General features: G+C 39.3%; 4 protein-coding genes across 8 annotated transcripts; 1 reads left to right on the forward strand and 3 right to left on the reverse strand.

Annotated features, from left to right (window-relative positions):
* Positions 1-35,921: 35,921 nt before the first annotated feature.
* On the forward strand, positions 35,922-49,620 carry LOC113170863 (centrosomal protein of 162 kDa-like). Of its 2 annotated transcripts, none has more exons than XM_026373155.1 (30): positions 35,922-36,063; positions 36,671-36,751; positions 37,209-37,344; positions 37,632-37,688; positions 39,125-39,265; positions 40,055-40,232; positions 40,308-40,387; positions 40,480-40,541; positions 40,828-40,858; positions 41,055-41,129; positions 41,700-41,876; positions 42,124-42,205; positions 42,563-42,809; positions 43,030-43,234; positions 43,334-43,500; positions 43,817-43,951; positions 44,740-44,871; positions 45,625-45,737; positions 45,841-45,940; positions 46,015-46,141; positions 46,235-46,398; positions 46,652-46,756; positions 46,855-47,094; positions 47,359-47,565; positions 47,714-47,999; positions 48,184-48,316; positions 48,390-48,531; positions 48,626-48,724; positions 48,943-49,077; positions 49,219-49,620. In XM_026373155.1, exons 2-30 carry the CDS (start codon positions 36,692-36,694, stop codon positions 49,447-49,449), a joined length of 4,047 nt encoding a protein of 1,348 aa, XP_026228940.1. In that variant the 5' UTR covers positions 35,922-36,063; positions 36,671-36,691; the 3' UTR covers positions 49,450-49,620. The 2 variants fall into 2 exon arrangements, with proteins under 2 accessions (XP_026228940.1, XP_026228941.1); XM_026373156.1 differs by having other exon boundaries at positions 37,209-37,338.
* A 5,921-nt stretch (positions 49,621-55,541) lies between these two features.
* On the reverse strand, positions 55,542-63,835 carry LOC113171068 (cytochrome b5 reductase 4-like). The gene is made up of 15 exons (XM_026373443.1): positions 63,363-63,835; positions 62,935-63,088; positions 62,164-62,264; positions 61,996-62,080; positions 60,596-60,677; positions 60,459-60,516; positions 58,883-58,976; positions 58,692-58,724; positions 58,472-58,594; positions 58,176-58,316; positions 57,515-57,661; positions 57,040-57,190; positions 56,785-56,871; positions 56,292-56,453; positions 55,542-56,027 (listed from the first exon to the last, which is right to left on the reverse strand). The coding sequence occupies exons 1-15, from the start codon at positions 63,444-63,446 to the stop codon at positions 55,973-55,975; spliced, it is 1,557 nt and encodes a 518-aa protein (XP_026229228.1). The 5' UTR covers positions 63,447-63,835; the 3' UTR covers positions 55,542-55,972.
* A 40,996-nt stretch (positions 63,836-104,831) lies between these two features.
* On the reverse strand, positions 104,832-120,318 carry sim1a (SIM bHLH transcription factor 1a). Of its 3 annotated transcripts, XR_003299539.1 has the most exons (13): positions 120,275-120,318; positions 119,633-120,116; positions 115,657-115,739; positions 114,258-114,347; positions 114,064-114,172; positions 113,864-113,949; positions 113,461-113,660; positions 113,152-113,267; positions 112,501-112,648; positions 109,121-109,283; positions 107,472-107,883; positions 105,569-107,234; positions 104,832-105,475 (listed from the first exon to the last, which is right to left on the reverse strand). XR_003299539.1 is itself a non-coding variant. In XM_026370250.1 (12 exons), the coding sequence occupies exons 2-12, from the start codon at positions 119,805-119,807 to the stop codon at positions 106,519-106,521; spliced, it is 2,289 nt and encodes a 762-aa protein (XP_026226035.1). In that variant the 5' UTR covers positions 119,808-120,116; positions 120,275-120,318; the 3' UTR covers positions 104,832-106,518. The 3 variants fall into 3 exon arrangements, 2 of the variants coding, with proteins under 2 accessions (XP_026226035.1, XP_026226034.1); XM_026370250.1 differs by having other exon boundaries at positions 104,832-107,234; positions 113,161-113,267; XM_026370249.1 differs by having other exon boundaries at positions 104,832-107,234.
* A 3,411-nt stretch (positions 120,319-123,729) lies between these two features.
* Positions 123,730-234,463, reverse strand: ascc3 (activating signal cointegrator 1 complex subunit 3). Of its 2 annotated transcripts, none has more exons than XM_026370689.2 (42): positions 234,294-234,463; positions 233,685-233,807; positions 230,727-230,877; positions 227,930-228,507; positions 219,534-219,651; positions 208,429-208,630; positions 207,792-207,927; positions 205,093-205,218; positions 186,763-186,966; positions 184,838-184,978; positions 177,830-177,994; positions 168,600-168,776; positions 166,873-166,944; positions 164,656-164,790; positions 157,239-157,430; positions 156,422-156,646; positions 155,444-155,563; positions 154,974-155,138; positions 154,424-154,510; positions 154,141-154,317; positions 151,730-151,955; positions 151,365-151,519; positions 148,555-148,653; positions 148,276-148,444; positions 147,392-147,612; positions 146,753-146,838; positions 146,402-146,568; positions 145,888-146,033; positions 144,606-144,726; positions 144,009-144,151; positions 141,807-141,944; positions 141,529-141,649; positions 141,015-141,147; positions 139,693-139,818; positions 136,233-136,344; positions 136,003-136,137; positions 132,958-133,182; positions 130,507-130,658; positions 130,055-130,205; positions 126,399-126,605; positions 125,586-125,761; positions 123,730-125,028 (listed from the first exon to the last, which is right to left on the reverse strand). In XM_026370689.2, exons 2-42 carry the CDS (start codon positions 233,772-233,774, stop codon positions 124,881-124,883), a joined length of 6,618 nt encoding a protein of 2,205 aa, XP_026226474.1. In that variant the 5' UTR covers positions 233,775-233,807; positions 234,294-234,463; the 3' UTR covers positions 123,730-124,880. The 2 variants fall into 2 exon arrangements, with proteins under 2 accessions (XP_026226474.1, XP_026226473.1); XM_026370688.2 differs by having other exon boundaries at positions 219,510-219,651.
* Positions 234,464-271,951: the final 37,488 nt, after the last annotated feature.

Consider the following 271,951-nt stretch of genomic DNA (forward strand, 5'->3'; position numbering starts at 1 on the left):
GTGCGGCCTAAGGCAACCAGAGGCCCTCCTCACTTCTCTTTTCACTTTTTGTCAGTGAGTCTTTCACAGTCTTTGCTTTTCTCTTTTAATTTTTCTTATAAAAACCATTATAAGATCTCCAGTGAGCCGGCACATTGAATTCTGTATTTATTGGAATTGTTCACTCGCTGAACAACTACAGTAAGAGCCGCTCTAAAAGATACAGGAAAATCAAGTTCTTCAATCAGGCAATAGTGTTAATGTTTTAACCGGTTTTTACAGCATCTAGTAATGCTAGTGCTTTGCTGTGACCATCCACCACAATGAATCTCAACGAGTTTATCGACTTCTTATTTCTTCTCCAGATTTTTCCGTCCTCTGTGCACTTTGGAAAATACACTGCCCGTCCAATGAGTAGCTTCTCATGTTGGAAGACACATCCTGTGGTCGCGGAAAAGATGTTCATCTGTTTCAAGCAAAGAAAACATCTAAGGAGATTGATGAAACTACTTAAACTGGGTTACGAACTGTCCAATGGGACGGGTTTGGATTAAATTTAATATTCAAATATAGTTTTGTTTTTATTCATAACAAAAGAAATAAAAGTTTGGATTTAGCAATCACTTCTTTGTAAGTCTAAAAGGGGTTCATTTGGTTAGACTAAAGTGGGCCCGAGTACAATGCTGTGTTTTCAGCTTTCCGCTCATTGCCTTTATGGGCTGTGACACTCCTTCGGAGGCTTCTTCATTTATTCATTCCTTTAAAACCAGCCCGCCTAACTTTCCATCTCTGTGCTTTCGCTTGCATCTCGCATTCCCCACGTTATCTTTTCCTACCTTAAACACTGATTGCGCCTCGGCTGTGACCAGCTCTGCTTTTCTAGACAGTAATTGGACAGTGAGCAGGTAGCGGGAGGAACAGCTGCACTGTAGTTTAGAGGCCACTCGCAACAATAAATGTGTTTTACTGTCAAGATCAAAGCGGGGTTCTCTCATGCATAAATATCAGCAATGTCCTTTTTTCCCCCCGCATAATGGTAAAATGTTTGGACATGATGTTCCTGTTCCTCTTTCAAACAACACAGTTGCCTTTGTGGAAGCACTGCACACAAAAGCAGCACATTTGCACACTGTTAGTTCAGCACTGTGGCTTTCTCATTGCCTATAGAAGTGGGGGCGGTAGGAAAGGACAGATGGGTGAGATATGACTGACCAACCAGGGGATGGAAAGAAGTACATTCACAGAAATGAGGATGAGATACTGTAAAAGGGGAGAAGGGAGAGCAATGTAACAGCAGCTGCTTGGGAGTGCCTTTTAATCAGCAGAGAAAATGCTGGTGAATTGGATAAAATGTTATCTAGAAGCTGGAAAAGTGGAGGTTGAATTTATGGTACATTATGTTCTCGCTATAAACAACTGCTCCATGAATTTTAGCTCACAGAAGTCATTCATCACAGACAGCTCAAAGCACCCCTTTGCTTTTCTTTTGCTTTTGCACAGGGCCTGGAACGGTGCCCAGACCGATCTGGGGGCTCCAAGCGCACAGAGCACTACAAAAAGTTAGAAAGGTAGAGAGAGAGAGGCACTTTTCCATTTCTTCCACAAGATATTCATGGAATTTATATTTCTCTCCTTTATCTGTGATAAACATTTTGTATTATTCAACCGAGTGGAGACGTGTCCAAATACTCGAATGCACACACTAGTGTAGAAGAAGCAGAGGGTGGAAATCTTGAGAGTCAACAATGGAGTCAAATAGGGACATTTCCACACAGGGTTGGCACCAGTACAGGGAAAATGTCATTTAACAAAACTTTTCCAAAAGCATTTGATGCCTATTTGCTTGGTGAGTCAGTCCCTTTCTAGAGCTGTAATCACCTTATTGGTGATGCTTATCTACTTTATATAGTGAAGCATCTCTAAGGGTCAGATCCCAGAAGCAAAGCAGCCTATTTGGTAAATATCAGTATTAATATAAAATAAATAAACTTTGGTCCATAGTTGGTCCAATAAACAATTTCTATACAAGTAAACTACATCTAGACATGATTATATACAGTACGAGATTCGTAGTAGAGCTGCTGTTACTTCTAGTGCCACTTGCTATGCTGCCCAACAACTACACTAGGACACAGTTGTTGTATTGTACTACAACCCTTGGGGTGTAATGCCATTTATGTCTTCTGTCTATGTACTGGGCCCTGTTTGTTATCTATTCTTTAACAGTTTATTGTTGCTTGGTTGTGGAGAAATTGAATTTATTTTCTTATTCTCCTATGTCAGGCTACTTTTTTTGGACTTCACCTCAGCTTTAAACACCATCATACAATAAACTTTAATAAGAAAATTGCATCAACTAGGACTAAAATACACACTCTGCAACTGAATTATGGCTTTTTATACAATAGAAATAAATATATCATGCTTACAGTGAAAAGTATTTGGACTCCACATTTTTTCAATGTTATTATGTTGCAGCCTTTTTGCCATCCATATAAAACAGAATTTCAGGAATGTCAGTAAATTTACTCAAAGCAACATCTAAAATATCACATGTACTGAAGTCTTCACTCAGTACTTTGTTGAAGCACCTTTGGCAGCCTTCATTCTTTTGGGATATGATGTGACAAGCTTTGCACCTTAATTGGGGACAGACATAAGGTTCAGAATTAAGCCAACCAAAGTTAAAGTGATAAATGGGCCACGGAGCTGATAAGTTAGTGTTCAGAGAGAGTTCAACAACCCTGTCATGTTACAAAGGGCTGTTTCACTTAATGTTAATATAAAAGCTCATGTACTAAACCACATACAAATATTATTTAACACAGCTCTAAGTGGTGCAGGACGGTCAGCTTTAAGAAACCAAGCCAACGTTCCGAGCCGGTCTCAGTGAGTCGCTATCAGACTTGCGTATTGGTGAGTTGATGAACAGTCGTCCATCTCCATGCACACAGACAAACCTTATCTCCCCGCCGTTCTCCCGAGAAGCTTTATTAACATCTGCAAAGCTCACTCATCCTGAGCTCATTTTGCCGTTGTTCTTTGTTGTGTTTTTCTCCTCTTCTGTTTCCAGCCTGGTTTGATTTCCTCTCAGCTGGAGTCAAGGTCACCCCCCGTGTGTGAGCCATGTGATATAGAAAGCTCCATCAGTAAATAGCAGAGCAGCAAAAACAAGATATGGTGATAGGAGGTTTAGCACGGACCATTTTCAACATTACAGATGGGCCTTTATGGTGGTCCTGCACCGGGCCCCCACCATTCATAGGCTTTTATCTCAATTTAACCTTGAAGACTGCTGATAGAGAGCAGCGGCTGTGTTTTCACTTCTTTGACAGACAAAAATCTAATATCCCGTAGCCAATACCTACAGGAACATTCATTTTCACCATTTGTTCTCGCTGTCACCCCCAGCTCCCTGCTTTGCTTACTTTTTATGATAACGTTCGAGGACACACTCTGATCATCAGCCACAAATCATCAGAATTCTTGTTTTGGACAGAAACATCTGAGTCCCGTCACTGTGAGGCTAATGTTTAAAAAGTGCACAGAATATGCAGAAGGATCTGCTGGAGGACGGCATGTTGCTAAATCTTTATGGAATTCTTAGATCATTAAGCTCAGTAGATTTGATTGAGTGAAGCTGTCGGCTTTCATCTCCACTCTTGGACTCTTCCTGCTGAGGCTAAAAAAAAAACAGGTTCATGGATTTAAAATAAAAATTTCCCAGAAAAATTGAAAATGCAGTCAGATGAGTACATGTGGGTGTACTCGACACTCACACATACAGTGCATGCAGTGTGTGAAGTGGGAGAACGTTTTGAGATCCACCTGTCTGTATTCACTGTAACAAACCTAAACACTACATGCTTTTTTGTTCCTTTTCTAAAATGCACAATATTCACAACATTCACAACAGCAACCAACCAATAGATACTTATTTAAAGACCAGAAAACTGTACACGCTTCTAAAAACCCAATTCGAGGTACATATAACCGGAATACAATGATTTGTAAACCTATATTTTGCAACAAATTAGGTTCAGTAACTTATACTGACTATAACATGTACACCTGACACAAGCTTCCATCCACCATCAGAATGATGTTGAGTCACGTAAGACTTTGAACTTATATCATCTACAGTACACAATAACATCCAAAAATGAAAATTCCCTAGATATAGTGTAGATAACAATCACAAGGTCACAGTGACCTTGGCACAGGGGTGGACACACTGCACTCTGTTAGGCTTTGTAATCTGGCCCTTTGAGTATTTACAACATGTCTTTTAAGAAAGGACGTCTAACCTAAAGACTGCATTCATTGAGCCTTTTCCTTGCAATACCCTGCAATTGCACTACTGCCCTTAGCTAAGGTCAAGTCTATCGTTTCTACTCACATATTCATATATATATTTCAACTTGGCCATTGTACCAATCCCTGTTTTACCAATAAGAGGACCAAAGAAAAGAAAAGTTGACAGTGGTTGCTGATTTTTAATTAGGAGTGGACAGCTAAATACTTAGGCAATTTACAGGTTGAACAAAATATTCAACAATCTGCTGTTCAATCAAGTCAAGCACCAAAGCAAGTTATTTGCTGGCATTCAAATTAGCTACAGCCAGCAAGCCTTTCTCTGAAATGGAGTTTTTTTAAAGAATGCATAGTAGAGACAGTTTTCCTCCAGAGAGTGTCCAGAGAGAAAAAATAAATGAGAACAAATGAGTTTATCACTGAGGGCACATAGAAATAATTGACAACGACTTGGCCAGCGAGTTAAACAAAAAAGCTCACTTTGAGGAAACTGATGCCGATCACCACTCTACTTCACCACAATCATGTCGGTTGGTTAAGTCTGGGGAGGGTGGGGAAAGTATGGGAGCTAAGCTCATTTTGGGAGTTAATTGGAAAAGCCAACGCTTTTCCTGAACTGAGCGACACAGACTGGCTTTGTGATTTTGCCAAACTGACATCATTCTCAAAGCAAATTTCAAACAACACGTTTGCTCATTTCCCCTCAACGTGCAAAGAAATGTTGATCACAGCAGAATTCTGTAAGGAGAATTCTCTGATTTTGAATGAATTGAGAAGTAACTTCTGCTGGTGTCATGCCCCCTGTCACAGGACTCTGAAACAGTACAGCAGGAACTGCAGTTGGAAGTAAAGATTTTCAGCATGACTCAGTATTAAAGTCAAAGTTCAGCTTCCGGAAACTGGATTGTTTTATGCTTTGCTTGGCTCCACCTGTGTGTGTGAGCAGACGTTCAGGGTCTCAGTAACCTTAACCTCAGGTCAGCAAGCTACAATCAGTTCATTTTTTTTACAAACAATTTAACAGCAGTTTAACGGATTAAGCATACAACAAGCGACAAACTCTTGTGCATTCAATATACTGTTTAATATTTACATTCAGTTCAATAAAACTTGGCAGTTTGTTTACAACCTTTGATTCATGGGTATAACACTTTAATTGAATCAAAGTCAGAATAATCAAATAATATGAGAGCAAGCATTTAGTTCAAAAGTAGTAAACCAAACCAAATTTTTCCACTGCAATGTTAATAAATCGTGACAGTTTCCTCCATAGTAGCTTCATATCTGCACGTCCAAACCAAGTGCACCATGGTTTTCCTAGATTCCTTAAGAAAAGTACAGCTCAGGTCAATGCCATTCTTAAGTCTCTGCAAATAATAGTTTGTTGGATAAAACCTGTGAACTATTTTAAATTAGATCTCTTTGACTTCGTTAGTCAATAAAAACATATGCGGTAATTGCCAAACTTTGTCTTCCACAAATCCAGACCAATATGAGACAGGAGAGGTACATACAATTATTTTATTTTTGTTTTGCAACAAAAGCTTTCCCAGTAACTGTCTTCATTATGTCCAATAATAAATGGTTTTTGTTATTCTCCTTAAAAACCTTTAGAGAGGGAGCTCATCCCTGATGGGATAGTATCAAAAACAAATGAGAATTCCTTTGGAGAGACAAAGGGAACATAGTGCAGAATAAATTCAACGTACTGTAGTTAGAAAGCTGACTAACCGAAAACAAATATTATTATTAAAAGTAATACAGAATATATCTATTGTTATTGGAGTGAAGTGTTTGGCACTTCAGGAAATGCTTCATCCAATTAATCTTAAAAGTATAATTCAAAGTTGCAAAGGCCAAAAACCTTAAGCTACATTTAATGTATTCATTCAACAACCGTTTTCAGATAAGGAGTCAAGTTTTTCACACAAAATCAAACAAGAATTTGTTTCCTGATCATTTTTTGACCCTCTTGTCTTAGCCCTTGTCTTAGTGTGAGTTTTTGCATCATGTTTTTGAACTCTCGTCCCTGACCTTCCTGTGGACCCTGGACCCCTCATTCGATACTATTGCTGTGAGTTTTTGCCGCAGTGATTTTTGTTGTTGTTGTTGTTCTTTGTTTCCTGGTTTACACAGTGCTTTTTGTTACTCCCCCTTATTTCTAATTCATGGACCTTTGAGTTTAAATGTGTTGCTTTGTTACTTACGGCTTGCTGCCTGGTGTTTTTCTACTCAGCACACTGCCTTGACAACCACCATCTTGATTCTCCAAAGACTCAACTTCCAGAGTTCCTAGCTTCCTGGTCGATTCCCTGTATCATTCTACTATCTTTTATTTATAACGTGTGTAGCATTTTAATTGGGTCCTCAACCCTCACACACTGGATAAGTTCTTAGCAGATCACTTTTTTGAACATATTTCAAAAGATCAGTAATGTACTGTACATATCATAACATCAATATCTGGGTCAGCTTCTTTCCGTCTGTATTGTGTACAGAGTTATGTGTTGCTCATCAGGAACTTTGAATAATAACGCATTCATTTCTGGTGTGTATCAGTGGAACTGCATGCAAGCACAACCCACACTGAACACTGCAGCACAATAAAAACATGGCACGATGCATTCCCTCATGACCCTAGAGGGTGTGAGCCTAATAAAAGAGATAGAAGTGGTCTGTCATCAAACCCATGTGGAGGTGACTGCATCGGCTGTTATTTCATCTGCATCCATGAAATGAGAACTCCTATTTGACTGCATGGATGGTGAGGCAAAAAGAATTTCTCTCTGGAAATTCAAGTCCTGGCCTGTAGGTTGTGATTTTAATGCTTCCATCTTGTCATTATCAGAGCTCCATAGGCTGGTTAATCTGTCAAATGGTCAAATGTTGGTATGACAATAATTAAAGTCAGTCACACGAAACAGAAGAGGCTGCTTATACTGTAATTCACAATATTTCGAATCTGAAAAAGTTGAATTGTAATGTAAGTTCCTCCAGAACCAATACTGTGTGCTAAAGATTAAGTTCTATAATTATGTTTTGGAGAGACTGGAAGGATTATTATTATTATTATTATGTTCTGATGCAATGTAAATGTGCCTTGTGTGGTTAAGTTGAGGTTACTTAACTACACAAGGGTTAGGTAGCCTCAAGCACGCTTCATTTCACTAATGTTCACAATGAAAATTCACACATTCTCATATCTTATCTCATACCATACCTGAATTTCCCTTTGGGGATTATTAAAGTTTATCTTATTTGCAGTTGCAGTTTATAAATGAAGACGACAGGCAATACCAAATATTTAAAAAGTTTATTTTAAACTACTACACTGAGAATGTTTGTGTGTGTGTTTATGTCCTAAAATGCTTAAATTCTCCAATTACCTTGAAGCCAATAGAAAAATCACATAGGCTTTTTGTCAAGAGTTCTTTCTGGGTTGGCATCAACCCTATAACGCTCTATTATCCTGTTTTCTCATTTCTCTTTATTTGAATGTGAAGAGAGGTAAATGTTAAAACCATTTTAAACCACCTGGTGTGGACGCTTGTTGTTATGGCACAAAAAACTGCCTTTGAAGCCTGCACACACCTAAAAACTAGATAAGAGTTTCAAAGGTTGGACTGTTTATACTAAAAAACTGTTTCCACCATCGATCAGAGATTTCAAAGAAGCAGCATGCAGCTGACCACTGAGTAGACAACACGCCGTCCATGGTAAAGCTGTAGTTACTGTAGGCCTCTCTCTATTACACCATCTCTAAATATCAAATGAGTTTAAACACATCTTTACTACTTTAATACTGGCAGCAACTGCTTCTTAAAAGTGTGCTGTGTAAAGATACTCATTACATATTAATAATAGTCTTATAGCCTTATCGATTATAGATTACAGTCGTACGTACCCAAATAGTCTTTAACGCTGTTATGTTCTGATGCTGCTGTCTTCATTTAGCTCCACCCAGCAACTAATGACCTCTTTGTTGGTTCTCTATGGTACAACATTAAGTATATTAATACCCACATGACTGTATGACCTCGATAAGAAAATATTACATCGATCTTATTTGTGGAGACAACAAACCTTTCCACAGCTCTGCCTGAAATGTTCAACTCACCATCATTATTTAAAATGATATGCTACTGCAGAAAAGACTGTATAGCCATTGTACGAGTCAGTTATCCTCTCATTCCCTCTAATAAAAAGTTACTCAGTGCAGTCAATTGGCACTTTCAGAGCACTCTCACGTTATTATTTACTACAGATCAACTGTGTGTGTCTACTCTTGGTTCAGAAGACGTTTCCATTGACAGCAGGAGAACTAATGTCCTCCAGCCCTAATCTATGTAAAGCAGAGAAATAAGAGCAGAATGCCACTCCCCTCACTCAGCCCCTTTTATAGCTGTACCAGTCATTTTAATTCCTATAATAAAGTCCCACTTAAAGCAGCATGGAAATGACATTGCCATTACTGAGCTCCCACTGCTGCTATCAGGCCAAAGTGCTGGAAAAGCCCAGCTAATTAATCAGAGAGCATTACAAGGCTTGCACATTCAGACAGCTCTCTTTGAGAGGCAGGGCCGGGGTACATTGAATGAAATAGCTAGAAATGAAACAGAGTTCTGCCAGTACTGTCTGTTCTCTGCCCTATCTCTGTGCTTTTAGTAAGCAGGAAGTGTCTGGAAAGGTGTGAAAGGAAAAGTTAAATGTCTGCAGTGACAGATTGCTGTGTACTGCAACATGACAACAAAATATGTGTTATGATGTTTGTTCTTGAAATGGTAATCATGGGTCTGTGCCCGTGCTGGTCTAAGCAGCGATCACTGGGTTGTTTTTACTGCACGTTTAATCAAACATGCCAACGATAAATCAAACACAAATCTAACTTAACTAGTCACTCCCCTCCAAAATATTGGAACAACCAGGCCAATTCCTTTACTTCTGCTGTAGACTGAAAACATCCAAAGGTTAATATGAGACAAGAGATCAACATTTCAGAGTTTATTTCCAGGTGTAAGACATCATTCATTCTTTTGATGTCAAACCCAAATGTTTGCAGTCTACAGCAAAAGGAATTGGTCTCACTGTTCCAATACTTTGTACTAGGGGAGTGTGTATCTATGCAATGGCTTTTTTGTGCCATTTGAACTGGAGATAGATAGAACAGGTACGTACAAGCAACGGCTCTTGTTTTGCTGCCTTAAGCCTCCTCTGAAACTAAATTTGTCAAGAACAGCATTGTTGCTGTGTGTGATGTGTTAAAGATGACATCAGTAGTTTCATGCAGTGTCATAGTCAAGTCTAGCACGACAGATGCACGATGGTCATACTAGAAAAGTTCCCATCCTTAACACTTACAGAAGCACCATAAAGAGCATTTTGACAAACTGCATCGTTGTCTAGTGCAGGAGCTACAAAGCTGCTGAGTGGAATAGATCCAGGAGATCAGACACAAACACTGCCTGTCTCGTGCCAACAGCATCATCAGAGACTGCTCACACCCACATCCAGGAGTGTTCTCTGTGCTGGCCTTCAGTAGGAGGTACTGCAGTCTGAAGAGCAGAACAGCCAGGTCCAGACACAGTTTCATTCTACAGGCCATCAGAATCCTGAACTCATTATAGATTATTATGTGCAATATTCCTGTTACATTGAAAGACGATGTGCAATAACAATACGAAAGGTGCAATGTGGGACCTCATCTCCTACTACATATTTTTGTATATATTTTGTCATAGTTACCAAAGCACAAGCACAATGTTATTTTATTTTTTTCTTCTATTCTGTCTCTTCTGTACATACTGTAGCAAGTCACTGCCAATTTAGTTTGTCCCTTAAATGAAGGACAATAAAGCTTTGAATCTGAAATACAAGAAGCTTATCAGACATGGCCACCACACACTCAGACTCTGACAGGCTAGGTTAGATCTGACTCCATACACAGTCAGATTCACAATAACGCAGTCCAATATCCACAATCCAGGTTTGAAGTTAAATCTAGGATCTAAAATCCACTACCCAACAGATCCCCAATCCAGACAGGGCAGGTCTGACGTCAGGTTAACAGATCTGACATAAGGGCCTGAGGTCAAAAGGCTGGAGCGTGATGTTAGGGACGAAACACCACAATTTGGCAGAGAGGGGAGCACTGCAGTCCCTGCATAAGAAGGGTAGAGCACAGGTGAGACTGATCAGAGCGAGGGAGGCACAGACAGAGAGCAAGTTATGGTCACTGGAAGCTGAGCTGGAAACCAGAACACCATGTTTAAATCTGGAGGATAGATTTAATCATTAGTAAGAGGCATATATGAACAGTTTCTTGATAGAAAGCTCTAAAGCTTTTCATTTAAATTTAAATTTGTTTTGTCTTACAGGAACAAATGTTATGTCCCACGTGTTGACTCAGATTTACAGTTTAAGTGGAAATGCTGAGTTAGTGTTACAAGTTGAGTTTAGTTTTTGTTTTGTTTTTTGGTCCCTTTTAACAGTTGTCCCCATGTTTTGACACTTCATTCTCTCTTTTTGTCTTTCCCCGTGTGTGTCATCTCTTTTCGAAGTGCTGACCAGGTTATCGCAGCTGTTTCCCATCATCATTAGCATCGTGCCTCCACTTCACCAGTCTGTATTTAGGGACTTTGGTTAAACCATTTGCTACTGTGTCATCTGTCAGTACCGCTTGTCCCTGTTGTCCCTTTCCACCAGCTCACGAGTCTATTGTTTGAGTGTAGGTAAATTGTTTGTTTTCTACACAATAGGGGTTTCTTAGTTCTTTTATTTCTATATGTTATTGACACAATGACTCTGGTGTGCATTTGTTTAGTCTCCTTTGTGGCCCAGACCAAAACCATAATCATCCTCTCAGTAGGTACAAGTCCTGATTGTGGGATGGAGTTGTTATTAGTCACTGTTCTAGCCACCACCCTCCACTGCAGCGTCTCATTTGTTTCCCATCTCCGCGGCCAATCATTTGCCCATTAGTCTTCATTTCTCCTTTTATGGCCAGGGTCCGCTCAGTCCAATCAGCATCTGCTCTCATTTTCTTCACATTGGTTTTAGCTACAGCATTGACAGAGCTGGCAGCCCTCCAGCCAGATACTTCTCCATCACTTACTGAGCCAGAATAACAGACCCACACACTTGCACACTTCCAATACACACAAACATCTCCGATACTATACATTTGACAGGTTAAAGGTTCTTAAATAGACCAGAAACAAAACTGTTCAGGAATAAACTTAAACAGTCATAAATGTTTGGGGCCATACTAAAGGCAGACTTAAACTCAAGGGGTACAGTTTTTGAATTATGTCTGTCCAAAGCCCTGTTAAGTGGTATGAAATGAGATACAGTACAATAAAGTCTAGAGGGACAGACAAGGTCACAGATACAGCAGCAAATCCCACAAGTGCCCAAAAGTGTCTTGAACTCACAAGTGAGTGTGTTATTTCTTATGAATTACATTCATAAACAATGCTAATTCTCTAATTCTAAGATCTCAGGCACTGCTTAAATCACATGGGTAACAATTCATGCCTACGTCACAAATAAAGAGCCGTGTCATGTTGTACCGTATTTCATGTTTTAAAGTTTTCTTTTATATAAACATTTGCAACATGTTTAGCTTGTGCTTAACATAATCTGAATGTCTTGAACATTTGAGAACCTAAAAAATCTGTGACATTTTTTTAATTCTTGTTTTTATTAGGCATATTTGTCTGACTTAAAACCTCTGTCCAACAGAATGTTTTTGTTGCTGTAACTTAATTTCCCACATCTGACACAACACCCATGATGAAATGAGAAATGGATCTTAAATTGAAATTGTATTTTTCATTATGCCTTCATATACTCGGCAGATGGAAAGAGGTTACAGGAGCAAATGTCACTTATTGTTTCTACTGCCTTCCTTTTTTCCCTCTAACACTCTTCATTATAGCTTTATTTGTTTGAGAGATTGAATCGTTGTGTTTGAGAACTGTTTTCTCTGCCTATGGAATGGCTGCTCTGAGGGGACTCTGCCAGCCGCTCACAATAAATGAGATGTGGCACGGCAATCTGTGGTAAGAGGCTCAGGTCATAATAAGTGCCCTCATACATAAATTGCCTAGTTAATGCACAGCTAATCATCCAGACAGATGGAGGGCAGCACCCGCTGGTGATGTGCATGTGCAGTTAAATTGCATGAAATAGGACTGGCATCAGCTATCAACTATGTAAACTACTTCTCTACAAGGTACATGTATGCCGAAAGGAAAACTATGATTGTGCTTCAGATATATAGAATTTCCAGTGGTAATTAAGTTCACAACATGCAGGATTGTGCAAAGGTATCAGGCCACCATTAGATTTTGTCTTTAGCAATGCAATGCAATGATGGTCATATTTAGTTCTCCATAAAAAGTGGTTTCTTAACTGCTCTCCTTCCACAAAGACCATTCCCGATCAAGCTTCTTCAGACTACGAAAGGATCAACTTAGAATCCAATCGTAGCCAAATGCTGAGCCAGGTCCTTGCTGGACTAAGAAGCATGTCATGTCACCGCCTCCACACAGGACACATCCAGTATTTGTCACGTTAACCCAAAGAAGCATTTTTTCCCTAATTTTCCTTAGAATTTCATGGTTTTCTGCATTAATTTATCAGAAAATGTGATCTGATCTTTATCTAAGTCAAGAGTATTAACAAATATAATGTGCCAAAAATAAAAAGACTTTATTAGTAAATTAATGCACAAAACTGTGAAAAATTTAAAAGATTCATATACTTTTTCTTGCGACTGTATATATATATACAGTACAGACCAAAAGTTTGGACACACCTTCTCATTCAAAGAGTTTCCTTTATTTTCATGACTATGAAAATTGTAGATTCACACTGAAGGCATCAAAACTATGAATTAACACATGTGGAATTTTATACATAACAAAAAATGGTGAAACAACTAAAAAAATATGTCATATTCTAGGTTCTTCAAAGTAGCCACCTTTTGCTCTGATTACTGCTTTGCACACTCTTGGCATTCTCTTGATGAGCTTCAAGAGGTAGTCACCTGAAATGGTCTTCCAACATTCTTGAAGGAGTTCCCAGAGATGCTTAGCACTTGTTGGCCCTTTTGCCTTCACTCTGCGGTCCAGCTCACCCCAAACCATCTCAATTGGGTTCAGGTCCGGTGACTGTGGAGGCCAGGTCATCTGGCGCAGCACCCCATCACTCTCCTTCTTGGTCAAATAGCCCTTACACAGCCTGGAGGTGTGTTTGAGGTCATTGTCCTGTTAAAATTAAATGATGGTCCAACTAAATGCAAACCAGATGGAATAGCATGCCGCTGCAAGATGCTGTGGTAGCCATGCTGGTTCAGTATGCCTTCAATTTTGAATAAATCCCCAACAGTGTCACCAGCAAAGCACCCCCACACCATCACACCTCCTCCTCCATGCTTCACGGTGGGAACCAGACATGTAGAGTCCATCCGTTCACCTTTTCTGCGTCGCACAAAGACACGGTGGTTGGAACCAAAGATCTCAAATTTGGACTCATCAGACCAAAGCACAGATTTCCACTGGTCTAATGTCCATTCCTTGTGTTCTTTCGCCCAAACAAGTCTCTTCTGCTTGTTGCCCGTCCTTAGCAGTGGTTTCCTAGCAGATATTCTACCATGAAGGCCTGATTCACACAGTCTCTTCTTAACAGTTGTTCTAGAGATGTGTCTGCTGCTAGAACTCTGTGTGGCATTGACCTGGTCTCTAATCTGAGCTGCTGTTAACCTGCGATTTCTGAGGCTGGTGACTCGGATGAACTTATCCTCCGCAGCAGAGGTGACTCTTGGTCTTCCTTTCCTGGGGCGGTCTGCATGTGAGCCAGTTTCTTTGTAGCGCTTGATGGTTTTTGTGACTGCACTTGGGGACACTTTCAAAGTTTTCCCAGTTTTTCGGACTGACTGACCTTCATTTCTTAAAGTAATGATGGCCACTCGTTTTTCTTTACTTAGCTGCTTTTTTCTTGCCATAGTACAAATTCTAACAGTCTATTCAGTAGGACTATCAGCTGTGTATCCACCTGACTTCTGCACAACACAACTGATGGTCCCAACCCCATTTATAAGGCAAGAAATCCCACTTATTAAACCTGACAGGGCACACCTGTGAAGTGAAAACCATTTCAGGTGACTACCTCTTGAAGCTCATCACGAGAAATGGTGCCTTAAGACTTTTGCTCAGTACCATATTTGGTGATTATTTAATGACTTTATAATGCACAAAAACTATATTCTTTCTCATAAATACAAAATTTTGAGTGCTGAGCAATAACTATATGTTATAACTATGTACCACAATCACACTGCTGCCTTGACAGCACCAGCCTATTTTTCTACAGTGGCTGAGTACAACCCACAGACTGATGCATTTTCAAGTAACAAGGTGTAAACAAAGATTTTATCAGATGAGACCATGAAGGCAGGTGAACACAAAACACATTTTGGTGGAAATTTAATCAATAGCCACCATTCACAGAAATGTGGCATCTGTTTTACTTGACCTAATATATTACACTGGCCTCTGCTCCGTTCTGAATTTTGTGAGGGAATTGCATCCTCCTGGCAGACTGGGATGGAAATGTGGAGACTGTCCTCCAAAATACAAGTCACTACATTGTTTTTGCCACCAGGTTATTAGAACAAATTGTGATGCATTGTAGTTCAGGCATCTGAATCCTGTGTTGATTTGGAGTGTTAGTTGTGCATCATCAGAAATGCTGCATCTATGTGAGATGCAGTCCTGTAGATAACAGGTGGAGCTGTATCAAACAAAGTCAGCAACACAAAAATAACGTATTAAATTGCCATTTTCTCTGCTGTGATATTATCATTAATCTCTCAAATGAAACAAGTTCAACTTAGTCTGACTCACTTGCTGTTATCTGGCTCCACTGAGCCTAACATTGGGTGTCCTGGTAACCTACTGAATACCTTGACACTGGTTATGGAGTAGCTCTCTAAAACATGAGATTTTCTATCTTATTGATGGCCATGACACAACAAGCTGACATCAAAAAACTAGGGCCCTCTTGTCTGGGCCACAAAGTGGTACTAGGAAATAGAGTAACTCTATATACCAGCAGGTGGTGGTGGTTGGTGGTTAGGGTCACTAGGGTGGTTGTAAGACGACCGGCTTTGAATGGACAGGAGATGGCAGAGGGAAGAGACAGATCAGGAAGTGAGATAGGAAGAATAGAAGTAGGTAGCAGGAAAGATGAAGATTAGAATACGGTGAAGAGGGCTAACACAAAGAAAAAACTGAGCCAAGAAACTGAGTTTCACATTTAGACCAAACAGATAATGAGCAAGATTCCAGGGCAACAAAAGGGAGAAATGTGGAACATAAAGTAATTTTAATATTGACCCAAGAAGAATCTTTTGGTAAGTGGAACAAAATTCAACTAACCACGACAACGAAGTTGGTAGGAGGAATTAAATGCGCAAGTGCATTCTTGCAGAATTGATCATTAATGATATCCATAGAAGAAACATGGCTTGAGCCATAGTGGAATTTCATAATACATGGATACACAGCAGTAAGAAGTGATAGGGAAAGTGGACAGGGTGGTGGAGTGGCTACATTTATATATAATGGCATGAGGAAAAGAACATGAATCAATAAAAGTTAAGATCTGGTCAGGAAGTGATGAAGTGGAAATAATTATTACAACCCATGTCAACAGCCTCTCTTAAGGAAATCACTATATGCTGATGACGGGGCCTTGTGGATAAGAGAAAGGAACCTTGGATATATGTGAAAGAAAATGCAGACTGCAATTGCGATTGTAGAGCAGTGGGAAAACCAGTGGGGTTTTCAAGCTATCAATAGATGGAATGTAGAATGTAGATGCATAGTCTATATGTCAGCCACGGAGAGCAACCTAAGGAAATGTGACGTGGAGCAGACTCAGGTACTAAGACTATGTAGCTGAGCTTTTAAAACATCTCCAGTGGTTCCTATTCAAGTAGAAATGGAGGAGATGCCATTAAGGCCATTAAGCATGAGAAGAGTGCAGCTTATGTTCACATACTGGGTCAACTTACAGAGGGCATAAAAGACTCCCACTCAGCAAAAAAACAGTTTTCCAAAAATGGTGGGATCATAATGAAACACAATTCAACATTTTTGGATGTGTAGGGAATGTAAAAGAAGAAAATGATGAGTCTATGCCACATGTGATACATGTCAGCAGTCGCATATTCATCTATTTCCCCCGGTTATTCTTAACACCAGTCGTAGCTTTGAGCATGCAGCAACAACTAAAAAACCAACCTGAGTATATACCAGGATGAAAAATAGTGCAGAACTACCTTGAGCAGCATGGTGAGGACAAGCTCATTTAATTTACTGATGGATCAAATGATCCAAAAACAGAATACACAGATTGCTTATCCATTTACACAGTTGAACTAGTACAATGTAATAATTGCATGTAATAGCTGGGCAGCGCCTTACAGGCATTAAGTCAGGGAAGCCATGCAGACTGGATCTTCTATTGGAAATATACAATATTTTATATAAGTTGTACAAGAGAGGGTTGGCTGTTTGTTCGTTCGGTTCCTGTCCATGTAGGAGTAGATGGAAATCACTGACAATAAATCTGAAAGTAAAGCAATTATAAAAAAAAGCAAATATGCAAAGTATGGCAAGAGTATTAGGACATAATTGACACTGGAACATAACATTCAGAAACAAGCTGGTTTGAGAAGGAAAATGGGTAGGAACCAAAAAGAGGAAGCAGTCATTACCTGACTTAGGATAGTACAAACTGAATCACTCACTTTACAGTGTAGAGGTAGGTAGACATCTGACCGGACATTGTGTACATTGCAATCTACTAACTGCTAGACTGCAGAACACACAAGGATGAAAGAAACGGCTGTGGTTCAGTAGGTTCAGTTGGTTTGGGGCAGTTGTCTATGAATCCCAGGGTTGTTAGTTTGATTCCCGGTTCTCTCCAATTCCTGGCCACATGTCAAAGTGTTCCTGGACAAGACACTGATCCCCAAACCCTTGGCAACCCTAGGGACAGCCTGTCCACAAAGCAATTTCCCCACCGTGGGACTAATAAAGGTTTAAAATAAAATAGCTGCATTGTTGAAAAACAAATTAACCTGTACAATACTGTTATTTAAATATTTCATTATTATTAGCTTTTTTCTTTCCTGCCGATGTTCTGTTCCAGCCCTGTAGGTGGCGCTAATCTCCATAAGCTGGTCAAGCTGGTTGCCAACCTCCAATGAAAGAAAAAGAAGAAGGTGGTGGTAGTCTGTATTTGTCATTCAGAAAAAGAAAGGCCGGAGTGCTAGGACTGCAGATCCACAAACAATACATGAAGCAGCAGGGTTTTCTTACTGTTTTCACCACCTTGCTCATCACAGATGATTTACAGCTACTTCTCATCGAGAATATGACACTACAGCTCAAATGTTTGGGATCACTTGCGCATTTGTTTGTTTTCCAAAGAAAAACCTATTTTCATGCAATTCAGAAACTGTTGTATCGATTTCACAAACAATTAAAGTGAATTAGATGATTTTTAAAGAGTGATCTACATTTTTCCATAGAGGTCTATTATTAGCACTTGCCAGTCCTCTGCATCAATCTCCTGATTCAACTTAATCATTTAATAAGGCTAATTAATTATGGGTAAAACTATTTTGCAATTGTGTTGCACAGCTGAGAAAAGTTGAACTAATGGAGCATGGCATTCTTTAGGTTAGTTTAGTATCTGAACATTAGTAGTTAGTATCTATGACCAGAAAGAAAGAACTTTCATTAGAGACCTGTCAGACTATTGTCTGTCTACTGTCTGTAGAGAGGAAGGCTACCCAATGCGAGATGTGCCTGTATTTGCTGGTACTGTGTGTGATGATACTGTCTGCTCTGCTGTGTATAAGTTTGTAGGTGCAGTGTTTGTGTCTGAGTAGAGCTGTGAGCTGGGTGGAGTTAGTCTCTGATAATGTTCTCTGCTCTGTTACAACAGAGTTGTGTGCGTATTGTGTCCATTTAAAGAAGTTCAGTCCCATTGAGAAATATGTAGAACCTTTACCTGGCATGAATAGGCTTAATAGCTGAAACAATGGAAGGGAAGGATGTGAGTAGATCTAATATTCACACCTCTGACAACCCCTCCTAGGTGTGACCAACCTGGTGGATATATGAATCGTTTGTGGTATCCACAGGTCTTGAAGGCCGTCATCACGTCTGTCTTTCTTCTTATTTGTTTCCGCTGAGTTGGGAATTTATTTTTAGTTCTATTATTAAGTGCATATAACTCCTAAGGCCTCTTTACACTGCCTTTTCAAAAAGTCTTCACAGCACTAATGTATGCTGTATAAAACGTACCAAGCCAGCGTAAGGAGGCCTTGTGGACTCTTCTGTTTAAGCACTGATACAATGTGCAAGTAGCTGGATGAAAGCAGCAGAAGAAGGTGGTCAGTTATTTGGTAAGACAGACCCAGTCTTACTCCAAATCAAACATTATCTAGTGATTCCTTCCTTCCTTCCTCCAGTTCTTTATCCCCTACATGCTGCAGCAAAGAAACTGAATTTGTGACCATGATAGTTTAAGATCATGTTGTACTCGTTGCACGTTCTGACCATGTTTTGAGAGCAAATTATTTTTAAAATATGCAAAACTGACAAAAGCACATGACAGTTCATTCACTGGAAATGTTTTGAACATGATATCCAACATGTGTGTTATACGTCACAGTAAACAGCCACACTGCTAAAGCTGGGGTGCCGGGCACACTGTCTTTATGGAGGTGTTTTAAGGTGCATTCCCTCTCACCAATACGGTGGCGTTTCTGTGTAAAAAAGGCTCCAGTTTGTTGTAGTGATGATGTAAGTCAAATAACTGACCAGTGCCTATTGTTAAAGTCACTGGGTTTTTTGAATGAGTTTTATGTTAGATGTCATAAATAACGTTTGTCGCTAAATGAGACTACATGGTGGTTGGTTATTATCTGATGGGAAACTAGCAGCTGTTGCAGCCATACACACTTCAGGATCAGGTTGTGCTAAGAGAAAAGGCTTTGGAAGAAGAGGTAAGTATGTTTAATCAAATTACAGGTTGGAAAATCTTTGATGTTGACACTGAAGCCATGTGACTGTTGTAAATTATAACTATAGTTTTAATTTTTTTTTTTTTCCTCCTGGCATTCATCATAAGGCTTCAAAAAAGTAAAAATCCACTTGTGAACATCATCCTTACTAAACAAATTGTGCTAATGTGTAAATGTGTCTTCTGCAATGATGCAAATTCAGAAATTCCATCGGCTTTTGGTGGAGGAAACCACAGTGAGGCCAACTCCAGGGATGGCCTACAAAAAAGCATCATCCCTAGTGCACTGTGTATAATGAATATGATGTCAAAATATTTGCTAAGTGATTTATGCTGTTAACAGATAAAATGGAATCAATCATGCTTGGTTACCTTTTAGCTAGTTTCAGCATGTTTTTATTTGTTTCCAGGTGGCTGTAAGATTTCTGAGACCTGCACAAACATACAGCACTATGAAGTGACACACACCCTCAGTATTAACACTGCTGTGTCATCATGTGCAGTAAACACATGGGCTTTATTGTTGCTGCAGATTTAATGGGAGTCCATTCGGTGGGGGAGAAATGTGGTGCAAATCCAGTGTGCAGGGTAATTTCAGAAGTGGCTGTGGGTGCCGGCTGACACAGCAGTAAAGGGATGAGGTACAGACAGCCCTGGGGTGCCTGGCAGCTCCTCAATAGAAGTGTCAGACTGGCTTACAGGGGAGGTTTTACTGCCAGTCGGACTCAGTCAATGTCAACGCTTCGTTGAGGAAGCACAAAAAGCACAGATGTACTTACAGAACGTCTGCCAAGCAGCCACTACAATGAAATTCTCTTTTTGAGGGAGGCACCTCTTAGCACTTGTTCTACATACATGTAGTGAACATCAAAAAGGCAAACCTGAGCTGAATGATGGCCTTTTCCACACTTCCTACACACTGATGCCTGTGGGGATTGTGCTTTTGTTCTGTCGGTTGACTGCTTTTGTTTTGTTTTTATTTTGCTTTTCCTTTCTTTTTTTACTTGTTTATTGGCTTTTACTGAAGTCTTTTGCTGGATTTTTTCATCATCTGTGGCCTACATCTGGGACTTGGCTGTTTCAGCAGCTTCACATATCTTGTACAGTGCCTATAAATAGTATTCACCCCCTTGGATGTTTAATCCTTTTATTGACATTATAAATCAGTCATGGTCAATAAAAGTTGGAGACTTTGACAAAAAAAATCAGAAAAATGCCTCATTAATGTCAAAGTGAAAACAGGTTTCTATAAAGTAATGTCAATTAAATAAAAATATGAAAGGTGAAATCAGTGTTTGCATTATTATTCACCCCTTTAAAATGACCTAATCCAACAAAGGACCAGATATTTGGTGCTAGTAGTCCCACAATTAGTGAAATGGGGATCACCTGAGTGCAGTGAATGTGTCTCAAGTAATTGCAGTATAAAAAAAACACCATTACACCATGAAGACAAAAGAATACTTTCAGTAACTCAGAGAACAGGTAATTGAAAAGTATATATCGTGGAATAGATACAAAAATATCTCCAAGGCACTGAACATCCTCCCAGAGTTCAGTGTCATTTTCCTATCATCAAGAAATGATAGGAATATGGCACATGTCTAAATCAGACCGTCCACACAAACTGAGTGACCGTGCAAGAAGGAGACTAGTGAGGGGGGCCACTAACACACACAGATGACTACTCTGAGGGAGTTATAAGCTTCACAACTGAGATAGGAGAGACTACATACAACAACTTGTTGCCCGAGTTCTTTACCAGTCAAAGCTTTATGGGAGAGTGGCAAGAAGAAAGCCACTGTTGAAGAAAACTCATGTTAAATCATGACTTGAGTTCACCAATAGGCATGTGAAAGACTCCATGGTCCAGTGAAAGAGGGTTTTTTGGTGTGATGAGAACAAAATGATACTTTTTATCCATCAGACAAGACTCTGTGTTTTGGTCACACCAAACACTGCACATCACCACAAACACACCATCCACACTGTGAAACACGGTGGTGGCAGCATCATGCTGTGGGGATGCTTCATGGCAGCCGGCCCTGGAAGGCTTGTTAAGGTAGAGGGTAAGATGAAATTAACAAAATATAGGACAATCCTGGAGGACAATCTTATTCAGTCAGCAAGACAACTACGACTTGGGAGAAGATTTGTTTTTCAGCAAGACAATGACCCGAAGCATACAGAGAAAGCCACGCAGAAATGGTTTACTGACAACAAGGTGAATGTTCTGGAGTGACCGAGTCAAAGCCCAGACCTCAATCCAATAGAGAATTTGTGGATGGACTTGAAAAGAGCTTTTCACACCCGATCCCCACGCAGCCAGACAGAGCTTGAGCAGTTTTTCAAAGAAGAATGGTATAAAATTCCATTGTCCAGATGTTCAAGGCTAATTGAGACCTATAGACACAGACTCCATGCTGTGGTTGCAGCCAAAGGTGCATCTTCTAAATACTGACCTGAAGGGGGTGAATATTAATGCAAACAAATAGGTGCTGTGTGATAGCTCTGAGTATGACAGCAGAAATGAATCCAACTGATTTTAAAGTAGGAGTTTCACACACACAAGATAGCTTCCCCGACTGTCCCTTGACCATCCTTCATTGGGATCATGTAGAGGAATGTTTTGATTAGCTAAGCATTGTATTACAGCCATATTTCAAGTGATAACCCGCTAGCTGAGTGTAGTTGTTTGACAACACTACCATGAGCAGCTTTCACCTTCAATGTGTTGCAGGAAAGCAAAGCAAAGTTGTTGCATGGGAAGGTGTTTGTCTACAGCACTCATATTATATTTGCCCTCTATAGCAAAGCAGTTCTGTGTAGTGTTGTGTAGGTCTAATCTACAGCTACAGTATGAGCATGCTTGAAGATATTAATGCCAAAGATGATACAGACATAAAAGGTCAAGTTCGTGTTTTATCAGCTAAAAATGATTGTGTTTGTTGGAATTCTTGACTTTGGTAAAGATCACGTCTCATTTCATGACCAATTAATGCAGAAACCTGAAAAACTAAAAAGTTCACTTAATTTAAAGGTTGATGCTGTAAGACCTGCTCCTGTCATGTCTCTCAACTTGAACTTTATTTTTAAATAAACAAGTTACTATATTGTGTTTTTTAGGTTCATAACTTAAGAATAATACAATAAATACACCCACTATTGGGGAGTTCAAGGTCAGCCATCATGTTTTTAAAACAAGATTTGTGCAGCACATTAGTAGGACAGCAGCAAAAGAAGGAAAACTAGAGAGAGAACACAAAGAACTTCAAGTTGATGCATGTACTGTACGTTGCATCAGATGGGACTGGTTCCAAATACCCAGAGTTTGACTAAAAATAGAGAATACAAAAACCCATGTAAGCATTGCTTGACAGTAATAACATGCATTACATTGGTAGAACAGCAACAGTAGCACCTGCCATATGTGTCTAAACACAATGCATTCAGGCACAATACTGAGTTGTAAGTCATCTGTGTTTTGGAATTGCAGGATAGCAGTAGGTGCTTGTAGTTGACCGGTTAACATAGGACCTTATCTGTTTTAATGGGTTTTTTTCAGGCTAGTCTGCAGTCTCAACATGTATAGTTAATTTTTAATATGGCATTGGGAATGCAGACAGCGCTGAGTACAAGAAAAACTACTACATAGAGGGAGATTTAGATTATAAATATAGATATAAATACACTGAAAGACTCTTTGCCAGCCATAAATAGTACAGAAAACAATTGGCCAACATTGTTGAATTTAAAAAATCATTTTGTATCTCAAATCTTTTCATTCTCCTTACCAGATAAAAGTGAGACCACCACGGCCTGTCTTGTTGCTACTTAGTTCGTTACTGCCTCACCGGCTGTGGGATCTGGGCTAGTGCACAGAGCACTGCATCAGTTGTCATGAAACACACTGTGTGATGCTGTTCATTGAGAAATGGATCAGTGATGTCACTCACAACACAGTTAGCTGTGTTATGACCTGTTTTAGAAACGTTCCTTAACTTCCTCCACTCTGGCAATGATCACTTTCCTAGTAGAAATTCACCAAATCAAGGGACAATTCCACAGTGATCTTCAGTTCAGAGAAACAAATATATTTGAGTAGTCTTAACAAGTGAAAGCATAGCAGATGAGACTTTCCTTTCAAATGTACTTAGAGCATCAACAATGATATTCTACGAACTGCCAACTGTTGGCTGCAATGGAATTCACTTCAGTAATTTATCATTTCCAGCTTTAATAACCAAAATACTGGACTTATTTATTTGGATAAAGATAATTTTTAAGACTGCCCTTTTTCAGGGACTCAGTAGTCCTGATTAACTAAATTAACTAAACTAAATTTTCACAATTCTGCCATTGTCCATCCACCCACCAGAGGTCTCTAGACTTAAAATACTATGCATTTCCCTCTTAGGACTAATGTGCCATGGTGTTAGTTTAGAGAACTAAGTTTTTACCCTTATGCTGCATGGTCACAGTCCACTGTTAAAGCCAGGAGGTGGAGTAAAATCCTACTAACCCACACCTATTATCTCAATTTTATCTGATGATGGTGTGATCACATGCAAATCTGTGTTTCCTTTATAACCAGACACTGGCTCTTTGGGGCTCATCCATGATGCCAGGTCTGACATGTCCCTGGATTTTTTTATATCTAACATTAAATTGAACCAAAATGTGGTATTTATTTAATTTTGTTGTCATGAGGTCAAATGGTTATCGCAAGTGGAGACTTAAGTGTTGGTACAAGACGCCCATATAGTGGTTGTATATGGTCGAGAAAGACCATGATGTCACCCCTAGTTGTTCAGTAACAGTTTGACTACGCTGTACTTCATATGAAAGCAGGTGTTATTCACACGCAGGAGTGGAAGCTGAAGTTAAAATGTAACTCTTTATGCCCAGGCCAACAAAATCCTTCGATCCAAAGCCTTCATTTTGCACTCATCGTCCCATCACAGCGCAAGCACAGTGATACAGTGAAGTTGAGATACCTGCAGCAGTTTGATACTTCTTCTCTTGCAGTTGGGCTGTAAATGGTTATTTCAAGCTGAGCCTTAACTTGTCTAAATTTAAACCACACTTTCTGCCCCAGCTGTGCAAAACCCCACATCACTTCCTCTTTCATTGCAAATAGAAAATTTAAAAAAAAAGTCTAACCACTCTAACATGCAAGACAGAGAGAAGTCAAGCACAGGACCCAGCCAGTCACACTTTCATCTGCAGCACAAAGTCAGAATACAACAAGGACATTTTTAGACGAGTGTTTCAAGTTATCTCCTTATTACCAACTAAGAGGTACGCTATGAAAGGATATTGTACTTATGCTTTAACAACATTACCACATTTTAACAAAACCAACTTATTGCAATGGGTGTTTTTTTATAGGTAACCTCAACACAGCATAGAGCAAAGAGATGGAGGTGTTTCATCTAACGCTGGTGTTGTTGTTCATTCTGGCCTCGTCTGAACATCTGAAAAGCCTTGACTCAGAGCAGGAGCTGCAGGACAGTGGTTTCGGTCAACCACCTCCTCGCCACGGCCTCAAGCTGCTGTTATGGTACGTTCAGAACTGTGTGGACAACAACATGGTGGCTCTGTGCGATCCCACGAGAGGGGAGTACGGATTTCATGAATTTGTGAACCGTGGGCCCAGACATCTGCTCCCAGTCATAAAGGACAAAAAGCAATACAAGTACTTTACCATCGGAAACCTCCACGCTCCTCATGCTGAGGACCTGCCCTATGAAGTCAGGAAGTACTACGACCGCAGCAACCCTGACAGTAACATGGACAGAGTGTTGGTAAGATACAACAACAACAATAAACGCATTGAACAGATCTATGCGTCTGCACATTATAAGGCGAAAGAGACCTACATAATTGGCCCCGATCTTCTTGCATTTCTTCGACATCCAGCAGCTGTTGAGAGAAATGTGATCTACTTCTGATTGTAAACTTCTCTGTGGAAACTTTATTAGCCCTCTCTTAGTGACCCTTCAAAAAGCCCTGATGGGACTTGAAATATTCCTCAAACCATCCTGACTGATGTATTCAGCTGTTACTTTTCTTTGTAGTCAGAAACGACCACGTACCAGACTTCTTAAATTAGCTTCTATCGGTCACGAACATGTTTGTGTACATTTACTCAAGTACTCCACTTAGGTACACTTTTGATACTTGTTCCTCAATTTCTTTAAAAAGTTCAGGTCAATTACGTTTCTGTATACCTAAACTGCAATTACATATACAACTTTAATTGTAAGTGGATTACAACTGGAATCTGTTTATCTATTGACATAATGGCCGTTCAAGTAACATAAATTGCAAATGTTGCAAACGTATTGCCATTTACCACGAATGACCATCCAATTTTGTTGTACAACATCCACAGTAGTGACCACAATGTTTTTAATTATTTTATGGTTAGGTGCCTGAACTAAATTATAAAAAAACATCCTTGAAAGATTGTGGTCTAGCTTAAACCAGACAGTCATTTGACACACAAAGTCTTTTTTAAACTCAACCTAAACCTACATGCACCAACTTGAACCTAAACTAAACATAACCAAAGTGGTGGAGTACTCACACCTTTGTACTTTCAGTTCAGAGCATGTACTTAGCACTGTACTAAAGTATGAGCAAATGCAATTTATTCAAAAAAGTTGTGATCAAGCACTTTTTAGGTTTTGTGTACTTCTACCACCTCTGGTCAGGAACGCTTGTGTAACCCTGCACAGCCTGTCTGTAGAACTTATTTTCTAAGGACAATAAATAAAATGCCTTCAACTACAACTTATTGTCATTCATTTCACACTTCTACACTGTATTCACCGAGCATTCATGACATATAACAAAGTGCACCTGTGGGTTTCAATTCCTCATTGAAAGTTTTAAAAAGGCTTGGCAAACAGAAGGATAAAGGATCAGTTCTCAATTTTTCATAATCACAGACTGGCCTTTCTTGATTTGGTCTTGCCACCTGCTCACATGTTAAAGAGATCCTTTCCTCATGCGTCTTTAAAATAAATAGTGGTGGGTAAAATCCACTGGAGTGTTCTCTGTTTTAGTGTGGGCACCTAATTACTAATTATACGACACATTATATTTTGTATTATTGTATATTTTTTAACAGTAACAAAAAAACATACAACTATATATATTTGTTTTTTTAGTAGACATGATAAGCAAGAAGATCTCAGTTGGGGTTGGCAGACTAGGCATGTTGAGGTTATGTGGCTATTTATATTTAACCACTGGGACACTGGCCACAGGCCTAAAACTACACCTTTATGGATCCTGGATAACTGCCAGAGACAGTGAATAAAATGTGAACTTTCACTATCGCTGGTCACCAGGAACAATGAAATAAAACTACAGTATCAACTGGAGCTGATTTATGTTTTGATGTCTTTAGACATAAACATTGACCATGGTTTTATAATTACTTTAAAGACATAAAAGACTTCATTGACAGATGTGTAGTAGACAGGACAATCAGTTAACTCATTCAGTTATTAACAATATGTATGTTTCTCACTCATTTTTATGAAGTGAGTGTTATTTAATGTTGTTTTGTGAAGTGACACTAACTTAAAACAATCAAATTTCACTTATTTAGTATTGTTTATAGTTGTTTGAAATAGTAATTCTGACACTTAGTCAATAGTCCATCTAAAGTAAATTAGCAAATTATAGCTATTTAAACTGAATCAGCATTAGTCAGTAGAAAATACAATTCCTTTTCCACTTGATGTTTATTTAAGGCATGGTTTGCATTCCTTAATTAGAATTAACAGTGAGGAAAAAGGTAAAGAACTGTTGTAATAATAAGCACTGCAGGGTCCGACAAATTAATGGCAGAGTGACTTTTTGAAATAGCTTAGACTGGGAAGGAGAAAATGTGCAGTTATTGAATTAATTATTCATTGTGATCATTAAACAAAAACTGCTACAGCCACTAAAAATACTTGCTTTTGATTGGCTGACAGATGTACGTTAACTGTATCGTGTAAATCGCAATTGTCATCTGCAGTCTAACCTGTATTTTTATCTATATCAGAACAAGTCTTCGTTAATAATTGCTTAATGTATTCATGCCCCCAGCCGATCTATAGAGCTAAAGTGTAGCCGGGCAAAGGGAACAACATGCTGCTTTGTTGAGATAAATGAGGAGAGGAGTCCGGTACAAGTATGTTGTTCACTACTAATTTCTTCTTAAAGTCAAGGTCAAAAGTGCCACTCACGTAAAAACTTCCAAAGCCCAACCAGCACTCTCCACACAAGCCCCACAGAGCCTCAGAAAGCTGGGAGAACTCCAATATCAGCTTGAATAGCAGGCAGTCAATCAAAATGTTGCCTCTAATGAGTTGTGAAACAAGGCAGCACACACCTCCATGGCCAAAAGGCACAAACTTTTGCAAAACTCACTTTCAATATTATGATGACAAAGCACCCTCATGCCTGCAGTCCTCAAAAGCCACAGAAAGGCCTCATTCATCTTCTGCTCCCCTCGGTTGCCAATGGGAGGACACCATTTGGAGCGCTGTACGCTCACAGGTTGAATTTGGATTTGATTTGATACTCCCACTGAAGATATTAGCGCGCTCTCGAAAGGGCCTGTGAACACGCAGGACCAATCTTAGCATATAAGAGAGATTTATAGGAGGATCCTTGCTGCGCATAGAAACAAGAGAACATTATAGAGATACTGCTTAATTTTATTACCCAAGGACGACTCAAAATCCCAGCATGGCATCTCTGCTAGTTCAGGCTGTTCCGCTCTGAACTGCTGCAAACATACACAATTAGTCCTAATATTTGAGATGTCAGTGCTGGTTACTTTAGCTATAACTGAGGTTGCTGTTGGTGGAAACAGCAAATGCATTTTAATAATACACGTATGTTCCTGAGTTTGATTTAAAACGACGTGTGCTAACCATTAGGGGGGAAAACTCCACCTCTGCCATCAGCAGATACTCTGCCAGTAATGCAGCAACAAACAGCAACTTGCTGAACAACAGGAATGTGCAAAAAGGAATATGCGAAAGGATGAATATACAGTATGTTCAACGTAGGTTAATGGGCTAGAATTCGCATTAGAACTATGCTGATAGCATATTTCCAAACCATCATTATTACACTGTGACCATTATCAGTTATGGTACCTATACTAGTTATACTTGGTTGGAAATGATGTGTTTCAGTAGTGCATTTTTAAATCAAATATAACCTAAAGTCTAAAATAGAAATCATATGTACATGTTAATGTTGAAACTGTTCACAGTACAAATGTTAAGTTGTGGCACTGATTTAATGTATGATTCATAATACATTTATTGCCAAGGAATATAAGTTTGACACTACTCATCCAGCACATTGTATGTTGTCTGTCAAACAAGCTTTTTAGTTTCAGGCCATTTTTACAATTAACTGCAGTGCAGCAGAAGTAACTGAAGAACTGTTTTGTGAATTAATTCTGGCAAGGTTCGATCGAAGACATGCAAAAAAAAAAGATTCCAAAAAGGACATGGGCACATACAGTTTGTGAAGGTGTGTCAGTTAATGACACGTGTGCACATGCACTGCTGTTTGCTACATGACACGCGACAGAAAACCAACCATATGTAGATAATAGCACTTTTCGATGTACACACTACTCCCCTCTCCCTGTCCCTGTGTTTTGTTCATCTTAAATGGGCTTGAATGAAAATCAAATTGAAGGCGGCTCTTACAGCGGAGAGTATCTCTGATGTTTCACTCTGCCTGTCCATGCTTAACGGAGGACAGGTTTCCTCTGAGTGGATGGTTGGAGGAGGGGAGGGGTGTCGTAGCTCTTTGACAGAATTGTAAAGCAGCAGAATGAACAGATGTCTCCCAATGATTAATGTTCTTCCCTGACTTGCCTCAGAGGAGCTGCGTGCCCATGCATCTCTAACCCTATACCTTCTCCCCAGCACTCTATAAAGCTAATTTCTTTAACTCGCATCCCTCACTTTCGTTTCTCAGTTCAAGTTCATTCTGTCTCTCTTATATCTCTCCCTCTACAAACTTGTTTTCTTGCATAGTAAAAAGAAGTGGTATAGTGCTTTTGTTGACTTACTTTTTTCCAGTCAATGCACTGGAGCATCAAAAAACATTGTGTTGTTTTTACCTACTGTCTTCTGAGGGTTTAAATGGAGTTCCTGTTGTACTATAAAGGGGGGAAACTGTAGATAACTAGGCTGTAAGTTGAAGGGATCAGTCATGGAGAGAAACTAATTTGAACTGTCAGGCACTCATCCCTCTCCCTACTGTAAATTGACACTTTGAAACCCTGTCAATCCTCAGTATAAGCATATCCCCTGTTGGCAAAAGTTGGAATAATTTTGCCGTTGATTTTAATTTGCTCAATGTGAAATGATTGTCTGATTTTCAGTCATTTGTATATTGTCCTCGCCCTCGTCAGCTGAAATTTACACTGGTTATAGAAGGTGATATGTTACAGATGTGATGCTGTATTATGCAGTTTTTCATAATTGCTGTTCTCTAATCACTCAGTTATAGAATTACTTCCCAACTTCTGACCTATGACTTGAAGGAAAATAAAGCACAGTAAAATCACTGCGCAAAAACGTGTTTTCTCAGAACATGTCCGTATACAATTTGCCTCATCCTTTCTTTAAAATGTGTTTCTTTTTGGGTGACAGCATAGGACTGCAGAGCAACAGCGTCCCCTGGTGCAGCTGCCAAGGGAAAAAAAGGAAACCCGCACAGTCTCCAGGGGAATTGCCCATTAAAATCCAGCACTGCATGGTAATGAATACCGGGCCGATGGTAAAGGGCTTGCATTAAATATTTACACTCTCGCTTAATATTTCATGTGGTAATTTTGTATTTAAATTGGATTTAATATTTAATATAAATACAGAGCTAAGTGGGGTACACTATTCTCAAACACCAATTCAGACACCTTGTGTATGACTTAGGGAGTAAATATGACATGGACTGCATACATATGTATATCCTCCGAGCTAGAACACACACGTGCACACCAGGACATACAGACGGAACAGTCACTGTGTCTGCAGCTCTGAGTTTAGCACTGGAGTTTGGAATTAAACTCTTTGGGATGAAATGTGCTGTAGGGCAGAGTGAGGTCAGGCCAGCCACTTTGAGTGGAGCTCTGAAACGTTGAAAGCTTTTACAATTTTAAGCACTAAAATAGGAATAATAGACAAATAACAAGAATTAATTAACCACCAACAAAAATTTTCTGTTTGTCTTTAGGCCCATTTTAGAACTTCTAAACTACTTTATTAATCCCTGTGGGAAATAGCTGTTGTACAGCTGCACATATAGATGAAGGCATTGCTATGGGATTTTAGTGTCTTTTCCAAGGACACCAGGCATGTGGATGGAATCGAACCAGCCATCCTGGATCTCATGGATGATTACCCGCTGACCATATCCATTGGTGTTGGCCAGACCACAAATCTGATTGTGTTCTGCCTTGTTTTTTCCCAGGCAACGTACTGCAAACATCATATCAGTATTTTTAATATGATCATTTGTTTGCTTCTTTCAAGCCACCATGTCTACCAGGAAATAGTAACTACTTGGCAAGAGATTAGATTATGTGTTTGTCTTGGAGGACTCTAAATGAGTTTGATCAATTTCCTGGTTTTGATTACACTAAATAAACATTTGATCTATTAAGCATAACTTTTAGTGTAGGCTTAATACAAAAAGAAACAATGAGTGACAGCATCAGGAGACTTCCTCAACACAACAACACGAGCTAAGGTACCACACAAGGATATCTGAGGGTATGTCATCCTCGTCAGTGGCCATCGGGTAAGCTGTCATTTCAAACATCCAGCCCAGAGGAGGAACAGGCACCGCACAGAGGAGAACTGTCTCCGGGGAGGAAAGCTTCGCTACAATCATCTTTTTTTACCCTCTCAGCAGCCACTATGCAGTTTGCCCAGGAAGAAAGTGATAGAGAGGATTCACCAGACTTGAGAATTTCCCATCAAAGCGAATAGTGCAGACAGAACTAATCAATCACTGGAATGGGTTTCAAGTTGATGAGGTCTAGACATTGTTAGTTCTCCAGTGTGACAGTATTTTTTTTCACCCATTTATTTCTTGATTGTTTCATTCATCTTAATTTTATCCTTCATTTCAAAGATGAGGATCGGCTGCACGAATAAAACTGCTGAGATCATACCTGAAAATACCTAAAATACTGGAACATGCCTCTGCACATTGCTCTGTGAAGTTATAAACTGTATGTGTGAGATGTCCATTATTGCTTCTCACTCTGTAATATCAAAATGATTTGAGTGTCATTCCCCATTAGTTGCACCATCTCCAGCTATAATGTACGCATGCACTGTTTAGCACTCACACAAAATGTGAGAGCATGAAAACTGATAGACTGACAGAAAATAAACGTGTTCCTCCAGCACTATGCATTGCAATGCAACATTATTCATCATATATTCATCACTATGCCTAATACTGTCTTCCTCTTAAGAGGGTACATTTGAATTCATAAGGAATAACACACACTTATTAAATTCAATACACTAGTGGTTGGAGTGTCCAGTAAAACATCTATGTTAAAGCTACTGTGTTAGGTACATAAATCAGCTGAAACTAATTACACCCCGGAATATTTTTCATATTTCTTTGATAACAAAGATGGTTAATTTGTCCTCAGCAAGGCCAGGTCTAGCATCAATGACTTTCACTAAAACATTCCTGTCCAACAGAGTCTCACACCGAGGCCAAAGGTACATTTAGGCATCAAAATCTGACGCCCTTGGAGTGGACCTGTCAATAATCACAATCATAAATGCTCTGCTAACGTTCTGGAAACATCAGGGTTTGGTTGAGTTTAAACAAAAAAAGACAACTGGGACCCATAGTTGGATGGCAGACCATAAATTGAGACTGTCTACCAGAGCACTAAATGTTAAGGTTTTCCTTTAAATAATGAAATGTGTTTATTGGTGAGCTCTATATTGTGTTTGTATTGTGTTATACAAAAAAGGAGTCGTGTCCGAGCAGCAGGAAGCTTACATATGCTTTGTTCTTCAAGATGCTGGAGTCTGCAATATCATTAGTCCAGCACACGTGCTCTATAGGACGGTTGAGGAATTAGATTCTGCTTAAGGCCCCCAAATGTCTAAGTCCTGCTGTGGCACTGTAAGCTGCTGAACTACTGGCCTAGTATCACATGTGGAACGTGACCATGTGTTTCAGTTTTTGTGTTCCTCATGGCTCACCGTGCTGCAGCTCTTCTTTGCTCGTTTTGTATTCACACTGAGTAGTGGATAAAATTGGATAATGTGACATTGCGTTTCCTGGAGAGTCCTTATGGTTGCATTTGTTTAGAGGTCAACATATCTCAAGCAGCACTTCACTCTGCTGTGCAAATTCATTGGATTTGACCTCCCCGTGTACTTCACGTCTGCATTTCCTTTTTTTTTTCAACTTCTCACTCTCACTGTATGTAGGGTTTTACTTTTGATACACCAGGATGTAGCCTGAGTCATCTTTCACTTCTCCATGACTGTTGAAAAGTTCAAAGCTGAAGGAACACCCAGAGCACAAAAGTCTTCCTGCCTCCTCTAAAACTTGGGAATCCAACCTAAAACCATCAAGTGAATCCCGTGTTGTGAGAGCATCTGTTATAAAGCATGTAATCAGTATATTTTAACGCCTGAATGTCAAAAAGTGGACGTTGGATGCAGAAGGTGTACTTACATCCCCCTGAAGGTCACTCCAATTATCTGTGATGGGAGTGCATCCTCATAGGTCTCTTTTCTATAAGAAGCATGCACATATGAATATGAATGAATATGGGAGTGGTGGGAGGAAGAAGGTAGTTGTCCAGTGCTCACAGTGGAGACGGTGATTTCAATGTCAATGTGGCAGAACACGATGAAGCCTTCATGAGGGAAGGGAAGTGGTGAATTTGCATCAGACATGCCCATAAGATATGGAGTGTGCTGACTAGCATTCCCATCTCACTAAACTGATGGTCCTATCCAACGTGAAATGCAATATTAGTTATTATTAGTGTTGTTTCTGGGTTTTATTCCTTCTGTCTTCACTTGTTTGCATTAAAACAGCTTAGGTTAAGTATGTTTTGTTTTTGAGATAAGACTAATTTTGCAATTATGTCAGCAAGTTTCATAGCAACGATTCATATACAACTGCATTTAAAACCAAGGAACATCCCTTTTGTCTTAATATTTCACTAAATTGTGTAGTGGGAGCCGTTGGTCTGGGCCAAAAAGTGGCTCTGCGAAGACCACAGCCAATGGCCTGCTAGCATGTACATTTGGTGCCTGCGTGAGAAGAAGTAACGGTTAACACCAGCGGGTGGTGGTGGTAGTCTGGATTCGTCATTCGGTAAGGGGAAAACGGAAGATGCAAGCAAACAAGTTTCTCTTCTCCTGATGTGATTCGCTAAGCTGAACAGCCAATCAGAGTGATCTTCCTCACAGACAGTGACTAGCGCCAATTTATCATGGTCAATCGACCTCCAACGTGGGTGCGACTAGTGCCAACGATGCAGGACTCACAGCAAAAACTAGCCCGTCAGACACTCACAGCTGCTTCTCACCACTGTCGTCCCAAAATATGTGCAGAGGAAATGGCCTGTTTTCTAGCTTCTCCACAAAATACACAGCTTCTATTCTCTTTATGTTACATTCAGATGCATAAACCATCAAACACCCACGGTTGCAATGCATTTATAGTTCCTTATTTTGCTTAATGAGCTGCTCAAAGTGTAAACAGGCATTGTTGGAGTGGGTGTTTGTGGTGCAGTGTCTGTAATGCACATGAAGTGGAATGAGTCAGTACACAGGACAGATCAGCAAAAACAGAACAACCTCAACCTGCAGGCCATGACGTGTCTTTCCCTTCTTGTATCCTTCACAAACAGTGTGAATGTTATAGTGGAGTGTGTTCACGATTATGAGGGAGAGCCATATATAGGCAGGTGAAAACAAAGTTTATATGGATCTGTCCTGACCTCCGAAAGAGAGAGAAAAGCAAACAGGCCAGAGTTTATTAGATTACTACTGATCTCTGGTGATGGACTGCCCTTCCAGGCACAAAGACACAAGGAACAGAAAGACTGATCTTCAGCTCAATACTGCCACCAAGTGGAAAGAACATAACAAAATCAACACTCCCTGCTTTGGTTTTAACTGCAGGAGCTACTGCAAAATACCGAGAATATTTGCAGATTTATTTATTATTTATTATCATTCATTTAATTCATGTTATATTCAGTGTGACACTTCAAGAGCAAGAAATCCAACTGTACTGTTGGGACTATGATTAATTAACATGGATACAGGATTAACAGGATAAAAAGGGCTGTGTGGTTTGCGCACTGCTGTCCAACACAGACATGATGGGCAGATGATCACAAATGGTAAATAATCCACAGGTAAAGTTGAAGGTATCTACCTTTTACAGTACGAAATACACTATTGCTCAGAAGTTTGGAATCACTTGTAGATGTCTGTTTTTCAAAGAAAAACAAATTTTCATGAAATTCACAAACAATTTTATCTATTTCACAAACAATTGAAATTTTTAAAGAATGATTTACATTTTTGAATAGAGGCTTGTTATTAACAATTGTCAGTCCTCTGCATCCGTCTCCTGGTATGGCTGCTAATTCAAGTTAATTATTATCTAAGGCTAATTAATTATGAGAAAACTCTTTTGCAATTCTGTTGCTCAGCTGAGAACAGATGAACTAATGGAGCAAACAAGGGAGCATGGCATGGTTTCGTATCTGAACATCAGCAGCTGTTTGTTTACAGGTTCCAATAGGTACCAACAGACAGGAAGAAAAAACTTTCATTAAAGACCCTTCAGCCTATTGTTGTCTTTAGAAAGGAAGGCTACTCAATGCTGAGAAAATGCAAGGACACTTACAATTTCTTATCATGCTGTTAACTACTCTCCTCAGAGAGCAGCACAAACTGGCTCTAACAGGGACAGAAAAATGAGTTGGAGGCCCCGACGAACAACTGTTTAAGAAGACAATTATGTGAGATTGTGTGGTTTAGGACATAAACGCCTCATTGGTCCTCAACTGGCAGCTGCACTAAATAGTACAAGTGAAACACCATCAAGAGTGATGAGGAAAGAGACCTTAAAGAGTTAATTTTCTTAATTGATCCCAATTTTCGAAAGGTTTAATTGATTGAGTGAATTGATCTGAATGAGTGAATGAATGATGGTGCTGTGGCTAAAAAGAGGAAAGCTCAGCTCTACAGAATGTCACATCAACATTAAAATAAACATAATAATCATTCAGATAACTGCAGGTTGTAGACATCAAACACTGACTCCCACTCACTTGCACTGAGGCGTCTGGCTGCAGACCCCCCCCCCTGCAAATGATCAGCTTTGATTGGTTTAGCATTTGTTATGACGCATTTTTTTCTGGCCAATCAGGTCGATCTTGTCACCCGGGTGTTGTCGCGGGAACTCCGAGACTCATAACAACAAACCGAGGAAGGAGCTAATTCATCAAGTGTTCACGACGGAGAGCTGCTAAAGTTGAGGCTTCGGTGTGAGTCTGTTGACACAAGGCAGATGGGTGTACGCTCATGAAATGCGTAGTGCATTATTCCGCATGTAAGTGGGGGAGTTAGGTTACTCTTCTAGACAGTTAACGTTACCAGTTGAAGAGATTAACAACATGGTTACCGTCCGCGATATCATAGTGCTAAAAAACACCGGAAGTAAGAAAAGTATTTCTTCAAAACGCAACTGTCCCGCACGTTACTACTCTGTCCCTTGTATTACCCAACATTACGTGACACCCTGCCATAAATAATTTTTTACTCTTAATATGACAGCTGTGACGAAAAGAAAATTAACAAAAATTATATTTAAAAAAAATTAAACCTGACGCTCCTTATGCTAACGTATCACTTTATTTTGACAGCTATGACCGGAAGTAGTACCGTTTCTTCTCTATCTCCTGAACTTCTTGCAGACAACGTCCCGTTTTTATTTTTACTGTATGATAAAATACCAATTTCTTAACTATTAACATGAACAGCATAAGATGTTATACTGCGCAGCACCTTATTTCTGTTAAATGTCACCATCTGACTAACATCTACTAATGGTTTTAGCGACTGAGCTGACATGTAAAATGTAGACACATTTAAGATTCTTTAGTGTTTTCCACGACAAAAATCTAATTCAATGCTATACATATAAATTGCTTTCTCAGTTGGCTGATGGAAGTGACACTATGGCTCACAGGCTGACCAAGGAGGAGCTGGATGAACAGTTTGAGCTGTTCTTGAAAGAGGTAACGTGACATTATGTATGGACTACTGTTCATAGATCCATGAAGTCTAATAAGGGCTTCTTCAGTTGCACAGTATGAAATAAATCTTTCATCAATACATAAGTTAAGATACTTAAAAAGAGTCACAAGCAAGCAACCTGTGAATGAGTGATCTTGAAAGCCAGCACATCTGTCTGTTAGATCCAGACACCAACTTGTTTATTGCTAATGCTGAATGGTTGCAAATTTTTCTTAGTTAAAAGTAAAGTAAGCATTTACAAAGTAGCTGACCATTACTTAACATCACCATTTATCTGTAAGCTGAATCTAAAGTGTAGCAGGGCAAAGCTATTAAGATGGAACTGTTTTTGGCTGTTGGCTAGACACAAAAACGCACACAACACAATAACAGATGAGTGCTTAACATCCGAGGTTGAGACAAAAGGTGCTGAACATGATGGACATCATTTTCTGCAAGTCTGTTTCAGATGACTCGGTGGATTTGGGTGGATCTAAGAAGCAGCCTCATATTAAAGGCAGTCAGAAATCATCCCAGAAACCAACAGTGTCATGGTGGCAAGACGACGAACACAGTAGTGGAGAAACAGGGAGAGGTAATAAAGTAATAGTAATAAAAAGGTGTGGACAATCTGTTATTTAACATGCATCATGTTAGCCTTTTGCACTTGCAGAGTTTAAACTCTTATTGGATGTTGCATTGCAGTAAACTGTTGGAAGTCATCATAAAAGCAGTCTGTTGTAGAAAAATGTACTTCCACTCAACAAATTTGTCACCGTTAACTGTTACTGTTCTGATCTGTAAAATCAGACAGAAAAGAAAATCTGGTTTATATTTTGTTTGGTAATGATCTGTACCTCTGTGTTTTTCCTCTTTCCCCAGCTGAGACGGCCAAAAGCAGATTTATCAAGACCAAAAAGTCACAGCCTGAGAGCAAGGGTAAGAGCTAATTGAGCAAATGTCCTTCTACAGAGTGCTCAGAGATCTTTCAGACTGTGTCAACAATCAACATTAGGTGTCACAGTAGTGTTTCTAAGAGGTTTCTGTAAACACAGTCTCAGATGGTTCATCATTCAGTCCTGTGTGGCATAATTAACTGACCTATGCCTTATTTTACTTTAGCTAAACTTCTGATTTAGTCTTTTACTGTCACCATGCAACAGAATGAAAATAGTGATCTCAGCTTGTTACTACAACCTGTTAACAACAAAGACTTGCGTACTGCATACTTCAGACGTCACATTCTAATTGCACTGGATTTAATTGGACAGTAGTACACCAGTGTTACTAATCCTCTTTTTCTTCATGCTGTCTGAAGTTGCCAGCGTAGAGCCCTCTTATAAGCCGGTCCCCAAACCTCGCTGCAAAGCTCTGGAAAAAACGGTTCAGTCAGACAAGACTTGCAAAGACACAGTTTCTGAAGTTTCCAAAACTGTGGCAAAAGCAAGAACTCCATTTGAGGACTCAGGCTCCAACATTCTGAGCAGTTCTGCTGATGAAAGTGTCCATTATGCACCAGGAGAGAGCAGCTCTGATGAGACACATTCTAATGATACTGATAGACACTCCAAGGGGGACAGTGAAGATGGTAACTTTATTCAGATCTCCCACCCATTGGTAGTGCTGCATTAGGTCCTCCACAATAGAATAGTAGACATCACTAGCACCACTAGTTCTCTTGTTTGTCTTTGTCTGTATTAAGTGTTTTGTTCTCCTAAACAGTGACAGTCTTGTTTGTTTGATGACTGATACACATATTAAACCAGTATATATCATCATCACTGTGAGATAATTAGTTGTGATATTTTTATAAAGGGCCTAATGGAAGTTCTTTCTAAATGAGGCTAAAAATTCCTATTTAATTTTCCAAACTTACCTTAAAGCTACAATATGCAACTTTATAGAATCAAGCTACCCTCCGCATGAGATTCAAAATGAATCCAGTGTTCTGCTAAATTGGGCCCAGCCCTATGATATTAGTGTTATAAAATTCTAATAGATAAAAACATACAAATCTTACCAGCCATGCAGAAATAGTTGGACTTCTCTAAAAGCAAATGTAAGTCTTCTGTCTTCAGTAGTGGTACATGATGTACATGTTCATTCTCACATCTCTTGAAACAGTAACACTCTTTCGATAGCACTTTGCTTTGATGTTGTTTCTTCTTGACTTAGATTTTGTTTGCTTGCCTTGTTCCTCACAAGTCGCTTTGGATAAAAGCGTCTGCTAAATGACTAAATGTAAATGTAAATGTTAGTTATATTCCTTCATTAGTTAGATTAGCTATGATAGCAAAGTCTTCATGTCCCACCTTAACTAACACATACTTGATTTACCCTTCTACTTAGAAAATGTATACTTTAATTTTGTCCAGGACTGCTGGGGTCTGAGAAGTCTTTCAGAGCACTTTTGAGGAAGTCTCTTGAAGAGGGGGACGAGTATCTAGAAGGTACTGGTTTGGAGAAAGAAGGACTGAATACAGTTGATCTCAGCAGAGACAATGCAGAGACAGAAGGTGAGTCAAGTCCAGGTTTGTTGTAATTTCCACATGTACTGTATGTTTGACCATCGAAACAAAATGTAATTCCTCATGAGGCACAGTACATCACTTTGTAGTAGAAATATTCTCCAAAATTTGTCTTAACTTACACCAGTGCTGAGCTCTCCTCAAAGTTTTAGAGCACCCCTTTAACCAATCAGAGTGTTTTTTAGAACCTTATCAGAAACTTTTCAGCTTGGCTTGTTGATTTTGCTGCTTCTTATTTAATGACACAATTCAATTCAATTTCAATTTTCAATTTTATTTGTATAGCGCCAAATCACAACAGAAATCACCCCAAGGCACTTTACAGTGTTTAAGGTTTAAGACCTTACAAAGTATAATTGTTTACAGAATTATATAGAAAACCCAACAATCCCATTTGAGCAAGCTTTAGGCAACAGTGGAGAGGAAAAACTCTCTTTAGAGGAAGAAACCCCCAGCAGAACAAGGCTCATGGTGGGCGGCCATGAGCCTTGTTCTGCTGTGGTGATTGGAAAGAGGAGAGAGAAAAGAACAGCAGACAACAAAAACAACAACAAGCAGCAAAAACACTGGGCAGGTCAACTGGATTCTGGAGATGTACAGCTCCAGGTCGGGGATACCTGCAGAAAAGTACAGAGACTAATATGTGAAGGGCTGAAGGTAGAGGGAGGGCTGCATTGATTTTAAGTCACTGTACAGCAGCATTTTGGAGTGTTCCACAAACCTATATGAATCTGAGCTTCTGAAGTCCATGTGTGCTCTCTTGATATGTGTCTGCAGACTTAGTGATGGCACCCGCTGTGAAAAGGATGAGTGTGGGCTTGGACACTCTGGAGGAGGAAGAAGAGAAAGCCAGGTTTTTTGCCCAACTTGAAGCAGGTTCCTCATCAATTATAGATTATTCTAAGCTCAACAGAGAGCTGGACTCTACAAGTTCTACTATTGGTACTAACCTCAGGTATGGTATTTGCCTTGGTCTGATATTAAGTACCATTTTCTTCCACTTACCCTAAAACAAGAATGTTCCCTCCAGGAAACCTGAGGAAGCAGTGGAGCAGAGTGATGATGATCAAAGGAAGACCAAAGATACAGAAGCCGTCCAGACCTCCCCAGGTAAAAATGATGAGTCCTCTGGAAGCCTATTTGTTTTTTACTCAGTCAGTACCTCTCTGCACATCAGGTAATTTCTCTCTTTGCTTTTCCAGGCTCGCCACACTATAGTGAGGATTTTGAGGACGAGGGGAACATGAAAGAGCCACTGGAGGAGGTTAGAAGTATAATGATCATCTTAGTGACAGTATTCCTCAGTGTGAGAACACTATGTAAGATAAATAATAGTCACACATAGACACATTATGCCCACTTACCTGCAAATGCAGAACTTTAGTCTTGATAACATAATATATTAACATACTTATTTTTAGATGTGCAGTCATTACATGAGTAATCGCATAGTGATGACATGCTCAACACTCAACAATGTTATTTTTGAAATTATATAGACAACCATTGCATTGCTGTTCTGGTAATTCATGTTTTAATATGTTTTTCAGAAGTCTAAGTTGTCTCCAATTCTCGCCAAAGGTAAGAAAAAACACATTATATGTTACTGAGGTCTTGGGTGGGGAAATATACACCAATTGATTACAGATACAGTGTCTCAATCTTAAGGCAATTAATCTGAACACAGCATTTATACCATTGTACGGTACAGTATACTGCACTACATGTTAATGCCCTGCAAGTACCTGTAATTTGCCTGACTTAATTGTTGTCTCAGTCTCTCTATATGATTCTTTGGACGACACTGGTGGAGGAGACAGGAAGAAGGACACTGAAGAATCACTGGACAGAGGTAATATAAGCATGTTGGGTCAAGTAAGAGAAATGTCTCAGAATATAGAATATTAGTATAAAATAACCAACAACAGACACTGTGATGCAGTCCTAATGTCAGTCCACCAACTATTCCTGCTACTTCTTTACGGTTTAGCTTTTTGAATGAGACTGGTCCTTCTAACAAATCAGAGAACATCAAATGTGTAGGTAGGAGCTAACGGGCAAGAAAAGAGACTGAAAAGAGAAAAAATGAATATTTATAACGACCCCGATTTCATCAGATGGAGACAGCTAAACAGCTAGACAAGTAAATGTATACAGATTTGGTATTTGCTTAACCATAACATTTAAACTTTTTTTTTTTTTTTTAATTTGTTGTAATTTGAAATTTTTTGTAACTATTAATACCCAAAGGGTGCTACCACTAGTTTGATTCCTAGCAGCCTAGCATATTGTTGCTATAGGATTGGAACAGTGGACAGCTTAGTTCATGGACAACTACTGTACAGTATCAGCTATTGTGATTATTGTTCACCATCGGATCATTTAAAATTCATGTTGGATTGTATTTCTCTTTCCTGTGCAGGGCTGTCACATATACAGAGTGGCGGTTCAGAGATGGAGGCTCTTCACGAGGCATACAGACAGATCCATGTGGTTGAGGATTCAGATGACCATAGCCCCCATTACAGGCCAGTGTCTCCTTCGTCCCCTCCTCAGCATACGAGGCGGTCTCTTCAGCCTGCTTCTACCAACGAGTCAGGTCAGACACTGCACTAGTGTAACTGGCAGAATGATGAATATACACTCTAAAGACCACATCATAATAAAAGCAGAGGTCTTTGAAGTCAGCACTCAATTCAAGACTTGATCTTGAATCTTATGGCAAAGTTCTCTTTGTCTGGTAACCCCTGATTATGCTGTGGTTTTAGTATGCTTCAGTAATTGTTTAAAGGTCACAGTGTTACAGGCCACTGCGCTGGAGTTAGTGTGTTTGTGTTTGTATTTAGAGCTGCCCACTGCAGAAGAGCTGATGAAGCCCATCCGACCAGAGAAGGATCATATCAGAGGCTTCACTCTCCAGCCTGTCAGGTTAGAACAGCCAAATCAGATCATTAGTCTTATACTGTTATCAGAGCAACATGACCTCAAAGTCAGACCCACAGTGGTGCACAGTGATAAAGCTATTTTAATATAAACATCATTGATGGAGGAACAGGCTTGAACATCAACACCAGATCTAAATCACATTCACACTAGCTCAAATTATCCAGTTGATGAGAAAATATCTGCTCACCCTCTCCTCAGTTGGCATCTGTAGCCTGGCAGCTGTATCCAGGTTCTAACCATTAATAAAGACTATGAAATCACACACAGCTTGTGTTTAAGGTTTTAGTTTTTAATACCTACACATTCGTCTAACTCCTGGATTCACTCCACATTTTACAGTCATGTGGATCTTGAAAGGACTTTCTCAGTTGAGCCTCAAGTGGAGTCACAGCTGAAGAGACCAGGAAAGGCTGTTGGAGAGACAAATGGAGTAAAGGGTTTGACTAGCCACCCATCCAGCTCCCCAGAGCCTCCCAGGCATGACCTGGTGTGGCGGATAAGAGAAGAAGTAGAGAAGCTGATGCAGGATCACCAGAACGCATCTTCTCATACGTCCTCTGAGGCAGGCAAAGCTAAGAAACAACCGGTGAGGCCAGCTTGTCCTAGTTGTTTATAGAATAGATTTAAAAGCATATTCATTAAAAGCAAAAATGTGTATTGTATTTGAGTGCAGAACAAAACTTTCTTTGTAATTTCAGCATCAGAATATATTTCACAGCTTAACATTTTGAGAAATGAGCACTTGGGACAGAAAAGGTTCCACCACATTTCTGTCAAACTTGATGAATTGTGGATATTTTTCCCAGGCCACACGAAGCTCCACCATTTCTCATCCTTCTACATCTCCACTGAGGAAACCCACTGTGGCTCCTGTTAGAGGCAGGAAAGTGCAGGGAAGAACAACAGTGACTTCTGGATTGACAGCCAAAACTCAGTCCTTTGTTTCCCGCAGCCCACAGTATCCACTGAGAACCAGTTTGACAAAGAGCCAGAGGAAAGATGATGACACAGGTTATTCACAGCAGTCTCACACAATTATTACCGAACTAAGCACAACTTAAGCACCTTTATTTCTAATGTCATGGTACTGAACATAATTTGTTTGATCAGCTGAGTCAGGTGTAAAGGTAAGCAGTGAGCTGTTGGCATCTGTTCAGTCCTTAGTGGCTGTTCTCCAACAGCAGATACACAGCAGCAGCCACCAGGATCCCGCAGATACACAGGAAGCTGCAGGTGCCCAACAAACCCAGCCGACACATCATCTCCTGAAGAGCAGTGTAAGAAAATACTTCACCTATGGCTGACATTGAAAATGAAAACCCTGCAAAAAGAACCTGAGAATGAGTTTAGTGGCTACAGACATCAGCATCTCCCCATGATCCTTTAAAAACTGAGTAACAACAATAAAGAACGTCCATGTCATCATTACAAATGTTAAGAAAAACCTGACCAGTCTACAGGGGCTTTGATGCTTTGCTTGATGATATTTGATGATTTGTCACTGTGCTAGTGAATCCTTTGACTCTTTGCAGCACCTGAGCATTTTGAAGATGAAAGAGAAAACGTCTTTTGCCATTGTGTATTGATTTTTAGAAGGACGAGGACAGCTCTGCAGTGGAGGAGCTGAGAGCCCAGCTGGCTCAGAAAGAGCAGCAGCTGCAGATGATGAAGGAAGACGCAAAGGAGCTCCACTCTATCAGACAGCAGAACTACCTACTGCAAAGCAAGGTGCCCTCACACACCTTCACAGCACAGGACCTTTCAAAGCAAAGCATGAATCCCAGTTGTTGCAATAACACATTCACTTTGTTATTCCTAGCTACTTGTCGAGGTGTCCTTGGACAAGACACTGAAACCTCGTAGTAGCGCCGATACGTACTGTCTGGCAGCTGTCATACCACAGTTTCCCTGTGAAGGGGATAAATAAAGTATATCATTATTATTATTTATGATTATCATTATTTGCCCTTGGTTGCATTCATAATCATCAACAAGACTCATACTCACATGTACGGCTAGCAGGCAATATTTTTCAGCCGTTTAAAGCCCAATGATGAGTATGTGATGTGTGGTACGAGCTGAAGAGCAGCAAATGGATTTAACTAGTGTGTGCTCACAATAGTGTGGGTCCATTCTATTATGTAAATACAACAAACCAGTTCAACAAGTTCATAAAAATGTCTTACTCACAGGAGAAGCAAGAAAAAGAACAAAAACATGGTTACAATAATTGGTTCACAATGAGTAACAGGAAATAGATGTGTGCCTGAAGACAAAGACAAATGAGTTCAGAAACACAGTTTGAATGCTCTGGGTTCAGAATTGTCCCTTTGTATCTTATCAACAACTATGTAGGAAAGGGGAGATGGTTGGTACTGAAGGCAAAAAAGGACTGAGAAGTATAGTAGTAACTAGTATCTCTAATTACTACTAGGGTTCTCCAGTTTATTTACTACATGGATTTATACTGAATAAACAGCATTTTCTTCCTCTTTTTTTTTTCTTTCACTCTTCAGCTGCGAAGTGCAGAAGAAGAAAGTCAGAAGAAGAGATTGGCCCAGGTTACAGACTCCACAACAGAGGAGAAGTTCCAACAGATTGATAAAGAAATTAAAGAGCAGGAGATGCTTATAAAAGGTTACCAGCAGGTTAGTTTACCCCTGACCTCCATCCATTTATTTATTTATTTGTAGTGTTCCAATTTGTAACAGGTTGTGGTGTAGATGCTCCCACCATTAAACTCAGCTGGCAGCAGACAGTTGGTGAGAGATCATGTTTTAGTTTCTGCGGGTAAGAGCGTGAATTTGTGCAGTATGGGACATTTTATTAACAAATGTGTGTCTTTCACTTACAACCTAAAAAAGTAAAATCATACAATAACATAATGCAATGATTTGTAAAGCTAATGAAGATATATTTTACTCACACTAGAACAGACTAGTTACACCACTCTGTCAAAAGCTGCATCTACAAACTGTCAAATAATTTTCGAATAATGTTCCTCAACATAAAATAGCATCTACAGTACATAATATCATCAAAAGATTCAGAGAATCTGGAATCTGGATTAAACATTCAGCTCTAAACATTAAAACCTTAAATCAGCATGTGATGTCAATGCTATGCCGAAGCTGTGTACAGGTTGAGTCTTGGAGACAGAGAGTAAGACGTACAACTACAGGGCAGAGAAAACAAAATCAATGATTTGCAAAAGATCAAACTTATCTTGATTGTGTGTCTAAGCTGGCTAAAGAGAGAAGAGCAATACTGTATGGAAAACAATGCAGTGATAAAGTAGTAGAACAGTAGAAGTAGAACTATAAAGCAGTAGAACAACAAACAGCTTTTTCTATGTGTTCTCGTGCTGTTCAACATCATTAAAACTACATTTATTTTAATAGGAGAATGAGAAGCTGTACTTGCAGCTGAAGGGCCAGCAGGCCAAAGGTAAAGCCAACGAGGAGGCCATGTTCAACGAAAACCAGAGGCTGCTGACTGAGCTGGCTTCCGCAAGGTAGGCTCAGCTTCAGAGCTGTTCTTGATGAACTGCTGCTTATGTACATCTTCCGAATATAAACCTGCATATACTATAGCTGGTTCTTTTCCATCATTACCAGGGAGCAGCTGAATAAAACCTCAAGGCCTGTGGGAAACGTGTGTCTAATGGATCACACTCAGCGCATAACAGACTTATTAGCACAAATCAATACATTTCAGGTGAGTACATACTGCTGCTGAAATACTGTCAGGATGAAGATCTCTTTCAGCTCAAAGTACATGTTTGTGTGCAGAGGAACGAGTCTAAGCTGTCTGACCACATCCGCACACTGAAGCAAGAAAAGCAGGCTCTGGAGGTAGACCTGCAGCTGATGAAGAAAGAGAGAGACCTGGCTAAGGCCCAGGTCACCTCCACCTCAGGTACGACTAGGTCCAGAACGGTGCTCTCAAAGATTTCTAGACTAATTTACTGCACATGCAGGAGTGAATGTGTTTTCATTGTGCACGTGTCAGGCGATAAGACATTTGAGATGCGCTTGCTGGAGGACAAGCACAAAGAAGAAGTGTCGGCACTGAGGAAGAAATTGCAGTGGTTCGCTGAGAACCAGGAGCTGCTGGACAAAGATGCTGGCAGACTGAAGGCTGCTACAGCAGAGATACATCGACTCAAAGAGCAGGTGAGGCTCTGCTCTCACAGCCTCTTTACTTTGGCTTAATGAACCTCTCTTGGTCACATAATGATAAATTACATTTTCTTCTCATGAGGAAAGCTTAACTAGTTGAGCTCAGCACTAGCGCTTAGTGAGCTGTGGTGTGTGGGCATCATCATGAGCCTGCAGCTGCTGAAAGACTAGGCCTTGTCCAGTTGTATCAGCACAATGCTGAAAGCACGTGTTGGATATACTGTAACAATGTGTAACTGTGTTTCAGGTTGAACAGCTGAAAGTGGAAGTGGGCAAAAGAAGCAGCGAGCAGCAGAGGAAGGCCAAAGATAAATCTGTGGATACAAAGAGGATGAGGGACCTAGAGCGACAGGTTTCTCACACAAACCAGCTAACTTGTTACATGTTACACTACTTTCCTTTACTGGTTTGTGTCTCTTCATTGCTAAAGGTTCTGTCTCTCTTCACCAGGTGAGGGAGCTGGAGCAGATACTAAGACACAGAAACCCAAACTCTCTTCCTGCTCTGATCTACGCCGCAGCCAGTGCCGGCAGTCAGGAGAACGCTGGCGCTCCCACAGCGTCTCCACCTGGACGGGTTACTGCTCTGCTGGAGCGCAGGATTCAGCGTCTGGAGGCTGAGCTGGAGAGCCACGACGAGGAGGCCAAACACAGCCTGAGGGCCATGGAACAGCAGTTCCACAGGATCAAGGTATAATAACTTCTCCACTTAAGTGAGTTTTCTGATCATCATTCATTTACTGTTTTAGTTCACTTTCCCTGTTCTTACTAGTGTCTATACACTAAACTGCACTATTTAGCAGCTGTAGCCAGCAGCACGTGTCAATGCAACCAAAACATACCATTTCGGTAGAAATGCTTTAAGCTAAGTAAACAATCTGTGTGTATTCTGTTGGTTAAGCAGAGAACCAGGAGCTCTGCATCTGCCTAACCTGTGTTTGTGTGCTTTGTTTAGCTCCGCTACGAGCAGCGGATCTCGGAGCTGGAGCTGGAGCTGCAACAGAAGCAGCAGGTTGACGTAACAACAGCTGAGACTGAGCCAAGGGTGTCTCGGGTTCAGAGTCTGGAGGAAGAGCTACAGCTGTTGAAGGAAACCTACCAGCAGAAAGAGAAAGGTCTGTGTGACCAGATCGAGGCTCTCCAGCAGCAGCTCAAACACAAGGTCTGTACAGGAGGAGCTGCTATTACAATGTTTAAGCTGATTCAATTGCACAAAATGTTTTAACTTTAGGCTCAGTTCAGCTAAAGCCAAAGATGGAAAATGCCTGTTTGTACATACTGATGTAATCTCCATCCCCCTGCTGGTCCAGCAAAGTCCAGGTCGACACCAGCGTCAGGCCGAGGCAGCCTTTGGCGTTCGGATAGAGCGCTTAAACCAAGAGCTCACTGCCAAGACACGAACCATTCAGGAGCTGAGCCGCACTGTGGCGAGGCTGCAGAAGGAGAGGACAAGTGTACCGCCTGTCCCCAGTCCACGGCCAGAAACCCGGTCAGCAGAGACCAGACGACAGCCCTGCCCGACCAAGACATGTGGAGGGGAAGAAACTTTCCCAGCTGCTCAGTACGAGAAGACGTACCAGCCCACTGTCTTTGCAGGTGGGAATGTGGACTTCTGCATGATAGAGAGGCAGAATAAGCAATGAATTAATAACATGAAGCTGGTCATGCTTTAAATGTCGAGCATTGCTTTATATGCAATGCTATATTTACTTATGTTTTATGCTGCTGCTGTAGCTGAAAATAGCTGAGTCCATAGTTGTTGGTGTTCATTTGTTACCAGGGAGCCATATCTCAGAGGTCCTGCAGGAGAACGAGACTCTGAGGCAGCGTCTGGAGCTGCTGCAGGTGCAGAGCGAGCAGGAGAGAGAGGCATTAAAGGCCGAGGCTGCACGAGCGAAAGAGGAGCTGCACAGGTACGTGAGCATGGTAACAGACATTATCTGTGGAGAGCGAATGTGAGTAAACAGCTGGATATCATGTGTTTAGGATGAAGGAGCACTCTGCAGAGCAGATCTCTTCTATGAAGGAAGAACAGCTCAGGGTGCTGGACCACCTCCGGGCCACCTACGCCCTAGAACACTCGTCCTCAAAGGTTGCTGAACTGACCAATGAGCTCAACACTCAGAAGGTACAGGAACACTGACCAACCAGCTTCATACTATCTTCAGACATCCTGAGAGATGTTTCTGTTGCTTGAAACTGTTCTAAACATTAACCTGCAGATAATGGTGAAACATTTGCAAGAGCAGCTAACAGAGCTGCAGGGAGCTAAAGATGCACTGGCAATATCCAGGACTCGAGAGGACGCTCTGCAGAAGCAGGTACTGCTTTTTTTTTTTTTTTTTTTTTTTTTTCAGTTAGTGGTGAGCAATATCAACTTAAAATTATATTGCAATATTACCATATGACAACCGTTGAAATTGGCAGGAGGATACAATATAGCATAGCCTTACTATCAATTTAATAAAAATTTTAGGACAACCTAAAAAAACAAACGGTGCCCTGTTTCATATTTTTACTTTCTCCATGTTCTGTGTAGCTGACCAAACTGCTGATGGAGCTGAAGGAAGCTAAAGAAGCTCAGAGCTCTGAGGTGAAACTCCTGTGTAGCCTGGAGAGGAAGCTCCTCAACATGGAGTTCAGACACCAGCACAGAGAGAAGGAGCTGCAGCAGGTAGGAACGACCTCCTGCTTATGTGAAGCTGAGGACATGGTTTGAATTGTTCTGAGCCACAGACTGATGATAGACCTTCTCCTGTTGAGGATAAGGCTAAACCTAACCTAACCTCTAAAGTGTCCCTCCCTCTGGTTCTAGGTGATAAGTGGCTCGTGGCAAACTCCAGAGGCCAATCAGCAGTCAGAGGTGGAGCGCTGGAGGCGTCTCGCTCAGGACAAGAGCAAAGAACTGGAAGCTTTCCGTCTGGAGCTGGACTCCATTCTGGACATCCTGAGACACCTCCAAAAACAGGGAGTGGTTTTCCACGCTCCTGACCACCAGCAAGTCCCCAGGGGAGCTCAAACCCTCATAGGCGTCAGTGGAAGATGAGAAATAATAACCGTGTAATAAATCTGAAGATGGACATTTCAAAGATGGACAGAACGTCTTAATACATACACTACCTGTGTCTGATGTTTAATATAACAATTTGTTTTTTTGTAGTTTCTTTCTGTTTTTTATTAAAATAATTGTAAGTTATCTAAAAGTTGTAAAAATAAATTCTGCAGGATGACTTCTGCTGCATTCTGTGACTCCTGATTCTCTGCCATGCACACCAACAGCTGAGGTCACACAGCTTCGTATATTTGAGCAGAGTACATAGAGTTCGTAAACTAAACTGTCCACATCATGATGTAGATGAAGCTCAAATTGATGCTGATAACAATATAATAGTACAGCAGACCCAAAGAGCATGAAGTGGTCTGAATGTAACTTATCGGACTTTACTCAGATGCTGCCTGTGTCTGAGCTTTTATATCTTTATTATTTATTAAGACATTACTTGTATGTATTGCTAATAAAACAACGGGGAGCTGAGCTGAACAGCAGTGGCTTAGTCAGGATGTAAAGCTCCAATGGTGCACAAAAACCAGAAAGATGGCAAAGACACACAGGCAGACCTGGAAGAGTGAAAAAAGTACAGTTACTGAAGACAGTGATGATCCCCCAGTAATTAATACAAAACTCATAACCTTAGAAGAAATTACATTACGGTCTGAGAAAATATAGCAGTATCATATAGCAGTGTTATTTTCATATAATGATTAATGAGCGTCTGACAATGGGTCCAAAGATTTCATCCCAATACCTAATGACCCTCTTCCCAGACTAGCACTGACCCACCAACAGCTTGTATGGTCAGGGTGAACCAGCTCTCATCTATGAAAAAATTGCATGTAAATGTTTAATAGCAGCATAGTCGAGCTAATTCAACAGAAAAGGGATTGTTTTCACAGTGCAGCCAGAAAAGATGAGTAAAAAATGACAAAACGTTGATAAAGGTGCAAACACACTGTGAGCAGAGTGAAGACATTTTTTTTTTAAATATTCTGCACAGAAATATTTGTTTTTAATCAAAAACTGTTTGTATACATAATTGGAACACTAACTGAGTTCTAATGTATTTCACTGTAAAATCAATCGGAACACACTGACGTCCACAGAAAGTGGTAAACACTGATCTGAATTAGTGATTTAAGACTTGTCTGAGGTCAAGTCCAGTGAGACGCATGTATTCAAAGATGATCTGTGGATTCTGGAGAAAGAGGTCGAGGATGTCAGAGGAAGAAGATGAAGATGATCATGTAAGTACAACTGCATTGTACCATGGAAACAGCATTGTTTACACAGCAACAGGTAGCCTGCTATTAGCTATTAGATATGTAAAACACAGGCCTGATCCCAGAGAGAGAGACCTGAGAGTCATGAGGAGCCAAGAACCTGAAACACGAGTCACTGGAGCCAATCATGGAGCACGACATGAAGTCACCTGGATGGTGCACGGAAAAAACATGTTGCACTATCCTACTTAATAGATCAATATTCAAGTTGATTAAGTTCAACTTACTTAAGTGGAATATGTTGTTTTGTTTACATTTACCTTTAGCAGACGCTTTTCTCCAAAGCGACTTACAAGTCAGTACAAGTTACAAGGGTAGGCAGCGCAGCGTGGTCTTGCCTAAGGACCACTACTGGAGGTAGACCACAGCTGGAATTTGAACCCCAGTCTCCTACTTGGGAGGCGGTGATGTTACCACTACACTAACCAGCTGCTTTGTTTCAGTCACTTTAACAAAGTGTCCAACTAATCAGGAAATACTGGCAACTCCAATAATTCAATGACTCTTTTTTTTTATTAATCACAGACTATTGAGAGAAACTGGAGACAAGAAAGTCCTGAAGTCCTCAGCAGTCAGTCCAGGATCCGAGACCTCCAGGAGACTAAGAGGAAGACTCTGATCTGTCAGACAGAGAGGGTGTGTGGTTCAGAGAAAGCACGCAACAATGCTGTACTGGCAAGACTAGGACTCTGCGGCCAGCAGGGACCTCACCCTCATCGGCTCCCAACTGGTCCCAGACACACTTCTGAATCATTCTGCAACAACTGGACGTCCTGGACTCCGAGGCACCAGCAGAAACAGAAAACACATTATGTGAAGGAGAATCTCAAGATGAACTGGCACGAGGTCCCCCCTCTACCCTCAGCTTCACAGCCCAGGAGAAGACTGTCCCGGATCCCGGTGATGTTGGTGAACCTCAGTGGACAAGGTCAGTACTGCTGTAGGTCAAAGGTTAAGTTACAGTGTGATTGTGGAGACATGAATGTTGGTACAATAGCCGGAGTAAATTCAAAAGTTTAACCAAACTAAAAGTAGATATGAAACCATCTAAAATACTTAATCACAACATGGTGTAAAGGTGCACCGAACAAAAAGGAATCACTGTTCAGACTCAGTCTGGAGGGTTTCAATGTATGTTACTGTAACTGATGAATATTTGGTTTTAAATGTAAGCAGACAAAGAAGTTGCTGGCGGAATCAGACTCCAGACAGCGAGTCATCAGGTGGAGGCAATCAGAGAAGGACTGAAGCACTTCTATGGAAACTCTCTGGCCCATTTACCTTCACCCCCAGGTACTGGAAAGACCCACACAGTAGTACCAGTCACCCCAGCGCCTCCTCCAAAACCTTCCCAGCTCAGGAGGAGAGAAACGCCTCGCAGTACGAACCTGCGCCCTGCAAAGATCGTCAACAGAAGCAGGAAGACAGAAGATGCATGTACCGCTGACAGAACAGACAATCAGACCCCAGAGAGGCTGCAGCCGCTGTGGGACCCTGTGGACAGTCTGACTCACTGCCTAAAACTGCTCAGAGCAAAAGAATGGTAGGACACAGTAGAGACAGAGATGCTTCATGTGCAGACGCCTGCATTGTTAAAAGTAAAAGTTCTTGTGCTACTAGAAATGTTTAAGCTAACCAGCCACCACCACCACACAGGGAGAAGAAGTTAGAAGGACTGCGAGGCGTTCAAGCTCTGGCGCAGCACCATCCAGACACGCTGACGGCTAAACTTCATGACGTGTGTCTGGCTGTGACAGTGGAGGTACTGAAGCCTGTCTTTCTCTTCATGCTAACATTTGACAGTGCGTGCGAACACATCGATGTCACAGCTATGACCTCCACCAATTTGTGATGCTTGCTTCTCCACTCAAGGTTAAAAGCCTGCGCTCCTCAGTAGCCTGCACGGCGATGCACACCCTCGTTTGTCTTTACATGTACCTGCAGAAGAACATGGACCCTCAGGCAGAGAGGTCAAGCCATGCCCTGCTGCTGAAGATCGCTCAGTCGTCTGCAAATGCCTTCATCCAGCAGCAGGCCAACGCGGCCCTGGAAGCGATGGTGCTTTGTTGCAGTCCGGGCCGAGTTCTGAATGCTCTGCTGAACACAGGCCTGTGGTAAGTCCACAGCAGCAGGAATCTAAGGAAACGCTGTGAAATGAATCTGTGTGGGTGGATTGGTTGGTTTGTTTGTCTTTTCGCAGCCACTTGAGCACAGCAGTGAGAGCCAGCACAGCTCAGCAGCTTCACCTGCTGGCTGACAAACTGGGAGCAGATGCCATCCTGACAGCAGGGAAGAGCTTCACCAAGCGGTTCCTCACTGCTGTCAGTAAGATGTCTCTAGACGCCGCCGCTGAAGTCAGGTCAGTTATCACTGCATTTAGTTCACATGGTTCGATCTGAGAGTGCCTGGTTAGTGTGATATTGTCTTTCTTTAATCTTCACGCTTTGGCACTGAAGTACTGAACATGAAATGATTATCTATGCAGGACCCATGGACATGCCATCCTCCAGGACCTGGTCCAGCACGGAGACTTCATGAAGCTGTGGAAGAAGACCATTGAGGAAAAAGATCGGCGTCCACTGGGGAAGATCCTGAAGAACGTGATGCAGAAGTAGACCAGGAGGGCATTAATAAAAACAAGATTCAAATGAGACTTTACTGTTCAGTTACAGTTGATGATGAGAAAACTAGAATTTGTTGGGAATTCTACTCAGTATATGGATGAAGGGAAGGACCACACCACTGAAATATCTGAGGGGAGGTTAAATTTTAGTGCTGAGTTCTATTAAAACAGCACCTTCTGGAAGGTCACTTGTGAACAGTTGGGATCCTAGATGATTTAGAGCTTCTGTAATTCTGTCACACCAGAGCTACATTTCTATCATTCGTTGAGGGTTAGTTAAATAACCAAGATCTTTACATATCTTTATGTAATCATTTCAAGAGTGTATTATAGTATTCATATAGAGTATTTATATTATTTGAACCTGATCAGTCCCACGGATGGTTTGTTAAAAACAGTGCTCTGTATTAGTGACCTATTATAGAAGTAAAAAAAATAGGAGATGAACAACAGTCACAGAAGGAACCACATCTTTATTTAGACTTGTCATACCATAGTAGAGCTTCTGTCATCTCTTAAGAAAACGTTAAAAAAGTAAGTAGGTAGTTAGAAGTGGGGCTTTGATAACAGGATTTATATGAAATAAACTGGCTGAATGTTGTTGTTATGGAACACAATCACTATTTACTCAAATCCTAATAATGGTCCTACACATTGATATAGTGTGTATGAGAGCAGCCCCTGTGAGCAATGACGCCGTTAACAGAAGGTTAACAGAGACATCTAGCAGATTAAAGAAACTACGATATTACTAAATGTGTACGCCTCTGTGTGCTGCAGGTCAGTAAATGTGTTGGAGTCACATTCAGATACATGTTCTACTGGTCATTAGAGGCAGTACTGCATTTATCAAACCACGGATAAGTTCCACCTTAAAGAATAGTCAACAGAGCAGCCAGTGTAACACCAGATTCTTCTACGTCTGCCGATGTCTTACAGTGAGACAGTTTTCCTTCCAGTCATCAAGCTCCTTTCACCAATGCCGTCTTCTTGCCTGGAGAGCTGCCGTTATGGTTGGCAGAAATATAACTGGCTTTATTAACACTGGCTGCAACCTGAGAGCAGACGACTGAACCTGAGGTCTCATTTACTCTGTGTGTGATTCAGCATCTCTGGCAGGAGCTGAGTTTTGTTCAATAGCCTTTTTTATATCAGAGGACATTTTTTTTTGTCTCTATCCCTCTGTAGGAACATTTTCTATTCTTAGTAAGCAGCACAAATACACCTTTCAAAGTACAAAAGTACAATGGGAAAACAGAGTGGCTAGTCACCAAGTCCTAGCAACTGTGTTAATATAACACAGTTAGAGCAAAGATGGTTGGTTTGTTAGGAATTGCTGGACTGTATAACACACGTTCTCCACTTCAGTTTCACCAGTGTGTTAATGCTGCTGGGACAGTGTGAAATGCAATAAAAGATTAATAATACTTCATGCGCACATACAGTATTTACAGACATCTTGTGCTTTGCCTCAGGATTTGAGTCTCGTACCAGTTTCTACCTGATGGTGTCAATTTCCTGTACAGCCAGTCGAAGTCAAGCAGTATTCTTCTGGTCTCAGCCACACATAGGGATAGTGTTTAGTATTTATGTAATATACACCAAGAGCAAAATGGACAAATTTGATCCAGTATTCCTTGTTAAAATGCTCTCTCTACATTAGAAGAGGACTTCTAACCAGCTATTCTTTACAACTGCACTCAATTCGTTAATACCACTAAGTACCAAGTGCTTTACGTTAAGCTTGACACTGAGACATATGATAATAAATAAAATAAGACCATTGAGTAATGAGCTATAATTAGCAATCAGAGGATTGGGTAAGTGTTTGCTGCATGGTGGAAGGACATACAATGTGGAGGAACTAATGGAATGACAAGACCATTTGTTTTAGCTGTACAGTGAAGATCTAAAATAAAAATGTACGTTGAATCCCAGTTGGCTGCTTTTTTACACATGCAGGGTTCTTTTAAAATCGTGTGGCATGTGAGCAATAAGTGACATTTGGCATTGTAGGCCCTACTCCGACGGTTAGGAAGAAGAGGAGCCCTACTGTAGGAATGACATGTCAGAGATTACTATCAGTCAGAGCTAGGGAACTCTGACCTTTATAACAGCATCAGAAGCACTAATGAAACATCTTAATGGACAGAAGACTAAACATCATTGGGGTCTAGTTAAAGGTTCACCATAATGCATTTTATTTCACTTGGTTATATATTCTTATCAAACTGCTTCCATGTAACATAGTAACAAGTGTCTGCAACACAGTTGAGGGCCCATAAGCTATTGCATATACTTCATCAATTAACATAATCTAGTCATTTCTCTTTGTTTCATTACATTTTACTGTTGTTATTTTACAAACATACAACATTTCAACTTAGTTCTCTTCTTATTGCACTTTATTTTGTGAGTTTCTTTATAGAAAACCTGCTGTGTGTTGTTTGCTTGCCGTCAGGTTCTTGGTGCATAGACATACAGTGCTGCTTTCAATTCTCACAAGCACAAGCATTTCTAAATGACCTTTTTCTCTGCTTCACTCATTCACTCACTCACAGGCACACGCAGTCTTTGTGTGGTGGAGCTGGGAGGGAGGTTGAGTCCATCAGCTCTGGAAGGCGTGGAGCTCCTTGTCACTGAAGCCCTGCTGCTTCAACAGGCTGAAACATGTAGAAACAGGAGAGGATCAAGGTCACTGTCACTGGCTTTACCCTCTCATGTGCTTAACACAATTAACATACTGAGAAATGAAGGGAATTCATTGGAGCAGAGCAGGGAGCACAGAATATCAGACGAGCCCAGTGTTGGTCACCATTCATTAACTGGAACAATGTACACATTTGTTTTTCTGAGCATCATAAAGACAACTCAGTCAGAGAACTAAGAGAACTGCATTAAGGTGCAGTAGAGATTACAATACACACCCCATTGTTAGTTCTGTGAAGGCAGGAGGGCCACAAACACACACAAAGCATTTGGATGCATCTGGTTTGCTGAGGAAATCCTGGAGCATGGACTCATCCACCCGACCCCTCCTGCCGGTCCAGCTTTCACAGGGCTCAGAGAGGACGTACTCCAACTGAAACCTGAAACACAACACACACACTCATTATCTACACCCCTAACAAAAGATGACCAGTTTCTGTTTGAGCAGTGGATTGTGGTCATGTAGATAGTTACTGTACATAGTAACATGATAATTCCAATGTTTGGCTCATGACAGTTAATAATATATCATCATATTATTATTAATTTCCTTGATAACCAATCTCATGATTTTATTAACACTGGCCACAATAATGGCAATATGACGTTCACCAGACTCAGTCCTATAATAAGAACTCTAATATAGAAAACACAGCAAAAAACAAGACAGAACAAGATTAGTAGGCCTTAAACACAAATGTTGAGCTTTACCTGCCATTATTAGCAGCCAGCTCATCCAGTTCACCCCGCCACAGAATGTCCTCCTCCCGTCGGTTGAAAAAGAGCAGCTTGGTTTCTCTGAAGACACAAACATGTTGTGGATTATGCCTTTGATTTTTAATCAGCCTGTACAGACAATATAAGGAGTCTTTTCATCAACACACACAGTAGAAAGAGGAATATATACAGTATTTATGCACATTAAGTGCTTTGCCTTCTGGATTTGAGTCTTCTAACAGTTCCCACCTGATGGTGTCCATTTCCTGTACAGCCAGCCGGATGACACGAGCCATGGGTGTGAACCCTGTGCCTGCTGCTAATAGGTAGAGGTGTGTGACATCACAAAGAGGGCGGATGCTGAAAGTGCCCTCTGGACCACTAACAGATATGTGGTCTCCTAGAGCACAATGACAGACAAAAGAAATGACTCAGTGCTGTGAGAAGAAAAATGGAACTGTGAAAGGGGGCGGAGGGGGGGTTGATGATATTCACTTTCTAGCTTTTAGTTGATAAAATATTCCCAAATTTAGTTGAGCCTTTAGTAAAGAGTGAATGCAATCTTTAAATGTATATAAAAGATGCGCTGCTGTGTAAAATGGAAATACTGTATGCCGAGAAATGTTTTCCCCTATGTTGTGAGTGATAACCTGAGCCACATCTTTTATTCTGAAAGTGTGCCGCCTCACATGGCACCCTTACACAAAGACTTGCTGTGACTCACCGACATGCAGGTTGTTGAGATGTTGGGTGAACATTCCATCAGGGTAGACCTTAATCATGAGGTAGAGGTCTGATACCTGTGAGCAGTGGTTGGAGGCCCCTGCCAGGTTCTGATCTACTGGAGTGTACGGCCTCACTACCTCAGTGCCTGGACAGAAACAATAAATTATAAAATAAAATGTCTTTAGTTAGGTTTACTCTGTCCCTTCACAAGTGCTTCAATGAACAAAGAGAACTTCCTTGTGAAAGTGTTGATGTTTTAAAGTGGCAAGAGAAATTATTAGGTCCCTTCAGAATTATCCCTCCAGTCTTGTTTCATACTCCTCATCATAATTAGATGATTCAGTACTAAGGCTTCATATATTTTTCTCAATCTACACCCACACTTTGAAAGTTTGATTGACAACATCAGTACAATGATCACCATATATCTCAGCAGATCTAATAGCAGCAGTTGGTTTTTACAGGGGTCAGGATGCACACCCTGACTGGTCTACAGCTGTGTAACCTCGTACGTTGTAAGCTGTGAAGAACCGAGTGTTCTGACACCGCCTCTCTCATTTTAGTAAAACAATACTAATGGTAAGTGTGGGCTTCAATATTTTACTCAAGCAGAAGAGATTTCGGTCAAATGTAACGTACATTAAATTCATTCTTCTTACCTTGAATGAAGGTTTTGAGGTAGACGTGTTTTCCAACAGGCACATGCATCACAGTCCCATGTGGGACTTGCAATCTGAACACATATGTGTTATGGTTCACCTCAGTCTTAGACAACAAGACACAATCCCGATAGTAGACAGCTGAAAAAAAGGCAATTAGTGCAAGACTTCAAAAAGTGGAATGCTGCAGTTGAATTTTAACTGGTGTGACACAAGTTGTATCATTAACACTCAGGCCTACAGTCAAGTGGATAGGAGTTCAGAAATCTCCAGTAAAGTGATATCTTGGTTTTCACCTCTGTCCTTTTTGCGTAGAAATGTATTGTGGAATTCCAGCGGTTCACCAAGACTTGGCCATTTCCCTTTAGCCTGCTTGCGTATGCTGACCTGGATCTTCCCCACTGAGGAAGCTGTGTGAACTGTTGAACAAAGGATAGTGTAAGACTAAGAACAGGTCAAGTGAACTTTACACCTTTAGTGGACTCGTTTTTAATTAAAGTTGTGCTGTCGTCCTACCAGAAATGTGTGTCTCAACTTCATCAGCCAAACCTGCAAGAGCATTAAAACAAAACTGATACAACCAAAATCATTGGGAAATGATACTGTTAGTACACTGACTTTATGTCTAGCTGCAAATAAAACAAGCAGGCAAGTGAACTTTACAGCAGCTAAATAAAAAGTGGAGAGCCATACATCTCTCTACTCACGTAAATGCAGCATATAGGACATTTTCCCTAGGAGAACCTCCAGTCGTAGAACACCTGCCACAAGGTCAACAACAGTGCAGCCTGAGCTAGGGATCTGACAGAAAACACAACAGGCATGAATGTGTAATCTTCAACTACTGATCCAGGAGATTCACTGATATTCCAATACTAAAACAGTGAAGATACAAGCTCTCAGTTTGACTTTAAAACCATTATCAGGATCAGGCAGACAGTCCGCTGAAACACAAGCCGAGCTTCATTTTGGATGCTTGTTAGGTAGCAGCAAGGGCATGGAAAGGCCCTGGAATATACTACAGGAGGAATATGAGCATATAGGTTTATCACCTTATAACCAAGGGATGGTAGCAGACCTTGTTAATGAAAATATTTCACAGGATGCATCACGTACCATTCTAGTAATGTTGCAAGTTGGCCACACTGTCTCTCTATCTTTGGGTTACATGAAACATTACATAATTTATTTTATTAATGAACGTTGTGCTTAAGAGACCAGGCACCATCATCATAGCACATGTTAATTTATATTTCTTTTAATCACACGTTTACACAAAGTCAAGCAACAAACTGCCAACTGATTTTCTGCAGGTTTTATATTTTTAAGAACCAGGTCATTAACCTGGTTTATATGATCAGTATTCATGTTGAATATCAACAGATTCACAAATACTGTTTACAAAGGCTTCAGAGTGTTAAGACCAGTGAATTAGCTTAGTTAAAAACAAGGAGCTGCAAGCTCAAGGTATTAGCTGACACTGTGCCATGCAAGCAAGAGAAGCAGAAACACCCAGATAGTACACTGCCTGTCCAAATAAAAAATAAAAAAAAAGGTCACACACTAATTTTGTTTTCGTTGGACCGCCTTTAGTCTTCAAAAAGATTAGCCAAGTCAAGTCAACATCATTAGTTAATACTCAAATACCTTGTCTGATTTCCTGTATGGCTTACAGAAAACATATGGTGCCCACATTTTAGAAGTACAAATCGCAGGTACTGTCTTCGTTGTTTGTCATTTTCATGACCCCACATATTATTTTCTTTGGTTTATTCAATTCAATTCATTCTTAATCACAATAATAATCATCTCGAGGCATTTTACAATGTAATGTTTAATGTAACCTTCCAGAATTATGTGGAAAACATATACAGGAAACCCACCAAATCCCCCTTGAGTAGCACAAGCAACAGTGAAGAGGAAAAACTCCCTTTAACAGAAGGAACATCCAGCAGAACCCGACCCAGGCTGGGCGGTCATCAGCCTCAACAGGTTGGGGTGAGTGGAAAGTGGAGAGAGAAACAATGACCATTCACTGAGTGCTAGATTTAAAATAATGTAGAAAATACAATAATCCTACTACATGCTATTTATTTCTTTGTCACCTCTGTCTGCTACTGCTGTTGGTTAAAGTAAAACAGAAAGCTCAAGTAAACTGTCCCAATAGTAGATGATAGTAGATGAGAACAGGGAAACAGCCAGTAGAAACCAACAAGAATAAACCAGCATCTGCAGGCTTAATGAACCTTTCATGCCTCTCCCAGTGTGTGTATGCAAAATTACCTTTCTTTTCGCATAAACGACCAGATGAACAGTCCCATCAGTTTGGAACCAATCATACCTACACCAACAAAAGGAAACAGTTAATTATAATGTCATTGCTTGTATAAAGTAAGTTTTAGATCTACTATATTCTGTACCGTGGCCGGGAGTCTTTGTCTGGAGGAAGAGTCACTGAGGTAGAGTGGGCAGGGTCAGTTGGTGGTGGAGGAGGTATGATAGCTGAGAAGAAAAATAGAAAACATAAATACAGTCCAGACTTCAAATTAGGGCTAGACAACAGATGAAACGTTTGCTAATCACGCAAATTAATCAATCAATTTAAGGCCAATATTGAGAGATATTGCTGAAAGTTACTGGTTTGAGAAGATTAGTTTATTTCTTTGACTGACTTTGTTGCGGGACCCATAAACAGGGTCCTTGCAGCCTGACACTTCTTAAAAACAGGAATAACACTGATTACATACAAAAGGCATATTAGTAGATAATGATATTTAAGATACAGTATGTATTAACTATAGCCCAACAAATGCCAATATCAATATGTGAAAAATTAAATAATCCAATAACAATGTATCAAACTGTATCTGTTTTGTTTTACATTAATATTTGTTTAACATGAATAATAAGTACTGATCAAGACTTCTTTTTTAAAAAAGAAATGCACACAAGTACTTGATGTACATAAATACAATTTCAAAAAACAGAGGCTTGATCTGTGGGCAACCCAAGAACAGCAAGACCCAAATATATCTGCACACAGAGAACACAAATGCTTGTTGTCTGATGCGCTAATTTGATCAATGAACATGTAGTCACAGTAGAAAAGAGTAAAGTTATAGAAATTAGCCAATTTATGCACCGACATTAAAACATTGTCTAGTGATAAGAGTCCCCGTTAAGACGGCCAGAAACCTGAGGGTCATCATTGATGACCGACTGACCTCTACAGCTCTACTCTACTCTACTCTACAGCTCCATCTTATCATTCAAGGCTACATCCCCTGCCGCCCACTGCGCTCAACCAGTGTACGTTGTCTGGTGGTACCAGCACCACACACTTTTCTGCTCTTTTGTACTCACATCTCTTGAAATAGAAACACTTTTTTGATAGCACTTTGCTTTGATGTTGTTTCTTCTTGACTTAGATTTTGTTTGCTTGCCTTGTTCCTCACTTGAAAGTCACTTTGGATAAAAGCGTCTGCTAAATGACTAAATGTAAATGTAAATGATAAGACATTACATATTTAATATCACTGAATTTAAAAAATTTAATAGCAGACATTTAGTTGGTGACACATTTTCTTAAATTAATCTCTTTCAATTCCCTCATCAGAACAAAACTCCCCAGACTTGAGCTATGAAGTTCACAGTTTATATTCTCTCTTAGCTGACGTCTTCTCTACTCAGAACAAATAGATTTAATATACATACTGGCACACTCCAAACCCGCTGTACTGAAAGCAGAGACAATGGTACCCAATTAGAATGAGGGAAATTTCAACCCAACCTGACTCAGGTTGTGTGTGTGTGTTTGTACCTTTAACAGCTGTGGTGATCTTAGTAGCCATCCTGCCTACCAGGCACTCTTTCAACATGGACTCATAGTTTACCCAACGATGAACCTGTGCAAAAACACGCGCATGTTACCACCAAGTTGCCCATGTTCATATTAAACATCTTACACAACTACATCAACTTGATGTACCTGGTCAAACAGATCAGTACCGTCTATCCCAGCTGCCTTCATGAGCTCCTCTTCTCCACCAGGGTGGTAGTCCATGTAGGGGGTCACGTTGTAAACCATCCCTAAAATCATACAGAGAAAAAAAACACTGCTCAAAAAAATGAAAGTAACACTTCTTATTCTTGTTATTTGTTGTTTTGCATTTGCTACTGGTAGCACGTGGTAATACCTCCTAACACATCACCCAGTCCATATCAGTATAAATATCCAGCATGATATTTTTCCCCCATTGAAATCTGAAGTGTTTTCAAAGTGTTCCTTTAATTTTTTAAGCAGTGAATATTAAATACTAATAAATAACAGTTGTTGAAAACACAATCAGCTGTCATTTGAGTATTAAACTTTGAGAGTAAAGCATTTGACAGTCTTTGTTATTATCATCATGTGGATAAAACAGCATTAATGCTGGTAAAGCAGCATAACATAACACCAAGCTGGTAAAAGTAATAGGTTATGGGTTACAACTGTCAGATCTCCCAATAGCAACTAGTACGCCATCATGGGCTTTGACCCTACATGCAAAGTTGTGGTGAGTTTGTGGGCAACCCTAGTTCCAGTTTACAAAAAAAGACTGGTTAAACAAGGAAATACCTCTCTGTGACAGCGTGAAGGAAAAAAGAAAAGCTTGTACCCTATGACTTTGGCTTTTATGCTTTTGGTGGATTGAGGTTTATTGATAATGGCATAACTACTCAGTAACTTGTCACCATGTGTGACACCATGCAGGCTCACCTCGTATGCAGGTCCAGCAGTCTTCTCTTGTGTTGTGTTTTTGCAGCTCTTCCTGGGTAACTTCAATCAGCCGTCCTCTGAGCCCAGTCAGATCTTTTCCACTCTTAGAAAATCGGATCCAGTCCATTAAACTGTGTCCAGGCTTTAAGGCCACCTAATGCAGCAAAGCAGTGTCATGAACAGAAGACAAACAGGTCACTTATTATTTTCTGCAGATGAGTGAAGACTAGTCTAAAACACAACAGCATCAGGACCATCTACAGAGGCTAACATGACAGTTAAGTCTGGATTACTTTTGACTCCCTCTATATGTTGACTGTAATGTTCTAGATGTCGCATTGAAAAGGTGTTTAGTCATTATCGTCCTTGTTACATGTTTGCCTTGCTGAGAAACATGTCCAGCTATGGGAAAGAGTTCGGGGTGTTACCTTGTTCCTCCCGGACTGTCCGGACGGAGAGACCCGCTGCTGGGAGCTCGGCGCTGGAAAGGACTGAGTCGGTATGTTCAACATGTTGTGGACGCTTCGGATGCAGCCCAAGTTTCGAAGCAAACCTAGTCAGTCACAGAACACCTTTGTATTCTCACTGGCTGCTACGTGTTAATGGGACAAGTTCCTCTTTTGCTGTGACACCTGTGACACATCTCTTTCAAAGCTGTGTTGAGCAATAGTGCTTAGTTAGCTAGGATGCTAATCTAAGCTAGGCTAACAAGACAGTGAGTACTACCGTGTTAATATCAAATTATGTATAGTCACATTAAATTTTCCTTAAAGTTTAATTTTCCATTACTAACATAATAATTCAGAGGCAAATTCAGTAGTAGTCAGTGGTTAATCGCGAGCCTCCGACACCATCGAGACTACAGTACTTGTCACTAACTCTGACGTCAACGTCAACAAATCACGTCATCAAGTTGCGACAATCACTGCCCTCTAGTGTTTGAGTTCGTTTTACAAAGTTGTAAAATAATATCACTTTCTTATATGTTATGATTTTATCATTACAGATATTTGACAGGTCAGTAATAATGGCTGCTATACAGCTCTGTCAGTTCCCAGGTATCTGCAAAGCTGCAGTGACATCATCTGTGACTGATCCCACATACTGAATTTAAACTAACATTAAAAAGGACCCACCTGAAATGAAGTTGTTGAAAAAAGTGGTAGAAGATGATCGATTTTCTTCGATGGATCCAGGTTCACTGTCATTGTCATCCTCTTCTGAATCTCTCTGGCTCTCATCTGACATTGTAAAAACATGATAGGTTGTCACTCTACTTTGATTTAGTATTTAGTTAGTGCACAGCACAACATATGTCTCACTTGTCTCTAGGCTAATCTCCTAAGAGGATTTAAGGACAAGAGTTCTCTGACTTCAAAATAAAAGTCCATGTCCTGACTGAGCAGATCCTTTGTGATGATCTCAGACCAAGATTCTTTCAGGAACAAACATTTCATAGATTTTTTTAAAGTCAAATATTTTAATTTGTCAATAGCGGTACCATTCCAGTAAGCAATGTTGGATTACATTTTCTACATCCTTTACTTACAAGTTAACATAGCTAACATTCTCTTTTGTGTCTTAGAAAGGCTGACAGCTGGACACATTTCCTGCTTGATCACACCGAAGTAGAAACAAAAAAGAAAGAGGTCAATGTGAATTAGATATCTTCCTCTTGGTCCAATTTGTTCTACAAGTTATGTGCAGCAAAATAGAAACGCAGCAACTATATTTATATATCTGCTTATATTATCTAAAAATCAATCAAATAAAAATACTCATGGATGAATAGTGTTCGAGACAACAATGTAAAAATATAAAAGTGTAGCAGCTGCAGTCACACAGCTGCAGTATGCCCTTCATCTTTCTGCTGCACTCGGCCACACTCTGCACAGTCATTATGAAATTACAATAAATGAGAAATTGCAAAAGTTTAATAGAGTTATATTTATATACATAGCTCTCAATGTTTTTTACTGCTGCTCACTGACCAGCACAAGGCTCAAAGTTATGTCGTGTTATATTAATATATTTCATTTCACATTTTACTGCACACACATTTACAAATAGCAATAGTTGTTGCAAAAATACCTCCATACTTAAACCATGAGATGATGCAGGGTGTTGATTCATTCATCCAGTCATAACCCTTTATTTCACACAAATACATATATGAATGAAACTACTGATATAATACTCATTCTTACTGTTTAATTATTAATAATTAATAATTAATAATTGTTGTTGACCATAGTATCTTAGTTTATGGTTTGCTGAAATTGCTGCCACAGTTACCCTGATCACATGGAGATCAAAAAGGGTTCACATGAAACATGGGCAGGCAGTGCCTCATGTTGTTCTGTGCTGCATCCTGAAGATGGCAGCAAATATCAAAATTATAAATATTAAACATTTTTTCTTCAAGATTTAGGTGCTGGTTTGTTGTCTTTTCTAACATGGAAACATGAGCACAGACAAGCTTACACACACACACACACACATGCACAGGGATATATTTGACAGTGAATGTTATACTTAGGAATTAAATACTCAGTCAGTGAACAGTGCATTTTAAAACTGTGATGTTTGGTGCCTTGTACAGTGCTGTTTTCCACCACTACCCTCCTGCTGCCTTTTTCATCTGCTTTTCCTCATTCTCTTTTGTCACTCCACCAATCTGGTCCTCTCTCCCTGTAGATCCAGCACAGGGGCAGGTAATTACAATTTCAAAACCATTTGCCAGATCATTACCAGCTAATCCCGTGTTTGGTCTGATGAGTCACGCGCCTCATTTGCCACGGTGCAGGCCAGCTTGGGACCCTTTCACAAACACTAGCCAAGGACCACTGGCCTGCCCTGGGGGGCCACAATACTGCTGGAGTTGGGGGGGAGGGTTGTGGGCTGTTCCTCTGGGACTAGTACGGATGACGAGATCCAGCAGAGTGGAAATTAGAGTGTTAAATGTGAATCTGGACAAGATTTTTAATTATTATTTACACTTGTGTTTGCCTGAAATGACTGTATCCACTATGACTAAGTATAACCCTCATTAACTTGTCTGAAGCAGAAGAAGCCCGTCACTGGTGGTCTGCTACCAACATTTAAAATGTAGATTTGCAAATAAAATAAATTAGTAGCCATTTTATTTGTGTTTATTTAGATGACACCTAATTAAAAGTGTCAAGATTTGAACCACTCGTTATTTGCTGAAATGAAATGTGTATTATAAACTTTGTATTAAGTTGAATTAACAAAACTTCATGAAAGCATTTAAACTTAATTAAAAGTTGCTGTTATGACCCAGTCAGCATGACAGAAGCAGTGGAGTTTCTCAGTTAGGGTAAGTTGTAAATGGAGCCTACTGGCAAGTACACTTTTGAATTTGAATCCAGGTCTAAGGCAACAATGCTGTCTGCTGGTGAGAGTGGTTTCATCAGTCTGAATACTATTGTAACTTGCAGCTTGGAAAATTTGTAGTGCTTATTAAGATTAACAGGAATGTGAAAAGTTTCAAATCTGGAGGTCAGTCACATTCAGTTGCACTTTAAACCACTGTTTAATAATAAGTTGTATAATATTAACAAACGTGTGTTCTTTGTTAGAAATATGTGTTTGACACACAACAGCAATAAACAATAAAAAAAATTTTTTATTTATTGTGGCTGATAGAAATATATGTATGCAAGAAATTAACATAATAAATGTGTCAAATCTGCTTTGGCATTTTTCTTTATCATTTTTAGCTTAACTTGGGTTTCAGGAAACACTGACACGCTTGGTATGCCCTTCATCAATCTGCTGCACTCCGCCACACTCTGCACATTATGAAATTACAATAAATGAGAAATTGCAAAACCTAGTGATCAAGCGGAAATTGATCACTATTCTTGTCGAGAACTCTTCGTTCTCTGCCCTGAAGTTAAGAAGTAACAGTAACAAGTGCTCTGCTGAGGATCTTTAATGCTAAGATGATAATTCTCTTGTCTGGAAAAGTGGTTATAGCTTGTCAGATATTTATATTAAAATATAAAGGGGGGCTGTGTTATATGTATTTAGCTCTCAGTGTATCAGCAGCATATGTTGTCATAGACTTTATGTTCTTTTGAGTCCGATCTATTTTCAATAGGACATTTTACTCCAGCAAGACAAAATGAATGAGTCATTATCTAAATTTAGTTTTGTATCATCTCTTCAATTGCTGTACCTTGAATTTCCTTCAGAGCGTTGTCATTTTAGAAACCAACTTAACTGGCAATTATTACCTTTCATGAAGTCATTTGATACAGTGTCATAGTAATAAAACTTGATTCTAGTATTTTTTGATTCTCAAGCTGCTACCAAACCCAGTGCTGCTGCTGGGTTATTTATACACAGGTATAGACCTGTGAATTAAACCTGCTCAGTTATATGTAAAACGCTAGGCGATAGTTTCCCCTGATTTTCTTTTTCAAATTGTTGGATTTTTTAATTTATTTTGAGAGTCCTGCAGGACTCCCCATCTGTGCCAGCAGTATACACTGTAGCTGTGATTACGGCAACATGAGAAACTATTGGTTCTTTCCAAAAAAGTACCCATTAGATCTTAATGTCCATCTGTTTCTTCGTCTTCATGCCCAAGTGTTATTGCCAGTGTCCTCTTGTAAACATTCACACCCAGTGAATTGTTTGCTGCTGTTGTTGTTGACAGTTATTTCCTAGCGGCACACTGGTTGTCAATGCACGTGCACCATCCACCATATGGTTGTATGTATGGTATACATGGCCTGTGTTTTCTTAACCAGTCAGTTGACCAGACAGCTCACGATGCCTCACTGCAGAGAATTTCCATAGCAACACATGAGGTTGAGGTGGTGGATTGTGGGGGAGAGGTGGTGGACAAATAGCTTTGGCAACCATTTTCTTCCATGTGATGCACACTTGCTGTCGTCACTCCAACACTGTCACTAATATTTGACATCAGTTGTGTGCACATGTTCATCTGTCATATCACTGACTTGTAAGTGATGATGGAATTAAAATACCCAAATAGATGTACCATGCATTTAAGTAGATTAGGATTTTAATGTTTAGTATAGATCATTTTAGCTGAAAATGATCTTATAAAGCATCAGTATTATGATTGGACGAACGAAGGAATTAGATTATTGTCATCCCCAGTGATGACACCAGTTCATTGTCTCACTACATGGTGCACATGTAACTGAATTGTCTGCTAAAAATAAAATATATAATATATGGTATTGTATTGTATCTCCTTCCAAGTCACACTACACACATCAATTTGGTGCTTTAGATGTATAATAAAATGTTTTTGCATAAACTAAGGACATGCACTCCTCAATAACAAACAGAAGAATTCACGTCGTAGTGAGAGAGAGTAATACTGTATTTGCTGGATGTGTACAGTTGTCAAGCTACATGCTGCATGTCCGTATATTTGTACCCGACGTGCAGTTAGAAGGAAAACCACCGTGTGTCTAAGTTGCTGTAACAGTCTGAAAACAGTAAAAATAATTAATAAATAATTAGAAGCAGCTTTGAATGTCTAATCAAAAAGTCATTTCAGACTCAACTGTGTGTAACTACTAAACTACTAAATCCACCTTTGTCCAATTTTAGCAGCTGCTGTTTTATACATTTTTTTCGTCAATGGAAAGTAAGAGCACTACTACAGCTTCTTATTGGCTGTCTTCCTGACCTTTCACCTCTGACCTCAGCTCGGGGGACTAACTTATCACAAACTGATCGATTCAGTGATTCTTCCTAAACTTTTGAAGTGGATCTGCCCTTGTGTCTTGTTTATTTGACTTTTCTCTTTTTAATCTAAAATTATTCTTAAAAAGTAGTTCATGGTTAATTAAATGTTTAATCCACAAAAAGAAAAAAGGAAAGTGGATTAAAAAAAACATGAAATCAGAAAAGTGACCATTAAAATGGACACTGAAAATATTAAATAGCCATATGAAATGAAAGTTAGATAACAACGTTCACTTTCCCATCGCTTGAATGACATTTCAATTTACAAGTGTGGTGCTAGAGTTCTAAGCTGCCGTGACCAACAATGTCATAAACATGTCTCTGGCTCCATCAGTCAAAAATCATCTTAATGTGTATCTTCCGAGACCCAGAATGTCAGTACAACGCCCCCATTCACCATGGTGGGTTGAGCAGGAAAGGGAGGGTGAGCAAGACTGGGCCTGTCAGTGTGAAGGCTATAAGAGCAACAGCGTAGAGAAACGCACAGCAGGACAAAACCAACTGAGAACCCAGCAGACAGGCGGGAGGTCAAAGTCCTCTTCTGTAAGCACGCTTCTGTCTTAAGAAATGTCCCCAGGGTGAAAAGTTTAGTGCCAGTGTATGGTCGAAATTATCCAGTGATTAAAGTGTTTGACTGCAGGTCTTCTACGTCCAACAGGGCCCAATAACAATGACAAACCCAATAACGGTGCGCTCATTTGGACAGCACTGTTTTAGAGTTAGCATTTTCTATTTGCTCTACAAAGATGAGACAATGGAAGAAGAATACATCAAGTACGAACCCCACTTCCAGAAAAGCTGGAACGTTTTCTAAAACAACTAAAATCTGTGACTTGTTAATACACTTAAACTATTATTTATCTGACAAAGTACAAAGAAAACATTTTCACTCTTTTTAGTGAAAACTCAATTGAAGCACATTTAGACACTGATGCTGCAACACGCTCAGAGAAGGTGGGACACAAGTAAAATACTATTTGCTTGTAAAAAATGCAATGAGATAATAAAATAATATAATAAATAATAATAATATCAAATATAATAATAAACATATAAAATAAGAATACGTTTACAAAATGTTCAAGAAATTCTAAATTATTCCAAACTTAGCAAGTTAATTATTCACAATTAAGCCAAATGTGTTGATAATTAGCACTTTAAAAAGAATATTTTATAAGTGCAAAATTACATTACATTTTTTCTGACTCTGGTCACCTCCCAGGACATATGAGGTGATGTTTATATGCACAACCTTCCTCTCTCTACTACTACTACTATTTCTTAAAGCTATTTCTGTCATTATACTGTATGTAACAAAGTGCTGCAAAGGTGTGAGCCTAACTGTGGTGAGATTATAATAAAGCTCATTATATCCCTCTGTCCTCTGACCAGTTCAAGATAATGTAACATTAAAACACACATGTATACAGCGTATGCATGAGAGATACAGTAAACATTTGTCGAAAGTGGCCAAAATATTCCCAGACTCCTAAAGGTTAAGGAGTATTTAACTAAGTATAATCATTTTTAGTAGTATTTTGTGGATCCAAAGCCTGGATATGTTATTTCTCTGTGCTCCCCTCTTTGTATTGTACACTGCCTAAACACAAATACTCACCAGTACACCACATTTGGTGGTGTATGGAGCTGACTTTGATTAGCCTTGTATTGTTTAATTGATCCTGTGTTTGATATATCCTGTCCTTGTTGGATTTTCCACAGCTGTCCTGTGAGGTTCTATACCTTAAATTAATACCAATGACAATAATAAATAAGTCTAATATCAGTGTTTGTCTTGGTTTTGTTCATCTCGCACAGGAGACAACGAGGCTGACACTGAACGCTGTCCGCGATAATGAGTCTGACCTTTGATATCGTCTTAAACATTCTACACTTGTGCTAATTAATAGAAGTATCTTGCTCACTAATTGCTTCGTGCCTCGTTGTTGACAGTCCTAATAAAGTACATTGAGGTTTATTAATTACTGCTTACACAGTGCTAATGATATCACATGCAGTCCTGGGAAGTAAGGTCAGACAGTGTAATCACCACTGGACAGGTAAAGGTCTACTTTTGGCAGCTAATTTTCACAGCTGTGTCGTTGAAGTTTGGGAAGTTCCAGGAAACAGAAATTAGTTTTATAAGGTTTTGTCTTCATTATGTTCCCAGCTCTAATTAACCCCCACTAAACAACCTAAACTGATCATCTTCAGCTGGTAAGACATTTAGTTGTATTATTTAAAACATTATTAGTTGTCAAATGTTTAGAACTTCTTGCATGTATTAATTTAAAAGTCCTATTTAAAAGTGATTTTTAAGCCAGCATTGACAAGAAGAACTAAGCTGAAAATCTCCAGGTTCTTTTTTCTGCACCTAGAATTAGGTTTTTATCAAACTCACTGGCCTCTAACAGCTCACAAATCTGTTAGTCCCACTGATGTTTCACCCACTTGTAAATAATGGCAGTAAAAACAGCAGGCAGCAAATAATGACTAGATTTCAAACCCATGAGCAGGAGAGCAGGGGGTTCTTAAAAGGAATACTTAAAGAACCCCTACTTTGTACGTCCATATGGCAGCAGAATATTCTGCATGTTCACGAAATCTGCTGGATTTTAGCATCATTTCAACTTTCTATGTATGTGGACCTTGTATTGTTTGCTTCTTATTTCTAATATGGTCATTATGTCCTGAGGACATCTATTCACATATAAACCTACTAAATTAAATCCATATTAGCTTTACTGATTATACACTGAAGCTGATAGAATTTCTTTGACATTTTGTAACAGCACAGTTCAAGAGACTGTCCTCTAGTAAAATAATGTATAGGTCGTTTGTACCAGCAGCCTGCTATCAGTTAATAGCCCTGCAAAACACATGCCCTAAAATCCAGGAGAAGCTGAGGAGGTGGGGGTGCAGAAGTAGAGTAAAGACTGAATTAACTCAGATCCAGCTTTTCTGTATTGTGTCAACCTGGTGACAGACGATCGTGGCTGTATCACCTTAAGTGTGTGGAGTCATGCTGCCGTAGGTCCTGTCTCTGTCCCTCCAAACAAACTCGAATGACTCAGATAACAGCTTCTCATGGTGTCATACACTTTATTATTACTGTATCTTTGCTAACTTTGCTCTGTTCAGTCTTTATGTACTGTGCTCTGGATTTATCCTAGTCTGAAGTTTTTCTCCTCTGCTGTGGCACCTGGTGAGACTTGAGCTTAATTCCAACGTGCAATGTTCTCTCTTCTTATTACTGGAACCATGAAGACACTACATAGGCTACATTATGTCTGTATTCTTCACTTATCTCCCATAAAGCTAAACAGCTCTTACTAGATCACATTACTTTAGTTCTTCTCCTTGGCTTAGATATGTAGTTTGCTTTGTGTCTCGCTTGTAAGTCGCTTTGGAGAAAAGCATCTGCCAAATAACTAAATGTAATGTAAATGTAAACCATGTGATGCCAAGAAATTTGAATGCAGTAGTGATGGATGTGGGTTTCAGGGGAGGGGGGTTTGAGAAGTCGTCAGGCCTTAAGCCTGCAGTAAGCTCTAAATGGTATGAAGTAAGAAGAGCCAAAGAGAGAGTGCATAGCTGAGGGTCAAAGGGCGCCATGTGCTGTTATTCACCTTGACCCTGTGTTGCCTCTGTTGATGCAGCAGACTCTGTTGGTTCTTTCCTTTTTGACTCTCGTGCTGCAAACTTTGAGAGCAATAAATGCTGCTTGCCTCTGATAACAGCGAGGCTCGTGTTTACCAACAAGTGACGGTGAAATTTCCCACCTTTCGAAGGTAAATATGTACTCTCCCACACTTCACTATCTCCAGGAGAGATAAAGAGGGGGAAAGAGAGACTGATAATGACTCCAGAGAAAGAGAGAGAGAGAGAGAGAGAGAGAGAGAGAGGGGCCAGATTTGGGGTGTAAATAGTGGTTCAATATGCTGACAGTGTGAGCACAGCTGATAGTGTTTAAGTCGTGCTGTCTCCCTCCCCTTGGTCCTGTATTGTTCTCCGCTGCCTCTGGCTATGTTTACAGGATAATTAGAGCTTATTTTACTTGAAATCACCCACGTGCTATACATTCCCATCTGTGTGGCTGTAACGTCCTCCTTTATCCACACAGTGGACGAAATGTGGATGCTTTTCATGTGTTTACACAGTATTTCTAAGATGCCATAGATCTGTAGCCGTATTCATATTCTGTTAATGACTGTTGGAACCTGGAGCCATTTCATGAGAGCATTTTTTTACAACTCGTTAAAGTTAATTTTAGTATCTTGTTTGTCTGGAATAAGTAGAAGAGGGTTTTCAACATGTAAAGGATTACACACAACACATACATCCCTAGTTATCAACTTTCACTCTCCTATGCAGAACAATGTTGATGCACTGGACAGGCTGGCTGTGAAGAGAGCAGCGATGACGCATGAAAAACATTCAAGGGGGGATTAAATTTGGATTTTTCTTATTTCTCCTCTTCAAACATGCCCCAATCAGCAAGGACAGCGATCCTCAACACTGACATGTCTAGTTCCAATTTTAGGGACAAATATGGATGCAATATTCTTCCAGTGAGAAGAGTCTCAACAACAACAGAACAAAAAAAAGAGGATGTTGGGAGTCTCATAATCGCAACACAAACATGGCCTCGGAGGTCGGCAAATTGGATGACGTCTCTTAAATCAGCTTTTCGGAGCCAGGAAAATGAGACCCGCCTGTCCTTGTGGAAATGCATATGCTGGGTGAGTTCAGACTATTATCCCTTAAGAAAGTGTGTGTTCAAAACATTAAAACATCATCACTGTGGTGTCCCGGAGCCATATTCATAGAAAGGCAGGAGGTATTAACATATATTAGCTTCAGTAATCCCTGTCTGAGGTTTTGATGCTATTAATAAAATAAGAACTTTGGTCTCAGTGACCATTATATTTTGTTGATGTTATTATATTGAATCTTTCATTGCTGTACTATGTGTTCCCTAGTTGATCAGCACCTGTATCTGCTCTTCTCTGATGTGGCAGGGTGCCAAACAAACCATCTGTCATATTTCATATGAAGAATTCTTCATCCGCCAACAACCTCCTCAGCTCCACCATCTTCCCTTCCTCCATTATGTTCAGTGCTGTAAATGTCAATATCAGGAAGGGCTGACAGATGATTGTCAGACAAACACACATACACACACACACCACCATCATGCCCAAATACACATCAATGAACAACCCTTGCTTCGCTAATCAGCTTAGCATTCTTTCGCTCTGTCTCTCACCCCACTTTTAGTGTAGGATTGATATCTGATTATGTCAGGTCACTCATCCAGATGGACCCATGTTCAGACACCCACCCGCCCCACCCTACACCACACCTAACCTCTGACCTCATGGTGTGTTGCCTTGGAAACCTGTTCGGTGGAGACGAGAAGGGCGGCGAGGGGATGGAGAGGTGGGGAGAGCCCAGGAGGAGGAGGATGTGGGTGGAGGGAGGGGTATCTGTGTTTGGTATTCCGTGCTAATCTCATGGCTGGTTAAGCTCCATGAATAGAGAGTGAGCTGGCCATGAACATCTAACCCCCCGACACACACACACACACACACACACACACACACACACACACACACACACACACACACACACACACCTCCTCCTCCTTCATTTTCTCCTCTCTTTCTCTTTTCTTGGGTTCTCCACCTATTTTCTACTAGTTTTGTGTTCCTCTGTCTGGTCTCCTCCTCTCTCATTGGTTTCTCTGCTCCGGTGCCAGACAGATGGTCCAGATAACAAACATTTGTCTGAAGTTCAGAGAGCGTCACTGACCATGCTAATCAATAAACTGGAGGAATCAAGAGATTTGGAAAATAAGACATTACAGACACTGGCATGGAACAGTGTGGAAGCACCAGGATTTTTACACTGATGTGTGAAAAATAAAAACCGAAACAGAAAACATATTCCTCATTCATGTGGAACAATTTAATGAGCAGTTAAACCAAGTAAAACCTCAAAGATTAAACAACTAAGTGCAGATGGTCTTAGTTTTTTATACATGCCCTCCCAGATTTCATCCTAAAATAAGTTCATGTCCAAAAAAAACCCAATGATTTGAGTTGAAATATAGATCTTCTTCCATAGGGAGAGTGACCTGTCAATTTCAGTGTAATTACAATGAAGAAAAACTGCTTTCCTTACAAACTCATCAGTCTATACTTGTCTTGAGAAAGGAAGGTTATACTCTATGAGATATAAACATACAACATGTTTTAAAGGTATACACAACAGCTTCTAGAGACATGATGCATCCTGCATCCAATCAGGACAGCAGATGTAGTGGAAGGCCCTAGTGCTCATCTGCCCAAGAAGACAAATACAAACGTCCTTGAGAAACAGATGCCTCACTGAACTGGCTGTGTCTTGATAAAATGAGAGAGAAACCATTGAGCAAAGACACCGTGCATGTGAACCTCAGGTGAACTGGCCTCATACACAGAGGTGCTGAAGCATGGAGGTAAAACAAAGTGCACTGTGTGCAATCAGCATGGACACCACTCCATACTGAAGAGACATGCTATTCTTACTTTGCAATGATCGGTTGGGAATAACTCAATTTTTATTTTTGATTTTTAAATTAAGATTATTAAAAACGTTAAGAGAACCGCAGTTTCTCCTTCACTGTGATTTCCCAGTGTTGTTTTATCCTATATTAACATGCTATTTCACTAACCAAGGCACTGTTGAAGAACCCTCCTCCTCTTGTGTGTAATCCACAGAGAAGATAGATGACTTTCAGATGTGTGGGTGAACTATTTCCAAACTTACTAAGACTAAACCCATTTACGCACATATGTTGTGCTCTTATGGGACACAGAAGCACAGTCATCTATTAAAGACCAGTAACTGCTTATCATATGTAATCCATTACAGCCCCACCTCACTACCCCCACCCTAACACACACTCACATACACACACTCCTCTGAGTAGAAATACTCAAGTTGCATGTTGTGAATGTAAGAAAAGAAACAATATTTCAACACAACACTGAACTAGCCTTTGTGAGCGTATCCACAAACATCTTATTTAAACACAATTTCAAGCCAAAACTATTTGAAAGACATTCTTTTTATTCCATGCGGCGCATAAACACACACACACACACATACGCCCGCATGCAACACACATGGAATCTAACAGTAAAAGAGAAGCTCTGACAGCAGCCTCTTTGGTAAATATTGAATTTAGCCAAGCACTCTCAGTCTAATCTCCCAGCATGCACTGGGCCGCTGCTCAGTTATCCAGATGGACAGCTTTGCTGGGAGTTATTTAGTAAACAGCTCTCATATGTTCTGCTATGTTGCAATCCAGAGAAATACATGGATAACTCAAGAGGCAACAAGTGGAGCCAACAACTTCCTCTTGCTCAAGTTCAATGAAAAATATCTTGTTTTAGTTTATAATATTACTACCAGACAACAATACTGATCATGACGATGACAACGTGTTTTGCATTATATCTTTATACATATTTCATAAATGAGCTACTGTCTTATTTGGTGTGTGTTACTTTATTAAATTTCATTTTCCATTTATTAGGTGTGATGTGTGGGCTATCTGACAATGTCAAATACTAACATCCTGCATCATATCTTTACAGTAATTAATATTTCCCTATTATAATTGATCTGCAAGCCTTTAAACTACTCTAAACACTGTTTTAATTTTAAAGTTGTACTTTTTAGGCACATCCATTGTGTTGGAGGTGACTAGTGTTTCATTTGTGGTGCTCACATTAACAAAAAGGACATTTAAAAATCATCAGCAACATCTAACATATTTACATATTTATATGTAACTAATATATGTAATAATAATAGCGATATCCTGGTTACTCTGAATAATACTCAGACATCTGTATTTATACAGCTTTTCCTTAGGTAAAGTCAAAATGATGTCATTGTCTTGTAAAATCCGGACAATAGAATGTTGAATGGATCACTTCGAAAATAATAACAAATACACAGTATAACTACAGTACGTAAAATAAAACCTCAGTGTAAATTCAGTTTGTGTTACTTAAGGAAGCATTTTGTTTACTCTTAGTGTTCAACAAATGTGTGACAGCTGTATGTGTTGTGTGAAACTGTCATAAACTGAGCATTTAAACACGTCTTATTGGACTTGTCAGTTTCAGTGTGTTTAGCTGTCAACAGGATGAACTAGACAGTTCGTTTAATACGATTACCTTACTCGAGGAAGGAGCTGTTTACTGGGCGAGCAAAAACATTTTAGATAAAGTAAAACTGGATAATTGTGGTTGAGGTGTTCTCACGTGGTCTTTCACAACGTCTGAAAACGCTGCTTGCAGAGAGTTGAGAGAAAGGCAGATTTGTGCAGCAGCAGATCATTATGTCCCGGCTCATGAACATTCCTGCCAAGGTTGAAATTTCCATTGCTAATATAAACTTTGCATAAGTGCTTATAATGGTAGCGTTGATTCAGCCTGGTTATTGTTTTTTCACTAAAGTAAAGCAAAGCTGAGAAAATTCCTGGGTAAATATAAACTTTGCTTAAGTACTTATATGGCTGTTTTCTCTCTCCCATATGGCGGCCAAAGGCACAAAACCTCGGGGGGGAATACTAAGCAGCTCGACTAAGCCCCCCCGTCCCCATCCACTAGACAAAGCGACAGCTCTTCAAAGCTGTGCTTGCCTTTAAACAGTTAACAGCAGCGAGCGTTTTTAAACGTGACAGTGTTTGAGAATACTTTGCACCACTAAAGCCTTGAAGATCTCCCACACTCCTGCTCACTGCCATCAAAAGAGAAAACTGACAAGAAGAACTCATGACTATATCCTAGGTTTTTATCCTAGGAATTTGTTTTCCTCTCTATCGACTTACGCCGACAGTTTTTAATGCTTCATGTACATCTCATGTATTTATACAATATGAGCATAATAACATTGAATTTATTATAATTTATACAGTTTCCAAAAATGTGGGGGTTAAATGATTAATCCTGAAAATGTATTTATAACACAATGGCTGTAAACAGTGCAAATTCAAGTTTCAAATTGTTCTTCATTGTACACTGATCAACTGAATAAGCCTATTAGACATGTGCAGCCTGTCTGTCACCCATTATCAGACATGATGCGTTGGACCCACTCACTTCCAAAGTATTTCTACATATGGTAAATATGCACATTAGATGTAAATATATACATTTTATTCATTTCAAGTTAATTCAACTTAAAATGTCTGGCATTATTATTATTATTTTTTGCTGTTAAGGTCTTCCAACAAATTAACTGCTGAGACTTTATTCAGGCCATTAAAGTATGTGTTTAAAGGAAAAACAACAGCAGACTTCCTTTGTGTGTTAAATCTCTACTGAGACTCTTTTTTTTTTGTGTGGTGAATCTGTTTATGTTGGAAACCTTATAATAATAAAATAATGAAAACCTTGATAAATGATAGTGTTGAATTGAGACACTTTAAATGTTTGGAAACAACCTTTAATGTTGTCTTTGTTCTGATTTTGGTACAACATTATTTCAGCAGCTGGAACTCTTTCTTTAACTCTTTAAACTTATTGCAATTGCATTTTTCTGTAACAATTGCTCACAAGAGTAAACAACAGAGTCCACTTGATAATGTGACTTTTCTTCATTTCTAAAATTCAGCGCACCTATTTTCAAACTTCTGAAGCTAACTAATGTTTTCAAAGCAGCAGAAGAACTTAACTGTTTATTTTCAAGCTGAACAAATTGTTTACAGATCAGTATTATATTGTACATGCTAATTCAGGAATTATGAAGTATCAGCTAATACTTTGACAAAACATAAGATGACAAACATTTTATTATACATTAAGTTTTATATTTTCACACCATTTCTACTTTTTAGTATAATTATTTATTTTAACTTAAACCGATGAGTTAACACAGTTCTTCATACAGTTATTTACTGATTTAATTTAATTGAAAAAAAGGCAAAAAAGACTTCCCAGAATGCAAAGTTTTTTTTGTTTTGTGTTTTTTTTTTTTTAGTAGTTTAAAGAAAGCAGTCATGGTGGTATTAAATACACATAGCGAGGTAATCTCTTTGTCTTAGATTTTTTTACCTGCCTTGCACCTATTATGTTGCTTTGGATAAAAACTTTAGCCAAATGACTAAATGTGAGTGTAATGTAAATGTACCTATATGAAATATTTGAATGAGGTACATTTGTGTTAAATTCAGTGCCTAATCATGTACCCAAGAAGAAACATATATTAACAGAAATACTAAGAAAATATATAAATAAACATGAAATATATAAAATCTAATAAACCAAACAATATACAATTTTTTTAAAGAAGATGACATAGATTTGTAAGTTCAATGACAACAACTTGTTCAGAAAACAGCTGAATCTAAATCGACCAAACAGAGACAACAGTTGACACAACATGCAATATTTAATCAGTTGTTGACTTGAGGTACAATTTTATGGCACTTGGTGTACAACATGTTTGTAACCTATGACTTACAGTACATACGGTATCATGCAATACACATCATTTTGGGTTTATTTTATACTGGGGCTCTATTGAAACCATTTTGAACAATTTCTGATTCCATTCACTGCTACTTTTTTTTTTTTTTTTGCAAACTTTATGCAGTTTCTCTACGGACCATCTCTCTAAAACTGTTCTTCTCAGCTTCTGTGCCTTACGTCATGTAGGTCAAGCTATGACCAACCGTCTTGTTTGGTTTATTTGATTTCATATTTATTTACAAATTTACTTAGCAACTCTGTTAGGCTGTGAACAAAACACAGAGAGAGTGACCCCCTGTTCGTCCACCAGTTAAAAAAGCTACCATAACATGGCCCCTTAAGTCTGGTATACAGTAAATACATGGTTTATTACAGGGCACATTACAGAGATACATTGACTCCCATTATATTTAACTGTGAGTTAGATTAATTATAAAATCAGAGAGAAAATCATAAAAAAACATTGACTGTACCATTTGAAATCATGTCAAGTCAGTAGATTTTATGTTACATTTAGATGTTACATCTAAAAGTAGCTGGAATAGTACTGCACATAAGTCATGTCGAATCTGACGTGTACAGTAGAGACACACACAGGCTCAGTTGGACAAGAGACATTGCTAGTTAAGTGTAAGAATAATTGCTGCGAGCTTTGCAGAGATTTAAGAGTCCGGGCCCTGCTGCTGAACGTCTTTATGGCGGGAGTGTGAAGTGTTATCATTAGTAATGTGATTAACACCTTCTCCACAGGGGCAGCAGGGGGCAGCGCTATTGTGTGAGTGTGTGTGTGTGTTTTGTGTGTAAGACATAAAAGAGACAATTACGCGGTGGGTTTGGAGGAGGGGTGTATCTTTTGCCATTCTCACTCGAGCCCAAATATATATTGAAGTATGATGGTGAGTTGCATTTGTAGCAGTGGGGCTGTCTCTTTCCAGCGTTATAATTACCTTGTTAATATATTAGTGACCAGCATTGATTTCGTGGCTAATCCGATCTCAGAGGCTGCAATTGATCCTTCTGCAAGCAGCCCAACAATAAGCACTTTGAGAAAAGAGACGCTCAATACCACACGCACAATTGGCTCTCTCACAGCTTAATTGGCTAAAATAAGCCAAACATTTTGGTTTCCCTCTCAACGGTGAGATCAATGGAGGGAATGAGGCCTGAATTCAGATTACTTTCTTAACAAACTCAGCTGAGCTGTTCTCCCCCTCTACATCCCCATCATCGCTCCCTCGTGTCTTTTCTTATTCATTTTTCAAAGATTTTTTTTCCCCATTTCTGTTTCACAGTGAGGAGAGTAGGAAAGAACGGCAGTGCACATCAGGGGTGTCCCAAAGTGTCATTGCACTGGTCAAAGCTATAAAACACAGATACAGTAATGGTTTGTGGACATGGCTTACTGTTGGCCTGTTTGTCAGATGCCAAAGCTCTCTAATCAAATCAATGTAAAAAGCTTCCTATGACTTAAAAGTATGTTGTCCAAAGCGTTGACAAAGAAATGTTGGTAACCATTGGTTAGCCCTCTTTAACCTCTCTAATTTGTTAAGTTAAATTTCAGTTATCACAAACATACTGCAGATTTCATTCACACTACAATAGACTTATTTTCTATTTGCAAGATGAGAAAGAATGAATTCCTGATAGAAGTTTCCACAGTGAGTCATTTGATTTCACAGAACTTATTTGAGGAAGTTATTTAGCTATATGTTTGTAGTATTCCTGCTCCATGTGTTTGAAAGTACCGGTAATTAAAACAAAATACCAGCTAATTATTAGAAATGTCTGAAGAAAGTTTCCAGGAAATTATTTTGAACGGCAAATAAGTTGATACTTATATCACACATATAAACACACAAATACATAACAAAAAAATTCCCAGGTGATGTATTTCTTTTATTTACCATGATATCTGATCTTGCACTACAGTACAGCACAGTTTGTCCTGGTGGTTCCTTGGTGTTAATGCAAACTAACGTATTACTGTATACATTTTTATATACATATATTTTTTATAAAGACACTATTAACATTACTTAATACACAGTTAAATAATTTAATAACTGGCTTGTTAACATTTATTATGGCTGTCATTGCTAATCTAGGTACTTGGTAACATTATTGCTTGCTAAGGTTGTCCATTTAGAGAAAACACCTGTTTAGAAATATACAATGATTGTCCACATACTCATTACTACATTATGCAATGTTAATTCCCCCATTATAAATGATTAAGTAATGTCTCTCTCATTTACCATTAGTAAATGAGTGGTGTGTTCAAAAGTGTCACTTAGCTGTTAGTTTATGTTTAGTACTGCATTAACTATTGTTAATTAATGTTTCTGTAATGTGTTTATTGTAAAGTGTAACATTGCATCACATTACATTACAGTGTAACTGCTTTTGTTACCTAAACCCAACCACCGTCAGGAATAGGACTGGACTGTGGATTCAGGCTTGGGTCTGTGCTGTGACAGTGATGCTTCAAACAACATCATTTTTATGAATAAATGTAGTGCTCTGTTCATTCAAGTTGTACCAGAACATTATTCATCAAGGGTTTACGTTACAAAAATATAGTATTTGTGGTTGGAAGTTAGATTTCACTGTTAGGAGACAGGCTTGCAATATACTACTGTTTCAGTTAGATTTCTCCAACTATACATGAACTATATCTTGTGCTTTTTTACTCTTTATGCCTTCTTTCCTTTTTTTTATATTTCACTTCTATTACCAGATTTGTGAATCTCCTCTCTCTATGTCTGTCTGTCTGCCTCCCTGTGAGGCCCATCTGAAGGCCAGCTGGTGGCTGACAGCAGCTGAGAACCATAAATCAGATGTGCAGGCAGAATTCCTTACACCACGTTGGCATTCACTTTGTCAGCCATGAAATAAAGATGTAGCGGAGCAGGAGGTCAAAGCATGCAGAATCCAACCCCCCCATAAAGCAACAACAACCTAACATCCACCCTTCTAAAATCTTTATCCTTCCTCAGTGACTTTCCCTCCACAGGTAGCTGCTCTCATCACCTCTTCATTTGTGTGGTCCACCTTGTCGGGCCATAATTTACAATGCAATGGGTTTCTTACTGCAGATAACAGTATGTTTGGAAGCCCAGTGAATGTGAATTTCTTTTTGGAGGTATATATATATACATATATATGTTTTATTTATATGAAAATTTACAACACAAAAATGTGTTTTTATATTTTAAAAACAAGTTAATCTTTCAAAACTTTGGAGTCACATGGAAATTCCCTTGTTTTTCAAAGAAAAGCATGTTTTAAAACATTAAATTCATCATAACTAACATATAGACATTAATCACTATTGAAGCTACAAATGGCTGTTTTTGGGTGGGCGGCCATCTGCCTCGACTGGTTTGGGTGAGTGGAAAGAGGAGAGAGAAAAGAACATTAAAGAATCACTATACTACTTTATTTAAACTCTGCAGTGATGAATATTTTCATATTATCAGCCAATCTAATTGCTTAAGTCTTAAAGTGATGAACCAATAGATTGTTATCACTATATTATCATTTTATTATCAGTGTTAACAGCAGTTTGTTTCAGCTCAACAGCCAGATTTTAATGCCTTTTAGCTCATTGTTTTGGATTTACAGCTGTGACAACTTTTAGCAGCAGCAGCAGACAACTGTTTTCTGTTCCAACACTCTGTACACCAGCATACTGTAGCACAGCAGACATGCAAAGTTAGAGACTAGCTGGCGAACATAATAAAGCGTAGCTTTTAAAGGGCCACACGCTTTTCTGAGTGATCTTGTGAACAGTAAAAAACTGACTCTCCTTAATGAGGAGATGCGTACTCTCAGTTAACTTGCTGTAAAAATTCCCACGGGTGTCCAGTACAAGTAGAAGTACACTTTAAGTTTTCTACTCATGTACCTAAAAATACAGTAAAAGTACAGCACTTGAGTAATGTACTTATTTACTTACCAGCTCTGAAACTTGCATTACCTAATGTTTCATACACCTCTGTGAGTTTAGCTGGAATGAAATGTTCAACAATGACAAGTCAAACAGAGCCATAAAGTCAGAGTTGCCAGACCATGTATTGCTATAAAACAATAAAATAAATGTTGTACTTCATTGGTAACCAGTGGACCCTCTTCCTCGTTCCAGTGAGGGGTTTGCTGCTGGATTTTGAATCAGCTGCAGAAAAGATGAAGCTGAGTGGCTGACCTATATAAAGAGAGCTGTAATATTCAAAGCAAGAGGACATAAAGAAACAATACTCTCCAGTTCTTTAACAGGCAGACATGACTGTAGTGCAAGTGATCAGAGGAAAGAAACACCAAGAAGTAAGAAGTTACTCATTAGCAACAGAAGGCCAGGAGAGCATGGCTGTGGTGTAGCCTGCAGGGCTGAACATTAAGTGCTCAGTTTTACTCTTATTACTACTACTACTACTTACTGTAGGATGCCATAGGATTTCCATTATTACCAGAGATGTAAATAACTAATTGTATTTTCTCTTATTGCTGTAGCTACAAGATTTTTTGTGTACTTTTATTTTTTGAGTATTTATAACTGTAATTTTACTTTTACTTTGCTGCAGTTTAAATTGTCCCTGTTGTTATGTTGTCATATGCAGTAGGTCCTAATATCAATATATTATAGGAGATGGGTACAGAGGAAGAGGACGTGGTCAATTTGACCTATTGCTGCTATGGAGCCAATCTTTTAGATCTTTTTTCTTATCATGCTAACATGCACAATAAAATTACCAAAAGTTATATCATTATTTCAATTTCTAAACATGTTTGGAGAGCTCTGCATGTTTACTCAGCACACACACACACACACACACACACACACACACACACACACACACACACTGCTCCCACTTCTCCATTTGAAAGAGCTCATTGTTACAGCACACCTGCCTGGTCTCCATCATGACCGCAGCAACATATAACGGAATCCCGTGTAGGATTTTTCCTTAATCCATGTCCTGCTTGTTCCTGCATCAGCCTGTGTGTCATGATGACATGTAGGCCTGCTTCTGTTAGACCGGCCATTGGGGGGTTGTGTTCACACGATATGTACGTCAACGTATATAACACATGTACAGCATGCACCCGCCAGCAGGAATGAACAACTGAACAAGGGAGAGGTGGTAATATTAGCTGATGGGTGAGGATGCAGGGGCCAAAGGTTTAGTGTGTCCGATTTAATTTATTTTGTGTTTACAGGCCTTAGCCATGTCGGATATTTTTGGACTACAGTGAATTCACAATAAAAAGTAGAATAAACTTAACACTTTAAAACTAAAGTATTAAACACATACATATTATTGGATTAGCATGCAAGAAAGTGCCTAATAAAACATTACAATTATGTAGTTACCGATTATTAGATTATTATACTCCTTTACATGGGGTAATGAAAACAGACTGAAAAAATGCATTTGAGCACTAGAAGAATAACTTGTACTGAGCATAACACGATGTGTCATGCAGCATTTAAACACTAATCTGAAAGAGAGGAAATATGGTACAATTGAATTCAATTTATTTTATTTATGTATCCTAATCCCATTTGTTGATTTATAGCTAATTCTGTTACATTAATTGTGCATGGACTAATTCATCATTACATTTCTCCACATTTTAAACTTGAAAACAAAATAACTTCTCTGGATTTCACAGAAATACCACTATTACTACTACTAATACTGCTACTAATAGTAGTACTAGTAATTGTTACCTGCTGTTCTTTCCTCTCTCCTCTTTCCACTCACCCAACCAGTCGTGGCAGATGGCCACCCACCCTGGGCCTGGTTCTGCTGGAGGTTTCTTCCTTTAAAGGGAGTTTTTCCTCTTCACTGTTACCTAGTGCTGCTCAGGTGGGGTTGTTGGGTTTTCTATATAATTCTGTATACAGTTATATTTACATAGTCTTAAACCTTAATCACTGTAAAATGCCCTAAGAAGAGGAGGCGCTATATAAATAAAATTGAATTGGATTGAGTTGAGTTGAATGAACACTTAAATCCTGTACTTCTATTACAAAATAGTTCTATGCATTAGTCAAACTAATATTTATGGTGCTACTGTACAGTATGCGTTATTTCAATTATGTTTACAGAAAAAAGTGTGATCATCAACATGCATGTTGTGCATATGTGTGTGTGTGTCATAAGCAAGTGTGATATCTATATTAAGTAAGTCATGGTCTTGTTCTTGTTCTTGTTATATGCTTCAAAGTAATTATGTTCTTATTTTGCCTGTGTTGGATATTTTATTGGGAAGATATGTTAGTGTTCATATTTTATTACAATCACATCACATCAATTAACTCAATTTAACCTTGTTATGATCAAGGAGTAAATTTTTTTTAATTCTTTTAAAACTTTTAAATCTCACACAGTCTTTCACCTTCCTCTGGTCGTCTCAATGATCATTCCTAATTCTTCCTACCGTCTTTCCATCTCTTTTTTTTCTGCTGGTGTCGTGGTCAGCGTGGGGGTTGTGGGCCAGGTCAGAGGTTAAAAGGATAGGTCCATGTTTGTCTAGCTGTATTGTCGTGGCCTTGGTACATCTGACCTCTAGTGTGCTGTGTTCACACAAGGGCACGGGGTGAAACTATCCCTCACACATGCACGTCTGTGTGCGCATGTGTGAGAATGTTTTTTGCACGCACAGAACCACAGAACTGTCTGACTTATGCAAAGACATCAAAGGGACAAGTAGAAAAAAACACAACGCCGAGCGTTGAGTGTCTTTAATGAACTGTGGACACTGGACTCTTGTAAAGGGACTTGTCTGTTCTGTCTGAGGGGGTAACTCAGGCTGTAAAAACCTGAGGTGGATATTTCCCTTTCACAGATCCTTTGAAGAGGAACAAAGGACTGAGCCTGTTATGGAGATTATCCTGTTAAGCCATGGCTGGCCTCGCCCACCCAGGATGGCTGCAGACTGTACGGAGCTGTCATATCAGTGGCAACATCTACACCACAGTGGCCTGCAGACAGAGGAAACATCCACATTAAGGCTGTTTACACAGCACCCATGTCCAAGAGCTGGATCAACCTCAGATTATCCATGTTCTAGCTATCATGTCACAAGAGGTAATTTCAGGGCGAGACAGCCATAGAATGCGATGACAAACCAAAGGAAGCCTAAAATACTGCAACGTTCGTCACATCACGCAGCAGCAAAGGTGACTAAATGACATACTGACAATGTGTTATAACTGTAGCCTTAAAAGTGGTGGAGAACATTCGAACTGTTCTGTGGTCTAAGCCGTTAAAACCCCCCAGGAATGTGCTGACTAAATTTAACATAACAATGTGTTTGTCTGTTAGGCGATATTGACATTTTGAACTGGTGGTGATGCTAAAGGGAAGTTCAGAGAGTCAACTGGGAGAAAAGGACTTGTGTTTTCAGGCTTCAGTGGATTGTGTGTGAATTCAGCCATTACCTCGGTTTCTGAGATATCGTGTCATCGTTTAAGAAAGAATTTAAGAAACAAATCTCTGAAACTAAAACACAGAATTGATCTTTGGCCTCTAACACGATCTCTATTTATTATGGTCTCATTGAACTTTCCACGGGGCATCAGCTCAGTATATCAAGAAACAAACCAGCCCAGTAGCAAAGGCAATTACCAGTTTACGTCCAATGACAATGTTTAGTGTTTAGTTTAGTGTGCTGGATAAAGTGTGCCTATATGACGTTGCTAAGGCAAGTGAATGTTATTTTACTCATTAATATTACGTTCTTATTATTAGTAATGCAGTTAAAAGGCTTTGGTGAAAGCTCAATAAGAAAGGTCCTCTACCCTCACTGTGTAGGTACTGTATATCCAGGTAGACAGCCACAGCTCCATCTTCATCTCCATCTCTCTGCTGATTCAACCACCACAGATGTCAAGACCCTGTCTGAGTTCATCCTATTACCTATCCTCACTGTCCTACAAGTTGAAGAGCTGCGGTCTGGCAAAATGCTTTGTGTTCATATACACTATTAATGTCTCCTCATTGAGCTGTAATACGTTACTTCAGTTAGGTTTGAAATATTAAAATGCCAGTTGTTTTTTGGACAAGCTCAATTGCCTCAAACATCCACACGTTTCATGAATTAATCTGGGCTCATGTCAACAATCCTGAGCACTCAGAAAAAGTCTGCTGGACATCTTGGAGACATATGTATGAGGACACTTGTGATCCAATTGCCCAGGACACATTTTAAAACCAAGTACAAACAGAGTCACTTCTGACAGCGGTGGCACTAAATACCAAACTTCATAATGTTTAGGACAGCTTGTCACGAGATCGTAATGTTGTTGTAATGTCTGTTAATGCAGAAAGACCCGGGCTTTTCTTTAAGGCTGGAGGAGTCTAGAGAGGAGCGAAGCATGTGTGAGAGGGTGTACAGTATGTAAGTTGGCAAAATGAGAACGTGTCCATCTTGCTGCTCATCTCATGGAAATTTAAGATGTGTGGAAATGTCCCGAGCGCGGAATGCAGATGATAAAATGTCTGTGACAGTTTTATTGTGATCCGAGAACATCCTTAGCCAAGATATCAGTCAGCCTGACTCGACAGGCTCTCACAGCTGCTGTTATTTAGACGACACTTCACGACCAGCGCACCACTGGGGAGACCTGATCTGACTGGCCGGGGTTGCTGTGCGGGGGGCTTAGATGAACATAAATAACTGGCTTTAATGAGGGCCGTGATTTTAATATTTCCACGCTTTAAACTTCACATCTAAGCAGCCATGGTGTGCCTGAAACAACACAGCTTGGTTTACTGGCTGCATGTAGAGCGGTACACAGCGTGATCAAAGCTGCAGTACACATCATATTGAACAACACTGTACTTGCCAAGTTTCTGGGGACGACTTGAGAGACTGTTGAGGTTGTTGGAGGGATCCTACTTCAGAATCTGTTTTCCTGTAACTGAGTCTTGCTGTTTCTACAAATAAACCACTCAGAGAATATTTCGTTCTTACTATTTAACCAAGTAACATTAACTTGTTTTGTTTACCATTACTATTTCCTTCCAGTTTGGTGTCAGCTTAACAACTCTATCAGTCCTGGAGAACTTGTGCATTTGGAAGTTTAAACTGACGCTCTGGTCTCTGTTCACTGCATTGATACTTTATTTTTTTATTTACAGCATTATCACACTGCCATTTTGCAATATTTGTGTACTACACAGTACTGCACAGCACACATCACTTGAATGTGCAGGGTAAGAGGATGCTAAGTCTGTGCAGACAGTTTAACAACCTGGAGTCTGGAAAGTGAATTATACTGTAACTTTCTACATAGATCTAAATTCTAATTTTACATGATGTGCATGCTGTTACATGAATACAGGCAGTAAATTAAAGTGATGATTAATACCCTGCTGTAGTTACAGGATAAATACAGTTTATATGTGTAGACTCTATGATAATGTACTGAATCTGTCATAATTTTTAAAATTTAATTTATTGATCCCCCTCAGGAAGTTGTTGCTGGATAGGCACACATACCTGAAGCTGTTACTACACAGCCGTTTAGTGGTTTTTGTAGGCGACTGCTCCATTAACTGAGTCACTGCCTGTACTCCTGTATATTCATTTTGAAATAAAATTATAAAATTAATTTCGCTCCTCAGTATGGGTGGAGCTGTATTCTGTCTCAACCTCTTCTGAATAGGTACCTGGTTCCTTTAGAAGGGTATACTGTACAAGTTATTGCTTCAGTGTGGTACATTGTTGCTATGTATCACACAATATTAGAATACACACCCCATGAGACACAGCACATACTGTACAAATAATTATTAGATGGTTATTCCCTAGTTTTCCACATTCTTACTAGCGTGTGTCTTATGTATTGCACAGGTACAGTCCTCACATTTCAATGCTAGTTATATTGCCCATATAACTGTATATGTGACTAATACATCTCTTAAATCATGAAAGGTATACCAGTATTACAATAAGATACCTTGTGAATTCAGTCAATTAAACAGTAACTTGTAGGTAATCTACAACATGCTTAGATGCTTAAAAGACATAAAGGTCTGGATGTCCTCTAATTTTCTACTCCTAAATTCAGACAAGACAGAGGTTATCACATATCACATATTTTTACCTTAGATGACATAACATTGACCTCAAATGATACTGTGAGGAATCTCAGAGTTGTCTTTGATATCTCCTTTACTCCATACATGTACAAGAAATCTCTAGAACTGCCTTCTTTTCCCGAGGAATATTTGTAAAATTAGGAGCATCCTGTCCCAAAGTGATGCTGAAAAACTAGTCCATGTATTTGTTACTTCCAGACTGGACTATTGTAATTCCTTATTAATAGTTTGTCCCAATAACTCATTAAAAAGCCTCCAGTTAATCCAAAATGCTGCAGCCAGAGTTCTGACTGGAATTAGCAAGAGAGATCATATTTCTCCAACGTTAGCTTCTCTCCATTGGCTCCCTGTAAAATCCAGAATAAAATCTGAAATACTTAACCTCACATATAAATCCCTTAATAATCACGCTCCATCTTATCTTAAAGATCTTATAGTTCCATATTTTCCAAGCAGAACTCTTCATTCTCAGACTGCAGGTTTACTTGTGGTTCCTAGAGTTTCTAAATGTAGAATAGGAGACAGAGTCTTTAGCTACCAAGCCCCTCTCCTGTGGAACCAGCTCCCAGTTCAGGTTCTGGTACTCTCTCCACATTTAAGACTACACTTAAAACTTTACTTTTTTATAAAGCTTATAGTTAGAGATGGATCAGGTGAGTCTGAACCTGATCCATCTCTAACTCTAGTCTGCTGGGGGACCTCTACTGGCACTGAGCTCATTTATTCATTCAACAGCTACTGTTTCTTGTCATTAACTTTGTCTTTTCTTTCTCCCGTATTTGTCTTTAATCTTCTCTGTCTCTCTTTCTCTGTACTTTTCTGCAGGTTCCTCGGTCCTGGAGCTGTATATCTCTAGAGTGCAGTTACTGGTCCTACCATCCTGCCGAGTGATCTTGCTCCTTGTTTTTTGTTGCCTCCTGTTCGTTTCTCTCTTCTCTTTCCACTCACCCCAACAGGTCGAGGCAGATGGCCGCCCCCACCCCGTTCCTGGTTCTGCTGGAGGTTTCGTCCTTTAAAGGGTGTTGCAGTATGGATATTTTGACATATTTTGATTAAATGAAATAAAGGAGTCCATCTTTATACTTTTTACATGCTCTTTGTAACAGAGGTGTTAAAAGCAGTATGTGCAGCCAAAAGTCAACCCACAAGTTAAACACACCTATATCTGGCTCTGCTTGGTCTGGACTTTTCTGACTGTGCTCTGGTCTTGACTGAAGCCTGTATGTCATCAAAATGTGCTCATACTTTGATGTGCTTGTATTTATTGTGAAAGAAAAAAGGCCATTTGGAAGGAGCTCTCTTAGTCCATGCATGTACTGTGAACACAGCAGAACACAGCGTGATCCATTGACAGATGGTTGAGAGTCTGAAATGTAATCTCAACAGGACTAGAATAGGCACTTAGGCACTAAATCGGTGCTTCCTTTCTCCACCTGACCAGGGAGAGGAATGTGTTCAGTACAGCTGGGTCAGATCCTAAGTGACACTGACGTGTCTGAGTCTGTGACAACAAATAGCAACGAGTGAAAGTAATACGAGGAGATTTAGTTTAAAACGTTTTAGTATTTCTTGGCTATAGATGTTTTTAAGAAGCTGTGTCTGTAATGTATTTGAATTAGCAAGGATATCTCCAGCTGGACTTGGCCACTTATGATTAGCTACAGCTTTTTGGTATTAACTTGGTATTTACTGTTAAATAGACAATATAGAAAAAATGTAATCAGAGTAAATCCCTTAAAGGCTGATTGCATCTTGCAGTATGTATTATGCTGAGTATGGTTCTTCTCACTATGAACAAATTGTTAGTATTGATTTGAAATTAAATTGATAAGATTTATTAGACCTCATAAGTACCTCTCAGTTGATTTCTACACCTCCTCTTTTAGAAGGAAAAGGAAAGGAAAAGGATCTTGTTTATTGCAGATTAAGCCACCAACCAGCCTATATTTTAGTAAGAATGAACATCAGCAACTGCACAGAAAATAGGATACTTACATCTTAATTCATCATAATAATAATGATCTAGTAATAAAGTAGTTTGATAGATTTCCCCATAACCTCAACAAATAGTCCGAAAGAGGCACTAAATAAACATGGTGAGGTTACTAAAAGCATTGTTTTAGCCTTTAAAATAACTTCACATGATATTGAGACTGCTCACGTTCATTATGTTATTACTAACAATAGCATCGATGGAAAGTTGTCTTATACTGGACTTTAACTCTGGTCTCCTGTGTGAAAGTCCTGTGTTTTGTTGTGCCACCTATCCAAACTCACTTTCACCTGCAAACTTTAAAAGTTTTAATAGTTAATATTAAGTTGGTCACCGTGTAATATTCATCAGGTCAAATGTATGAGTTGTATTTTTCTGCCTATTCCATCGTTTTTCACAGTGGACAGTCTCAAACTGGAACAAGTGTCCACTTGAACTCAATAATGAACTGATTAAAAGGTCAAAGGTTGCTGTGACCTCATCACTGACCCATCTTGTCATGCCAAGGACAAGACTGCCTGGAGAGAATTTCTGATTCACTCGTGTGGGATGTGTGTGTGGGAGCTACGCCTCGGTTGGCAGAGGCATAAAACAGCAAAGCAGTCAGTTTAGTTTCATACACTGTATTTTTCTTTTTGGCAAATGGATAAAATTCACCCAACACATCTTCCAGGACAGCATCTGAGTCATTTTCTAAATATGTTGTTTGTTGCCAGTGTTACTCCGCATGAAACCGACATGTGTCCAGTCCTATTCACTGACTTCAACAATCAGTAAGATATTAGCACCTCACCCTCTGAGTGACAAATACTCTGACAGAAACTGACAGTGATGGGGAGCTGAGGAGAGGCAGTTATGGTAGTGTGAGAGCTGCTGTTGATTGTCGGAGGGCAGACGACGCCATGGTGGACTGTTCGCATATTTTGTCAGGGGCAGATAAGTGGGGTGTCAACAACACAGTGATGTCTCTGTCTACGGCCAAGAATTTGTCAAGTTCATCACCCAGAAAAGGAGCATGGAGCAGCGCACACACACACACACACACACACACACACTCAGCTGTCTAGCCATTTAAGCCAGATGAGCACAGAGGGCAACGACTAATGGAGTGTGAGAGTCTGCTTTTCTTCCATTACTTTACTTTTAAAGTATCACACATTTCTCTAACACACCGACTTCATGCTTAGCAGCGCTCATCCGTACTGTAAGTGGTGTCCTATCTACTATTCATTCATGCACATGTGGTGATGTTCGCTATTTTAAAATGCAACAGGTGTATGAGTACACACTTACATATGTGTGTGTGTTTATGGGTCAATCCAAATGACTCCTGGCTCCTAACACCTCCACCGTCCCAGTAATGCAGACTGGCGACCCACTGTCCCGTGTCAGGGGCCAGCCCCGCATCATGACCTTATTAACACCTCCAGGACCCCCGCAAGCATCCGGCCAACAGTGACTTTTTACAACACCAAGAAGCACGAGCCTCCTGAGCAAGGGATGGAAGTAATCTCAGGGGTGGCACAGCCTGTAGATTATTATATATGAAGAATATTATTAATATTCTGTGTAAATGTTCATTATTGATATGTGAACAAACACAACCAGGGCTGCTGGAGCAAATCCCAGCTGTCACAGGGCGCACGGCAGGGTACACTCTGAACAGGTCGCCAGTCTATCACAGGGTTTGAACTATAGTCTTACAAACTAAATATGTTACCTAAATCCAGCTTCTAAATATAAAGCTTTGGAAAGTAAATCATCACCTGACATATAACTAGTTGATGCAGTCACAGCAGACACACCGTAGAGTCCCTCACGCTTGAAAACAGGGATGTGGGGTATGAGGGATCTGTAATCAGGCCTGAGAAACATTTCACATTTTACATAGTGCAACTTTAAATACACAGAAAAATAACCAGTTAAATGAATAATTAACAATGTGACCAAACCCCCTCAGGTTCTGATCTACTAAAGGTTTGCAGCTATTAAAACGTGTAGAGTGATCACTCACAAAAACTGCTCGAGCTGACCTACTAAAGGTGCACACTGTGAGGGCCGTGTCTTTTAAACCAAAGTATTTCGCATGATGGAAGAAAAAACAATACAGTGAATAGTTTGTGAAGTTCAGAGATGGTGAATAAGGAGATGGACGGTTTCATAACATTATGTTATCATCACGTGCATTAAAGAAAGGAGCCTGTGTGTGTGGTCAGATGGTCAGTCTCCAGACTCTCCAAGGTGGAAACATGAAACACACTAAATCCTTATTTAAACACAGCCACCAACACCATGTTTGCACTTCTGGTCAATCACGCAGTTTTTCTTAATAGATCACCAGTGAACAGCCACCAACAAAATGTTTACAAAAATCAGGTGCTAACATTTTTATGGTATGTCTACTGTATTTCTACTTGTAGTTGAGTTTAGGCAAGTACTTTTACTTGGGTATGGAGTTGTGTGTTGTGTTGTGTACTTCTACCATTCCTGTAATCTCACACTATAAATGCACAAATATAATGAAAACAGGTACAACTCTTGATGACAACTGATATCTTAAAAGACAACTGTCTTTTAAGACATCTCTGACGCTGTGTGGATCTTAGCCATACACTCATGTAGTCAGTACTGAACAAGATTTCACGTCCACAAACAGAAAGGAGCTGCATTGGTTGTGTTTCCATTTGTCACGAATGCATCAGTATGTGTAGTAATCCAAAGTACACACAATGAAACTGAAGTAATGCAACACAAAACTATACATATCCATCATACACACTTGTGTTAGGTATAGAGATACAGTGACAGTCGCCTCTGTCCTTTCTTCATGTCTATCTCCTGCACATTTATTTAGTTACCACACATCCACTGTGGCCAAGAGACACGCTCATCCTCCACATGTTCCCCAGTTTAAAACTCCTCTGTCTGTTGTGAGTCTGAAGATGTGGTATACTGTACACAACTGTAGTGTAATTTACAATAATACAGTTCACAACTTTGAGTAAGTTCAACAGTTTTACACTAATATGTTAACATATATAAATCTGGAGTGAAAACACTAGTGGCTTCACCTTCTGTGAGAATTCATGAAATGTAACCAGCACTCATCTCTGTGGTGATAAGAATTCAAGCATGGAACAAACAACTAAAAAATAATACAGGTTATCAGTCAGCAGCTTAAGCCAAAAGCAGCAAGACAACTGGTTCCCTCACTGGATTTTTGTGCTTCCTATTAACACGCAGCATTTGCACTGTGAACACAGTGTAGGTGGATTCATTCTGTGCTCTGTGTGTGTGTGTGTGCGTGTGTGTGTGTGTGTGTGTGTGTATACTTTTGTCTTCCAGGTCGTGGAGAGGCTGTGTTCGGGGAGCTGCTGCAGGTCTTGTTAACACAATGAGCAGCAGTCAGGGACAGTGTTTGTGCAGGTGGAAGCTCCTGCTGTCAGAGCACACATAAATCTGCCAGAGCAGGGAGTCCATGTGGAACCTGCACCTCAGCCGCCACATATTTACTGCCACGGAGGAGCAGTGCTACTGGCCACACTGTGCATGGACCACTCATTAACCTGTCACTTCTCTCAACTAATTAACTAGTTACTGCACCAGATTTGTGACCTCCCTTCATTACTGTGCCATTAAAGTTATTTATTTGTAATACAACACAAACAAACTGATACTTGAAGCAAACTTTCTTCCACAAAATAGCATCAGAAATACATCACTAAGGGCTGGATAGCGTAGTGGTAACATCGCCGACCTACAAGCAGCACGACCTCCTTAGGCGTGCTCTGCCTTTGCCTTGTACCTTGTACGTCTCTTTGGATAAAAGTATCTGATAAATGACTAAATGTAAATGAAAAATCATGTTTGCACAATAAGTAAACATTAGTGCTGTGGATCTCTTTGTTATTGTGGGTGGTTAGGGTTAGGATTAACTGATGCTTTTCACATCTATTGACGTCACTATTTAATGCAGACTGTAGTCATGACAATAATTAATACTCAGATACAGTTGATGTAGAAACATCACAGTTTAGTCCCATTCAAACATTTTTCTGCACAACTTTTATTTACTCCTGTGATATTTTCAGCTCATTGCTCACACTGAGCTGTTGTTTGTATCCTCCCCTGTACAGTCATCACAGCTACGGGGCAGAAGGGGGATACCTGGGCTTTGCCTCAAGGGCCACTGTCTCCACTCGTCTCTTTGTTTCTGCCTTCTCAGAGGAACAGTCCACAACAATGTTTGACAGAATCATGAGCAGGCTGTAAATACTAAGACACACATTCAAACTGTTATTTTCAAATCCATTAACACCCAGAGTTCCTGTTCACCAAAATGCTTAACTGACCACTCAAACGTCTCCTAATGACCGCGTTGAGCTGTGTTTTCGGGGAAACAGGCTGTCACAGTGGGCTGACAGCAGTTTAACATTTAACTGCGTGTGTTTCACTGCTGCTCTTTATGGAGGGAAAGGTTTAGTGAGTGTTTCCATTATTTGGCTTGAGCCTTAGGGGTATAGCTTCAGTGTGTGTGTGTGTGTGTGTGTGTGTGTGTGTGTGTGTGTGTGTGTGTGTGTGTGTGTGTGTGTGTGTGCTTTACACCATGAGGACAACTCTGAGCTCTAGACTTCAGGAGTGATTTAGGGTAGTGGTTGAAGTTAGGAGTTTATTTGTGAGGCTGAGATTAAAGTAAAGAGCTTTGGATGGATTGTGTCAATTAGTGTACTGAGTGTATGTTCCAGTGTGTCTAATATACACACACACCAGCATCAAATTAATTCATTAATAGATTAATTAAAAAAGCCACAGTCAGCAGTCAGGCACAGACTGAAGTAGTAACAGTACCTTGTCCTCCCAGTTGTACCTACAGGGTAGTGGTATCAGGGTGCAGGACTTACAGCCCAGCTCCTTCTGCTTGGTGTCTCAGCTCACCTTCCAGCCTCTGTGTTTCTTTACACATCGTATGTGTCAGGGCAGGACAACAACAGCTGGCCTCACATCTGGAAAGGCTCTGCTGAGGACCTTAATTGACTTTCAGCCGAGCTATTTGGCCTTTCTAAAGAAAGACACCTTCCAGCATTCCAGCCGGCAGAACAATCCCAAATATTTCAGTGCTCACACGGAACATCATCAACAACACACGGTGTGAAGGTGAATTTCCTAGTGTACTACTCCCAGCAGTGGAATTAAAACACTAATCTTTGCACAAAGGTTGATGTCATCGTCTTCTGTTTGATGAAAGTCCTGTTACTTGTCTGTGCTTTTGTGCGTAGGACCTAGAGGAAAACATATGGGTTACTGACATGCACAGAGATACTACCATCACTACAAGTGATAGGATCTCTAGCTGTGTGTTTGCTGCTGATGCATGATTGTGTGAAAGGACACAGCGGCTGCTTGGGTTTGTCCCCATGAGAACCACCTGCTCCAGAGGATGTTAAAGTGTAATCCAGGCTGCCTCTCCACAGCCTCACAAAGAAAGACGTGTGGAGTAATCTCCAGTGCCTAATCACTAACCTTAATCACAGAGACACCACGGAAAGAAAAGGCCAGACTCTTTTTGAACAAGCGCCGCCAAATGGTATGTGCAATTAATCTCCAATTCAGCCGCACAAAACAGCCAATTTGTATGTTAAAGAAGGATGACGGAGGAGGCAGAAAGGGCCGGTTGTTGTCGGACATTAAGGTCGGGATGTATGTGGGCTCCTTCAGCAGCAATCTGCCACCCAGTGAATAGTGGAGGCTTGATGGTGTGCCATGTGTTGGGAACGCAGAAGGAGTGTGCAGAGGCAGACAGAGCAGGGAGGACGCTGGGTACAAGCAGAGGTCAGAGTATGACATGAAGCCTGACGGCCTCTCCTTTGTTCCACATTATCTCCTTAAACACACAACTTGCTCTGGTGCGCTGCTGTTGCACACTGTGCCATGGTGGTCCAAACAGCAGACAGATGGTCCAGAGACCTCAGGTGACTCTAAACCATCTCTTAGTTATGCTGATATAGCTTAGTCTGCTGGGGGAACTCTACTGATAAACTGAGCTCCTCTCCTCTCTCCTTACTCCTCTATCCATTCAAATGCCACCATTGCATGTCATTAACTTTGTGTCTTCTCTCTCCTGTAGTTGTGTTTCCTCCTCTCTGTCTCCCTCTCTCTCCTCTCCTCTGCAGGTATACTCTGCCTTGGAGGTGTATATCTCCAGATTCCATTTTATTGGTCCTACCAACCTGTCCAGTGTTTTTGCTGCTTGTTGTTGTTTTTGTTGTCTGCTGTTTTTTTCTCTCTCTCCTTTCACTCACCCCAACCGATCGTGGCTAATGGCCGCCCACCATGACTCTGGTTCTGCTGGAGGTTTCTTCTGTTGAAAGGAGTTTTTCCTCTCCACTGTCACCTAGTGCTGCTCAAGTCGGATTGTTGGGTTTTCTATATTTATAATTCAGTACACAGTTATACTTTGTAAGGTCATTAAGACGTTAAGCATTTGCTCCATAACTAGCATTTAACACTTTGAATTCTGATATGTTTTACTGATCACATGGGGACATTGTTGTGGACTGCTGCTGCTACTACTTTCAGGTTCAGTGTTTTTTCCGAGGACGTGATGACATGTGGCCAGGAGTCCTTAGAAAGAAAGTAGCATTTGGCTGGGAGCTCTTTGTCATGTTTCACATTTCAGTAAGTTCCCGCCAAACGTGTTCTCACAGTGTTTCTGCTCAGTAAATGTTCAGATCAAAAACTGGACACAGATTTGTTTTTGAGCACATTTTTTTGCTAAAATAAAATCAAGTCTTGCAGCAAACAGATTCTTTAAATATTAATGCACTGATACTTTTCATAGCTGCAAAAACCTTAATAGTAATTGTGGCATCTACAAAAGTTTGAGCTGGCAACCCTGATCCCACTTCACCTTTAGCAAAAGTTAGGCATAAGGTCGGAAATATTATACTTGGGAGCGGCATGGCAGCCAGTGGCACAGGAAACATTGTATGAATAGAGAAAAGAAAAAATAAACCCAAGTAAATTCTTGATGCAAATGTCAGGCTTGCTGGTTATAAAAGTGAAAGTGAGGAGAGTCTGGCTTTTACAGCAGGACCATGACCCAAAGCAGACCTCCAAATCCACCCAAAGCGACTTCTAGAACAACCTTCTGAGCATTTATACATTATATACATTCATGTATTTAGTGTGTCTGGTCAAAATGGTTTTATTAAGTTCACAATTAAAATGATTATTATTACATTTAAAATGCACAAAAATATTACAAGAGTTTATCACTGTTGCTAATAATAAACCTATGCATAATATGGTAGGTGTTGTCACCACACAATTGTAAAAGAAAAATGTTTTGACATTAACACAGTAGAGCTGCAACTAGTTTTTATTGAATATTGAATCATTTATCAGTTACTTAAAACAGTGTTTCATGAATTGGATATTTTGTCATTAGGTAATTAATCCTGTGCTTATTATGATGAGAGTGGAGGGAAACAACCAGCTTGGCTCTGACTAAACCTAAAAATCTGCGTACCAGCACCTCTAACACTCAACTAGCACTCAAATAGAATTCAAGAAAGGCCACAATAATACACACAATAACATCATTCTCTAACACTAACAACATTTTAGGACCTGGCTCATTGTAGCTGCAGTTTGAGCTCAACATGCTCCTGGCGCTCTAGAGCTAAAAGAGGCTGAAAAACAAAACAGACCTTTCAAACCATTGCCAGAGAAGAAATCCAGAGAAATCACAGGCTAGAAGCAGTCACGGTAATATCAACAAGGTGAGTCACACTGAGTGATGCTACATGATTGGCCACTGCCTGACTTGATGAGGATAATTAAAGGATGCATGTTGTTACAGTGGGCAGATGCAGAGGGCACCATGGGATGGACATCATATTAAAATGTCCCTGAGTGTTTGATAGTCAGCTCTGAGTCACTGTATCAGACTCTGTCGTCCAATGTAAACACGCTTCCTTTGGTCTGCTGGCTTGTAAAGTGGTGCCACAATCCGGGATGGGCTTTTCAGTCCTCCTCCTGCCTTTAGTCCAGCTTTGATGGGGGAATCGGAGATGAAGCTGTCTTTGCCCAGAGAAAACCGAGACACACGTGCGACAGGGAGGAGAAGGGAAGGTGTTCCGTTTCAGGATTCACAGGAATTAGTGGTGAAAGGTTGTGAAAATAACACCGAGGCCCAAGCTGAGCGTGAAATTGTGAACAGAGGGATTAATGGGACTGTAAAAAAAAAAAAAAAGAGCATTAGAGCCCATCCCCACCCCCAAACCACTTCACAGAGGTATGTCTGAGTGTGGGACAAAGCGCTGCTCTGATGCGTGTGTGTGTGTGTGTGTGTGTGTGTGTGAGATGGATAGACCATCTCCTCTTACTCCGTGACGACTTAATGAGAAAAACAGAAAAGAGCATGAGACAGCGTTTGAAGAAATAATCCAGTGAGTGACTAAAAAACAACAACAGTGAGTCGACCTCTGACTGGAATTTGGGAGCTTTAACATTTAATGTCGTGTTAAAATCTTTCTTCGTGGACGAGACGGTTTGAATTTCCCCAGGTTTTGACCCCACGCAGGTGATGGAGTAGAACTCACTGAAGCTTGACGATGCTGATTTCCAACGTGCCTCTCATTCCTTGGCTGGATGAAGTATCTGCACTAGCTGAAGATAATAAATGAGCAGAGTACACTCTTGTATTCTGTGGCCTTCACTCCCAGACAGTATTACTGTACCTGCACATACAGTGTGTGCTCTGCGTCCTCCGAGGTGCCGCGTTTGGTCAACATTGCAGCGTTGTGTTGTTTAACCTTTTTCCTCTGCAGGCTCATCGAGCTCCGCCGCGACGATGGCTCTGACATTTTGTGACATTTGAGCGTATGGACGCACGTCTCGAACGGGACAGGAACACCCAGTGTGGAGCCACAATGGAGATAATCCCAAAAACTAACACTGAAGTCTGTTGTGTGCCTGTCAGGGATCAATAGCGCAGACATGCTGATCTTTTTCCACAGACACAAACAATGTTTAAATGCCAACAGAACGGCAACGCAACAATCTCAACAAGTCACACACAGCCAGATTACTGTATGTTGTTTATCCCCACCCTTCTCATAGCACCTGTGGGAGCGTCTGTCGAAACAGGGTCAGTTTGGTTTTAAAGGTTTAGTTCATCTGAATCTGAAAATCCTGCTCATGATGTCAGACCAGGTTTGGGTTGTATTACACATGTTCACAGCTATAACACTTGGACCATCCATCTACTCTGAACTCCTCCTCAGACTCACTCTCTCTGTAACTGCATCATAACTTTCTTTTTCTGCAGCATGTCTGAATCAATCACATCACTGTGGGCTGTAATAACCTATTGGTACATTCAACGAACAAGCTCTTTTATGAATTTTATTCCCAGGAGGACGAGCTCAAAGTCACTTCTATGTCCATTAAAGAGGGGGAACATGACTCATTAAACCATGGATCTGGTTGGTAAATGCTGGTGCTGTGTTGATGACAATATTTATCTGCTGTATGAATCTTGAATTTCTTGTACTGTGTAGGTTTCTGTTCATACTCACTGTGTGAACAGGGCGTTTTAACAGACGTAGACCAAAAGACTATTTTAATTGTAACTGTAGGTCAATGTATTAATGTATCTACACATGTTACTACTGTAGTGCTGGATTTTACAAACTGTATGACCAACTACTGATTTTATGTGTGTGATGTTGAAGCTTTAAAACACCACACAGCTTGGCTCCCTTCAGTACCAGAGTCACCAGTGTGATGTGTTAATTCTTTTAAATTAAATTTTCATTTCCACATTATTAAAACACCCTACTTAAAACCACTCTGCATTAGGGTACAACGCCTCCCCTGTGCTGTCTCCTTCAGTTCTTTCTCTTTCTGCCGTCTGTCAAGTCTTCTTCTTTAGAAAAGGCATCACCCAATATTACTGCAAACATGTTAAATGAACATTACACCAACAGAAGAAAAACAGTAGATGCAAAAAAAATAATGAAAAAACAGGCATCACCACTTGATCATTAAAAGACTTGTCTCAGTGTGTTTCAGTATGAAGAAACACAAATCTAGCGTATTTATTGCCCATTTATTAATTATTAACCACTGCTGATATGTTCTCACACTGTAAATTGTTACTGCATGTTGATATGTTGATCTACTCGACCACTTCATACCACACTTTATTTTTATACGTTTCAACACTGTGCATTAATATGTCATGTTTATTTGTAGTTTTTAATGTTATTATTATTATTTCGATCAGGAGATTGTGGAGACCAGGTCCTCAGATGCAGCCCTTCATCATTCTGGATTATTCAACACATGTGTGTTTACTACATAATTCCATATTTGTTCTGTCATCATTTAATGTACAGAGTTAAAAATAATAATAATAAAAAACACTGAAGGAGAAGATTTGAGAATAATTTTTAAACAAACAGGGAAAACAAGGAAACAATAAACAATAAACTGCACTACAACATAACAAAATTTACTGTGGCAAGAAAATGTATGTGAACCTTATTATCTAATCATCATTTAAATCAAGGGTATTAACAAATATGATTTTCATGAAAAAGTATGTGAACCCTTAAAATAAATAACTGGGTTGTTTCTTTACCTCATTAATGAGTGTTTGTTGTGTTCTTGGGGTCTTTTGACTTGCTGTTTACTTCTTAGTAGAGTAGCCACAGTCCTAAAGTGTCTCCATTTATAGATTGTTTGTCTGTAGACTGGTGAATTTCTAAAGTCTTTGACATCACTTTGTAACCCTTTCTAGCTGTATGTAAATCAACAATTCTTGATTGTAGATCTTCTGAAAGCTCCTTTTGGTGAGGTATGGCTCATGCCACATTCTTCCTGTGCAGACCAAAATCAATCAAAAAATACATATAAAAAAACTAAAATAGATGAAGATCAAATCACATTTTATGACAAATTATTGCTGAAAACCATAAAATTCCAAAAGGTTCACATACTTTTTCTTGCCACCATATAAGGGTTTGAGGGTTTTTGGGGCTAAACTTTGGTTAAACTAGTTTGGGTCATGGTTAAATTAGAAAAGTATTTGCTGAAAAGGATCAGTCAATATCTCAGCTTTGGGTTGGGGGTTGAACTCAGGTCAGCAGGGTTCAAAGCAGGAGTCCACCCCCCTCAGCAGATCCTCCACACTCACACTTTCCATTGTACCATTTCCAAGTCAAACTCTCGCCTGACTCCGTCTAATCTAAAGTATTGCACAGATTTTAAAGTTCTCTGTTTGTGATTCTTGTTAACACGCTTGTTAACGTGAGCGTGTTGAGCTGTGGAAGCATCTGTAAATTATTTGTCAGTGACACGTCCTGGACGTATGGACGTGAATGGGGAGACACGGAGAAAGGCTCACAAAACAAATGAGTGCACGAGTTAACCTCATAGAGCGTCCATTAGACATGCACTGCTACCTCTAACTGCAGAGAGGCTGGGGGCTGGAAGGGGGCAGTGTGTGTGTGGGGGGGGGGGCTCTATCATCAGGAAACACTCAGACGAGGTTAATCCAATTAGAACAACCGAGCACGGGTGAAAATGCAGAACAACAGGCGTCAGGCTAAAGTGTTCCACCTGTTTACAGAGTCAGAGACGGTGTGTTGATCGTGTTCCTGATGACTTTACTGGACATTAGGAGCTGTTAGAAAGGATCTGTCGGGGGGGCGGGGGGGGGGGGGGGGGGGGGGGGGGGTTCACCTGCCCAGTCTTACACATTTCACCCTTTTAATGTGTAAAAACATTCAATCATTCTATTTGAACAAGACAAAAAGTTGTTAGTCAAACCACCGTCTCAGCTTCCAGATGATGGTCGCTAACTGCTTGTGGACTGGGACACAGTTTTTGTTCCTCCATCCCGTGACGAGCCTCATCCCACCTCAGTAGACACTCCAAGGACAAGCAGGTCCTGCACAGATTGTTGAGAACTGAATTGCTTTGGTTTAAAGGGATATGTGGAGGACTTGAGTCACTGTAGATGGTAACATCTCCTCACTGATGGTACTAGTTGAACAGAGGGATCAACAAGGACTTAAATGTACATAAGATTTTGGGACAATTGTTGCAACTTGTTGATAAAGTACTGAAGTACTAAAGTACAATAAAGTAGTAAAACCAGTGAGCCGGGACCAGTGAGGTGCACTGAAAAACAAACCATCACAAGTCCTCAGTGCAGATATATTAACAAGATATGAACTAAGTCTGGTTTTGTATTGTGTTCTACAACGTTTCTGTTAGTTTTACACTTCACTAGTGCAACAGAAGCTGTAACTATGAGGAAATGCAGTGAGTTTTAAGTTAAGTTATGATTAATTGTTTTGTTCAGGGGGCCTCATTGGGCTTCTTTGTCCCAGGGCCTGCCTTAAGACCGTCCCTGTCTGCCTTGCTGCTGCTGACACGTCTTTCCTGCCTTTGTGGTTTCTTAGCAACGCATATGTACCTAATGGGCAGAGCCACATCAGTCTCTGCAACAGTGAGTGAAAAACCAGCTGGAGTGGACACGAGCTGCTAAAAGAAGAGTTAACGTGAGGAATAACCAGCACTATGAAAGTCACCTCGGTACTGAGGTAATAGGTGAAGCACGGGGAGAGTCCAGCGGCAGAGCAGATGACTAAAGCAAACGGTGGTGAGAGCACCTCGCTGCCGACCCTGCACAGCCACAAATGTCCAGGCTTTAATTGGAGACTGTGCTGTATCGATTTCCATCAGCATTCTGTATTTGCTGCTGCTTCCAGATGTAACCTGTGCAAATGTTACTGTGTTTACACTGTGGGTCTCTTAAATTCATCAAACTGAATCTAAACTAAACTGCTGCAACTGATACATGCAGGTTTTAATTTAAAAAAATAAAAGAAGGAATTTCATGAAATGTATTAAAGCACATAACGGTGGTTCACATCAGCACCTGTGACTTCACCGTGTGTGTGTCACATGGCTGATTTCCAGAGCTGCACACTACACGAGCAGTATTAACACCACCAATGTTTTCACCTTTAAAGGCCTTTAAAGCACTCACACCTCACATGTGATGTCAGTACGTAACCAGTGAGGTCATCAGCAGTTCACACAGCTTCACCTGAAATAAGGAATGTGAAAACATGTTCAAAGAAACTTGTGACATCTGTATTTATTCATCATTCAGTTATATTATTCACTAATATCTTCTATATGTCCTAATATAATATAGCTTCATACTTTTTTCGTTATTTCACATTTCTTAAATTTAGCCTCTATTTGTTTTTGCTGCATAAAGAAACATGCTGTTTGATCTATTACACATTTCTGACTTTAGAATAGAGAAATCTTTAAAATTGGGACAACTGGAACAAGAATTTAGCTGCAGTGAACTGAGGTTTCCAAATGTTCTTTGTGTGACTGTTAAAGGGGAAATTCAGGTGATGAATAGATGAAGATGTTGCTGGATAATTAATAATACAGAACAGGACCCACCTCTGCAAAATGGTTTAATTTTGTCTTTTAGAATTGTCTTCAGTCAAAAACACACTCAATATACAAGCAGTTAGACTGGATCAAAGCTCGATTTAAAAATCATAAAGAAGCATTTACTCAATAAATACAGTTTTTGCCCGTGTGCTTGAATGTGGTGAGAGTTTCTTTTCTCAGCATATTTACAGACACCATAAATAACTTTCAGAAATGGAGCACATTTCAGGCTTGGACAAAACAGGACAAAGAAAATCCAAACTCGTATAAATATAGGTTCATCTAAAGACTGAAGAGCACGTAAAGAAGAAAATTCAGGAGGAAACAGGAATTCTCTTGTACAAACATGCCTACATGACAATAATCATAACAGTTTCTTCAAGGATCTGTAATAATGAATGCAATTAAGCTGCCTTCCCTCATAACAACAGGTCAAATTGCATATGTCTTCCTACAGTCACTCAGGAATGATCCTCACTGACATCAGGATGAAGAACACATCTTCTAGTACCTCTCTGGTTGATAACAATACTCAGGATAGATGATATATCAGCTCATCAGGTAGTGAAGCAGCAGACATCCTGTGTCACAACAATCCAGTCAGTACCTGTTGTTCATACTGTACAAGCAAATGTGTGCTGCAGCTGGGAGAACTGTGGATGTGAGAGAACAAACATGTAGACGTGACTTTGCATATTAGTGTGTAAGCTTGACATGTCTGACTGGCTCTTCAGTCGAAGGCCGACCTGTGCTGTACGTTTAGTGTAAGGTTCGAGTGCATCTCTCCCTCTCCTGCTGTTTCTCTCTTCACTGAACCCTGTCTCTTATAGTGCAAAAGGTGACACAGCTCTGTCAGACTACAAGTGATGGAACAGGTGGATAATAGAGATGAGTTTAGACCTGGAAGAGAGGCAGAAACTGGGATGGATGGTAAAGTCCAACTCCAAACACCTTTTGCTCTGTTTCTATTCTATTTCCATCATACTGATTGATCTTGCTGTTCACTCCTGTGACTTACACTGAGTCTTCACTTTAAAAACACAAAACAAACTGAGTCGGGATGGCAGACTACTGTGGTTACAGTGGATCTTAGATCTGAGTGTGGATCTGTCTGCTGAGCCAAACCTTGCTGTTGACTATGGCTCCTCATTAACAGGTGGGACATGCGGCTGTTCTCTCTTCATTTGGATCAGTTTGAGTAAATCAAGCTTTGATTGGGTTTAATCTTCTGTGGGTCTGTTCAGAACAGGTCCATCTATCTTTAGTTCCCTTTCAGTCTGACACTCACTGTTGAATAAATTCATCTGTTTCTGCTTGAACCTAACACTTCAGACTCAGGAGACTTCTTCACAGTAACACAGTAAAAAGCTTAAAACAATTCCAGCCTGTAACTGCTGTACCAGTGCAGACTGAAGACCCTGTTCCTTCACAGACTTACAAAGTGTGGGTGGAAATGTGTCTCCATGATGAAGACAAAGAAACTGTGGATCACAACTGATCAGTATGATAGAAAAACAAGATCCAGACTGACAAAGACTGTCATGGAAGTAACCACCATGCAGTCCCACATGTGTGTGTGTGTGTGTGTGTGTGTGTGTGTGTGTGTGTGTGTGTGTGTGTGTGTGTGTGTGTGTGTGTGTGTGAGCGTGTGTGTGTGTGTGTGTGTGTGTGTGTGTGAGCATGTGTTAGGCAAGTGTTAGCTGCTGTTGGTGATAATGACAGAGGTGCCTTTGTGTGTGGTCTGCTCTGCTGGGATGCGGAGGTGTGGGCTCATGTCATAGTGGGTGGGGCCGGTGCTGGCGGAGGTGCAATAGCCTCGGATGCTCTCCGCGTCATAGAGGTGCTCCAGAGTGTAGCCTGTCAGGGAGTAGGCTGTGTGTTTGTCCAAATAGGCCCGTGGGTGGGTGTGAGAGGGATAGAGAGACGGCGTCGGTGTGGGGGAATCTGAGCACGGGCCCGGCCGACCAAATGGGTGGTGTAATGGCAAGGACAGGGGAGTCAGGTCTGTCTGGAGGTAGTCTTTGGGTTTCTGGAGGCGCTCAGAACCTGGACTGCTGAGCCTAGATAGAGGGGCAGGGCTATTTGCAGGGCTGACTGCCTGACGCAGACCTAGACAGGCCACGGTCTGTAGTGGAAGGGGTCCTTGACTATAATCAGGAGTGAAGCAAGCCCCGGGGCCCTTGGGCAGTCCATTTGCTGGTCCCAACGGGACATCTGCAGGGCCCTTAAGCAGCTGAAGTCGACTTTCTTCCTCTTTGATCATCTGCTGCGTGGCTCGGATTAGCGTCTCTATCTTGCTGGGTTCCTGCGGGCTGCAGCGGTAGTGTTCGGTTCGGTACCGATCCCCTGAGTCACTGGCCGACCCTCCATCTGGAGAGCTAACCACGCTGTCCTCGTCCCAGTGGCCCCGACCTGCAGGAGCACACAGTGAGCACAGTCAGAATGAACAAGAATGAATGTCATTCTTAGCACACACAGCTTCCTCTAGTCTGAACACAACATGACACAACAGCAGCACATAGTGTCTCTGGACTGAGACAACACCACTCTAGAACTGTAGGTTTACAGAAAGTTATTAATTCAGTCATTGACTGACTAACATCATATTGCCCAGTCTCCAGTGGACATAGTCTAGGTCTTAGCTCTCACCATGGTAGTTGTGGATGGCTGTTATGTGTGACATGCTGCTGTCAAATCCTTCATGGTTCTCCAAGGAGCTCTTGCTCAGTGGAAGGATGGACCGGGTGGTGTCCCACCACGTGTTTCTGCTTGGCGGCGGTGCTCCTAAGAAATATCGCCCCGCTTCACATCGACCCCGCTCACAAGTCTGACCCTGACCATACGCGTGGTGGTGTGTGTGGCCATCACTGGCGATGTGATGATGCTCATCCGACACACTGTAGCAGAGAGCACGAGGGTCAGTGAACTGCCTGTACACACAGGAGGCGTCCAGGCCTTCACTCTGCTCCAGCAACTGAGGGGAGGCAGAATCGGTGAGGGGGCTGCTGCCCCAAGGGCTGTCCTGGTCCGATTCTGAGCGCTCCGTCTGGAAACTTGGATACTGCAGTGAGAAATGTGGGGAGGGGGCAGGAAAATGGTGTTTAGTACTGTTCTATCACTTGAATTATTTTCATTTTAGAACTATTTCTAGCTTGCAAAACAAAGAATAACTGGTTCTGCATTGTTATGTTATTCAGCTCCCCCAGAACAGCACCACGCTGTGGCACATTTGCCATGGTACACTTTAAATTACAGGTTACGTGACACACTTGGGCCCAAAAATGTACATAACCAAACATAGGCAGTTTATTGTTATTATTATTATTGTTGTTGTTTAAGTGTATAGGAAGTTGTGGAAGAGTTCTGTCTCAGTGTTTTGAATATTAAGAGTGAGGCTGCTGAGTGAGCAGACTTGGATTACTCATTCATCAATGTGGCACCACTGAGCTGAAAAGCTTTTTTACTTCTTAATATGACCTGTTTGGATGGAGTGGTCTTGGTCTCTGGTGTCTTAGTGGTGAGTGAGGTTGTAGAGAGTGCATTAAGGTAAGTGTCTCCTGTTTCTGTCACAGCTCAGCTTTTAGACTGTGATAAACACTGGAGACACTTGGTTATACTGTATAATAAAGTCATTTATGCACAGCTGAATATTTTAAATAATTTATATTTGGGAATAACCTGTGATGTCAGTTACATAGGAAATGGATGAGCGAAATTGTGCTGTGTGGGTGTACAAAAAACAAACAAAAAAAAAAAACAAAGCCACAGCAACAAAGTATACAGAACATAGAGGGAGAGACAGAGCCCCGACCAGCTGCTGCTCTGAGATGTGTATACTGTACAAGGGGCATGCTAGATGCCAGGTTTATCCCATTCTGCTGATTACATTCAGCTGTGAGAAGAGAAAACAGAGAAACATGGTAAGGCAACCTAAACAGACGGTTACTTCTCAGTGTCTGGTTTGAGGCAGTTGCAAGCTCAGTAAAGTAGCATAGATGTGCTTATCCCCAACCACATCTTCCAATTTAATATGGCATGAATAAACCCTCCAGGAGATACCTGTATGTCAATCAGATGCTCACACCATGACCTCAGCCTTTTGTGGCTGTACTTTTTGTATCTGATCTCATTCCTTAACCCATTTTAAATGGTCCAGATATTGTTTCATCTTTTAAATAAGTACAGTGTTGCACAGACACAGACCACTTTGCTCTTTCATGTTCATGTTTCATGTGCCAGAACCACATCATGCGTGTGATCTGAAACTAAATGAGAAAACAGTGAGACGTATTGCTCACCTGTGTGTATGGTGAGAGTCTTGTTTTGGTTTTGGGCCGGGACACTCTGCTCTTGGGGGTTCTGCAGTTGTCTGTGAGGCTGGTGCTGGTGCTGCTGCTGTAGGGGAAAGACTTGGACGTGGCCTGGTCTAGAGAAAGCTGGAGGCCTTTATACTCAGTATCCCTGAAATCACAAGCAGAAATTCCATGTGGTGCATTTACAACAATACTGTTGATGTTTTTCATTTGCATGTCATAGATTTAAAAATTCTCCATAATTACACAGGACACTAACATCGTATGTGTATCTGTGTGTTTGTTTTTTCTCTAGGTGCAGAAACCCATTAATATCTGTTTAGCAATTAGAGTCTCATCATGGTGGTGAGAATGCCAGTGTGTGGAGAGATGTGTGTGTGTATGTGTGAGCGAGAACACTGGGAGGGGTGGAGGTGTGCTAAGAGGGCTGGAACAGCTGTTGGGATGCTTATTTTACCAGAAGGATTGCAGCAAGGCCTTCAACAAACACTCTACAGAGGGAAAGCTGTCCAATCAAATACACCAGGAGATTAAAGGCTATGTCTGGCTAAATCAGGCCCATAGGAGAAGCTTCAGCGTCTCACTACTGGGAAATGGGAATTGATTTCTCGCTAAAGTGTTCTACAGATCTTGCAATGGATGATGAATCAAGTTTGAGACCACAGAAAACCTGGGCAGAGTTTATTTGAGACAAACAATGATCCATTTCTCCACACACATCTCTGTCTCAATCTCTTTCCACACAAATACAGATTCATACGTAATACAGACACATTTAATAGGATTTGTTTAAGTTACATTTGGAAAAAAGTACATAAATACCACATTCAAGTACCGCTACTCTAACCGGTTATCTGTAGTATGTTGTTTTGATATCAGGCTCATCACGTTTGTTGTTTTACACAGATCTTATAATGTCAAGAGTGATCAAAGTGCACTTTAAATACATTAGTATGCATTATCTCAAGAGGAATGCAACAACTTCTAGTCTTCCATAAAGGTCACAGAGCTCCCTGAAGTTAATATTAGCATTAAAATGATGAAAATTGAATCATATGCTACACCTTCACAGTCACCAGATGTCACCCACTCTTAAGCCCTATGGGAGATTTTGGAGCCTTGTGTGCTTGCAACACTCTGCACCACTCACACTCACAGAATGTATGACAAGGAGCACAGACATAGAATATTGTGGTGTAGTAACAACTATCTTTGATTGACGCAACATTTCAGTGTAGTAGCCTTTTATTTAACTAAAGGTAAGGTGCTAGCAAATGTTAAATTACATTTAACATTTGTACTTACATTGACTTGTAAGTAAGTTAGTTAAGTTAGTTGACATTGTAACATTTCAACACATAGAAGAAATGATCACCACAAGAAAAAATAAAAAGTAAAGTAAAACAGTATATGACAATATATCAGCCAATTTCAATTTCCATGCTTTGATTCCTGGCCTGGTTTTGTCTAGACTGTAAACTGTAAGGTAAGGAGAAAATAACCTAAATATACATTCAGCTCACTAAATATCAATAAATGCTTTTGTATTGGTACTAATGTTGTATCCACTTAAGCAGAGAAGGCTGGTGTGTGCGCTTCAGACATCCGAGTAACAGGTTTGCTCTGAGCCAGGGTAGAAAAGAACAGCACTAATTAATCAGACGGGGTAACTGTCAGATTAATAAAACATGTGATGACGTGCTTTTGCTGCAGACATGGCTGTAAAGATTACTAAATCACTGTCATGCTGTTATAGCAGTGGCAGGTCCACAGAGCAGGGACAGGTTATCAGAGCTGAACACACAGTGGGAGTTCACATGTAGGTGAAGTATTGTTATCACCTGTGTTATCCACGGCTGTATACACTAAAGCTACTGAGCTAACCACCTCTGTTGCTGTTAAAAAAACACTCCACAAAAGCCTTCCTCCTGCTTACCTCCAATTGTCTGTCCTATGTATTACACAAAAAAGCAAACTCAGTCAGTGTGTGGCACAATCCATACTGTGTCTCAAAAAGATTTACAAAAGCCGAACCAGGAGAATAGGAATAAAACAAGGCTTAGCTCCCTTCACAGCAATCTGAAGCCCATTAACACTCATCAAGTTTACAGTCTATCAATTAAAAGGCCATAAACACAAAGATGTGATGGATTTGATGTGGGAGGTAGCAGAAATGTGTCAAGCTGTTCCCTGCCTTTGAATGCAGCCAGCCGCGCTGCTTAATGGAGGGTTTTATAGGCCGTACTCCCTCACATGCCCGCTTGTACATCTGTGAAATATGCACATCAGGGTAATAAAATAATGGAATAATGAGCAAGTAAATTGCATCTCTCTCTTCTTAATACAATTACAGTTTGATTTAAGGAAGGAAGAGAAACACAGCAACTTGTAGTAATGATTTCAGTGGTGACTCAGTGCTGTTGGACTGTTTGTACAGGATACAGACCCCAGTGCAATCAGACTTTAGCTCCTGTCTCCTGCCAGACTTAGATAAACTCTACCAAGTGACTGACACAGCCACAGAGAAGCCGCCGTATGTACTGGCCAACACATGAGCACGCTTAGCAAACTTAGTAACAAAGGACTCAGACATTCTGACATAACTGGCAAACAGGAGAGAAGTTACTGTGATACAACAAGAATGTTGAAAATCATCAAATGTAGGTGAAACAAGAAAGTTCAGCCCTTCTAATCCTAATATCTCATCATCACCTCCTTTGTTTCACACTCGCTTACAACAATAAAAACTGAAGGAAACTAAATCTGACTTGACAAACTTTCTTCAACACTAGATTCTACAAACCAGGCGTCAACAAACACATGTCGTATTTCCAATTAACCTCCAGTTAATTGCTTTATGTTTTTTGTTTGTGCAGATCTCTAGTACCAATACTCATTATCTCATTGAAGCACAGAATGATGACACGGCAGAGATCTAGACCAACACTTTTTGACCTGGAGCTGCCACACACAACAAACCTATCCAATAAACACCTGCTGGGTGTCCTCCAATCCATGATCATTTCATTTAATTATCCGTGTCTGTATCCTGCACAGTCCAGTCCACCTTTAGTGTTCTGTATCAAGAATGGGTAACAATGATTGATTTCATACTTTACATTTGTTTTCAGTTTTGAAAAGAAAGAGCTTTACCTACCAACATGTGTCTATATGTAGCTCTTCAGTTCTAATGTCTAGATGATCAATTCTCTGAACTACTAAAAACACACCAGCCATCTTTCATTTTCAAAACTAAAGTCCCTTCACGCTGGTCCACGTGGCTTGATTAAAACGTGATGGGCAGGGAATTATGTGTAACGATGTCAGTCAGACATAAATGTAACCTAGGAAATACAGATACTCACGTGAGAACGTAGTTTACACTGACAATGCAGTGAGGTCGGGATGAGCGGCTGTTGTGTACAATGGTTGCGTAACTCTGAACCCAGACCCAACCACCGTGCTTCGCCAAGAAACGGTAATATTTTGTGGTGACCTGACCTTTCACCAGCACTAACAGACCAAGGAAGAGAGAAAAGTAACAGCAAAGGATTACTGTAGGGAAACAATTCAAAGGAATGACAGCACATAAAAAAACTACAGCAGAAAATAACAGCAAAGGGTAATGAATGACTTTAATCACATTATTGTGTGTGTGTGTATTTGTATGGGTGTGTGTTTGTATGGCTATCATTGTGAGGACCAATTTTTACAAAGTGAGGACATTTCAGCCAGTCCTCACAATGAGAAGGGTGTTAGGGTTGGGTTAGGGTTAGGGTAAAGTTTAGAGTTAGGCACTTAGTTGTGATGATTAGCGTTAGGGTAAGGCAGTACATGTGATCAATTAAAAATCAATACAGAGTAAATTAACATGACCTGACATGACAGTAGGGGGCTAGGGAATGCATTATGTCAATGAGTGTCCTCACACTGACTACCATACAAAAAGGTGCGCGTGTAAGAGAGGGAGCAAGAGAGAGACAGAGAGAAAAAATTTGTAGGAGGGTAAAACAAACCTAACTCACACAAGTGATGAGCACAGCGTAGGTGAAAGGAGTCACAGCTGTGGACATGATGATAGAGAGTCTTCTCTATTAGATCCTGAGGCTCGTAGCCTGTCAGCTCTGCAACCCTGAGCAACACACACACACACACACACACACACTCAAGAGTCATTAAGCCTTCCCCCATTTGCACATACTGACACACTCACATACAAAACCACACACAAAATATGTAACCAGCAAATATCCTCAAGAACTCCACACCCACACAGTCACATACATGTACATGCAAATGTGTATCCACGGACATGGAGAACGTACCGGGAGTCAAGGAAGATGAGCTTCATGTCCAAGCTGGCTCTGAACATGAACATGTTGCTGTGCAGTTTGATCTCAGTGACAGCGCTAGGCGGCAATGAGTGACCCACAGCCACCAGCCCAACATTCTGATAGCAGCCGTCAAATGGAGACATGTCCAGACTATACTGACGGATCTTTAGGTAGCCACTGCAGTGGATAACCTGGACCAAAAGATCATAGAAATTATACATACATGTGTAGCCATGTATTCCTACTGAGGATTGCAATCATTATTAAACACTTAATATTTACGATGCTTTGTGATGCTTGTTCACTAACATAACATTTTAGAATATAATCTGTACTGTAGCAGGAAGTAAAGACAGTAATTTTGATGTCAGTTTAGCAACACAACCCTGCTAACCTTGTAACCTCCACAGGTAAGACCAGCATTTCTTTTAGCAAGGACACATTTCATTCTCAGAAAGAAGGAGCGCGCCATCTCGTATTCTGCAGAGAAAACATCAAATAACAAACACAAGTGTAAAAAAACAAGTTATTTATTCTATATGCAATAAGTTGGTGTCATATCCGGTGTAAAATAGGTCTTGGGTTGCTGATTACCTTGAACAAAGTGTGAATGGTAAGGCTGGTGTGCTGTGAGGACAGCTGTCATTTCATCATGGTCTGCTGGGTGGATGTATTCATAAATGCTGTTTCCTGTCAATTCTACCTGTTGAAATAAATATCCATGTCAGGACTGTGACACATTAGGCTTAACACAGCAGAGGAGGCCACACTCCATTTGTCAAACCAACCTGTGACAGGCCCAAGTGGACTGATGCCGTTTCTGATATGTACATTATTTTGCCATCTGGAGCCACCACAAAAATGAAGCCATCTAATGTCTGAAAAAAAGAATACAAAGAGTGTGATTATACTAAATACTAACAAAAATCCATTGCCTCTTGATGAATCCCATTTTTGTCAAGAGTAAATTTTCATGTGCCTGCATTATAGACTGCTAGAAGACATAGATGAAGATAGAGTTGCTTTCAAAGTGGACAAACACTGTAACAACATTACCAACAAAGGTAGGAAAGCAAAAAACAATGTAGCATGTGTTTTAGAGGAGCTGCTGAATTAAACACTCATTAGTTTGTTAGACCCATGTATCTCAAACTAATGCAGGCCAACACAGCTGCTCTGTAATAAACGCTATTGTTCAGTTTGCTAAAATTACTGAAGAGAGCTGTTGATTCTACTTTATGGTGAGTTTACAAGCTGTAGTTTGTGCTGCTGTCGACATACAATTCATTAATTGAAAAGAGCTGTAAGATCATCCCCACAACAACCTTTTATTAATAAAAAACTGATGATGAAAACATTTATGAGGCTGGTATATATTTATATATTTTTTTTTCTTACTTTTGAATTAGACTGCATTTATGAATATGTAGTCTGCCTAATTTATGTAGTAAAGTTGTAACTAACTGCAAGAATTGATTATTATTTTCTAAAAATTAATTGATAACTATAACAAATATAATCTATATTTATAACGAAGAAAATTAATGACAAAAATAAGGTAAGTGATTAAAATGAAAAGCCTAATTCAACAAGCAGCTGAATTCCACATGTGCTAGCTTGTAGTTGTAGTACTCTGTGGCCTGAGTGTAGGTTACCCACTTATCCTTTTTTACTTGTCGTCATTGGCCAGCATACAGCACCATATATTTTTTTATTATTAAATCATTCATTTTAAACCAGCCTGTCTTCCTGTTTAACTATTCTTCAACGTGTTTGACAGCTTGTAGCCATGTGGTATTCTTTTGTCGCTAAAGTATCTGACAATCCTCTAACATGAATCTCTGTTTATGACTCTACTAGTCAACCTTGTGCTTGTTTCTGGCCAGCGTACAGCCCCACAGTCTCGCTCCATTGTGTTGATTTGAGAGGGGCTGGAGCATAGACTGAGGCTCTGTGCATGACCACGAATGTGTTGAGCTCATTTCACTCTTAAAGCACAAGAATGAAGGCAGCAGGAGGCAGATGGCTGAGCCACTAAACCACACACACAGCCTATTCATGGCTGAGTAGTAATACAGTAATACAACAACAGCAATAATAATAATAATAATAGTAATAATAATAGTTATGGCATCTCAGTCAAGTGCAGATGATTTTAAAGAGAAGGACTATTCAAACCTACAGTACCTGTAAGAGATGGGAGCCCAGTTCCTGGCTCATTCCATCTAGAGAACTGCTGCGACTCACATGACCCCAAGACTCCCCAAGGCCTGGCAAGCAAATCACACACACAGAGGAAAAAATCTAAATCAAACATAATGTCTTATTGAAGAAGAAGCAGAAGAGAAAAAAAAATGCTATTTTTGAAAAGGTTTAGGCAGTGCAGCCTGTGCTGTAATCACACAGTTGATCATACTATGATTGTAGTCTACAAAGACTACAGCTTATACTGTAGCTACCACTCTAAAAATACAGCGAATCTAAACATAGACTCGGAACAGACTCGTACGAATTAGTGCAGAATATTTTATAAACCCTTCTCTACAGTAGTAGAAGCAAAATATGAGATGGTGAGAGGCGCAGAAGCAGAGCGGACAGAGTAAACAGTGTCCACAGCATTGAAATGCAAATGGAGCTCAGCAGAATAAACAGGCGGCGTGCAGCTATCACAGCGGCCCGCTGAGAAGCTCAGGAAGCAGCCCGACGACAGCAGCGGAGAAGAGTCACGTAGCTGCAGGTCAAATGGAATAATAATAATAATAATAATTATAATAATAATAATAATAATGATAATAATAATAATAATAATAATAATAATAATAATAATAATAATAATAATAATACAATAATAATACAATAATAATGATATAATAATAATAATAATAATAATAATAATAGTAATATAATAATAATAATAATAATGATAATAATAATAATAATAATAATCTCTAGTATGAGTGAATATTAGAATGAGAACTATTATATTTATATTGTAACTGTTAAAACTTGTAAAGTTAAATTAACGGTTACTAACAACCTGCAACAGCGCACGAGACGACACAAATGTGCATCTGAAGCACGGGGAGGCAGCACGTGCTTCCAGCGCTACAGTGAACTCCATTTCTTTCCTTTTCATTTTTCTTTTCATTTCTTTTTCATTTCATTTCTTTTTCATTTCATTTCTTTTTCATTTCATTTCATTCATTTCATACAGTTCTACAAGTCTGTTGTTGTCAGTATTACTGTCGTCATACGATGTTGTCATTATAATTATACGTTATTCTAAAGTAGGCTATTTCATTGTTAGAGCGCTGGCGCTGAGAACCCCTTTAATTAAACGCTATTATTATAATTATTAAGAAGTAAACGAAAAAAGAAAAACACAATAACAATTAAAAACAATTAAATAAACAACAACAATAATAAAAATTTATTTTTACTTTTCCTAATTTGTCATTTTTCACATGACCTCTCAGAATAGATTAAGAATATACGCGGATCATTTTATTATCATACAGTATTTTAATAAAAAGATTTCAGTCTATTAAAAACGAACAAACAACTTCAAACAACTGCAGCTATGATTCGTTGGCTGCGGAATATTTTACTCCCTCAACCAAAGTTAATACATAATGAAAACGCCGCTGTGATTAACTAATAATAATAATAATAATAATAATAATAATAATAATAATAATAATAATGTTTGTTGTTGTTGTTATTAGTATCATTACCTATGCTAGTGTTTTTATTATTTATTACAATTACCCTTCAGATCAAAATCAGATCAACGTCAGTCCAGCTGTTGAAGAAACAGTAAATAGTCCTGATGAATGTTGTCCTTACTGTTTATTGACTGTCCTAATTTTGCTTTTACTCTGAACGCTGGGACTGTGTGCATGAGATTTTTTTTAACTGCAGCTTCTAAATAATAGAAATCACATAGGCCTTTGTTTGTCCCAGTAAAGCGTGATATAAGCCCAAACATACACTGAATGATTGAACAGTGATTGTATCATCCTTCTCTGGTTATATCTTTTTCATGGCTTTAGTGAGGAGACTTCAGCAGGGTATTTGTAGTGAGGGTGTCAGGTAATGTCACCAGGATGGACACCATGGCTCAGGTCAGAGGTCTAGCAGCCCGACACACACACACACACACACACAGAAAAAAATCCTTTAAATCCTTCTCCTGAAAAATAAACACTATTACACTTTTTCTTCTCCCCACTTATGCAAACCACTACACTCCTCTCAGATAGGCTTGTGTGTATTGGTGAAGTGTGTGTGTGTGTGTGTGTGTGTGTGTGTGTGTGTGTGTGTGTGTGTGTGTTGTGTGGGTGGTCTTTGCCTGACTGAACAGGTATGGCCTTTAAAACAATAGAGGTGATTTACTGAGGAAAACACAGCACAGCCTGTAAAAGATGGAGGAGTAGACTGCAGTAAGCATGAGGCAGACTGTCTCTTAAATGATTCAGGAGCTCCATGTGCCTGCTGATGTCAACTGAGAGCTGTGCCTCCCTGTTCCTGGGAACAGATTTTGGCATTATGCATGCAAAACACAGTTGTGTGCTGTATTTGTATGTAGTCTTACTTAATGTTCACACAGCAACATAACACACTGTAGACAGTCAGCGCCCAGCCTTTTCATCGTTCTTTATCCTCATTCTGCACTTAAACATCTCAAGCTGATTCAACGGGGTACTTAAACCATCCTACATTTTGCTTTATGGGTTTGTATGAAATATGTCTTTCATTTTGACTCACTTTATTTGATGTGATCCACTGATATAAGGAACTGCAGAGAGCTGATTTCATTTGTACTACTACTACTACTACTGTTAACACCAAAATCTTCTTATTTCTTAGCTTTTTCTTAATTTATGTTTTAGATATGTTTGCTGAGTCTGGACTGATGTCATAAATACTACTTAATTTAAATACTATCACGTCCTTATTTTATCTGCTGTGTATTAACAGCGACTGTGAAGCACGAAAATCTAAATGTGCAGTTTTTCAGATAATGATGTGGTGGTGTCATCGCTGTTCACAGCACAGTCGAACCCTCATTGTTAACGCTATAGTTTTAACACTGTACTGATCAACACCAGCCTACCGTCACCATTTGTAGCTGCATGGCTCCCAAACTGTAACCTGTGTTATTATTATTATTTTTATTTATTTTTTTGGCCCTACACCACGGCCTGCTTTACTCGTACGACAAGCTCCATATGTTTAGAGATCAGACGTGCAGATCATACTAATATGTGCGGCGCTGCACCAGTCACGCAGGATGAAGCCTCATCGCAGCTAATCTGCTGGCAGGGGCCGCCGGGGGGCCCCGCAGAGAAAACATATAGCCTAACTGCAGGCTGGGGACACAGGAGACTTTCTCGTTGTGACTCAACGAGAAAAACCTATTTGGTCCGCCGAAATGTAACGTTCACTGATCGCATCAGAAAGACTGAAGCATATTTATACATATAATGCTGTAGCTCAGGTGTCACCTCGATAAGAGGGATCTGACTGAAACTTAGATCATCACCGTCATTAAATGTCCGTTTCATCCACCTTAACCTAAATTAGGCCTAACGCTCAAACACTTAAAATGGCATTAATAAAAAAGTATATACTGTCGCCTATACTGACATGTGAATTACGAGCATACGAAATTGCATTTACTTATGTAACCTTACTATTATTACTAAATCTGCCAACACCTTATTGAAAACGTGAAGAGACTAAATGAAAAGCTGTTGCGTTCGCTGACCACAAATTACCTCCAGGAAATGACATGTATAGATAAAAACAATAACAACAAGAGAATTAATAATAATTTAAAAAAAAAGAAATACAACTGTGCGTTATTTCAAAATAATGACTTCATAAAATGAAAATGTAGTTATAATATTCCAAGAAAAAAAAAAAAAAAGAATAAAACAAAGCATATGCCACAACCCTGCGAAGTTAATAAATTAGCCTACTATTATTAGTCTGCCATAGAGAAAATGCTAATAACAATAGCAGCTAAATATATATGTATATATAATATAGCCTACATAATAGATATATATGTACAGTGATGGCTGTAGTCGCTCGTTGATATTGTATATAACGTTAATAATTCTATCTATATGACTTTTCCATACTATTAGTCTCTTACCGTCAGGAAACACTATCCTCATTTTCAGGTAGCTAGTTGTCAGTCTGATGATGGACGCCTTATCCAGCTGGGAGGTGATGGCGGAGGGCAGCGGCAACAGTTTAGCGAGTTCATAAAATTCACTATTTTCCTTCTCCCGTCGGGTCCGGGCAGCATTTTTCGATTTCTCCTTCATGTCGTGTCCCGTTGTGTCGGCCGACCCCCCCCCCGCCGGGCTGCGGTAGCTCCGTGTCCCGGCGCTCACAGCATTTCCCCGGAGCCGCGGTGTCTCCGCCGGATCGACGACTGCTCTTTTTTCCCGCCGCTCGGCCTAAGATCCACAGCTGCTGGCGCGCGAGCACACACCCACATCTCCCGGTGGTTGGCGACGAGGGGGACGCGGCTAATTCCTGGAGAGCTGAGGATTAAAGGGGCATTCATCGGTGGACTCATCCATCACAGCCGCTCATCAAGGGACAGGTGTAACCCCCGGAGACATGAGGCCCTACGGGATGAAACGGAGCGTTAGTTCTCCCCTTCCTTTGGGTGAGACATCACTTTGTGTCAGTCTGTAAAACAACATTTAAGGGTACTTGTTTGAATCTTTGCACTGTTATTAATGCACATTTGTCTTCACGTGTAGCCGTGTGCTGCCTCTCTTACCTCGCTCTGCTAATGTGGAGCCTGCGGTCCGGACAGAGTCCTCGTCGTCATCCAATGGGCTTTTATGGATGAACACCCGCCCACTGCAGGCAGCTCTGCTCCTATTGGACGCTCGCACACGCTCTTCCGCTATCTATTGGTCAGTCTTTGTAACGACGCGCTCCGCGGCTAACGGGGATTGGCCGGCGGTGGGAGAAACGTTCGCCTCCGGGCCCGAGCTGGGTTGAACGTCTCACAGCGCTTCAGCTGGGGGAGAGACGCGTTTAAAAATCCAGCATGTCAGAGTAGAAAGTAGCCTAGTGCATATCAGCAAAACGAGCACGGGGAGTTTATCAGCGCGTAACTGTCTGCGGGAGCGTGTCTTTCATTCGGCGTTGGCTTCTTGTCAACAGCGACTCAGTTATCCAGCTCTGAGGCCTCAGACTGTGCAGAGATTAGAGCGACATCCCCAACACGCGTTCATCAGCTGGTGCGTCTGTTTTATTTATGCATGGAAATAGCAGACTAGGTCCAAAGCACATGTCCTGGCCTTGCAACTAAAGAAGCGGTGTCTCACAATGTATCCGTGCTTTATCTAAAACACATTCTTTACCACTATTCCACTTCTTTTCCTCATGCACACACTGCTAAGAGATGGCAGCAGCACAAAACAACACAGGTTATTAGGAAGTAGTGGAGTGTGTCTCACCTCACACCTTCACGATGACCTCACAACACAACGATTTGTTCATGTGCGATTATTTAATGACGCGATTATATTCACACAGTAAATGATGATGAATGATCATCATCTTCATAATTAACCCTCTAAATATTTCTTGCCAACTGTCTTTTTCCGGGCCCCTGAGGATGAGGATGGTGGTGGTGGTGGTGGTAAAGGGGGCACACACCACCACGCCTCCCTCCCTCTCTCTGGCTGCCTTGGATCCAGTGTGGCCGGCCTGTAATGGGATCCAGTCTGCGGTGAGGAAATCATCCGGGACGCCGTAGACGCACGAAATTGTTGACGTCGGTTTAACCTTCGTTTCAACTGCACATTTACTGGTAATTAGACTGCGTGTGTGGAAAATCTGAGCGTTTGCAATCGTCCGAAGATGAAGTGCAGTGCAGCCTGCTATAGACCTAGTGTATGGCAGCTGATCGTGGCTCCGATGAGGTTTTATCTGTGTTGAAATAGTCAGTATAACCTACATGCAGCATCATTTGGATGGGCTACCCGTCATTTATTTGTTTTTTTTTTCTTATTAAACTGGTCAGTGCGTGCTGTATAAACCTCTAAAATTCATTTATAAAGATTTTTGAAAATCACTTTTCAAGCAAGGGACCAAACACATGATGGCTCTGATTCCTTCAGTGGGTGAATTTGCTGCTTTACCTAGTTGTACATTGAGGAAAATAAAAAAAAGATGTTGGCGATATTTAGACAATTAATGTTATTATAGTCCTTTTTTTTTTTACTGTCTTGACAGAGTGATATTAATTATAAAACTGCAAGAGCAACAGATTAAGCACAGATTTGTTTGTAGAAATATATTGTATATAAATCATATAAAATAAATCTCAGGTAAAGTAAGATAAAATAAATTGACTTTAGAGCATTATCCATAGTTCTAACAGAATTTGTTAAAGAAAAAAAAAAATATATATATAAAAATGTGTAAATTTTTTTATTTGATTTTTTTAAGAAGTCAAAGTCTACTCCAACACCATTGCTCCAAGGACCACAGCGGAAATACAAAAAACAAAACAAAAAAAAAAAAACAGGAAATCCAGAGAAATGTTTTTCTTTGAATAAAACAAAGAAAAAAATTACATTTCTCTTCCCATATTCTTAATCAGTTATATATATATAAATATATATTATCATTTACATGTTACTGTTAAATGAACCCTTTCATTTACAGTGCTGGGAAAACATCAAGTCCAGCCTGATTTCTTCTTCTTGTGAGTCTTACAATAAACTCTTACATAAAGGCAACCAGAGCAAACAGTAAATACAGTAAAGAGTTTTTAAATGATGATTGCTGAAGATCTGTCCGGTTAGGGTTGATTGTGAGTGAACAACAAACAACAACAAACTAATTCCCAGTTGGATTGAGGTCTCGCCTCCGACTTGGCCACATTTACATTTAGTCATTTAGCATTAGCACAACATTTTGTCCAAAATGACTTACAAGTCAGACAAACATATCTAAGGCAAGTGCTCTAGGAAGAAGTGTTTCCAAGTTCATGGAGGGAATGGTACTGTATATTTGTCCTGATGTGTAATGACAATAATACCACCTAGTTTGTCTATTGGTCAGTGAATACTTTATTAATCCCCTTGTGGAAATTGTGGTTGGACAGCTGCCATGTGATACTAGGGGGGGTCTCTGTGTTGTGTCCAAGTAGCCACGAGGAACCAGGAATCAAACCTCTGGGGTTTGTAGACAACTGCTCTACCACCTGAGCTACTGTCCTCAGATGTTCAATTCTGGTCTCCTCAGACCTTAGAACATTCTTCTAGTTAACTTCAGGGTCTCCCACATGTCATCCCCCACTAAACGTTACTATCAGAGTCTCTCATGTCAGCTACAGAAGAGGAATCACAGGTGTTGATGGCTTCCATCATCATCGTCATCATCGTCATCATGATCATCCTTCCCCTTCTTGTAGTTATTGAGATTCTGAAAACGGCTGCTGTGGGCACATATACACACATTCGCAACATTGACCCCCTTAAGCAATATTTTAGTAGCTTGCTGTGCTTCTTCCTCCTCTGTACATTTCTGCAGGTATCCCCGGCCTCGGAGCTGTATATTTCCAGAATGGTCCTATCAACCGACCCAGTGTTTCTCTCTGCTTCTTATAGTTGTTCTTTTGTTCCCTGCTGTTCTGACTCTTGTTGTAGTTTGGGATTATATAAACACAACTGAATTGAATTGGATATTCTTTCCATTTCTTAACAATGGATTTGTTAAGAAATGTCTTGTCTTTTGTAATGATGGATTTTTTGACAGGTATCTTCCAGATCCAGGTGTATTTATACAACAAACCTTGAAACACATTGACTGTTCTCTGGGGATCTCCATTTAACTAACTGTGTGACTTCTTAAACCAATGGGCTGTTACTTTAAAGGGGCTAAATATTTATGTGATTATCATTATTAAGTTGACTCAAAGTCTCTCTTTCTGTTGATCACTATCGAAAAAGTCAACTCAACTCCAATTTCAGTACATGCTTATAGAGTTGGTTGGCTGGTTGTATCTAGGTCTTTAAGATCCAACTCACCTGGACCTGACTGGTCCTATCCAAAGTAAGATTCAAACCCACCATGAAGCTATTTTTGCTGTTTTTAATTCATTATTGAGCTTTTCAATCTAAAAAACGTGTCCATGGGCTGGAAATCTAAATGGTGACATACTTACGATCACAGGTCATCCACAGAAACAAAACAAAAGAAAAACACACAAAGGATCAGGATCTGCTTTTATTCATCATTATTTACAAAATGATGCTTTTATTTAGTAGCTGGTCTTTAGTATCAGCCAAATTCACTGATACACAATTCAACACTTTGACTGTTGCGTTGTTCTCATAACCATAAACTAATCATCACACTGAATGATTTCAAACCTTATTCAGTTTTAGGAAGAAGATGCACAGATTTTATCCCTCATACAACACAGTGACTTCATTGCCTTGGTTTTGGTTCACACATTTCTGCACCACTGAATGATTGAAGCATCTGATCACAAGTTCTGAGCTGCAGCACTAAATCCTCACCCTACTTAAATGACCCGGAGATGTTGTCAACTATTGAAAGGATCCAATACTGAACCCACTGGTTAGTTACAGTTTCGTCCTCTGTCGAGCTACGCGCTGGTCCCATTCAGTCATGTCTTTTTAAAGACTGTCGCGCTAATAGAGGGTCCTACTGGTGACAACACACAGCAAAAACTAGGCTCGACGATCACTGGTGTGCCCCTGCCTTAAAGAAAAAAATTAGCCTAAAACATAAGTTCAAATCTTTTACATTTCTGGAACCATGATCTTTTTTTGTGACAGCAGAGAGCTCAACAATGAACCACACAGGACAGTCTCAAAATGACTCAATGACTGGCTTTTTGATAAATGTTGTGGAGCCTACAAATTACAGTGGTGTACATAATGACAGTAAACAGAGAGAAGTGAGCAGCCTTCATGGGGGAAAGATTCCTTTCATGGCCACATGTTTGATGAGAGAGACTTGTTGCCTTTTATAATGTGTATGGCCTAGGAGAAAATTACTTCAAATGAGACACTGTGTGAATATTAAGGAGAAGTGAAACACTTGAAAGTTGATAAAGAGCAGCAGTGATTAGTTACCTGATGTAAAACAGTATCTTAAATCCCCACAGTGAAAATGTATGTTGTTTGTTTAATGCCACTACCAGTGTTAGACATCAGCAACTGAGGGAGAAGTAGGTTAGAGAAGGTGAAGCAAAACAGCTAATTCCAAACTGAAAAGTAATTGGTGGAATGAAAAAAGCATCGCAAATCACTGATTTGTGACATAATGGCAGCAAACTGTTTCAGATTGATTTCACTCTTGATGATAATGAGGTTTTGTATTTTAAAGATTCCTCAGCTAAGGGTCAAGTCAGTCACTGAGTCAGACACCTCTGTGTTGACCTGGGCAGCGATGCTGGCAGGTGTTACATTCAGGTGGATGTCGTACTGCTGGTCCAGACCAAGGTAGCTGTCACTCATCAGATACAGCGTGTAGATACACCTGAAACCAGAGAGGACAGGAATCAACGGTAAGAACATTAAAGTGGCTGTGCAGAGCTGAAAAAAGCCAAAATGTACACAGTTGTTGATATTAAATATATCCCAGCGGACCTGTAAGATCACCAAGCAGTTTGTCCTTCTATTGATCTCAGGCCTACACCGCTCTTCACACACAAGATGACTACTAACACTCACACAAATCTTACAAATCATACGTGTACCTTCAAGATCAAACTCTGATACTGAAGATTTCTGTTCTATAAATAAGGCAGGACCTCAGAGACTCTCACCCCTTCAGTCCCATTGACTGAAACACCTGACTTTAATTTCCCCTTTAAATTACTGCTAATCCTAGAGTTTCACATCTTTACCCTTTTATCTAGTTTTGGGACTTAAATTGACTGAGATTATAATATTCATACATAATATTCCATGGATTCTATGACCAGTTCAAACTGTCTGACTTAGCTCAAGTAATTCGGCCAGTATCTGGCCTGACTCAGACGTTTCTTCTTAGATACTGCGTATGAAGTGTTTGCTCTTTGTACAACTACTTACTTTCCAGTCTTCTCTGGTGTGTAGAAGGCCACAGACACAGTTGTGTAGTTACGCACATATCCAACCCGTTTCACAGCCAGTAGCTCCCGGCGGTCCACCTCCCCCATGATGAGGAACCAGCCTTCATCTTTGACCTTGGGGAACCTGGGAGCCTGGGCCTTACTGTCCTGCTTTCTCTGAAATAACACACACAGATTTACTCAGAAGAGAGTAACTCCAGTGTCTCTGAATAATCCATAGGTGTGAATCAGTGCATGAATGTTTCTCTGTGTCAGCCCTGTAAAACAGTGGCAACTTGTTGAGGGTATAACCTTCCTCTCATGCAGTGTCAGCTGGGATCAGCTCCAGTCATCCCATGCTTGGTTGCTAAATATACTGGGTGGATGGAGGATCTCAGCCTTCACGGCAACGTTCATATCACAGGCACTAATGCTAAATTTAGATTTTTAGTCAGATCCAATCATTTGATGGGGATGATTCTTGTTCCTGTTTGAAAGTGAATTAGATCGAGCTACAGTGTGAACACCATACATGTACAAATATAAATGAAATGTGAGCCACGCCTGCACAATATTTGCAACAGTAAAATTATGCAATTTCTTGAAGCAGGTTCACATACTTTTGCTCGACACAAGTGCAGTATTTACAATATGTAAGTGCAATGTTCCCTTTTTCAGATTTTAGGAGTTGAGTGAAAAGCAGATTTGCAGTGATTTATGTTATATTTATGCAGAAATAGATGAGGCTGACAAACTTTAAAACACCACTGTATCATGTCTCTAGAGTTCCTTCACAGAACGTGAACATACTGACCCTCTGCTGGCCCAGATTGATGCGTCTCAGTGACACCTGTAGAACGTACTCCTGGTCAGCATGGACATCCAGCCACCTGCTCTCCTCCCTCAGACTTGCCCCTGCTACAGGCAGGGGCCGCTCCATTTGCTCCTGGCTCTTCTCCCACCAGCCCTTCACACTCATCTTAACCTCAATCACTGGGAGGTGACTCACAAAAGACCAAGCCTGACGAGGGAGGAAGATAGTTACAAAAAACAATGGCTGATTAGAAGGAAAGAAGGAGAAGACTGCTGCCATCCATTTCATGTGGGATTTATTGTGATCATAAGCTTCTGATTGGAAAAACAACCTTTTAGCAGGTCTGTTGTAAAAAAAAACCATCAAGCTCAAGTGATGAATGTGTAGAAAGATCTGTACTGTTTACCAATAAAAAAGGTTCTACTGTAGGAACCTGTAAAGGTGTTTAGTTTGTGACTGTGATGTAAAAGGTATCAGAACAATGTCTGGGAGTCCAAACTCAAGTAAGACTTGTTCTTTTCTGATGACAACATGTGGTCAAAACACAAACTAAACCTCTAATGATATCACACAGCAGGTGTTTGCAAGTGCAAACATTTGGCTAACCCACGAAGAACATTTGATCATTTAACTTATAGTATCTAAAAGATACCATAAGCTGACGAGGTACAGACAAAGCTTTTTTATTCCCTTGCAGTCATCCAGGATCACTAACTTGCTGCATAACCCAGTTGTGCTTCAACTTACAGACCGACGACCTGATGTTCTCCTTCAGGAGTCAATATCCCCACATCACATTGCCACCTTCCAGCTTGACCATAAATATTTAGTTAATTTTGTAGAATTGAGAGTTTGGTTCAGATGTAACAGGACCCCTGTCTACCAAACAGTTCAGCTTTTGACTGCTGAATTCACAGAACATTTGAGGATTTGAGGGTTATCTAGTTGTCTTGTGGCCAAATTCAGACAAGTCTTAGTGTTGTTCAGGGTTAGCAGCGGTTTTCACCTCATCACTCTTGCATTGATGCCATTTCTACTCAGTTTCTGTGAGATAGTGGAGTCATAAAAATGATCTTTATTGAGATGAGAGAGGTCAGCAGGATGGTCCTTGGATGTTTTCTTTGGATCTTTTCTGACATAATGGATGTCAGAAAATATCCAATCTATTCATTTATTTATCTATCTATTTGTAGATAGTCTCTCTCACTGTAGATCTGTGGAGCCTTAGGAACATCTCTGTAACCCTTCCCTGGTCAGTTAAGTTTGGTAGGTACATCACCTTCTAGCTTAAAAAAAGAATACAATTATCATTTAAAACCTGTATTTAGCATTTGCTCACATTGCCTTTGTTTTATGAGAGGAGAGCTTTTTACAAGAGGAAGTTGATGAGCATTATTAGCAGAGAAAATGGCTAACCTCTTGAATTCAATTACAGAGAAAATCCCCACACTCCCATACTGATGCACATATACAGTACGTTACCAAGGAATTCAAAACCCATGTATAACAGTGCCAAAGTTACTTTCCCACCCACTGTAGAAATGAGATGCAACCCTTGTCCTCTATATTTTCTCAGATGACATGAGTGATGCTCAGGAATGAAGTACAGAATCCTGAGGACAAAAAAAGGAAATGAGAGTTTTAAGAGTGGATGTGCATTAGATGGGCAGATCCATCAGCTACAGTTCAGTGAGTGTGCTGTTTGATTAAACCTTAGTTCTAACAGATGCTCTTCTCTGGTCTAAGGTGCTTCTTAAGTGTTTTTAGAGGGTATTTAATCATTGGTTCAACCCCAAACCTCCACAATGAGGAGGACATAAGACATAACAACCCCCTCACCACCACAACCACCACACACACACACACACAAAAAAAAAGGTGGGAGATGGACATTGTGTGTGTGGCAGTGTATTGATGGCTGGGAGGAGAAAAGCCTCTCTGATTCACCTAGCAAAAGCTATTTATGTGAGGATTACTCTCCCTGAGCAAGTCAGACAGGAACGCTGCTGCACATCTAATTATTTAATTAGAGAGGCTGCCACACTGGGGGGTGGAAGGCGGGTGCGATGGGGGAGTAAAGGTGGGGAAGTAGGAAAGCTGGACCACTGATTGGGTGAAGCCATGGGGCCTGCCGTTGTGCCCGGACACTCTCATTACCACTGCAATTAGCTCCTAAATTGGAGCTGTAAACCCTATCAATGGAGCTGTAATTGGGGATCCTGGAGGTATCTGGGACCACAGTGGCAACACTCATAATGGTGTATGTGTGAGATAGTGTGTGACATCTGCATATGCTAAAAGTGGCAATATGCCCATTATGAAATCTACAGTATGTTTGTAAAATGTGCAATATTAAAAATGGCCTGTTTCCTTTATAAGTGTAGCTAAATTATACTAAACCCAAATTTTCAAGGTTTGGCACTGCAAACCGTGAATCAGATATGTTAAAATAAACAAGACAGGTACAATTAAATGTGCAATGTTAATTGTTAAGTTCTTCGTCACAGGTCACAGGTATGTTTAAGATGTTGGGAATGGACATTACTGAATTGCTGGATAGCTAAGCCTTCCTTAAGAAGCCAACTTCTTCTGTAAGGTAGTGTATGATATCAGTTTTGATGATCTGCACAAATCCTCAGACTCAGACTGTGCTGAATGACATAGCAGCATTTCTTTGAGCTTTAACTACATTTTGCAGTAGCTTGTGGTTCAGCTACATTCATACTTCTTTAGTGATTCAAGCAGTTAAAGTTTGTTTTTAAACAGCTTTCCAGAGTTTTCCAGGAAGCTGGCTTGTCAGCTCACCTATGAAATTTTTAATACAAACAAGTATAAAATACTTGACTATTCAATTCAATACAAGTGGGGTGAGTGGAAAGATAGAGAAAGAAAGGACAAGCAACACAAAGCAGGCAACTAAACAAAGAGGACACAAAGTAGAGCACAAAGCTTCACCAAAGGCCACTAAAACAAGTATGTCTTGAGATATTTCCTGAAAGTGTCAAAAAAGAAGAACTGAATAAGACTGAATAAGAAAGGCTGTTCCAAAACTGCTGCTCCAATCTCCCACACCTGCTGGTCCCGCTTGAGAAACAGCTGGAAGCAGCTGTTGTAAGGAGGATATAAGAGGCCTTGAGGTAGAGTAGGGAAGTTCTGTAATATACTCAGGTGTCAACCCATGCATGGCTTTATGAACAAATAAAATTGAAGAGGTAGCCAATGCAGGGATATTAGTAAGTGGGGTGATGTATTGCAGTAGCATTGTGCACCAACTGAAAATGAGATATGAGGACTGACCAATTCCCAGGTACAGTGAGTTTCAATAATCCAGTCTAGAGGAGATTAACACAGTGATGATAGCCTACATGTCATTGAGAGAAGAAATGGACAGTTAAATTTCCTCAGATAAAGAAAGCACCTTTCACTACAGATCTGATATGTTTGTCAAATGTCAATGCCCAAACAAAAACAATAAAATGAGATGTTATGTTTATAAAAACTAGAGCATACATATATAAAGCAAATAAAATGGATCCTGAATGGAGAGGTAAATTGCTAACGGTAATATGCTAAAGTCTGTAAAACTAAACCTCAATGTATCTCTCATAGACACTTGTGTCCCCTATGTGCTCTGGGGATGGTATTTTGAATCTTACCTGTGAAATCTGGCTTGATTGGAACTCTTGACCAACGATATCAGTGAAGACACTTTCCTTGCCATTACAGGCAGCAATCAGCTCAGGAAGTCCTTCGATTGGCCCCTTGAAGCCTCCTTCGTGGTTTCTTCTCTGTTTGTTTGCCCATTTCCTATGGAGTAATTTGAAGAGGATGAAGAGAGATTCTTGGTCATGTGACAGCAAAACAACAAATTGTAAACAACACCTCCTGTTTTCTTTCTCCCCCAGGCCTGTGGGTCTTCCTTTACTATCTCTCTCTTACTATTATATTGCATCTGCAAACAATTTGGCATTTGTTCATATTGTGTGTAAAAAAACAAACAAACAAACAAACAAAAAAACAACAACAATATTGTTTGGTTGGAGTATTAAATCTTTAGTCTCTGTCTCAGTCTCTACCTACAAAGACTGTGTGGGCGTCATAACTGTACCTGAACAAAAAGAGGTCTTGTTGTTCTACATGCGGCAGTGTCAGTAAGGAGGAGTCGTGCAGCCAGCGGCCCTGGACAATCATCTGCACCAGGTTGCATATAGTGATGGCTGTAACAAGCCAGCCTTCATTAGCAGCGACATCCAGCATAGCCTGAGCAGAAAAACAGAAGAAAACATAAAGATTAAGATACACTCAAGATTTCCATGCCATCTCTACTCAAGTCGTTCAGCAGGACAAAGAGTTTTTAATGTCCACCTTTTGGATATCTAAAAAGTTCTGCCCAGATTTATCGCATTAACACATGTGACATTCTGATTTCTAAATTTGTCAAAGTGAGATAAAAACCAGTGTCATTAAAAAGTACATTTATAATCCAAACTCATCCTGCATGGCTACAACGACAGCTGGATCTAACTGCTGTATGCACTTCACCACTATGGAAGGAAGTTGGACCACATCATTTAAGAGCCCTGTGTCCAAATGGTATGAAAGTGGGCAAAGTAGGCATGTGAAGCATGATACAAGATTAAAAAAAATAACTAACTGGCCTGTGTTTAGTGTTTTTCAGACCCTGAACTGAATATCCATTTGACAGTTGTTATGAGGACCGAACCTGCCAAATAAAATGTTCAGCGAGAGCAACAGTTTTGTGTTTCTTTTATGCACTGTGTACTTAAAGTATCAATAAAAATATACATTCACTCAATAAAAACAACCATAAACATAATGAAGACCAGAGGCATTTCAGTAGCAGGAGGACACCAAAGAAGTAACCACATCCATGAGCCGTGCTATATCACTGCCAGATACACAGCATGGAAAATCACAAGCACATGTACATATGCACAGACCAGCAGCCACCCCGAGCTGTGGACAATGGCTTACAGACCTGTTCCTAACTTCAAACAAACTAACTGAACACCTTGGATGCTAAATAATCTGCATGAACAATGTTTGAATCTTAGAAATCTGTTTTCGGTGTTGTGACTCTGTAACAACTGTAGTAAATGTTGCTCAGAACCTCTACTCCTGCAACTTCTACATAAACACTTAGTAGAAAACCATTGTGACTGGCAGACAGCGCAACTCCAAGGTGTTAGCTCCAACCTTTGAGTATCATGTTATTTATGAGCTGGATTGGGAAGTTCAACTACAAATCACCTACTAATGTTTAACATCCCCTGTTGTATTCTCCGTGGTACTGTGCTGAAGATTCCTGAATACAGCCCAAGACCACTTCCCACAATGTGTTCTATTTTTATGTGCAGTATATAATTCATATCTTGTAAAACTCGTTAACCACTGCCGTCATTTTACCATTCTTTCAGTGTTTATTTCAGTTTTTCTTATTTACTCGAACACTTGTATCCACTCTGACTTATCAATTTGCTGAAAATAAATAAATATTAAAGACAGCCTCCTGTGACATTTTCAATCCATGCTTGCCAAGTGCCAGAGAGGTGGCATCTTTTATAGATGGACCAACTAACTGTTGACTGAAGAATTGTGTGCAGATGGTTGCATTAGAGATTCAGAACTATACAAGTACTTTCTGTTAACTGTGAATAAGTGTTTTCTTCCATTTTTGGCAACAACATTAGCAGAGTTTTGAAAGTTGCGCAAACAAACTAAGTAAATTAAACAATAATGATTAATATGATAGGGCACAACCCTGCCTCTCAGTAAATCTTTATGTGTGACATTCATTAACTATTTTTATGTAATACCATTACTGTGCTTCCGTTTTAAGATACATTTATAGTTGCCGCATGCCCTCCGACTTCAAAACATTACAGCAACTCTGGATGGTGGCAGCAGTAAGATGAAGCGCTCTTTTGTTTGTTCTGTTTCAATGAACAATGTGAGAAAGTGAGAGAAATAAAACATATGTAACTGCTTCACAAGAAAAGTATCAAGACCATTGAATAAAAAGCTACATATCTTCACTAAAGAAACAAGCACATGTGTAGGTGGTGCACTTCGGCTGCACACTTCTGTAAAGTTTCACTCTTGACTTTCATAAGAAATTAAGAATTAATTCTAATATAAAGACTGTAATCAAAACGGATACACATTTTGTATGTGACACTGAAATAACAAATGTAAGCTACTTACCTGCTTTCAATACTTGAAGTACAAATTCAAAATTATAAAGCTCATACAATTAAGTTACGTATATAAAAAACAGTAGATCAAAATTGAACTTTAAGATTGTGATTACAGACACTGAGATGAAGACATAACCTAATATTTTTTATGACTCTTGTCATTGAATTGGTTTGTTAACCTATAAAAACATACACTCCACATTGTACTTGTATTACACTAATGTTTTAGGCCTTTGAATCAATCCCTTCTTTATGAAGAATTGTTGTCATTTAATAAACGGATTACTTTATTTTATTTTATTTATTTTTTGGACAGTGCACCGGCAGCTCTTAAATCCTACCTGACAGATTCGAATAGCGTTGTCCAGCACTGTCTTGGTATCAGTGGTATAGTCACTGCATGGCAGTTGGGCGTGGCTGAAGTGGGCCTGCAGCAGCAGGTGCGTCTTCGTGTGTGCGCTGTCATAGGAGTGGGGGTTGACCTGCAGAGGGAGCTGGTGAGCCAACTGGCTGTTCAGCTGGTCCTCATTGTGTCTGACAGGCAGCTCGGCGTACTCCTCTGCATCCTGAGAGCCAGAGATCAAAAGTGAAAAAGGAAGCCTAAAGCATGCTGTGGGGACCTGAGCATATTCTGATCTACTGTTGTTTTTTCCCCCCTGCTTGGAAAACTAGTTTCTCTTTCCCCACTGACTACAGGCAACTAGCCTCACAAGGCCCAAAGACGTAAATATTCTGAACACCTGTTAAGAAACTCCTGAGGGTTGGGAAGAGGATTGTGTTAACAATATTTCTGAGAAGGCTCAACACTGACATGCACTGAACCAGGTAAGAAATTATGGTCCATCAGTCTCTCTGTCCGAGGCTGTGCGTTCAGCCTTGTTTATATTTGTTGGACAGAGTAATGCATGGACACGCGTGGCTTCTCTCCTCTAATTCACTCCAGTTCAACTTTGGCTATTGTAGTCCCATCAGCAGGCCGTGCTGCAGGCATCTGTCACAGCCTGCCCCCAGCCCAGACTGTTAAGGCTCCATCCATCACAGAACAAACCTGTGTTTCAAAAGCTAGAAGCTGAAAAAAAGAATGCAAGCAAGCTAGGAACTGGGGTGAGAGATGGGCACAGAAATAATCGCATATGGATGTGCAGGAGAGAAAGACTATAGATCTTTAAGCAGACATCACCAACTACTTTACACCGCCTCAAACAAATGATAGTAACATTAACAGAGACAAAGGAGCAGTGAAGCTGTGATTGCAGAAAGAGCGGAGCAAGGCAAACAAACAGGAAGGGAGGTGTACACAGCTGAGACCTCAGGTCCACAGCAAAACTGCTTAGCATGCATGCATTCACATGTTTGACTAAATAATGCATTTATAAAAAAAGGAAACCCAGGCTTGTTAACTGTAAGCTTGATAATTTGTTAAACGGTGTCTGCTCTTGTGCTGTTGACAGGATTTCAGAAAAACGTATTTTCTTTTCTTTCTCTTTCTTTTCTGATTTAGTTTCAGTCAGTTTCTAATTAATTACACAACCAAGGAACGATTACTCACCAGCAATACATAGAATCAATTAGTAACTTATAAGGCAAATATGCAAAGGTTCCTCTGGTTTCTGATATTTCAAAATGAAGATTTTTTTTTCCTGTTTTGTTTTGTACTGTAAATTAATTACCATTAAGTCTTAAACTGTTCACTAAACAAAATGTAATTTCTACTTCCATGTTAGTTCCTAAGACTTGGGAGTAGTGATGAAATGACATGACCAACCAGCGAGAACTTGCCACCCAACCAGACCTCATCACTCTTCAGATAGTATTCTTGCTCTTTAGTTGAGTTGCTACAGTTCTTATGTCATCTAAGCTAAACTCTGTTTACTGTAGAATCAATCAGAATCATGTGAGAACATGTGTTCTCATCAAATTAGGAGGCATTTAGATGTAGTATGACTAGGATCACTCCCACGCCTCAAGAACTAATATCTGCCATTCTTCTATTTGTTTTGGTATCTTGTCAGTTTTCATGCTTTCATAATAAAACAGGCCAATAACAGGAAATGACAGGACAGAAATTTGGTCCTAATACTGGAGATGATGTGAAACCTTTAGAGAACTGAAGCACCTTTACAAAAAAAAAAAAAAAAGAAAAAATTAAAAGAAACAGTTGTGATGTGTATCACTTCTTACTCTGACAGGTTTTTCTTTAGCTCTGCTTCCCATATTTACAGCACTGTAACTATCATCACCTTCTTAGGGAGCAGAGGACAAATATAGCAAGAAAGAAACATAGATAAAGACAGGGTAGAACGATAGTGTAGTGTTCAGAGAGAAAACTACGTGTATATGGAGGAGGTGGTGGTGTAGTGAGGTGTGGGTGTTGCTCATTAGTGGTCACACTGCAGCAATTAGGGGGAACAGGAGGAGCATGCCAGTGATTTATAACTAACAAAGGGGGAGTGGACGGGGCGGCAGGGTGACTAGCCTATTAAATTGCAGCTTGTTGGGGGGGCAGCCAGGCATGGCACACTTTGGTCTGCGGCCAACTACATGTGTATAGAGTAGCCTCCTCTCCATATGTTGGCATCACTATTAAAAGTTCAACTACTGAAAACACCAAATAGGCCACAAGTCCAAAAGAGACTTAGAAACAGCCACAACAAACTATACAACATTTTTACAATTTAAAGGCCTTTTAAAAAAGACTACAAAGGAGAAGGCAGTCTTTTTGCAATAGAAAATATTTTAAAATTTCCATCTGGATCCAATTCAGCATCAACACACCTCTGATGACAAATAATTAATGCGTTGATGTGGCATTTATTTCATTCATTTCATTCTTAGTGGATAATTCTAGAATGAATTTGATTCTTGTTGATTTTGTGATGTGGTAAAAGCACAAAAAGTTTCATCCTTCTCAAAGGTATAAAACTCCCTTGTCTTGTGTTGACCTCACCAATCAGAACTAAGGACAAACAACTGTAAGATGCAAAAAGAAAAACATATACAACGTTAGTGGGGAAAGTGTACAGGAATTCCAACACTTTTTTTACTCATAGAGCCTGAATGTTAGTGCCTTGAAAATGTTCTGGCTGTTCAGCTGTTCTCCCTGTCTTAGCTATTTGGCTTGCTTTGTTTGAGCATCAGCTTGAAAGAAACCCAGCATCTAGTGATGTCTATGGGTTCCAGATGTCAGGTACTCATTGACTACAAAATATCTGCAACCAAGTATCAACAATTATTAATTGTTAATATATTTCTGAGCTATTAAAATTGGGGTTCCATGAGCCAAAATTATTTTTTAAATGCAAAGAGAGTTAAGGGAAATGTTGATCAAACCTTGACCTTGACAAAACTGTACAGTCCTATAACTGTGTTCACAGTGTACAACTTACAGTCAGAACAGAGAGCACCTCATGGATGGGTAACTCAGCTCTCAGTCGTTCTTTAAACATGCGGATGGTTTGATGCCTCAGGTAGTAATAGGAGGCGATGCGACCATAAGTCAGTGCCTCAATGGTCCGATCATCCTGGAGTGACAAATAACAATGGAATAATTGTCATGTTAAACTAATTTGTATCATTTTGCAGATAACAAAGGTACTTAAAAAAACTACACACACACCTCTTTCATCTCTATGCAGTAAGAGCACTCCAGGTCCCGCAGACTTCTCTCCACCAGGTTGGATAGGTATTTATTAATACATTCATGGCTGATGTCTTCTAGGCTGTAATAACTAAACAACAAATCACACAAGTGTGACTGTATAAAAAGAGAAAGCCACTGTGCCATTCTGTGTATTTTTTACATCCTGTTAAAATGAGAACTTCAGTGTAGAGTGGCTTTTATTACCCTCTATTTACTATAACCCTTGGTTACTGGTGCTCAAGAACAGATAAATGGTTTAGGACATTCAAATGTGCTGAGTGATGATTCATGGAGCAGTGGACTGTATGTTGAATCTCAAAATATGATGAACAGTGTTGGGCTGATTTCTAATGTGATATGAAAGCAAAAGTCTAGTATCTGAGGGATAGACCCAAACTGGTTTGTCCTCAACTGCAGAGAAAAATGAGTACAGAACTGCTGATGTGAAGAAGTAAAAGAAATGCGACCACAGGCTAGCTACTGAATTTTAGAAAGATGAACACAAGGATTTGAACATCCTGGTTTCTCTATGTTCCAAAAGGAAGCTGGGGTTTCCTTCACTGAGGTTTTCTCTCCTCAATTATGTAACACTGACCATGGAACCCTACTGAAGATGGAACCTCATTAAAAACCTCAAATAAGAGTGGCCGAGCGTGATGGCTTATCATTACTTTAGGTTAGAGTCATGCACGCTGCTGTCCTTCAGAGGACAGGCCCCAGCTATAAGAAAAATGTCCAGCGCTTGCCAGCAAATGATTTCCAGTTTCCAGTTAGACTGTTATTAACTGAAATAAGACAACCAGTGGCCAAAATGGGTTCCATGCTCAGCTCTGCTGAGTAAAAGTTACCACATGAGGCTCAGCAGAAGTGTAATCAAACACAATCTGCATTAGCTTGTTTAGCTAATGCCAATATGTGTGCATGTTCTAAAAAAATACTACAAATTCCTAAAGGTATGTTTGCAAAGGTGAAGGATCCTGTGGCAGTAATGTGAAACATGTCTTGAGAACCGATACCAGTACTGGTGATCATTTGACAGCCAGCTGGTTGCCCTCATGTGTCTGTTAATTACCTCTTCTAAAAGTTTCTTCTAATGCTGAATGCTGGAGATTATCAACTGTCTGTAGGTGTGAATGTGAGTGTGTATAATTGTGTCTATCTCTACTGTATGTGTCAGTCTTGTCAAGGACTAGTAAATTGTCTGTGGTGTATCAGCAGTATGTAGGACAGGGATGGCTGAAATACAAGCAGGACAGTGGCTCCTGAGGTTCAGGGTTGACCTGGATGGATAGACTTCCTCCTATTAAAGGGTGAATACACCTCTGTTCAAATTTAGTCACATATTATTGATATGCTGCATTTATGGGAGGACTGTTGGTGATTCAGTCTAGAAGCACATGTTATGGAGAAAGCCTAGTTTACACATGGCAACAATTAGCTGAGGGGTGAGAGGTGAGGGACATGACTGAATAAGTAATTCACTGTAACTGGATGATCTTCAGCTGGCGAGGGCGAACAAACGGGCAAAGTCAAGTGATCTGAACAAACTGCAGTTTGTTAGTTGTTGCTCAAGAACTCACACCCTTTATTATTTACTGCCCCTCACTTCACTGAGTTACGTTCAATTTTTTATTCCCTTTTTTAAAATATTTTTCAAAACCTGTACCAGAATAAAAACTAATAAGTCAGTTAACAAGTACAGGAGTAATATTAAGTGAAAGTAATTTAACAGATGTCTGCCTAATGTGAAAATCTGAGTGATATTACATTTAGCAAATGTCTTCACGATCATCATAAAAAATCACTTATAGAGTGGCTGGGTGCAGGGAGAACTCACAGCCACACTCCCAGGCTGGAAGCAGCAGTTGAGAGGGCTGATAGACACATTTAATGGGTGTTTAATGTTAATCATTTCTTTCATTTCCATTGCTCCACATGTTAACAGCACACCATTCTCAACACATTTCACAGGATTGTACCAATGACAGGGCCTGTCTGATTAAGTCACGACCATTAGTATCATCACCATTAAGCTGCTGATGGAGTCTGCCTGCAGACACTGATGATACCCATGGGAACCTGTGTGGGTTTGTGTGTATTGTATGTATGTTTAGTGGGAATACAAGCCTGAAGGTAGTAGTGACAAATTAATTGTTCACAGTTGCATTAAGATAATGGTGTTTAAGGAGCAATACATTATGGTGTATATCACCATGTCATGTAATGTGAATCTAAATTTAAAGGTGCTAATGCACAGCTGCTGATTAATAGCCTGACTGCTGAGACAATAAAAAAAAGTAGACAAAAATGTTTGCCATGGATGTTTTTTTTGTTTAATGGAATGCCTATTGAACTTAACTTAACTTAACTTACACTGTTGATACATTATTAATAAAAAGAATTTCACTTTAATGCTTCCCACTATTTTGAAATTGGTAACTATTGTTAGATATTTGGTCTGGCAAGTACTCTGTACCTATTAGTGCATTTCTACCTCATTGATATGTTTTATATTGCTTCTCATTCACATTCACCAATAGCAGAGCTCCCATGCAGCTGGCCTGACCCACCAGAGGCAACTTGGGGTTCAGCTTCTTGTCATTTAACATATAACCACATGACTATTGGATCCAGGAATTGAACCGCTGGACCCCACATTTGGTGAGCGACAGCTTTATCTCCTGAGCTGCAGCTTGAATGCATAATTCCCAGGTATGTCTAATTTGCAGGGGCCCAGAGGCAGGCATACTGTGAAAAATGTTGGCGGGAAGAAACATTCTGAAATAGCTGTGGCCTGGGACAAAATACGTCACATAATAGGCCACAGGAAATGGTTGAATTTCAAGGATCTGCAGATACTGTGATTTTACTAACAACCAAAAACTGGCAATTCAAGGTATTAATGATAATAATAATAATCTTATAAATACCAAATGATAATAATGTACCAATAATAGCACAACTTTAATGCTATTACTAGAAATACTAGTAGCAGTAGTACTAGTAATACTACTAGTACTATCACTAATAATCTATGTAGTAGATGTAGTTGCATCCCTCTCCCGGGTCTTAGCATTGGTCAGAGACACACAGAGGACTCATATAAATGTTCCTGCTCTAATTCATTAATAGAATATTGTATTTACATGCTATATGGTATGTGCTATACCAGCAAGTAGACTTGACTATTGGACCAAAATTATGTATTTCAGGACCTATGGCCTAGGTCAGTGTAGGCTGACAGCTGTGGAAATGCCAACAAGCTGGAAAAGTCTCCATGTACACAACAGATGCCTGACCTAAGAACACAGAACTCTTCTATCCAGGCTGCAAGTGTAGGTTAAGAATTTATGCATGTCTATGAGTGTGGGCTGTAACTTTGATCAGCAAGGACTGCTGCTGTTGGTAGCACATGGTGGGAGCAGGTTTTCCTAACCTGGGGTTCATCATCAGTCGTCTGAAGAAGTACGTCCAGGTGATGTAGTCCATTGCGTCCTGCTTGGATGAGATGGTTCCTGCAGCTACCTCAGCATTCATATGGTCTGACAGCACGGTAAGGAGACTGGTAAAACACATAAATACAGGACACAGGTTGTTAACACATAGATTCAAGTTTACAGTTACTTGTTTCAGAGATATTGGAGATTTGCGTCCTAATCATTATGAAGTCTTCTGCACCTCTAGACTTGTTTTGCACTAACTCAGTTGCTGATAATTATGAATTATTTAGCTGATTCATTTTTTCCAACAGAGAAAAAGAATAAGATCAACTCACACAGGGGTGTGCACATTTGGTGTTTTTCCTTGCCTTATATTTTTCTAAAATTGGGCTTGGACTATTGTTTGGACAATGATGATCTTAGACTTCTACTACTAAAAGTAGTAGAAATCATGTAATGTACTACTACTACTACTACTACTACTACTACTACTACTACTACTACTACTACTACTACTACTACTACTACTACTGCAAATAAACGTATGTATAAAAAATTACTTGGTATTGCTTTGGTATTAGAACAGAATGTCAGGCATTAGTATCGCAAAATTAAAACTGAATTGAATTGAATTAATCAGCAAATAAAATAAAAAATATTTTTTAGAGATGATAGTTAGAATTCAGTTTAGAGAAGCTCCAATTAAGTTTTAAAATCAGTATCTCCTGTCATATGGAGTATACTGGATAGTGGTTTATTTGTATTAAAAGGAGAAACAGGCTCTGATTTTGTTTAAGAATCTAATGTAATTTTTAAAACGTTCAGTGTGGGTTTTGTAGAACATAACCAAATCAAATCAATCAAAATCAATCAAAAGTCTGTAATCTGAAGAAAGTCTGGTTTGCAGAGGTGTGGATGGGATCAAGTATAAAATGTGCATTACAGAGTTTGAAAATAAACATTCATGTAAAAAGCAGTGGGCTGAATATCGATCCTTGAAGAACACCTTTATTGACCTTTTGCTAATTTTTATTACATTATTCTCTACACGTGTGTCTCTATAAAACTAAAGAGACAACGTCAGGTCAATAAGTTGTTAGACTTAAATTGCTACACTAACTGCAACCATTAAAAAAAGCCCTGCACATCAGTTTGTTGTGCTCGAGTCAGGGCTCAGTTTGAACATTAGAGATGTTTTTAGGAACATCTTGTGGTTAATATTTAGCCATCTATGAATGACACTTGATAAATGAAGGCTCTAATCTTTGACAGACAGAGATGAAAAAATGTAAAGAATTAACAGATATATGATTGTTACCTGGATTCCACCGGGAAAGGCTCATAAAGGAACTTTTTATAGAAATCCTTCTTAATGTCATGGACGAGAATAACAGCTTTGCCCTGGTCATCAAACTGAGGCCGACCTGCTCGCCCCATCATCTGCAGAACATCTTTAAAACACATGGCATGTATGTTTCACTTAACTAGGCTGTGATGAAAAGTGATAATTTGATGTAACTAATTATAACTTAACTCAGAATTCTCATGTTTGATTTTCTAAATGAGACTCTTTCAGTCTATTTCTATGGTTTAGATAAATGTGATGTGAGGTAATGTACATAATGTCTTATTTAAGTGAGTGAGTATTTAAGTGATTGACAGCTGTCATAATAGCATCCCCTTATGCTTATTTAAGGGACAAATAATTGTACAAATATAATGTTTACTTTTCTAACCTTTAGCCCAACACATCAGTTTCTATCCTGCTAACATACGTTAAACAAACTGTACTGTAGAGAGACAGAAAGGACCAAAAAGACAGGACTGTGTACCTGTAATGGGGTAGTCCACATAGCGCCTTGATTTGCCATCATAATATTCAGTTCCCTTGACGACCACCAGGTGAGCAGGGAAGTTCACTCCCCATGCCAGAGTACTAGTGGCAATCAAAACCTGTGAAAAGAGATAAGAACATGGGAATATAACTTTCAATTAATAAATATATATATATATATACATTTCATGTAATAAAATATTATCAATCACATTTCATAGCATTGTCATCACCTATAAAGGGTAAAGAGTCAAGTAGAAAGGGGTTAAGGTGTACCTGGATCTTACAGTTGACAAACAGCTCCTCCACAGTCTTTCTGTCTCTTTCATGCAGGCCGGCATGATGCATGCCGATCCCAAAGGCCAGCGTGAGCTTCAGGTTGGAATCTCTAACTGTGGCGATGATATCTTCAATCTACACACAAACCCAAGCAAAGACAATGACAGATATGAATCCACTTCCAAACTGACTAAGAAGCATAATTTAAAATGACACGCTAAGTCATGATGCAGTAACACTATAACATAAGGGTATGTTAGTTAGGATGTTAGTTCCTAAGGCTTGGGGGTAGTGATCAAGTAGTGGTCAAACTTTTCCTTTCAGGCATTTCTGTTTGAAGAGATCATTATCAGGACTGAGCAACCTCACCATGGAAATCCAATTATTGTTTTTTTTAGTTCTGTAAATGTCCCATGTCATTTTGGCCTGACACTTGTATAAAGACGTGATTTAGACAGTCAGAAGCTAGGAGAGCTCTACAGCCACAGTTATTCAGTTAAAGACATTTGGCCGATTTGCAATGCTCTTCACTGGTTCCAGTAGGATTGTCTTGCATTATACAAATCTAATGTCTTCCAGCTGACACAAAGCGTGTCTCGGATGAAGGGAGAAAAAGTGCAACCTGAGCTTTGCCAGAGTAAACAGAGTCAGTGGAGCAGAGCTGCAGAAGTAAATACAAGACTTGGCTTCAGTCATCATTATCTGTGTTCTTTGTATTCATGACAAAGAATAAAAAATAACCTAAAAGACACATTTCAGATACTTTATGTACAATTTCACAAAATCAATAAGCTGTATTTTCAATTACAATTTCTTTTTATAAACAGGGTGAGTGAAAATCCAGTGCTGGTTGTCTCAGCGAACAGCACAGGGAAGAAAAAGCTGTCAGGTTCGAGAGGGGATTCGGGGCAGTGGGTGACCCCCCGATGAAAGTTAAGCAGCTATGGCCAGAGGCCTGTCAGTCAAACAGCAGGGAGCTGAGCTGAGCTGCTACACAGCACAGAAACAGCAGGCAGCAGCATATATCAGCAGAACACACACAGAGGCTGCGGAACGTGTGCACATACATATAGAAACTAGGCCTATGTTAGAAGACTGTACATATTTGCATTGAGACAGGGTATCTGCAGGGTTGAAGGAAGCAAATATGGGATGGTGTAATGGCTTCACATCCACATGTAATACTATAAAACTTGGATATGCCACAATTAATAAATTATACTACTACAGGTAGATATATGTATATGTAATATTGTCGGGAAAGCCAACATCCACATGTCTAGATCAGCCCCCAATCTGTGCAGAGCTAAAAAACAAACAAAACTTAAATAACTTGTTGCCAGAAATCAGAACAGATTCATGACTAAGATAAGTAGATAAGTTAAAGAAGAAGCTTAATGGTGGTGACGTTGAGGCCACACAATCATATTTAGGCTATATATTTATATATTTGTCTATATATTTGGAGATGATCTTGCTGAATAAAACTTGTCTCATAAATGTTTGTTAAGTAATGTGTCACACAGTCTTTAATTGTACATGTATGAACAGGAGATCAGCCATTGTTGCTAGTTGGTCAAACTAAAGGCTTAAGACCTAATAAATAACAACTGATGTAGGCTGTATGACCATATGGTGCTCAGTTAATCACTGATGACCAGTGTGTGCGTGCAGAATACAAATTCTGCTTCATTTCAATAAACACATTAAAAAACAGTGTAAACTTCTTGATGGCCATTTTACTAAACGTGAAAACTGTTAATTGTTATGTTCAAGCTAAGCTCACACTCAATGATAAAGGCATTGCTGACAATTAATAAATGAAAGTGTGTACAAACAAACACACATGAACATACTGACTCCTATGTGTGGAAACATTATGTATATATTACATATTATTATTATTATTATTATCATTATTAAATTGTAATTACACGTGAACCAACACATCTAACAAAGTCATTTGCATTATGTTGTTTTTTCAGTTGTCTGTCTCACATACATCTGCCAGAAGGGAAACACTTGTATTTTCTCCCAACAGCCCTCTGTTCCAGAGACATTACAACACTGACAAAAACTGTGTGAACTAAACTCAGCAATTTGCCAAAACACATCCTACATTGCTAGTGAGGGAACCTGAAGCTGCTCCTACTACTGTACACCTCCTACACCACCCGTGCAGCCAAGGTACTAGCGTACCTCTCTCTCGTCCTGGTGCAGCCACTGCTTGGGGTTGTCCTCCGTGGCCAGGTAGGCAATAAGGTCCAGGGCTGTCAGTCGAGTTTGACGTCGTGATGAGACAAAAATCAGCACTGGCTTGGCTGGAGAGTGGCTGCGTATTGCTGTAAAAACAATTCAAAATATATACATACAGTATATAATGTACAGCGCTTGTTTCAAATACATGTTATTGTGGAAATTAGTCAATTGCTGTCTCTGAGCCTGTCTCTTAACCTTCCCTACCTGGTCTCTGGTACTCAGCTGCAATTACATGAGCATGAAAATACTGTTGTTTTTTTTTTTATTGCTTTTATACAAAGATAAACTTTTTTTAGTGTTATGACACTTAGTTCATAGGTTTATAGGAAATGTATTTAATGCTCTATACTGAACAAAGTGTAAGCAAATTTACACTGAACAGGTTTAAAATAATATATATATGACCTAAATCAATATTTGAAATAAATAAGCAAGTATTTTATTGCAGCAGAGATGTGCATTACTACTTAAAAACATTAAATAGCTTTCAAAATAATGCATAAATCTAGTGTAAATCATGCAGATATGGAGCTGTACCTTGGAAGGTGGGTTTGTTCATGCTGGCCATGCGCGGGCAGTAGTGTTGTCCTGGGAAACCATGGATGTGAACTTCTAGCGGTACAGGGCGAACAGACGGACGGAAGTTAAACAAACCCACCTGTTAAACACACAAGAGGGTGGGGTGAGGTGAGGTGGGGTGTGTGAAGAAAAAGGAGAAGAGATTTAGTGTGAGCAGCTGGTGACTGAAGCCCCATCTGGCTGCAATGTGAACTGTCTGTCACTGTCACTGAGGCACAAAACAGTGAGTCACTGCTAGACTCTGCTGTACCATTTTAACCTTCTGACCTTTCACTGTGGCATAAGGTGTTGTGGTGCGGTATGCGATGGGAACTGAACTTAATGTGTGTCATAGGATGTTGTAAAAAGTAGACTTGCATTGTTTGGTGTGTATGTACTAGCGACTGCTGCATTACTGCCCACATCTTAAAAGCCTGGATAATGGATCAGGCAGCTACAAATCTAGCAGCTCAGTCCCAACAGCAGCCAGACAGTCTGATTTATGGATGGCAGTCAGCCAACCTGGGTTGTCTCTTTACAGCTCTGGCAGCAGAGCAAGAGTCAAGTTAGAAAATTCTGAAATGTGTGATATGTGTGATGGAAAATGTGATTAATATTCTACAGATACAATGTCATCTTATGTTGACCAGCAGCCATGGCCCAAAACAAATAACTAAATTTAGGAGTAATTACTAATGTACATTCTATGGAATGATAGTAACCTACTTGAAAGCAGACACCACAGGCTACAATGTTCAATCAAAGACTAATGTCAGTATTAGTCTTCAAAAACGTGTTGCTCTTTTTATTTCAGTACTGTCTTTGTATAATTTTGATGCTCTTTGCTTCAAACCAGGCCAGCTTATCCATGCATATGGATGCAGTCATTCCTGATGACTGGAAGTGAAGCACTAACTCAGGGCCAAATGTATCAGTTTCTCCTAACTGCTGTGATTATATAATATCTCTCCTATTATTACTGTCATTATTGTATTCAGATATGAAGAGGCGGGCAGCGAATGAACCATATGAACACAGAGCAAGAAGAGACTGTGGTTTCAGGCTAACTTCACTGCAGAATTGTTCTTGGTAAACAAAGCCAATCTGACGATTCTTGAACATGGGAGCTCATAAAGATGATCCCTCCATCTGGCCGAAGAACAAGTAGTCAAAAGGTAACAGTATTATACTGCCAAAGCATTTGAAGCAATGTGCTGATGTTTATGGTAAAAGTCATTGTGCTGCCTGGCTGGATTCTGACCTGTCCGATTCCCAGCCAATCAGCGAGATCTCGGGCGTTAGCTAGAGCCGTGGACAGTCCAATTACTCGGACACTCTTAGATGTGTGTGAGGAGATGAAGTTGGTCCTGGACACAATCACTTCCAACACTGGACCCCTGTCCTCACCTGCAATCACACACAGTTGTACAGTCCCAGGAAGGTTATGTGAGCAGTGAAGTTAAGTTGAGTTTGAGTGCTTTCACACTGGTCTGGGTTGTCTGATATTAAACAATTAGTTTTCTTTTCTGGAACAGGGGTCAGCAACACACAGGTTTTTAGCTGAAAAAATATGGATACAAACAAAAATGTTTGGCTGTGTACTGTAGTACTTAGTAGTTGTAATAGTTAGACCCACTGTTACTCAAACTCTGCCGTGTCTATGTTGATAAATGAACACATAAATCTGAAGAATCTACAATCTGCACTATATCAGTGACTAAAAACATTAAAGAATCTAGTGATCACATGCTCCGTGCCCTTGTATGAAGTCTTACCCAGCAGGTGGATCTCATCGATGATGATGAGGGCTACTTTCTGTACATAGCTGCGGTTCTGCCAGCTTCTGCTCACCCCGTCCCACTTCTCTGGTGTGGTCACAATGAGGTCGGCCTGTGCTATCGCTTTCATGTCGGGAGTCACGTCACCTGTCAGTTCCACCACTCTACACACAGATTGATTTCTCACATTATTATCACATTTCTTTTTTGCTAAACGTGTTATTTCCAGTCACGTCCAGAATGGTAATATTTCACAATACAAACATAAAACTACACTTTTGCGAACACAAACAGCACAGGTTGTCCTAATTAGGTGATGGTTTAGTAGATTATCTCTTTTTAACTTACCTCCTTCCAAGTTTCCCCTCAATCCTGATCTTCCAGTCCTCAATTCTCTCTCTGACCAGGGCTTTCAGGGGGGCAATATACACCACCTGGATAAACAACAACAAAGACAAGGTTGGCTTTGTTGGCTTGAGGCTGGATGGAATTAAATCAACACCACTTCCCATATTGTCTATGACTTAACTTTCCAGTGGTGGCCACTGCAACTATTTGCTTTTAAAAACTCATGACTATAAATGTGCCGTTTCATCCTGACTACCTCTACATCTCAGCTCATAACTGGCTACATTTGATGTTTGTCCTGAGCCTTTGTTTTGATCAGAAAGAATGATCAGTTGACAACTTTGCAATATAGTTTAATAACACTGCACAAGTGATTATGATCTAATTCACATCATCATAATTTGTGTTTTCTTTGTGATGTTTGACAAAACAGTAAACTGTCTCTACATTTATGTTTAATGAGATTTGAATAAATACATTTTTTAGTTCAGGTGGTTCTCAGTTTTGTTTTTTTTTGTATGCCACACTCATTATTATTACTACACACTGGCCAACAGAGAGAAGAGCAACAATTCAGTACATTCCTTCTTCAAACATCCTCTTTAATATGGTTAAACAGCAGCAGCCAGGTAGTCCAACCTTAGAGCCTGGATACTTGTTGAAGACCCGGAACACTGCCATCTCTGCTGCAATGGTTTTTCCAGAGCCAGTTGGCGCCCCCAAGAGGACATTAGTGTCAGTGTAATAGATCGTGTGGAAGATCTGAGTCTGGATAGGGTTGTAGTGAGTGAACTTGTACAGGCTCTCATACTCCCGGTTACCTAAAGCTGTCACTGGCAACGGCTGCAGGTCCAGCAGCTCTGACAGGGAACAAGTAGAGATAATACGAAAGGATAAAACGAATCAGGATAAAAGCCACATACAGCCAAATACAGAATCTGAGGTAAACATCTTTATCTAAAATCTTCCAAAAATATATATAAATAATGCCACTTCTTACCAGTCAGTAGGGAACATTGCTGTATAGGTTTAATCTACTTATATTTTAGCACCAACAATAGTTACATATCATTAATGACATAAGTGTTTAATTAATACGTGTTTAACTAATAACACAGTGAGCACATTGTGGGACATATAGAAAGCACATTAACTATGGCAGTGCAGCTTAACATGTGAATGACACGTGTTGAAAAGTGTGGATCAAAGTGAAAAAAATAAAATAAAAAATCTAAATTCTAAATCATATAAACTAAACCACTGACTTCAGCTTCTTTGAGTTAAATACATAAACAAGAAAGTTATGAAGTATTTTTTCCTTAGGTGCAGTCAGAGTACATATTCCACCTGGACTAGTAGGCACTGATCAGTCTGACTTTTAGCAATGGAAATGTTGAACAATCCAACAATAACTGTTGGTACTGTGATACACTAAGATGCTACTTATCAGTAATTTAAATACAAGTTAAATTAAATCCTCACTGTGAGCACATCAATGTGTTTTTGAATGTAAGTGTGTGTACCAGTGTGTGGAGGGTGTCTCTCAGGTAAGATAAGGTTCTGGAAGTTGATGATGCAGACAGCCTCAGCCCCGAGCCAGCGGTCAGACACTGCCTTGATGTAGTACTGGGAGGGCAATGGTTCAAAGATGGGAATGGTGAACACTATCTGCTGAGGCTCTCCTGTCACAACCTGGATGGAGGAAAATGTGGGCACACATAGAGTACACCCACAAGTTACATGACACATAAACACACATCGAACATTCAGTCTCCGTGTCAACTAAAGAACAAGAAAAAAACCTGTTTCTTCTGCAGTAGGAAGTACTCAGAGTGGTAGATGTGATCATTGATAGGATCCTCCACCCATAACCACCACGGCTCACCCACTGACCCATGGACCTGAACAACAGGAGAACAGAATTTTTGAATGAGATTTCCTTTTAAAGGAACATCCAACACAGGCTCAATCTGTAAGTAAAGATGGGTCGTTGCATCCAGTAAAAAAAAACATTGCTCAACACAAGATAAATTCCAATTCTAAGTGATTAAAAACCTTTTTTTCATTATGGGAAAAGACTGCTGTTTTTCATACACTGTTACCTCATGAATTATTTATATACCTATCAACTCCATTCCTAAAATGTGTTACTAGATAGACCTGGAAAGAAAGATCGATAGACTTGACAGACAGTCGTCCTTTCTGGATCCTGACCAAAGCTCTTCTTGCCCATTATACTCAGTCTGAGCCTACAACCAACTTCTTGCATTTCACAATTATTAATTGCTCTTGGGAATTCAAAGTATTCTAAATGGGTTAATACCCTTGACCTGATCTATGTTCAAGGGCCTATTGGTAATCCGGTAGACTTGTGTTCATAATTGGAGGTTTGCATTAAAACCTGTTGACTTGTTTTGGGTCTTGTTTCAACTTAAAGATCATTATTAATGGTGATGGTGGTGGTGGTGGTGGCCATGTTTAATTTATTTCAATCAATAAGTCTTAGACCATAACTGACTAGATAACCTAGAGACACAGGTGGCAGTGGTACATCAAAGTGGGAGTTGTTTGTGTACGTTCTGCTGTACATGTCACTTCTTTAAGAATACGAATTCAGGTATTTACACACTAAAGTGTATAAAAAAACAGATAGATACATTTTAATACAATACAGTTTAATCTTAGAATGAAGAATAATAAATACTATTGTTAGGAATGTGGGAGTGTGTATCATAATGAGTGAGTGCGGTCTGTTTCCTGGGTGCCATCAGGGAGGCGGCTCATGTGTCGGCACATGTGTCCTGGCTCTGCAGCCGGATCAGAGCTAAGCCAGCCAGTGTTCCATTACCACTCTCCCATGATTGCAGCATGCATTGCTAATCGGACATAAACATTCATCTTCATATTCAGCCCCGCTACAATGAGCTTCCTGTTCCACTCAGATTCCATTACCAACTCCGGACTAAGCTTCCCATGATTTCCTCCGGCCTTTCTGCCCACTGAGATGGGACATGCTGGAGAGGACTGGAGGCATTCTGACTCTCAAGGACAGATGGAGATTGTATGGCTGTAAGAATAACTGCATGGGAGGAGCTGCTCCTTTTTCCTCCTTTGTGAAAATGTGACCATGGTTCTACTGGCCCTGTAGTAGTATATAATAGTTTTGGTGTGTGTGGGTTTGCTGCCTAGCAGACAGGAGGAGACAACTCTAAAACACTAATTTAGGACCTACTGAAAATATATTTGGTATCACATCCTGAGCCACAACAACTTCAAATGCTAATGATCTAATCATTAGCATCTGCATGTAATGCTCAACATCTAATTGAAAACCCCTCCAGATTATGTCATCTGGAAGTGCTCTGGAGCTAGAAGTTAGCCAAAAATATAATGTGGTGCAACCAGATCTTCGTCTGAACTGAAAAACTCCCCCAGATAATGTCATCAATAAGAAGAAGATAATTCTTTGGGTCAAGAAACACAACGAATAGACACTAGGCCAGTTCAAATTTAACATTTTTGGCTCCAACTGCCGTGTCTGTGTGGTCGCCACTGTGAAGCATGGAGGAGGAGGTGCAGTGGTGTGTGGGGCTTTGCCGGCGACACTGTTGGTGATTTATTCAGGATTCAAGGCACACTTGTGGTAGCCAGCATGGCACGGCTCCAGTCTATGTAAGAGCTATTTGACCAAGAAGGAGAGTGATGGAGTGCTGCTTTACTTCAGATTATTTTACCTTTGAGATATTTGTCTCTGAGTTATTCTTTGTACAGTGGAAGGGAACAGAATTAAGTTTGTGGTGTCATCAGGAAAAAAACAAAACAAAAATGTGCCAAGATATTTTTACAGAAGCCATTTCCTGTTATTCTGGATAACCTATAAAAATCACTGTCAAAAGTGGGCATGGGCTACTTGTTGCACAGGAAATAGTCTCTATAAACTCTTTTGTGTATTTTACACAGAATGAAAGGGAAATGAGTGTGAATGACCCCTGTGGGACTTTAACCATACAGATGCTGAGGGCTGTCTGACCAGCAGCTTGTGCCTGAGTGTTTTCAGAAACAACAGAGACTGTGCACTTGGATTCATCCTTTCACCTTTTACTCTGTCTCTGTCACAGCGAGAAGCAGGGAAACGCATAGTAACTCATACACTAATAACATCTGCAGGAGCCATCAGTATAACAGTGGTGTGCTGAAACACAGCAGCTGCAAAGGCCTGTATTGATACTGTTAATGGAAATACTTTGATTGATGCTGTTTGTTAATACATCAATGTATGCAAATGTGATTTCCATGCTCCTTCCAAGTCTTTCAAGTAGATCAACTGCTGTATTTGATGTACACAATGATGAAACAACCCTCTTTGCTAAGGGTCTTGCAAGTATTGAGTTAAGTTTATTATTTGTTGGAGGTCAGATTATCAAAGTTGTATAAATATCTAAGTCAAATGGTACTCGCTTACTCACTAATAAAACACACAGTAGTGTAGTCCTCTACCCTGATTCATTTACATATAATAGAAGTTTTATCATTTAGTAAAATAAATGTAAGGCGACAACCTTTTATTGGAAGACAGCAGCAGGCCACATTACTGTATATTATCCATATTTACCTGGTCATTCCAGTGAAAGTCAGGTGTGACAGTGAGGCGAACACGTAGAACAGTTCGAGTGATTGGCTGGATGCTGGCCTCCATCATGATGGAGGGGATCTGATGGGCACACTGTTTGACTGTTAAGCCAACGTTGACATGGTGAAGCATGTGACCTGGGAACAATACAGCTGCCGTTAGTGTGTTATCACTAATACTCAGCAGAGCTGTGTTTTATTTCAAATTTAAGTTGTAAAGGTACTGTACGAATGTGTTAGCTGACAGTAGTTTTTCATCTGACATGTGGGTTTGTTGTTCCTGTATTTTAGTATTTTTCTACACTATGGTAAAAAAACCCAATGAAGCTGGAATTCAGTTCTTTTTACCAATCTCATCTTTTCTCATTTCCTTCAGTTTGTCCACAGTGAGCTTTTTCTCCTCTAAGCGGTTCAGTACGACGTGGTTCAGGTTGGGGAACTGGCGCAGAGGGTGGGCAAAGCCCCACAGCCGCTTGTCAATCACCTTACAGAGGGTGAGCAGTCGGTAGGTCATGGCTGGCCACCGCTTTCTCAGAGCTATCTCAAACAAAGCCCTGACAATCCGTGCAGAGTTCTGTGAGAAGTGACAAGAGCAAGATAAAACAGATGTATGAACATTTACCCTGGAACAACTCTCCACATATTAGTAATACATGTGTAGAAACATATTGTTTATTCCAACATAAAAGGTTTATGTTGGAATAAAACAAGTGAAACATGTTAGGACTGGAGCTGAAGTCACTTGCAGCAGCTGTATGGTATCACGCTGTATATGGTAATTAATCACGTCTGATCATGAGAGCATCTGGCTGGGTGAGAAAGTCCAGGTTGGACACAGCTGCCTACTGATGGATTGCTGGTGTCAGTTCTGGAGGAAAGGTCAGGTAGCAGCGGTGCACACTGATCAACTGCTCAAACCTGGTCGAGCAGTGATTGATCTGATCATGTATTAATATGAACTGATAGTCTAGTGAGGACTGAATATGGGAAATCATTGAAATCTGGTTTTGCTCTGCTTGATGGCTGAGTGAGTCTGAGAGACCTGGCTACACAAAGGAAACTCTCCCACTACAGAAACTGGTACTAGAGAAGTATTTCAACTCAAATGTGAAATAGTACAATCAAGTTTTACCTGCTTCACCATATTTCAAAACTATATATTAATACTGCCATCGTGGTAGCGTATTTACTCCCATGTTTAAACCCATGTTTCGTGGTAATCAGGGAAAGTTTTCACTGTACCAGCAGCAGCTCAGTAACCAGATGTCTCTTCTACCTCACACTTGTTTTAGAAGCATGGCTGACAGATTCTAAGTGCAGCCGACACTTTCTGTTTTTCTTTTTTCTTGTTTGTTTAGTGTATCCCTGTCAGGGGGAATGACAGCTCGGTGAGACAAAGACAAGCAGGCACCGGAGCTCAGTTTTACAGTTTGAACTGTCTGAATTTAAGGGAGTCCTGTAGATTTGTGCGGGCCACTTTGTGTTACATTGCTCCATGTAATGATCTGTCATTTCACCCAGTCACTCCACTCCTTGCCGCCTGCAGCCTATTGTCATCGACATGTGCTCTTGTACAAAGCCAATATACATTCTTCAGCAAAATTCTACCTGGGGCAATCAGATTTCACAGGTACAGAAATGCCTGTTACACACTCACTGGCCATTTTATTAAAAAGACCTGTACAATCTAATGCAATACAATACAGCGCTTCCCTCATGCATAAACTTAAGACAATACACTCCAGTAGGATTCCAACACCCACTATGACCTCATTACTAAACACATAGTAGAATCATCACCTTTCTACCAGTTTCTTAAAAAACAAGAACAAAAAACAGAAACTAAATCCTGTAAAAAATAAAATATACGGCAGAGCCGCTTGGATCAGATTATATTAGATTGTAAAAGTGTACCTAATAGAGTGGCCAGTGAGTGTATCTGAGGGACTGTCCAAGGTTCTTCTGCAAACTGTCTTTCTCTTTACTCCAGTGTGGTCATATTTCAACAGCTTTACAACAGTTGGACAACTGCTAAAACCATTCGTCAGCGAGAGCATTGGTCACTTTGTGGCTGTCAGAGTGTAAAACTGTGAACCTGACCTAAAATCCTCAACTGACACCCAGCTGACATCAGTCGTATTAATGTAAAGAAGGAATCAGCCCTAAGAATGAAGAGGATGAAATGGGAATGTAGGGAGAAGCATATGATTGTAGTGACTGTGAAATATGCTCATTGAAATATATTTCAATATTATGGATGTTTTGGACACTCCTTTGTAATTGAAATTTATTTAGTGGTGAGTCTTACAAAGTGTTTTTAATATCAGATATTACTGCAGTTGCAAAAGAAAATAAATGGTGCAAGAAAGAGGAGTACATCCAACAGTAGCTAACAATGGTCTATTCTTTATTATCTAAGTCATGCAGTATATTTAATCTAGAAAGGTTTCTGGCTCCAGATTCTCAGTGATGGGTATTTGGTGGGTTATTTTTGTCTTCTATAATATTAAGGTGGTTATCTTCAGTTACGTGGGCTTTAGGAGGCTGTGATGACACTACTTCAACGGTTTTGTGAAGATTAAAAACCAGTTAATCAATCAATAAACTTTAATATTAATTAGTTAAAAAGTGTTGAGCAGACAAATCTGTTAGTATCTATTTCTGTGTATCTCAGTCCTAAATCAAAAACAGGTTTTCCTTTTCATTCTGTCTGGAGCTACATTGTGTTACCTGGAGTGGTACTGTTCCTTTTTCCTCACCTGTGCCACATACGACAGATCTGACATGAGAGAGAAGCTGTCCACCTCTCCTCGGCCAATGTACGTCTGCAGCAGAACGTTGACCTTTCCATAGCCATTCTCCACCCCCCCTGCAGCTGGCAGCTCACAGTAGTTAGACAGCAACTGGTCTAGTTCCTCCATCTCCTCATCGCGAACCTGCCAACATCACCAACATGATGCAGACTGATGTATAGCACATTTCAATTACAGTGTTAGAAACCATGGCAGATATAGCGATAGTTTCTCTGTGACGACCTCTCACCTTGAGCTGTTCAAACTCCTCGGCCTTGGACACTATACTGAGAATGTCAGCTTCTGTCCGCTGAGAGTTGAAAAGTTCATTGAAAGTCTTCACAGGTGAAGGAAAAAAACATATAGGAGGTTAACAAAGTAAAGTCGTAAGTCATAATATCCAACGTAGTGACTCCCTAAATAAGGTGTAAATGCACAAAAACAACACAACAGTTAATCAGATACAGCATTTATGGAGGTGACTCATTACGTTACAATAACATAAACAAATAAAATATCTGCTTGCTGTAGAACTGAGTAACATTTTTTCTTAAAAGGTTTTCTTTAGAGGTATAGGTTACTTACATGTATGTGAAGTAAAGCAAAATAGGATTTGTAGTAAAATAGTATACTACTGCCAGCTCATCTAAAGGTAAACTGAAATTCTGTACAAAACGTCCAGCAACTGATCTGCCTCTGGGGACTTTGACGTATGTTGAGCTCTAACATTTCAGGACATTTCAGTACCAATAAATGTTTGAAGGAATTCCTTCAAGGCATTCCTCTAATACAGAATCTACCTCTATTGTGTTGTATTTGATGTAGAAGTGGCTCGCAGTTCTGCCCAGATCAGTAGAGGCAAAGTAGCCTGTGCGCTCCTCGAAGCGGATCATCCTGGCTTTATCCAGCTTCCTACCAGACTCCACCACCAGCTCCTTCCTGTACAGCTCCAAGCCTGGATCCATCTGAAACAATTTGAATAATATTACATAATGTTTTCCCACTACTAATATTTAGTTCAATATATTCCTCATGAAGTATTAATCAGTCTTCTCATTTCTATATTTTTATACAAGTATAAGAATAATGAAAGATAAAGAATTTGAGAAATAAAGAATTATTAATTATTATTAGCTTATAAAAATGCCATTTTGCAACATGTGATATATGCACTATAAGCATCTCAGTTGGTCACAATGATTGGTATTGTTACCCACTTACGTCTCATACTATATGCTGCACAAGAGAGAGATAACACTAGTTCACCAACCTGATAAGCCTTGTGGTTGATGCCATAAGCCAGTGGGTTGGCCCTCATGCGAACATATAGGTAAGTATAACTGAGCCATTTCACTGCCTCCTCCACGTTTGTGACTGTCCCCAGAGCAACCTGAAACAGCAAAGGTTAAATAATGACTATCACTAGTCTCTGCCACCACCTAGTGGCCACTTCAAGAGACTACACACAAATGGTCCAGTCAAGTTTCTGTCCATCAACACTGCCAAAGCTTTGAACCCATTCTCAGTAGACATTGAAAACAAAGGAAAAGAAATTAAAAAAACACAGAGAGTTATAGAATTAGCCTAAATGACTACAATTACATTTTCAAGGACACATTAGTGTATTAATTCAAAATGTAAACCTGTACTTTTATTTCATTTGAGAAAACTGCTTATTATTGTAACAATCAGTTACATTTATTTTATCTTATCTTAAAACTAGGGATGTCTTGGTCAAGTTGTTTTTTTACCCCTGAACCAAGAACATGATACTGATCCTCAGAAGTAACTCTCTCCAAATCGCTAGTTAAAGCACATCACACTGTGTGCTGAAGTTCTTATTCAAGTCTAACATCTCAACATTAATATAGTGGTTGCTTTAGCCATCTGTTTAGGATTACTGTCCTGCTAACTGATGAAATGTACTCTATACTTAGATGAGTACATGTCATCCATTGAGTTTTGATCCATTTCACTAAATCCAAGTGCTCTGCATTTATCTTTTTGACTTTAGTCAGAAGGTGAAACAATCATTAGCCCCCACCCATCCAAATCATAACTGTCCATAACAGGAACCTCATGTAAATAAAGTCCCTCTAAAATGAAATAGTATGAAACACATCCATGTCATACTTCTTCACTTCTTCCTTTTCTTTTCCAGAAAAGAACCAAAGCATGGTCAGGTGTAGGATCCAAAGAATAAAGAGAAAGTATTAGTCCTGTCTAAACAGCGTGTGTGGAGACTGACCTCAGCATTGAGGTTGTCGGCCAGGCTGTTGAGGAGCTGGCTCTCAATGGGGTTCTGCTGAGTGAGCAGGGTCAGGTAGTGACTCAGCTTGTCGTGGGTGGTAATGATGGTGCCTTCACCGTACTTGTCGAACTGGGGACGACCTGCACGCCCAAAAATCTGCATGACGTCCAGGATGCCCAGATCAACCATGGTACCGCGCTTGGCATCGTAGATTTGTGTACCCTGTATAGAAACAGAGGATAGAAAAGTGAACACGTAAGCAGATAAAAACAGGCATTTCTGGTTTAATATTTTCAGCCTAAAACAGTGTCACACTGATAAAAAGATTAAGCACCATAATATGCTATAATGTAGTACTATAATTAAGTCAGTTACATTTAATGTGAATAATTCGAACATTCATTCAAATGACGTTATTTCTCCTTTTGTGTATTTTAAATACATAATCACAATCAAAGTAAATATAGTGCCATTATAATAAATTGCCCTCATATTGTAATTCTCACAGTAATAGTATGAGCATTAAATACCTGTAGCAAGTACTCACATGTACTGCAACTACATTACAGTGGCTAGCTGCTATAGGAGACTACTGAGATTTACCTTAATAATTATACTACTGTATGTATCTGTGAGCTCATGTTAAAGATTTAAGTTATCAGCTATGGGCAAAAAAATAAGGAGTCTAAAGTCTTGGGGCGGTTACTTATTTTGCTGGCCTAGTAATTTAGCAAAGTTTACAGAATATACAAGAAACCAACAACTAGTTGGTCAAAGACACAAACTAAAACAAAGAAAGTTAAATAGTAAGGACCTTGATGATAACTGCATGTGCTGGCAAGTTCACTCCCCAGGCAAGTGTGGCAGTACAGACCAGCACCTTAAGGTGGCCTTTTGAGAACATGCTCTCCATCAGGCTGCGGTCAGACCGCAGCATGCCAGCATGGTGGATCCCAAAACCTTCTGGGAACATCTCCTTCATCTGCTTGTTTCTGGAGCGCTGGATCTGAAAACAGATGTGGTAAGAGAGGTTAGAGAGGAAAGAAAACAGTTTGAGGATATGTAAGGGAAAGCAACGAGCAGTGGGCTCTGGGGTGTTGAAAAGTGAGTCCAGATCCAATGTTTTGTCAAACTGCAGAGAAAGAGAGACACCTACTTGGACCTACTTAGGACTGCTGCTGTTTTACCCAATATAACACGGTAACATAGAATAAATAATACAACGGTGTTCAAGCAGCTCAGAACATTCAAATCCATTAACAGTTCTTTTCAAACATTAACAAAAATGTTGCCTCTTGAGATTAATATTAATAAGCTCTACAGTTATATCCTGTAGATCCAAACAGCATCTGCAGCTTAGACCACAAACACACACACAGACAGTGTCAGACAGTCACATTGAGACATTTGCTGCTGATTGAGAGTCTTTGACCTGGTCGGGTTTGAGGGGAGTCCTCATCACAGGGCTATCCGCTGCTCTCTCTCTATGGGAATCTAAATGGAGGTCAGTACCCAGCAGGCCTCTGAACTGCCAAGAGAAAGCCCATTACAACCAGCAGCCGTCTGCCTCACACACACTGGCTGAATGTCTGAGTTGCACTGAATGTCTGGATTTGATTGCAAACCTTGGGGATAAAGATGAAGGACTGAGACACAACTAAGTGCCCAACTGTCAGTCAATCTAACTTACAGTTTTGCTATATGCAAGCAAATTCCCAAGCCTCCCTGAAGTATGCAAAGTCAATCAAATTACCATTATGATTCTAAACATATCATCTTATACATGTGTAGGTTAAAAAAACATGTCAGTTATTAGGTGTAACATTAAAGTCACAAACCAAATATAATGCATGGATAAATATTGTCCAATAACATCAAATCTAATAATGTGAAATGAGCCATTTTGCATAAACAGTACTTTTACTTGTACTTGAGTTCATACTTTTGTACATTTACTTCAGAACCCTTTTGAATGCAGAACTTTCACTTTGAGTGTTTCTACACTGTCTTCCACTGCCAGTGAAGCCCCACATTGTCTGACACACATTTGTGTTCAACTGTTTAGATGAAATTCCACTCATTGAGAAGCAACTAAATCACTTTGGGCTTGATAGGCTGTAGCAGCTGTCCAACTGTTGTGAAGCTGTTGCAGCTTGACCAGGAGTAAAGAGGAAGACAGTTTTGAGAAGCACCATGAAGAGCAGCTCAGATACACTCACTGGCCACTGTATCAGGTATACTTGTACAAATCTAACCTCATACATCCAATAGAGCTTCTCTGCTGTGAGTTCTACTGTTACAAGGTTGTAATATCTCAGATTTTGTTGAAATATTCAGAAAGGTGATCTTTCTACTATCTATTTGTTCTTGAAGTCAAAGTGGGTGGGGGAGTCCTACTGGGGAGTATTATTAAGGAACAATTCACTCCATCTTTCCCCTCTATTCAAAGGCCTACTTTTCTGCCCTAACCTCTGAATGTGGACAATCAGAACAGGTAGGTTTCAAAGACCTAATTAGTTTGAAACATACTAAAGCCTTTACTAGTTCCCTATGAAGATAACACCTCTTCACTTACACTGATGTGGAGGTGTATGTGCTGTGCTGGTACCCTTCCACTTCACTACTGCTTCCAGTTTCATGCTTTGAGCAGCGATTTATTCAGATGACAATTCCATAAAAATGACGCAACAGAACAAAAAGCAATTCTGCTATGCTGTCTGGAGGAATATACGTTTGAAAACCAGGGCAAACTGTGGCCCGCTGGGAGTCCTTGGGGCCCAGTTTTGCACTGTGCTGTTGAGATCCATGTGAGCGGGGAAAGGTAGGTAATTGAAATGCTATGGCCGAGGCTTTGCTTTGAGGTGTCAGAGTGTGTTATAGCCACACTTCAAGCTGGTAATCCAAGGTGAGGTAGCACTGATGTCTGCTATACCATGGCTGTATTTGGGATGGCAGTGACCTAAGCTCCTGATCAGGTCCCATTAGGCCATGCCTGCTCGCTGTTGCTCTGCTGCAGGGCTCACCCTGTCCACAGACAGCCAGCTGCCAGCTCCAGTTGGTGTCTCTCATGGTTGTTACTACGTAAAGAGCATCAGCTAACAACAGAGCATAAATAAACTATTCAAAAAGTCGACAAATGTTCAGTAAGGACCACTTCATACAGCTAGGTGTCACTAACTGGGATTACATTTTTGATGATTTCATTTGACAACTCTTAGATCCGTGATGTGGGAGCATCAGTGCTGTTGTGCAGGATATCTTACAGCCTCATAACTGAGATTTCAAAGTGTAAAATCACAACAAAAATGTGATGAAGACCGGCAGATATATGGTCTGACATCACCATCAACAGCAATTCTCTCATGAGAACCCAAACGATTAATTTACTTAGTTAAATTGAGGCAGTGTGGCTAATTGCTGATTTCATTTTGTTGCCCTTGATAGTCGTGATGTTTGCTGCTCTGAGAGGCCAGCTGTTAATGCTGTGAGAGTGGGAGGATGAGATTCCACTCACAGCCACACTCCTCCACTTTTCTATCACGAGCTGCCTCTTTTTGCTTTAGCTCCATCTAAAAAGGGTATTTTGCTAAAACCTATCGTAAACTATTGTAAGTCTAAATTTTATATTATCATGTTTTTACAGTTTAAGGAGGTATTTGTAGACCTACACACGTCTATGCACTAAACGAGCTCAGCCAGTTTGTATGAACGTCTCTGTAAAGCAAGAAAATATAGAAGAAGCTTCTGAAATGGTTTCTCTGATTTTGAAAACACTGATTAAAATGAGCTGAAAGCAGTTTTCAACTTGCTTAAAAAACACAAAAATAGTGTTAAGAACATTGTGTCTGTGTGTCTGCTAAATTCCAATCTGCACCTCTAGTGAAAACATTAGGTCTAAATGTTTTTGGAGTCTAATTATAAGTCTAACACAGCAGTGTTATATATGAAGAAGCCATGGTGGTCTTATTTTTTTTGACATAATTGCAGTTGTTGTGTTGGTTATGTGCGTCTTTTGTGCAGACAGAAAAGCAAGTATATGATACAAGTTCTTTGTTGTTGAAGATGGTGGGTGGCACAGCAGGACATTAACACTCCAGTCAGCTGCTGTAATGCTGATGAAGAAGCAATTAAAGAGGAAAATGGACTTGCTACACACTGCCATGATAACATGCAAGGCCGCTTCCTCAGGCTATGAGACTGCAGATGAGCTGTAATACCAGAGTAGTTAGATTGGAATGAGAAGTGCTCAATTCCCTTCACACTGTCCCACTGTTTTTCAAAGCTGTGTTTCTATTTAAGGCAGCTGTTTTTTTTTGTTTTTTTGGTGATCCATGTGTTTGTCATTCCACCAGTCTTTCAGTTGTGACTCGTTGTTGATCAGCGTACTGGGATAGCTGATTAAGCATGCAGATGGCTTGTCACAGATCAGACACAATGAAAAGACCAGCGGTGGACAAGACTTGTAAAAATAGCACCAAAAGAAAGCAAACAGAGAGATTAATGAGCCCACTCTGGAGATGCATGAGAGTCCCTGGAGGCTTTGCACTCACGGGCGTCATGTGTCTGCATCAGCATCTTGTCAAACAACATTACATAAAAGCTGCACATCTGTACACCATAGAGATGGAGAGATCAAAGATGTCATCACAAGTAGAGCGTCTGTCAGTGTATCTGTGCTGTCTTCCTCTACCTTTCAATCTTCTCTAATGTAACTTTCTTTTTGTTAAGTAATATGTATCCTCCACGTTAACAGACAAATCTATTATCAGCATGCCATTAAGTTAGTGCTAACGGTGTTACTTCACAGTCCTCAATAACATGTAATGGGGTTCTGGTGTGTAATGGACCCATGGGGCCACAAGGTGTCTCTTAACCTCCACAGTAAAGCTATGCTATGTGTCCCCTGGTACTAGCCACATGATTTCCTCTCTGAGAACGGGATATTAAAAATATGAGAGACAGGGGAGTGGAGAGGAGCAGAGAAGGTGAAGAAGAGAGGAGGCTGAGAAAGGTAGAGAATGGGTTGTCAGAGTCAATCCAAATGAAAGTCTAATGGTCTTTTGAATGCTGTATTCTCTGAGAAGAGCTTTACGCAAATGTTTCCTGCAACCCAGTTAAGGAAATATGTACGCGTTACATTATCCATTTTTTTACATTTATGCTTGTCCATATTTAAAGCTCTACTTGTTCTAACACTTCTTTAATGCTTCTCCAACTGCTGGATTTGAAAACCATTGACCAACCACAACTAGTGAAGAAAATGTATGTGAACCCTTTGAATAATGACCTGAAAAGAGCTAATTGACTCAAGAGTTAGCATAAGTTAAGAAAATTATTTTGGATGTATGGACTACAGCTACTTTGACTGACAAAAACTACTCAAATTTTTTGAGTTGGCTCATCACAAGAATACACTTGGCGAGGCATGTGAGCATGTCTCACTAAAATAGGCTTTCAGAGGATATGATCAAGAATTGATGAAGCTGGAAAGGGTTACAAAGTGATGTCAAAGACTGCAGAAATTCACCAGTCTACATTTAGGCTAACAATCTACAAATAGACACACTTTGGGCTGTGGCTACTCTACCAAGAAGTGAGCGGCCAGTCAAAATGACCCCAAGAGCACAACAAACACTCATTAATGAGGTAAAGAAACAACCCAGAGTGACAGTCAAAGATTTAAAGGCATCATCTGAACTGGCTAACATCTGTGTTCATGAGTCTACAGTATCTAAAACACTGAACAAGCAGGGTGCCTATGGCAGGACACCACGAAGGAAGCTGCTACTTACTAAAAAGAACATTGCTGCACATCTGAAGTTTGTCAAAGAGCACATTGACACTCCACAGTAGTATTGGCAAAATGTTTTGTGGACTGATTAAAGTATATTGACCTATTTGAAAAGAACACACATCACTACATTTGGTGTAAAAAGGGCACAGCATGTCATCACGAAAACATCATTCCAGTCATATGTATGTTGGAGGAAACATACATATGACTCTTCACCCCAATCATTGCAGTGATTAGGGGGAAGATGAAGAATGGGCTAAAATTCCTCCTGAACAATGTGCAGGTCTGATCCACAGCTACAGTGTTATTATTTCAGGCACATTGTATTTGTTAATAGTCTTGACTTAGATGAAGATCAGATAACATTTGATGAAATTAATGCAGAAAACCATGAAATTCCACATACTTTTTCTTGCCACTGTATATACTGCTGTCCCCTATACAGTTCTCAACAGAGCATTTGCATTCAATGACATTCAACATTTGTATTAAATGAATGTTGAACAGGGCTGTGCCATATCATATTGTCCACAATACATTGTGATTTCTCCCAATGATAGGACCTGTGAAAAAATTAAATAAAGAACAGCAGTCATTTAAATGTTAAGTGAGCACATATGCTCCACAGGCTCGATTGTAGGAGCATTGCTTTATGGAGTGGGTTTTCCAAAAGTTTTTTATTATTTACTAAAAAACACTTTATAATCATTGGCTCACCATACACAGCATTTGACAAGAATTGGTTCGAGTGGGTGCATTAAGATATCTAAGCTTGACTGACAGCCTCTACAATCCCGGAGATAAAGCCAATTAAATAACATTAAGAGACAGAAAATATAGTGGAATCATTGCTGACTTTTAAAGCTGAATAAATAAACGCTAAATTATATGACCAACCTCAGAGGTGCTTGATTTCACTGCATATGCATATTGGAGATTAAAAAACACCTATAAATATTAATGTGGGGCAATTTCTGGAGTGCAAATAAGCAGTGCATTATCTCTGTGTGGGCTTAAAGTGGAATCAGCCTGATGCCCCTTCCTTCGCCAGAGCAGGCCAGACCGACAAACACTCAAAGATGGACTAATGGAGTAGATAATACTCATTAAGTTGGAATACTGGCAGAAGAGCTAGGACTGAATTAATGCACAGTTAGTGCATACACAACAAGATTAATGCTTGAACATACAATATACTAAAGGAACAGTTGCACACTTGTCTTAAGGCACTGTTTCAAAGACTAACCAGGCCACAGCACACCATTTTTAGTCCCCCGGCGTAATCTCACCACTATTTTCAGTTTTAGAAAGCATGAAAAGTGATCTGATTTGTATACATATCCCATTTAAACAGAGGGAAGATTAGAGGCGCATCAATCTTGGCTCAGCCCCAGGGAATGAAGGGAAAGGTTACTAAATTTATCACAATGCCTTCTGTTGCAGGAGATTTAAATATGGGAGTTGGAGTCTGACTGACTGTCCTCTGAGGGAGAATACAGCTCCACCTCTGTGTAGTCTCACAGCACAGAGACTATTAATTAAACGCACATACAGCCACACAGACACACAAAGAGTCTTGTGTTTGCAATATGTACTGTATACTGAAACTAAATCAGGAAACCTGGTCTTCCCTGTTGTGTTTTGTTTTTGTTTTGCTCCGCTTTGTTTTTGTTCCATTCCCAGGGTCTAAAAATTTGGAGCAGGTTAGTCTGAATTAAAATGCAAAACAAACAAACAACCACAAAAAAAAAAAAAAAAAAAATCTCTCATGAACATTTGCTTTTGAAAATGATCATGTATTTTTGGGAAGTTCATACTACTGAGCTGGTTTTACTCGGTTGACTTGGAAAAGAACATTATACATGCCTCATTCTCACAAAATAAGTGGGGTTGGAAGCTTGAAAACAACCAAGCTAACAACTAGCACAGTAACCATATGAAGCCGTTTATACAGGACATAATAAACTACTGAAAAGTGGATGGTGAAACAGAGCTAAGGCTATGATAGATTCAGGTTAGCACTGTCAAGCTACTTCGCTCCTGTGGTGATTTCACAGAAATAAACTGATGCTTTTTTTCTGCCTTCTGCTATTTAGTCTTTGCATATATTTGTTGGAAAAGATATTTATGAAAAACATCGGGTATTTCTTTTTCTTTTTATTTCATTATTTTATTATTTTTTTTTTTTTACCTCTAATAAGTTTGACAACCATCATCAGGCACCATAACCTCAAATAGGATTTGAACTAGCAATTAAACCTGAAATAAAAAATAAAAAGAAAAATGTGGGAAACCAAAAACACCTGACTGGATACCATAACACTGCTAACAGTGCTGTTTTTACTCATATACATACACACATTTGGTTCAGGCATTTATCACTACAACCATGATACAATGTCTTTTGTTTTTACTGGCTTTAAAGGGATCGAACTACCTGTTTTTCACATTGCCCGTAGTCTGGACCCTGGTCTGGCTGAAAGAAGCATGTTTCTCCAAGGTTCTTTGCCATCTCGATCAGCCCCATGGCCGTCCTCACAGTTGCATTACGAGCGTGGACAAACACCATCACCTGAGACACACAAAGAAAGTAAGAATTAGAAACGTTTTATTACATAGCTCCCAAATGTTAGGGGCTCAAAAGTAAGTGGACAATTGGCTGCTCAGTCCATAAGCAGAATTGCGACAATTGAGCAGATAAAAAGTCTAGAGCTCATTTCACTTTGGAACCTGATGTTATTAATGAATAAAACACATTAAAAAGCCTGCACAGTTCTGGAATAGCGATGAGACAAAGATCAATTTGCACCTCATCTGTTAAGCACGGTGGAGGTAGTGTGGGTGTGGGCATATGCACTTTCCAAAATAGCTCATTCTCTTGTATATACTGATGATGTGAAGCAGCAGGATGAATTATAAAGTGTTCAGCCATAAGCTTCAAAACTCATCTGATGGTGATTCACAGTGCAGATGGACGATGACCCAAAACATACTGTGAAAGCAACAAACAAAACTTTTTCAAGGCAAAGAAGCAGAATGTTCAACATTGACCAGGCCAATCAGCTGATCATGAGCTGCAAGCAAAGCTGAAAGAGAAATACAGCTGTAAAATAAAAGTGAAGAAAGAGGAAGTGAAGATAGTTGCAGTAAAGGCCTGACATGAATTACAAGGGAAGAAAGCCAGCATCTGGCAATATCTAGGGATTCCATATTTCAGACAGTAACTGGCTGCAAATGATTTGCAACTAAGTACTAAAAATGGCTATTAAACTCTTGATTAAACTCAAGTTTGTCCAATGATTTCTGTTTTACTTGTAATTGTAAAGGTTGCATTAAAGCTGACATCTTGATTGTTTCATTTCAAATGTGCGGTTGCACTGAGCCAAAATGATGAATTTGTGTCTCTATCCAAACATACATATATGGACCTGGCTGTTTATTATCAGACCAAACAATATTGCATGAGTACACACACATGCAGTAACAGCTGTGTGTATGCTCTAAACACAGTGGGTCCAGAGAGACCACTGCAGCAAATGTTATTTATCGAAGGTGTTTTATCAGCATCGCTGAGCTGTGTGAAAGCACTGTCGGCAGTAACCACTGGCTTCTCAGCTTATTAAACCTTTTTCTGGCAGTGTGCTTCCCACCCAGAGGGTGTTGGGAAAGGAAATTTCATCCGTCAGATCCTCCCAGATGAAATTAATATATGTCACAGCCACTTCTTGACAATTTAATATTGAGTGAAGAAGAGGAGCCCAGCAGAGCTGTGTCCTCAGCAGCCTCAACCTACGAGCCGAACTGGACCATTGTATCCTTTCAACAACGGAGATTAAAAAGTTGTCAGTGGTGCAATAGAATCAAGTTGGCTTACAAGTTCTGAAGACCTACAGAAAGTGTGTCTCTGAGCGAAGAACTGGCAAGAGAGAAATAAAAAAAGGGTGTATGTATGTGTATGTACATGTGTGCTCTTGCAATAAAATGATGCAGACAGGATAACAGCCACACTCAATAGGGAACTCAACTCCTGTAGCAGATGGGAGCTAAACGGCATAGTCTGAATTCACAACTCTCATATTCCCAATAGGCTCTCTGAGGCTGTAGAGTAGAAGGAGGAGGATGGTGGTGGGTAGATGGGGGAAGAAAGGGGAGGGTAACGCTGGAATGATAAGGACTTCAGATATCAGGTGTTCATTCCAAAATGTTGACAGAAATATTTGCTACAAGAATTTCTTTTCATAACAAAGTTCAAGAAAGTATTTGGAAACAGGAGTTTTTCATTTTTTGTATTTAACAATGTAGAGTACGTAGGTGTTGTATGCCTATTCAAGAGCATTTTAAAGGGTTTTTGTTTTAAGAATGGGACCACTAAAACAGTCAGCTGGAGATTTTTTAACCGAACTGCTAATCATGACGCTCAGCCATGAGATTCATGATTAGCAAACAATTCATGCTGAAACTGTGGCCAGCTACAGGTAGGTGGCTGGAAAAGACATTGTTGCTTTTGTTTACCTCTGTACAATTTAAAGAATTTCTATGAAGATACAAGGCTCTGTAATGTGAAGATGTCACTCCAGTTTTTAAATAAATATTAAAAAATAAATAATTTTAATGTGTAAACGTTGTTGATTTTGTCAGGTAGAAGAGCCCTCACCTGATGACCCGCCTTAACCTGCTCCAGAACCTTGTTGTAACAAACCTCCTCCATGTCATGAAGCTGCTGGATCTGCACAGAACACAAAGTCACAATGAGTTATTTAACTCTACAGGTACTTACCTGGAGTTACAGAGGGTTGCCCTCAAATATAAACTTTGACTAATGTGCAACTAAACTGCTGCTAGAGTAATGAACATGGACAAACATGCAAAGTTACATCTAGTGATAATGAGTGAAAATGTATTAGGTGTCCCCAACAGAAAAAAGACAAGCACATGTAAATATAGAACTAAAATTCTGCACCAGAATTATTATTTAACACTTTACTGCAAGGTGTATTTTAGAGGACACTCACACTTATCCCCGATTCTTGGTCACGTGTTAAAGTGTTACTGGACAAGACGCTGAACCTTGAACCCTTGTCGTCTTAAGGGGAATTTCCCCAAGGAGATTAATAAAAGATCAATTATTATTATTAAATTCAAAAGTCTGCTAGTAATCAATTCGTCCCATTTCATCTGTACCTTCTACAGTGTGTCAATGTGTTTAAGAGATTTTCTTCACTTTACTTCTTCTTCTGCATTTTGCATCAAGCTTTGTATTAATTAATTTTTCAGTTGGTTCATTTCTGTATTTGAAGCCAATCATTTTAAACAAGTTTATCTTGTTTATTGTGTTGTAGCACATTGTGTTACTAACCACCTGCTAGCCTAGCAACCTATCTGTGCTTGCCATAAACTAGGAGACATTGGCTCAGTATACTCTTTTATTTTTAGCAATTTGCATATGTGTTATCAGTTGACTACTGTATCAAAATGCATTAGCTCTGTCCTGTGTCTTCTTACCTTCTGATTTTTCACTTGATTATGAGAAGAATTTTAATTGCATAAAAATAATAGTGCAGATTGGGGATATCCTACCTTTTTCTTTGGAAATAAAGTTTAAAAAGTAAACTCTCTGTCTTGGGCAGCACACTGGTGGCGTTGTTTGCCCCATTGTCTCATCGCATTAATTTTTGAAATTTACCAGTCAGCCACGTGTATTTTATGTGTGGAGTTGACATTTTCTCCACATGCATGTATGGGTTTTCTCTGGTTACCATGGCTTCCTCTTGGAGTCCAAAGACATACATGTTAGGTAAAGTGGTGACTCTGAATTGTCTGTAGTTGTAAAGGTTAGGGTGAATGTTGTTGACCTGTCCAGGATGTACCCTGCCTCTCGCCCAATGACAGCTGGGACTCCAACACTCCCATGACCCTTAACAGGGGAAGCTGTTTGGATAAATGGATAGACGGACACTAATGGACTAATCTATTGAATAAAATCTGCTGTGAGATCACTGGGGTCAACAGTTGCTAAAAGACTCACTCACTCAGAGCCAGAATATTTATATAGAAGCAATGCTTTGTAAATGATTAATTGTATGTACTCATGCTTAATTAGTGCCTAATATGTAGCTATTATAAAGTGTTACCTATTTTTCGGTTTCCAAAGCTAGATATGTAACTGTGACTTGGATTATAAATAACTTGAAACATACAGTCATTTAATGTCACTACCTGACACAGGCGTTTTTTTGGATTCGGTAGAGATTTTGTCTCGAAACATAAATATCTCTTATATGATGCAACTGTGTGAATGTATCACCTTGGATAACTAAACTACCTGTGTGTGTAAAAGATACTAATATCCTTATAATTAATTGACATTATTATTACATTTACCTTGTTGTTGGTTTTGATGCCAACAAAGGTTTGTCCAAGGGGCACGGGTCTGAAGCGACTATCGAAGAAGAAGAGGCCAATGTAAGGGTTGACATGTAAGAAGGTGGCTACATCCAAGTAGTTAGGCAGGGTGGCTGACAGTCCCAGGATTCTGATCATACTCTGGGTGGACTCCACCTATCAATGAGACAATACATAGTAACAGTTACAACAATATTACCTGTATTATGGTATTTAATCTATGCATCCATTTAGGCAATACTAAACAAGTAGTGTGAGTACTGAATATAGATTATCTGAGATGATTAAAGTGACTCAGTGCATTCACACATACAAATACAAAGTAGTTAGCAGTATCAGTATCTAAGAGTGTGTTGTGTGTAGCATTTAATTTACATTCTCTGCTCCCACTGGACAGTTCATTTCTGATGTATCTGTCATCAAGAAACATCGACGCTGTTTACACGTCATTCTGCTTTCTGACACATTCAAAACTTTAGGAAGAAGAAGCCAGTGATGGTAAGTTTGGTCTCCATTTTATTAAAAATCCCTTTATGTAGTGAAGTAGTAAACTGTTTGTCTGTGCTGATGTACTGGAGTCAGGATGATCCTGATTATCTTTTGTCTGGCTGCCTTGACTTGTGAGGTTAAATCTTAATTATCTTAGTCTATTAAAACATAAAGAAATTATAATTATGTTGAATGACAAAAGTGTGTAAGGGTTGTTTGACAATCAAATCAACTGTAGTTGGCATTAAGAGAAATAACTTTATTGACATTTACGTGAGAGGGTGCAAAGGAGATTTAAATAAAGAAAATCTGAGCACACGTCTGGGATACATTTTTACAAGAATCTCATGCACTGTGTTTATTTTGTCTTTGAAAGTTGTACAAAATTCAATATGTTGTGTATTAACGTGGGTGAGAGGAGAGAAAACTGGTTGAGATGGGGGGGGTGTCCTATCTGCGGGCCTCGTGCTGAATGTGACAGGGAAGATTGGTAAGGCCTTTAATATGATGCAGTACCTGTCAAACCATCCCATCAAGATAAGACCTAACCAATCCCTGCTGCCGGGCCAGGCCGGCACTACACATTCACATCAGGGCTGCTGAACCTCCTTTCTTCAGAGGTGCATCATGTTCACATACAATGAGTGAAACAGTTAGTTTTTTAAACATTATCTTTACTTTATTTATCTCTTCAGTCTCACTCAGGTATGTTTGTGGTATAAAAATAGTATGGCATTGAGGCATTTGAGTGAGACGCAGAGTTTTAGATTAGTACAACTTAAGTGTACAGACGTAGACCGATTTGTTGGTCCCACCACGAAAAAACAAACAAAACGAAAACAGAATTTTCTAAATTCAGAAAAGTAAAATAAACTAAAATCAAAAAGAAATAAAAATCCAACTTTGCATTTGGTTTTTGATTCAACAGAATATTTAAAATAATACAATGGCAAACATGATTACAAATAAGCTAATTATATATTGATACTTCAAGTTAAGTCAAATAACATCACTCTGCTGTTTGGTATTATTGTGGATCTCACCAGTCTTCACTGTCACATTCAAAAAAGCAAAGTCAATTTTTTATTTGTTGATTATTTTTTTCTTTTATTGTTTCTGTTAGTTTCAAGATATTTCAGAGAAAATTGTGGGTTCTTTCTTTTTTTCATTACAAATACATTCTTATGAATACAAATACATACTGTCCAGTATCTATAGATTTAAAGACAGGTTGATTTTTGTAGGTAATGTTGATAAGTCACTGCAATTAACAGTGTGTTCTCCTTGTTCCTTTTTGGTCACAAAATGTGTAGAAGTAAACAGAACAGTATTTTTTTTCTTGTATATTTAAATAAGCTGAACAAATACTTTAATTTTATGTTTAATTGAATTAAATAATTAACGTCTGAATTCAAAATTACCCTGAGGAGAGTGTGTAATGAGCTGAATAAAATAAAACAAACAGGTCTGCAGTGGCTCTGCACTTGTCACTGACACATGAAAGCATAGACCTTTAAACCAATCATCCTTTAGCAGGACAGAAACAAACTCTGATTCTACATATTAAAATCAAGATTGCTGCAGTTACATACCTGCATATTACATACCAACAGTAATAATGGCAATAGATTCAATGTGTGGAAATAGGAACCAAATGTCACAGTTGCATTATTAGTCTCCTTGCGTAGTTTTTTTTTATGTTTCTTCTCTTCATTTTCATGAAGAGAAGAAACATAAAAAAAACGCAGAATCTGTGAAGATTCTGAAGTCATCCAGGTTGTGTTTCGCCTGAAACATCTTCAAAAACATAAAACAAGTCCAGTTGCCACTAAACAGCTATTCTAGGATAAGATTGACATATTTCGATGATGTTTTCCACATTTTGGAATGTGCAGGTGAAACACACCAGGAGAATTTGAACCAAAAGTGAAACGATCTTACCACTACACTATCAAGCCAATAAAATACTTTCTGTTAGCAGTAATGCAATGCTATATTACTAATTTGGAGTAAAAACACCATTATTGGCCATAACAGCAATATAGCAATATATATTTTTTTTATTTCACCAAAGAATTAAATGTTTTGTCTTCTGCACAGTTACAAAAGACAATAAGAGAAAATACACAAATGCACAAAAAAAAAAAAATCCCCTCAATGTAATAGTTGTGTATTTACTGTAGAAGCCATAAACGTTTATGGCGCAAAGAATGTCCCACTGCCAACAGCTTAAACACTGATAAATGGCCTTTCTGAAAAGTGTATAGGGTTCTGACAGTTTTTTTGGGGGGGGTTTGTATTTTATCATTCTTTGGCAATAACCTGAACAATAAAGTACTAACACAGTTCATTGAAGACACTACTCCTTGTGTTTCTGGCAATTCAAGTAGGGTTTTCTGTAGGTTTCCTGTTTTCCATTTTTTCATCACTTTTAATATAATTTAAAAATTTTGTTTAGTTAGTTTTCACTTGTTTTAAATAGGAGAATGTGTCATGATATCAAGCCACTGCACTCTGCTACTTTCACTGTCTGCAGTCTTTTTCTTTCATGCACATTCAGACTTAAAAAAGCCCGGTGAGAAAACCAGTTATGCAGTTTCCTCCAGAAAGCTGATTGTATCCATGTTACTTAAGTGCATATAAACACAATCAGTGTTTTAATGTTGCAATATTGCCACAGAATGCGAACTGTATTTAGTTTTTGTTGCTAAACTTGTCTTTCTGGGGCAGGTAGTGTACAGTGGTTTTATCAGAGTTTTATCACCGAGAACAGCTGCCTGAAGCTGTTGCTGAAACATGGTTAATAAGAGCTGAGTTTCCAGGCTGGAAAATCAATACAACAAGCTTAAAGAGGCTACATTTTTAACTTGATCTGAGGGGAAATCTCTGTAGGATCATCACTTCAATATTAACACAGAGTAATTTGATTCATTGTTTATAAGATAATGTGATTAGTTCAGCTTTAAAGAATTGTATGTCTTGGGGCTTGGCAGTGCTTTAATACTCCAGTGGGTGGAAACCTTTTATTGAAAGAGAGACTATAAAGAAAAGATTGTATTGTCACAGCATAATATCTCTGCTTCTGACCATGTAACTCAAATTGGGATTGACCAACAAAATAACCACAGGGCACTAAAAAAACTGCCCTAAAGCAGGGCAACATAAAAGGCCTCTGTCTAAGGTTAGAAGGACTCCATCTTGAGTCCAGTGCATAAATGTAGTAAGCACACCTGGCCAAGAAAATTTTAAAAACAACGCTCCTCGAGTAAGAAAATCAAAGTCGGCACTAAAATATGTGCATAAAAAGGGGAGCAAATATCATTTAGCTTACAGGGATTTCCATATTAATGTGTTTGAAGATGTGAACTAAAGCACCCAGTACAGAAGCAGCCACCATAATTCCTTCAAGACAATCTATTATAGCAGTCTGTCAGGTGTTGTAATTATTGGGCAGAGAGAGGAAGGGGTGGGGGTGGGGGGCATGCTACTGGCACTCAGGATCTTTTGTTGGGGGATGGACAACAAGCTGTTTGCAAGTTCTCTCACCAAGACAAACAGACACATGTTACTTCTGGCAAGAAATATTAGCATAAAATTCTACTGAGATTGTGTATTTATCTTCTTCCCATCAGAAAAGTTAGAAAAAATAAGGACACTTGTCACTAGCTGTTCTAGTAAATGAGGACAAATTTCTTTTCAGAACGTACATACACGTTTTTCCTGAAGATTCTGACATTCACCACTGTATTTCTATTTCTGATTTGTTACCAGCTAAGAACAAAATCTATGCAAACTCAAGAGACCACACATGGCGATGTCTGTGCAAAATAACTGGTTGATTTTTTTATTGTCGATTAACTGTAGAGTTATATAATATTACAGAACATAGATTACACAATTTTTTATAACCAATATATATTTTAAAAAACAATGATAAATTCTGTTCTTTTGAAATTCATGAACCTAACATTTTTTGGAATTAAGCATTTTAAAGATCATGTATCCAGTGTAGATTTTATTTAGCCTTTCTCATGAACAAATTTAAGAAAAAAACTATATTGGGAAATTAAATTTTTGCTAAAATCTTGTGGTAAAAGTCAATTCCCAATAATTTAACACAATGCAAAGTGTAACATTATTCAGGGAGGTAAACCCTTCTCAACATTTTGCTCCTCACCACACCTCTGCTGTGTACTAGCTGTGGTCGCCCATCAGTGCCAAAGATCAAGGCAGCAGTGAAATGAAAAACACAGATAGACCTGCAACCACTGCAAAGCTGAGAAGACGCTGCTTACTTCTATTAATCTGCACTCCAACAAAAACAGACAAACTAGAATCTCATATTGCATGAAGTGAAAACAATTGCAGTGTTGTCTCAAAGTGCTCTCTGTGATGTGCCAGCAGTGCAATATCACCTCTTTTAGCCAAATTTGCTGAAAGAATTGGACTGAGGTGTAAAGGTGTGTGTATTAATCTCACACCACAGGATGCACAGTATTCAGTTTTGTAGGAAATGTTAAATTTGCACTGTCTAAGAAGAAATTATGGTAAAATCCACTTTATCACACATATTTCAGAGCAGAAATCAGAGATAGATTTTTATCTTTTTATTTATTTATAAGTCCACCTAGATATCTTTGACAGCGAGATAGTTGTTTGATAGTTAGACCCTTCTAATCAGGACTCAGATGCAAATTATAGCACATAACAGTAATTAAGTGTTATGGTGATACTAGAAAAAGAGTGACAAAATTGAACTGTGAGGAAAACTGAATTTAGTTGACATGTCCCAGAAACAAACAACAGTCAAATATGCAACACTGTTTACGATGCCATCACTCAAATTAGTCTTTCAGGCTTATTTTGTGTGTATCACATACAAACAGTTTTAGATCTTCAGATTAAATTTGGCACAACACAAAGGCAACCTGAGAACAAAATACAACTCGCCAAAATGGAAAAGTTATAAAATCTGTTACATCTTAGTAACTAGATCAGGTCCACTCCAAAAATGCTGTTCAGTGGATCTGCTTTAAGTTCTCTAAGACATTGCACCTTTCAGTCAGAAGGCTTTAATAGTTCTAATGAACTGATTCCATTCCAATGCTGTAATTGTATATATAATTGTATTTCTTTTAAGTCATGCAGAGATTGACTTGTGTTGTGCTTAGGATAATTGTTTTTCACTTTCGGGAGTCTCCGTTAGAGAGTGCAATTCTTCAGTTATGACAAGTTTTCCTGGTTCAAGCACCCCCACAACATCACATTGCCACCTCTATGCTCAACCATAGGCATGATGTCAGTTTTGTGGAATTCTGTGTTTGGTTAACATCAAATCTAATGAGATCCCTTTGTTCCAAACAGTTCAGCTCCTCAGTCACCCATATAAGGCCTCAGGTGGAAAAATCTTTAGATCTTTAGAACAGTTTGCCTATTGTCCTCAGGTTGGAGTAAATGATGCCATCATATACCTGCTCAAGAGAGCTCTCTCACACCTGGAAAGAGCAGGCAGCACTGTCAGGATTCAGTTTTTTGACTTCTCCAGTGCTTTTAATACAATTCAGTCTGTCCTGCTAAGAGAGAAGCTCCTAAAGATGCAAGTTGATTCCTCCAAAGCTTACTGGATTACTGACTACCTGAGAGAGAGACCATCGTTTTTACGGCTATGAGGATGTAATCTCAAGCAGGTGATCAGCAGCGCTGCAGCACCATAGGGCACTCTCCTCTCACCTCTCCTCTTCACCCTGTACACCTCTGACTTTCAGTATATCACTTCATGTACACATCGTGTCATCTGCAGAAATCTTCAGATTTCAGAAGACTCTGCAGTAGTGGGGTGTATCAGCAGTGGTGAGGAGGCAGAGTACAGAGGCCTGTTCTGTAAAGTAGTGTGGGAACAGTCAGCTGACCTTAAATGTGACAAAGACCACGGAGATGGTTGTGGACTTCCACTTTCAATTTTGAAAAGTGAATTGGGTATGGATGTATTTATGTCATGCACATTGGTCATCATGCACAACATGTTAATGATTACGGTCCCAAAGTCACCTTCTGCAGCTGGGTTCTAAGCACCAACAACCTCTGGACTGTGCAGGCAAACAGACAGTCAAGAAGCTTCAAATTTGCACTGCAGCACAAACTCTAAAGGTGTTAAGGTGCACAAATGCCCAGTCAGCCCTTCCTCAGTAATATCAGCTAAACCCACAGATAAATGGGCTGTGAACCGAGTAAACAGTGGTCACATGCACAGACCAGTTTTCAATTACCTTGAGGTTAACCCCGCCAAGAGGTCTCAGTCACTGCACAGCACAGCAGTTCATCCCTTTATGTCTGCCTCTCTGCCATCCTTTCTCTCTTCTAAGTCCCTTAGCATGCAACTGGGTATTTTTAATAATAATTTCTCATAATGAGCTGATCAACCATACGCAATAGGTTTTCTTTTGAAAGGAGATTTTTCAATTTATGTATCTCTATATTATATACCAATCTAACTTATTACATGAATGCATTTGTTTTTATTTATTTTTCCTTTCATTACAATGATTAGGATAATTGCCATCTGCTTATGTGTATATTACTAAGAGTATATACACATGTACATGTTTTTAGATAAATGTACATGTGTTTTAGATAAATGTAAATGTATTTCACAAGAAATGGTTCTTTGTTAAATCAGTAGTTTTGGTTCCCTTTGTCTATTTGCCCCACACAAACACTAGGGCCCTGATTTACTAAAGGTTTGCATGCACTAAATCACGTGCAAACTTCATAGCACCCGCAAAAAATGCACAAACTGATCTACTAAGGGTGCAAAATGATGACTGCATTTTTGTAAGAAGCAAAGTAGCGCTCATTGTGGATTTCGCACCTTGGCCTTCATAAATATGCAAAATAAGGCATTTTTGCCCATTTTTGCCCTGCATACAGGGAGGAAAAAAACAAAGACGTATTGTGATCTATTAAGCCTACAAGTGATTTGCAGTGGCTGGGATTGTGTCTGAACCTAATGCCTTTGGAAGGCAGATGCAATCTGCTTGCACACCTAAAACTGTTGTTAGGATGTGAAGGAGAAATTAATTGTGTCCCCCAATGGTTAAGAAAAAAATATAAACCTATCGTCTGCTAACTGCTTTAATTCCTCTAGATCTAATATTTATTGCGTTTATGGTGATCATTCTCTAAACACTGTGACAAGAGTGAAACATGCAAAATCCTGATTCTGTTTACACCCGTTGTCAATCACGCAAATTTTCTACTTGCAAAACACCCACAAACAAAACACACAATCTTATGAATTGCATATGCAATTTAATATATGCTATTTAGGATCTTAATAAATCTAGATGCGGCCCAACTCATGTGACATCAAATTCATGGAGAAGCACTATATATAACTATAAAAAGAGCCTGTAAACCATTATGAAATAAAAATACCACACATATGCTGCTCAGTCACCGACAGCAAATCAAGTCAGACCAGGGCAGAGCTAAGCACAGACATTTAAAATAACCAGTGACAGCACACTCACACACAGATCTTAAATTCAATATGCATTTCTTTCACTGCTCAATGTTGAATTAGAGATGTTAATTTACATTTAGCAGACGCTTTTATCCAAAGCGACTTGCAATTCGGTACAAGGGTAGGCAGGGCAGCGTGAGGAGGTCTTGCCTACTGGAGGTAGCCACAGCTAGGATTTGAACCCCAGTCTCCCACATGGGAGGTGGTGATGTTACCAGTACACTAACCAGCCAAATGTTAATGTTTATTTAGTAGCAGTTATTTGCTGAAAATAATAGGTATGTACTTGAAATCTTGAAGATTTGCAGAGAACATAAGAGAAAACCAGTCCACAATCAGCTAGCAGCATATGCAGGACACTTTTGTGTTTAAATACTCACTGGGGGGCTACATCTTGAGACATATATACACACACTACCACTCAAAAGTTTGCCACACACATGAAATTAGTGTGAATAGGAGACACACTGAGATACAACTTTCAGCATCCAGTCCAGCATCCTGATGTCTCCTCTTCACTGTTGATGCTGACACTGGTGTGAGACTGGTACTATTAGTGCTGCTGCCAGTGTCTTTGTCTTAAACTACACATTTAGATATTTGTCTTCTTGCACAGTTGTGCATCGGGGACTCCCACTTTTTGTCTGTGCTTGTCAGAGCCAGTTTGTGCAGCTCTCTAAAGTAGTTAACAGCATGATAAGAAATGTTAAGTATTTGCAGTTTCTGTGTGTAGTGTTTCCACAGATGCACATTCGAAATCAAAATTCAAATTAAACATAATCACTTTCAGGAACTTTCTGTCCTTGCTCGAAGCATCTTTTTTCAGTAGTTAATGATATGCCTGGAAAGTCAGACTAAAAATGTTTAGCATGTCTATGTGATAGTACTCCAAGAAGGAGTAGGAGGTTTAACTCACATTGTGGTAATTAGTACCTTAAAAGTACCCTAATTGCTTCACAGCCACAGCTGCAGCTTAACTGTTTACTGGCAAACGTAACAAGGTGCATCTTATATGTTTAACCTGTACACAAATAGAAATGTCTAACGTAAACAACAAAGAAAATTTGGCTATAATGTTTTATTTAATGAGAACACAAAGGTGCACATAGAATTCGAACCATAAACATACTATTGGGAATGTTGAATGTAGGAATAGGTTCATATACTGTACTGTATATACAGGATGTAAGTCACTGACCTGTCGGATGGTACGAGCCACCAGGCTCTCTAGAACTGGTCCTCGATCTTCATGGAGAAGGTGAACTTCATCCAAGATCAGAAGACGCACAATCTGAGACAAGGCCACATCTCCGACACTCTTCCTGGTCACAACGTCCCACTTTTCAGGAGTCGTTACCAACATCTGGAAATGAACACAAAGACAGTAAGCACAGGATCCTGGTTTTGTAACACTAATTCACTATGAAGTTAGGGAATAAATAAAATACCAGAGACTATATCAGAAACCAAAAAAAAAAAACTTTTTTTTTGGTTTCTGATATAGACTTCTAATATAGACTTCTAGCGTAATAACACAAAAATACAAGGAGGAAAAAAAGAGGAATATGTGACCAGGTCAAGTTTATAAATAATAGTTAATAAATAATAGCATTCATTCATTAAGCAGGGGTGGTCAGTCAAACCTGAATGTTCACTGTCCTTGTGCATGCTATAACCTTATCACCATTTCCTGGTAGTCAATGAAAAGGCACAGAATACCTGTGTTACACTTAGCCATCGGCCATGTGTTTATTTTGAGCAACTCAGTTCTTCCTGTGATTTATTGCGATCCTTGCAGAGCAATCATTCTAGCGCAAACTAAATAAACCTAACCAACTAAATAATGTCACACCAGACATCCTAAGAATATGACTGAGCAGAAGCATTTCTGTGAGAAAGAATGGTACAAAGTTCCTCTGGAACGTTGTAGAGTTTTAATTCACAGAGTTTGCTTGAGGTTATTGATGCTAATGCCGAATGCCTAATTTACTTTCTCCCACCTTATATTTTTATGTTTAATGATCAATTTATTTTTCATACCACTGTATTTTGTCACTGGCTTCAGTCTTGTGGAATGTTTGTACTTGTTAATTTCATCTAGGCAAAGGCCCATGCATCGTTTTCCCTGCTTACCGTTAACATCTGCTGTATGTATAATGAAAATCTATGAGTGTCAACCCTTCTCTCTATTTATGTCATGCATGTGTCTAACAATAAACAAGTGTCTAAATATAGACTGAGGAAGAAGACTGTGGATTCTGTGGCAGATCCATTTCACTGAAACGGCTTTAAAACTTCAATATGCAACGTAAATTAGTGGTAGAATGAAATGGATTTACTCTGCTTATCCATTCTTCTTTCTCCTAGCACCACTATGCTCTTCTGCTGTCTGCAACATTCTGCCAAGATCCGCACAGTCCTTCAGGTATTAGTCATTATAAGCTGCAGAACTTACTAATCAAGCAAATGGCAATTTCCTGACTGGTTGGAAGGGTTGAGCCTCACTCAAAACCCTGTGGAAGTTAATAATACTTTAGGAGGGGTCAATCAACACACAGCAGGAACAACTACTAAAGAATAATTATTAATTAAATATTAATGATAATAATAAAAAAATATAAAAAAAACGTATTGAATAAGATGAAAAAAACAACAACAAAAAAATATCTTTGTGAAAATTCCCTACATACCCTTTTAGAGTTTGTCCAAAAACTGATTAGAACTAAAAAAAGGAGACCTTCATGTATACAATCCCTATATTCTATATGATTTCCCCAAGAATACCGAGATCATTTTATAAATAATTGCTGACAAAAATATCATTAACAATTTCCGGCTTACTTAAATGAACACAATACACTGTAAAACAACACATCCCTACACAACACTATGCCAGCCTCATGGTTCATCAAGGCCCAATTGCCCGTAGCTCAGCTCATTACAATACAGACAGAAGCACCTAAATCATAACGCTATAATAACACAGAGACCATTATTCACATCTAGTGTGCTCAGTTACATTACTTTTACAGTGTACAGTGTTTATGTACTTTGTATCATGTGTGTCAGTGTCAGAATATAACACTTAAACTTAACTTAAATAGAAATTGCACCTGTACAGAATGCCAACAGACACATTCTTGGTCTATTGCATAGTGGCTTGAATAACAGCAATTTTGTTATGTCTTTTTTTCTTTTTTTTTTAAAAGTACAACAGTGCATAAAAAGGTGTGTGACCTGACTGTGTGTGTGTAAATTCCTATTAAACTCTTTCTGTGAAAGCAGCTCAATAAATCCTTTCTAGTTTGCATTTAAATCAATCTATCCAACCATTAGAGAGTGGTGTGCTCACAGAAAAGGAGGCATTTGTTGCTAATTGGAGCTACTGGTTAATCTAAATGGAGGCTCTGGCAAATAGTGCACAAGCCAAAGTGCTTTCTTAATTGCTTCACAAATACACAAATTGGACAAACTATGTTGTCAGAACATCAGGTCCTCATGAAAGGATAGTATATTTGGTAGTTCATTCAATTACAAATGCCGTTCTCACACCTTGAATACGCCAGTAGTAAAATTTCAGTCAGTGCTTGCATATACAGTACATGAGAACTGTACCACAGGTAAAGGCTTAAATCACCCATCTTAATATCACCCACAGGTGAAGTTTCTCCTGCAACTTCTTGCAAATATCCTCTGGTCATCATGTTGGCATCAACAGGCACATTTTAGAATCTGGCAGTGAGTAAGGCTACTGTTCATTCCCCATGGCCCTTTTGCTGGTTCACCAGTTGTCCTTCCTTGTTGTACCCACAAGATCTGCCAGTCTGCCAATGCTCTGACCCAGTCATCTAACCATCACAAGTTGACTTTTGTCAAAGTTGCACAGATCCTAACACTTCCCTATTTCTCCTGCTTCAAACACATCAACTTCAAGACTTCATTGTTCACTTGCTGCCTAATATATCCCAAGTCTTGACTGTAATATGAAAAGCAATGTTATTCACTTGTCAGCGGTTTCAATGCTTTGGCTGATCATTCTAAAATGCATTATATTGTTCTGCAAATATGTTGTCCTTGATTTTAGCTGAATATCTTACTATAAACTTAGACGGGCATTAAAAAAACTAAATGTACTACTAGATGTACTACACTTGTACATGCATAATAAACATACAGTACTTATTTGTGTCCCATAAATATAAATAAATATCATCATAGAAACTGCTTGTAATTTTTCAAAATTAATTGCTTCTACAACAAAAAACTAACACTGACAATGTGCATAGATGGCAACATTTCCCTTTAAGTTGAACTTTTTATTTAATGAGTGTGGTGGGTGTGATGAGTTTGTTTTCTCAGTGGTAGACTGTCACGCATATGTGCTGTCAGGCACAACATAGACCACAACAGACATTTCTAACTTTCAGCTCTTGACTACTAATTACTCATCTTTCTCTGTGTCTGTCTGAAAAAGTGATCAAGTGAAAAAATATTCTGGATCTTTAAAGTAAGTGCCTGACACAACACAGGCTGACATTTCATGACTTGTAATAGCTGTCTTTCAGTTGCCTCTGTGGGTTTTGCCTTTACTTTACACCCCATATTATGAGGCCAGAATTTGCTGAAACGCATCAGCGGCTTTTTCAATTACTCTGCATTTGACTTGACTTTACAAAGACATTTTTTCACACTCCTCTTGTCCTCCCTTTACAGGAGAATTGTCTGGGTGTGAGGCAGTTCCTTCTTGGATGTCATTACCTAATATTTCCTCTCTGGACAGAGAAGGAAAAGGGCCTAGAAGTCCCAGGATGCCACCCACCCGCACACTGGCAACCTCATGGTAGCATCCCTCCATATAATTTCTGTTTCCATGGTAACTATTGCAGACATGGAGAGAGAAGCATGTGGGAGGAAAAGGTAGGTGGGAGAAAGATGGAGTGGGGAGGCTAAAGAAAGACATTTCCTGGATTGCGATATGTGAATAACTAACGGCTTGTCAAGGCAAACTGTAATGAAAACCTTCTTAGCGCCTATTTATTTCTGTATGTACTTGGATACCCATTAGCTGCTTTTCCTGCATTGTCATCCACAACTGTGTGTGTGTTTATGTTCAGACCTCTTGAGAAAACCACTTAACAATAAGCTAAATATGAGTAAGCATGTAAAAACAAGGAGAACAGTTAATTCTTCTGTTCAGTAGATGATGCTTAGCATTAAAAGAAAGGGGCTTCAGGCTACTTTTCAAGGTGTCCTTGGACAAGACACCAAAACCCTGATGTAGTTTCGATATGTAATATCTGACAGCTGTGCAATCATAATTTGGGGATCAATAAAGTATGTCATCATAATTGTAATCACAGTTATTTACAGTTATAGTTCTTATAACTATTGCTGAACAGACTAACTATATCCTGCATGCTAGTCTAACAAGCTGTACGCATTGATAGAGTTTTGATCATTCAAGAAAGCTATTCCTTTATCATACATGTTGCGAAGTTGGGATAGCTGTGCCACAACCCTGGTCGACTATCAAGAAGTAAGAAAACGAGAAAACTTCAGGATAGACAAAATTATGCCAAAGGTTACACTGCGTGGCATCACTCTTGCCCTTTCAGTGTGAACAGCCCCTTTCGTTCTACCATTTTGTGTAAATGCACTGACACCACATTTCAAATCGTAGGGATAAGAAAGAAAAAGTGAACAAGGCAAAGTGCAGGACAGACAGTGGCAGAGCTGCAGTGAATCTGACTAATCATTCACTTTGTGAAATCTTTTCACACGACCTGATGGAAATGCAACTTTAATACACCTCCAGATTAGCTGGAATTGGCCTCATTTCATAACCCCAACATACGCACACACAGAAAACCTTTCCTTTTATGTATTCATAAGTCCCATAAGGCTTAGAAACTTTACCTCTAAGCTGTGCTACGTCACAAATCCAACTCTTTTGGATTTCACTGATATGTTTTCCCAACCCTCTCAGTTTCATAGCTCTGTCTTTCAGGCTGGATGCACCAGCCTTCAATGGTGAAGCCAGGTGCCCTCACTAAATATGTGTTCAAGCCACAGCTTTTTTGGCACTGCTGTGATAAATACATCCTCTTTATAAAACAGAGAAACAAATGCTTGCATAGGGGGGTTTCTCAAAGATTTTTAACCTGAATTCACAATTTACAGTAAAACCCCACATCATTTAAAAATGTACTTCATCAGCTGCCTGGCACTTAATTGCTTGAACAGTCCAGTGAAATAAAACTCATTGACTGGCAAATTGAACTCAACAACTGAACATACCTGGCAAAAGGTATTGTAGAATCTGACTGCCTTGTATACTGTTCATAAAGTACTTTACATGTACTATGCAATTTATTTGGGAATTATGTAGGGTCACTGCCCATGCATTATAAATTACTTAATAGTCCAATCATGTTTTATATAAATAAATAATTTATGATGACAGTAACATTTGCTGAAGTTTCCCTAGTCCATTAACCAAGTCGAATGCACCATGATGCATTAAGATTACTTTACAGAATACTATTGATGGAGTGCTGCTGAGTTGATCATTCTTCCGTAATTTTTGCTTACTCAGTTTGGATCAACAGCCACCTCTAGTTAGAATCCCAGCATTCTAAACTTCTTGCATTTCACTGTTTGTTAGAATTTTGTAGGTTTATACCCTTTGTCCTGATCTAAAGTATGTCCTGCCATTATTTTATGGCAGAGCTCTACAGAGACTTCCATGGACTTTGTGGTTCTTATAAAATTGTCTGGATATTTCTTAATGAAAAAAATTGTTTTGGGATTTTAATACATTTGCAAACAACTGGAAAAAAAAGAAATATTTCATATTTAAAATAAATCAACAACACACTAATGTGCAAGATTTGTAGGTGGTTTAAATCATTTCTGAAGCCACTATCTAGCATTTCAACTAATACATTTTCTATTTCTCCAGTGTAGTTCGCTAATTGTTTTGTGACTAACCTTTTACTGAAATGATTGTTGTGTGTTTGCTAGAAACAATGCATAGCACAAACAGGAAAAGCATACAGTGGTTGGATTTTTCCTGAACCTCGCTGAACAAACTGAGGTGCTGAGAAAGTGTTCTGAAATTCTGGAATAGGTTTGCATGAAAGTTGAACTGTCCTGTCTCTTATGTTTTTAGATGTTGCTGTTCCTTGCCTGGGTTGTTTCTCCAGAATGTCTTCTTGGTGATAACTTTCCTAACCTTTCATATTCTTTCCAATTCAACCCATATTAACCAACTCTGCTCGCTGTGTGTTTGAACCACACTTACCTGTACAGGTGAAAAGTATTTAAGGATTTTAGTCTGCATTGGAACTCTGAATATAAATGTGGTTTATTTCTGTTGCTTTAATGGATTGGAATTATAATAATTCTCCAGTCTGGTGCACAACTCTTGGTGCTGCATTGGTCTATTTTAGGGGAAAGGCTGCATTGAAACTCAAAAAAGTGTTTCCCAATGACAACTGACTTATTCATCCTATAAGTGATATCATCAATTAAACGAAATAATCTCCAAATATTATGTGAACAAATTGTTTACAGGAACATATTTGTTTGGAAAGGAAACAGAGGACAGAATAATAAGAAGGATTGTGGCAAAATATGTGTAGAGAAAGAAGCTGTATTGCACCAGCTTGTTAAACAGCCTGACAGTGCAACTCTATATAGATCTTCTAATTATCTATCAACAGGAGACACAAAAACAGCAATAAACTCTGGGTTACTGACTCTGACAGAAAGACCTTTGACCCCTGGACGTTAGACACTAAGTAATTATGATTAAAAAGAAACAGTCCCAGGCCAGATAACAAATTGCTGTGGTCAGCTAGAAAAACAAACCTGAGAAACCAGACAATATCTTAATAAAGGAATAAATAAATAAATAAAGAATACATCCTGTGTAGCATGCCAGCCCATTGGATCCTACTCATTGGTTCTACATCAATAATATTGATATGTATTGGATGAAATGGGCTCCAATAAATGTTACAATTTTATCCACTTGGGGGTGCTAGAGAACATGCATGTGCAGCACTTGTCCTACTAGTTTGAACTAGTTTTATGGAAATTATAGACATCTCACAATGTATTTGTGTTTGTGTGTGTGTGTGTGTGTGTGTGTGTGTGTGTGTGTGTGTGTGTGTGTGTGTGTGTGTGTGTGTGTGTGTGAGACCTGCGTTCGTAGGATTTCTCCTTTGGTTAGCTGCATGTCTCCAGTAAGTTCTTTAACAGTGATGCCCAGTGGCTCCAATCGCTTACTGAAGTAATTAGTCATCTCTGCTGCCAAGGCCTTCATTGGAGCCACATATACAATCTGCAGAAAGAGAGAGAGGATCATAAAATAAATAGGATGAAGAACAGAGAGAGGTGAAATGGGGAATGTACTAAATAGTAGGGATGCATGTTGAGGAGGGTACAAGAGCAGTCTAGAAGGACACTATAAGTGATGAATGAGCAAACAGAGGGGGTGTCATTCGTTGGCAACCAGCACAAATCACAATTTATTGAGAAATATGATGTCAGCCACTAGCATGGGTAACGTTTAATAGTGATGTATGAAAAGTGAATATCATCACTAGCTTTGTGTCACACAGTGTACAGTACAATCAACTAACTGTGTGTGTGTGTGTGTCTTCATGTAGGAGAACAAAGCCTTTTGGCTGTGTAAATTATTATCTAAGTTGGCACTATGGGTTTACAAAAACATGTACCAATACGTTTAGACTAAGCTGCCAGACACTGATCTATAAAAAAAAAAAATCCTGAATCAGCAACAGTTTTCTGAAGGTTTACAGTAAGAAAAAAATCTAAAGTAGGAACCAGTGCAGTGAGTAAGAACTGCAGAGTATTAGAAACTAATTCAGTTTTTTCTTCTATTGTCTGATATACAGTAGGTGAGACAATATTTTACTGACTTTACTGAGTTCACTAACTAGATTAAATCACAGAAATCCTTGGAAAATCATTGGAACTTCTGTCTTACTGTGCAGTGGTCAGTTGACATGGGTTTTTCAGGTGTCAATGTCGATACCGGTCTTAAGAGAGCTGGGACAGCCAATCGTTATGACAATATGCTGTTTTGTTTTTGTTTTTTTTTACTCTTTTTGTATCAAATAAAATAGAATTAAATAATTATAAATGAGACACAAATATGCTTAACTTAAATGAGCATTTAGTGAAAAAATACTTTAATTTTTTAAGCTATTTCAAATTTCAAAAAGGTTCAGAAATACAGATGACCTACATGACTGAATGCCTCATCAGTACTGCTTCTGTAAGGAATCTCTTCTCACAATACATGGTACATCCATAGGTGTACTCGTGTGTGTGGCAGGCCCATTTACAACAAGAGAAATAATAATAATAATAATGTATACTTTATTCATCCCCTTGGGGAAATTTGGTTGGACAGCTGCCAGACTGAGTCGGCACTACTACGGGGTTTCAGTGTCTTGTCCAAGGACACCTCAGCAAGTAGCCAGGAGGAACCGGGAATCGAACCACTCACTCTGTTGTTTGTAGGCAACTGCTCTACCACCTGAGCTACTGCCACCCCGCTGAAAGGTGATGCCAGGTATTCCAGAGATTTAATATAAATTGCAGGCATCAGGGAGGTGCTACTAAAATGTGGCACACTCCTGGAACTAGTATTTTGTTATTATTATATTGTCTTTTTACTTAGTTTTTGTCGAACACACAGTAGCAAGTCAAATATAATGACACACAGTTGTAAACTAGTCTCACCTGGGCCCCTCTCTTGCCTGCTGTCTGCTCTGTGTTTAGGAGCTGAGCTCTCAAGATTAATTGCATGCCAAAAACAATTTAGAATCTCAAAATGTCACAGTTTTAAAGTAATATATTTTATTAAACAGAATCTCAGACAGAGAAATGCTTTGGAATGCTGACAGTTATTTAGTTTAACAGTCAGATAAACATTACAGTCAGTCCAGGTAAAAGGCTTCCTTTACCCAGATAAAAATGTAAATATGTAATGAAAACTGCCTTATATCCACAATATCTTTGATAGTTGACACCACAATCGCACTAGTTTGTATGTGTGTGTGTGTGTGTGTGTGTTTGTGTGTGTCACGGTCAAACCTTGAATTCATCCTTCTTTATGACGCCACCTGGCTGCAGGTGCTGACGGATCTCATGAAGGACAGTCAGCATGGCGATGTTGGTCTTGCCGGCGCCAGTTGGAGCACAGATCAAAAGGTTTTCATTGGTGTTGTAGGCCGTCTCAAACACCATGGACTGGATCCTGTTCAGACGTTTCATTCCCTTGAACACCAGCTGCCCAATCTGACCAAACAAAATAAAAGAAGAAAAGGATTAATAAGAGTCAACACACTGTTACTACATATTCACCATGTACCATATTTAAAAAAATATGGCAGATTCCCAACACATTTAGACTGCTTTACTTTCTGCACACTTCACAGTGTTGATTACACAATGACTAAGTGAAAACAAGTTTTTTAGAAATTAAAAAAGTTAAATCTGTAATTTACTGAAGTTTTTAGAATCTTCATTCAGTCCTTTGGAGAACCTTTTAGTAGCAAATACATCTTTGAGTCTTCTGGAGTAAAGTCTTTACAATTGCTATGGCTGGCTCAAACACCAGACATAATATTGGCATACTTGAGGCAAAGTCAACTGCCATCTTCCCATCTCTTCGCTGATGTTCTATGGGGCTTAAGTCTGAGCCTTTACTGGGCTAGTCAAGGACAGTCAGAGACAGTATTGTCTTGATGTTTGCACCAGGTCACTATTGTATTGAAAAGTCAAGTGTCGCCCAAGTGTCAGGAAAATCTTAATTGCTCCAAACTTCTACAATTTCTTTATTTATTTAAGTAACTGAGCTCCTGGAAACACTCAATCCATTAAAAATGTATTTTCACTGTTGAATTTTATTTGCAGAAAGTTTACTGGACTTCATGGCATGATTTGTGCCATTACATGAAAAAAATTAGCTAAGGGGATTCTACAAAACAACATAAGATTAATATTTTTCTTTATTAAAACTACACTGTAAAAAAAGGTCTAGCAGCAACTGTGGCAAATAGTTGCAGTTAAATTACAGGTAAATAGCAAATGTTGTTTTACAGCAAGTTTCTGCAAAAACTGACTGTAAATGTCCGTCACCTTTTAAATGACAGTAATCTACACAGTTTTCTACAATTAAAACAAACATAAATCAAATCAATTTACATTCATTAGGTCACATAACTCACTATTTAACAGACATTATATGTCACATTACATACATATCTGTAGACTGTGGAAAGGTATGAGTCACTTCAGTGCTGCATTGGTCACCTGACCCTAAACATGCGACCAACGAGATGGTTGTGGACGAACAGAGACAGTTTCAACACTGTCTCTATTTTGGGAGAGGAAATAGAGGTGGTGGAGGGGTACAAATACCTAGGAGTTCACCTTGACAACAGACTGGACTGGGCTGTTTACAGTAGGGGACAGAGCAGACTCTACTAGCAATTCTGTTACTATTTTGTTCTTTTAGATGTGTATGTTTTTCCTGTACTGTTCCTATTCTCTTCGCTTTTGTATGTATGTTTGTCTGTGTAAGGGCAACTGCAACGCCACAGTTTCCCTTTTAGGATTATTAAAGTATGTGGATAGCATAGTGATTAACTACCCCCCGTGCAGGAGACTGGTGTTCGAATCCCGGCTGTGGCCCAACTCCAGTAGGTGTACTTAGGCAAGACCATGTTCTATATTACCATGTGACACAAACTATAATTAACTGAATACTGAAAAAGTCTTCCAAAAGAGTGAAAAATCAAGTGTTCTAGGAGGCATTAAATAGAGATGGATGCTGTCTCCTTTTGTCAGATTCATTTGTAATGAATAATTCTGTAGCTGAAGATAATCTGCCCAGTGTGCTGACATGAAATGTAGACAGCTGACCAGTTACAGTGTGTGTCAGTAACTGAGTCTCTGCATACAAGGCGACTGCACAGAAAGTGAATCATCAAGAAGCACCAAGGAAGAGAAAATGTCTGTGGTAGGAGCAGCTGTCACTCACACTGTCCCATGTCTGCCTTCACTATGGAAACAGAGTGCGGTTGATGGCCCTCAATGTCAAACTGCCTCTGATAAGTAGAGAAATGGCCACTGTGAAGGACAGTTGGTGCCCTGCACACACACAAGTGCACAGGTAGAAACACACTAAAGCACTGTATACATAAAAGAGAGTGACACTATGCAGCTGCTGCACAGGTGAATTATTTCCTTCACGAACACTATGTGCACAATCAAAGAAACACATTTAAAAGACATCACATCTGTTCATGTCATGGATGATGGATAGAAAATGCAAAAATGGCAGCTGAGAATGACAAGGAGCTTCCTTTTTCATATTTTTATGAAAAGACAATCACATTTCATAATCACTTTTAATAATAATTACATAACCTTTCTGGTGTAGTAGTGGCCTGTGACAGTGAGTGGCAGAATGACATAACTGCTTTTTCCACAGTGGAAAAACAGAAGCAGTCTGTACAACATGAATGTGGATTTGAAAAATCAGCTCCCATTAGTTTGTCTTGCTACTTCAGTTTACGGATTTCTGTTGACTTGAATATAAACCCATGGATTTAAACATCTCCTGCCATGCAGGTTTACAGTGCGATGGTTTGATAACGTGTAATCCTGATGGACAGAAATGGATTAAGCTCAGCAGGGATGCCACTGAGAAGAAAGCCAAGTAACCGCAAATTTCAAAAACTAATGATGTGGTGAAATTTTATTCAACAGAGGTGACTGTAGTTCCAGGTGTAATCTCTAACCTGTATCTATTTTTTCCCTTTTCTCCATCATTTTACCCTGTCTCAGCTTCATCGTTCCACCTTTCTCCCACTATGGTTGGTTCTGGAAGCCTTAAGCTTAGACAGCAGTATTATTTATTCAACCATTCATTAGAAGTATGTCATCACTTTCCTCTTCCTCTCGTTTCGCTCCAACACTCATAGAAAGAAATAATTAAAGAGTGCATGTCAGGCAAGGATATGTGAGGTGCTGTTCGGAAGTTGGCCCCGCAGCCCAGTAGGAGGAAGAGGTTATTAATGCATCAAAGAGCAACTTTATTAGAGTCCACTTAAGTCGGAAGGAGTGAAGAGTGAGCGGCTGTGGTGTCAGCTAGGTGCAAAATTTGGCTTGGGGCCGTCAAATGAATAACTTGGTACAAGCACTGATGTATAAATATGATTTAGCTGTTTTGTGTTGTTTAAGTCTGCTGATTACCAGCAGGTCCCACTGCTTGCACTGCACTGACCAACTCATCATTTGCTAGAGACAAAACCTTGAAAGTTTATGCTTAGTAAAAAGATTGATGTTGATCGTCATCTGATACCCATGCTAAGACAACAGCTCCACCACCATATACAGCACTCGAGGCTGTGACTGCTAAGGTGCAAAAGTGGCTCCAACAGATCCTTGGAAGAAAATCTGAACAGTCTGTTGAGAAGAGCGCAGTGCTAGACACAGCTCAGATACTGCACAGAATCATCAAACTCCTAGGCCACTGGTACAGGACCTGAGATCGTGGAAAGACACACACCACCCATAGAAATGAAAAACTGTATCTTGGGGACCCAATTTCACAAAAGTACATCTGTAACATCACAGAATGAAAAGAGTAGCTTTTACAGTCAGTATCAAACGACCTAATTAGTTTGTGTTTAGTGCAGAGGCAGAGAAATTCAAAATCCAAAATGCTCAGTGGACAGTAAACGTCATCTGACCTGCTGACCAGCTATCAGTGTCAGCCTCTGTCTAATAATCTCTAGTAGTATAAATAACACATCAGAATGTCCTTAAAATACGACTGTTACAATGACTACGACAGAGTCTTAAATATGTGAGATTAATGAAGCTCAGCAATAATTTCTCCTCTTACAGCTGTTTGTTGGACTCTTTTTCGATTAGTTTATTAAATACCTGTATTATTATGCAGCAGTGAGATCATCTAAGTCATAGTTGCTGTGAGCTGCTCACAGCAGCCGTAACTTCATTGATTATTCATCAGTTTTAATTATCCCTAACAAAAAAAACAGAATGCTCACAGTAGAACAGCAAATTATATTTTATTTTCAGTATTCAGACAGGTACTCTGTCTCTCAGAGAACAATTTAAGTGCTACAGTCAAAAAGTTTGCCAAGTGGCTAATGTTGAAAGGTCCGATTTTATTTTCTGTTGCGTTTAACATAAGCTTTTACAGCAGCAAAGCTTTCCTCCAATATAATAGGCTCTCATTACATGATGCGCCATGACAACAATGTTCTTTTTTTTTTGGTATCGACTCTGTTGAGCTTCCACGTGAGCTGAGGTGATATCAAAAGGTGATGTGAAAAAACTGCAGGCTACTGATTGTTCAGAGAGAAGCATCACTACCACAACCACTGTCATCTTGTGGTCTGGATATTTCCCATACACTAATTTTTATTAGCAATCGTTCATCTTGCTGCCTTGAGTCTCTCCTGAAACAAAGTTTGTCTCCCGCTGTAACAAAAATCAACATACCAAGAAATAAGAACAACATTTCTTCGATGTCCACCATTGTTTTTGCGCTGTCTGCAGTTGAACAGGATTTCAATGCTGTTTCACGTGCCGTCACTATGACAAGCAGCAGATTTTTGCAGTTCAAAACAAAGTACTGCATCAATCTTGACAATTTACACAAACTTAATTATGTACCTCTGATGGAAAAAAACTGAGAAAGACCATCTTACCCATTAGTCTGAATGAATGGACTGCCTAGACCTATGTACTAATTTAAGGTGCTGTCAATCAACATCCTGTACTCCTTTTAAAATAAATACAATATGTTAGTAGTAGTTAGAAAGTTCCTGTGTAATGACAAAGTTCCAACAATTTAAATCAACCAACATAATGAGGAAGTCCTCCAGATATGCAGCTGTATTACTTGGCTTCCAAGCCAAAACTACTATAATAATGGTTCGAAGAGGATAGGAAACCAATTATTATCATTTTATTTATGATTATTGCTATTTTTTCATCATTCCAAACCAAACCAAAGTGACGAAACCAAAGCGGAACCATGTAGAGGAAAAACATTTGAGATCTGTTTACATCTGATGACAAGCTAAGTGTATTGGTCAAGAAAAAACAAGTAAAAAGTTTATTCTGATAAGGCACTCTGCTGCCATTTTTGGTGAGTTGAGCTTGCATGATGCACCAAAATCCACAGTGGTAACTGATGCGTTGTCCGTTTCTCTGTGATTCAGTTCAATTTCCAATTCAGTTTATTTATATAGTACCAAATCCCAAAAAAGGTCATCTTTAGGCACTTTACAGTGTAAGGTTTAAATAACTTACACTGATCACATAGTTCTGGTTTTGTCATTTTGTTTGAAAGACATAGGACATACAATAGATTTAAGACAGCTACACCTTTTAACATTTACTTTTAACATTTTTAACATATTAACTACTTCATTATGCTTGAATGTGGCATTGTCTACATTTGTCTATTATTAAATCAGGGTTGTCTGCTTTTATCCAACATCATGTCTAGATTGATTTATTGCCATCTATGTTTACACATCTCTCCATCTACCCCGAGACAGAGACATAGGGTCTGTGAGTGAGCAAGAGAGAGTGACTGTGAAAAAACAAGTAACTAAAATGTGGTCATTGAAAGATATTCATGTCTTTGACAATTTGAAGGGTTTTTTGAATACTCTGTTCACCATAACAAACGGAATAACGTTGGAGCAGCAAACTCTGGGGCTAACGAGAAAGCAGCTCAGCAACACTGACTGCTGCAAGACTTCAGTCAACTCTGGTGGAACAAGGAGAACAACTTGTTTCAAAATACCTGCTTCTATACAGCATTTTGGGTAATGATGGCTCTCCCAATACTAATGTAATGTTGGTGATGCTAAAGCAGCAAGGCTGTTCTCCTCTGCTAAGACTGCATTGACATGAATTTAAAAAGACAGATTATTAGTCCATTAATGAAGTTTACATGCACTGCAGAAAATAAAAGTTGATGCACAGTGTGAACTGTCTGAATACATGAAACCCAGAGGGGAAAGCAATTAAATTTTTTATTTTATTTAGATTCCTATTAGACACTTTTGTTAGTTTTTATTTTCAGTTGGAATAAACATAAATATGTGGTATAGCTCCATAATGATCTCTCCCTCATTCAGCCAACTGTAGCCTTTTGCTATGCTCATAGAAATCTACCTAATAAAAACTTCCATACTATTGAAGAAGCTCCCTTTTTAGGTACTAATTTGTCACCAGAGGGTATGATGTGATGCATGAGGGCCTGGCCAGCATGTAGTGATGGAGAAGGGGAAATTAAATTCCCAAGTGTCTCAAAAAGGTTTTCAGCATATTGTAAGAATGTCACTATGTAGAAGTAAGGTGATGCAACAGTACAATGAAAACACTGAAGCAAGCCCATATAAAAATGGCTTAAGAAAAACAAAATCCGCCTTTTGGAGTTGCTAAGGTGGAGCCCAGACCTTAACTCAATAGAGATGCTACAAAACAACTTGAAGAGAGCCACACACAAGACTTCCAAAGAATATAACAGAGCTAAAGCAGTTCTGCCTGGAAGAATGGGCTATGGTGGGGGTGAGGGTCAACCACTTATTAATTCCAAGGGTTCACATACTTTTCCTACTATTACTATGAGGGTTTTATGGTTGTTCGAGTCATTAAAGTTCAACATTTTTTATGTTATAATTTTAGGCACATTATATTTGTTAATACTCTTGACTTAGATCACATCCAGATCAGATTTTATAAATTAATGCAGAAAACCATAATATTCCAAAGGGTTAAATACTTTTTCTTGCCACTGTATATGTTCCCCTTAGGCATTATTATCAGGAAACACTATCAATTTCCATTGCTATGCAGATGATACCCAGCTGTATTTATGTCCCAATAACAGCTTAAAAACCTCCAATTAATCCAAAATGTTCTGACTCTGACATTAGATTCTCTCTACTCTGTACTAATAGATTTTAAAGTCCTTCTCCTCACATACAGTATAAAGCAGAGCTAAACCCATGGTTCCATATTTTCCAGGTGCAGGTCTACTTGTGGTTCCTAGAGTTTCCAGATGTAGAATGGGAGGCAGAGCCTTTAGCTACCAAGCCCCTCTCCTGTGGAACCAGCTCCCAGTTCAGGTTCTGGAGGCAGACACCCTCTCCACATTTAAGACTAGACTTAAAACTTTCCTTTTTTATAAAGCTTATAGTTAGAGATGGATCAGGTGACTCTGAACCATCTCTTAGTTATGCTGCTGTAGATTTGTCTGCTGGGGGACCTCTACTAAAACACTTAGCTCTTCTCCTCTATAAATTCAAATGTCACCAGTGCATGTCATTAACTTTGTGTCTTCTCTCTCCTGTAGTTGTGTTTCCTCCTCTCCGTCTCCCTCTCTCTGTACTTTTTGCAGGTATTCTCGGCCTTGCAGCTGTATATTTCCAGAGTGCAGTTACTACTCCTACCAACATGCCCAGTGTTTTCCTGCTTGTTGTTGCTTGTGGTTTTTGTTGCCTGCTGTTCTTTTCTCTTTCCCATTTCCACTCACACCAACAGGTCTAGGCAGATGGACGCCCACCCTGGTCCCGCTGGAGGTTTTTTCCGTTAAAGGTAGTTTTTCCTCTCCTTGCTCCTCTCCACCTCTGCTTGCTCAAGTGGAGTTGTTGGATTTTCTATATCATTTTGTATGCAGTAATATTTTGATAGGTCTTAAACCGTTAACACTGTAAAGTGCCTTGAGATGACATCTGTTGTGATTTGGCACTATTCTAATAAAATGGAACTGAATAGAGAGATGGAGAGATAGAGGGATCCACATTCGTGTTCACTTCTGCTCTTCACCTCAAAAAAGCACACAACACAATTTGGATGAAGACAACATAAACTGAACAAAAGTAACAAAAACAAAACACAAAGCAGGTGCCTTATGTCTAGGACTGTTAAGTCTTGCGTTGCACGTGCTCTATATGATGATACTGCTTCAGATGGTAAAAATTTTAAGGGTATTACCTGTCTTTGTACAATGCAGTTTGCAGTGCAGGCAACTAGTCAGTTGGACTTTAATTAGCTGGAAGAGCTGCCCACTACATTTCTTTTTAGCATTGTCGTTGTCTTCAGGGCCTTCAGCTGTGTCCGTCTGAATGTTTTCGCTGAAGGAAGTTATTTTGAAATAGTTATCATTTTATCAACAAGCCCTAACTGCTGCCACTAAATCCAGGCCTATCTATGACTAAACAACTGTAAATGTAACTTTATTTGTTAAGCTATTTAAAACAACAAAGTTTCCCAAAATGCTGTACAGGTTAAAACATAAAATGAAACAAGTAAAAGATTAATGTTATTGAAGTATATTCTCTCTATAATGACTGCAGGCTTATTTCTGTGGATGGGGATGGTTATTCCAGTCTCCTCCAGTCTACCCAATTACTTCCCCATAGGCCAGGTTTAGGCTGGTCCTCAATTTGATTTATCGACTTTGTCTGTTTGTAATGAAAAGCCAGTGTCCCCAACACTCCTTAAACATGCTAATTCATGCAAATATATGCTTGCCCCAGTATTCACCTTGAGGTAAAGCACACATGTTGTAAATAGAATGTTGCCATCATTTAATGATCTTTGGAAATCTTCAGTGCTTTTTATCCACTCCTTAAAAACCTCTCTGGCTTCATTGTTATGTTAATGTATTCACACACATCTTCCAATTGGAGATCCAGCTGTGCCTGCCAAAACTTGTCTCGAGGGCATGATGTCAGTGTTGTGGGAAGGTAGTTACTGTACTATGGTGGGTATTATGCAGCTGTTAACATATAGGACAAACCCTTCTTTGAGAAAGTCAGTGAGGTTTTCAACAGCCAGAGAACATCAGGGTACAACTGTACTAATTCAGTACAGCTTTTCATCGCTCTAAGCTGCTCTTTTTACATGATGCAGGGAAGTGGGGCACTCTATTTGCAGTTTTTATTAAACATATAAAAAAAAGGAAATTCATCAGCATATATTTTGACTACTAACTATAATAAAAAGAAATGCTGCATTTATTCCTTCATCTTTTTTAGTTATTTGAGGAGAGATCATTCTTTATAAGTGTAAACTTTAAAGTGTCAACAGTCATTGCAAGCCTAAATTACGAAAAATTATGTGTCATACGTTGTTCTACGGCAGCAGGACTTTTGCAAAAAAAAAAGACAACAACATAAAACCTAAGTCACAATCACTAAAAACAAAAAATAATAAGCCTTCTCTGTAGGTATTTGAATCCGTTTCTGACAGCTGTATTGTGCTATTAGTACCAATTGCACCAATATTAAGATCAACTTTTTTTTTTTTTTTTTGAGTTGTTTTATTAGTTTAAAGCAATAGTTCGTGGTATATGTACACGTCACTACAACGTGTTGTACGAGTAGTCAAGAAATGAAAGCGATAATTGGCTTGGCTCAAACAGTAAAGAGCTGTGACAGAAAATTGTGAGTATGTTTCATGGTTGCTGCTCTAAATTCTAAGCCACAAGGGCCTCCTCGAATTACAAGTCTTAATAAATTGCACTTTTTCTTTAAAGTAGGTTGTTGGTGACGGTGGAGTTGGTCATGTCTCTGCTAGGGTTTGTTTTTCATTACAATCATCTCTGAAACCAGTACGAAAACATTGCCCACTTATGACGACTAACTTGCTGCTTTACTGCAAATCAATCCCCATCATTGCAGCTGAATGATCCTGGCTACACCCAACCCAAAAGCATTACTCTGTATAAAGCAAGGCCCCAGCATTTAAAAGGTGGATTGAAAACTCAGCAGAGCCCATCTGGCTAATGTAGGCCCATAGACATCTGTGGCCAACCTTTCAGCAGCAGGGTTAAATAAAGTTTCTAATGAGAGCAGCTGTTTCAGTCTGGGGCAGAACCAATCTCTAAAATCCAGCTGCTCCAGCAGGACTCTGCAATTCTACACATTTTCTGGACTATGACGATACCCGGGTGATGAGTTACCTCTGGCTGTATTTAAGAAGAAAAAGACCCTGAATATTTTGTATATAAAGTGTAAGCAGGGATTCTTAGCAGTACTGTGTGCATAAGAAGATGCCCATCAATCCCCCTTGGGCCGATGCTTAGTGGGACAGAAACTGACAGGCTCATTAACACAGCGAATACACAGCCTACGGCCATATGGGCAAACTGGGAGGACTGGGAATATTCCACCAATGCACCAGCCACTTAAAGCACACTAATTGGAGCCACATAGATTGTGCCAATGATTCAACAGTAATAACGAAACACCAGCGTTGTCCAAATCAATTGACCTCCTTTTAAACCCTGTAGGTTTATTAGTGAAACTGAGATTATAGTCAGTTTATGTGGATCCACAAGAAGCAACAATTTTATTTTATTATTTGTATGTCTGTGTGTGTGTGTGTGTGTGTTGGCTGCCATTATGTGTTATTGTGGGTTTACTGTATGAGTCACTATATGAGCTCCTAAACTAATTAAATTCCTCTGTGCATCGCTAATGGGAAGCTAAGAGATATAATTGTTGTCATTTTCATGCCATCCTTTTAATTACTTTCTGGTTCCATTTCATTCCATTTGAATTGACAGCCTGATCAACTTTTAATTGCCAGTTTTTGCAAACAGCTTATCAGTCTGCTCCAAGCCTGCATGCAGAGTACAAAATGACCTGGCCAAACACTCCCCCACAAACAAACATATACACACATAAAAAATCCCATAGCCCAATCTATGGATGCACGTACAGACATGCGCACTAACCCTTCACACCAGATGCACCGAGTTTGACAGAGTGAGATGCGGATGCACCAAACAGGAGGCCCATTCATTTCCCTAAAGAACAGCAGCAGCAGCAGCAGCAGCAGGAAGAATAGGGGGAGAGGGCAAAAAGAAAGGAGTAGGATGAAGATAGCAAAGAGTGAGGTAATCTATCACCTCCTCCGTAAGCACCTGCTGTAGAAGCATTGAGAGCTGCGTGATCCCCAACGCCTTACAGCCCAGACAGTGTTATTGTGTTGTTCTTCTTACCATAATGAGATTTTAATTATTCATTTTCAGTATGTATTTGTAATTTAAATAGTACTATAAAACACAAGTTTACAAAAATTGTTTATGATCTATGAAATACAGTATGTACATGGTTGTCTAGTAGTAAGTGAGATAATCAACTTTTTATTAATAATGTTGTTTAATGTCAAATAAGCTCATCAAAAATCTCCTTGAACATATGGCCATGGCTCCTATGATTAAAATTATTTTCATACAAAATTAATTTATTGTTCAAGTCAGATTACCTTAGTTTTTATGCATTTTATGTAGTGCATTGCATTTAACTGTTCATTATTGTTGGTTATTTGTTCAAAAGCTGTTAAACTTAAAAATTAATAAATATACAACTTAATGATAAAAGAGAACTTAAATGGTTCTACCAAGCACTGAATGCTCTGTATACATATTTTGTTCAATAGGAAAGAGCTGAACGAGATCCAAATGTTACTACATGTCATCATATGTCATCTCCAAAGTTTAAAATAAAGATTAAGAAAGTCCAACTGATACAATGTAAATTTCAAGTTTTTGTCTACATAAGCTGAAGCATGATAAAAAGAGTAAATCCAAAGAATCAAACATCACAAAGACGTAAGATATTTTTCAGAAACCATTAAAGTGAATTCTAGCTCACTATATGACTATTCAATCATGCTGAATGTATATCGTGAAGTACTGTCTGAAACAGACCGAATTTCAGTACTACATACAACTTTTCATGAAAATATAAAAATTCAAATATGATGAGCCTTCAAAAGTTGCAAATTAAGCATACCTTAATAAACCTAATGGATTTATAGTTTGAAAGAAGCACAATGCTTAAACATGTTCAATGGCTGATAAATAATAGGTAGATTTTTAAGATGATGTTGAAAGTACTGCCATTACATCAGAAAGGATTGTAAAAGTCGTGAACCCTTTAAAAAAAAGTCTTGAAAGCTCATGGTTTCTACTTAGCAAGTCTAAGCAAACACACAGAGCCAAGTGTGTGCTGTGGGGGAACCACATCAAAACTGGATTAGGAAATGCAATCAAGGTGGATTAATTATGGATGGAGAGCTGTTCAGTTTTACCTCATCCTTGCAGCCCTGTGCTTATATACTGGCTGCTTCCTGCACAGGAAAGGAGAGGGCAAGCTGTCAACACCCTGGAGAATCAAAGGATGTTGAGTGAGGGTGGTAATGGCATAACAAACTTGGATAACAACAGCATCAGGCCTAATAATTCAAAGAAAGCAGACCCTCATTTGAGATCTCTGGCTGCATTTTCCCACTATCTGTCTAATCAACCACCCAAATAAGGCGAGAAAAGTGGAAGAAATGCTTCTTATTATTTTACTTATCATAAAAATATGTTAATCACAGCAGTCCATCCAAGACATTAGGTTATCAGATACCACATTCACTGTAATAACAAAAGTGACTTTAACTATAAAATGATTACTGCTGCCCGTATCACACAAACTCTGACCTACTAAGATTTTGATGCCTGGCAGTCTCTAGAGTACACACACAGACAGACACACACACATATACAGACACATACAGACAGACACACACACACACACACACACACACACACACACATACAAAGCATGCAGCGAGCTCTTGTTATTGAGAGAGGTCTAAAGAGAATGACAAGACCTTTTCATGCTGACAGGAGGGCGACATTAACTCAATCATGTGGTGTACATGAATGGTCTACAAGAATGCAGAAGAGAAGCGAGTCACAAGATGTACAATAGACTAGAAGAGTGAAGCTTGTTCCAGTCCTGTAAGGTAAGAGCACTAAAACTGAGACTTCAATGGAAAAATATGTCCACAATTTCAACTGCTTGATTTAAGGATTTGGTGTAAACTACAAGAATCCATCAAGCCAGTATTGTAAATACCATGCTTCTATACAACTAAACTGAAATCTCTTTTGTAGTGAATATAATTAAAAATACAATTATATGTTCTGTAAATATAATGGCCAAATGTTCACATTTAGCATAACTGACAAATTCCAAATATGTTGATACTTAAGAACAGACACAAAAAAATATCTCATCTATGACATCCCATTTTCCTTTCAGCAAAATTATCCAATCTTGCAGTAATGTTCAGATTTATTTCTCTATTATTATTATTAACAATATTATTAATAACAATATTATTGAAGTTTTCAAAGTTGGGTTCAGACACGCTAGTCAGTGGATTAGGACCAGGAAAAAATTATGGTCTGGTTTAACAGACAAAAATTAAAGTCTTTAGTAAAATTTTAACATAACCAGATCTTTCTCTAATCCTAAATAGTGCTTTTCTTGTCTAAGCCCAGCCTTTAAAAACAGTTTAGTTGGCCATGATGAAATTAGTAGTTTAAAAATTAAGGAAGTGGATGAATATATTTTAGAACCCCTTATTCATATCTTTAGCAGATCCATAGACACTGGTATTCTTCCCAAAGCATCTAAAAAGCTAAAATAATACCCTTATTTAAATATTTTTCCATCTTACCTTGTTTTTTTTTAATACTGGAGAAATTATTATATACAACATTTTGAAAGCATCTACAAGGTAGAATTTTCTAATTTCTGCAGTAAAGGGCAAGATGCATAATAGGAATCATGCTTAGGTGTTGCAGTACAATTGTTTTTAGGAAATTCTGGTCGATGAGAAATTTAATTGATACAAAAATACACACTGACTTTGTTAATATTGAAACTGTCAAACAATTGGGAACCAATAATCAATCAAAAAATCCAGTTTATTCACTTTTTATTTTTTCTTGATTTATTGTAACATGCGTGCAAACACATATTCCTCTAATCTATCAGCTTCATGTACATCAATATTTGTCAGATTTGTGTGTTTATATACTTTCTTTTATCTTGTTTTAGAGTTGTTTTTGTTGTTTTGTTTTTTTTTCATCTAAGCCTTTCTCAGATTTGAACACTAGAGAGGCACATCAACTTCCATTATACATGTCATTTTCAATACTATATACTAGGTATGGAATGCACGATGTCTAGTGTCCATGTGTATGTAGATTTTTCTGTCCTGAAACTGATTGAAGAGACAGGTAGACAGGTCCATAAATGTTTTATATCAAATTCAATTTAGAGAATTTAACAGCTGAACACAATATTAGTCAAAATATAGTATTGTGTTATGCATCATATCAATGTATAAATATTTTAAATCTTTAAAATGTCTTTTGTATGCAATGTTGAACAGAAAAATTGAAAATTGTAAGTGTTTTTATTTCCATTCTTGGAGAGGATGCAATCTGAGCATCCCACACAGCAAACTAGTGCAGTTCACTTGTTGTCACCACTGCTTTTAAGAATTTGTTGTTTGGTTGTAAGGTTGATTAAAGAGACTACCTGAATTGAGTTGAGCAGATGAGTTAGAATAGCAAGTGTCCTAAACTCACTCACAAAAAAGACTGTAGCTCAATACCTCCATATGTTCAAGGCATCTTGGGGATGGGTAACACAAGAATAACCTGATATTATGTATAGACAGTATAATGTCTTTTCTGTTTTTCCCATGTTGCTTCTTGCAAATACAGATGCATTGGGTATTATGCTCAGACAAACAGTGTTAAAACTCTCATCACCCTCAAGCCTGTCCCACTGCATTTGAGTATACAGTTGAAAATGAACAAAAATGAACATACAGTAAGTTTAACCTAACTATACACAGTTGCAAAAACAAACATTAGTTTTTTTCATTACACTTTTACTGAAAACAATTGTCACAGCATCTGTTGAACTGTTTAGATTTTAGGTTTGTGTTGACTACATGAGATAGCTATGAGGTATTAGGCTTGAGACTGCCACCAGTTTCCATCATTTATCTTTTCATTTGATTTGGAGAAACGTGATGTTTCAAAGCAGTAAAGCAGCAACACTGAGCAACAGACTGAACTGCTAACCATTCAGACAAATTATGCACTGATCCTACCTATATAAGATTCAAGTTTCAATATTATATTATTTATTTATTCCAAAGATAAATAGCAACCAAATAAAAAAACTAGAAAATAAAAAACTGTTTTAATCATACACTGACCACACATTGAAAATTCAATTTGATTTTCCAATTTTCTATTTTTTATTTTGTATATTAAAAAAACATAATCAAATTGAAATCTAAGGTGGAGTTGAGGTAAATACTGGATTTGTTTTAAGAACTTACACAATGTTAATTACAGCAACTGGCACCATAATTGTGTGGGTGAGACAGCGAAGAACAAAAATTATGCAATAACAAAGTTTTAGGCATTAAGATGCAGGGAAATATACAGTACAAATAGGGGATAATAGTTCATCATTAATTATGATTTTCAAACCACCCACACAATCCTGAAGCGGCTATACACACTTTAGCCACAAGCTGCCTGTGCCCTCTAATCCTATCAGGTTAGTCGTTAAATTATTAGCAGTTCAATTAGTCCTGTAATTCATAGGAAATATAGACGGAAGCTGTCAAGGCTTCCATCTGTATTTGAAATACAGCATCCATTCTGCTGTTAAGAGAAATGTCGGCAGTGCAGTAGCAGTGTATGTTTCTGTGCATGTTAGGTCCATCAGTACTACTAAAGACTGGCATTTGCTCTCACAACACACTCGGTACCATATTTATTCAGATAAATTAGGGAGGCTTTTACCACTGTGGCAAGTGTGGGACGCCTAGACCCTGATTCATTACTTAAAAAGCACCCTAATAAATTCCCCACTTTTAATGTTTCACAGAGCTATCAAAGGCGTGCCGAGGCTCACACAGTCCTGTTTCCCATTACAGCTTTCAATAAATGGCAATCGGCACTAAGTGTAAACGGGAAGGAGGGGGGAGCATCAGACTTTTCAGCTTGCCTTTCAAAGCCTTCCTAATAGCACGTAAAGACTTATTAGGCATTGTGTGCCGGCACTTTTGAGGAGTGAGGCACTTTGTTCCAGGGTTGCCAAGGCTTAGGTTAATGAATAGAGCCGCTGCTTGACTGAGGCTAATTCACATCACTAGGTAGAAGAGTTTCCATATCAATCTATATCAGTTACACAAGGACTTTCAAAGATAAAGGGAAAATGCTAGTGAGCTAGGGAGAAACAAAAAACAGATAAGCTTCTTAGTAAGTAAAAGAAGACGAAGATTGAGTCTCGCCGAATTTACTTTAGTTTCCATTGCGATTGTGTAGGTGTAGGTTTTAGTATTTGCAGTAGAGTGTAGGACAGGAATCCAGTAATGGCTGAATGACTGACAGCATAAATAACAGTTAACCGATGACGCTATACAGCAGAATCAAAATCATCATCCAGGAAATGAGTTCCCTGGAGAAAGATGCATCCCTTGAAACCACCCCACTTAATGGAAACCCAAGTAGTGGTCCTGATTTCTCTCAATATTTATCCCAGATACAAAATAGCTTTTACAACTGATCTGGATTACCAACTCTGCTCATTGTCATTCTTATAGCTGGTAACAACAACACTGCTAAATGTGCACTCCCAATAGGATTGCTTATTGATTATGTCCATTCTGGTCCATATCTCTTTATTTTTGCTAAAATAAATATCTTAAATAAATAAAAATAAATAAAAATCTTTTCCAAGTTATGCAGTAGACATTACTGGTCAAATAGATTGTGGTAACTTGAGAAATAATCAGGCGCAGATGTTTGAGGTCAGTAAAGCAGAACAGCGACACAGACTTAATGAGGGGATGTTGATTTTGGATGTTAATGTCTAAATGCATGAATAATCCTATCTACACAGTATTCTAAGGGTGTTTTAAGCGTTTTCCCATGCTCAGGCCTTCTCTTAGGTGCACTCACTCCAGCCCCTCCCAGACACCTTTTCTCTAAGGACCAAAGAGATATTCCTAATTGGTGGTGGTGTGAATCTCTGTGTAAACATCTAACCAGAGACCAAACTATAGTAGATAGAATGGGGTGCCCAGGGAAAACAACCACAGCTGATGACAGAAGCACTGTGAGAAGAAAAACCTACAAACAACAGTCACACATCACCAACAACCTCTAAAGAGCAGGCATAGCTAAAGGTATCACAATCCACCATTAAAAGAAGACTTCATGAGCAGAAATATATATAGATATGAAGCCCTTATACACAGTAACAATCATAAAGCCACATACTTGCAAAAAAGTACTGAGATAGTACTGAGAACAAAGTATTATTAACATTATCAGACCACAATTCACCTCTGCCTACATGATAGAAAGGCCAAAGTGGGAAAGAAGAAAGGATCTGCTCATCATCCAAACTATATAAGTTCATCTATGAAGCTGCTGCATTTAGAAGTCTACAGCAATATTTTGTCTGCTAATTTACAAAAGAAATCACCATCAAAAAAGCATCAAAACACATTGGCAGGAGCTTCATCATGCAGCAGGACAAGTATTCAAAACACTGCCAACTTAACACAGGACTTAATCTGAGGGAAGAAAGCTGAAAGCAAAATCTTAATTCAACTAAATATGGATATCACCTTCTGAAAAAGGAATTAAAGTGAGAAAACCTCCAAAACAACAACAACTAAAGCAGGCTGCTGGAAAAGGCTGGAAAAGCAAATCAAAAGAAGAAACCATTTTTTATACAATTTTCTATCCAACATTTTAAAGATGGAAACTTAAAATCCAAAACCACAACCACACATTAATCTGACAATTTCTTTTTTTATTCTTCATTTTTTGGTATTTTTGCCCTGTAGCCATACCTCTTCCCCAGGTACCAGAGCAGAAGGAATCTCCGTTTTTCCAGTCTCATGCCTTGTAATAATGGTGGTCAAGAAAAGCCTGCAGGAGGCCAGCGGAAATGTATGTACCAGTATGAGTGTGGGTTTGTCAGTCAAGTTGTCAGCCAGACTGACGGGTCATTGTGTCGACTGACAGCCGGCTGAGAGTTACAACACTTCCATTAAGAAGGAACATCAGTCACTAGCTATTACAGCCACAGTCCTCCCCTGTTCACTAAGATGGAGGATAACAGAGACCATATACACACCAGCACCATCAGCAAACTCTCCTAGCAGCTGAACAGAAATGGAAACAAGTCCTGTTGTTTAGTCAGTAGTACTTCAAAATACAGACAAATCACATGCAGCACTGGAAAAAGTAATCGACTGCTAAAGCTGGAATCAAATAGTGTATTATCAAACCTGTAATTCGACTTATTAAATCTTATTACTTGCTAGTTAGGGACTAAAATTAGGTTTAACATTCAACATTTGTCAGTATGAAAAGCTATGCTTAGTGTATAAACACACATACACACACAGAAAATACAAAAATATATACAGAAACAAACACAAGTACACAGTGGCTCCTACCTCATCTAGTTCAGAGATGTAGACAGGCTTCTCTTCAAAGCCAATAGCCATGGGTTCATTGGGTGGGATCTCCACCTCTTCATACATCTTGGTGTTGTCTCTGCGGATTCCCTCTGGAAGCAGCAGCTGAATGTCACAGAAAAAAATAAAGAAAACCCAATTGTCACAAGCGACCTCAAAGAGTCAACACACACATAATACACTTGGATTTTAAAACACTGTCCATAACTTCCCAAAATATTCAAAGTTATACAATATGCTATTCATATTCAACTTGTATATCTAAACTTTTATTTTCATATGCTTCATGATCCCACACAAATACAAAGCAGATCAATCAGTTTGATGATCATAAACATTGATTTCAAGTGCTGCATTTCACCAACCAAATTTAATAAAACGGACATTAATAAATGGTCATGTGATGATGCAAACAGCTGTTTTAAAGTAGTAGAGAATTCAATTTGGTGTGTGAGAACAATAAGCCCCATCATCCCCAGTTGAAATCATGTGTAGGTCAGCATGCTCATATCCATGTGTCTTCTTGCCGTACACAGTCTAATAAACACAATTTACCTGAGTGTACTCACCATACAATAACCAATTTGAATCAAAATTGACACAACTGAAGTATTATAAACATAAAAAACACCAAATAAACTTGTGCTGCATGATTATACAAAAAGGAATCATAAAGTTATCCTACGCAATTATTTAACTGTTAAGGCTGAAATTTAGTAAAATAAATATTTTTTTATTCTCTGATTGTGTACAGTTTACTTATTATCAACGTCACTAATAAAGAGATGCCCAGCTTGAAGTGTGTTTATGCGTGAAATCACACAATTTTACAGTGTGCTGTGATGCCAGTTTAATTTACTTACTTTAGATTTATCAACTAGCAATAAATGTAGACAAATGAAGTAACTATTTGGTTGTCTTCAGCAATGAAGAGCCTTTGAAATAAGGAGTAGATTTAGATGGTTATTAGTGTAATCCATAGAGCCCTAATTATACAGCATGGTGAAAATATCTAGAGGGCACAATGATTCTGTGTGGAACAACATTATTGCTGTACAGTAATTAACTTTTACCAAATATGAAATGTTTAAAATATTTACCACAGTATTAGGAGAAATGCAGTGGCAAGAAAAATGAATGTAAACCCTTTGGAATTTCATGGTTTTCTGCATTAATCTGTCATAAAATCTGATCTGATCAAATGAACAAATGAACAAATATGGGCCTATGATAACACAAACAAATTCTGATCTAGTGAATTCTAGCTGGTGGAAAAAGTATGTGATTAATGTAATATGGAATTAATAACTGGTTGAACCCCCCCTCAGCTGATGTACAGACATTCTCACACTATGCTGAAGAATTTTTTGATACACTTGGGGAATTTATCATCCCCCCCAGTCACTGCAAGCTGCCCAAATCATGATGTTTCCTCCACCATACTTTACAATTGGGATGATGATATGCAGTGCCCTTTTAATACCAGATATAGTGCTGTGGGTTCTTTCCAAATAGTTCAATCTTAATTCGTCAGTCAGTTTTTTAAGAAGCAGCAGCTTCCTTCCTGGTGTCCTGCCATAGACACCCTGCTTGTTTAATGTTTTATGTAGACTTATGAACGCAGATTTTAGCCAATTCCAATGATGCCTTCACATCTTTGGTTGTCACTTGGGTTTGTTTCTTTATCTCATTGATGAGTGTTTGTTGTGCTCTTGGGACTGCCACAGTACCAAAGTGTCCACATTTGCATATTGTTTTCCTTACTGTAGACTGGTGAATTTCTTTGAAATCCCTTTGTAACCCTTTCCATCTCTATGTAAATCACAATTTTTGATCATAGATCTTCTGAAAGCTCCTTTTGGTGAGGCATGGCTCACATAAGCTCACATAAACTCAGAAAGTTTGAAAGCAGCTCTATGCTACACTCTGAAAATAATTTTCTTCAAGGTATGCTAACACTTGAGTCCAATTAGCTTTTTTGAGGTTATTACTTACATACTTTTTTCAGTAGGTGTTTATGGTTGTTTTTAACAAAGACATGAAAGATCAGAGTTTCTTTTGTGTTATTATTTTAGGCACATTATATTTGTTAATACTGTTGACTTAGATGGAGATCAGATCACATTTTGTGACCATGAAATTCCAAAAAGGTTTGCATACTTTGCCCTGCCACTATCTGCTGTTAGGCATGTTCACTGAAAACTAATAAAGATGTAGAGATCAGGAACAACTGCTTACAATCCACATTATGAAACCAATCAGAATACAGCTTAAAATAATAAGACTCTAAAACACAATTCATCACTGTTGCCAGAAACTTTTCTTGTCCTTCTGCATTTTCAAAACATGGGCAGCATGTTACTTTTTCCCCCACATTTGCCACACAACCACAAAACAGATTTTGCACTGTCTGGTGCCAAGATTGTGTTTAGACCCATCTACCACAGTGTGAAGTTGCAGGATTGATGTTGTCACACAGCGCCTAGGGCCCTTGAGGGTGTCAAGGTGGCATCATCCATGAAGCAGAGATAAATAAACTGAAGCAACTGAAGTAATCAAAGAAATCAGAAAGAAGGACTACGAGTCAAGAGCTATCTCTTTTGAACATTTCAGTTCTAATAAAAATCCAAAGGTGAAGACGCAGAAGAGGGAGACATAAAAGGTTATTTGAGGCTCACCCTGGCTCCTCCAACAAATGCTGGTGACTTTGTGGCTTCTGCATAGCTGTCGTAGACGTTGGGATATCGAATGCGTTCATAAACTCTTTCTCTGCTTAATAAAGGTTCACGTCGTGCCGTCAGCAGGGCCTGCTCTCTGTACAAGAAAGAAATAAATACATGCAAAACACAATTTACATTAAACTGTCTGAAAGAAATGCTCTAAATGAATAGAGCTCAATGCAGTACTGAAAGAACTTTAAATTTAGACAAACCCCAATCTCATTTCATCATATTTACAAAAAACACAAGACAAGGACGATGTCACATCTGCAACCATTTGTGAACCCTCACCTCCATCCATGTAAAAATAAATAAATGACCTCTAATCTTTTCCTTCACACTGTGCTGAATTTGCCAATGCTAAGTTTAATGGAACAGACAGCTGCTCCTTTTTCTTGCTCTGCAATTAAACTTTCAGATAAATCCCATGCAAGTTGAGATGCAGGAATCTGCAGAACCACTGTGTTTTTTCTTTATTTTGTAAAGCTCCAGAGCAAGTTGTCATGACAAATGCAGACTTTAGTTTTGATACCCGAGTGCACAGCAGGAAATGGACGAATAGAGAACAAAGAGAAAGTCTGGAGAGGTAATTTACCTATGGGCTCTCATTTCTCTGGGGTCGAAGGCCATCACAGCATCTGAGGAGTCACCGTCATCTGTTCCTTTGCCTCTCTTCTTTTCTCTCTTTTCCTCCCTGCGGTACATCTTCATCATCTGCTTTTCCTGCTCTGACTGGATGGTCACCTGGCACCCATAGGTGGGTTTGGTCATTTCACTGCTGATTTTTTTCATCATATCTAGAGGAAAAACATGCACCAAAAAAGGTTATCATTGAATATATGTACACTACAATACAATACACTACAATACAATTTAAAACTTTGGGAATCTACCAAGAAGTGGGTGCTCAATCTAAATGACCCCAAGATCAGAACAAACACATTTTACATTTACATTTAGCAGATGCTTTTATCCAGGGTAGGCGTGAGGAGGTCTTGCGTAAGGACCGCTACTGGAGGTAGCCAGTAGGATTTGAACCCCAGTCTCCCACATGGGAGGCAGTGATGTTACCACTACACTAACCAGCCCATCAATAAGGTAAATAAACAACCCTGAGAGACAGCCAAAGATTTGAAGGTATCATTGGAACTAGTTACATCTATGTTCATGAGTCTATAGTACGGAAAACATTAAATAAGCAGGGAGACTATGGTAGGACATCAACAAGAAAACCACTACTTACTAAAAAGAACATTGCTGCACACCTGAAGTTTGCCAACACTGATACTCCACAGCAGTACTGGCAAAATGTTTTGTGGACTGATAAAACTAAGATTGAACTTTTAAGAACACACTGCATATCATCATAAAAACAACATAACAGAGATACTATGGTATTTCTTGAAGAGAGCCATACACTAAGATGTCCAATTCTTGCCACTGTAACAGTTTATTTAGATTTATTAGATTATTTTTCAACATACTGTTTTTAATTATAATATGGATTCTTTTTTTTTATGTCAACTTCAATCAACCAATTTCTTTAATAAAGATAAGATAAGATAAGAAAACCTTTGTTAGTCCCACAATGGGGAAAATTGCATTTTTACAACAGCTTAAACACTAGAGTGTCAGAAAGACAGTCTGACCAAATTATAAAATATATACATCTATAAAGTTGTCTTTTTACATTTAGCTCTAGTTACAGTAGATGCTAAACACTGATTCTGTGGTTACACAAATGCAGATTCAATATCTGTGTGGTCTGCAGTGCAAAGTAAACAAACTATGCTCACTCTGATCTAAATGTAAAGCTTTGGCTTAATGCTGTTTTGTTTTGATTTTACAGAGATTTGTAGAAACTCTCTTGAAATAATTAAGCCTGATTTACAAATTTGTTTGCACCATTTATCCCTGGATCTGATGTAGCCTTCTGAATGTGCACAAATGTTATTGCTTACATTACATAAGTCAGATTTAGGAAAAAAACAGCTGTCTTGATAGTCTGTTGTCTGGTATAAAAGCAGGCAGCAATGTAGGGGTTAATGTCCCCCAAAGCAGCCTCCCTGTTTGAGGCACAACAGCTCAATAAAAGGCAGAATTGCTCTTGAAAACAGATGAGATCTGATGATTGCAGCGTGGCCTGGGCTGATTGACTGAATGATTTCTTCTTTATCTCGTCAAGCGGCTCTACCTGCCTCACAGCCTCCCTCTCATTCTAGCAGCTCCCCTCTTCCTGTCACTCTTACCTCCCTCCCATTACCTCTTCAACTCCCAGGCCCTTTAACTCTGTCACCCTCTCTCCACCAATTCCTCTGTCTACACCATTCTCCATCCTTTACTTTCCCTCTCTCTGGGAGCTATTGTGCCTTGTTATGTGTCTCAAACAGTGATTGCCTCCAAATCTCCAGGATTCTCATTTCCACAAGCGATCATGGTGCCATAATCACTGTGAAGAGCATCACCAAGATAGATTTTGTCCGTCTGCAAGATGGTTTCACAGTATTCTCGCATATTTGAAACTGCAGTCTTTAAACTCATTATCAGATGTTCAACTGTCTTCTATATTACCACAAAAACTGCAGTAGCCAATTTGATCATTTATCATGAATAATAATAAAAAGTACAACAGGACCTCAACTGAAAATTTTGGATATAATAAATTATGCTCTGTATTCATTATTTTTTCATTTAGATAAATACTATTCATATAATTATTGTTATTTTTATTCTGGAAACCTGGGATTCCTGTCATTTTGTTTACAAATTTTTCAACAGACCTACAACTGACGTACCTATTGACCTACTAGCCTTAATTAGTCACTTATTAAATATAGAAAATGTCAAAATATTCATCATTGCATAAGAACAATTTGATAAATTGATATCAGTAGAGCTGTTGGTTAATTAGGCACCATCTGTTACCACAGGGTACAGGTGGGTGGCTAGAAGTAAAACAGACCTAAAACTTTAAACCAGAGAGGGCAGCAAAACACTGCTATTCAGTCTGGTGTTACTCTGTAAGCTGATGTCTTAAAATGTCTTGTGCCGTCTGTCCAACAGTCCAGACTCCTAGGATACTTAATTTACCGTTACTGAAGACTAAGCAGACCAACACGTATCCATATTTAGGACTCTGGAAGATAATTTTATGTCACTGTACAGTGGTAAACACTGAATTATATAGCTCTGTCCTCCTCTTTGCTTTTCTAACACAGAAGCATAAACCAGATGCTTAGAATTAGGGTGTTTACAATTTAAGGAGCTGCCATAGATATTATATTTGACTATATCATTGTAACTGATAAAAACGCATGGATGCGTGGACATGTTGCCTTTTTAATTGTCCATTCCATTTGCTTCCATCAGCCATTGAAAAGTGGAGAGGAGCCACTTTGATAAACATGCAAGTGCCAAGCTGCAAACTGCAATTTAAAAGCTAATCAGCAAGAGACAGGCATTCCCACTAAATCCCACTCTTCCTGATGGCATGCAAATACTGGAAAATTTAATCAGCCTTTTTTAACCCCTCCTGACTTCACCCTCAGTTGTCAAGGCAACACTAATCTCAAAAGCTGTCAGGCAAGTGAAATTTCTTAACACTGATCAAAAGTTGTTCACAAAGGGGAAAAGCATCAGCTAAGTGAAACTGCATATGGACGTGACTCGGTGCATGGACGCCAGCTTGTTTCCCTGTGGCATGAAACAGTAAAAATGTTTACACTGATCAGTTTTTTTTATGGGCATGTTTAGTTTGCTTAACTAAAAGTGAGCCATGCTCAGTTGAACAGTCAATATATTTTAAAAACAGAGCTTTGTCTGGTCTGGCAATGAAGGATAGTCCAATCTCATTTACAATTTGTATGAGTCTGCCTTTTAACTTTTACCATGGTAGGTGGTATGATAAAGTAGTAATTCAGTAGGTATACACTACCTGTTTGATAAAAATGTAAGCCTATAGTCAGTACACTACAATAAAAATCAGAGTCCTTTGATATTTAGTATCTGCAAAAGCCAAGTCTGATCCATTACATAATTATATATAGTGCATTTTCATTAAATATGTACATGACCTATTTTTCAAAAGCTTCTTATTCCCAATGCTGAAACTCCTGGTTCAAATATATTAATAAGCTTAAATTATTGATATGATATGAATGAAAGAATAACTGGGACTTCTGAAATTGCCACAACAGGATCCTCTACAGTGAGACATGTACACTGGAGATCAACTGGAACAACCTAGAATTTCCTAAATATCAAGATCACTGCTTACTCCTATTTAAAATAAAACAGGACTAAAATAGGAGCATTTTAAGCATATTTCAGTAGCTAAATATATTCTGAAGCACAGTATGCTTACATACAACATCATAAACTTATACAAGTCCCCCAAGAAGGGTGCCAATGGGTTCAACACTGCAGCTGCAATTGCTCACCAGTTCAGTGCTGAGGAAAGTTGAGTAAGGATCTGTCTTGTCATACAGTGTGTCAACATTTAAGAGCATTTGGGCTGAACGCCAACTCTGCAGTGACCAACCCTCTCATTAGCAGAAGAATCAAAAGGCTAGACTAACTTTTGCAATCTTTGGAATGTTAGGCCTCTTATACAGCTACATGGCAGAGTGAAAACACTGAAATAATGAAATGGCCAGTCCAGAGTCCTGATCTAAACTCAATAGAAAACCTCTAGAAAATCCTTGGCTGCAAAGTTATGGCCAAGAAACCCACTACAGTCTGTGGACTGTGGTAGAGACCGGAAGAAATGAAGATGTGGACCAAAATCACTACAGAGCATTGTGAGAGACTGGTGATTAATTGTTGACCGTTATAACCTTCAAAAAATGTTGTTGTAATCTTTCTCAGTGCTACAATTACTGCTGTTCTCTAAATTTGATCATTATGTTTTTTTACAAAATAAATTATTGATTATTTTGTAAAACACTGGTAGCATGGTATAGTCAGGTACAAGGTATAAAGGTAGGGTTTAAGCATAAATGCATTAGCCTTTTAGCACAGGCTAAAAGAAAAAGCTGCCAGGTGAAAGCTTTGCACACTGCTAAACAGATCAAATCTGATAAAAAAAATTGAAGATAATCAAATCGAGTCAACCTCTGTTAATTCACATAAACAGCTACATTTGAGCAAGGCCAATGTCCACATCTAGAAAAATAAGGTGCCTGCTGTGTATCTTTCATGCTCTAAACTAAAAAGAAATTAGACTCAAATGTACAAGAGTTCACCAGACTCAGTAATGTAATTCAACACCATTGGACTAATAAGATTGAGTGACTGGCACATTTTACAGTGTAGAAATCAACTTTTTGAGACACTGTCCTTAATTTTCCTTGAGCTCACATTCTTTGTCCAACTCCAGTTGTGAGTTTTTCTGAGGTAATGGGCAAAAGTAAACCTACTAGTATATCTCTAATCATTTAGTGACCTTGTCAGGAGGCACACATTACCATGGATACAGAATTGTTTGTATATAGCAACTATATAGCTATATTGTTTATAGCTAGCCTTCTATTTGCTACTAGTTATAGGCCCTGCCGAACACAGGTCTGATCCCAGGAAGAAGGCCCAGAATCCACTAGGAGCTGAGGAGGTTGAGGTGTGGCGCAGTAGAGAAGTGCTGAGAAAATCACTGGGATGAGTCATCCGTACTGATCGTGGACCAGACTGGACATGGTTGAAGGAATTCAGTGCTTTGTTATCTGCTGTATCTCACCTCTCAAATTTTATATTATTCTTAGGCTATTTTTCTACTCTGTATTTCTTTGGATAGTATATTTTAGACTTCTAGATTAGTTCTATTGCTTTTAACTTTTAATGTCAGTTTGACTCTGCTGCTGTGACGTGAATTTCCCCTTCAAGGGAAAAAATCTTATCTTGTGTTATCTTATATACACCTTGTAGCATATTACTGTGTTTACATGCAATAAAGTAACCTGATTACAGTTGGCTTTCTTGAGTAAGCCAGTTTCTTAAAGGTGATGTAAATTTCTGTAATCAAGTTGGAGGATTTTAAACAATAACTTGAAAAATCAATAACTTGATTTCTGCTGTACAACACTTATTTCTCTGCCAATTATTTATATAAATGGGGTTTCTAAATTATCTTTTACATATGCATGAATAAAAGACTGTAGACAGGAAAAGGAGTAGAGTGGAGTGGCTAAATAAAAGGAGAGATCATTACATGTTTTTTAAAACATGTCCAACTAAAACTGAAGGAAAGACAAAGTGGCCTGTGGACTTGGACTCGATTCTCAACACATGTTCAGACATTCTGACAGTTAGTGGTCTAAAAAGGAGCTCTTTTTTCCTTGTCTTTCTGTCACACTGTGCTGCTAGTCAGCTCACACACTGCAACAAAAAACCAGCTCAAAGCATGTATCCTCATCTGCTTTAAAAAAACAGTACTCGGTAGCAAGGGTACCTGTATCTTTAGTTCGTCATCCACAGTATGTATAAATTATTATTTATCAGTACCAATAAAGTCTGTCTGTCTCTCCATTAATCCAAGACACATAATATCCAAAACAACACAATATCAACACTCATAAGTTAATTGATCTGAATAATTAAAAATGTGTAACTTTTTAAATTATATTTAACATAATACCATGACTGAGCTATTTTGTTAAGACTCCAAGTGGGTTTTAAAATGGACACCACTGGCTTTATTAATCATGTCACAGTTTAATTAGTGGCAATACTTGTGTAATGTTTCACACCCTGTATTAAAGTCTATATTTAGGACCTGTGAATATCAGCTTCCTCTAAAACCTCTAAAGGTTGAGTCTGTGTAACTTTAAATAGTTGCAGCCAGGGATTATTACGACAAAGCAGGAGCTCTCTCTCTCTCTAATCTTCAACAGCTCTTTGATGCCTACCTTGCATATGGATCAGAAGAAAGCTCTGACAATGATAAATTATCCATCCTTACGTTTCCAGCAAAATCTTCAACTACTTACACCTACTCTCTGCACATTAAACGAGAAGAACCAGAAGAGAAGTCTACCTCCTTAGGACAAAAAAACCAGAGGGTAGAGACACAACACCAGGCTCCGGAAGGAAGACAGCATATGAACTGAGAAAAAGACACAAGCATGGATGGCAGGTGCATCACTTGAAGGGTTAGTGTGGGGCAGCTGTGTGCAGTCAACTACAAATCATGGGATCGGTGGTTCGATTCTCAGCTCGTCCTGTCACATGTCAAAGCGTCCTTGAGCAAGATACTGAACTCCCCTGGCAGCTCTGCCATCGGTTCGCTAGTGTGTGTGTGTGTGTGTGTGCTTGTGTCTGCAAATGGGTGAATGAGATGCAGTGTAGAAGTATTTTGAGTACCAGTACAGAAGAAAAGTGCTAAATAAGTGCAGACCATTTACCATTTTCAAAAACAATCTTGTACCAAATCAATGAACTCAGCTTTAAGCTGCCTAGATTGCCAGATAAATATAAATAAAACCAAATCTTGACCCACACAAGAGCCTACAAGTATAGCCTGCTGTGTTTCTTGTTATGTCTTTTCATCAATTTATTTTCTTGTCTTGAAGTAACTAGTTTACTTCATGTAACTGTGAAAGAGCATGTCTGTAGCCCTAAAAGTGAAATGCTGGCTGTGGGACGTCCATATTATTTGCCCAGAGAGTTTTCACACATAATATCAATCGCTGTTTACATTCCTCCATCCACTAACGCCACTGCTGCATGTGGCATCATACAGGCAGTTACACTGGTCTGCAGACTAGACAACCTGACGTCTTCTTTATGATCTCTGTAGACTTTAATCATGACACCCTCACTAAGACAATTCCCACATTTACCCGGTTTGTGAGCTGTCCCAGAGGACACTGGACATGATGTATGCTAATGTTAAAGAGCCCTGCCACTGCCCTTGCCCCTCTTGGCAAGTCAGATCATTACCTGGTACATCTCCTTCCACAGTGCACACTTTTGGTTCAGAGGCAGCCTGCCACCATTAAAACTGTAAAGAGGTGGACAGAGGGGGCCAATGTTGGCCTGCAGGGATGCTTTGAAACTACAGACTGGAAAACTCTCTGTGAACCTCATGGTCAGGACTTTGATGGACTAATAGACTGCATCACTGACTACATCAATTTCTGTGTACACATCCACATACCAATGAAAAAAAATGCTGCTTTCCCAACAACAAACCCTGGGTCACCATGACATCAAAGCCATCCTGAATGACAAAAAAAATGCATTCAGGTCAGGTAACAGGGAGGCAACAAAGACAGTCTAGAGATTGCTGTCTGTCAGGATCAGAGAGAGAAAGAAGGCTTACAGGAGAAAACTGGAACAAAGCCTTCAGCATAACAACACCATGGAGGTGTGGAGGGGCATGAGGACCATTATTGGCTACAGGTCCAGCAGCCAGGTGACTGAAGGGACTCTGGACCAGGCCAACAAATAAAATAATATTTTTCAATGGATTTCAGGTCAGCCTCAGAGCACCTCACCTTCACTACAGGCTCCTCAGTCCCTCAACCACATGACTAGGCCACCACAAATGTAATGTCCATCTGAGCAGATCTGGTGAGGAGAGAGCTGAATAGGCTTCACCCCATAAAGACTGCTGGGCCAGATGGAATTAGCATAAGAGCACTGAAAGCCTGTGCTTTGTGGTATACTCTAACATACTTTCAATCTTAGCCTGCATCTGGAGAGGGTCCCTCATGGGTGAAAAAAGTCATGCTTAGTCCCCAAGAATAAGAAACCACAATGACTAAAGACCAGTGGCCCTGACCTAACATATTATAAAGGCTTTTGAGAGGCTGATCCCTCCCTAAAGTTCCTTAGACCTCTCGTCAAACACCCACTCACCCCCCTCCAGTTTGGTTATCAATCCCAACTTGGGAGTGGGAGCTCCATCACACCTACACCCACCCCACCTGGACAAGCCCGGGGCCTTAGTGAGGATATTATTATTTAGTGCATTTAACACCATTCCGCCTGCACAACTGAGTGGGAAATGAAAAAACAAGCAGGTTGACACTCCCGATTTTGTGGCTCATGAACTACCTTACCAACCGTCCCCAGTACGTCTGCCTTCAGAACTGTGTGTCTGACATTGTTGTCTGTAGCACAGACAAAGATGTTATAATAGTGTATACTGTTATAATAAAGTTTTTGGAATCCTGAATAACCCAAACAAGAGCCTATGCTGCTAGGGGCATTCACAACACCATGCACATCCGCCTTTGTTTTTACTGGTATTGCATGGTTTTCTATTGTAACTCTTATTCGTGAGAGTTATGAAATCAGAGACAGATATAGAGAGGTTTGTATCAGTCCTGGTAGATGGCGTGAAAGGACGAGATAGAAATAAAAAATTGCGCTGAAGTGAAAGGCCTTTTTTAAACATGGCTTCTCAGTGGATTTTACTAGAATGAAAAACAAAAAGGGAAGGTTTCAACTGTGGGAATAAGTCAAAATTACATTGGACCAAAAGAGAAGAGTGGAGTTGTTAACTGTTTTGTATTATGATTTAAATACATTTATCATATCCAGGTTGTATTTGTTGTTCTGCTTCAGTCATGACACAACATACAGTACATCTACGTTGGTAGAGTTCAGGTGCACACTGGCCCCAATTTGACACGCTAAATTTAAACTGTCACAACAAGTTTATCAACCAACAAGTCAGTAATTGGCAAAACACAGTCTGCTAATTTGTGTACAGTTTTTGTTATTATGTAAAACGATGGACCTCATTTTCCAAGATTTTCCTCCTCATCTTGTGTGTGCAGAGAGTGATTATCACCTAACACCTAATTTGCCTTAATCGTTTTTTTATTATGAGAAATACTTATATTTGCTTAAGCAGACTTCAGTCACAGGAAACGTTTTAAACACCAGAACAGATCCAGTAAAACACAAGAGGACATTGCAACAGATAATTTAATTACACACACTTAATGTGCAACATTATAAAAATAATCAAAGATCAGTACCGTTATTACAAATGACTGGACAGTGACAGATAATATCCACTGGACACTGTCACATAACATCACTATAACAGTAGTTTGTAAAAAACAGAGTGAGTTTCCAGGTTCTTGAGATGTGGAAGGTAAATACTGACGATTTTTGTTTTGGTTGCAGGAATATCTTAATGTGGAATGACAAAGAGAAGGGCCCTGCTTTATAATTACTCTAAAAGCACTGTCAGTAATCTAGGTGCAACCTAAAGTATATCGTTAATGAATCAACAGATGGCTGACATAGTTAATTCATACTATCAGTTAATGCCCTTAGAGCAGAAGAAATGCACAATTAAACCCATGTGGCACAACTTTTGTAACTCCAAATCAGAACTTGTGGTACAAAGAAATTATATTTATTAGGATTAAACTATTCAAATTATATGAATGAAAGAAGAATAAATGCAACAATGTGGCTTCTGAAATTGACATGACAGGACCTTCTACAGTGAAGATGCATCACTCAATTGGATTTTGTGGAGCTGCAGAAACACTCGCCACTTGCAGTTGTATAGCAGTTTTACAGAGTGGAGCTTCTTTCCTCACAACAGTCTTTGAATACATAGAGACACTGGCAGCAGAGTGCAGGGATCCGTGGTGTTTGTGAATGTTCATGGCAGTTTTGTTTTCTTTATTGTTTTATTCTGTCAAACTTACTTTTGTCACTCAGAACAGTGGCTACTTATTTTAATACTCATCATATTTTGTGAAATATTCAAAAAGGCAATGAGAAGCAAGTCCATATTTTCAAATGATTTTTTTCAGTTTCCTAAATACTGCTGACAACTGCAGAGTCTGGGTGTTTGTTACAAATCTGCTGAAAATGCTATCTGGAGTGCTACTTAGCATTATTTGTTACTTATTATATGTGTCAAATATATTTTCAAAATGATGGTGAGAATGATGATGTACAGCTGCAGAAATAAGCATCCAGGGTCATGGGAGTTGCTGGAGCATAAAGGCATCTAGTCATTAATAACCTATTTACATGTCTTCGGACAGGTGTTCAAACCCACGACCTTCTAGCTGCAAGGTTTGAATTCTATCCATTCTGCCAATATTTAAAATATTTAACATAACTACTATTCATAATTCTATAATTGTTAACCATAGTGAAGAAAAGGTCAGTGAGCATGAATGATATGGTTGTACTGTGTGTTGTAAACTGATTTGAATAACTTTGAATACATTTTGTAAATCACTACTGAAACATGAAGTTTACTACTCCCAGCAACCACCACTGCAACTTCTATGTAAATTGAAGATAATAATAGGAGAGTTACTGTACGTTACTTTAATATATCCTGTCAGTAAGTCAGCCAGCTCTGGTTTACACTACTGTATTGAGAGTTCATATGAGTTCACAGCTGTGGTGTTGAACCCATTAGAGAAATGCCTTACTAAGTCCATTCGTCTTATTGTGAGTATACATACCACCTACAGTATACTAACTTTAACTAACTAATTACTCGAAGCCAATTTCTGTGTACCAATGCATATAAATTTTGTGTGACAATATAAAAAGTGAAATGCATAAATGGCACAGTAAGTGTGTGTACAGTAGCTTGTTTCTTTTAAATAGATCAATTCATATTTGAAATTCATAACTTCAGTATCTTAAACACTCTAACACAAGTGGAGTTTGTGTTACTATGGAGATTACCTGGTTGCCATGGCACTGCCTCACCTGGTGGGTAGCCAGTCCTGTCAGATGGCATAGTGAGGAGGGAGTCGACAATGGCCACCCGTTGCTGGAGTAGGATGGAGATCATTTCTAACCCCTCTGGGCCCAGCAGCTCAAACAGCTGGAGGGAGACAGAAAAAGACAGAAGGTGATAACCAGTACTAAAATACAATCAATACAAAACAGCAATAGGAGCAGCAAACATTCCATCATATAAACACATTTAAACATGTATACACATTCTATGGCTCCCACAAACATACTTTTATTGCCAAGCACCTGGGCACCTGGTAATTGCCATCCACCTGGTACAGAATATGCTCTGCCGCTTAGCCTCCCAAACATAGCCACCTGGCACTTAGCAAGAAAGACTAAAAGAACAGGAAATCCCATGCACAGCAGCATACAATTAAAAGCACGGGAAAGACAGGGTTGCACAAACAATCATCAATATATGTAAAACGGAAAAGACGTGATGATGAAATGTGTGCTTTATAATGGGAAAATTGTAGGTCTGAAAGTATGTGGTATGTAATTGAAATCTGCAAAACAATGCAGTATTTTTGTTGCTCTCGTCTCAGGGTTTCAGATGGAGGTATGGCTTGCTCTTTCAGTATGTCCTCCCTTGGGAAGGCAATAGTCAGCACTGCTGGGAACTAAAACAACAGACGCACTTTGATGTCAGGTCAGCCAGCGTCTTTGTTGGGGGTTATCTTTGTTTCCCTCTGTGGTCTCTTTTATATCTGGTCTAAACTTCTCTTGGTGTCTATGAATGTCTCTGTTTTATTAGAGCTGACAGCACTGTATGATGGGAGTGGGGGAATGGGTGAGAGGTGGTGGTGGGGGGTTTCACCTCTTCAAAAGGATTTTTTTATGAACTCTCATGAATTCTGTCCTTGGAGTTGACTGATTAGGTGTGGGTTTCACTGAGATTGAGAGGCAGAGTTTCTCCTTTAGATGGATTCTGTACAATCCACCATCCTGTAGGCAACCTCAGTACTAGAGCATTAACTGTGTTATAACTCTACATCTGCAAGGCTACAGGTCAGCGTAAATGTCCATGTCCTCTGCTTCTGTATCTGTGATTAAATACTCCGCAGTACCTTCTTCGTTTTTCAACTGATACATGAAACAACTGGAGCATTACTGGAAATAAGTCACCATTCGACAGAGCTGTGTTTTGCTCTAGACCAGTTTACCAGGAACCCCAGTTTGGAGAAAAAATGCTTTGGATTAATTTTTTTAAGCTTATGGCAATATACTAGAAATATAATGTCCAAATTATATTGAAAAGTGCAAATAGTTTAGCCGCACCTCACTTATGTTAGCCTTTGTGAAAACATAAATAAATTTAGTTGTAGGAATAAAAAACACTTAAAATAGAAAACTTTGTGGACCATCATGCTAACAGCATTACATTTATTTTAGTAACCTATTGCAAACAGCTCATAAGTTATTAGTAATAAGCTGCAATCTGCTCAATTCTGGTCCCTATACACTAGGTTTTTTTTTTTAAATAGCTGATTCTTGTTAAGTCTGAATGTCATAATACAGTGCCTATAAAAAGTATTCACCCCCTTGGATGTTTCATCCTTGTATGTACTGACATTATAAATCAATCATGGTCAATAAAAGTTGGTGACTTTGACAAAAATAATTTCAAAAACATATCTCATTAATGTCAAAGTAAAACAGATTTCTACAAAGTATTGTCAATTAAATAAAAATATATAACGTAAAATCTGTGTTTGCATTAATAATCACCCCCTTCAGGTCAGTATTTAGTAAATACACCTTTGGCAGAAATCACAGCATGGAGTCTGTGTGGATAGGTCTGCAATCACAGCATGGAGTCTGTGTGGATAGGTCTCAATTAGGCTTGCTCATCTTGGACACTGGAATTTTGTGTAATTTTTCTTTGTAAAACTGCTCAGGGTCTGCCAGGTTGAGTGGGGATCGGGTGTGAACAGCAGTGATTGGTGTGTGCCCAACATAGTGTCTTGTCTGATGGCCAAAAAGCACAATTTTAGTCCCATCAGACCAAAGAAACAAGACCAAAGAACGCTTGAGTTTTCTTCAACAGTGTCTTTCTTTTTGCCACTCTCCCATCAAGCTTTGACTGGTGAAGAACTCGGGCAACAAGTTGTATGTTGTTGTAAGTTGTTGTATGTACAGTCTCTCCTATCTCAGTTGCTCAAGCTTGTAACTCCCTCACAGTAGTCATCTGTGTGTTAGTGGCCTCTCTCACTAGTCTTCTTGCACAGTCACTCATTTTGTGTGGACGGCCTGTTCTAGGCAGATTTAGACATGTGCCATATTCCTACTATTTCTTGATCATGGACACAAGTGTCCTTATACTGCAGTCACTATACTGGACTCAGGTGATCCCCATTTCACTAATTGATTTAAGATTCAAAATTCAAACAACTTTATTAATCCCATTAATGGGACAACTAGCACCAAATATGTGGACCTCTGTTGGATTAGGTCAGTCATTTTAAAGTAGGTGAATATTATTACAAACACTGATTTCACCTTATATATTTTTATTTAATTGACATTACTTTGTAGAAACCTGTTTCAATTTGACATTAATGAGGTATTTTTTGTCAAAGTCTCCAACTTTTATTGACCATGATTGATTTATAATGTCAATAAACGGATGAAACATCCAAGAGGGTAAATACTTTTTATAGGCACATACTTTTGACGAAACAGTGTGATAGACTTAAAGATTTAGACACAACACACCATCTCTGAAGAATTATTAGCTTGTGGTGCATACAATGCTAAAGCATGTTCTTCTTCTTGGCATAAAATATACAACTGGATATTGTTTGAAGTGATTAAATTACTAGTGTCAAAATGAAGCTACCAATATCAAAAGAAAACATTTTTACATTCTTACCTTACTTAAACTAGAAAATAGCATCCTGCCTACATCAAGTCAACTAATTTATAGGCATGTCTGTCCAGAGTCAGATTTTAAACAGTTTAAATATGAGTACAAGTAGACATTTGTGCCATGTGCCTGTGATATTGTGTTGATGAGAATGGGATAGATTTGAGGTTACAGTGACCTTGACCGGTGAACTCTGATCACCAAAATCTAATCAATCGATTCTTGAATCCATATGTATGTAAGTTTGTAACAAATCAAAATAAATCCCTTAAAGTTGTTCCTGTGCCATGTCATTCACAAGAATATGACAGATGTGAGGTCACAATGACCTTTGAGCACCAGAATAAGATAAGATATTCCTTCAAGGCTCTCCTGAGATATGACAACCTGAAAACAGATTGTCTCTGGCCACTGGTGTTGCCTGGGTGGGGGAATAAAACTATTAACAATACCACCTTTTGCAATGGCCTTACCCAAAGAAAATCTAATTCTACTTGCAAATTTACATTAGTTACCATTTAAAGTTGTATGTTCAAGTTAGAACTAGTTGTTAAGATGCTTTTTAAGTTAAAAAAAAAAGTATCAGTCAGAAAAAAGCACTGACACCAGCTTTCAGTTTTTTGGTACAGTGTTCTCAGGTCACTTGATACAGTGCATTGTGCTCCTTTCATTGTCTACTTTAATAAGTAAAAGATGTCAAATTGAACAGCACAGTTTAGAATTTTTACTATATTTTTGTGACACTTCAGTGCTGATACTGACACAACTCTTTACAAATAATTTTCACACTGACTACGTAGAACTCATCTTTACAGTTGTCCTTCAAGTGCATTGCTAGAGTAGACAGAAATGTGATCTTATGATCTTTCAACCAAAGGAATCCTCCTCCAATAAGTCAAATCTCCTCCTTGCTCAAAAAGCCACTGTGCATTTTCAGTCTTATCTGAAACACCACACCATCATTAACATGAGGCTATAGTGTCAAGTCAGCATACTGTACATAACCGAACAGATTTCTACTGTAACACCCCCATCCTGGTGCTCAGTGGCTGCCACAAAATGTCAGCAATCTGGGGTCACCAATAAGAAATACTAAGAAGCAGGTTCACTCCATTGTCAGTAATAATGGCACTGAGTGCAGAGCCTTTAAACTTTACTGCTGTCTTTGGAGTCACACAGAGGTACAGCAGATGCATGGAGAGTCTGCAGGTGCACTCTCTCCATTTCTTACACTCACGCACACACTCTCGCACACTTTTGCACACACACACACAAACAGGGCATTCTACATCTAAAGATGTCAGTGGGAGAGTTCACTTCCAAATGTCAACTACGTGAGGTACATTAGAACCAATTGTAACCAGCTGAAGTTGTACAATTCTGTCTCTGTGGTGAAGCAATTGATAGAACGAGGGTGCATGCGCACACACACACACACACACACACACACACACACACACACACACACACGAGGAGCTATAGGGGTGATATAAAAGCTTTCAAGTATAAAGGAGACAGAGAATGAAAGTGAGTAAAAATGCAGGGAGACAGAATGATGGAGCACTTTCCTGATTCATAAGTAAATATAAGGGATGACAAATCTACTTGAGGTTTCCACAGGATGACACACAACAGAACAGAGACTTACAGTCAGCAGCATACAGTAAGAGTGTTATATTTCTTTTTCCCTTTGTTCTCTTCACTTCACATAGCAAGATCAAAACTGAAGCGGTACCACTTTTATTTAAATTATCTACCGTTCAATGCAATCTAGAGTTTCTAGTGAAAATCTGTTTCAATTCTTCAGAACCTCTTTCCTACAGTGATTTTACTTGGTGTATTTTATTAGTTTATTATCTGTCTGAATAAAATTTCAGTAAAGACCCTGTGTGTAGAATATTTTGTGTGATCTTTCAACTTATTCTGAAATTTTTGTTTCTGGAACATTAAAACTCTCATGCTGCTTTAGTGTGGTGGCTGATCAGTTTAATCCTCCACTGATTAAGACACAATTGAGAATTCTTCAGTTTTCCACCTTACAAAAGTGTATTCTGTTTTTCTAAACGGATTTAGAAAATGATGCTAGACAGTAAATTGCACTGTTCTGGAACTGTTTCAGAAAATAGGAGTCCTCTTAAATAAATAGACAGTCTGATACTAGTCCTGAAGCCACTCCAGTTTCCTCTTTGTTGTTTGGTTAAGGTCATTGTCCTGCTGAAAGTTTGAGCCATCAACCCAGTTACCCCACGTTATGTTCACTTCAGAGCAGATTTTAAGGAACTTCTCTTTATTTGGTTGCATTCACCCTATAAATGTAGAAATCTGCTTCTATGTACACATATTGTTTCGTTAATATTTCCAAAGCGTTTTCACTATCAATAAAGGTCAAAGCAATTGTGAAAGTTGGAAATGTCTAAAAAGCTCTGGAAGTAAAGGCTACAAATGACTTGACCTAACAGCCAGGACATGATAAATCCAGCATCTGGATCAAACACAGGCCTGCAAATGACCGTCAAGGTCATAGAATGACTAGGAACCAAAACTATGAAATGTACCTTTGAGACACATACAGTAGAGTGGAAAAAGTGGAATTTATTCCTCTTTTTCCTTTTTCTGATTAATCCTTATTATGTTTTAAAAACAAATGATGCAGTAAAATGTAAATAATATTGTCAAAATGTTACATTGAAATCTCAACATAGATTAGGTCATTAAAAAACAAACAAAAAACTAAGTTGCCAGTTACTCCTGTATATGCAAACAGATCCAGTACAGCTTCTATTCTACTAGAGTAGCCTGTCAGTGTTCACACAAGGGCAAAGGGCAAGTTTGCAAGACACAGTTAACGGTCTTGCACACCAATAACATAAAGCACCAGTGTTACACCCATCTGTTGTCAATAATTTCTTGTCAAAAATAGTTTCTCATTTGTGAGATCATGTGATACATGTAGTGATGTTTTTGTATAGTATCTGGAATTTCAATATATTTTTCCATCGCTGCCATCTACTGCCCCTTCAGCAAACTAAGCTGTCAGAAGGTCTATGGTCCAGAACTATAATAATAAACTACAACCAGGCACTTTTTATTTCTCTGACTATATGCATGTAAATATGAGACTTGTCATACACTGATAAAAGAGGTTAGCATGGGATAGCTGCTCTGACACTTAATAAAGCACATGATAAACTGTCACCTACACTGACAAGAAAAAGGATAAGTCAAGTGGTATTGACACATATGATGTGCCTAAAATAGTAACACCAAAAAAATTCTAATCTTTTATGAGATTTTATTGAGAACAACCATAAAAACCTAATGTGCTATTGGAAAAAGTAAATGCGTCATTCATTAGCATACCTGGAAGAAAATAAATTTCAGAGTGCGAACTAAAGCTACTCTGACAAAAAAAAAACACTCAAACTTTTTGAGTATGCTGAGCACAAGAAGAAAATCTTTATGTGAGCCATGCACCTCAAAAAGAAGCTTTCAGATCTATGATCATTGTTGATTTACATAAAGCTGTAAAGGGTTACAAAGTGATGTCAAATACTTTAGAAATTCACCAGTCTACATTTAGGCAAACAATCTACAAATGGAAACACTTTTAGACTGGAGCTACTCTACCAAGAAGTGGGTGGGCAGTAAAAATGACCCCAAGATCAAAACAAATACTCATAAGTGAGGTAAAGAAACATCCAAGAGTGACAGCCAAAGATTTGAAGACATATTAGAACTGGCTAACATCTGTGTTTATGAGTCTACAGTAGGTAAAACACAGAACAGGGTGCCTATGGCAGGACACCATGAAGGAAGCTGCTGCCTACTAAAAAGAACATTGCTGCGCACTTGAAGTTTGCCAAAAAGCACATTGACACTTTGTGGACTGAAAGAACTAAGATTGAACCATTTGGAAAGAACCCACACAACACTACATCTGGTGTAAAAAAAAGGGCACTGATTCTTTTTTTTTTTTTTTTAAATATGTCAACTTGTCCAATTTATTATATCTATTAAAGTTGTCTTGTACATTTAGCTCTAGATGCTAAACACTGATTCTGTGGTGTCACAAATGCAGATTCAATATCTGTGTGGTCTGCTGTGCAAAGTATACAAACTATGAGCACTGAACCAGTTATATATTCACTTTTTCTTCCATTTCAATTACTATAATATTGTTCAAAAAAAGTAGTCCACACCTCCAAATTAATTTTCGTAACAAGACTCTATGTATGCTAGAGCTATCATTCATATCATATTATTTGAGTTCATTGTTGCACAGGTTCACATACTTTTTCCAGTAGCATTATAAGGTTTGTATGTTTGTTCTCACTAAAGACATGAAAAAGCTGATTTTTTCTGTTATTATTTTGGGCACATTATATTTGTTAAAACTCTTGACTTCAATAAATATCAGATCACATTTTATGACAAATGAATGCAGAAAACTATAAAATTCCACAAGGTTCACATACTTTTTTTAGCCACTGTATTTTGAAACTAAGTGTGTGTGTACCTTACAGAATAGCTATCGAGGCTACCACAGTTGTTACTGTGCATTCACATCAATAAGCAAGCAGGTTCTGTCTTTGCCGACTAACATACTCACACATTCATAATTCCAAAATTATGAATACCAAACCATTATCAATATTAGAACCTGGATGAAAAAGAAGTGGAAAGATGTGTACACTAGAAAAGAAAGAAAATCCCGCAATGGTCACTAAAATAATGTAAAACTGACAAAAGCAATAAATTATAATGTACTAAAAATTAGCTTGTGAAAATCACACATCGCTTTTGAGTTGTGGTATAACAGAACCATCAGCAACTAATAAAACTGGCCTGCACAATAATGATGGTACCCCTAGAAAGAATTTTAATTTGACCACAGGGACATGTAAAACTAAAGTCTGTCCTATAATTAGCATCACAGGTGTCTTCAAACTTGTAATAATTCAGTCTGCCTATTTAAAAGGTGAAAAGTAGACAGTGTGCTGGGCTGCTTTGCTGCATCTGGCACAGGGTGTCTTGAATTTGTGGAGGGTACAATGAAATCTCAAGACTACCAAGGCATTCTGGAGAAAAATATGCTGCCCAGCGTTTCATATTGAGCATCTGTGGAAAGCTGAAACATGTAGTCTGGAGAAGGCACACTTCAAACCTGAGACAGCTGGAGCAGTGCTCACGAGGAGTGGACAAAATACCTGTTGACAGGTGCAGAAGTCCAAAATTGCTTGACTGCAGTGATATTAATTATCATTTTTGTTTGGGCTAGTTTCATTAGTCTGTATTTTTAAAATGCATCTGTTGAACCACAACTCAAAAGCAATCTTCATTACTTAATTTTTAGTAAAATTTATTATTACTCTTGTCAGTTTTAAGTTATTTCAGTGACCATTGTGGGTTTTGCTGTCTTTAACAGAAGTGTGCCAACATACATGTCTACCTGTGTATGCAAATACAGTATATGACAGTATTTCCCAGTGACACAAACCTCATTCTGCAGCTCATCATCGCTCTTATGAGAGGCCAGCATCTCAAACAGGGAGGTGCACAGCTCCTCTGGGCTGGATGAGATTATGTTGCCTCCATTCAGATACTTTTCCACCTCAGTTCTTAAGATTGCTTCATTGCCAGAGGTCAAAGATATTCCTGAGTTGGACACCTCCTCCTCATTTATGACTTTCTTCCCATTCTTCTGATTGTTTAAGAAGTTGAAAAACTCAAGATTCATGTTTCCCTCTTGGAGCCCAGACCAGGGCAAGTCTTCCAGGGGGTCCACTGTGTAGCTGTCATATGAGAAGGCAATATTGCGTCCAAAAGTCGACCCTCGTTGGGACTTGTGACGGGAGCTTTGGATCTGAATAAAGTCTTCAACTCGGGAGTCTTCAAGTGGAGCCAAAAGCCGAGCCACACAGGCACAGGAGGCTTCAGCAGCAGATGACGCGAAGGGGCCAAACATCTGTTTAATGGCTCGGGTCTCCTCTGTGCCCACATGGTCTTTGTTGTGGAAGGTCTCAAACAGAAAGACGGCAGCACTTTCAATGACTTCCTGACCATGTTCAGTCCCAACTGTTAAACAAAACACAACATATTTCAACTTTTATATTATGATTGTACTGTCATAACAAATTTAAGGGATTTGTAAGCTATAGGCAAATCCCCAATCCCCACATATCCCCATAGCACTTTCCTCAAACATTTGTCTCACCTTGTATAAACCTAAAGTGGGAGAAGTACTCAATTTGGTTAGGTGTGGAAAGTCACTAGGTTCTCGAGTACTGTACAGTACTCAAGTACAAACAAAATATGAAAACAAAACAAAATAAAGAGTAATCTCTGACAACAAGAACTTCTTTGACCTTCATTTAAATGTTTGCTAAATTAATATCAATTCAGGGCATACATGACATTGACATTTTAGCTTATTTTTATTTATCTTAACATTAGCTAATAGTTGGCCTTGCAGCATTGTGTACCCTAATCAGTTGCCTATCTTTCCTAATAGTAAAGTCTGGATGTGAGTTTTGCTAAAATAATAAAAATCCACCTGAAGGACAAATAAAGCTGAAGCACTGGTCGTTATTTCAGTAACGATAATGTTTAGGATTATTGGTTGTTGCAAAAATTACCCTCACCCTTACTATTACAATTGATAATATCTAGATAGCAGTGTTGTTCTGTATGGCTATTATTCTCAGCTGTGTACAATTCATAGGTCCAGAGATGATTCAACAGTCGTGTCTCTGTGCAGTAAAGGCTACAGCATGAGCTCACTGTTTAAGGTCCCAGTACACCTCATTTAATAATACCCCAAACAATTTATGCTTAACCAGAACGGCACTTAGCACAAAGGAACAAAGAGTAATTGTCCAATTAGAGGAAAAAATGTCAGAGGGATAGAGGAAGAATATAGTGAAGAAGGTTGAAGAGGCAGAGGGAAGCGAAAAAACAGATAAAAAGGATTTAAACCAATTAAAATGATCTACCAGCATCAGACTCGTTGCCGCATGTTAGCAGAGCAGAATGACTGCTTTTATCCTCTCCAGAGTGTTCGTAAGAGCAACTTTTTTTATTTGGATCCAGTCATGTCGACTAAGGGCAGGTTCAACACATAAAGCAGTGCAGAAAATCACAACAAATACTGTACTTCTGACTGAATGAGAAGAAAGAAAATGCTGCCATGAGAGAAAAAAAACAAACTAAATGAAAATCTTCAGTCTTTCACGGGAGCTCCGTCACTGAAGGACTGAAGTTTAACACCTAAGGACATAGAGAAAGGATTACAGGATGCATGGCATGCTATCCTACATCTGTTTCTGTCTCTATTTTCTTTGGTCAGGGACCATTTTAAAATGAGATAAGATTTCTAAAAATAAAGATTTCAGAGGTAATACAGATACCAAGTCTGTGCCCGGAGAATCCAACCATGCATCCATTAAAACTATAAGCCAGCAGTTCTCCTAACTAATAAATATGTACACTTCCGACTTAAACCAGCAATTTATTTAGTCTAGTTTTAGCAAATCCCAATGAGCTACAACATTAACGCTCTCTGATGGTTTTCATGTTTTAGTAGACAGTGTTCAGCATGAGAAACCTTTTCATGCAGATCATGATAGACAGATGTCAAAACACACAGTATCACAGTTTCATGCTGTCCACAGTGATTTGTAATTCTAATGGGGCTGAGCAGCCACAGGCCAGTTAGAGTTCCCATGCTGACCCCTGTCCAGCAGGACATTAAAACCTACTGGTGGATTTAATATCCTGGATGACCAATGTATATTTCACATTATAAAACAGTTATTAAATAAATTTAAATATTTGTTAAGATTACACAGTTGAGGTTGGGGTGTGGGTTATAATGAACTGGACTAGTACAGAGTTTCAGGCTGGTGATTTAAATTACACCAGTGTCATTAATGCTTGGATCAGATTCGAAATGAGCAGATAACAGATGTTCAAAAGACTCAGATCAGGGTCAAAACTACTTGATTACAACGTCAGTAATTAACAATAGAAGGTAAGATGTTTTTTACTCTATTTACTTACATTAAAGTAATAAACATATATATTAGATATATTAAACTTACAATGATTTTTTATAGTTGTTCATTAAAGGCACAAAAACAACAGCATCAGCAGCTGGTACGTGTGTTATTTGTATAAATCGCTTTTATACAAGTTTTCTACAACAACAACATTCCATGTTTTCATCAGTGTAACAGCAACACATGTAAATGGATAGAAATAAATGACAGTGGATTTGAGACGGAGGACTTAATTACCGATCTGTTTGGCTGCCAGAAGGAGACTCTTCAGTTCCTGACTGACAGCTTGGTGCTTAGCTTTGTCCTGATGCTCAGTGCAGAAATGGACGATCTTCTGCCATGTAAGGCCCTCTCTGGCAAACAGCTCCTGTCGCTTCAGACGTTTGGTCTAACATGAGTCACAGAGAGAAATACAATTACATTTACAGCACTCATTGCTCTGATAATTTTCAGGTATTTTTAACTGCCCACATGCCACTGTAAAAGACATACACTCCAACAATCTGCCAGTATTGTGTGGAAACAGTGCAGTTCTTGTATTTAGTCACTGATCAGTTTATTTATTGTTTTATTTCATTCTGATGTAGAATCACTAAAGACAATACCTGTTTCTCAAACCATACCAGAGGTTTTAAGCTGGTTATATTATTTTTTCTTCAATTTCAATTACTATAATATTATTATATTTTAAAGACAGTTCACATTTATCAGCATTTATGTAAATGTGCCAGTGTTTACATGACGTTGTTTCAAACTAAAGCTCCAACCTTCATATACACTGGATCCTATATTTCCTATGAATCAAACACCATCTTTTCTAACATCAATGATAGTCTACTCTAATGTCTAGTAAATGCTGAACTCTGCCTGTGGTTTCTGTCTCATGTAATCCTGATAACATCCTCAAGCTATTTCCCAAGGCTTAACAATGCTCCTTCAGAACCAAACAGTCATGTTAGGCTACTTTGGTGAGGCATGGCTCACATAAGTACATTCTTCTTGTACAGAGCAAACTCAAAGGTTTAAGTGTTTTTTTATTTGACTACATAGAGAAACTCAGATAAAATTACTATGTAAAACAAAGCTAGCTTCAGGTAAAGATGTAGCTATCATAGGTCTCCCTGAGTTGTGACATCATCTGTTGCCAATGTCAGTCATATATAGTCATAAATATTAAATGTTTAAAATGAAAACAACTTGTCTTAACACTAAAGAATAGAATCTTTACACAGCACACACTTAAAGATTTTCTCTGCCAACTGTCAGCACCAACTGAGCTACACTGGCACCTACCCCAGTTGTCACAAACAGATCACATTCTTAATCGTCTCTCCAGCTCCTAAGTGTGTGCTGGCCTTAAGGGTTCATAGTCACTTGGTGAAAGAGCTAAGTAAATCTGAGCGTTGTCTGAGTATTTGTGATAACCAACATTACTGTTGTATATACTTGGGCCTTAGAGAAGCATGTACTGTATGTTAAATAACTGCAGAGTAAGAATGCAGTCATGGGATCTTTACAACCACTGTCAACAAAATAGCTCATGCGTTCAAGGTATGATCAGAAACAATGGAGGACTGCATATAATCCCACACACTTGTGCAGTCTGTCAAAAAAAATTATATGAACCACTGTATCTAAGGTTGCATTAAGATCATGCAGCACCCAAACTGAATTTTTTGAGTCTGTGTTTAAGTAAATTACATTTCACACCTTTATCACACTTAATCAGTGCAGTCTCAGGCACACGTATGTCATTGATGTTTAGCATGAACAACACTTCTGTTCTTTTTAACTTTTGCTGCATGTTGATAGTCTGGGACACATTCCAGTCATTCTCACTGCCTGCCGTTGCTAACCTTAAAGTGAGTTAGAATTAATGCTCTGTGTCATCAGCCACTCCGATTCCGTGTCAAGTAGTTAGTTGCAAAGCCAACAAATGCATCTGTCATAAACTTACAAGTTATCATACTGTTTATACAAAAAGTTATCATGACATTGTGCCAATACATCTTTTCTCCCAGAGCTACTAAGCATCACTCTCACAATGTGGTCTCTCACCACTCACACTGATCCTGTTTCCCTTCTTAAAACTAAAGCAAAGTTGGATTCTGGAGAAATCTGTTATTTTCCTATGTGGAGGGGAAAAGCAGAGTCGGATAAGAGCCATACAGTTTGCAAGCTGTGCAATTAAAGATAAAGTATTTCCATAGCACAGCTACTATGAAAAATCACATTACTTGCTTGCTCACAGAGTTGGTAGAAAATCAACCTGCTGTAGTTGATGCCAAAGATGGAGCCCTCCAGTGTGTGTCAAAGCAGCACACATTTCTTGCTCAGGTGGAAAGTGTGGGAAAATTCCAAACTCCTTTCAGCGTCTCTGCCATCAGAACAGTTGTTTTGTCCTATGAACTTGGTAATTTCATAGATTTTTTTTCCCCAATCCTGATGAATCATGATCGACACATTTAAACAGCTGTCTTTAGAGACTACACTCCACTAAATGTGTCAGAGTAGAGAAAAATACTTACCATTAAAGAAATGTATAAAAATGTGCAGTGATTATGTGAGGGCGTCAATGACTATTACTAGTTTCCTACTTGTATTTTAACTAGTTCACAAACTACTAGTGGATAATATGATCAAACAGCATCACTAAATATACAATACATCATTGCCTATGTATATTAACATTGTTAAGACTAATACTAGTATTACGAACACTAATACTACATAATATATGAAAACCAGTCCGGACGTGTGTTTCAAAACATATATGTATTAATGTGACCATTTTTCGAAGACAAAATTCAACCTGTTGTACTTTTGTAAAGATCAAACACACAGAATGTTTGACAGCGTAAGTAAGTTCAGCTAACAAATCCCTTAGTCGCTACAAGAACAGCACCAGTAGCAGGAAGGTGGGCTTAGGTACAGCAGGTGTCATCATGTGATCGTCATCAAATCCCACAAATATCTTAAGCCAACAATAAATAACGTGTTGTGCATATCCAAAACCTAATACATCTATAATATACATCCTCTGTACCTGTCATATATCTCTTTTAAGCTAAGACAGTGTTGCTCTTCCACTAATTTCAAGTGTAATGTCAGCAAAACATCCAGTAGCTCTTAAGTGGTAGAAGACAATAGTTAGAAATAGTGTTCAGAAACACATGGTCCACTAAGTGGCCTCACCTTCAGGTCATACAGCTGCTCAGTGATGTCCTCCTTCTTGCTGACGTTGGAGAAGGAGCGTAGTGCTCCTGTGAGCCGTGGAGGAGACATAGCTCGAAAACTGCTTCTCCACTGTACTTCTCACTGGCAGACAGAGACATAGGAGGGAGTAAACGTTAATGACAGTATTCCCTGTACAAGGTATTAACGCAGATAGTTACATTTGTTTAACTAAGTGCAGCACGTCAGTCTACACGAGCATCGCCGTGACGCAGCAGATGGTTAAATGCACTATAGCTTTAGCTAGTTAGAGTTAGTGCATTCGCCATCACAGGAAACCCTCAGACAACACGTTCAAGTTACACGTTCGGCTGTAAAATGTATCTCTAAGGAAGTCATGGTAAAGTTAACTACGCTGTTCGAGTAGCTCGGATAACAGCAGCATTGAGGTAACCTATAATAAATGTTGGGTTGTTAGGAAAGTAAAGAGTGCTGTAACTGTACAAACGACACGTCCTCTGAAGCCACTTTTACTAACTTTACCACAAACAACTGAATGACAGGCATGAAAGGCATGTAACACACTGTGCTGCTAGCTAACGTTAGCCTGTCGGCCCGGCTGCCTCTTACCCCGCCGTGTTAGCTTTAGCACTGCGGAGAAGTGTCCGTATAAAAGCAGCTGCGGCGGCTGGAGCAGTGCTCGGAGCCGGTGTGAAGCTCGGTCGATGTGTCGCCACCTCCACAGAGACTCGTCCCGTCCACTGTCCGGCGCGTGCGAGGGGGGGCCTACCGGCAGATGTCAACAGAAGCTGCGTGCACGCAAGGAACTATGGGTTTTGAAGTTTTTGCGACCAATATTTGAGGAAGAGCGAGGCTTTAACGGACTACATTAACCATATCCACGGGTAAACGCCACTTCCCGTTAGGTTCGCTTCTAACACCAACTGGCGCACGCCGACACCTGTGTGGGCTACGGGGGTCGAACCGAGAGCAGGCGGTGACAGCAGAAGACGGCGACAAAACGCAAATCCTAGGTCTTAGAATTAAAAACACTGACTTTGTTTTAGCTGTGATGCTGCCACATTCTTTCTTTTTTTGAAATGGTATATTTTTTTTCTCAGTTTAAACATTTTATATGTTTTCCATGGTCTATTTTGAATAAAATATGACTTTGTGAGATTTACAAATCATTGCATTCAGTATTTCTGTAGATTTTACATAGAGGCTCATCTTTCCGGAATCAGGTGGTAATAAACAAATGTCCAAAAACATTTCCCCAGAGGAAGAGTCACCATCTTTTTAAAATTCCAGTATTCTTATTTTTTTCATTTTTTTCATTTCCCGTTGGTTTTCCTGTGGGGAAAGTGTTTATAAGCCAGTTCCCAGGAAAATAACATTGGCTTGTGGAGTTTTGCAGACAGATTATTACTCTGTAGTCACCTTAGAGTGGAAATTCTTCTCCTTCAACTAAATTCAGTAAATGTTCTTTTATCAGTGTACTGTATTTAGCCTATTCTTGTGTGTGTGTGTGTGTGTGTGTGTGTGTGTGTGTGTGTGTGTGTGTGTGTGTGTGTGTGTGTGTGTGTGTGTGTGTGTGTGTGTGTCTGTCTTGCATAGTTAGTGAGAGAGTGACATTTGTATTAAGGTTTTATTCTGTTCAGTAAAAAACAAGAAAGTCATCTGTCTGTTTGTTTTTTATTCATCACAGCGTGATTTATTTTAGATACCACTGCTGCAGAGATATCACTTTACACCATAAACTATTATAAAATGAATTAAAAGGAAAAGTGAAACGGAAAATGTCATTTTTTAAAACATTTATCCATTTATCACACACAACTGCATGCAAATGTTCACTGTCTTCACACATCACACAGAAGAACTAACCATATTGATTTTTAGAACAATCAGCAAGTTTTCACATTTTAAACCTTTGCACAGTACAGTTTATTCTAATCTATGACTCTATAATAATAACATAATATAACTGACTGTAAACGTAAACACAGACCATCCATTACTGCAAACATTTTTACTGCCTGCATTTTTTCCAAATCTATCTTTCCAGACAGCCCTCTGTTCCCCAGCAGATGTTTCGGAAGCTATTTACATAATATTTGCATTATTCATTACCAATACTCTGATTGCCTGGTGGTGTGGTCTCCATGTTCACACCCAGCCAATTGCAATACAACCTAATGAATAACACAAATTCTCTTACGCTGCGTAGTTGGCCCCTTTTCACACTTTCACTCCCAAAGCAGGATTATTACACCAATTGTGAAACTGGCACTGCCTCCTTGTGTGTATAAAAAAGGACATGCAGCTTCAGGAGTGTAGGGGTGTGAAGTGTCAGTTAAATTTTATTTTTGAGACCAGCCACTCCTGAAATTTACTGTTACCGTTACATAAGTGATGTAGTGTTATTTCCGATGTGTGGGCTACGTGTTACAACCATGGCTTGGTGGTGTAACAGAAGAAACATAAATCAAAGAGGAAAAATAACAAACAACTGTTAACTAAGTTCTTATTTATTGTACAACCAAAGAAAATCTTAAAGCTTTTTAAAAATAGGAATTACTGGGCAAACATAATAAAGTATATAAAGAGGAATACAGGTACCCCCCTGTCTTCGAGGCCTACCCATATATAAACTCTGCTGACTGACCAGATCCGTTAACAACACACCATGCTCAGCAGTGTTGAGAGGAAGTGGCGGAAGTCCAAGACTCCATCTGCTCTAGCCGAATATCAGAGCCTACAGGCGTCATCCTCTCACAATGTCACTATGGCAAAAACAGAGTACTACCAGGAGAAAATCTGCAACATTACTGACATAAAGTCGCTCCTCTGCCCCCCTCACACACACACACACACACACACACACACACACACACACACCTCTCACTTGCTAATAACTATCTTCTTTACCAATAAGGTGGCAGCCATCAGCTCCCAGTTCTCTTCTTCAAAAAGTGACATACTACCAACTTAATCTAACAATACGTCGCTCTCTGTCGATTCTCTTGATCCTATTCCCTCCACACTCCTTCAAACAACAGCATCCACAATAATCCTGGCCATTACACATTTCTCACAACATGCACCTTTCCCACATCATTTAAGCAGGCCCAGATTACCCCACTCCTTAAAAAAACGACACTTGTCCCCTACCTTGTGGAGAATTACAGATTTCTCTTCCATTCCTGGCCAAGACTCTTGAACAAGCAGTCTTCAATCAACTGACTGACTTCCTTTTAGGAACAACCTCCTTGATGTTAACCCGTCCAGCTTCAAGAGTGGTCATTCCACAGAAACAGCACTACTGAAGGGCATGGAATCCCTGCAGGCTGCAAAACCTGCGGCTCAATCTTCTGTCTTTCTACTTGATCTATCTGCAGGCTTTGAGGCAGTTAACCACCAGATCCTCCTTTCTGCACTTTCTAAATGGGGAATCACAAGCACAGTACTGACATGGCTTAAGACCTATTTGTCTGGTCGTACCATCAAGATATCTTGTAGGTATCTTGAGTTAGGTTTGTCACTCTCACTGCTTCTTCACCGGTGTGCCACAAAGCTCAGTTCTTGGTTCTCTACTCTTTTCCATCTATACTACATCCCTAGGTTCCATTATCCAATCACATGGCTTTTCCTATCATTGCTATGGTAATGACAGACAGATCTTTCTGTCCTTCCCACCAGATGACTCCACTGTCTCACTATGCATCGTCAGCTCAACCTCTCCAAGACAGTAGCTGTTGTCTTCCTGGCCAGACCTTCGATACAGCATCAGTAACAACATAGGGTTTTTCGTAATTGTCCCCACTTAGTCTGCCAGAAAGCTGGGGATGATCATTGACCTAACTGGGTTATACCAACCATATCACCTCTGTCTCAAGGGTATGCAGATTTGCCTTTTTCAACTTCGGAAAGATCAGACTCTACTTATCGGACTATACAACACAACTTATTACTACTTATTGTGCAGGCCCTGGTCATATCACGGCTTGACAACTGCAATGTCTTACTGACGGAGTTGCCAGCTTGCACCATGAAACCATTTCCAGTTGATCCAAAATGCAGCAGCATTTTGATATTTTGCTTTGTACCTCACGTGTAAGTAGCTTTGGATAAAATCATCTGCCAAATAACTAAATGTAAATGTAAATAGCATCCCTTAACCCTGATGTAATCTATACAAATATATGACCGGGCTAATTGACAGTGCAGCTGATGTTGGCGTGTACAAGCAAGGGGTGTATGGATGCATGTGTGAGTGTATCTGTCTACGATCTAACCTGGCCCCCTGTAAACAAATAAGCAATTGGTGGTGTTCACAAGGAGATAATTCCACTAAACAGAACAAAGGCACAGCAAAGGTCCAAAGTAATTATAGAGTACCATAGAAACTACTACGAGGCAGAAAATACAGCCACAAACCACCAAACAAACAATACAGAGACTTGCTGCTCTCCCTACATTGCAGCCTCCCTGAATGAGTACTAGGCAGGGTTTTAACAGGAATGTGTGAGGATGTCTGAACTTGATTGGAGGGTCGGTTTAGATGACCACACCAATGGGAAGGCAGAGATGGGAACACATGGTGATTGGCTTGAGAAAGGAGCTGGGCCAATACATCAACCAGAGGTGTGCTCTGGCACAGCACAGATTTGCATGTGGGCTTGGTACATGAGCTGAGGTCATTCACTATTCAGGAGTAAGACTAAATTAAAGACTCTAATGCACTACATCCACTATCTAGATATGGTACATGATTTTTTTTTATTTAAAAGTTACAAATCCCCCAGTCGCTCATGAACAGGGGCTGGGTGCAAGATCTGCAAATTCACAAACTGACACACTGCATTAGAAAAGCAATGTAAACCTCACAATCCTGGTGCACATAACGCATGGCGTCAACTGCATCACCTCTGCAATACTCAGAATAGCACTGACCAGGACTGGACTTATCCTTGTATGTCTGATTTCCAATTTCTCTCATTTAAATAACTTGGGGAAGATGGAGATGGAGATCATTTTAATGTATAGCAGGCCCCCTGTCACCACCTTGAACAATGCCAGAGCTAACACAATAGTCAACGATTTTGAGTTGGAGGGACAACAAATTAAATCATCTGAGATGAGTGTGAGATGAGAGCACAACGAAAGAAAAGAGGAAAGAAATGATGATTTAACAATTAAAGAGCACTTGATTGGTGTTGGGAACATGGTTTCTGTGGGAGTTTTCAAACAGATGTGCTATTTTGGTTCCAGGAGGGTTCAGCAGTCTCATGGTCTGAAACAGGAGATCTTTTGATTATAATGACGCTATGACCTCCTGTGTGGCACCACGCTCAGAACTAATCTTCTCATTGCATCACTGTAGACCCTCATTCTACTTTCCTATTCTTCTGATGTCTGTTGCCCCATGAAGAAGAACAGAAGTGAATACATGTTTACCTCTGTTCCCACAACTTCAATAGAACTTATGACTCACCTAGTGTAAGTTCTAAGACAGTGTGGAGAAGGTGTCTCATCTCCCCTCTCACTTCAATTGCTTCATTCTTCTGTGCTTTTTGTCCTCTTGGCCAAGCCCATATCACAGCTCCTCCTGCCTCCACCCAAAGCCCCAAACACACACACACACACACACACACACACACACACACACACACACACACACACACACACACACACACACACACACACACACACACACACACACACACACCACTTCATGAACTATATGCATGAGTGATGTCCACTGAACTCTGGCTATGCCACAAGAGAGCTATGCTTCAGAGGATACTGAGAGTGAAGGGATGATTCGCTCTTTTTCTCTCATTTCCTCTCTCTACCCCTTCCTTCTCTCTCTCTCTACAACGCACACACAACAAAAACAAAAACACACACACACACACACACACACACACACACACACCCCTGAGACCACACTAAAGGGCACAGCTTGTAAAACACAATGCATCAGTTTGAGTTTTATCTATGTGAATTTCTCATGTTTGACTTGTCATTCCTGATATTGTTGTGTCTAACATAAACCACAGTTCAAGTGAATATTTCTTGGATGACATTACCACGGGCAAAGGCAAAGTAATATGAACCACACTGCAAAGAAAACCACTGGATGTATGACGCAAGCAGAATGACAACAAACAAATGAACTAACAAATGCAAAAGTCAGCAATTAGCTGTGCAATCAGGTACAAATGTGTAAACCTTTTAAATCAACTATGCGAAATCTGCACCTCGGTTTTGGTTCACTATTCACATTTTAGCACAATTAAATAGACCTACACTCAACTGGTTAGCATTACATTCAATGCTACTGTCCACAATAAACTGTCCTGTCAGGCCTCAGCCAACCAGACCACAAAAGTCATAGCTGTCTTTAGGAGACAGAGCCTTTCTCCCTTTGACCTTCAGTGGTGATGACCTGGAAACAGTTTTCATCCTCTAGTTTCTGAGAACCCTCATGGCAGCCACTGCACTGTAGTGCATGAACATTAAAGAAAATCAACCTGTCTGAGCAGCTGCTCATGCCATTCTACCACTGTTCCACCGAGAGAGCGCAAGCATACTGTGTCTCAGTGTGGTATCATAACTGTTCAGCAGGCAACAAGCCACCAAAGCCCCAAATCTCTCCCTCCACACATTAACTGCCTATGTGCCACAACTGTTGTCCAAAAATGCACAATCCATAGCTTAACAGCTACTCTCTCTGTGTTTCTAGCCTGCTTTTAAACAAACCTGCATTAAGTATAAATATACAATATTTATTGTTTGTGGGTTTCTTGACTGCTCCTCCTTAAAGCTGTCCTAAATCCTGTAGCCATGTGCATTTGCATTGTTGGTTTTCACACTCAATACACAACTTTTTACTGCTTATTCCGAATTAAGAGTTATGTTACTTTTCAACATGTTTGTAACTTCCTCAGTCACGCAAAGCTAAATGTGCAATGACAATAAATGTCTTCTATTTTATCCTAGAGTGTTCTGTACTGATAATCAGAGGCTTAATAATTCCTGTAGTTACCATACACTACATAGACCTCTATGTGTTTTTGTTGCAAACTGTACATATTTGAAAAAAAAAGTGTCTTTATAATGAACACATCACTAAAACCAAACACTGCTTTGCTAAAGCACCGCTCATATGATCAGTACTAGATTGACACCTGTGTGTAAGTTTAGTTTGTGACCTTGTTAATCGGTAACTTTTATGCAACCAACAAGTTTTTTTGACAGAAGAAAAAACTGTAACTTAAAATGGACTTAAACAGAGACTTTTTACTTCAGCAGGACAAAGGCTGTGATTTATCTCACTCAAACACAGGTGGTGGCAGAGGAAGATGCTGTGTGGAGTTTAGTGTTTTGAACATAGAACACTTGTGGGGAAGAAGTGCCAGGAACTGAAGCACAAATCTTTAAAAATAGCCATTTTCAAATCTCCTGGCACTCCTTAGTTACCTGGTGCACATTGATACAAACAGACCACAGTGGTAGCACTGCGCTGCTCTGTGCTTTGCTCACGAGACACACACTGACCCAAAAATGTATTTTCCCTCAGAGAATCGTTGCAAAGAAGCAGGTACTGTATTAAACAGTGAATACAAAGCCTGTATTACAGAGGGGTTCTCCAAAGTCAGTAAGATTTGTTGTAAGGAAAACCATACATGCAAAGATGGTGCCAAGAGTTGTTTGGACATAAAAATAAAATAAAAAATAAAGTCTATCCTGGGGTGCTCTTAGTGGAAAGAATGGGATTATTAAAACCACTCCAGAACATATTTAATTGACCACGACAGCTAAGCTGCTATTTTAAAGTTAATAAAAATAGTGAGGGTCACCAAACATAACTTGCGAGTCTTAATACCAAACATCATACATTATTAGTTGTACCGTCCTAGTTATCATAAGGGCCCTACTGCTACCTGAGCTAGTCCAACTTTAACATGTGTTTCCAGATGGAAAATATCTAATGGCGTGTATTATTTACAGAGCTGTTATTTCTCTGTCCCACAGACACAAAGTGCTCTGTGCAGGGTGTGCAAGTCATGTGGTCACATTAAAGGAAACTTGGTGCAACAGAGTCTAAGTGAGAATCACTTCTGGCTCTCAACAGAAACAATAAAAAAAGCTTTGTATCTCTGTGGCATACGGGGGGCATTTGTTTTTGTCAGAAGGCTGCTCAACACTCTGCTAATGTGCTTCCAGGATGCTGCTACTGGCTTTTCCCCCAAGGCAGAGATCCATCCTAATTATTCACATTTTGAAGTGAGCTCCATGGTGAAGACCTTCTCCCATGGTGCAGACACCGTCATGCATACATCTTAATAACTCACCTCCCTCAAAGTTGCAGCCAATCTGCCACACACTCCCAATGTCGCTTTTGTAGAACCAGTAGAGTACTGTTTATTATTGGATGTATGCGTTCATACAGTACTGCAGGAGTGACTAGTTAAGTGGGTCTGGCCACATATGGTATGTGTGAAGAGTTGTGTAAGATTAATTCCAGTTCTAGTTCTAATTCTAAGTCATTCTAGGATAGAATGACATCCAGTTGTACCTGTAGACTTTCAAGTAAATGTGTATCACTTAAACATTCTGATCCAAGTATATTTGTATTTAAATACAAATATAGTGGGTTTTAATAAAAGACATTAGTCAAATTCTCATTCCACATTCTAACTTGTTCATGTTTAAGCATGTGGTGAGGCTGAGGCTATTCTTACTGTTTCCCAACATGTAGGCATAGATAACAGCCATAGATTGTGTATGTGATTTACAATGGAAGTGTAAACAATATTCCAAATAAATGCAGGCAAAGCAAAGGCACCATGCTGAATGACTGTGTAGTTAACAGTAGTATATCCCTGGGCTTAAGGTGATGGTAAGATTGACATGACCGGGTGGGCCAAAATATATTACATTTTGCTGTAATATACACAACTGTGGAAAGTGTTTGCAGTTAAATTCCTTTCAAAACAACAAAGACAAAATCTTATTAAATACATTTGTCAGTTTAGAAAGAGTTTAAAAACTGAAACTGTACTGAATAGTGTAACCTTTCTGTCTCACACCTGACAACAACCTGTTATGGTACTTCCATAAGAGGTTGGCACATGTCTCTTAAGGGACCTTAACCCACTCTTCCATAGCAAATTGTTCCAGCTGATCCAAATTGTGTGGTACTTAACCCTGAGCTTCTGCCACAGATTCTTAAAAGGATTAAGATCTGTGCTCCGAGACAGCTACTCCAGGACCTTGATTTAATTGTTCTTCAAAAAGGTTTGGACCAACTTGAATGTATGCTTCAGGTCATTGTCTTTCTAAACCCAGCAGTGACCTATAGCTAGACTGGCAGCAGATTTCTTTACATTAGCCTTCAGAATATCAACATAATCAGTTTTATGATCCCATGCATACAAACAAGGTTTCTTTGTGCTGAAGCAGCAAAACAGGCCCGCAGCATTATGCTTCCACCGCCATGTTTGAAAGTTGAAGGAGTCTTCCCTCCTTTGCTTAAGCAGCTTAAGCAGTCCTGTGGAGGCCAGTTCAGCAACAATTGTCTTGGCAGAGGTCTGAGCATTGTTGACGACTTTTGTGATTATTTTCCTTTTTTTTAAAGTTTGAAGTTCTGTACTCATAACCACACCCAGGTTTATTTCAGAATGTGTCACCTTGTGCTTTGCAATGATGCATCATTCTAGATACACTGAAATGTTTATACTGTACATAGCAGTATAAGAGGATGAAATCACTGCTTACCATGAATTTAGGTGTAGTCCCTCTCACGTTTGAGTCATGTTTGATATCAAAAAGTGGCCTAATCATTTTGGGTTTGACCATGTGTGTGAAAGTGAATATTCACAAGTTTATGAGTTACAGTGTGGAAACAGAATTTACATATGCAGGAGGCTGGAGGTAAAATAAACAGTCACATGACCCATTATAAAGAAATCAGTTAATGATTCTAAGTCCTTTGGGATGTCGGTCAGAAGCCACACTCCCAGAGCAGTGAGTAGTATATGAAGCTGAAAGTATGTGTACAGAGGAGGATCAGGTGGTTAGATAGGTCAACGACATGCTAGACTTTCCCTCAGGAGACACATGTTTGAAATATGTATTGTAACAAAAAGTGTTCCAGGTACTTATTTCATGTTTTCACTTAAACTAACTCAGTTGTCTTTGTACCAGAACTCAACCAAAGAAATGATGTTACCCTAACTGTAGCTGAGCATTTATGTGTGTTGCCATGATGACCAACACACAGTAACACATTAACAAGGCTGCTTATAGTATAGTATACCTTTAACATTTAGCAACATATCCTCATTGGAGTTAAAGTGGCATCAAAGTGTGTGTGTGTGTGTGTGTGTGTGTGTGTGTGTGTGTGTGTGTGTGTGTGTGAATGCATTTTGGCTCTGTTAATTCTCTCTGACTCTGGACTCCTAGTATTTGTTGGCAGCTTGTTCAGTAGAATGGGCTTTGAATTATTCACTTTTCCTCTCTGAAAGGGATTTTTTTCCCCCCTACACTTGGCTTTTCAATTCCAAATTGAATTCTCTATGGGCACTTGATTCAGCTGAAATATATTTTAAAATATTGAAAAATCTATTTTATATAGAACTTAATATGACACTAAAATAAAAAGGACGCTAACAATATAGTTTAATGTGCTAGTGGTCTGTGAGGATGAGAAATGCAGTCATTGGTGCTGAGTCCTCATTGAAGACACTCGGGATGATAAAGGCGTTCTTAATTTAGCCCAGTCTCAAATGATGGACATTTCATGAGAGAAATTATATCTTCATTCCTGCATAATGGAAGATTAGGTAAAGCACCGTATACTGGCACTGAAAGATTTATGTTACAGTATGCTCTACCCCGGAGCAGGGGTGTGGAGACAGTTTCTCAGGGGCAGAGGCTCAATTTTAGAAGAGAGGGGCATCGACCAATAATAATCTAGCAAGCTTTGTCGCAGGTTACATACCAAGCTCTGCTGATTAATCTGGAGTATAACCTTTTAAATATAGTGTTTGATAATGATGGTCATTCAAAAATGTTGCTGACATTATAAAGATGAGATTAATAAGAAGTGCTTTTAACTTCAAATGCCTCTAGTTTTACAAACCACAAGATAATTTTTTATTATTTAATGCTAAGACAGGCACAGCTGATCAGCTTGGAAATGAACTCCTTTACATTGCCAAACTACATTTGGATGAAAACACAAATGAGTAGCCAATATACACAGATGACAAAGACGAGGCATACATCTTCATAATTGATCCTTTAGTTATTTAGAGTTCAATGAGTTCTCTAATTTGCTCAAAGACTAGTGTTCAAAGGCAGGTAAGGTGGTGGATGCTGCTGCGTTGAAAGATCGTGGGCATAGTATAGCAGAGAGGAGGTGAGAATTAGTTTCAGCAGGGTAGAGCAAGTTTTTTATAGAGAAAAAAGTCCAGAGCTATCAATGTTAACATAGCAGGACAATTTAGTAAAAAAAACTAAAGGTTGTTTTGTCCAACAGCCCTGTGTTTTCAGGTGGTGAAAGCCAGGAGAGTATCAAAGAGAAGACTGTGCAAAGAAACCAAACCACCACTTTCTTATATGGTCAAGACAGGTACTCATCAATGGAAGTCATTTCAATATTAGGTAAGGCCTTCAGATCAGATTTGAAATTCAACAGCTTTAAGATTAAAAGGAATAACTACTGCAGGTTGAAATCTTACCAAACTGAGTGAGGTCAAAATGACACTGAATGAAAATAGAATTGTTAGAATTGTTAAAGTGAACAATCAAGTGAATCTTGATCTCATCAGTCCATAAAACTGATTCATCTCTGTACTTTTCTGCAAATTCCCACTTGGCGTTGTGATTCTTTCTTCTGATGATTCTGGTGAATAGTGTTACAGTCACTAATTAAATAAAGGCTGTTCTCCTGTGAATTCTCGTCTTCGTTGTTTGTGCCAACCTGTGCCAGGTTATTTGAACCAAGAGTAACATATTATAATTAGACATCTCTAGCTGTAGTGATTATGACATAAGGAAATAAGAAAGTCATGTAGTAGTTGGTGATGGGAAGGTCACAAAATCAGGACTTTCCCACAGATTACGTGGTCCAGCATGAAATGTGTGTTATAATTGTAACTGTCTGGTATGCCATTCACCACAACTGCTAATATATAAATACAAAGGGGGAAGCAGGAAATCAGTAGCAGGTGTGGAGGGGTGAATGGCACCAAACAGACAAAAGCAGGTGGGGCATGCAAGGAGCGAAGAGGAAGGTTCTACGACAAGGGTCCAGTTGTCCCCTGACTGCTTAATGTCTTGGGCTTGTGGTTGTTTGGTAATGCATGCATGGCTAGCCAAGCTATGTGTATCCCCTTTCTTCCAGTCTTCCTAAAGGCTACACTAAGCTAACCATGTCTCTTAATACTGTCCAGTTTAAAAAACAATCTTGATGGATGACCAAAGAACTAAAAATCACTTTACATGTGGCTGATTTACAGCAATGAATAAACCCTGGCATCTGATGTTTTAGACAGTTTATCCAACTGTGAAAAAGATTAGCAGTAAAGAGGCATTTAACCAGAATGCCTCTCACTCACTTATATGTTGTGCATGTGATGCTATAGCAATATACTTCTCAGGAGTAATCTGATTGCATTTTCAGATGATCAATTTGACAGAGACTAAATGAACAGATTGATTTAAGCCAGCGAGCAGCCAGACACTACTGCACTAAGAAACGTCATCCATCAGTAGCCACAATAGCTTTTTTTGGCTTGTCACCGGTAAGGCATACTCCATCAACTTCCACAGAGAGAGCAGTCACACTTCCGCAACTGCAGGCTTCAGCATCAACACCACACTGCCTGGGATTCAGTTAAAGTGCACAATCAATCAGTGCAATGTTTCAGTCATTCGTTAAATCCAAATTTACCAAATTAAAAGATACCTGAACTTCATTGTGGATACGAAGGCATGAAGGTGGTAGAACCATGATAAAGACTTTTATGAAACTGTACATTTGCAATTCCAATTAAATTAGCAAGAGCATGTATATCAAAAGTATTCTGTCACATCAGGAGCTTTAGAGATGACAACAGTTAGACTAATTGGGCTTTTTAGTAAATCAAAGATTTTTAACTAGTTCCTGTGAAATTACTGACGTTCCTAACATACTCAGCTGTGCAGGTGTTCAGTGTGATTTAACAAATGTTAGCTGAACGTGACTAACATTGCCTGACAATCTTTAACATGACAACTTTGTCATTGTGTGTTTGCCTGCTGACACTCACATTGTGCTTAAAGCATCGCTGTGTCAGTGCAGATTATTTTACAAAGCTCAGCAGACCTGAATTTTGTATTGTACTGTAGATGATCTGCTTCCTTCTCATCTGGAATAACGACTAAATGAGCAGGCAAATGTAATTCAGCAGGCTCATGAAAAGTAGAACATAGAAAACATGTCAGATGTTTTAAATAGAGATAAAACAAACAAACAAACAAACAAACAAACAAACAAACAAACAAACAAACAAAAAACACACTCAGTTGACAGAGTTTAAGTAGCTGTTGTTTTTAAATAAACTGGAAATCTAAACTTCAATTTTCATGAGTTCATATATTTATACAGGCATCACACAAATAAATACAATGTGTGTACTACTGAATTTGGAATTTAGGGTAAACCGGGCTACGTAGATGTGTGGTTTCTGTGTGTGGACATACTGAATTCTCTTCTTGGTACACTATGGCTTAGCTGAGTCTATAGTCTCTCTCGTTTGTGATGGCGCTTTCAATTTAACAGGCTTCCAATAAAACAACAGTAGTATTGATTGGCTTCTTTCATGAAATTTCATGAACTAAGGACAGTGACAAAATTCAATTTACTGTACATGCTCCTAAATGCAGTACGCACATGATGTGATCATCTAATTATTATTGACAGATTATAAGATAATGTCCTCCCCCAGACCGAAAGAGACCCAAAAAAGACTACAGTTGACGGCATTGTGTAATCAGGTAATTTGTAGTTAGTTTTTTTTTTTGGCTGTTAGGGATCATTTTGTGTCATGTATCTCTTTATTGTAATTTGTTTTAACTCTTTTAAAAATTGAGTACATTTGCCATTAATCCAGTATCAAAACCAGACATTTAACGAAGTCAGAGCTTTGTATTTTATCATTAGCTCTTGCTCACAATGTCATGTCAGTTTGACCCTATGTATAAAGTTAATAATTGACGCAGCTACAAACTGCAACTGTAGGCATTCAAGGCAGTCATATCCAACTTAAGATTTTATTTTGCTCTCAGATACACATATACCTCCTGCAACAAACAAATGAAATGAGTGACTGAACACAAGCTAAATTTATTTTAGATCAATAATATTTCATGTAACAACTGTCATGCATCGGTTGTCACAGCGAGCCTCCATTTGCATAAACAAAATACCACCGACAATTAGACAACTGGCATTTCTCCCTCCAGCTATCACTGTGAAACCACACTCCTTTCAAAAATGATATGAATACAGTTTCCCATGTATCACAGGACCTAGAACACACAAGATGCTATAAAGCTGGATTAAACTACAAAGAAATGCTTCACACTAAATCGCGCTTGTTGCTTGAAGTGAAATGTGACATAGAAAGAAACAGTGTAAAGATAGTTGTGAAGTGTTTGTGTTTTTAGATAGACTTGACTAGTTGCTCTGGCAGAGCAGGAGTACATGTGGCAAGAACAGTGTGCAGCATCAAATGATCCCCTAATCCTTGCATTAACTCAGGACTGAGTCTGCTGCTAACATTCATTGAAAAGGGCTCATTACTGTAGATTTACGTTGCTGTGGAGCTCTGAAAGATGATCTGCCTGTCTAGATATAGAGAGATGATACTCAGTATCATCACATACGTACAGTCTGAGTGAGGTGATGGTAGGGCCAGACTTGATAGTGCATATTTAAACCCATAAAGCAATAACCTGAATTTGACACACAAAGTTCTGTTTGTTTCCTTTCTTCCTTTTCCTCTATTATTCATTGTCCACAATTGCCATGGCAACCTCCTTTGTGCTGAGGTCACTTTCTTTTCTCATGTCACGCACGATGTGTTCACTACCATAGTGTAACGTACCGTTACAAAAGTCTATTGCTTTGGTGCATAGCAGTATGATAGAAATGCATATGACTTCAGCACGAGGTACCAGGCAGTGGTCAGAATGAGAGAATGGAGGCAGGTATTGTGAGAATGTGAGTGAGATGAAGATGAGAGAAACAGATCAATGGGGAGGAGAAGGAGGCGGGTGGGAGATGACGACGGATACCTATTGTAGCTCCTACAGTGCTGCTCGCTCCTGGCAGAGCTGTGAGCCAAGCGAGAATTCCCTGAGCAGCAAAGGAGCTTAATGCAGAGCTCATATGATCAGATCACTTCTGGCAAGAGTATTGAGATGCAACGTTTACATATGCATGTGCTGCTTTGGTATTTATTTTGTGGATTTAAACATAATATAAAAACATAAAAATAACTTTTTAATAACTTTAATTTGAACAAATAAAAGCTCTATCTTCCTGATTCATTGTGCAACCTGTGCCATGACATGAAACCTTGTAAGTGTCATTATCCACCACTGAGGCTGAACTGACGCTTTGTCATATTGTCTTTTTAATGTTGCCAAAATTACAGTGTCTTCCATTCACACTAAACATGATGCCATCCTAGAAAACAGTTTTCTTTACAATACAACAAGCAGTCTTATTCCATTAGATAAAATAAATACAAAGAGGAAATGTGCAACCCAGTCTCCTAAAAACGATGTTTCTGTACAACACAATAACTTAAACAGAAGCACAATCCTTCTCTAATCCTAACCAAAGTGCTTCTTTTGCCTAAATCCAACCTCACATGGGACTCTGCACTTGAACTCGGGTCTGTGGTTTGTCAGGCAGATTGCACCTGCCCTTTAAATGTATTAAATACAGACACAATCACAGCCACCTCAATCACTTTTAATCACTCACAGTGGGCACCCTTAATAGATCAGTCTGTGCCATTTTTTGTGTCAGCAAGTTTGCATGCTTTCTGAATTCTGACCCAGAAGTCTTGTTATGATCCTGTGACCCTCCTTTCTATTCAATAGTCTTATCGGTTTCATTTCTGTAACTTTGCTGTTTAACTTTCATTCATAGAGATCAGATTACACCTTTTGGTACTGGGATCTGACTCACCTGCCATCCAAATGGCTAAATCAATTCACCAAAGTAGGTTTTGCATTGTCTATATGTTCCTTAAATTGAAACAAGCCTTGCAGAAAACCTCCCACGTATGGGCTGTGAAACACCATGGCTGACCATTGACCAACATCTATTGGCCTAGCTTTTGCAATGACCCTGGCTGAATTTTTTGTGCCTAACCCTGACCCAGTTGTATGTGGGTCTAAACTCAACCAAAGCACATATGATTGTTGTCATGGTAACAGCTCTGACTTGGCAGTTTCCATTTTGGTCTACGAAAATGGTAGCTGCCAGAGATGTCCACCCCTTAAGCTCAGTGATCTTGCAAAAGCCTTATTTTATATAGCTGCCTGTTGTCTTCAGCTACCCCTTTCTCAACAAACAACACTGTTGTAGCTTTCCAGAGAACTTGTAAGTCCATGTCCTTTGGAGACCATAGTAATCTCCAACAAACATTATGGGCAGAATTTTTATTATAGGTAGGTATTATTTCCAATTACGATTTAATTCAGCATTTGGACAACAAGGAATCAATTGCACTTTAATCTGAAGCTCATACATTTACTACCTCAGTAGGGAAATGTAATTGAATAAACAATATGTGCAGAGCAGAAAAATTCAGCCAACATAAAATAATATTCTATCTAGAGATTTAAGAATGAACAATTTGGCAGTAGGCGGCGAAGCTGGGGAGCTCAAGTCAATTTTCAAGAATGCTCTAATGTATCTAACCTTCATTTGACTGCAGGATTCTCATCATGCCAACAATCTCATTACAGGGTATTGTCACTGGCTGATACTCTGCCCATTGTTGCGTGGGTACAAAGATGTCTAAAGGACTGATCTGTGCTTGCACTCCTTCATCATGACTAGTACAGAAAAACAGAAATAGTTTTTGACTTTTTATGCATTTAAGTGAACACAACTACACAAGAAAATAGCAAAGCAACAACAATAACAACAGAATATGTAACAGTGGACCTGATGAGGTTGGGGTTAGACTTATTGTTGCATCTGTCCTGAACTGAGGATATTTGTGGAAACTTCAAATGATACATTTTCAGAAACATGAAAGTCTGGTTGCTATAATCATGAAAAGATAATCACAGGGTGACATGCTGGGCTCTTATCAAAGGGATTTCTGGAGCAGTATGTGGCTAATTGAAACTCTCACAAGGGCTCTATATACAGTGGCAAGAAAAGGTACGTGAACCTTTTGGAGTTTAGTGGTTTCCTGCATTAAATATACAGAAATCATCAGTCAAGAGTATTAACAAATATAATTCTGATCTTTTATTTCTTTATTGAGAACAACCATAAACCATAAACTGTAAAAAAGTATGTGAACCCAAGAAATAATGACTTTAAAAAGTTCAGTGGAGTCAGGTGCTAGCATACCTGGAGTCTTGTTAAGAAAATTAGTTTGGAGGTGTGGACTAGAGCTACTTGACAAAAACCACTCAAACCTTTTGAGTTTGCTCCGCACAAGAAGAATGTGCTTATGTGAGCCGTGCCTCACCAAAATGAGCTTTCAGAGAATTTACGATCAAGAATTGTTGATTTACTTAAAGCTAGAAAGGGTTACAAAGTGATGTCAAAGACTTCATAAACTCACCAGTCTACATTTAGGCAAACAATCTGGTATATAAATATACAATATATATGGAGACAATATAAATGGAGACACTTTGGGACTGTGGCTACTCTACCAAGAAGTGGGCAGCCAGTCAAAATGATTGTCCAGCCAGTATTTAATTCCAGGCTTAGGCACATTGTATTTATCAACACTCAGGTCAGATCACGTTTTAAGACAAATTCCAAAAGGTTTACATACTTTTTTTTGCCAGTGTAGATGGAGTGGCTCTGGAATAATGTCCTCTGGGCATCTGCTTCTTTAATTTAAAAGGTACACCCTGTTTAATAACCCCTGAGGCTATTTAACACTCACATATGCAGTTACAATTAACAGAATAATAATGGTTATAAGAGTATGAAGTATTTTGGACACTTGACCTATTTTTACAAGCCAGTGTCTCTGACAAAGATTTGACAGTGAACTCTTGAACTGCTAATTTGGCTTTTTAGTGAACCCTCATGTATATTCTTGCTAAACACAGGCCCTGGATGTGTAGGAACCCCCTCCCGTACCTCCTCCCTCCTCTTCCTGCTCCTCCTCCTCCTCTCCCCCTCTGGCTGAATCTTATTTCTGCCTGTCCACAGCATAGGCCTGAATTAAACATGGCTTCATATAATGTAAGCGGCGACTGCACAGGCTGGTCGATAGGCTTTTAATCCCTTCCCTGCTCTCCTTTCATTCCCATTCTGCCGTTTTAGTCTCCCAGCTAAATACACTGTGGCTCTCATCTCAGTGTCCTTCAAGCCTTCTCTCTCACCCACTTTGGTCAGCTAAACACTTTCTCTCCATTCTTCCCTGCCCTCGGCCTCTCTGTCTGCCGTTGCTGGGTGTCGTCCTGTTTTCCCGAGTCCCTACTGCTTTGTAGTGACTGTTATCCTGCCTGTGTGTTTGAGCTACGTGAAGCTACACGCAGCACGTGGTTAAAATGAAACCACCTCAGTGCCAAACACTGACATCCTAACATAGTAACTTAGTTCAACTTTGTTTCATCACAAAACTGAGATCAAAATCTCTTGTATGTCATTTATCCAGCACACATTCAGAAATTGAAACAATAATACTTCTTCTTCTTCTTCTGTCGGCTTTTCCCATCAGGGGTCGCCACAGCGAATCATCCTTTTCCACCTAAATCTATCATGAACATCTTCTACCCTAACACTAGCCAACCTCATGTCCTCTGTTAAAACCTCCATATATCTCCTCCTTGGTCGTCCTCTTGCCCTCCTGCCTGGCAGCTCCATCTCCAACATCCTTCTACCAATATACTCACTATCCCTCCTCTGAACATGTCCGAACCATCTCAGTCTGGCCTCTCTGACTTTGTCGCTAACACAGGCAACGTGAGCCGTCCCTCTGATGTACTCGTTCCTTATTCTGTCTAACCTGGTCACTCCTAAGGAGAACCTCAACATCTTCATCTCTGCTACCTCCATCTCAGCCTCTTGTCTCTATATCACTGCTACTGTCTCTAACCCATAGAGCAGAGCTGGTCTCACCACTGTCTTGTACACCTTACCTTTGAGTCTTGCTGACACTCTTTTGTCACACAACACTCCTGACACTTTCCTCCACCCGCTCCAACCTGCCTGCACTCTCCTCTTCACCTCTTTTCCACACTCTCCATCACACTGAACTGTTGACCCCAAGTACTTAAACTCCTGTACCTTCTTCACCTCAGCCCCCTGTAACCTAACATTTCTACCTTGATCCCTCTCATTCAGACACATGTATTCTGTCTTACTACGACAAATTGAAACAATAATACAATTAATTCAAACAATCAATGGAAACACAAACATTGCAACTGTCACAATCTCTGCCTGGCCCTGTGCCATGTTTCTGTTTTTCGTTTTTTTCCTCTCCCCTATACTTAGTTGGCCACACCTCTGTCGCTCTGTTCTCACGTGTCACTTCTTGCTGGGACCAAATATTGCTTGATTAGTGCTCTCACTCTGATTACTTGATCAATTCAAACTGTCCCCGCCGGATTGTCTGCAGTCACCGTTGAAGCAACTCTCCAGCCCTTGTACCTGATATCCTTCTAACTGCTACCTGTTACCGACCTGGACCATCCTTTTAGTTGCACCTGATCTGACGTGTTTCTATCTCTGTGGATCATTCTATTTTCATTGTGGATTTTGGTTTGTTTTTGGATTTGTTTTCCTTCCTGACTGCTAATCTGGATTTTGTGACCTGTTTTCTGCTCCTCTTACTGTCTCTTGGAGCCAACATGCTCACCTCTCCAGCGTCGTCCCCTTCTCCAGACTACATCATCTCTCAGTACCCCTTGTTCCTGATGCTGCCCCAACTACATTATCCAGAACCCCTGGCTCAGTCCTGCTTCCTGTTTCCTGTTTGGTTTTTCTGTCCCCCCTTATTTCCACCTGAGTCTCTTAAAATAAACCTTTAAACAAACTGTAGGGTTGTCGTGTCCTCCTTGTCAGCTGGTCGAGGTAGCAAAATCATTACAGCAACACTAATTTGAACATACACAAGTATAATTGGCATTACAATCCAGTTAACTGTATACTAGTGAAGTCTGTCAGAGGAATGAATTCCAAATCAAGCTGTGTGCAGCTCAATGCAGTTGGAAAAAGAATAGTACCAGAAAGCTTTCTTCTGTTATTATAATTAGTCTGTACTGTGATCTGGTATTTTGAAGTATGAACTCAACACAGGAGGTTGAATATCTCAGCAGCATTGATGTTGATGTGCCAGTGATGACCTCCGACCTTTTAATAGCCATTGTGTTCATTGAACAGAGTTGCTCGATGGTAGATGGCATCCAGTAGGTACAATGATGACTACACTGTGGGTCTGCTCATGTGCAGTCAAAGCTGATGTCCAGAATCCCTACCTGACTCCCTGCTTCACTAACCAAATACCCCCCAGCTGTTCTATTTATATCATCATCAAAGGCATCAAAAAACAAAAAACACAAAACACAATTTCTCTGATGCATGATGAGAAATTGCAGATACTCTAAAAATATGCTATTTTAACACTTGATAAATACAACATAAATGTTGTAGTGGTGTGTACAGTGGTGGAGATATAGGTGTACTGGGGTGGCAGAAGATAAGTTGGTACAGCAGTTAGCCATGTACCACAGGTTGAGTGGTTTGACTCCTGGCTCCCCCTGTCAAGGTGTCCTTGGATAAACACTGAAACCCTGTAGTAATGCCATCGTCTACAGTTTAGCATCTGTCCATCATGATATCCTACTAAATACTTAAGTGTGTCAGGTTTTATTATACAATATACTAATCAGCTGCAGAGGTTGGTTAATGTAATGTACATGTCCGTGAACAACTGGAGAGTAATGTTCTGTTACTACTGAAGTTGGAATTTATTCTTATACTTCGGAACTGTCCTTGGTGCTGAAGGACAGTGTCCAACTGGTACAGTGAGAAGTTACAGTCAAAGCAAGAAACTTCTAATGATCAGTGTCTTCTCTGCTACACAAGCTTGGATCTTATAGTCAGACAAGACAGTTATAACAGTGAAGCACAACAGGACCATATGGATATGTCAGGAGAGGCACGATTCAGAAAGTGTTTAAATGCTTTATTTATTGAAAACACTTCTAATGGTGCACAAATCGAATTTTGGTCTACGTATACGAGGGAACAGACTTTAAGAATGACGACTGAGGTCTAAGTGGCTGATTTAGTGTAATGTGTCTGGTTTATTTACTCACTTCTATTTCTAGAGGATTCATCTGGGACTGTCTCCTTTTTCTGAATACTCTGTCTCATACAAATATGGTTCTCTGAATCCATCTCACCTGACAATGTGTTCTTGCGTGTAAGACTCTATCCTGGGCAAACATTGGCAAAAATCTCTGGTTTACACTCAGGTCATTGTGATATGTAAGAACCAACAAGCAAGGCAATGTGAAGGGTGTAACGGAGCGGCTTAGCGGAGTTTGAAACCCTGGACGTACTTGAAACAGAGAAAAGCTTTGATAGAATGAGAATGGCTGCCAAGAGAGAAAGCAATCGAAACTCATCGAGGCTGAATGAAGTTGAACTTGTGGATGGACAGATCACACATACAAATGCAGCTGACTTCACTGGGTGAACAGGCAAAGAACAGAACATTCAGCTCTGTCCAGGAGGAGGCTGCATTTCTTCAGTGTTGCATCCACACATCAGACAATCGGGCAACAGCTGTTTAAAGAGGCTAAGACGTTAGTCGAGGTTTTTTTGTCTGCTAATGCCAGTTATTTCATAAGACAGTTCTCTCTCATGGTTGCAAAGTACCTTGAGAAGAGATGAACACATCTGCATGTGATGTGTACAAGATTCACATTCAAAGAACTTTATTGATACCAGACGGACATTGCTTTGCCTTGTTACAAGCAGCTGCCCTCTGCTCAGGAAAAGCTTGGAAACAACACCAACACCTAGAAAAACAGTGACAAAAACCAAACAAACAAACCCTTCAGCATTCGTCAATAAGCACCTACAAGGCGTCTTGTAATCTCAGCCAAGACTTATTTATAATGCTGCCATTGTGAATTAACTCTTTAAAACACACGCTCATCCACATCACTTGATTGCTGGAAGATGTATTTTAATCTTTGTTGTAAAAATAGTCACACACTTTCTGAACTTCAAATGGAAATACAGCACATGGTACAAAAACAACGGTAGCTTTGTTTGAGCTACTTATAGTAGCAGCTCGTGTGGAAGCAGCAGGAACTGCAGCAGTTTTTAGCAGCTGTCTTTCATTCTTTATTTCAGCACATTGATTTGACCCTGGTGACCTCCCCTTGCTTTTCCAGCAATGGACATGTTGGAAGTGTTGAAGAGTCGTGTAAATATGTGTAAACAGTATTTTACAATCCTGGTTTGTAACAATCTAGTGGGGTTATTATGTAGGTTATTTAATAGGTTCATTCTACACTGTGGTCATTAATTGCATCATTGCATCAATTAGTACATTGTTCTTTGTGTGTGGCTTATTGCTCCCAGGCTAGTGGTTCTTTGTTGTTTCACTGCTGACTCATCAGAGGACTACACAGGTCCAGTTCATACCTCTTGTCACCTGATGACATGCAGGATTTTTGTTCACTTGTGTTGAATTAAGTTTCTAAACAATCAAAGTGCACACATGATTGCAGTGGGATTATGTTTCCTATTAACATAATGAGTATGTGTTGACAATAAATGCAAATGGGAAGTTGCAAACACGCTGATGCTAAGATGCCTAAACCCATTATGTGGCTTAATTGAGAAAAAACAGCCACTTCACACATGTTTACTAAACAAAACCACAACCTTTCTCTAACCTTCATCAAAGTGCTTTTTGTGCCTGTTTGCTCTAGAAATACATTTGCTGCTTCTGTGAAGCATTTATGGATGTGTAAAAAAAAAAAAAAAAAAGCAGCTCGCACACAGCCATGTCCAACCCTTTACTTAATCTAGAATAGAGGATTTATTAGCCCCCACAATTTGAAATACCTTTTCAAACCCTTGTCTAACGGGTGGGGATAGTGAAGCAGTTGGTGAAGACCAAACCAGAGCATAGAGTACAGTGAACATTGGACCTACAGTCAGTAGATGGACACAAACACAACTCTAAATACATTTTCAATACTGGTTCGACGTGTAAAAATACGTAAAACTATCCAACCGTTTGCTAACAAGCCAGATTTAACATATGAAACTGATTATATCTCATTCTAAAATCCACTTATGAAAACAGAACAGTGAAATAAACCATTTTACCACATTAAGCTGTATAGGGGATGTTTAAATAACTTTAAACATAAATTTTAACTATGAACAAACACAGTTGCACTGATGTTAACACTGGTTTAGGCCAGCATATTAACGTCTTCCACTGGATAACACCACACCCTAAGAGTGTTTCTGCCATCAGTGCAGATCAACGGACGAGTTCACTTGATGGCATTTTGATGAGCTTGCAGAGCTGCTCTTTAGCAAAGTCCTGCTCCTCACATTGGCATGGTGACCACATTAAGGGAAATATTCAGTCCACACTAATGTGACGTGCAGAGCATTTCTAATTAGTGTCAAGGGCAGCTAATTATAAACCTTTGATTCCTCATAAATGAGAGGGAAGAGCAGGGGGCAAGTGAAGACAGGTAACTCTGGTAACAGCATCTTTCACTTTAATTATTCCTTCTCCCTCCTTTCAACCTTTTCCCTTCTCTTTCCTATTATTCTCTCCATCTCTATTTCTCTCTCTCTCTCTTTGTTTTCTCACTCTTTTGCTCCTCAAACCACAGCTGCTTGGAAACGTCAGTTGGGTACCAAGCGCTGGGCTGTGCTGTGTGGTTGATCTGCTCTGATATTTAGAAAGTTGCGTAGCAGTGGCCCTCTGTCTCATTAAGATGGAGTCGGCTGCTCGGCTTGAACCTCCACTGGAGAGCACAGCAGTAATTGGTAATCAGAAAGGGATGGGGCATGGCATCCCTTGCTGACTGGATGACCTCTCCCTGCTCTGTAGACAGCTACACCTTGCTATGAAACATGAATGAACATTGTACTTGACAAGTGTCTGGCTGTGCAACTGAAGCTGCTACAATCAGAACAATGTTGCCAGAATATGGCTTTTGGTGGTCTGTAGAAATCACTTGACACATGTTGTGTTCACCTGATGGTTTAAAATGACCAAAATTGCTTTAACTTTATGCCCCTTTACATGTTTGCTGACATTTTTAGTGCTGAATATTTGCCACCCTTCAGAGAATCATTATAACAACATGAGAAGACATTAAAAATGTTCATGTTTAAACGTACTTCCTGCATATTGTCCTCACAAGCAGCTTCTCCCTGAGCTTTTTCCATTAGCACTATGAGGTTTTTATGCTTGTTCTCAATAAAGACATGAAAGATCAGAGAGTTTTTTGTGTTATTATTTTAAACACATTATATTTGTTAATACTTTTGACTTAGCTGAAGATTAGATCACATTTTATGACAGATTAATGGAGAAAACCATGAAAAAAAACCCAACCTAAACCTAAAAGTATGTGAACCTAAAAGGTTCACATACTTTTTTAAGTCATACAAGTCACATGTATGCTGTCTGTTCCAGATGCAATAGCAGATATGAAAATAAAGCCCTGTTGTGGGCTTCTGCTACAGCCACTTTAGAAAAGCAACTGAATTTGATGTCGCTGTTTGGATCCAGTGGTAAATGACATTTACATTTAGTTGTTTGATTATATTCCCCATTAACTGACATAATGAGCATATATTTATTAACTAGTGTAAATAGAAAGTTGCACTAAACATAGTAAAGTGTTCCCAAGCAGCATTTTTCTTCTCTGCCAGTAGATTCAATCTTATAGTTTGACCACTTATTCTGTTTGCACTTGATTTAGCACTTGGTTGGAGTTAAGGAACGACATTAGAGAAAAACTTAACAGTGAGACACAATGACACAATGTGTTGCTCAGAAACAAAACCATAATCTTTCTCTAACCTCACCCAGAACAGGAGTTATTTACTCCTTATTTACATTATCTACTGGTTTGGGACTGGTGGCCAGAATGCACATATTCTAGGGTGCCAAACTTGATTTTGCGGTGTGACAGTCACATGCTCTGTATGCCTTTGTAATGATCCACCTCAATCACCTTTTTACACCTCTGTTGGTGTTGTCAAAGAACCCAGATGAACAGACGTTGATAAAATTAAATGTAGAGAAAGGTATAAGGAAGAACCCTGTGAAAGGAGGAATATGCAGTATAGACCCAACTGGCCTCAAACGGGTAGAAGAAGGCGGAATAGAAAGAGACCTTATGAGTTTCAAGGAAGATGGAACGAGAGGAGACCCTACGGGCCTTAATGAGAATTGAATGAGAGAAAATGGAACGACAGGAAGTTGGTCAAATCTCGAGTGGAGAGGCCCTGAGGCCTGAGTTACGACAGCAGGAAAGAAGCCAAGATTCTCTTGAGCAGCCAGACCAAAAGGAAGACAACACAGAGGGAGATTTGAGGGAGGTGCCTAAAGCATATTCAGGATCAGGAAGAAGAATCAGAGCTGGTCACTGATACCCGCATGTCTCCAATTTCAGAGGCGTCACCACCACCTGTTAGAATAGGAAATCAATATGAAATGTGTGTAAGAAGATCTGTGACGAAGTTAAAATAAGTATAAGTCAGTGGTTAGGGAAGCGAAAGTTGATGGAAAGTACCAGGAAGATTCTGCAACAACCAGAAGAGCACAGAGCTCAAAGAGGGATCCGCCCGGAGAGGTGAGACTGCCCTGGGCAGTTATCCCATCGGGACTGGAAGCCGCCTGGCAAGGTGAGGCTGCTGAGTGCAGCTGGGCCATTGGGCCTAGAGATAAGAATCCAACCAGGAGAAGAAGAGGACTGGATGATGAAATCCAACTTTAACCAGAGACTTTCAACCATCAATGTTTGCATTTTGGATGATTATGCTCTTCAACCAGCCTTATTCATCACCTACCAAGGAGTTGTGAGTAGAATAATAGTTACATAGTTACAGGGGAAGAACAGACCTATTTGATGGATTTACTGTAATGTTGATTTTATCATGTTAAACTCTTGTATTGTAGTTATTGCTGTTACTTTTTGAATCTGTTTAATAAAGTACAACATTTGCAGTTAAAGTGAAACTTTCCTGGCTTTGATTGTAATGATATAAGGATTCCTTAAAGTGTCCTGTGTCCTGAGTAGCCTCTCCTTGTTGAAGTAAAAGTAATAGATTGTGTGTGACTAGCAGCAGTAAAAGTACATTTTGAGTTTAAACATTTTCCTGCAACCACAGAAACTGTTCACATCACCAGAATGACTCTATTAGTATCTGTAGTCTCAGGCTTGTGCAGGTGCTAGTGAAGATGCAGCGGGGGAAACATTGGGATGAAGGTAGTGAATAGCTGAATGAATCTTTTGACCTGAGCCTAACATAGAAACCTGTACTGGCCAACCTTAGGCAGACTATCACAGACCACTTTAATGTAATGTGAGGGCTGGACTGGACTCCTGGGCCCCTGCCAGGTTAACAGTGTTAATTAATGTAGCACACTATTCATTCAAAAAACATGAAAACATCAGAACATAATCCCAGTGATTATGTTTCCCACAGAAACTTAATAGCAGTTGCAGTTTAGTTGCACAGGAACATAATTGCTAGGAGACAGGGTTCTGTAGCATAATTTCCCGCCTGTGTTTTCACCCAATGACTGCACGCTTTGTTCAGACTGTAACTTACCTGTTAGTGACAAATTGCCGTTGTGAATTTAATCTGTTGTCTCTGCAGTCATGCAGACAAAAACAGGACAGTGTTAATAAAAGACTATTATAACATTGATAGTAGGGGATCTACTGTAAATACAAACCCATTAAACAGACAATGGAAAAGCAATGAACAGCCATCAAGATATGTGTCATCGCTCGGAGCCACTTCAAGATCCCAGGGCAGGTTGTTCCTACTAAGACTCGAGTGGCCCCGGGGTCTGAAGGTCACCTTGTCTCATGAGTGTGTCAGAGAAGTAGAACTGTGCAGGACCACAAAGTACTTTCAAAACAAGTAAAATAATTCAATATCTAAGCTGACAGGAAAAAGAGTGCTGTGACGTGAAATGAAAATCTTTGGCCTGTGCTCTGCCAGAAGCATGGCAGTTACCCAAACTGTGTGTTTCTGTACATTACATCCATAAAAGCTTGAATACCAACTGTCTGGTCCACACACAGTGTGGTAGTAGATCTTTCTGAGACAGAGGAATGGGTATTTTGGATTTATTTATTTATCTGTTTTGTTTGTTGAAATTCAAAGAAGAAAGAAAAGGCACCACACCAGCGCCAGCTTCATGTTTTTTCCTCCCGCTCTTTGTTTTTGACACTTGACAGTACTCAGAAGCGTCAGAGTTTCACAATAAATAAAACTGAACTTCATTAACAGAAGCACATCAAAGCCAAAGGTGTCCCACTTCTGGACTGTGAGTGACAAGTGATCTGTGAGAGATGCAGAGCAAAAACACCACAGTGAGGACTGCTTAGAGCCGAAGACGGAGACAAGAAGGTAGAACACCACATCAAGCTGCATGATTGTGGGTTTAACAGTGAGTGTGTGACATCCTCAACCACCATAGTATTATTTGTTTCTATTCTTAACCATATGCCATCATCGATCTACTGCACCGGTATAATCCTGACTCTCGTGCTCCATGGATACAGCGCTGCATATAGAAAAATGTAATCTCATTAACACTGTCAGAGAAGAACCACAGCTATGCAGTTTACCAGGCGCACACCTTTAGAGATCTGTGTTCGCTTTGAAACCAAACAAAAGGTTTGACACGTAGGAAGAGACTGTTTGTGTTCTCAGTGGCAGTGACTCATCAGGTGAAATTCAGCTCCTAAAGCCTTTAATGAGAGTGTAGTGTGCCTCAAATGACATGAACCAATCTCCCTGAAAACATTTGTTGTCTGCAATCAATGACAAAAAAGTACATCTCCAACCTGCAATTTCACATAATAATTTTGGATAAAGGGGGGGGGCAATATGTTGTTGCTGTGTATTGTGCAAGTGAATGTGGGCAGAGAAAGCCTTTCAGCCTGATTTTCTCTCAGACAATCTTTATTCTGGCTCTGGGTCTTCTCCTGTAATCACAGACACTGTGCTCCAGGCATTATTATCAACCACGATAAGAGTGGACAGACCACCAGAATGACAGGAGGAGAGAAATTTTAAGGGATGGTCCAATTAGCTTTAATTCGTATGGAGAAGATGACCAGTGTATGAGAAAGGTAAAGTACAGAATCTGAAAAGCTCTGTACACTTGTTAGGAATAAATGGGAGCATACATGCATGTCAGTTGTCTGTGGCCATCAATGCCATATTCTTCCCCCCAGTCCAAATGTCATCTTGTAGTTTATTAGCATGGAGAGCAAATATCAAGGAGAAATGGGTGCATAAGTAATCGGAAGCAACGTCACAACAATGCAGAAGCTCTAAAACTAGACAGAGGGCTCTTTCATCCTCAAACCAGAAAGGTAGCAACCAAGGTTTGCAGCTTCGGTCACTACAGGTGCTCGTGCAAACCAGACACAGCTAGAGGCTGAATATGTTCCAGGGGGAATACACAATCAGACATTAATATAAAAGGTGAGATCTGGCATGTGATTGATTGATTCACTGTTAAAATCAGGTAGGAAGCAGGATGGAAGACTTCAAAGTCATTATAGAAGGGTTTTGTTTTGTTGGGTTAGGGTTTGCAGATTTAAATGCAAATTTGAAAAAAAATTACATATATACATATAAGTTTTTGAATTTGGTGACCACCAGCATTGGTCCATAAAGTCAGGCACAACCAGGTGTGATGTAGAAGAGAAGCTAATTTTACAGAACAATAAGCGGGACAGATGCATTATGCCCATTAAACTGGCTGCTTGCAGTACATAACTAGCAGTACATATAGGTCTTAATAACATGTTTCCCACATCCAACCAATGGACTGTGTATTAGGTATAAAGCTCACATGCAAGTTTTGGTCACATTGTGGCATCAGTGAGTAAGATGTGGTTATTCTGCCAAGACACTGCTGATAGCATGCATTATATTCTTCCAGTGGTGGGTGTGGGGTGACAAAACCTTAAAGTCCAGCAGCCCCTGAACAGCTCCTTTGGGGTAACCATGGCTGGATGGCTCAGAATACTCAGATACTTATTACTGTTGGTTTAAAGCGGTTAACAGTGTAAGTTGTGCACTCTCAGGTGTCCCAAGTGGACTTATTGTGATTGATCTAGAATTTAAGAGTCTTCTGAAGTTAGTGTACATTCCAGGTTTATTTTGAGGGTCTGTGGGTGGACAGTGTACTTTCATCTGGTACAGTACTGTTAGTGTATTTTGTTGATTTGATCAAAAAACAAACCATACAGAGGGGAGAAAACTTTCAGCCCTCATTCCAGGTAGGTCTTCACTGAGATCGCGCCTATAAACCAACTGAACTGGGCATGCTGTATTTGCAGCCATGATGACACATTTACCAGACAAATGGCAGATCTCTCCAACCTATTTTTCAGTAGAGGCTGTAAGAAAGAATGGATTAGTGATGCTAGGGACTGCTTCACCAACACGACTCCGCTTTCTACCTTCGCAAGATACCCATCTGACTAATTCAGGCTGTATAAACCACGTATTAGCATATGCACTTTGAAATGCATTTTCGCATGGTGAATTTTATCCTCCATCATTTCACAGAAATTGCTTTTGGAAGGGATCTCTTTATGGTGATGATAGCGAGGATGCACAACCTCTTTCAATTTACATATGGGCATGCAAGTGTTGTATTAGGACAGAGGTAAAACATCCAATCATTTCATATTTTAATTTTCCTTTTGAATTTGAATTGTGTTTCTAATTTATCTGCATCACAGCTACACAGCAAATACATCATCTTGGTGCTAACTCTAATAACACAGCTCCGTATTTCTGGCCACAACAAATCATTTACTCTCTATGGAAAACTACTGGGGTTTCATTCTAGCTCCGCAGACAACTGACATCCCAAAGTCTGCATTATAGTGGACGCCCAAGTCATGAAGGTATGAAAACTATCTGGGAGGATCTAAACAGATGACTTGGCAGTGAATTTGCTGTGACATTGAGAATCCCTCCAGAGAACGTTGTTTACCTCAGTGAGCTGATTTGTATGGTCACCAAGTATTTGTTTCCTCACTGATGGGGACAATACAGTGTCGCTGCAAGCACAGACGTGAGTATCATCAGGAGTTTCCTGTTAGATGTCGGAACAATCACAGACGACAGACCTGACTCCAAGGACGTAAGTGATTGTTTTGTTGTGTGGGACACACCACACATACTGTACACGCTTCACATGAAATAAACAGCAAAACAGGGCAGGAAGTAATTTTAACGTTTGCAGAAACCTACCTGAATCTAATCATATCACCAAACTGGACTTTGATGTTGAGCTATAACAAAGGTCACTGAAATCAACCCCCACAGATATTAAATGATTCACCAGCAACAGCATGTCTTGTACTGCCCAGTTATTTAAAGTTCCCTACAGTCAAATTATGTTGCCGTAGTAACCTGTTTGATAATAGCTCATTGTGCTTCACCCATTAAAACCCCAAAGACTGTTTAACGTTATTGCTTTAAATTACTACACTTAATTAACATACAGCACCAGTGAAAAGAGTGAATACAGCTTTTTCATTCATAGTTTTATTCTTTCCTTCAGTTCTTGTATCATCATTTATTTATTTTTTACATAATGGGGAAATGTAGTATTAGAGTGGCAAGTATTAGTGTTGGAACCTTTTGGAATTTCATGGTTTACAAATTTTATTTCTTTATTATTTATCTGATCTTCATCTAAGTCAAGAGTATCAACAAATATAATGTGCCTAAAATAATAACAAACAAAACATTCTCTTTTATGTCTTTCTTGAGAACAACCATAGAAACCTCATAGTGCTAGTGAAAAAACAATGTGAACCCTTTGAATGATAACCTCCAAAAAGCTAATTGAGTCAGGTATTAGCATACCTGGAAGAAAATTATTTTGAGTGTGTGGACTAGAGTTACTATAACAAAACCACTCAAATCTTTTGAGTTTGCTCCTCACAAGAAGAATATGCTTATGTGAGCCATACCTCATGCAAAGAAGCTTTCAGAGAATCTAACATCAATAATTGTTGATTTACATAAAGCTGGATAGGTTACAAAGTGATGTCAAAGACTTTAGAAATTCACCAGGCAAACAATCTACAAATAGAGACACTTTGGGACTGTGGTTACTCTCCTCTCTCCTTACTCCTCTATCCATTCAAATGCCACCATTGCATGTCAATAACTTTGTGTCTTCTCTCTCCTGTAGTTGTGTTTCCTCCTCTCTGTCTCCCTCTCTCTGTACTTTTCTGCAGGTATCCTCGGCCTGGAGCTGTACATCTCCAGAATCCAGTTCATCTGCCCAATGTTCTTGCTGCTTGTTGTTGTCTTTATTGCCTGCTGTTCTTTTCTCTCTTCTCTTTCCACTCACCCCAACCGGTCAAGGCAGATGGACGCCCACACTGAGCCTGATTCTGCTGGAGGTTTCTTCCTCTAAAGGGAGTTTTTCCTCTCCACTGTTGCCTAAAGCTAAAGCTCAAATGGGATTGTTGGGTTTTCTCTATAATTTTTTGTATAAATATTTTCTGTAAGGTCTTAAACCTTAAACTGTAAAGTGCCTTGAGATGTCTTCTGTTGTGATTTGGTACACATACTTTTTCCACCAGCACTATGAGGTTTTTATGGTTATTCTTAACAAAGACATACTTTTTTGTGTTAGTATACATATTTTTGTCAAAACTCTTGACTTCTTGCCACTGTTTGTAGTGAGCAAGAAGGTGAAAACAGGGTTAAAAAGAGCACAATTGGTGGAACTTCATTAGAGACATTATAAGACGATATCAAAAGAGTTTCTGTTCAGTGGCAAATGGACTTGCTTGAAGTTTTTGAAGACATCACTTTCCATTCAGAAGGCTTCATCAGTTCTGGTCAATCTTGACTTTATGATAGGAAGGTCAGATCATTTGAAAAGTTTCAAGTTTCAACTTAAAAAGTTTCTTCAAGCTCCAAGAACAATTGAACATAGTGGTGAAGCTGGTTCTAATGAGAACCACCCCAAGACAGGAAGACTGACAGTTGGCGTATTGCTGCTGCAGAGGATAAGTTCATTAAAGTTACCAGCCTCCGAGCCCAGTGCTTTCTGGAGTTTAATTAGCAGACTCGTCTCAATATCAACTCTGAGGAGGAGATGGTGTGAAATGTAGTCAAAGTTCTGCAAAGAAACCACTTCTGTGGGAGACCAGTAAGAAAGAGGGAATTACTTGGGTCATAAAACATAATTTCACCATTTGAGTTGAGGATTTAACCACGGTGTCTTTATGAGATAGAGTTATCTGTGGAGCCTTAGGGCTGTGAAACACCAAGTCTCACCAGGTGAGAGGAGTAGTGGCAAAATGGCAGAGCCACATACTGGTGTCTGAAAAACACCAGGGATCAACTCTGCCAGGACAGTCACAATCCAGAACTAAGTCAATACAATACAGAAAATACAAAATACAATACAAAACAACACAACACATACATCCAAGAAGCAAAGCCCCGGTACAGTCCTCTTCACACATCCGATATCTGACATACAAATCAACCAAACAGAACACAGGTCAGGAATATTGTTCTGCAATCACTTCATCACCGGCTGAAAACAGGCTGATGAGAGGATCGGAGGCAGAGAGGGGTCAGGCACGATAACAGGATGGAGAGTTTAGGCAGGTAAGAGCGTCAACAGTCTGTTAAATGCCCTGGTAATACAGAGCAGGTGTTTCAGAATCAGGAAGTAGGGGCAAATCAAAGGCAGGGGGGGAAACAGAGACGACAAGGAGAAAGACGTGAACCCTGAGGTCAGGAACCAGATTGTTTCATAGCCAGTGACTCTTGGGTGGCATGGTGCTGTAGTGGTTAGCAAGAACAAGCCAGGTTCAAATCCACAAGTTGGCTGGGTGTCACCCAGTGTCTGCATATTTTCTTCTCCAGCTTCCCAGGCTTCGTCCCACAGTCTACAGACGTGTGGGCAGGGGTTATGGTTAATTGGTGACTCTAAATTGTCCATGTGTGAATGTCAGTGCTTGTCTACTTTACACAGGAAGGGCGGATAAAGTTTCCTGCTGCAAAGTGTGGGTGATGGGAGAAGCTGCAGGAGAAACACTGCTCTGACTGCTAAGATGGAGTACTAGTGGTCTGATTTGATTTCTGGGGGGTCTGTGTGAAAAGAGAACTTCAGGTAACTGAGCTTCACAAAGCAGAACAGACAACTAACTAAACCTACAGTCACACTTATGACTTGAGATCAAGGGGACAAAGCATGTCTTTAACATGTCAGAATCTAATTTACGTTCATCAACATACCTGCACCAAATGGAAGAACCATATTTGACTATTTTACATGGTACTGAGGAAACCGAGGGAGGGATCCTCCCTGGGAAAGCCACAGGTGAGTGAGGTGGAGTTGAGGCCTAATAATAAGTGGTACCTAAGACAGTTTCCAATACCTGATATACAGAATCTAAAGTCCACATCCAAATCTACTGATCCAAAAACAGCGAGAGAGAACAAAACAAAGCAAAACAACTAACAAGGTACTTACAGGAATACAGAAATAACTGCAATGATGACAACAGACAATCTACCACTGAGCAAATGTCAAACAGACCAGTGGACAGGTGCGTTCAATCAGGAAGTGACCAGGGGACCAAGCCACTGCACGGGGCAGAACAGGAGCAGAGATGAAGGGTGGATCCAGATGTAGTCCAGACCACAAACCAGATGTTAAACCATGGCACAATGAAGCTCCAGGTGTTCCCAGTGGGCACGTCAATACCTGTACAACACTTTCTCCAGTTAAACCACTCATGTACATCACAAAACAATTGCACCAACCGCTCTTATTGATTTTCCTGTGGTTTGCTGGTTAAGCAGTGTTTCACCAAAACACAACATTTGACTGTTCACGATGTTTCCGCAGAACAACACTAATGTGTTATTGAATATTTAATGAAGGATGTAGCCAGCCTGTCAGCTGGTGTCAGAGCTTCTGTTGTGGACAGGATGATCGGTCTGGACCAATTAAAAGAAAATGATACAGTTGATGGAAGACAAGTGAATGACTGTACAAGTCTAGTTTCATTTGTTTCAAACGATTTCAGCTAAAATGTAAACTTTATAGGTGTTTAATACATCTAGACAGTTTCTTAACAGCTTGGAGGCCACACAGCAGTGCTACCGAACTTTTCACAAGGAAAAAAATACATTTGTGAACTAATTTCAAATTTGTGCTTTTGTGCAAACAAACTTTCAAAAGTGAAAAATATGTGTGTTACCATAGAAACTTGAGTGGTAATAAAACAGCAGCTGGTAAAGGTGGAGCTGATTTTAACTTATGTACTGAAAGCTGCTTCATCCATAATAGAATCTACAAACCAATAGCTGAAACTTGTACTTACATACAGGACCTGAGTAAAAGTATCTATTGTTATTTTAATGTGTGAAGCCCAGTGTAAACGAATACATTACTAAATACACTGCTCCAAAAATGAAAGGAACCCTTTTTAATCAGAGTTTAGCATCAAGTCAGTTAAACGTGTGGGATATTAATCTGGTCAGTTAAGTATCAGAGGGGGTTGTTAGTCAGTTTCAGCTGCTTTGGTGTTAATGAAATTAACAACAGGTGAACTTGAGGGGCAACAATGAGACGACCCCGAACACAGGAATGTTTTTACAGATTGAGAGCAACATTTTTACTCTCCTCCTTTTTACTCCTAGTTAACACTACACACACTTCTAGTTAATTACATTAAAATTGCATTAAAAACTTTTTCATACTAAATGTTTGTAATTTAACTTAATTTTGGGCAAATTACATGATAATTATATTAAAATTTCAAACTAGTTTTAAACTAATTACACTTCTTGTAATTGTATGTAATTATTTAGTCATTTAAGAGCTGTAATTTACTAGGTTACCAAGCCCAGTTAGGTGAATAAGAGACTGTGCAGCTTGTTTCATTTGCTGAAAAACAGTAAATGGCTCGAGTCTTTATGAGAATGAATGCAACTCGAAACAGAATGCTTTTATTTCTGTGGACCTTCCAGCTGTGTTTTAAAGCACTTATAGCAGTACTTTGACAGCACCATGGACCCTGTGTGCGGCAGAATACATTAAAAATGACCTCTTTTAAGTATGACACTTGATGGCTTTTACATGTCAGAATGTCAGCTGGAGAGAACTGCAGTGCCGCGGTGACACGGCTGAATCCGAGATGGGATGGAAATGCATTCAATAAGAGCACTTGACTGGCTAATTCCTCTCTGTAAATACAACACGTACGAGCGGCATTTCACTTCCACTACAGCCTCCAACACACTGAGATGAAGAGAGCAGGAAAAAAAAAAATACTGAAGAGAGAGAGAGTTATTTAAAAATGTTTTAAATGAGTCACAAACACAGCAGCGTTTGAGATCATTTGATGTGTGTGTCAGATACGTCTGCACTGATAGTAGTTAAGGGTGTATTTTCAGATCTATTTGTGCTGTGTTGTTTAGATGTTAGGATTCACAATAGACGGAGTTTGAGCCTATGACTCCACTGGGTTCTTTTTCTAAAAAAAAGCTTTCACATTGTTAGAAGGAACATAATGCCTTGCACATCAAAAGGTACTGCAGGAACAGGTAAAGTGAAAATAGTAATAAAACTAATATTAATCATCTCTTTTACTACTGAGCCATGCTGTTGGCTGTTTTTCCTCTTCTCTTCTCAGAAATGGGCGTCAACTGGATGACAGCATATGTTGCTCCCAAAACACTTTAGATTATTCAGCTTTATTATAGCTTTCACCACGTGCACTATTTCACCTGCATACAATTACAGGCTTGGCTTCTAAACTTTTAGAAGCCAGTTCGTATGATGATGTCAATGATTTAAAAAGAAAAATGATTTTGACTGGTCAGTTCAACACTTACAATCAGACTGTGGATGATGCAGAACATGATTTGTTGGAACCACTGACACTTTAGCTTCTTACAGAATATGTTAAGTTATTATCAATTATTATGAATTTTAAATCCATATGATGTTATTACTATGTAATCGGTTATTTGCAATAGTGCAATATTTCATCATCCCTTTGCATTTAAAGCAGGTCGTAGTGTTGGGTGTTATCAGTTTTTAATTACAGGTTTTTATTGCATCACTGTTACATTAGACATGTTTTTGTGCTACTCACACTGAAACCATGACAGCAAGTCCTTTTTCATGCTGACTTTAATTCAAACTTTTCCTCTCAAATGCTTCAATTATTATTATTATTGTTTTGAACTCAAAATCATTTCTTATCACCATTATTATTTCCCTGTGTTATTTGTCAAAGTGTATACTGTTCTCTGTGTTAAACGTTCAGAATTCAGAATTCATCAGTGCTCTCAAAAACCAGCTCGGTCTTCCACCTCACTTCCAGACAGACCACTCAATAATCCATTTCTAAAACTTCTTATCTTATTCTATCTCATGGTATGTTTTTAGACGTTTCAGCCTGTTTTATGTCCCGTGGGGTAGAGTAATAGAGGTTGTTTGGTTACAGAGCTGTCATTGACTATCTACTTGTAGTCCTTTTATTTAACTTTTCATGCTGGACACAAACACAGGAGGGGAGGGGGGATGGGGTGATCAAAGCTCCCTTTCATTTCACCTCCAGGCTGTGGCCTGAGATCAGGCAGCCATCACTGCAGAGATGCGCTCCTTCACCATCAAATTGTACATTGTCCATCTTGCTGCAGTTGTTTGCATCTGACACCCCCTCACTCTGTTTCTGATTCTACCTTTTGATTGGCTCGTTACCCTAAAACAAAGGAGGTGAGGAATAAACGGACACACACAAAAAAAATATTCTTGACAAGTCAATTATTCACACGTTAGAGCTGAGGAGAAGTGACTTTGCCAAACACGGGCGATAATCTCTGTTTCCATGCCGATCGAGATGTAGCAAGATTTTTGTGAATTGAAAGACGTTATCTCAGGTAACGTCAAGATACTGTCAGCTGCTTCTCTAAACACAAACTCAAACCGAGGAAAGCACCACGCGGCCATCGCTGTTCACTGGTTAAGACAAAAAAACATAGTCATGACAAACAATTGTGAGGAATGGAACACGCTGCATGGCTGCTAATTCATGAATTGATATTAGGCTTTTATGTTAATTGATGAGTGTTTGACTCTGAAATGATGCCCACGAGTGTTTTTCCTTTTGCACGTTGTTCTGTTCATTTTGCATTTAGCATTTTTTTTTTCTTGCTACATTTTTTCTATTTCTGCATATTAACCTTTATGTTATAAGGTTGGAAAACTCGTTAGTGTGGGAAACAAACAGCTGCATAAACAGTGACAGTGAGCGTGTTCCTCAACCATCTGAGACACACACACACGGAGGATTTCTGTCATGTTTGGAAATGAAGCCCAGCACCATGTTCTACTGAGGCGTCATCCTGCTCACTTTACACCACGACTCTGGTGTCTTCTGCTGGTCTGAGTGATGTTTCAGGAATGCTATGCTGATACTAAAACCGTACACTCACCTGAAGGATTGTTTTATTTCAGCACTAACTGTTCACTTTTGATCAGCTTCAATGCACAAACGCACATATTGATATTTCTATTTTCTTACAAAGGCCCGCGTGCAGCCTGCGACTGTGATGAAATTTCTCAGCACAATTTCAGATGTCTAAGAGAAGAAACAACACTAATAATTTATCCCGCTAACAATTCCCCGAAAATGAAGTAATAACTTAGATTTTTAGCAGCATTCAAAACAACAAC

The sequence above is a fragment of the Anabas testudineus genome, chromosome 16, assembly GCF_900324465.2.
Source record: "Anabas testudineus chromosome 16, fAnaTes1.2, whole genome shotgun sequence".
NCBI lineage: Eukaryota > Metazoa > Chordata > Actinopteri > Anabantiformes > Anabantidae > Anabas > Anabas testudineus.

What these genes read in the sequence shown, in the direction of transcription:
- LOC113170863 (XM_026373155.1), top strand. Translation starts at nt 36,692, where the DNA reads ATGGCTCACAGGCTGACCAAGGAGGAGCTGGATGAACAGTTTGAGCTG. An exon ending in TTATAAAAGGTTACCAGCAG is followed by an intron (nt 44,872 to 45,624) that starts GTTAGTTTACCC and finishes TTATTTTAATAG; the next exon opens with GAGAATGAGAAGCTGTACTT. An exon ending in GAGAGAAGGAGCTGCAGCAG is followed by an intron (nt 49,078 to 49,218) that starts GTAGGAACGACC and finishes CTCTGGTTCTAG; the next exon opens with GTGATAAGTGGCTCGTGGCA.
- LOC113171068 (XM_026373443.1), bottom strand. Translation starts at nt 63,446, where the DNA reads ATGTTGAACATACCGACTCAGTCCTTTCCAGCGCCGAGCTCCCAGCAG. An exon ending in GACAGTCCGGGAGGAACAAG is followed by an intron (nt 63,089 to 63,362) that starts GTAACACCCCGA and finishes TTGCTGCATTAG; the next exon opens with GTGGCCTTAAAGCCTGGACA. An exon ending in GTACTGATCTGTTTGACCAG is followed by an intron (nt 62,081 to 62,163) that starts GTACATCAAGTT and finishes GTTTTTGCACAG; the next exon opens with GTTCATCGTTGGGTAAACTA.
- sim1a (XM_026370249.1), bottom strand. Translation starts at nt 119,807, where the DNA reads ATGAAGGAGAAATCGAAAAATGCTGCCCGGACCCGACGGGAGAAGGAA. An exon ending in CCATTCACACTTTGTTCAAG is followed by an intron (nt 113,950 to 114,063) that starts GTAATCAGCAAC and finishes TTTTCTCTGCAG; the next exon opens with AATACGAGATGGCGCGCTCC. An exon ending in AGTGTAAACTACGTTCTCAC is followed by an intron (nt 109,284 to 112,500) that starts GTGAGTATCTGT and finishes TTGTGATTTCAG; the next exon opens with GGATACTGAGTATAAAGGCC.
- ascc3 (XM_026370688.2), bottom strand. Translation starts at nt 233,774, where the DNA reads ATGTCTCCTCCACGGCTCACAGGAGCACTACGCTCCTTCTCCAACGTC. An exon ending in TCAACCACAAGGCTTATCAG is followed by an intron (nt 155,139 to 155,443) that starts GTTGGTGAACTA and finishes AAATTGTTTCAG; the next exon opens with ATGGATCCAGGCTTGGAGCT. An exon ending in GAGGGGAAACTTGGAAGGAG is followed by an intron (nt 146,569 to 146,752) that starts GTAAGTTAAAAA and finishes ATCTGTGTGTAG; the next exon opens with AGTGGTGGAACTGACAGGTG.